The 244,218-nt window shown below is 39.9% G+C and overlaps 4 protein-coding genes across 14 annotated transcripts; 3 read left to right on the top strand and 1 right to left on the bottom strand.

Annotated features, from left to right (window-relative positions):
- Positions 1-17,776: 17,776 nt before the first annotated feature.
- Positions 17,777-79,942, bottom strand: VEZT (vezatin, adherens junctions transmembrane protein). 4 transcript variants are annotated; one of them, XM_032181258.1, is made up of 12 exons: positions 79,827-79,940; positions 61,285-61,419; positions 53,558-53,647; positions 50,943-51,118; positions 49,102-49,377; positions 45,736-45,873; positions 37,739-37,886; positions 34,251-34,582; positions 33,235-33,428; positions 27,772-27,872; positions 26,408-26,615; positions 17,777-22,570 (listed from the first exon to the last, which is right to left on the bottom strand). In XM_032181258.1, exons 1-12 carry the CDS (start codon positions 79,860-79,862, stop codon positions 21,975-21,977), a joined length of 2,430 nt encoding a protein of 809 aa, XP_032037149.1. In that variant the 5' UTR covers positions 79,863-79,940; the 3' UTR covers positions 17,777-21,974. The 4 variants fall into 4 exon arrangements, with proteins under 4 accessions (XP_032037149.1, XP_032037062.1, XP_032037331.1 ...); XM_032181171.1 differs by having other exon boundaries at positions 45,736-45,885; XM_032181440.1 differs by lacking the exon at positions 17,777-22,570 and adding an exon at positions 22,730-23,366 and having other exon boundaries at positions 79,827-79,942.
- An 8,019-nt stretch (positions 79,943-87,961) lies between these two features.
- FGD6 (FYVE, RhoGEF and PH domain containing 6) lies at positions 87,962-148,957 on the top strand. Its single transcript, XM_032207684.1, has 20 exons — positions 87,962-90,559; positions 106,455-106,596; positions 110,133-110,200; positions 110,291-110,321; positions 118,683-118,834; positions 119,677-119,833; positions 121,026-121,113; positions 127,671-127,721; positions 130,819-130,877; positions 131,014-131,085; positions 131,595-131,663; positions 133,068-133,151; positions 134,295-134,374; positions 139,281-139,383; positions 139,901-140,047; positions 140,853-140,955; positions 142,299-142,426; positions 143,124-143,252; positions 145,720-145,868; positions 148,628-148,957. Exons 1-20 carry the CDS (start codon positions 88,053-88,055, stop codon positions 148,662-148,664), a joined length of 4,356 nt encoding a protein of 1,451 aa, XP_032063575.1. The 5' UTR covers positions 87,962-88,052; the 3' UTR covers positions 148,665-148,957.
- Positions 148,958-154,447: 5,490 nt separating this feature from the next.
- On the top strand, positions 154,448-207,779 carry NR2C1 (nuclear receptor subfamily 2 group C member 1). 8 transcript variants are annotated; one of them, XM_032185641.1, is made up of 19 exons: positions 155,083-155,330; positions 155,864-155,921; positions 160,352-161,370; positions 168,540-168,724; positions 171,884-171,959; positions 176,590-176,697; positions 181,967-182,197; positions 185,519-185,600; positions 187,916-188,095; positions 190,479-190,626; positions 190,709-190,799; positions 192,140-192,324; positions 195,189-195,236; positions 195,792-195,954; positions 196,993-197,114; positions 198,917-199,056; positions 200,723-200,860; positions 201,539-201,644; positions 202,168-202,727. In XM_032185641.1, the coding sequence occupies exons 5-19, from the start codon at positions 171,906-171,908 to the stop codon at positions 202,340-202,342; spliced, it is 1,971 nt and encodes a 656-aa protein (XP_032041532.1). In that variant the 5' UTR covers positions 155,083-155,330; positions 155,864-155,921; positions 160,352-161,370; positions 168,540-168,724; positions 171,884-171,905; the 3' UTR covers positions 202,343-202,727. The 8 variants fall into 8 exon arrangements, 7 of the variants coding, with proteins under 7 accessions (XP_032041552.1, XP_032041532.1, XP_032041541.1 ...); XM_032185650.1 differs by lacking the exon at positions 155,083-155,330 and having other exon boundaries at positions 155,857-155,921; positions 161,304-161,370; XM_032185634.1 differs by lacking the exons at positions 155,083-155,330; positions 155,864-155,921 and adding an exon at positions 156,857-156,906 and having other exon boundaries at positions 157,706-161,370.
- A 3,172-nt stretch (positions 207,780-210,951) lies between these two features.
- NDUFA12 (NADH:ubiquinone oxidoreductase subunit A12) lies at positions 210,952-223,145 on the top strand. Its single transcript, XM_032207779.1, has 4 exons — positions 210,952-211,083; positions 212,699-212,781; positions 213,776-213,863; positions 222,871-223,145. Exons 1-4 carry the CDS (start codon positions 210,995-210,997, stop codon positions 223,049-223,051), a joined length of 441 nt encoding a protein of 146 aa, XP_032063670.1. The 5' UTR covers positions 210,952-210,994; the 3' UTR covers positions 223,052-223,145.
- The last annotated feature ends 21,073 nt before the right edge of the window (positions 223,146-244,218 follow it).

The raw sequence follows: 244,218 nt of genomic DNA on the forward strand, positions 1-244,218 counted from the left end.
GTGGGAAAATAGCCTGTAAAGTCACAATCAACTGAGGATCTGTTACAGAAAAAGATAGAAATTATATAACAGATAGAGATTCCATGTTTTAGTATGAATAACCCACAGCTGAGAATGAGAATGATTGTTAGCAGCTCTGAGGAACTCATTTAACCTGTTACTGAGGTACACTTTGCTTCTGTTCTGTTACCTTTTTGCATTCCCATGTGGAAATGATTTATTATGTTTGAAAGAAAAATGAGAATAATAAGTAACATTTTAGGTTTCACGAACTGATTATCTTTAGGACAGCTCTTACCCTTCTTTAGTTTTAAAACCAGTTTAAAGACATCATATGGTATATATGCAGCTTTGATTTTTTTTTAACCATTAATTCATTGCTACAAAGATAAGACACCAGCATAAGCTCAATTTCTGTCAGTACTCAGATACAGACAGAGAAACAAAAGATATATGAGGAGTAAAACCTAAAACCTAATTAGCCTGTTATCATAGTCTTAATTACTGCTTTTAAAAACTGAATGATAAAGGCAAGGTGGCTAGTTCTTTTGCTTCAACAAGACACTAACCACTGTTGAAGGAAGAATGGAATTTGTTTATTTGTTTTTAGAAGGAATATGTTAATAGTTTTTTCTTCAGTACTACTAATGCCTCTCAGGTGACAAATAATCAGTTCAAGCAGACAAAGAACCCCAAGGGTGTGAGCCTGTTTCACCTTGTTACACCCCCTACAACATTTCAAATGATTACCAAACAGTGAGCATCCTGTAAGGCCTTGGCTGTTTCCAGGGAGGAGTCAACCCACCCTGAAGCAGTTCCCAGTCAGCCCCCCAGCTGCCACCGTGCTCAGCCAGAACAGATTTACCCACCAGCGAGACCAGCAGCAATCCCCAACAGTTCTGTGGGGCTGGCTGTGAAGGGCAAGACTTGGCTAAAGAAAGCCACGCTGTCTGAGTACAAACATTCTCTATGGAGCACAGGATGCTAAGGAGAGCTGCCAGAGACAGCAGCTCCACCTCTCCTCTTGTTATCTGAATACTTCTTGACTTGCAAAGACCACGAGGAAGACAAGAAGCTTTAAGTTGCAACTCTGCCAGAAGCCACAAATCAGAAAGGGCCACAGCATTTTACATAGTTACTTCCAGAGCACTTCGGAAGTAAAATGATAAATACTAAGAAGTTATGAAACCTATAATGGGCCATTGCTCTTTTCTTCTGGACAGCAGCTCTACCTCTGCTGAAGAACCAGGACCAGCCTGCTTGCAGGTTAGAAGTAATAATTGTTACAAATGAAGTCACTGCATTCAGGATAGAATACAACTCTCTCTCTCTTATTTTTATTTATTTATTTATTGTAGTGCTGAAAAATCAGTTGTGTCATAGAGAACAAAATTGCAGGTCATACTTGCCTGTCTGGAACGTTCAAATCTGATTGCAGAAGGCTCCAGAGGGATCGTGCAAGGCCCAGTAATTGATAATCAGTTGTTGTATGAAAGCAGTTCTTAATAAATTTACATGGGGGAAAAGAATTGTAATTACATATTCAAAGATGGACATAGTAGCTGTTAACACTAAAGTAAAAGATCTAAGATTCATCAGTAGACTTATCTCTGAAAACTTCTGATCAGTCCTCTGCAATGGTCACAGTACAAGCCAAATGTTTAGTGAAAGGGTGAAGGAAACATTCTTGAGATTGTGATACACGGCACGTGACTGTCTTCACCACGTCTCAAAAAAAGGATTTAACATGGAATGGCTGTTCATATAAGGAAGGACTAAATAGGGTAACTTACAAAAGTAACTGAGATGAGGTACAAGAAAGCTTTATGAAGAAAAAATGGTGTGACAAAGGAATAAGAAGAAATTGTTTATTGTTTCTTAAAACACAGGAATGGTCAAGCACCAATGAAGAGATAAGCAGCAGATTTAAACCAAAAGGAAATTCTTCTTCTCACAGCACATCATTAAACTGTGGAGCTATTTGCCACAGGATGTTGTGGAGGCCAAAAGTATAAGTGTGTTCAAAATGGAATTAGATACATTCCTGAAGGTTAGCTCCATTGGCAGCTATCAACACGGTGCCCCAGACACAGCTTTTGGTGAAGGAAATCCCTGAATTGTTAACTACTTATGGCTGGCGTGAGTCACAGGGTAAGACTTTCTTATAAATGCTCTTCCACTCCTCGCTCAGCTACCAGCCACTTGTAGGGACAGGATACAGGATGAGCTAGATGAGCCTTTGATGTAATCCTGCGCAGCTGTTTTCATACCAGTATGTGCAGTGTTGTTCCTTTAGTTTCAGTAAAACTTCAGGAAAAGTATTCAGGGGCAAAAATGCACAGAGTTCATGAGAAGAAGGTTCTTTGCCTTTGGAATCATATTCGGCTACATAATCAAACATTTTAATTTTGTATTATTTTAGGTAGCAAAGCTTCAATAAAGCAAAAGTAATGCCCCCAGGAGGGGAAGGTCTCTTTCAAATTGTGTAAAAGTAGGATAAAAATGTACTTAATTTTACATGTTTTCTTCTTGAGGCACATAAATAACTTCCTCTGGTATAACAACACCCATGGGAATTTCCTCAAATGATCAGGAAAAAAAAGATTCAAAATGAAACAAAATTGTCCCTGTGTTTAATGAATCAAAAGGCTACCCCTAGTACACTCAGAAGGACGGAGTCCATCCTTAATTTCCTACTAAAATAACTATTGGTCAACTAAATAAATAGGAGTTAGAGAGAAGGAATTCGTGGCTTCAAAGAAAAAGAATTAAGTTCAAGTTTTAATCAACATATTATGCAAGAAGAAAATGTTGTGTGACATTAACTGTTTGCTTCTAGTCAGCTCTTATAGTCTTAGCTGCCTCGAGGAAGTCATTTTACAGAAGCATTACAATAACGCACTTGCTCCCAGGGGCAGTTACTTCTCTCTGATCATGGCATTGGCTTCCTGCCATATGGACAGCCCCCCTCGCTCCCCCTGCCCCCATTTAAAGATCTTTGAGCAGTTTCTGTGCCTTCAAAATGTTAGGAAGCTGTAGGTTTGAGGGGCAGGAGACAGAAGGGAACCAAAGTTTTGTTGCTTTTTTTTTTTTTTTTTGTGTGTGTGTGTGTGTGTTTTATTTATTTATTTATTATTATTATTTTACAAAATATGTCTTTTCAACAGCATTGTTTGTGTGGAACGGCGGTTAAATATCACGAGAGCTAGCTGAAGAAAACTAGCACTGAATGATTAGTGCTAGCCCTTTTCCAGGTTTATAATTAGCTCTGGATGGGGCTGAGCCCCAGCAGCACAACTCCCGAAAGGTAACACTTCGCACCTCCCAGAGCTGGTGGGACTGACACTGTGATACAATGGAGAGGAGAAGGTAACCTGAGGTCCAGACCCTGGGGCTGGGGAATGTCTTTCTGTACTTGAAGAATGCCACGTGAGCTATGGAAATTGCTTATGCTCAGCTGTAGTTTTCACTTGCAGCATGGCCACGCAGCCACAGATTGAGGACAGACACTTTTGATCGCAGACTCTGCTTATCCCGGGCAACAACACATAACTGGCCCATCCAGCAAGGAGCAGTATACCCAGTTTGTGCCATCGGTAACTGTCTGCTAAGTGTGCAACACAGACAGAAGTCCTCTGAATATGCGAGGAAGCCAGAAGAGGGAAAATAAAAAGGAAACAAAGCAGGGAGGGGCAAAGGTTGCCCTCAGTAACACCTGTTGGATTTGCTATTAGTGGTAAAGCACGTGTACACCTAAAAGCAGACATCCACAGAGAAAGCAGCCACCCAAACATAGGTACAAGTCCCAGGATTAAGTGCAGGAGAATCATGATTTTTTTTCTTTCTTTTTTTCTTTCTTTTTTCTTTCCCAGAAGATGTAAATATGCACAAGACTCCAGAAAAGTCAAGTGAAACCACAGTCTGACCTCATCAACTCCTGAACTTCCCCATCCCCAGCCAGCATTGTGGCATGCATGTTTCAGATGAAACAAAGAATTACTGAAATTCACTGGTGACTTTGCTGTTGCCATTTCCAGACTGCTACAGGTTGAACATACTGAGGTAGCATAGTGATAAGGGGCACTGCACATTTCTAGTGGCTGTAAAAGGCAAATTAAACTAGCAGTATGAGAAATTTCACAGAAGAGGTTTTTATAATTCCTGTCCCTTGAAAAATGGAATAGTGTCCTGAAAAAGGTGAGGGAAAGTCACAGCAACCCATTTCATTCCAGCTGATCTCGAGTTCAAAACCTTTAAAGGAAAACCGGGTTCTATAATTGCATTTGCCTTGCAGCTGACTGAAGCCTTGCCAGCTTCTTAAGTGCACTCGTTACGATACAGGCTGAATGTTTTGAGTTGATTCTGCAGCTCATCAACAGCATGAAAGGAATTTGTACTATATCAGGCCATTCAGTGAATTTGGACTTCTCTGGATTCAGGACTTGAATGGGAATCTTCTGGGAATACCATTCAAAATTCTTGCTGCCATTTTCTGCTGCAGATAATCAAGATGACAATGTTTTTAGTATTTTTTTTTTTTCTAGTAAAAATAGCACTTACAAAATGAGTTCAGGATGTGGAATCCTCTATTTATACACAGGACCAAACTTTATGCTCAGCAACTATTTGTCCTGTATTCTGTTTCACAAAAGCTATTTTGGAAAGGCCATAATCAGAAAGTTAAAGGATAATCAGCCTCCATGCTCCTACTACTCTTGGCCTCTTTGACTAAGAATGCTGATTTGCTCATTGACTGGTGATGATTTACTTGCTTATTAACAATTAAACTATTCAAGATCTAATTCCAAATTATTCATCCAAGCAGCCATCAAACAATAATCCATCAAACAATATATACATATACATATACATATACATATACATATATGTATTTTTTACTTGTATTTTTTCAACAAGCAACTTGTGTGTTTAGATTTAGTTTGGCAGACCTGCAATGACAGTTGTTCATTTTCTTCATAGCCTAGAAACAACCTCAAGAGGTCACCACCTAGCCTGGCCATTTTCACCTGTACACAATCAACTGTGTCCGTGCTATTACTGACACGAGAGATGGTGCTGTTGGAATAGAAATTCAGAGATCTACAAAACAGACCTCCAGACCTGAATCAGTTTTCTAGAGTCTCTCATAGCCCCTGAAGAGAAACAGGCACTTCCACACTGTGCACCGTCTTCTTCCAGGGCATAATGGAAGTGGGTCGAACGAATCACACGCTGGAAATGCCAGTTTCTCTCCATGGGATTCAGACATAGGTGAGGTGAATCCAACTCTTGCTGTTCAACCTGTTTGTAAAGTCTTAGTGATAGAGAAGCCACGATATCCTGACAAAATTATATCCAAATGCTTTGTACTCATATTGCTTGTCAGGTTTTTCCATTTCATTTTTCTTCCTGCAGTTAAAGCCCATTAGCTCTCTCTCTGTTTATCACAGACATGGAAAGCAGACTGCTGGCTGTCTTTCTGTAGCAAATCATATGTACCTTCTGTCTCCCATAACTATGCTCCCACAGTCTTCACTTCTGAATACTAAACAGGCTCAGTTTATGCAACTTTTCTTTATAGGTCATGTTTTCTGGAGCTCTGGTCATTCTCTGGGCTTTCCTGCAGATTCTTGCTGGGTGATACACCTTTGGCCACTCCAGCCCTGCTGAGCTTAGAAGTTATACTTTGTATTTTACAGGTTAGATACCTATTTAAAATGCCACAATGATGTAAAAACCATATGTCATCAGCAGCACAGATAATCTGTAACATGAAAAGGACACCTCAACCATCTTGTTTGTCATTACCAGACCAAGAAGGGCGGTACTACAAAGCCCAAACAGATAACAAAGCCTTCATTAAATTTATTTCAGCTCTGGCAATTACATTTAAATGAACTTTACTGTGATCAATCTTTTTTATTTATTTTTTTCTTGAACATCTAAATGCACGTATACACATTAGTTTGTCCAATGGCTTCTCTAAGGAGCAGTGTGAATCAATAGAATTCTTTCCATAGTATGCATATGGGAAGATTGCTAATCTGCATGAAATATTCCTAGACAAAAGGAAGAAGGAAATTAACCTTGAGAGTGACTGTCTCAGTCAAGAAAAGAAGGGCAAAGAGACCTTGTGGTAACTTGAAAGACAGCCCCATTTCACTCCTTCAGTCAGCTGGAAAGATGGAGAAAGGCACATAAAGGGAAAAGTATGGGCTGAGCTCTCCAAACCCTCTACTGTGGATTGCTTAATGTCTGTGTTTAACATTTAAAAGTTCCCCTTCTCCAAAAGGTTAAAAGGCATCAGAACTGATATATATATATATACATATATTTATGCTTACAAAACCAACCTACTGTTGCCAGTAACAGAACATTTTTTATTTTGACTTTTTTTTTTTTAATGTTCTGACATATTGCTGCTCTGAAGTTCAGAATTTCATTAGTATTTAAGTTCATCTTTGACCTTTCACCTTCTTATGTGGAAGAATTAATCAGGGAGAAAAAAAAACATTCCTCTTTGCCCTGGCTTGCTTATTATGACTCCCTCAAGAATTTCAGTCTGAGGCCATTTGCGAGAACTATGTTTAGCCCTGAGAGGAGAAAGAACCTCCCCCCACTCCAAAATGCAGCTCTCCAAATTTATCTCTTGGCCTTCACCAAAGGTTTGAGTTTTATAATACTCCGGATTAAATTTACCCCTGTACGGTTAAATGCCCCTTGCTACAGCAGTTTATACCTATGGAGAGACGCTGACCTTTGGAGATGCCTGCTCACGAACATTATGATTCCACAAACTCTGTCTGTTTTAGGCATGAACCAAGCCAGAAAGATACCCCATTGAAGATTAAATTCTTACTAATGCCATAAAATGCCAACCTTGGAAAGTGACGTGCTACAGAGGCCATAAGAAGAGCACCAAGAACTGGAAAAGCACTGGAAAACTTTGAGTGGTAACATTTACACATTATTCAAGCAAAGCAAAGTTGCAAGCACACTTGAATTTTATGCTTGGAGGCACAAACTGATTGCTTGTGGTGGCAGGAATAACGAAATTCCTCCGTGTCCTAGCCCCACAGAATCAGCCAGGTGAATTGCAGTGGAGGGGCTACATTCCTCTGAGAGGGATGGTGACTGCCAGGGGCAGCCTTCTCATCTGTATTCTCTTAGAAAGGTTTCAGTACATTCTGAATTAATGCATCAGATCATCTTTGCAGTAGATTTGTCCACCACTCCTGTCAGCCTCTTTGTTTGGTACAATTGCAGAACAAATGTAGAAAACAGCAACATTATTTTCAGGCTTTCAAAGCCTCTATGGACAACCCTGCAGTGGAAAAAGGTTCCTTCCCTACCTACTTGTTACAGCTTTCATTATTGGCCACACTGTAAGAGTCAGAGCTCTGAACCAAATAATAAAACCGGTACCTACCCACCACGTTTGGGCAGCAGGACAGTGCCAGTGGTTAAACAAAGCCAGGAGGAGAGGAGTGTTGTTTGTTGCTTCCTTATCAGTCTGGCAGCTGGGAGCACTGAGATAGGACAACACAATGCGTAAGGGCTTGCAGCAGCAAGAGGAAACCAATTCAGGTTATTGGGATGGGGGCACAACGGGTAGAACAGAGCAGGGAGCAGTATTAAGCAGAGTTGCTTAAGAATTGTAAGTTCCAGCACAAAATTTGACTTTTAATGTTATTTTGTTGAGGATACCTTGGTAAGGTAGTCTTCTGCAAATGCCAGCTGCATAAAACATGCAAATGAATGAGACGTTATGAAATACACCTCATAATCAAAACCAAGTTAAAAACTGGAAATACAGTTGAAAAATGGTTTTGGATTTTTCTGAAAAGCTCTGAATTAGCTTTAGTCTCCTCTTTTACTTTTCCAGGGAGAGAAAAATGCTGAATTTTCAGATTTTGCCCATGTTTTCAACCCTTATGGCTTTGAAGATCAGGCCTAGTTAGTTCCTGTAGGTTTAAGATCACTCATCCAGTGATATTGCTCATCTTCCTTCTCTAAAAACCTGTTTCTACATGAAATTTAGTATTTATAGTAAGAAAATTCATTGCTATTTGTAAAAGTTTAGAAGTATAACACTCTGTTTCTACTCCTTACAGTGTTGGGGAAGGAGTTAATATGTGGGGGAAAAAAAAGTGCATTTTTCCTGTGCCTAGATTATTTGTCTGTTTTCATCTTCAAATACGTCATGCTGGACATCGTGTTGGACAGAGTGGATGGTGCTAGGTTTGGGTAGTCCATGGACCAGTAAGAAAAATGTTAAGTTATACACTCCAGTTATTAGGATCGGTGTTTTGAAAACTTTGAAGGACATAAAAGTTTTTGTTTGTTTGTTTGTTTGTTTTTAATTTCTTAAATGAAACTGAAGATTTTATTTAACAAAGCAATTGATGAAAGATGAAAGCTGTATGCCATAAAGCTGTTAGTCAGGACTGCTAATAACTTTATTGTTTGTTCCTCAATCTATCATCTTCATTTAGAATAAGAGATTGCTCTCGCCAATTTTTTCCTGCATTTCTTCTTCTCCTCTTGGCAGATGTACAGTCAAGGGAAGCTACTCTTTGCCAACTGTATTTTCAATGGGTACAGCAAGTCAACTAAAGACCTTCAAAAACAAATAGCTAAGACAAGAAGTGATTATCGTGTGGGTTGGTCTGCCAGCTGATTTCAGGTTCAGGTATTTTACTTTCCATCGTCATGGCTTTTAATCACTTTATTCTGAGACCTTTGGCATCTTTGTTCAGTATCTTGAATATAGAGTGCTGTAACCCGAAGTAGCAAGCACAGCAGTTTCAATGTCAAAGCAGTTGTACCTTTTTGGTGCATTTACAAGTTCTCCATCTCTCCCTCCCTACTGTCCCATACCACAGTTAGGATGGTTTAATCCCAGATGTTGAGCTACAGAATAATTTTAAGCCAAACCCTAGTTACTGGCAAGAACAAAATAATAGAGTAGAGGTGAGGGTCCTGCGCATGTTCCCCATTCCTTTTGTTGTATGTTTATTGTTTTAGGGGCTGTTACATTCACTTTTTGATGTGATCCATAAAAAATAAATTGCAATTAAAAATAATTACTTTAGTCAGGTGTCTTCTGGCAATGAGCTTCTTCATTTAATTAACAGCTGCTGTCGAAACATAACCTGGAGAAATAGCAGCAGAGAGTTAAATACTTCACACCTGCATCCTGAGCATAGCTCAGGGAGGGAGCATTCCTGGGAACTAAAGCATGTGCTGTAGCAGCTAGTTTTCTTGTAGAAGTTCCCAAAGAAGAAACAAAGACAGGGACAGAAAGGAGAAATCAGTGCAACTTCTGCAATATATGTATTACAGAGCTTGCAGGAGCCACACCATTATTTATATGTTAGTGGTGCTGCAAACCAGTAATCAAACCTGAACTTCAGAGTGCCTGGTGTGACTTAACCAATATCTCCTATAGGGTGTGATGCTGATGAACTATTAAACTCCTGTTAATAACTGAGAAGCAGTTGACAGCAGTGATAGCAAAGAGGAACACATGACATACTCCAAAGGGAAATGTGCATTCCTTTTACTGAGCTGCTCCTAGCTGGCTTTGACAGGTCACGGGAAGTCTGCGCCTTTCTTTTAACTTCACAAAACAAAGCATCTCATTTTTGCTGAGCAGTAGAAAACAGCACATGCTATACAGTCCATTCTTCTCCAAAGAAAGCTTGTCACATAACATGTACACAAAATAATAACTGGTGTCGTAAAGAAAACAGGGCTTAAAAACGGAAGGTAATTAACAGCAGCATTTTCAAGCACGGTAATTATTGGCATGCTGTGGTTTCCTTCCAAGTCAGTGATAAGCCTTCTTGATTGCAGTCAGGACAGATTAGCTTTAGGCTGGGTGTTTTTGCAAATGCTCCTCTGACTGGAAATGCTGCACTGGCATGTGCAATTTCAAGTGCATGATCTTGTCTACACTAGAAATTTCTAAACGTTTCCCACTGTGGCATCATCCTTAAATTTAGCTTTACAAGGGAAGGTATGTGGTCACACTGATAGGCATTTGCCTACCCTACAACTAAATATAACTGGTGTCACAGGTAGTCAGCGAGCTGGGATGGTTATCCTGCACGCACGTTCCTGCTCCTTGCTACCACAGCACTGTGACAAGAAATCCTTCAATGCTACCACCGAGAACCACAAGGTTCTTTTATGCACAGGCTGTGAACACATGGGCAGGTGCAACTGGGGGCACAAAGACACCTCTCCTTGTGAAGGAGAGGGTGATGAAGAGCCGGAGAGAAAACCAAGGCCAGGTGACACCACTATTTCCATATACACTACCATAATTATATGGGTGGTGTTTAAGATGTGGTTAATTTCTTCCTTAAAGCAGTGCCTAATTACAGACCAAACAGTAGGTTCTCCAAGAATGGATACTCACTGTATTTTCTCTTTTGCCAGCCAATCTCCCAACCTCAGAAATTGCCAGATCCCCAACAGATAGGTGTATGTGCATGTTCCGTTCACTTACTTTATTTTGGTACCTTGGGACCACTGTAATGGACGTTTGAACTCCTTCCTCCTACATACCATGCCATGAATGCATTAATATTGTGAGTAGGGTTGCAGGCCAAGGAAGATCCTGCACTGCTAAATGGGGATTATTAGCAAAAAAGCTCTTTCCACCGGGGGGATAAACAAAGCACTGTCATTTCTCTGTTCTGTTCATGGAGTGATTTCTAGGGGAACAGCATTTTCCTGCTTGCAAAATTGCTCTTTCCCTAGTGGAAGCAAGCATACAGGTCCTGGCCTGGCCTTCATTTCTTCCTCCTCACCCACCTGGATAATGAGTTAAGCATGGAGACAGACAGAGAACTGACTGACTTCAGTTGAAGGCCACAACCCCAGAGAAAAAGTACCTTTAGATTCCCCTTCCAATCTTTCCTCAAAGCTTGCTTCACTCCAGAAGACCACGGGTTTCTGAGCATGTACCAGCAGAAACCACCATCAATGGGACTCACAGACTTCATCTTTTCTTTTCTTTTCCTTTTTTTTTTTTTTTAAATGTGTCTACATCTACACATTTTCTGTGTATTGTTCATTTGTTTATCCTAGGCATATCCCGTTACAGACCTCTTCTTCACTATCTTATAAAAGTGTGGACTATGCTACAAAACTCCCCTAGGAAAGCCCAACATAGTAGGCTATCAATAGCAGTATAACCGCTTATGTGTTGGGATCAGTGGGACAATATAAAGAGATCTGAAAGACTGGCTTTTTAAGACCGGTCTGGCTCCATCTCAGCCCGACCCACTACAGGAGACCAGCTCACCTGATACAGTCCGAGTATTGCCAATATGAAGCAGCACAGTAGAAGGATGAGAAGAACAGGTTTTAATGAGCGAAAGGAGAAATACAGAGATACAGCTGATACAAAAAAGTACACAATATAACACAAGTGTCTAATAAATCAGCAGAGAACTTGAGAACAGGAAGAAAGGTTCAGATGGCTGAAGAAAGAGGCTTGCTCAAAAAGATACAATCTTAAGTCTTCATAGATATATATACATTCTTGGCAGTATAGGAAACGTACAGTTCTTACATAGAAAATATTGACTGTCTGAAGTGGTTGTATCAATTCCTGAAGAATATTTGCATATGGTACATTATGAAGAATACACACAGGCAATTTAGCATTCAGAAGGTCTCCAGGTAAAGAGAAACATTATGGACCCCTCTTGGTCAACAGGCTTCTTCTAACAGCAGCAACTGGATCTGTTCAGTATCCCATAAGAAAACAAACAAACCAACCAGGAAACAGCAAAGAATAAGCAAGATCTTGTGTACTACACAAAAAAAATGACGCACCAATTAGGCAGCAAGATTCAATACTTAAGAATAAATACCCCGGCCTCACCAAGCTTCCCCTTGCCTTTCCAGATCAAATAATTTCCTTTCTTTCCCAGTCATCTCTGTGCATTCCTTCCTGGGGACATGGATTAGGTGGGAGTCATACCTAAGTGAGAAGAGCCAATGCAGGAAAAGTGTGCAGGAAGGGATGTGCATCAGCCACAGCTCCTACCACCAGCAGAAGGTAGCATTTGTTCTGATAATAAAGCCTAAGCAGTATGAGGGAGCCACAAAGCTTCAGCTAAAAGGAGCCCATCTGTTGCCACTATTTTGGCACTTCTGAAGCACACAGGGAAAGTCTGTTTCTTAAGAATCATCCAGATAGATGAGAAAATGTACCTTGTGCAGAGCATCTAAGCCCAGTTCCTAGGTTAAAGATCTACCTGTTACTCTCCTGCTAAAGCCCCACCTACCTAGCCACTTGCATGATGCTGAAAGGGATTTTGGTAATAGCTGCCACATGGCTGCACAGCACACAGGTCTCTGAGAGACTATGGGAAGGTGCAGCTGGAAGCATATGACACAAATTCTTTCTTCCATCAGCACTTATATAGATGAGGGTAACCAGTGTTCATTACTAAAGTGCTTGTACTAATGAGCCAGCAAAATATACTGCAGAAACTAACTATTGCCAAGATGGCTTAAAATTAATTTCATCTTCAGGATGAAAGTGGAGTTATAAAGGAAGTTCTGCATAAAAGATCAAACAGCAACGCTGATACAACATTTATGCGTCCCTGTAAAAGCATTCCCTCTTCCATTCAATCATTACTAATCGAAGGATGGATAAACTACAATCATGCCACCTAGACAGCTGTCAGGGATAAGAGGTAAGGAGAAAAAGTCGTACATGCAATAGGAAGGCAGACTTTTGTTAAAGATGCTGAAGAAATAATAGCAACCAAAAATACTTTCAAAATTATTGGCATTACAATTGAGAGAATGACTCCTGAAATGGGGGAAATTCAGCCAAAAAAAAAAAAAAAAAAAGCTTAGAAATAATCACAGTGACACATATCAAATGTTTAAGAAAAGACTTTAGGTCCTGCTTTGTATCTGTGGGAAGAAGGAAGGAGGTAAAATGGGAAAGTAAGAAAGAGAAACCAAAGAATTTGGGAAGATATCACAGGCAAGAAACCCTGTGGCAACGAAAGGGCAGGAGCCCAGGAACACAGGTGGATCACGTCTTCCAGCTCTACACGCACGCCTCCAACCCAGAACTTTAATTCTTGGAGCCTTGACACGGATGGACAGGCCCTGGGCTTCATACCTGCTTTAAAGTCCTGCTGATCTAAACCCGCTTGAGGCCAATTTAATCAACGCTGTGCTTAAGCAGTGTCAGCATCTGGCAGGTTCGGTGCGAGGAGGCTCCAGTGGAGCCAAACCACATGGGTTTTCAGTGCAGTCTAAGGAAAGAGACTGACATCATACACAGCTTAAAATAAGAAATATGGAGATTGATTTACATGCAGCTTGAAACACCAGCCCAGCAGGACTGAGGCTTTCTGTGGAAATGACATGGAGATAAAATATAGCTCTTTTTTACAGCTGCTGAAGACTACTCGTCTGCTGAATGATTTTGGCCTCCACACCGCAGAGGAATTGTAGATCCTTCCCAGTGTCTGAACTTCAGAGCCTATCATGTGTGCTTTCCCTCTGTAGCCCTGCCAGAAGGCTCTCGCTGCAGTTTGTTCTTTTAAATGTTTCTTCTTATATTTTAGCTTTCATTTACTACCCAATTAAACAGCAGATTATCAAGATTCTTTTCTCTGTAGTTTCCTTGGCAATCTAAGGTGCCCTTAGGTCCTACTTTGGGACACGTTACGATTCAGTAGGCAGGCAATGTTGAGGAACTTGTATTTGCTTACACGTTTAAGATGGGGCAGAGGGGCACACGGGCATGCAGGCACTCACAGCAGCTCAGGCACAAAGCCTTGGTAAGAGAAAACACAGTTAAGCAGCTTTTCTAACCAAGGGTATAAAATCAGTGTGCATTTCAAGTAACTCCATGCAGTCTGCTTGGTAGAACAGAATTAATTTCTTTTGCCATTAGATAGCAAGAATTAAATCTTTGTCTATCTTCTGATTAATCGGAAAGTTTGCTAAACAAGGCTTTCAATGTGATAGCTGGCAATATGCATGTACAGTATGGAGTATGTGCATATATTTATAAACAAAACATACAAACCCCTGAAGTTGAGAAACAATCCATTAACGCTGCTAAATGAACATTCAAAATGGTAAAAGGTTTGATTCAGAGATTTAGTAGCAATTGTGTTTTGAAAACGTATGTTTTCTGACAGTGGGAAAGGCTCAAGCACAACTGCCAGATCCCCAAGCTTCCAGAGCTCCTGGCCAGGCAGCTGCGGATCCAAGTTGGGCACATTGGCGCAGTGGCTAAAAAGCAGGTTTTCAGCCCCTCCTGCAGTAAGAAGCACACTTATTTTGGGGAACTCAGACTCAGCCTTAACTGTGCCACCTTCCTGTTGGAAGGAACAAGCGAACCTCAAGTAATGATGAACACATATTTAAGGATCAGGCTTGCTGGTAGCTGTTACCACCTTATGATCACTGAGGAGTGCTCTGAAGTCCAGAAAGGAATAGGAGAGCCAGGCTGAAATGCAGGTGAAGCTCCCTGGAAGGGAAGTCAGGACAGACAAGTTACCAGCCTCAAGAATGCTGTTCATGAGCTTATGGCTAGGGACGCACAGCACTGCCACTGTGGGGTTCCTTCCAGCTTGCCATTTCAGCAGGCTTAGGCAGTGGATTCAGAAACAAAGGCAGAAAGCAGCCAAGTTCCTGCAGAGCTGGTAGCAGGATGCTGGAGGGGAGCTGAAACTGCTAAGAGGGAAGAGAGACTGCTGGAGGAAAGCAAAGACCTAGCTAAAACCAGAGCTGTGAGAGATGTCCGCAGGGTCATCGGTCCCAGCTCGGCCCCCGGAGCAGCTGTCTCAGAACAACTCTTGCCAGAGGCGGTCAAACCAGAGGAGTTCCTCCGGCCCTTGGCAGCCCAGGCCCCATTTTGTGGTGCGGTGACTAATTCTCGTGCTTCTGTCAGAAATGTGTGACCTGGTGCATTACAGGATCACAACCTGGGTGAGAAACTGGAAGAAACAAACCAAACCAAAACACCACTGGTTTGTGTGGCCTATGAAGAAAGCTGAGAAGGAAAAAAATGACTGGAATTGCATGACACGGGTGCTGCAATAGAGCAAGACAGAGACAAGAAGGCCAAAATGTTTTTGAGCCTTCCTGCTCCTGTACAGGTTTCACTGACTCAGTGCTGTTCTGTGGTGTCTGCAGATGCCTACAGCCCTTGCAGACCTGAGCACACAGGTATAGGCAGGCTGTGAACACTCACATCGGGTACTAAAAGCCTCGAGCACAGTTTCATACTGAGCTGCACAGCACGAACTTGTTTGCATTTGGCCACCTGTGGCTTTGGATGAAAGATCCTGAGGACAATTCACAGACTTCTGGCTTTTATCCCATATGACATGTAAAGCCTTTTATTATTATTTTTTTTTAGAAACACACATCAAACATCATAAACAGCCCTCATTTATAGTGCTTCTATTCGGGTCAAAATGCATAACTGCTAGTAATGACTACTGAAGAATGATACTAAGCACTGACTTTTTGATTTATCTAGGAATGGACCTCTTTTCAATAGCACAAACTAATGGAAAGTGTTGGTCACTCTCTACTTGGAAATTCAAGATTATTTTCATTTTTCATCCACGCAGCTGAAGGAGGTCAGGAAGCAGTCTTTAAATATTAAGATTTGTGCACAGGTTGAGCCAACTAATGACAGTTATTTTGGGACTTTGTACTAAAATTGCAATTATTTCTACAACACAGCCTGGTGTTTTTCAGCAAGACAGAATTACTTACAAGAGCCAATACACACTGAAAACGTGTGTTGCCATACATTATTACTTCAGTTTTGATTGTAGTACTGCCCATTATGGTGTCCATCTTCTGTCCTAGTTCTCAGCTGGGAAAGCCAGTATGCATTTCTAGCTCTAGTCATTCTGATGCTGAAGATGCAGAAGAATCAAGCGGTGTTACAAACACACCACAGAAATTTGGTGTATTTTAAAATCTGAAACTTTTATGAATGGTGGTACAGGGAAAGGACTGTGGGTGACTTTTTCACCAGAAAGGTGAAAATAGTAAGCAAAAATCAATGACAAGATATGGGTGATAGTTTTAATTTTACTGGCAGTATAACAAACAGTCCTTAGAGGCTGTATGGGGTATGACATAACAGGTCTTGGGTAGATTACATCCAAGAACAAAGTAAAAAAGGAGTTGTCAAAATGAGTGAGGGAATTAATGAGTGACATCATCCTCAATCAACAGAAAACACGACGATGAAGCGACATATGGAGTTGACTTTATCCCACTTCGGTATAGACGCTAATGATGTAATTCTGAGAGTGTAAACATTGAACATTCGAACTGATTTAAGTTCAAGCTATGGCATTCCTCCTCATCGCCAAGGCATGCATTCCCTCCTACTGCCCTGAGATGCTACCAGTGATCTTTCAACAACACAATCAATCAGCTGAGGGAGCCAGCCCAGCTGAAAGTTAAAGCAGCGGCACATTTTCAGCCAGATCGGGGTCCTAAATCACTGAGTGGTTGTAAAAGCCAGCCTGAAGGAGGCACAGAGGTCACAGGCATGGCAGGACCATGGCAGCCTGCACCTAGATTGGTTTAAACTGCTACAGAACTGTACATCCCCTAAAGCAGACTGTCTGTGAGGCCTGTAAGATAGAAGTCTAAGCACATATAAAAGTCAAAATATGCTGATCGTGTGAAAGTATTCAAGTTTTGGTCCTATTCAACCCATTTAAAATAAGCCACTTTGTAACTGAGAAACAAACTTTTTTTTTTTTTTTTCCTACTAAATAATCACTTCTTTGTAATCCTGTGGTAATTTCAGAAAGCGTAAAATGGGCTAAGAGAGCATTCAGGCTGTTGGATCTAATTTTATTCTGACAAACCTGTCAAAAACTTTAAGAGATGGCAGTGTGACAGGTAGGCAGGCTACCTAAAACAGTTACATACTGAGTATCTGTAGCTCAAACCGTACTGCTTTAACTGTTTACTAAGACTTTTTTTTTTTACCCCTACCTATGGCCATCTGATTACCGTACAAATTTCCAAGACGAATTGAAATGTATTTTTTGGCACTTAAAAATCAAGGTGATGAAATAAAAGCATACAGATGAATGAATTAAATATCAGGAGAATACGAATAAAGCACACCTCAAAGCACTTTCAAAATGTGTCACAGAAGCCTTCAGTTTGACCTCTGATATCCATATACCCGCTGCCATGTTTCCTTTGTGATAATCTATTTTGTGACACATGCTTATGCATCAGAGGTCAGAACAGCTACAAAAAGTCAAGCTGAGATTTAAAGAAGTGATGTTTGGCATCTTTAGTTTGTGTTAGACCAGGTGGAAGCTGTTGGAAGATCATTTTGATTTAACAACTTCTTTTGTAAGCAAAGGAAAACATTGTGGAACTGAGTTCTGGTGACAGTGAATAAATACTTCTCCTCCATCAGACCAAACATTTTCATTTGTCATCGTAGTAGCTAGGGGTAAACGATTTGAAGAGGTTTTGTTCCTAGATGGACTCAGAAATAGTTTAACTGTTGATTTATGGGGGTTGATTATTGCTGACGTTATACCTGGAGTACTGCAGCACACTTTGGGCGTTATACTTCAGAACACCGGACGTATTTCTAAGGAAAGCAACTAAAACATGGAAAACATGACCTCTGTGGATGAGCTGACAGAAGTGAGCTTGTTCAGTTAAAAAAAAAAAAAAAGAAAGAAAAAAAAAAAAAAGAAAGAAAGGAAGGAAGGAAGAAAGAAACAATATTGACAAATCTGGTTTGTAAAAGACTGTAACAAAGGTGAGCACATACTGGCTTTGGAACTACTAACGGTCAACCAAACATGAGACCGAACAAATCTGTGGAAGACGATTCCATCACGTTAAGCTGACAGCTGGCTCAAGGAGTCCCTGAGACACGAATTGTTGCAAATTAGCTCATCATTACATGAGCTCCTTTCTCCTGCTCTTCCCTCAGCAACTATTAGCCCCTGTCACAGACAAGATCCCAGAATAGCCCAGCCCTTTACTGACCAAGTGCCTTTCTCACACTGTCCTCTTTTTCAGATGACAGGCTACACAGAGAAGTGTTAATTCTAAATAGTAGTTAACCATGGGAACAAGCCACTTGCAGAGCAACAGCAGCCCTTCACCAAACAATTTAAAAGAAGACAGTTTAGTATGCTTGAGCCTTTGTTTCTCTTTAAAAAAATAATAAAAAAAAAGGCAGACAACCAGATTATAAAATTCAATATAGCCCAACAATTCTACATACTCCAACATTTATTTATTTATTTTTTTAAACTTGTAAAGAGATTAGTAAGACAATTGCAAATTCTGCTGTCCAGATACACATAAAATTTCCAATGCTGTAAACAATCAGCCTGGTCACACAAATGTGCACAGGGCAAAGTCTGAAACCTCAGTAAAACTGTCTCCTCTACCAAATTTCATCCTGTATTTTTATAATAAACTGCAAGAGTTGGTGATTTCTAGTAATCTTCTGTCAGGAGTCAGCATCCTCACGACTGAAACCAATAGCCGAAGCCCTCATGTTTGCTGATCCTGCTTACGACTGACATGGGCACATTTGACTCCATTTGAAAGATTCTGTGTTGCCTGTAATATTCAACATATGCTTCCATTGCACCAGTGCTACATTTCCGTCATGAAGACATACACTAAGAAAAGGAACAATTAATGGCTTTGCATCATAGATCTTTGTCCTCGTTTAAGCCTATCTATAGCTGTAAAACCACACAACATAGAAAATGTAGTGCTGGATTGCAATCCAACTGAAGAAGCAAATACTGTCTTTGGAGTGCCTTCCAGGTACATAGGAGAAAAATAAATTATTTAACCCTAAATAATTACTTTTTTCTTTACAACTTCACAGAGCTGCTCACCAGAAACGGAATATGCAGTTCTTGTTAGAACCTGGTGATTAAAGGAAGACATGCTTCATGTGTTGTAGACTGTTAGCCAAATTTTTACACAGGGAGAATATTAAATAAATTAAAATAAATGACCCAATAGCAGTTATATATAGATGTGATGGAGGGACAGAAAGCAAGTGAACCCAGATGTTCATATATACAACTTTTAAGACTGCATTAAGTAAGACCATGCAAATCAGTTAAATTGCTTGTACAAAATCTCTTTGTTCAAGTAGAATCAGAATTTGCTCCAAAAAGTCATACTTTGATCATAGCCATCTCTAATGTCAAGGCTGTAATTTCACAGTACGTTGTCATTGCCAATAATGTAAATGTGAGCAATCCTGAGCCTCGTGTCAGCAACACAGTATGTGCTGATACAGCTGTTTGGAGGTAAATGCTGTAAATTGCATCATTAAAATAAACACGGTGAAAAATAAGCCCTAAAAAGATTTTTTTTTTTTTGACCAAGCAGACTCAGTGGGCTGATTAATAACATGGCCACAAAAACTTGTGCTGACCCAGCTGATGGATGAAGGCAAACAACAAATGGTGGATGGGGCTTCTTAGACCAGTTTCATCACTGAGACCAGCATATTATAAAAATAGGTCCCATGTGAGCTGCCAAGGTCTTTTTTTCCAGGTCTTTTGCTAAGGGCTGAAGCAAATGAATAAAGAACTAGTGACTCTTACAGAAGTTAAATCTATAACCTATTTTAGTAGCAATGCAAAACATTCATGCAACTGCTGATATTATCCAAAACTGTGAAGAAAGATAACTCATATCCTAAACCTGATGATGTTGCCAAGTTGGTATCATAGCCAACTACAGTGTAAACTAATATTTGGTTCCTGTTGGGAAAGTTTACGTGAAAGAAGTATCAGTTTGGGGATACACAATATCAGATCATGGGATGTCTGTGCCTGAGCTTGTGGAAAAATGCTAATGGACCAAACAGGCAGCCAGAACAATTACCTAGGAACAAAAAATATCTGGGCACTTAGTGAAGAATCAAGGATCTCAAGTCAAGGATGAGGAAGACTTATTTTTCAGAAGCACGGGCAGTGCTTCAAACACTGCTTAACCAAAGCAGTTGTTCGAGTTTTAATTGCTTACCACAGAGAAAATAAAAAATGGGTTTCATCATCTTATCCTAACCTTTATGGATCTAGAGAAGAGTATATCCTACAACTAAAAGGAGTCTTAGCTTCTGAAAATACTATGAGAAGCATATTCCCTGCCCCCCTCTCCCCAGACACCATCCAGTTAGCTTCCAGTCACTTACATGTAATTAAGGGCACAAATACGGTGTTACTGGTTAATGAAGGGTGCCAGAATATTCTCTTACCCAAACCTGTCTGTCAGGGGAAAGACAGGCATTATATTGTGAAAGAACAGCATAAATCACATACAACCTTCTCTATAAATTGATATTTGCCTATTTAGGGTTTGTGAAAAAAATATACTGAGCATTCACACAAAATCATTGAGAGAAGAGAGGTTGAAAGAAAGCACACGTTTCCTGACGTATGGTCAAGAGTCCCACCCTACCCTGCTGACCTTCATTAACTTCCCCACATCCCAAGACAGCATCCGAGTAAAGATATTGCTCTGAACCACTTGCTTCTCCACACCCTGTATTCTATAAAATCAGCAAGCTCAAAGAGGCAATAAATACCCTAAGTAAATGATGAGGCATTTTGTGACTGGAAGTTTATCCAGGTCCACGTACATAGAGGTCCATACAAACAGGCTGTTCTCTCACCAACAGAGGCATGAGACCTTTGTGTCACTTTGTGTCTGAGGGCAAAAGGAAGAGAAGGCAGTAAAACCATTCCCTCTGTGAGGTGACCATCTGCCATATCCATTTGCTGCTCCTCGTAAAACCACCTCAAAGAAAAAACTACTCGCATAACCTCATATCAAACATCCAAACTTAGGTGTCCACCAAGTTACAAGATATACCTTAGAAAAGTCTTGTTCTCTCATGGATCTTAATCACACAGGTTGTGTGACCCTTGTGATCTAAGGAAAAATGGAAGAACATTAGGGAAGAGCAAATATACTATTAAAATACCATAGATGTTGTCAGCTTTGCTTTAAGAAAATTACTTCAGGACATAAACAAAAATGTGCAAGCAATCATTATATCAAAATCAAACGTTATATTAAGGTTCAATTTATAAAAGGTTAACAAATAATTAATAGCTGTTTTAATAAATAGCTATTTAATTCTCATCTATTATAAATCCAACAGATAACTTCTACCTCTTTATAGTACTTTCTACTGATACGCTTAAAACCCTCCCTAACATGTACTACACCTTTCTAACATGAATTACAACATTTAGGAGTCATTTATTAACCCTTCATAAAATTCTCTATAAACCTTAATATGAAGCGTGACCAACTTTATACTATTTCAGCCCCATGTCCCAGGACACATAAAATACTAGTTCTTCCAAGTTTTTTCTTTAAACTCTAGATTTCAGTTGGGAGCTTTACTACCCACAGAATCACAAATGCCTGTGGTGGCTTAACCAACTCGCTGCAGACATGAAAATTGGTAGAAGATGATCACAGGGAACAGTTCTTCCTTTTTTGATGGAACTACCATATGCTACCATGACAACTATACCAGAAAGCAAAAGACGGAGTCTGTTGTAATTCAATACATTGTTTTTCATTCTTTTTAGAAAAACAACAACTGCACAGTATGATACAAATAAATAAAACAGAAAACACTAAGGTAAATTCCAAAACTCACCACTAAGACCTTAAAAAGGCAGCAGCCAACTGTTTGGTGGATGCAGCCTAAATTTGTCTTACCTGCAAATTTTCAATATTCTTAGAAGTCCCATTTAGTGTATCAGACTTAGGGAACAAAACATACCACATTTAGGTCTCCAATTGTTTTTTCCACCCAGTAATTTCATCTTTAAACCCCCACCTTATATTTTTTTTCTACCAAATTGCCTGCTGTTGGTTTAACAAAGTTCAGCTCAGACTTATACATTTCCTTCACTTTCAGAGCCTCTACCTTCATTCTCACAATCTTCCACAAGGCCTTCATGCTCTTGCCTCTTCTCTTCCTCCTTTTCCTCCTCTTCCTCCTCCTCCTCCTCATCATCATCTCCAAAAGTCTGTTCTTGCATTGTAGTAAAAGTGAAAGACCTGGCAGCAACTTGTGCAGCCAGACCAGATGTGAAGTTAAAATCTGTTGATATGTGGAGCTGAGCCAGCCTATGCTTTATTTTTGAATGCAATGCATCCTTGGAAGGAGGCTGTGAAACCTCTATTACATCCGTATCGCTTGGCTTGAGATCTTCAACTTCCCCTTCATACTGATAACACATTCTTTCTTCAGCCCCTGTAGAAATACCGTCTTCAGTAGTACTGTCTTTGTTTTTCTCCATCTCAGGATCTTCATACAAATATCCTGTCCTGCTTTTATCAGCAGCATTCACTTTTGGATTAGAGTCTATTTCTTCAGATTTATCACAACTTTGGCTGCAGTTCTGCTTTTCTGTATCTGAATTCATGTGTGATTCCAAATTACTTAGTAGCTTCAGCGATTCTACAGGAGACAAGGGTTTCACTGCAGCTTAAAAAGGGGAAAAAATGAATTGATAACTAAAACCAAGCTGCTATATATAAATAATATTTGTGTTTGAAAAGGTGCAAGATTGGAAGAGTCAAAATGGATTGAAAAACCAACAAAACAAAACACAACAGTAACAAAAAAAACACAAATCAAAGAAAACCTAAAATAAATCAGTGTTTTCTAACCACAGAGCTGAAATGAAATGTGATAGCTGCTTGTTGGAACTAAGCCTTAAAATTTGTGATATAAAAAGATGGCACAAAATTGATGATGTTCAAAAATGGCATCAAACACAGACGATGCATTCAACGTCAAAGTAAAAAACTACTGCACTGCATACAGATTTGAACTGTCTTTGTTTTAGACAACAGTTTACCTAATCCAATAAAGACAGCTGGTACATGAGACAGTCCTTATGTGCAATATCTGATCTCACATCACAACATACAAATACAACACGTATTCATACAGCCAGGTAAGGTGTCCTCACAAATAAAGTGTGGTTTAATTTAGCCTCTCTTGAAGTTAGTAGCAGCAGCGAGTCCCATTGCCAGCAACGGGATGCTTGCCAGGAAGTCTCTCCTCCCAGTGTTAAGGGTTAGTATAACTTGGTACAATCACTTCTTGAAGAACAGACGTCTTTCTTTTAAAGAAAACGATATAATGTCCATTTCCAAGTAACAGATTCCCTAAACTGCAGTAGCTCCATTAGAGTAGCAGCACGAACATAAATGAGAGCAGCAACAGCAGATTCCCAAGAGGCATTTCCCTTTCTAATTCCATTCTGACTTTACCCCTGTAAGCAGAGATGAAAATAACTCTGGGAAATACGCAAACTTTTCACGGGAAACAAAATTTACGGTATTAGGATTTTTCCATTGCATCCTATTGCAGCAATATTTATTTTAGCTAGCTGAAGGCAGGTGCATCATTATGACTGTCACATTGATAATTATTTTCAAGAGCACATTAAAAGACTATGTCTTAGAATTTGTATTGTATTGTTTGTTTTAAAAACTCATATACCGAAGGAGCACTCCACCATATTCATCTCAATTATTAACAGAACAGCTTTCTCCCTCTTTTGCATTAAAAAAAAACCCAACTAACAAACCAACAAAAAGCAAATAAAAACAAAATCCTGCCACTCATTTCTGCCTGTTTGCTTGAAGAGGCAGGAATACACACAATAGTATTATCATTTGGGAGCAATCCTGTTGCCTACTGCCTTCAAATAACGGTTCCAAAGCCAAAACTCTAGAAAGAGACACTTCAGGTTGGCTGCTGGGCAATTGGTTGAATTGATTAGTTAATAACAAGGTGGAATTCACCTATTTTCAGAGTATAGCTTTCCAAATACAGAGATGAGAAAAACTGGGAAAGAGTTTTATAAGAACTGTTGCATGGAAAAGACAGGAGATGGGTAAACAGCTGGGTGCAACACAGCCACAGAATGAAATTTTGGTGGGGGGCGAGGGGAGAAGAAAAACTAGATGTGATTTTGCACCAGAATAATGCTGTTTGATATTGTCTGATAAATTAAAACAAATCCCCTAGTAACTTTATGGACCTCTTCAAAGGTACCTCTGTTTTTCTGGTTCAATGGGATGCCCAAGGACCAAAACCAGAAGTGCGTCGGTACTCCAACAGGTAACTGACTGCCCAGACTGTAAGCATTATTACCATGGTGCTAGGCTTGGGCACATTTGCTTTGTTGTGGTATTTTACTAAGATTTTTTCTTCTGGAATACAGCTTATCATCTGTAGTTGATTTCATGCTGCGTTCTTTGGGCATATCAACTTCTTGGGAGCTGACCTCTTCTATGCAGAAACCCTCACCAGCCCAGCCCCTTCATGGATGAACCAAAAACCTTAACAAATCAAAATGTCTTGCTAGGTGCCAAAGGCTTTAGCCTTAGCATCTTTGGGGATCTTTTTTCACAACAATTGCAAGTTAGGAGAATGCATGATTTCTGGAATGTGACTGTCCTGTAAAAGAAAGATTGAAGAGGATGATGGAAAAGGGTCCTATCAAAACCATCCACTGGCTTGGGCCAATGCAGACAAGAATACAAACCTTTCTGGTTTAATTCTTCAAGATAAAGCTAACCATCAATATGGGAAGCACAGCCCACAAAAATGTTTCTAAAAGGAAGGACCCATGTGTACAGATAAATTAATGTCTGCAGGAGAGACATGTTGGGGTCCATCATGTCATATTAACTGACTTGTGTTTCTTTTGAAGAAATAACAAGGAAATTCCTTAAAAACAGCAGAAGATGTATGTCTGCTGTCCATATCAATATTTCAGATTAAGATATACAGAGCCTGAGACAAAAGGCAACAATATTAATTATTTTCACAAACTGTCCTTCCTCATATTTTCAACTTTTGTACAGTGTGGAAGAAATCTGTGATTAGTCCTAAGCAGCTGAAGGAACTATCCTCCCTCCCCACCACAGAGTCTCTAATCCTATAACAATGTCATATTTATATGTGAAAAGGAAAGGAACCAACATCAGCCACAATGGCTTTCAAGGGAACGGTTACTCGAGATTATAGAAGTCAGCTGACTCCTCTTTCAGCTGTTGCAGCTGTTCAGGTAAGCCAGTCTATTAATTTCTAGAAAGCTATGGCCACAAATGGCCTGGAGATAAACTGATGTGGACAGGTATCAGCTGCAAACCTAGATAAGGAAATATCCTGTGCAAGCTCTCCTAACAAAGAACTCTTCTGCAACAGTCACTAGATCTGTCAAGACATAGCTGGAGGTAGGATTCCTCCCTTCTCCTTTCAAATGACATAAAGAGAAAAGTTGTGAAGCACATCTATTTTTGTGGGCTTGATGTCAAAAGAAACAGTCTTTGTTACTTTGGGCTTTGTTTCTTCTGTTACCATGTGTTCCCACTAAATTACCAAAGGATGCAATCGATGGTCTTTTTATCTGGTAAGCACTGGCAGAGGCAGTGGATATACTGCCAAACTTGAGGGTTGTTTTTCTTAACATAGAACAAGAAAAATTTTTAGAGGGTTCTTCCTAACCTGTCTGTAAGAGGAAGGAATGAAAATGGGGAAAATAACAGAAAAATGAAAAAAACACTACCAATTTTAAAGATAATAAATCAAGCAGCGCAAGCAGCAAAAGCAATCAAGTTGTATCCAGTCTTGTTGCTGGAACTGAAACAGGCTGTCCTGCTCAGGCAAGAGAAATTTTCATTTTCTTATCTTTAAGTTCAAGTGGATGGAGTTACCCAGCAGTCCTCAGAATTGGAAAGAGTAGTTTGGAAGAACTCTTCCTGTTAGTATTTAACTTTTTTTTTATTTTTTTGAAAACATATTCTGCATGCTCCCTCTTCCGTGAAACAGAAGCCCATCTTAGTCTATTATGAACCTTTAATACTTCAAAGTCTAGCTCTTAGCTTTAATCTATCCATTTTGCTAAATCTACGATAATCTGATAGTTTCTTTAAATCCTGAAAAATAACTTATTTATTAATCCAATTTAAAATTCATATTTACTGGAAAGTGATGAGAGAAAGTCAGTTCGTTTTGTATGGGTTATAAACTGACAGTTCTTTTAATGCTGTGCATAATAGCTCTAGCTCAATATTTTTGTTTGGAGCCAAATTCACATTCTTTTGAGTTCCTTTCAATATATAGTAAAATGATTGCTACAAATAATATAAGGAGATGGAATAAAAAACTAAGGCCACATAGCTCTACCAGATACACTGCTATCGCTGAGCACTATTTGAATTCTAACACAGTCAGAAGTTGATGGTAAACAGACACCTACCCTGTCTTAGAAAGGCATAAATTTTCAAAAGCAATGCTTACCATGGTCGCTGAATAGCAGCTGTTTCCATTTCTGTCTTTCTGCTTCTGAAGCTTTAAAACCCAGTACAGATTTCAATTCTTGTAACACCCTTTTAGATTCTTCTCTCTCTCGTTTTTGTCTCTCTCTCTCTTCCTGGGAAAAGCAGTCAAAAGCTTCCCTATTATATTCATTGTCCATATCTGAATAATCAACATATGCTTCCAATTCCTGAAAAAAGAAAAAACATATTTTTAATCTTCACTTGTACTTCACACTGTACTTCAAGCTGATGCATGACCAAGTGATCTCAACACAAGACAACTGCAGTAGAAGGATAAGAGCCTTGTTTGAGCAAAGCCAGTGTATCTGACACCACTCTCAGTTATATAATTTTGGAGTACGTCCACTCATTTAAAGTGGACTAAAAACCTTACTCCAGTCACCCAAGATTTAGTTTCTTATACAAGAACAACCAAGTGATATACCTTGAAAAAGGGAGTCCGCAATGACTGGTGGAAATAAGCAATTCTGATTTGTTTTGTTTTTATTTAATTCACACCATAAGCAATTCTTTCTCAGACAGGCATTATGCTAGTTTAAGTTATATCAACCATGCCTCCAAATTTAACTACAATGGTTCACAAACATGAAGAAAAATGAACTCCATTTATGTTATGATAGACAGCTGGTGAAGTTATTAGTTCCAGGTCTTTGATAGGGATAAAAAAACCTAGAGAGAAAACAAGTGAGGTAGGCTTGATAGACGAGAAGGGAGGGAGGGGGTGAGGGAGGGACAGAGCAGAACACGGGTGTTGATCTGCTTGCAGAATGGGTCACTCAGCTTTAGGATAAAGACAAACCTCTCTTCAGGACAGCCCAACCATTACACAGCAGTTTCCCTGGACTGGGGAAATGACACAAAGCTGTTCAGCATCATGGTCTGGTTTAGGTACCCAAAAATGCACACAATACACAAACTGAAGACAGGCTGGTTTGTTCATGAGCTTCTTCCTTGCTCTGCTGTGTCAGCTCAATAATAAGCAAGTAGGACTTAATTTTATGTACTGCCTTTCAGCAATTCACATTTTCTCTGTGTTACTCTGTGTTGCTGCTCTCCTTTTCTCAGTTATTTTTAATGATATATATATAAGAACAAGTAAATACTGGTGCTCTTTTATTTTTTTTTTCCCCCAGTATGGGGAATACATCCTCCCTGAACATCAGGGGGAAACGACATCAATTTTTTCATTTAGTGCAGTTATGAAATTGCACTGACTACCTACTTGACCTGCCTTGACAAGGTCACTGCACAAGCAACTGAAAAAGGGATGGATATAGAAAAGAAGCTCATCACTGAAAATAACCTTTTATTTATTTTTTTTACCTGTTCTTCAGGGATTGGATCTCTGTCTTCTATGTATATGGTAGGCTGCATTAAAGGTACTGTAGTATGCTGTAGGTTGTCACAGAAAGCTTCAAGCTTGCCTTTAGGAAAAAGGAAGGAATGAAGAAAAAAAAAGGAAAAATTTTGAGTGTTGAGTGATAATTTTGACTCGCTCAGGAAGGGTCCAAGTCTTTTCACTAGACAGGATTGGCACATATGGAAAAATAGTCAGAAGGTTGGTTAGAATACATTGAAATACTGTGTTAAAATAGCTAAGACTTAACTGTTCTCTGATATAAGCTGGGTTTCATGAAACTCACCTTGAAATACTTCAACTAAAAGATGTCTTTTTTTTTTTTTTTTAATGGACTCTGAAAGCCTGCAGAAGGCAGGCAAAAATCTGTAAAACCAGAAAATAGACTTGGTGCCCAAGTTTAAAGGCAGCAGTAAAACATGAGATCACAAGTTATAGACAAATCAGCTTCAAATAATTGGAAAATACTGGAAGAAAGGAGCAAAACTTATAGAAAGCTACTTGGAAGGCAGCAAGGCGGTAAATGACAGCCAGTGTGGGTTTATTGAGAACAGAAGATGTCAAACCTTCCAATATCCTTTTCCAATATAGTAACAAGCCTTATAAATACAAAGAAGCCAAAGACATCCTGCATTTTGTTTTCAGTATGGCTTTTGACATGCTGTCATTACATACTTTTAAATAAAATACATAGGCTAGGAGAAGTTGCTATTAGGTGTTATTTATCTCTCGGATAAACAACACAGTTACCATTTTCAGACAGGAACAATACATTTAGTGAGGATTTGCCCCAAGTCCAATACTCTTCAACATTTCCAATGGATTAAAAACAAAAACACAAAAACCACCACACACCAAAAGTGTTTAATCTAATTAAATTGCTGCCACAGGGATGACCTGCAAGGATATTGATGGGCGGAATAAAAAAATAATACTGGAAAATTAGAGACACCCCAGGAAGAATTGGATTTCAGATACAGACTCCAGTGACGGTGGCTGTGACATTTTGTGCCTTTGAATAGTCAGCTGCAGAAATATATGACTGACCGGGCAGCAGCACTGAGAAAAAGATCTGAGGAAGCTAGTCAGTTATACCCTGCTGCAAGCAACAAGCCAGACTACATAATAGTACATATGAAGAGCAGCACGGATTGTTAGACACAGGAAATCACTTTTCTGCTCTGCTTGGCACTGATCAGGATGTGGATGGAACACTGTGCCCAGGCTGAGGCTCCTCCATTCAATAATCTTGTAGACAAGCTAAAGGGTGGCTGGAGAAAAACAGCTGAAATGATCAGAGGGCTACATAAAGTATGACCATCATAGATTTGAACGATACAGGGTTATGCAGAGAAGACAGAAATGTTACCAGTTGTCTTCAAATACGTGAGAGAGGGCTATAAAGAGGAAATGGATTTCAATTGTGGGTGGATCAAAGGCACTGTTGTTTTTTTTTAATTGCAACAAGAGATATTTATATTCAGTACAAGAAAAAACTTCTACTTGTAAGGAGACTTAAGTGCTGCAACAGATGCCTGGAAATACTGTAAAATGTCCCTAAAGAGAGGTTTTTAAGAGCAGGCAAACAACATTTACTCACACATGGCACAAGTACTAATTTACCCCTGAAAAGAGAAATGGGGTAGGTAACCTTGCCAAATCCCAGCCGTCCTTATTCTCAGTTCCTTATCTCTGTCTTGAACACTTAGGGATGGTATTCTGCAAGTAGGCAGTCACATTAACAGTGACTCTACTGGTGCTCAGTTACCTGCTTTTGCACACAAAGAAAATATTTGATTCCCTAGTTGCTCTGGTTGAGCTGAAGATTTGATATCCCAGATGTATCTAAATGCAGCGATCATTTAAAAGAAAGAGGAAGCACATAGGGAAATGTAGAGTGGAAAACTGACACAAGATAATTATTTTACAAATATCAAGATGATTTGTCCATTACATAACCATGCCTTGGAATAAAAACATTTTAATAATAACAATAATAGCAACAATAAAAATATGTTTCTGAAGGCATGAAGACAAATTTTAAAGAGTAATATGGAAGTTACCAACAAAAACTTGCCTTCTTAAATCAGAAGAGTAAAACAGCTGCTCTAGTATGTGCAGGCTACTGTATTTGCCGTCTGTATGGGAAGATAACATTTCTAAGGATATGTTTCAAGATCATGAATTCACAGTGTTTAACTAAAGATGCTGTTTTAGTTTCTCTCCAACGGATCAAAGGACTGCAAGAACCAGGAGCTTGCAACAGAGTATTATGGCAAATATAAAAAAGTTGTATAAATTTGCAAACATAGAGACAGTTTAAAAGGAAAAAAAGATGGAATCTAAACACTTTGAGGGCCATTATTTCAAAAACTGTTAAAACAACACTAACTAGCCATAAAAGGTGTTCTGAAAAAGTAACGGCAGATGATTGTATGCTTGAATCACTGAGGCCTCCAGTGATAAATCAGTTTTGTGCATGAAGAAAAGAGCTGAATGGATACAGAGAAGCTGTCTGAAAGTCTAGAATCATATAATGTTTACAGTGAGTAGAGACTGACGTGTTTCTGTAAGTCTATCATTGCCCAATGCTTTCAAGTAGAGATGAATTCCCCTAAGGCTGCTAAAACACTGCTTCCTCTCGGGCTCTGTTCTGAATGTGACAGATCAGTGACTAACAGGACTGGTGGTAGAAGTACTCAGAGCCCTGTACACAAAGTAGTCAAAGGACATTCATTACTGCAGTGGCTACTACACCACACACTACAATACATGCCAGTTTCACCATTCATGAAAGGCTGCTGGGAGCATCTGAATGTTCAATCAGTTAGACCTAAATGTCTTTGACAGAGTTTAACAAAAAGAATTATTTAATATATCTGTAAGAAACCTGCTTTAACATACAATGATCTAGAACAAGACGTATGAGATTCTTGACTGAGATCCATATGTTTACAAAGAAAACAAAAATATGCAAAACTGCTCTGAAAATAAGCAACAGGCAGCTACCTAGGATGCCACAACTAGGACAGATAACAGTTCAAAGCAGTGAATGGAAACTTTCAATGCATAATTCAGCAGAAGTGTTTTGATGCTGGAAAGAGCAGCGAGTTCCCCATTTACTCCTCCCCACGGCGCAACACGGGCCCTTGGCTGCTGCAGCTGGTGGGCTGTGTGCTGTCTACTCCTTACCCATGCTGAGAGCAGCACGAACCAAGAAGGAAAAGCAAAGCTACATTTTTGCTCAGTACATAATTGTGGTAAGATCCAAACCCAAGGAAATAGTAAATTTAAACACTGCATACCCTTTGCAGTTTCAGATGAAGAAGCAAAAAGGAATGACTTTGTTTTAATACTAAGCACAATTATAAGTTATTGCTAAAAATATTCGCTATTTATAGCTTTTAAGTTATGCAATATTTCCTCTCAAAACTGAATCTAAACCATCAAGAACAGCTCTACCTTCATCACAGTTCACAACTGATGTTGAAAATGGCATTGCTACTCCTCTGCTATGGTCAGCTGAACTAAACACCATTAAATTCATTACACCAAAAGCATTGGGCATCCACTTGACACAGTGCTGTACTATGATAGGGTTCTTGCTACTGCTGTTGTAAAAATAATTCATTTGATTTTACATAACACTATGTAAAAACAAAAGATGTCCTTAGCTGTTAATGTTATTTCATCTTCTTTCAAAGTGCTTTCAGGAAGCATTGAAGAAAGCCTCAGCCATAATTTAATGAAGTAATTCACATAATCATGACTGACAGACCAGCTCTTAAGATGTGCAGAAAGAGATCAGAAGCATTACACTTGATTTCATGCACACCTTGAAAAGTTCAACTCACAGAAACTGAACTGCACAGAAATACACTAGAAAAGTCAAATGTAGCCACATAAAAACTATTTTCTCCGACCAGCTTAATTTAACAGTAGTTCACATGGAGTAACTCAGTAAACTCGTTGCAAAATAGAGATTCAAACCCCACACATTTCCAGGAAAGTCACTGGAAAAAAAAACAGAAAGTGAAAGATTTCTTTTGTTTTTAAACTTCTCACAAAATCCCTTTTCTCTAAGTCATATACTAAGTCATTTTTTCCTAGACTTTAAAAGGAATCAAGTCACAAGAACAGTCCCTGCTGTGCAAATTCATACACAAGGTAAAAACATAACTAAAATAACTAAAAATACCATGGCATGTAGTCTAGAAAGAACATCTAAGAAAAGGGGAGAAAAACAGATCAGTGGAATTGCTGGTTGTAAAGGGCATCAACAAAACACAACAGGCTAATAAATGCAAAATATATCAAACTACATCCAATATCTTCACAGACTGTTTTACAGAACAGCGAGAGGAAATCACAAGACTGGACAATTAGGCAAAGTACACACAAATTCTGTTACACCATGTCTGGACCTGCATGGAGCCCTGGTCTGTGTACAGTAGCCTCGCCAGTGCTCCCAGTTCTGATGAGCAAGGTCAGCTTGGACATCTTTTGGCCCACAGAAATATTCATCCACCTACTGGATACACTACCTATATATAATTAAGAGCTTAGCTCACTATAATTTTGGATTTCTGTAGGTAACTTGCTGATATTTCCCAAGTCATAATTTTCCTAATGTGTTCTCAATTACCAGCATTATTCAGATGCTGAGCTGTACCTTTCTAGGCCAATAAAGATGCTCCTGGAAAAAAAAAAAAGATTAGAAGTTATACCTTCAACTCTATGTCAGGAGAGCCTAAGCTCACTTCAATTACTTAAGCTAGATGTGATTCACAAGGATAACTGCATGAGCAGTACAGGCCACTAAGATAAGGGGCATAAAGCAAAACTTTGGGATATGCTGTTCACATGACTTCTAAGCACACAGATTAGCTCCCTCTCTCTGAGAGAGAAGGCAAAGAGGCATTATATGCTCAATACGTACTCTGCAGTTCAAAATGTTTCAGGAAATGTCAATGTCAAGAAAGTTTTATGACGAGGCAATTGTTAATTTCACCTACCTAATTTTAATGCAACAAATACAAGAAAATCTCAAGAATGATTAATCAAAGTCCCACCCATTCAACATGTCATTCACCATTCATAGGCAAAAAGCCACTCTTGGTCTACACTTAGAAATGTACAATGTGAATCCACACATCTCACAGACAGTTAACACGTTTATAGTTTTTGCTGAAACAAAAGCTTCAAGGTCATCACAATGAAAAAGTCTGACACGTATATAGCTTTTCAAATTTTCAACATGTTCTAACTGAAACCAGGACAATGTAGGTTTGTATAATTTTCAAACTGTATGTTTTTAAAACCTCTAGCTAAAATTCAGATATGCAGTCTGAATGCAGTTTTTGATCCATTTGACCATTCCATCTCTAATGTGTATTCCATTAGTTGCCAAATTAAACTCTCATATTTACCTTTTTTATTTGGATTTTTTCCACTCATTTTTTCCACCTGAGAAATGGCTTCTTCCCAGCAGCTGTTGCTTGCCTGCATATGAGGCTGAATAAACTTTAGTTTTTGTTCCAGAACCTGATGGGCTTCCGTTGTCAATTCAGGCGTCTCCTTAGTGCTAACAAGTTTTTCAAGTTCATCCTCAAGAATTATTACCCTAAGTAATAAAATGAGCAAAAATAAATAATAATAAATATTTGACTTTACCATTCTTCAAGTATTTAATCTAATCAATATCATGTTATTTTCTTCAGCTTCTCAAGATCTAGTTTAGCCAACTCCTCAAAGATGCCCCACAGTTTTAAAAATAAGATCCCTTTCTCCACATCAAGATACACTGTTCACCTACACTCATTACAGTAATTCTTAGAAGTAAGATTAAAAATGTAGAACAGTTTCAACTATTTCACCAAGACAGTGATGACACTTTAAAAATATTTGCTATGTAGTTACTATGTGCCAAACTTCTATAGCATTTGGTATGTTACAAAATCAATGAAAGGTGTTTATTGATTTTTTTTCAGGGAAGTGACAAAAGCAAAGACATATTAATGCACTGATTCACTTCGATTTTGTCACCAGATATCTAATGAATAACCAGGATACAATATCAGATTCCACATTGAACCAAGGCTCCTTAACTCAGCTGTATGTGAAGATACACCTAGTAGGTGACATAGCTGAAAGCTCAGACACAGCAACAGGCAGAGCATGAGAATGTAAGTGGTGAAATACTCTTTTAAGCACTGTTGAGAGAATTCTACTGTCAAATAACGTCTTTTAAAGTGGAGCTAGTGCCTTGGAAACCGACATCTTCAGTAGAATCAATTATGAACAGAAGAGGCATGAATTACTTGCAATGACTACAGGTATCTGCGTTTTTTCTTTCTAATCTGGGATATAAACTGACAACTCAGAGAACTTGAGTTAGAGGCCTTCTTCCCACAGGCACGTTCTCCTAATTCATGTGTAAACTTACTCATTCAGCAGTGCCTTGAGATGAAGCTGCAAGCTGCGTACTGCTGTCTGAAGGCTGTTCAACTCCCTCGACTTCTGCTTTGTTCTGGTTGGCCGCTCGAAACCTGACTGATGCTGAGTTTCAAAGTACCGATAAAACTCATAGCTTCGCTTTAGCTCCTCCAAGCAGGCAGCATGTGTATGAGGTAGGCCTTGAGTCACATCAGACAAGATATGATGAGGCAACCGTTCAGGGGAGATCAAGGGCTTGGGGGACGCATTGGCTGGCGAGAGGAGCAGTACCAGCCTCCTGAAGAATTCTGAACTCTGCCCTACCCAGAGCTGAAACAGAACCTGTAAAACAGAGTGAGGTTAGCTCTGTGTGCCTGGAATACAGCCAGCTGCCAAAATAAATGTACAGATACAGAATGCAAACACATTCCTCGGCCCACCGCAGCAGCTCTGAAAAACTGAGAAAATCCGCTTCACGTTTTTGAAGGGTATCCCGGACCATGTGAGTTCAGATCTTGTGAACCTTAGGTGACTGTTAATTCTTTCATGAAGTCCATTATACGGAATTATGTTCAAAAGGTTGTCAGAGACCTACAATTTCATATTCTCCCCAGGTAGTCTCATTATTTGCTATAATCTCCAAATACCCTACAGCTTACAAATAGCAGCCAAAATTCCAGTGGCAGCAAAGACATTTTTTCCTTTATAACATCAAACTATCAGTTTTATGATCTACTTACTAACTACTGCCTTGGCCCACACCCAACCTTTAAACACGAGTCTAATTGCACTGTACTCCAACAAAAGCCATTCTACTTCTGGAGAAAGCTGAGCTGCTAACTTACTTTTTTTTTTCAGCCAAAGTGAGAAACATCACCAATGCCATTAAGGGAGGGAAAGACCCAACACTATGTGAAGAGATTATTCAATTCACAATATTATATATGGTACAAAAGAGGTCAGGCAACTTGGAACAAGCAAACCCCAAACTTTGGTTTCTCAGAAACTTCCACTTCAAATGCAATGAACACAACTGTTCTTTATTTATGGAAGACCATTGGCTTTGCAGACCATGACAAAACAGTAGCATCTTATACCTCTAAAATAAAAGGATAGATTATGACACTTTACTCTGCAATATCAGTCCTTATTAACAAGGATCAACTTCATCTAAATACAAGGTGTAGTCTGAAACCTATTCCAAAGCACTCCAGACTGAGGAAGACAAAGCAATTACTCACCATGTCCTTTTCTCTGCTACAGAATAGGGCTAACAAATGCTTGTTCAGATTTTATTTTTTCAATCTACAGGACTTGCAATGAGATACGTAAAACTTTGCACTCTTACTACTATTGACAAGTAACATTTTTTTTCAGTGCAGAACAAGAGCAAAACACTCAAAACAATAACTCAAAAAAAGTTAAATGCCCTCAGATCAATGCGGTCAGATATACCCAAGGATGTATCAAAACACCTGGATGTGAAGTGACAAAATATTCCAGAAGGAAAAAAATATCAATTAAAAAAAGATGTTTATGAGAAGAAATAACAGTTTGAGATGAACAGAATGAAGAGCACACATGCAAGAATGATTTGGCTGGGTGTTGAAAAACAACAGCAACAAAAAAACCCACCACAAGCCAAGTGAGGTTAGGAAAGCAGGGGGTGGAGGAAGCAAACAAATTGGCAGGAATTACCTAAGTGTCTCTGAAGGTGCAGTACCTTGGATAAAGAGTCAAGAGCTCAGGTTATAACGCACACAAAAGACAACTAAACCCTTCCTCCAGACAGAACGCAAAAGCAGTAAAAAGGTAGCACACAAAAGAAGTGAACTTCAGGAAATGAAAACAACAACTCAAATTCCACCTGAAAAAAGGTACAAAGGATGAGAGAAAAGGAAATTCCAGATGTATGTAGGGTTGAAAATCGTTTGTTCTAGCCATAAATTTTGATTATTTTTATCTGTATTCAGACTTCACACAAAACATCCAACTGGTCTTCACAGCTTGGATCAGTATTTATTTTCAAGCCGAAAAATTTTACTCTTTAAACTGGTGTAGTGCAAGGACAAGGTAGCCAAAACACATAGGCTACATTGGTCATATGGCCTAGGCATGGGCTTGAATGAAAATAAAAATATTCACCAAATCTGATACATGTCTGTATTTTACCTGCATTTTAAAATAACGGAAAGTGCTCTCAAAGGCAAAAAAATACAAAAAAAAATAAAGAGGACTACACGTAGATCCTGGGCTCACAATACAAATATGCCCCAAGGTCATCTAACTATTTTGTTACTACAGTACAAATCTGCTTAGATTTACGTTAATTTAGCTCGACTCAACTACACCACACCCAGCCTTCACCAATGTCATCAGTTCAGGCAAATTCCGATTTCTAGTTGTGACTTTAACTCTACCCAGAAAGTACTCCATCCAGTTTAATTAAAACAGATTTCAGTGAAATTACTGCAAATGGCAAGTAAACAAAGTCTTAGTTTACAAGCTTGGGCAACTCTAATTGACTTATTGAGCTTAAAAAGAACTGGGTAAGTCGGCTTGCGTGACTGTAATTAGAAGTTCAGCTCATTAAAAGGCAAGAAAAAATCCCCCAAACTTACATCTGATGTAGCACATAGCTTACAACCAATTAGACAAAACCTCAAAGCTTTGCAACTACTAATGCTGGTACCATTTACGGTCAGTAGAAAAGAAATCGAGGCCTAGAAATTACGTGAATAAAATGCAACAAGAGCCAACCTCATAAAAACAAAGAAGTCACATAATAATGGAATTTTCCATTAAAAAAGAGTAAAATGGAACTGCCTAGGCACAGAACCACTAGAGCATAGAAGGTTTGCATTCAAATTAGATCTAATTGCGAACATTTACTCAAGCACATTAAACATACTTAACATCTCAAAACAAAATAGATTAAAAAGGCCATTAAATGATTGTCATTCTGCTCAGTTAAACATCTTTTCAAAGATCAAAGAACTTCACTGGATCATGGCAGCAGGGGCCCAGATTTATACTTCTCTGTGTAGCCAAATGCATCTATTCCCTTTGACAATTACAACTAATTTACATCTTTGGATGTCTCTCTTTTTATCAAAGTCAAGCGATTAATTAAAAAGATTTAAGTACAAACCTGGAAATTATTTTATTTATCTGGAATCATGTGAAATCAAAGAACAAAAGCTCAGGTTTACGGAGAAGGTTGATCAAGCTGATTATAAAACACTGACTTGAATTTGTATGATTGACAGCACAAAATCCTCATGTTGTATTGTGCAACTTCTCTTCAAATACATGCAAAAAGAAATCATGTAATGCCAATACATGTAGAAACACATGATATGAGACAACTTTTACTTCCTTCCTCAGTTGACTGTGTTACCACAGGCTAGTATACACAACCCAAATGGCCTCATGACAATTAAAAAAAAAATCATGCTGAGCCATCGTGGATGTGCCTGTTCTTCTAGGAGAGATTACCTTGAGGGCAGGCAAGCTGAAGCCATCTGTGAGATTGTGTGCCTCCTCTTCAGACACCTGCTCTTCGCTCAGTCCCAGACCCAGCTCCTTGAAAGGGACTACACAGATGTAGCTGGTCACGTTGTCGCTCTCAGAGTTCAGCGGGTAGGTTTAGCCAGAGTTAAGGTGGGTAGCAAAGCAACTTTTGCATTAAAAATAAAAGGCATAAAAACAGCTAACAAGGATTCTTATTTCTGGTAATTTAAATGAAAGAACACGTAATCCCTGTTTAGTTGAACCCAAATTGAACTTCTAATTGAACTTCTTCCAAACTTTCTTCATAGCACAGGTTTTAAAGGCTAAGAGAAGGATGAGATAAGACATTGACTATACATCCAATAATACGATAATATTAATAATATAACATACTAAATACAACTACCTAAAAAGAAACAAATGAAAACATATTGATGAAAATCCCTGCATTCCTTTCAAGTTAGATTGCTTTAGCTTCGATTAGTAAATTCCCAACAATGTCAATCATGTCAATCTCACAACAGAAATCATTATAACAGATGAGAGAGGAAGACAACATTTGTGCAATTTGGAGTTTCAAAGGTAGCCTATGTTATAGGCCAAACTCGGGACAACTGCAGGAATTCCCTGCAAGTCCTGCTTGTGGAGGGACTGCTCGGAGACCTTTGCAATAACTGTTCCTTGGTATTTCAGATATTACCATGAAAAAGAGCAGCTCCCAGTTGTTATACTGTTAATTCAATACCAAAATTCCCAGACACAGTAAGGTTTCCTACAGCCAAAGCTCAATTATCTTTAACATATTTTGTGAGAATACATGTGCTAATATTCCCATCACTTCGCTCTGTGTGTCAGCAGTGACTTTGACATTTTATTGAGTAATTAGCTAAGGAAGTTGATGGCGCATGGCTTTGATCACCATGCCTCATTACCCAGTTTACAAAGTAGCTTAGTTAATTTAGGCCCCAATCTTGATAATTCTTAATGATATATACAGTGCTGTTCACCTGAGAAATCTCAGTAAATATGCATTTTAACAGACCTACCTATTCACACATAAAAATACAAGTACAAGAAAAAAAGTCAAGTCTTTCAATAGCACTTTTCTGCTGATGCTAGAATCATAAGACCCATGTGGTAATTTTTTTACTATTTAAAAAAACGTACCTTTGCAACCCTCAAACTGTGGTGAAATGCTTAAAAAATAGGAAACAAGCATAATATAACTCTAATGCTAGAGGAACAGATACAAACAATCCATAGACTAGGCAGCATTTCTTTTAGAATGGTGCTAATTTTAAGCAAACCTTATGCTGGGGAAAGAGGAGATGGGACAGTTCAAGATTTCTGTAAAGTGAGAATCGATATCCAGTCAAAAAACAGTAAGATTTGCTTTAAAAAATGATTTATGACTTATTGTCACAAGTACACCTTTGTTCCAAAGGAAAATAAAAGAAATTGCAAAGCATTCATGAAAATACTTCTAATTTAAAGTATGTTATTTTCCTCTATGTTTTGGTTTACAAACTGAATACTCTCATCTCTTGGGTCACATAAAGCCCACTAGAAGTACTTGTCTCTTGTCCAACTAATCTGGTTTCTGGGGAAGCTACAAGTTCCACCCACTTTCACTCCCAAATTTTCCACCTGCTAAGCTCTCATAGGATTCAACTTGCTGAAGAAAATATTTATCACTTGAGTAGAAGAACAGTGCATGAAGTGAATTTTTTGTGCCTCAGGAAACAGCAATACTATGTCTCTGGGCTCTGAACAAACAAATACATTTCTCCCTAATTCCTCCCAAAAGTCCAGGAAGAAAGAAGCCTCTTAAGTGTCCTCCAGAAGCACGAATGCAGGTGAAAACCTGCAATGCAATTGCAGGTTGAAGCAATGCAAATGACTCAGGGACACAACATGGTGTGGTCACCAGCTGCTGTTGTCACACGGTGGCAGCTGGCTCAGCTATTCTAAATTAACCTGACTGTGTGCCCAGCAGATGGAGCACAGGGGATGAGGATTTTATCTCCACAAGAGTTTGCAAAATCAGGTCAAAACCCTTCAGGACCAATTATCCTAGAGGCTGATAATATTCTGTGATAATCTTTGTCCTGCAACAAGGCATTTCCAAAACACAAGCATCTCAAAAAGCAGTTTGAACACATGTTGATTTTCATGAAATCATGCTAAAAATCATAAGGAACCTCTCAAACGGGTGGTTTGACCAAATGAGCCATTTATCCATAGTACATCTCAGCAAGGGATTCCCACCAAACTCCCATGTCTCCTGCCTTGTCCTCTTACTTCCAATCATTTTTGTTAAGAATATACATGTATTTCCTTAATGGACTTTGATCTAAACCGTAAGATGTCTCTCTTTTTATTCACATTGAGAGATTAGCTAAAAAGATGCAAGCAAATAAACTTACATAACTTAAATGTTTCTGTCTTTGAGGAAATACTTTATTCATCTGTTCAACTTATATTCCTTATAAGCTTGGAGCAAGGGAAGACAAAGCTACTTAATAAGAAACTGTCACACCCAAAATAAAATATCTGTACAATGAATATGTAACCTCTGCCAGGAGGCTCATCGTAATAAAAAGCAACAGTACTAATGTACCCACGTACACAATTTCATATTAGTACTTTGCTCTTCAAAAGCACATCCTCATCTAAAGATCTAATGATGGCCTCAAAGTATTCCTAAGAAACCCAAGCTGCTCTCTCATAAAATTCTCACCCGCTGGAAGGGATGAGCAAAGCATGCGATGAACTGGCTGGTCAACAGAAAACCATCTAACTGAAAAATTCTCATGCATCTTTGCTTAGACCTTCCAGAAGTGGATTTCTGATTTAGGCTTTTACAATCCAAGGACACTACAATTATATATATTTAGCTTGTGTGAGGTTTTCCTGTGCAAACTCTCTCTCCCAAATGAAAAAGTGTTTTTCTAACATTTCATGAAGCAATAACTAAACATTTTACAGAGGAGAAGAAACAAATTTTACTAGATTCACAAGGAGCACATTTACAAGTTTTCCCAAGCTCGGTGCATCTCAAACAAACAGAATGGATTTTATATTCACTACACCATAATGAGACACCATTCAATTTAGAAATATTAGAATCACAGAATCATAGAACATTCTGAGTTGGATGGGACTCACAAGGATCACCAAGTCCAACTCCTGGCTCCACACAGCTCCACCCAAAAATCAGAGAAGGCCTTATATTTACAACAAAATTAAAGTTGCTTGAGTTTATATGGTCAAACTCCCAGGTCCTATCCATCAAGTGAGTTGAATGGAAATGGAGTACCACACCATCTTCCATCAGCTGAGAATTAGACTGCTAACATCATCCAGTAACACAAGATACACAATTTCCTCCATCCAGCTTGAGTATAATTAAATCAGTGCATAAACCATAGATTCTTATGATGCAGAACCCACAATGCTCTTAAGCATAAAAATATTAAACGACTGGCACGCTGACTGACGTATTGCCTCCAAGTTATTACACAGTTCAATGGAGTATAGTGCAGAGATTTGCTGCGCTACTACTGACTAGTTTGCATAACATCCTGTAAATACTCAACCCAAAATATCTAATTTCTAGTTTAAGCTTTCAACCATTGCATCTTGCTATACCCTTATTTTCCAGATTAAAGGAGAAATGCTCTTATCTTCTGTGACTTTGAGCAATGTACTCTTCCTGATATGAACAACTCAGAGTAAGGATGGCAGCAGAAAACACTGAATTGTTTCTGCAAGTTCACAGCTGTCGCTTCCCACGAAATGTAAAGAATCCGTCTCACGAAATATTACTGGTCCACTGAGTCTGACAGAAACACCTGGTATAAGCTAAAGTACAATCATATATTTTTTTCTATTTTACATGGGACCAAATGTTAATTAGGAAGATATTAATTTATTCCATTCACTGAAATGAGCTAAAAAGTGGCATACTGGCCACAAGCAAATACTACCAAACTTCTAGTCCTACTGAAGTGAGTAACAATAACGTATCAGGTTTGTGCAATTTGTATTGCCTATTTGTATTTACATAGTAAAGCTGTGAATTAAGATTTTTAATTCTCTGTAACAGCTTCCTCAGACAGATCTCCCTCTTACTCATTTGAGATATACTTTACCATAAAAGCCTAATTTGACACAAATATTTAAACAGTAGAAATAATACTGATGGGTATAAAAGCTACAGTGAATGGATCAGCACAGATCAACATATACCTTATCATTTAAGGTGTATTTAATCATTTATTTTTACCTTTCAGTCACTTATGTCTACAGTTAAGATCAATATTTAGGTCAGCAAGTTTTAAACTCAGCCAAACAGTCACCAGCTCAGCCGCTCAGGTATGTACCCGTCCTTGGCTCTCTTTAAGTCAGACGTAAAGCAAGTGCCTAAGGTTTAAAGCAGCTTCTCTTTGGCTTCCAATAGCATTAGTCTTACTGATTCAAAATATGAATTTGAGGCTTATTTCAGAAATAATGAAATACATTAAAGTGTATGTAACAACCTACTTCAGTTACAAGTATTTCTAGTAAGTTCTGAACACATAAGAATGCTTTAAATGAAAACTTATTTTAAATTGTAGTACACCTTTTACTACATTAGTGAATTTAGTATCATTTTCTGTATTACTTTAACCATTTTATGTCATAATAGACATGTCTTTGTTCAAGAGCTATTGTCTTAAGGCAACGATTATCACCAGATGTACGATAATTCTCAGTCTCAGTTTTCCAGGTTCATTATAAGAAAGACAAAGATGAAGGAAAATGGGGCATTCTGCACATTATCATCCTTTTGTAGTCACTGAACCACACAGAGGACCTAGACTGTGACTGTGACTTTATTTTGATAACTAGACATCACATAAAAATGACCTCTGGAGTCAGAGATTCACCACAGTTGTTGAATGACAAGCAGCATCCCCATGTAATGATATCAACTGAATACTGCAACCAAGGAAAATAAACTGTAATATAGAAAATTATTTCCCATTGACACAGGCTTCAAAGCTTGGCTCTTTTCTGACTTTTTTGTTTTTGAAACATTTTATTTCAGTGTCAGACTCTCATGAAAGAAAAGCAGACAGCAATATTAGAAGGTTGGTACAGCAGAAGAAAACATAATGGATCGCATCCTCAAATGATGTCAATGAATACAACACTGTGGAAGAAGATGAATGGTGAGCATTTATATCATGTGAAGATCCAGTTCTACTTTAATATCCATTAATTCTCATATCAAAGTGCTGTGGCCAATCAGCCAACAAATTTTCAGTGTTATCTCTCTTCCCCCACGACGAACTCTCACATTGCATGTACTGTTTATTTGCTTATGCTCTCAAGAAATTACTACTTCCTTATTTTATAAAGAACAAAATGACCCTAAAGAATAATGTCATCTATTAAAATGGAACTAACCTTTGATCCTTAGCATATTAGCTGGGAAGACTCAAGTTTTACCGTCCTTGGGACTAGGAGGCATTTCACTTATTGAATTTCTAGTGAAAAATGTTTCAAGCAAAAAAACAACCACAGTTTTTCACTTGCATAAATACAGAGATACATCTGCTCCACTACAGAGACACAAACTAACATCCAGTAAAACACTTAAAAAATATTAAACAGTATTATGATTAATCAGGAAAAAGTTTTTTCTATTATTAATTTTAAATATATAATATTGTTCCAAATATTGAACATTTGGATTTTTTCTCTATTTTTTTCCTCAAATTTTTGTTTTTTGTTTTGTTGATTAATAGTGCTACTGGATTCATGTCTTTCATAGAGCTCAGAAAAAGCACCTTTCAAATAGAAATTCATTAGTTCATATTCAGATAACCCTAGAGGAGATTAAGTTGGGAAAATCTTCTGATTTTGCACAAAGCAGAACTTACTAAAAAGAACCATAGAAGTCAGAAGTGGGATCTCTTTTCCAGACTTTGGGTGGAAGTTGCTTTCCTTTAATTTATCAACATTCCTTTCCTTCAGTTTATTGCCTTACGCCTTTATTTAATCTCTCCAGTTCCTCATTCTCTTTGCTGTAGGCCACATTTGTGCTAACGACACGATGATGGACGATGATTAAAGTTGTCACAACTGGCAGGTGTGAATGCTTTTGACGTGAAGGCATCTTTGGCCCCTCCAGTGTAAGCGTTCTATTTAATTGCACAAGGCAGTGGAATCTATGTGAAAGATGCTCCTTGCCATCAACGCCCGTATAATACACGGAGCATTTTCAGGCACTCATGATATGCAGGGAAAACTACAAATTAAGACAACTGGAAACTACCTTAAAGCTGCTCTTAATTATTTTGGTGGGGAGGAGGAATCATTTACCCACCTTCCTCACATTTAAATTCCCTGCTTTCAGTTTACAAGCACTGCTGATTTGACCAAGTCTGCATCTTAACTCTTTTTTCCACTCTGCCACTCTGACACTCTTTTTTCCACTATGTTCTGCATGTATAATGCTTCTAAAGAATGTTTATCTTTCCATTTGTCAAAGAACTATACACATACAGTTTAAATATATTTTTCACTATTTATTTTTTTCTGGTTTTCCTACTACAATAGCTACATGATAATTTGGTATAATGTAACTTCCATCTCAAAGATCTTTCAAAAACAGATGCAAATGTCAAATAATCCAAAGGAAACAAGAGACTTTCTTCTCTTATGTTCCTTAATTTAAAAGCCATTCCAAGAAATTTAACAGTTAGAAAACTAGTGGACTGTCTAATTCACACCAATGTTCCTTGCACCTGTAATCTCCACAGTCAAAGCAACACACCTTTTCATAGCAACTACTAGATTTCCTTTCTTCATGCTGGAGGATATTTGTGAAGGCCATGTCCACCGATCCCATTTTCAAATCCCTTCCTGTGCTTTTAGAAACAATTCTTGATTAATGCCAAGCTAGGTACCAGTTGCCTCTACCAACGTGTTTGAACTAGTCAATTTTTTTTTCCTTTATGTCACCAGTACACCTTAATCCTCAGTGCTAAGAGTTAAGCCTTGAGCTGAGAATGAGGATGCCTACATGAGTTACTACTTTGCAAATAAACACTTATTTCCTTCAGAGTGAATGCATGCTCTCACAGCTTCGTGTGTGCCTGTGTCACATGCTATTATTCAATATTAATCGAGGATGTTTCAGGAAGGCAAAACAAGTTATTTGTCATGACAGATTTTCACAAATTGCATTAACAGTAGCTTTTTTTTTTCTCTACATGAAGTTTCTCAGATAAGAGACATGTCTGTTTTATTTTTTGCTAAAATAGAGGGTGAAGGCATTGTTATTTCCTATGTAGTGCAATAAACATAGTAAAACAGTCTTGAAATGCTAACACCATTAAAGAAAGTATACAACTCACTGAGGAAATGTAGATGCTGCTTCACAAAGTCAAATCTGAACCAAGTGTTCTAGTTTGGTTCAGGGTAGAAACTCCTCACTCTTAAACGTGCACTTTGGCTAATTATTGTAATGAGAGTTTTCACCCAGCTTGTCTGAAACAGAAAATCAACTTATCTTTGAACATGGGGACAATGAGCGAATGGGCTCATCAGTCAGAGGAAAGGTTATTTTCGTGCAAGGGAAAATGATAGCTAAAAATAATTAAAAAACGAAATCCCAAAGGACTCTGAAGTACTTCAGTACTTGCACCAGAGGCATGGGCACCAATAATTAGAACAATGTTTTCAGTATATAGGATTTTATCTCACATTGCACAGTGCAAAAAAAAAAAAAAAAAAAGAAAAAATTAAGACTGTTCCAAACCAAGCATAAGCCCAAATTTACTATGCTACCTTTCCTTTATTTCATTTAGATATGTAATTAGATTGTATGTTTCTAGACATGCCAACTCTAAACATTGGCACAACCACAGGTGGGTAGCATTAATGGAATAACTGAACTTTTTTGTTGTTGTTTTTTACAAAAAGGATATTTTTTCAGCATGTACAGAGTAGCCAGTCTTGAAGCTCGAAAGTTGGCTCTGACAGATCGATAAACAGCTTTCCGGAGACCAATAAGATGTTGACTAGGATGTTGTCCAGCTTTATTAAATGGGCAAGCGGCACTGACCCTGTCAAGCAAACTTGAAAAGTAAAATGTGATACAACTGTACAGATGTCCTAAAGTATTTTTAAAGACAGTACATCAGTTTTCTTATTCCATTACTTAGAAACTTTTTCAAATTGCTCAGTAGCTATGACAGCAAAAAAAATAAATAAATAAAAAAATCCATCATATCAATGACTTATTTAATCAAAATCTTAGATAAGCAGATAGGACTCCTCAACAGGCGGCCTGATTCCATTCTCATCTGAGCCATGGTAAAACTCCTGAGGACATTTGTCTTCTCCAAAGTGTTCAAAATGAATATACTAAACGTAAGTAGGCCACAACATTATTTCTGATACAAAACTGTTACATGCCCAGTATAAGTTTTGGAAATTTTAACATGCAGATATTTAACATACACCTCTTTATACAAAAATTTGCTCTTTAAACTATTTTTGCAGAAAAAATGTGCTACTATTTTTTGTTTTCCATGTAAAAAACTATTTTCTTTCAAGCCATCCCTGCAGAATTCTTCTCTAGGTCAACAGAAATATTATGTAAGTGGGGAAATAGCTTTTACCAATTGTGCAATGAATGACAGCAGTGTTTTGTGGAAGCCAAGACAGGTAAACACAAGAAATATATGTAATTAAATCAGCAAATTTGAAAATACGATTTGGTATTCATATATTCAGGTGAATACACAATTTAAAAGAAACTATGACACTTACTTATTTGACTATACTTCAAAATAGCTCTAGAATTGTAAGAAATTGCCTAATCTGGAAATAAACTGAATTGTGAATTGCATAAACATTAAGTATGTTCATGTAACACTAAGCTGTAGATAAAGGAAAAAAATATTAGTTACTTCTGTTCATGCACAGTCTTGATGTCAAACCTATGACTGCAACCCTGAAAATAGTGGACAGTTCACCCTCTCTACCTGCTGGCATTGTTTTTACTAGAACCAGCTTAGAAATGGACATAGCGTGGTCAGTAAGTGACGAATTGTTTGGGGACTGGAGCCTGCTTCTGCTCTCACCTTGCTCAGATTGCTCAGGCAACAAGGTAATTTCACATCTTCAGTCACATAAAAGGGAATAGCATAGTGGGTACCTGGAAAGACGAGTGTGTTCCTGCACTGATAACTATTTTATCTAGCCTATTTCCATCTTAACAAACAGAGAGAGAAATAGAGAGCAAAAAATAGCTGTGGAAAACAACGTAAGGCTGAATCTGCAGACCCGGGTTTGCTATAGCACAGTTTAGCTAAGTACAGCTAGCCAAAATCTGGACTCAATATTATTTAACCGTCAGCTTCAGTATCTTTCCATTCATGACAGAGTTACTGCACAGTCCAGACTCTGCTAAGCTAGCAGTATATTCAAACAGCAGCGTACGCATCATGGAATGGGTGCTGTGCTACCTGGTTGACAAACCCATTCTTTCAAAGATGTAAAACACATCCTCATTAACTTTTCAGGTGCAACCATTTCTACTGCCATAAGATTTTCCCTGAACAAGCATCAAGACTTTGACAAGGTTACCACTGGTGAACATACCAAACTGAGTTCTTCTAAGATTTGTTGTAGCAAAATTCAGGAAAAGAAGAAAGGAGAGCTAGGGTTTTTTGGATCATACATGAAGCATTTTGTCAAGCAAAGAACTTCATGGTGCTCTGTGCAGCAGCATCTCTTACATATATGGATGCAGAAAAGGACACTCTGGAGTTCGAACTTCATCCAAACTAAAACAAACCCAAACCTCTATGACTCTGACTTCTTCATACTGGACAATTATTCCAATGAGATTGCTGACACAGGCTGACTTCTCCCACTCCATCCATACTCAATCTTTTGAAAAGCTTGCCAGAGTTTTAAGTAAAGGGGCTGAGATCAAGCACCAGCTTAAAGACCAGTCTGGTTTTTGTTAATCTGTTATCTAAGATATGTAGTAAAAGAACAAGGCACCAGCAATTTTGACACTGACCACAAGTTCGTTTGCTTAAACTTAGGAAAAAATCCAAATGTTTTCTCATCTGTAATTTGGACAAGCCCTAACAATAATTTCTTTTAAGAACCCATTTGCAAAGATAAGACTGCCTATTGCTTAACTATATGTTTCTTCAGAAAATAAAACAAAAAAAAACATAGCTGGGCAGACTGAAGATGTGCTTATGCATTCCAAAGGGAGAATAAAACAAGTATGCTTCTACAAAGCATACTGAAAGCATCTCAAGCTCGAAAATTAATTCAAAATGCAAAGTCTACAGTTTCAATCTTGCATGTACCAACATGTACCTGAGAACAGAGCAGCTGGTCTAGCAGGAACAAACAACTTTGTGGTGCACGGAACTTTTTATTGGTTTTAGAAAAAGTCAGCTGGATTTTAGTTGCTGGCACTTCCCACCTCCTTTAACCTTATGTCTAACTGACACAGGCACATTTCTAGCAATAGGTTGCTACCACAGAAAAGGATAGCTGGCAATGAGAACAGGCCTGTTGGTTTTGGGGTCATTGCACACACTGAACACGTGCTATGTCCTTTCACACAGAAAAAAATAAAAATAAAAAAATAACCCAAATAGTTAAATTACCTACAGAGCTAAATAACTAGGAAAACCTGCATAACTTAAGTGGACAGGAGGCAAATTCAAGAGGAAATTAAGACTCTAAACACCTTAACAATTGTATGCAAGAATGGAAAGGTATTGCAATTTTTTTTTTTTTTTAGGTGGGAAATGACCTCTGGATAGTCTTTGCTGATTGCTGGTTTTCATTACTTCAGACTGTTCTTTGATAATTTTCATGTAATCTTGTTTTCTAAAAGAAGAATGATTACTTGCATATTTACATGGACTTGATCATTTAAAGTACAAAAAACCCTTAAGCAAACAGCCTCTCAAATAATCCCCCCAAATGGCTAATTAAATTGGTGCAAGGTACTTAATATATTTCATGGCCAGCACTGCAAGAGACTTTCAAAGTCATAGATGCCCAGTCCGGATTTGTGACACTTCATTCTCCTTCAGAATAAATAGTTTTAACAATGGGTAGTTAGAATTCATACTTTTATGTTGGTGAACATAACTGTAATTATACTATTTAATGCAAATGGAAAGTTTTCAGTAATATGCTTTCCAGCAATTTCACTTGTGAAAGTGTTCTAGGAGGCAGTGCAATGAGACTATTTTTAAACAGCATATGGCTTGAATGGATCAATTTATTAAAGTGAAATGTGGACTCACAGGGTAAATCCTCTGGAAATTACTTCAGTCTCTTGAATGAGTCGTAGAGCTTTTCTCACAAGATTAGTAAAAGCTCGACTATTTGCCACTGTTTCTTCCAGCTGGACACAGTATTTTCGCAGGGACATTTGTAGCTTGGCTGTCCTCCATGTGCCCCACACTCGAAAGATTGCATACACAAGCAGAACTAGTCCCCACGGCAGCCACGACGATTCCTTCCACCATGAAGGAAGCATAAGCAGTGCACTTACAAAGGCAAGCAACAGCGAGACATCCCTGCAAACAGAGAAAGTAGTATCAGCCATAGATTCCTGAGGCCAAACAGGTGGGAAGTACATGTAGGTTTCTTAAGCAAGCTGTAAACACCAAAAAAGCCAGCTTTTTAGTGGTACGAGTAGACGAGTAATTTACCACTCTGAAAGGTCAGTTTATCTTACACACATGACTTAAAAACAACCACACAACCAAAAAACTGACTACTCAGCATTATGAGCCCGGGTGGGTAGGAACAGGAATATTTGTATTTCCAGGTTCAAAAGTGCAGTAGGAAAGGGCATGTTTTTTTTTTTTTTTTTTTTTTTTTTTTTTTTTTTTTTTTTTTAGTAACAAAACCCTCAAGTAATACCAGCTTTATTTTTTCCAGTTTCTGACTTATTTAACTTGGACACCAACAGACCACTAGTTTTTAACACGTTTTTATAAAATGACTTGAATAATCATTTTAAAAGATTTGGCAGCTTTTGAAAATCCTTAAAAACCAGAGTCACTAGTATCTCATTTCAGTTATTTCTCAAGGACATTTTCAAATCCTCTGTTATTTTCACCTAGAAAAATTCTACAAAAAAGTGACTCTTAGAATATACAGTGTCTCATATGTAGTATTATAGTTGCAGTTTTGTAAAATTATGATAGTCTTCACAGAGATGGATGGGATATGGGCATGGAGACTTTAATTTTTTCCAGATTTCTTAAAAGAAAAAATATTGTTTTTCTTCCCCTTGAAAGCTTTTCAGAAATTTTCTGAATATCAGAAATTTTTTAAGGGTTCTTTATAATCTGAACAGTTAAAGAAACAATGAATAGTGTTAGGACCAAGACAAACCACTGGAGTAAGGTGATTTAAAAGTTCTTGTTTGACAGGGAACATCAGTAATGGCATAATACATCCTAATAATTCCATCTATTTTCCTAACATATGGATGAAAACATACCACTTGCCTGTGTCATGAGAGATTGTTATCTCCTGATTCCCACCCATTTCTGAGTGACCCTTTCAGACTACCCATCATTCTTGTTATTTTTCAAATACAGGTGCTAGGTGTTTAGACATTGCTGCAGGTAGCTCCTTCAGCATTCTAGGGTGAATTTCACCAGCCTCTTCAAACCTGAATGCACTGTATCTAAATGTTCTTTAGTCTGTTCTTCTAGTATTCTACAGCTAATTCTAATTGCCCCCCATACAATTAAAGTGCTTCATAAAGACTGCAGTGAAAGACACACTTTCCAATTCAGTCTACACAATCACATCTCATTTCTCAAAATCATCACTGTATAGCTTTAGAAATTGATGAATTCATCCATGTTAGTTTTTCCTCATGGCAAGTTTGCAAGTATCCATTTATGTTTATGTAGCTATCTCAGATTAAAACTCACTCTTTCAATAAAATGCCTGAGGGAAAAATATGCTTATCTATGAATGTGGGGACTAGTGGACTCAAAGACCTGAGGAAAAAAAACAAACACAAAACCAATTACTATATTGCTACATTTTCTGTAAAGACCACACAACCTATTTTTTTCAGTTTAACAGTGAATACAGTTGTAGGTACTCTGTACAATACCAAATATTAGGAGTTGCTAGGGAGCGTAGTGTTGGAAGCCGTCCATTTTCCTGTTGCTTACACTGCCCCGCAGACAGGATACTCGGGTCAAGGAACTCAATCAGTTCCACATCCTCCTGCAGCAGAACTTCCTGTTGCAGGATGGTACGGAGTGTGTCAAATCGAAATCCGACATCCTTACCACAAATGGGCAGGAGAAAAAAACAGGTATTAGTAAAGAACATGCAAACTCTTAAAATTAAGTTATTAGAACAAGGAAAATACCCAGACACTCCACACTTCACTGATGGCTCTCTCTTCCTGAAGATTACAAAAATATTTCAGATATATCAGCAGTAGACTCCTCACTTTTTTTTAACTTGTTAAAATTTAAAAATTCATTTACTACCTAACAATTCAGCCTTGCAGGGTGTATCACACTGATCCTAGACAGTAACAATATTTGGTAAAATGCCACAAGTTATGCCAATACATTTGCAAAAGGATTGGAAAGGTATCATATCTATTAGAAGATCTTCAATAAAACAGAAAACCTTTTTTTGTCATGACATAATTTAGGTCATTAACAAAACAAAAATTATAAAGGGAGAGATTACAGCTCAGTCAACAAAAAGTCACCTGTGGACATTTAATAGGGTCAATGTGCTGGACTCAATGTGGCTTTGACCCAACCAAAGCTGTGAGTCCTCTCCTGCAGGATTCTGTGACCCAAGAGAGCTCAATCCAAACATGAAACAGCGTGGGCCTCTGGAGATTTCACACTTACAGAACTTCAGGCAAACTTCAGGGAGTTACTTAGTTATGGATCTGATATTATGATAAAAGTCTGCAATTTTTCCCCTACCATAACAGCTCTTCAAGGCAATATGAAGATCTTGAAGACAAATAAATAAATCAGAGAAGACCCCCTGAAATATTAATCTGCATATTGCACCAAGCTATAATTAAAGAACACTTCACGTTGAGAGTGTTCTAACAAGACCCCAAAATGAGCATGTGTATCTTTGCATCTAACTAGACTGAAGGACGAAGAGTATTTTTGTAAAACCCTCTAATAATAGGTTTTAACAGAAGTTTGAAATTTCACAGTACAGAGATTATTTATGAAACTTTACTCTAGCTAGTCAAATGTTTAATTCCATACATTGATGTTACTCCAGATAACTTGCGTTCTACATTTACTAAAAAACATTGTTTCAGAGCTGTGTTCAAGAGGAAACTCTGCCCTTCTCCAACACATCCTGTGTCACTTCGGTACCCTGCTGTAGAATGCAGCAGGAGAAACATGCTTTTCACATTCTTCAGTTGTGTCTCCCTCTCAAGAAATTAAAGCTAAAGAAAGCTTTGAAGATAATACCTTTGATTCACAGAGAAACAGAGAGAAAGAAAAAAGATAACCCAAGATCAGTAATGATAGGTTTCAGAGGAAATTTTGTCTTCTTGAAATAAGGGAGAAGCAATAGCAATTGGACTCACTGGAATTCTCTTAGAAATTGAAATCCCTAACTTACCAGCCCCCCAACTACACATAAAGGCATCGTCTTTATATCAGAGTAGAAAAAAATTAAACTTCTAACTTTTAGAACTTTCTGAAACAGTCTAAAATGCCTTTTTCAAGCAAGACTAGGAACCTGAAACAGCTGGATGCTAATTAAAGCAGATCTCGACCAACCCCAGGCTAGAGACTGAATTGGCTAGAACGTGGTGCTGCAGAGAACAGGTGTAACACAGCATAAAACTATTTTTACCTACCTGGGGTAGAACTATCACCCTTCAGTTCTACCCCACACATGCTGCCTTGGGCTCTAAAAGTTCCTTGTATGTTCTAGGAGTAGGACAATAAAACTTCAGGTGAGGCAGGTGGAGATGGACACCCAATCTGATTCTGAACTGCTGAAGTGTGGGCATACAGGTAATGCAGAGCCTGCTCTTGCCTCTTCTACAGACAGACTGCTACAAAGATGTCATCTGCTAATGAACGACATTGTTTTGAAGCATTATAATGGTGTTGCCTTAGCTTGCTTTGCTTTTCCCAAATGGAAAAGCACTGTGGAAAGTGCAGAGACATAATACATAACCCAGGATACGTCCAGGGGTGGTAGAGCTGCACAAGCAGGTGCTACGCCTGAGCTAACAAGGTGAAAAAGGTGGTGAAGCCACAATCAGACAAAGCTCTAGAGCCTTCTGTCTAAAGCTGTGTCTGCAAGTCACTGGACTGCCACTTGGGGACTTTCTGTCTCTGCAGTGCCTTCCAGTGAATGGGGTAGATACAATGTAGATTAACAACTTTTAGCTTTCAAGAATTTCTTTAATTTCTCATAATCTCTTCCACATTCTGAATATCTTCAAGCTAACTACTGATATTTTTTCTTTTTGGGCTGTGACCAACTTGCCTGGCACCCTGACTCTGAAAACTAGAAGCAATATTACCAAAAGAGTAAGTAAAATGCTTAGAACATTAAAAAAAAAAAAAAGAAAAAAAAAAAAAGAAAAAAAAGAAAAAAGAAAAAAAAGAGAGAGACCAAAGATGGTGCTTGGAGGAGAAGGTACAAAGGAGGCAAAGTGCTGTGGATTAGGGAAGAAAATTTAAAAAATAAAAAAAAGTAATCACTTACCAGTCTGTGAAGTATGTCATCATCTTTCTTATATTGTGGAAAAGGAAACCAACTTCTGAAGAACTCAACTAGTTTTGACAGGATGCCTTGCTGAAGGGAACAGAAATTATTTCATTAAAAAAAAAAAAGAAAGAAAAAAAACAAATAACAGACAGACAATTCTTTTATTTGTGCATCTGCTTTCCTTGTTAACTCAAACACACGTACCTGTAAGGAAGTTTCGCTTATTCTATTTGGCCTAACTTCAGAGTATGCTAAGGGAACATCTGCTTCCGCTCAGTTTGCCTGTACACAAGGCCGTGAAATAAAGCTTCATTAACCCCACCTATTCAGAGTGTGATGGATTGTTATGCTATAATGTTAAAAATAAATACAGCCAGAATTTGTTTGATCTCAGGTTGGCAGCTACTGCATCAACGTGAAAGATTTTATCTCTTCTTAAGCATAACAAAAAAACAGTGAAGTTAAATGGCTGACAGAGACTGAACAGAAGGAAAGGACTGGGAGAGGAACAACCTCTCCTTGGAGGACCACCACAGCTTGAGGACAAGACTCTGAAGGACGAGTGAACAGAGGCAGGGAAGAGTGATGGCAGGAAAAGGAACCGTGTCAGAAGCGCACTGTCACAGCAGCACTTGCAATCAGATACTTCTCTCTCCACGCTGCTTCCCATGCAACCTAAACCCACACTTTGATCTGAGCTGCAAACCTAACTTTGAACATCGCTAATTAGAGGGACTTGCTGTCATCACACGTTTTACTCACATATCTTCCTAAAAGACGATGCATGAAAGATCATAATTAAGTAGATGTATGATATTGCTTCACTTGGCAGTCATTTCATGGAAAAGGCAGAGTTTTTGACAGACATTGTACAGCTACTTTCCTCAGACTGCATTGACAGGAAGTATTTTTCAAAGGATTTACTTAAATCTATTTAATGAATTCTGGGGCCCTACCTCTTAATCTTCAAACTGCTGAGACACATTACCATTAACTGAAATGTATACCTTGATTTATAAAGGATGTTAACATTGAATCATCTTCTTCCTTTCCTCTCACTCTCTTTTTTAAGAAAAAGAAGTGTAGAATTGAAATTTACTACATGCAGCTGAAAGGTCGCTCTTCCCCTGAGGAACTGGTGCTGAGCTTCTGACCTCTGGGATTCCAGGTACAAACTGTTCCAATACAAGCTACAGAAATGCTCCCTTGCTTCTCAAAGCTGCTTGAGAAGAGCAACACAAATTTCTCCAATAAGCTCCTAACTCTATGGTTGGGAAAGGAAGAGTAAAACCAAACACACCTATTGAGCTGTGTGGTTAGCCCTGTGATTAGTCGGACCAGCGAGTGGAGGCAGGGCAGCCAGACCCATCAGTGTAACAGCCCCTTGAGACGCTGCACAGCAGAAGCTTGATGCACTGTCAGGGCAGAAGGGCTTTGAACAACACCAGAAATTGTCCTTGTAAAGCCTTTATGCTTCACAGAATTAGGGAACCCAACTCAAGTTTTTCTTTGCATGTGCTTCACCTTCCTGTAGACAATCAGAGTTACAGACCTATGCCAAACTGATAACATGGGCCCCATAACGATACTTCTGCCCAGTACACAGGTATCGCTGTGGCTTGTTAAGAGGGGCTGTCCCAGCAATCTGCACATTTCAGCCTACAGGATAATACAGATGAGGTTGTGAAGTATGTTAGAGAATATACTTTCATGTTCAATATTGGACAAGCTATCAAACAATAAGAGGGCCTGTTTCTACACTATTTTCTATCATTACTATCAGTAATGCTGGTAAAAGCAAGATTCACCCCTGCTGTATGGGCAAAGATTCTGAAGTTGCTCAAGGGCACTGACGTCTGAAGAGGAGAAGGGTCACAAACTGCAGCAGTAGATTATCTTCCAAGGAAGCGTTTCTTGTAAAGTGGTGCAAAACAAAATTATCTGACTACAATTTGTGGAAAATTGAGATGAAATCAACAGAAGTCCTTGCCCTACATTTGAGTTTCAGACAAAGTATTTGTCTCAGTACAGTGAAGTGTAAAAGAAGTTGATCATTTACTGTTTACAGTGATGCCTCTTGGAGCCTATCATTTCCAGCTGCTTAGCCTTCTCAAGTTCTTTAGTTTTTATCATAAGAATTTAAATCTGTATCAAAAACAGTTTTAAAATGTTACCAGCTGACTAAACCTGATTATGAAAGCACTGAAAAAAGGCAGACTAATGTGCTATGTAAGTAATTGTTTGGTCTATTTGTTATGTTTTCGTTTAAAAATAAAAGTATGAGCTTGCATAAATGCTCACCAGGCATGTCAGTGCTTGAAAACACAAAACAAGACATCCCACTGTCTTGGGCTGTGACCCAGTAGAGTGCAGTAACACATTCAATTATTCAGATCCTTGGAGTAGTGTCTCACAGCCTGCACTCCCATTGGGAGTGTTACTGACAAGTAAAACAACTTTCATCAACACACAAGTCGAGTCATGTTGCCACTGCTTCTGGAGGATCACTTCTACAGCTTTAGAACACAAGTCAGTCAAATGAATCCTCTTAATAAGCTTAGTAAATAACTATAATTATTATATTTAATTATAATTATAATAATTATTCATTAACAGAATTGAGCTTAATAATAAAGATATATAATGCCTAACATTAATAGAACATAGCACAGGACACAAAAATTTTAGGTACATTCATTTGAACCTAAAATAAAATTCTTAAGAATGTTTCTTTTCTGCACAGGTTGAACTCGAAATGGCAAATTACCAGGCATCTGAAATACCATCAGTCACGTTGGCACCTTTCAGTTCTGTGCACTTCAGAAAGATGACAGTACAAAGTATTACTGAGGATAGCCTCAGCACAATCCTAAGTATCTGCCTCCAGCACCAGTCTTGTTCTAGTGATGAATTATTATCACATCTGAGCTGGGATGAGGTGTGACAGTAAAATCAAGTTAGACACTCAGATATGCACAGCAGCCTAGGAAAATGAGTGAGAAAGGAAAAATATAAATGCAAAGAAATACACTCCTTGAAGATCAAGCAGAATTACCCAAATAATTCTGGATTTAATTCCAGAAAACAGGTCTAGGAGCTCTTTCAAACAGTACCCTTGAGTATCAAGTCCTCGTGAGATGAGAACGTTAGCTGTAACTCTGTCCAGAGATCAGTACAGCTAGGAGCACTGAACCTATAATTACCATGCTAAATCACATCTCTACACTCCCTCAGCCCTCAGCACACACTCTTGGAGCACCTCTTTTCAGCTTTTCTGCTCAATGTTCATTAAGACCATGCTCTCATTAAGAAAACAAAACAAAACAAAAACAAACAAACAAACAAAAAACTAATTAAGATGTGCTTCAGGTTCAGCTGATGACTTTATCGTCCATTAAGCCCGAACAACACGCTCTGCTTGGCAGGAGAGCAAAACACAGCAGCAATGTTTGTAGCAGTTCTGAGGAACCTCTTTATCTTCCAGATTTGTTTTTCCAGTCCATGAAGATCCCAAACGAGATCTTTGCCTTGCCAAAATACGTCACAAGATTGTATCTGCACAGGGTTCCTACTTGACTGAATATACGAGGAGTAAACAACTGAAACTCAAAGACAAAGCTATACTGCAGCTTTCCTAAAGTGAGTCTTCCACCATAAGCCAGTTGACAGCCTAGAAAAAAGTAGTATTTTACTTTTCTCTTCAGAAACATATTTGTCTCCTTTTCTAGCCAGAACATATCCTATATCTACTAGAATGGGATGAAATTGGAAAAATAAAGCAGAATCGGACGTTCCCTTAAAGAGCTAAGCAACCACCTTTTTGAAAAAAAGGAGTATCATTTTAGAAGCCAAGTTGTTTTGGATCCAGTAGAAAACTTAGAGTGATAGATGGACCATGATAACCTAAGAAAGCCAAAATTCTCTTTGTAAAATGTAGTCCAGAGCAGGTGTGTAAACATTAAAATATCTTTTAAATTAATGAAGTGTTTGAGGCATTTGTAAACTTACTTTTCAAAACAGAAGGAAAACGATACATACATACCAGGAATCACTCAACATGGATCATTGTCTACTCCCTGTGATTATGTTATTTGCATTACACTAAGCCTCAGCTAAAATCGTTTTACATTAGGACTTTGGGTAGGTACATATTCAGAACTTGGAAACCATTTGTTTCCCAGACATTTTATAATTTCAGCAAAGGGTGAGAGAAGGGAAGTGATAATAGTCCAATGTGAAAATGAGGAAATGATTGCATGGGAATTTCAAAGATTTGCCTATACCTCTTACAGAAGTTTTAACAAATTCTCAGATCCTCCTTAATCCAGTCTACTTCTTTAAACATGTGGCCAGCTGTCTCTCCCCCATTCTCTTTCCTTTTGAGATACCTTACCAAAATGACACGCGAACAGAAATCAAAGGACAGAACCAGACTTTCTGACATTAGGTTACAAAAGAAAAGTGTTACTGTTCCCAAACTACTACTTGATCAACAGCAGGAAGAACCAATAGCATTTTCTCATTACAAATTACACACAGGTTTCTTCCTTTTTCCCACCCCATATCCTTGTCTAGACTGAGATGAGACAGTGTGAATGTCATGCTGGCGTTTGTAAGACGTGCAGCCCATTTTCACACACCCTCTGGTGACGCAATACCAGAGGGCTTCCTCCCAAAGCAACAGAATTAACAGTAAGATGCTTGAGAGGAATGGAAGGGGAAAAACAGAACACTTATGACTTTTAAAAGCAGTGTATCTTCATGCTTTTAAGGTTCTTATCCCCACAGCACTTTTGTATTAAATTCAGAAGAAATTATACACATGAACACAGCATCATACTGCTTTACTGATTTCTACAAAAGTGAATAGTCAAAATAAAGTAGTGCAGCTAACAAATGGTACTCCAGGCATTACATCATAGTAACAAACAAATAATCCATCAATGAAATATGTCACCCTGATTTTCAAATAACATCTGTTTAATTAAAGCCTTCCTGGACTAAGCCAGAATAGGTATGTTCAATGTAAATGTCCCAAAAAACTGCCAATAGCTCTAAAGGCAAAATATACTTTCAGTTGTTTTCTTGATGTTTGTGGTGACTGCCAGCTGACAATTCTGAAAAGTAAAGGTAGTGGACGTATAATTTCCAGGAATCTTTTTCAAGCTAGTTTAAATCAAATTTTGAGTTTAAGCCTGAATTAGATTAAGCCTTGCTTCATGAACACTGATAGAAGCAACCATTGTTACTAATGTACTAGATATCCACATCAATAGCAATTAGAAGCCAATTTATCCATTACATTAAAAAAAATAAAATCTTACATTAGTGAAACCATTCAGTGAAGTGGGAGACGCTGCATCCCCTTCCCAGCTCCAGTTCACGGGCCAGACACTTAGTGGTACTCACAGGTCTGCTCAACGGATTGTGCACCCCGTACCTCATCTACTTGGCCATCCTTCATCAGACGATGGGGCACGAAAGAAGGGAGACATGGTACACTTCCTCGGGACTACTAGTCTTAGAAATTGGGTTTCAAGGATGTGAAGCAAAGTATGTAGTGCACCTGGCCCACCGGCTAAACACAAACCATGATCAATCTATCCATGAAAAAAGACTCCAACAGGAGTGAAGACCAAAATAAAATGTTTCCTGTTTTACTACCCTGCCCTTTCAGAATAATGAGTATGTGAGGAAGGTTATATAGTCTATGCAGACAGTAGTAAAATGGATATCATTATATGAAAATAGGATACACCAACACTTCTCAGAATACTGCTAGATGAATAAGCTTCATACTGCAGCTTCTAAATTTCCACTTCTAAGACTGTATATGCCAGTCCTTGCAAGTATACCATACTTTATAAACAGTTTGATAACTACACATTCTTTCCCCAGATAAGGAAAAAAAACATTATCCACATCAACTCACACACTTCTGAATCCTACCCCACCTAACACCCCACACAGAGCAGAACAGATTAAAAAACCCATGATATAAAAATGCATCTGACCTAAAACAAAGGTGGAGCAAGGAGGATATGTTCAAAATGGATTTGTTGTTGTTAAAATAAATCCTAACAAATTGTGAATATTACTTGGCTAATTCCTTGAAGCATCTTGAGAACTATTTGAAAAAAGATCCTAAGAAAAGTATCAGCTCACCTCATTTGCCACACAAACCCCCATGCACCACAACCTTCAGGAAAAGGGAGACCTTCTGGAGATCTACGGGCCACTCCTATCACACTGCCTGTGTTTGAGAAATACAGGATGCTCCCCAATTCACTGCCTGCAAAGGGGAAGGGTGGAACATTGTGGAGCAGGGAAGCAACAGAGGTTATAAGTGAGAGGGAAAAGGTTGTGAACCTCTGATCTGAAGGTGGCTAAAGAGGTATAAAGCAGGAAGGAACATCAAGAAAACTGCTCTGAAGAAGGCTAAAAGCCACAGCAGGTGAGAATCAGATAGCCTAAGATGCAGTAATGGCACAGTAAATGCAGTAAATGGTACAGTAGATGCAGTAAAGCTACAGTAAATGGTGGGGTGAGGGGAGAAAGAAATGCTAATTCTTCAAAGACATCACCAAATCAGCCTACAAATGCTTGTTTTGGGCTCTTACCCAAGAGATACTGCTCAACACACCCCCACTGCCCCAGCCTCCAGTGGCCAGGACAGAGAAGTCTGCACAGAGCCTCTTTTTCCTCCCGGCTTAGCATCTAACTAGAGCACATCCACTGAGAAATTAATTCTACACTGCGGAAAAAAAAAGAGGTAGGCAGAAAATAACTGCTCTTAGCATGCTCCATCTAGGTGATAAGGGGAAGACACATTGACTACTGCATTTTCTAAAACTTCCCATTTTAGAATCAGCAAAGAGATTCCTACATCAGGTGCCTCAGAAGAGGAATTCCCTCTCCCACACCTAAGATCCTCAGCTGAGTCACACAGCCTATACCCTATCTGTGTATAGACTACAGTAATATTTTAGTAGCCACGTAGCTCTTAAATCTCAAGCACACTTTTAATATAAAAAAAATATTGTAAGAATCGACAAGCCTTTACTTAAAATAACAGAGAAATAAGAAGTCTGAGCTAATGAATTAGCTGAGCCTTGTCAGCTGTTACTGATACAAAATTGCTATAACTACAATTCTACTATCTTGTTCAGACTGGTTTTTGTATTTATACTTCCCAGAAATCATCTTCCTTAATTTTTTGTCACATAATAAGTGATATTTAGGAAGTGAATGCCTGAGGTGGGCTGACAACTCTATAAATATTTTGTTCCAGAAGATTACAGGTTTTGTTCACAGAATGTAATGCTAAGCTTACAGTAACAGTATCCAGTAAATACAATTATTTACAAATCTTAAAAAAATCATTATCAAAATGTTGTTTCCTCAGCTCTCATAGAAGCAAAGAAACACTTCAAACTATACTGGAAGACCATAAATTTCCAAACGTATTTGTAGACAACACATGACAGCACTGTTATTGTTAAATTATTATTATCATCATCATTATTAGCAATAATAATGGTTATTATTATTACAGTAACAGTTTCACCTTTATCCCATTATTATTATTATTGGTATTATTGTTATTATTATTATTGTTATTATTATTATTGTAAAAGTTTCACCTTGACCCCATCCAATTTTGCCTACTGACAAAGCAATGCAGTTCTCTTTTGAGAGGACAAATACTACAGGAGAACACTCACTTTCTGGACAACATGCACAGTCCGCTCTTTCTGGCCTTCCTCTACTGCACATTGCTTTGCCTTCTGCGACACAGAGGAACATACTTCAAAATCTGTGTGTCCCAAATCCTGCAGATACTGGTAGAGTGGTGAATTCTGAAAGAAAGTCAAAAGAAGAAAAAATTGAAACAAACAAACATAAACTCAAAAACAAAAACCAAGGGTAAACAACATTCCCTATTTACCAAAGAACATGACTACAGGATGCCGAAGCACTGTCAAACCACGCGATCAGCAATGAGGTATGCAACAGGAAAAAAAAACAACATAGTATCACAGTAACAGCAAAGAAGACAAATTTTTGCTTTAAATATCTTTCAAGTTTTATCTTAACCATAATAAAAGAGTTGCAAGAGAGTCAATGTATGATACTGTGATGAGAAATAAGTATGCAACTAACCAGCTTTTCCTACAGTAATTATTTTTCACATTACCTGACTTTTTTTTAGCTTATAACTTACATGTAAGCAATAAATAAACCAAGTATTTGGCAATATTTTTAGTATATATTTTTAGTATATATTTTAAAATATTTTTGTTTGACTCCAAAACACTTGATGACACTAGTTTCCTGAAGTTTATAAAAACTTAATACTTTGTACAGCTTCTCGAGAAACAAACTTTACAACTAGAGCTCTTTTAAAACTTCAATAAATGAAGCCTCAGTATAACCTGATGAAGGACCTATGGCATGCTTTACAGAAATGAGAAAGTAAACCAGAGAATGGCTTCTGCTCTATTTGTAGTCAACATTAGCACTTTTCATAGCCAACTCTCACAGTTATCAAAATAAATAAATACATTAATTAAAAATTAAACTAAATATGAACTAAATTAAAACCAAATTTTTAAAGTTGCTGGCAAAGCTACTAATTCAGAAAGAGTCCTTAATGAAACTTCTTAGAGAAAGTAGGAGATTCTCATTACCATAACATGAATTTTCACATTTTTAGGCTTTTGAATTTTCTTTCCATCATTATCAGATTTCTAGATTTACTTAGCCACTATTTGCTTACATCCATATATACAGCAATATCTGTGACAGAATTGGCAGAAAGGATATTTATGCTAAATCTAGTTCTACCCAGGAGACGTAAAAGGACTTCTTTTCTTTTCTATTACTTTTTAATTCTGAAAAAAACTTTATCAACACTCCCACACTAGTATGCAAACACCAGAGAACTGCATAGGAAGAACATAAATATTTTAATCATTATAATTTACTATTAGTGAGACAACAAAAATATTGAAAGTTAAAAAAGGAAAAGCTTTATAATAATGAGCACACAATTGTGGAGGTTTGCAGAAACACTGACCAGTAGTATATCAACTACAAATCGTTACCTTAGCTAACATTAACTCGCTGATGTGAGTTGTGAAAAAGGCATCTACCATGACCATGTACCAGCATGGCCACGTCTCAAGTGTCTGCTTGCCATACAGTAAGACTTTGAAGCAATCGTTGATTCGAGCTTAACAAATGAATTTGTTACTGTTAAGGTTATTATTATTATTTTTAAATTCTATCAACAATGTGTTCTTTGGATCACTCTTGCCTATCTAAAGCGTGCAAATGCACTTTTGCATGCTCCCCATGGGTAACTAACTCAGAACAGATTCAGAGGCCACTCATTACCTGAAACTCAAACATTCATGCCAACTCACAGCGCTGCAGGTCCAGACAGTCCCCTCACCCACAGTGACAGTGATTGTGCAAAGCACTACGCTACATTAATGACTCATTTCCTTGGGGGAATTTTCCAGTGTGACACCACAATCCTATCTTTTTCCCAAGTGTCCTTCCTCAATGGTCAAATACTTTTTCAAATGCGTAACTAAACAACGCACCCGAATTGAACAATGCACTGCTCTGGACTGGCTGTAGGGACGCTGTGTTTCTCTCTAAGTAGAACATGTCTCTTTACCAGAATTACTAAATAAAAATGAGAAAGGAAACATCATAGGCTAGAACGCTTCTTTTATTTACACCAGAGGCATAATGGTTTGTATCAGGAACTGTGCAGCCAGCAGGAGCAGGGAGGTGATCGTCCCCCTGTACTCTGCTCTGGTGATGCCACACCTCAGTACTGTGTTCAGCTTTGGGCCCCTCACTACAAGAAGGACAGCAGGAAGGGTCCAGAGAAGGGCTACGAAGCTGGTGAAGGGCCTGGAGCACAAGTCCTGTGGGGAGCAGCCACAGGAACTGAGGTTGTTCAGTCTGGGGAAGAGGAGGCTCAGGGGAGGCCTTGCTGCTCTCTACAGCTACCTGAAAGGAAGATGTGGCGAACTGGGGGTCAGCCTGTTCTCACAGGTAACTAGTGATAGGGCTGGAGGGAATGGCCTCAAGTTGCTCCAGAGGAGGTTCAGGTTGGAAATGAGGAGACATTCCTTCTCAGAAAGAGCAGTCAGGCACTGGGATGGGTTGCCCAAGGAGGTGGTGGAGTCACCGTCCCTGGGGGTGTTTAAGGAAAGATTGGACGTGGTGCTTAGGGACATGGTTTAGTGGATTATATGGGTATTAGGGGGACAGTTGGATCAGATGATCTTGGAGGTCTTTTCCAACCTTAATGATTCAATGAATGTTACATTACCTCAGTAACTTCAGGACAGAAATTCTGAATGACCTGAAATTGAATGGATATGCATAACCATGTCTTCTTAAAATGGTCTCCATACAGCAGCAGGCTGCATACTGCCAGCACACCTGAACTACTCACCTGCACACACAAATGGCTCTTGAAGTAGCATGGACATTTCTATCAGAAACAGACCAGATTTTCCCAGTTTAGTCAAAGATGTGTAGACAAAACTCTGGGGAATTACAGGCCTGTCAGCCTGACCTTGGTAACAGCATCACACAGCACATGCAGGACAACTGAGAGATCAGAAGCAGCCAGCACGGTTTTAAGATCTGATCTGATTAATGTCTGGTCATGCCTGATTAATCCAATCTCCTTCTATGACAAGAGGACCCACTGAGTAGATGAAGGAAGGGCCGTGGATGTTGTCTGTCTTGATGTTAGTGTTTGACACCACATCCCAGACTATTCTCCCAAAGAAACTGCTGCTAGTGACTTAGACAGGTGTACAGCTCACTGTCTGGATGGCTGGGCTCAGCCTCACAGTGGATGGAGTTCAACCCCATTAGCAACCAGTCACCAGTGGGACTCCGCCAGGCTTCCCCCAGGCTCAGGCCTGGGGCCAGTTCTGTTTAACATCTTTATCAAACAGTATGAGGGAATCGAGTGCACCCTCAGTAAGCTTGCAGACGATACCAAGCTGGGTGGCACTGTTGATCTGGTTGAGGGCAGGAAAGCTTTGCAGAGGGATCTGGATAGGCCGGATCAATGGGCCAAGGCCAATCCCACAACATTCAACAAGGCCAAGTGTCAGGGGCTGTGCCTGGGTCGTAACACTCCCATGCCGCGATACAGGCTTGGGGAAGAGCGGCTGGGAAGTTGCTGGGCAGAAAAGCACCAGGAGGTGCGGGTCAACAGCCGGCTGAACATGAGCAGTGTGCCCAGGTGGCCCAGAAGGCCAACGGCATCCTGGCCTGCACCAGAAGCAGTGTGGCCAGCAGCACTAGGGAAGTGGTTGTCCTCTCGTATGTGGCACTGGTGAGACTGCACCTCGAATATCATGTTTGGTTTTGGGCCCCTCACTACAAGAAGGATATTGAGTTCCTTCAGTGTGTGCAGAGCAGAAAAGCTGGTAAGGGACTAGAAACCTAGAGTTATGAGGAGCAACTGGGGGAACTGGGAGTATTTAGTCTGGAGAAGAAGAGGCTGAAGGGAAACCTCATCACCTACAACTACCTGAAAGGAGGTACCAGTAAGGAGGGTGTCAGCCTCTTTTCTCATGTGACAACTGACAGAATGAAACAGACTCCAGTTGCACCAGGGGAGGTTTAGATTGGACATGAGGAAGAATTTCTTCACAGAAAGGGTGGTCAAACATTGGAACGGGTTGTCCAGGGAGGTGTTGGGCTTGTCATCCCTGGAGGTATTTAAGAGACGCATGGACATGGCACTGAGGGACAGGGTTTAGTGATAGGACTTGGTAGGTCAGGTTGATGGTTGGATTTGATGATCTTAAAGGTCTTTTCCAACCTATACAATTCTATGAAAACAATGGATGAACACATAATATTTTATTCAAAATCAAAATTTTGATGCTCGCTCCAGTCAAGACTCCAAGGAAATTGCATCCAGGCTCCTGGCAGACTTGTCCAAGGGGTAGGACATCTCCAGGTCCTAACTGCAGGACACAGCTACCTTCCTTTATCTGTCCAGGGGCTGGAGACCTTCACCTCCCCCAGCTCAGTCACACAGACATAAGTATTTCCTTGTTACAGCTATTGGAGATGAGACCAGAACACCAACTTCACCACTGCGTGACCTAAGCAGCTTCCTCCATGATGGTGTAGTGTGGTGCTTCAACCCTGCTGTGCGGGGGAACTCCACCTCAACCATTCTCTCACTCCCTCTCCTCAAAGCAAATGAGGAAGAAAATACGATGGAAAGGGCTCAAGGGTTGAGATAAGGACAGGGAGATCACTCAGCAACTAACGTCATGGGCAGACTCAGCATAGGGAGATTAAAATAATTTACTGCCTATTACTAGCACATGAGAATAGTGAGAAACTAAAAGCAAACTGAAAACACTTTCTCCCCATCTACCCTCTTCTACCTCCTCCCCCTGAGCAGTGCAGAGGAACGGGGGCTGCAGTCAGTCCTTAACCCTTCATGGTCACTCTCTGCCCCTGCTCTACGTGGGGACTCTCCCATGGGATGCCATCCTTCCCTGACTGATCCTTGGGGAGCTTTCCAAAGGCAGCAGCTCTTTACAACTGCTCTCTGATCTAACATGAGGCAGCTTTTGGACTCTTCTCACAGAAGCCCCCCTTGCACCTCCCCTGCTACCAAACCCTTGCCACATAAACACAATACAGACGGGAAGTTCAAAAACAATTTGTTTTAACCTGAAAACAAACAAACACAATGTTTTAATGGCTCTTTCCCCTTAATAACCTGGAAATCCTGCTTTTTTCTGTCTCCAGTTATGACAATTATCTTGTTACTCATACTTGTTACAAGCATAACCAATCATCTTGATTATACTTGTCACAAGCGAGACATCTGAATATTCGTTTCTTTATTGCTACTCACCTAAATACAGACAGCTGTCAAAATAACTGAAATATACAAAGGTGTTTTTCCACTACCTCCTTAGGGTACACCTTCTTGTTTTGGTGGCTGCTGTATTCTACTCTCTCCACTACAGAGAGACAGAAGGCGAGAGAGAAACCGTCCAGGTACCCAAATAATGTTAGAGACACAGGTGATAGTAACAGCTGTCTGTTGTAGAAATAAGGTAAAATTATTTCTCCTTCTGGGTCACTGCTGAACGCTCAGGCAGCTGATGGCTTGTCATTACAAGGGATTCAAGCAAGCACCAATCAACTCAAGGGAAATGTAAACTAGGTCTTTGCTAATGATCTGTCACAGAGCAATCTGTTGGTGTGAGAATTAAAGTTGTGTTTTTGCAGTGGAAAATTCCACTAACTTTGCACATTCAAAAGTGTTTGTGCAGGCATAACATTGGGGAGTATGTTAGGCAGATAAGGGGGCAGGGGAAGGTCCCACTGTCCCAAAATAAGGGGGATGGCTAAGAAAAACAAGACAAGCAGTGCAACAATCAGTAAAAACAAAAAGCAACAACAACAACAAAAATAATCAAGGGCACTCTAATCATGAAAGAAAAAAAAAAAAGGAGAAAATAATGGTTGGTCAAATAAAATTGTACTTACATAGTATAGTAGTAAGTGTTGAGTAGTTTGTGAACCTGTAGTACTCAGCCAATGAGTAAACAGGGGAGGAATCAAGTGTCAGGTAAGAGGGAATATAAGGTTATGACATACTATTGCTGTCCGCTCCTGCCTGCAGGACCACTGCCATTGCAATCATGAATAAAAATGCTGCTTCACCGAGATCCTCGCCTGAGCCTGTGTAATGGGCTACAGAGTGATTCTCCCAAACTGGGGGCTTGTCCAGGAGCCAGTCGCCTGCTGAGGATTGTTTCTCACACTGGCATTCGAGGAGAAGAAGAAGAAAATTTATTCTGACTGTGTGAGGTCACTTCAAATGTGCAGGGCACAGAAAGGAATGATCTGTGATGAGATCATTTTTTTAAAAGCTGATCAAGAAAACCAGTCTAATGCTGTTTAGATTGGTTCCATTTCCCAAAGGAAGGGATGAAGGAAGGCAGACAAAGAGATGGAGAGGTAGCCAGAGAGATTCTGTCCACCAAACCCAGAATTAGCTAAAATCCTGAATGCTGTACTTAGCAAATAAAACATTGCACAGATGTAAGGATGCCTAATTCTTACTGTTTTTTGGCACTATCAAAACCCTGCAGTAAATTTTAAGTAGTATAATTTCTACTATACAGAAATAGTGTTATTATAGCTCTCTCTTCAAATGTTAATGAAACTTTAGCCCCCAGCTGTGATGAATAATTTCATTTGTTCTTGTAATCAAGGTAGAATACAGACACCTTACTAGGTTTTACATAAAATCCTCTTGATTAATTTTTCAAAGGCTTTTAAAATGTCTCCATTATAGTTTGGTACAGTTAGATTTGCAAATTTTTAATACTCCTGGGAACTGGAAAACAGTTTTCTGATTACTGAGTTGGGAAATGATAATTGATTAAAATTTAACTCAAATGTTTGTCATATATTCCTTCACATAGATGAGTGGTGTCCTCTTTGAATTTCTCAGGAAGCACTCAGGCTATGACAATCCTCCTCTAGCACACTTTCTCTGGCCCCACTTTTCCTCTCCCCCATTCTTCCTAAGAGATTACTAGCTGAACTTACAGTCCCCATTGGAAAACATTTTTTTTTTCTTTTAAACTTAAGTGACCGAGAACTATGGCATACCTAAAATACCTTATGCTGTAAATAAAATATCATTGTTCCTCTTTCTGAATCCATAAAGCCGTATTAAACGTGGGTACAGAAAGAACTGAGTAAGAACTGGGTTGAGGCCCTTTTGAAATTAGATGACTAAGAACCTTAATGATACTGATGATAAAATTCTTCCATTAAGAGTGAGTTCTCTTGTGCAGTACATACAGCTTTACAGATTGCTCACCTCTAAGATTTGAGGATAACACCTACTTTTTTATTAAAAATACCACTGCTGGCATGTATTGACCTATGCTAACATAAAAACACAAACTATTTATATACTTATTATACTTAATGTCCTAGATACCCCCTGATTTTAAATGTACTGACAAGCCTGTCATTTGCAAAGCTGTGTGATCTGTATAACTCACTGAAGATTTCTCCAGCCATCTATAGCAAAATTTTCCCATGACATATGGGAGTAACAAGTAAGCAATGGCTAGAAAATCAATAAAGGAATATTAAAATGTTGAAGTGTAGACTTCATGTATGTGAACATTCATACAAAGCTTCCAATATTATCAAAGAATCATAAAATTATAATGTAACCACACAGGTGCAATATGATAACATTAAAATATGCTATATAATACACTACATATGTTTCAATTCAAGAGACGGAAGCATTATACTTAGCACTTACAAAGCATCTTTCATCTTCACAAAAGCTTTAAAAACAATACTTTAATCTCATAATATGCATGATCTCCCATGAATTATAGCTTTGCATTTCTAGATTACAGCCTTAGCCAAAATTCTCACTCTTAGTTGCCCTCATTCCCATTCGAAAATCACCGATATGCACATCTTTTTGTGCACACACTTGTAGCTGAGAGAAAAGTTTCTTGGTTTCAGCTCATGCCGTCATGCATCAGTATTGACAGGCTCAACTGATTTCATAAGCAAATGCTATGAGAATAGTAAGAAATATACATCTTGGTTAGGTAAAATAGGATCTGCTTTTTTGCATCCTAATTTTCCTTCCCTAAAATTAATGCTTTCCTTTTTTCAGCAGTCCAACATTTAAAAAGATTTTGACAGTTTTGCATATATATTATAGATACTACAGTTTTAGTTTGAGAAGGCCGGTGGGTTGTAAGTTAGCCTTGAAAGAAATCTTTAAGGTTATAGGTAAAGGGACAGCAACACCATTTCAGTGGACAGTCTGAATAGGAAATTTAAAGATGAAATTTCACCTTCCCATTACCACAGCCTCATATTATCTAAAGGACTCTATTTCCTTGTATTTTTGAATCTTTATCTTTACATTCAACCACTCAACTTGAATACTAACTAGAATAGTTACCATTACTCACATTTGACAGTCAGGTTCATTTACTTATTTCCAGTTGTCTCTGGTAGAGCAATATGGTAATGAATGATTTAGAAAGTAAAAAAGAAAAAAAGTCATCATTCAGCTTATTGTTAAATTACCATCACAGTACCAGTTACTGATGGCAAACACCATCTAAAGCAAGTGAGGATACCACGACAAGGGTTTTCAGCAATATGCTGTATTTATATCTGAAGTTTCTTCAAAGTTTAGTCTTCTAAGTCACTTTCTGAGATCACCTAGATACAAGAGAAAGGCATTGCATTTACCATAAGGGCATTTTTTATTATGCTACTTGTCAAAAATGCGTGCTGGAAATGGAGAACAGTTCCAGATGACAAGATGACATTATTCTTTGATGCACTTCTTACAAGCTAGACAAGGAGAATATGGTTAATAAGTGAAAAAAAAGTACTGAATAGGAATAAGTTTTCTGAAGATTTTAAGAAACAGGGTTTTCTGGGAACTCAGCAGAAACTGACAACAACAAAAACACTTATCCTTGTATTTTCTAATTCACTACTGTCAGACGCCCCACAAAGCCATCCAAATATAAGTAGATCTTTATAGTATTGCAGTCTTATGTAAGCTCCCATGTCCGGAATCAAGAAAAAAGCCTTTCCTCCTCATGCCCAACTCACTGAGCATACATGCATGTATTTTTGACTCATACTACTAAAGACAGTATCACTCAAATACTTGTATGTAATGACAACTCTATTTTTTCATTGTTGAAAGTGGTTGAATCTCATTCTAAACCCAAGACGTATTACACAGGATTAAAGAACAGTCCACTGAAATTATTTTGGTCTTTAACATTTTTTCAACGGCTATTTTAACGCCACTTACCATACAGTACTTTATTAGAAAAAAAAAAATAATCACCTAAACTGATCCAAAGATCAAACATCTTGTTTGCAACACTAAGCCTACAGTAAAAACAAATACCAAAAAAAACCAACACCAAGCCAAACATTAAAAAATAATCAAACACACAGCATTATGCACTGCTATGTGATGAAAAGGTTGGTAGAGAATTCCCTAGCTACAGGGAAGAGCTTACTTTTGACTGATATCTGCTCAGGTATCTGTATCTATTGCAGCCTTGAAAGCACAAATATTGCACTTTAATATAAGTCCTTTTGTGCATATTCTGAGAAAAGCCTTTGCAATCACAAAGGATATTATAAAGCTGTTAGCTTTCATAGTCTTGTTACAATAGCAGCTGAATATCAAAGCCACACCCATATTATTTTTGCTGATGCATCATGAACTAAATGACTCAGGATTTCTCCATTAGAGACGGGGGCTTCCCACACCCAACACTCTATCACTCCACGGTAAAATTTACTACCTAGTAGTAAATAGTAAAAAGTACCCTGCTCTAGCTTCCAACCACAGCTAATGGAGCAGAAAAACCTTAATGAAAATAATAAAAAATAATATGTAATGTGCTTGCACAAAGCAAAGGGTTTAAAGATCTCCTCTTAAAATACAGAAATGTTTTCTTCAAAGCCAAGGACTCTAATGGGCCAGGAACACTGTGGGAGCACAAACAACCTCCAAAAAGAGTACAAGCTATGAATTCTCAGTTAAAAAAAAGAAAAAAAGAAAAGAAAAAGAAAATATTTAACATTTCTGACAGCAAAGCTTAGCAAATAAGCTTAACAGGTGGCAAAACTCAAACCCAAATAAACAGTATTGAAATCCTCCCCCACCTCAAAACACAGATTTGAAAAAGTTGACCTAAAACTTACAGACAGCGCGAGCTTTGTCTCCTGGAAGAGGGCATTCCATTTTTCTCTTCTGTACTGTTCCCAGGCATCTGACAGAATCTCACCCACCTCCCCGTTTCTTTCCACTCGTCCCTCCAGGATGACCCGAGCCGAGGCTGAGAAGCAGCAGTCAGTGTAATTGCACCTGTGCTCCTGCACAGTAGCATTTTCCTGACAGCATCGGCGGCTGCAGTTTGAAACTTCCCAGGACTGTGCGATTTCTCCTGACTAATGTGGCTTTATAACTGGGGGGAGGGAGACGAGGATGACAGATTGCTAAAGGCTTTTAAAAAGATACTGCTAGAAAGAATTACTGCGCATCGATCTTATATGAAGCCATTAATAAGGCTTCCCAAGCAACAGTATTTAAAAGCCTTGGTCATATTCTCCTGGCCGGTAACCACCTCCTCCTTTCACCCGACCGACACACAGCCAGCCACTGACAGGGCTAATATTAGACAATGACTTCGACAGGGGAAGAGTCATTTAGATTTCTATTCTGTTTTCCCCGCCACAGTAGCGGAGACCTTTCTTTACACCATCACAGGATCTAGAAGCAGTTTCTGAGAACTACTTTGAAGCCATTAACCTTTTATTGTTCCCTAACATTGTCTGGTACACAATATATACCTACTATCGCAAGCATCTCCAGTTCCACGTCACTGAATCTGTGAAAAGGGAAAGCTCTTTCCTTTGCATTTTCAGCAGGAGGTTGCACATTATTGCCAGCATGGAGAAGTCTCATGAAGAAATCTTACATGCTAGAAAAAGCTCTGAAATTCATTAGCAATGGCAGCCCTGGATCATTTACCCATTCAAACTTGGACCTCCGAATACAGGTGAAAAGCTGAGCAGGACCTCTCTGACAAGGGCAGCAATGAATAAGAACTGGAAAACTGAAGGTAAAAGTGGTGAATGTATCTTCCCTGCAGGACAGGGTAACAGGCCAGCCACAGACTGTATCGGGAGCTTTGGGTGGGAAGTTGCTGGTTGCACAAGTCACAGCACTTAGCTGGCAAGGAAACACTTTGTTTTATACTGTTTACTAATATCTGTAGACTTTATCCTTCATTTGCATGCTGGTAAAGTAGTGGAATATTTCTAAAACACTCTGGAAACTTCTCTAAAACAACAGCTCCAAAGAACAGTGTATCCATTACAAGTCATGTTAATTTTGACACCTACTGAAAACACAGTGCAAGCAAGCATCTTTTCTGAGCACAAAACATCCTACAAATAAGAGAAACAGTCACGTTATGAGGACTAAAAGAACGGGAGTGATTTTTGTTTTTATTTTAAACTCAAGTGTCTCAGGGAAGTTGGTTCACGACAAAGCTGTGAGAAGAGTATTAACCCTCCTGTGAAAATGATGCCAGAGCAATTAGCACAGAGGAGGATGCCAAAATTTTTGGGCCATCAGACCTTGAAAATTTACTGTGGATCATCATCTATTTTTGTCTTCGATTTCCTAATAAAGTCAGTACGGGTTCACACACCATATGGCCCATACAATACCTTCCTCTGTCTGCTTAGATAAGACATTAATGTTATCCAAAAATGCCTCGTGACTTTACTTGGCACCCGCAACAACCAGAAGCTTCTTTAAAGAGTCTTCCCCTTCCTCAGAGCAGACTTCTGAGCAGATACCTGGCTTAGTCCATTTACCACTAGTTGGGCATCTTGCAGCAGAGGGATGTCCCCAGGCTGCAGTTACACGGGCAATTTAACCCGACATTAACAGCGGGTGCAGATGAAAGCTGCAGTACCGTTTTACAACACTAACGGTAACATTTACGCAGACAAGTGGAGAGATGGAACAAGAACTGATCTGCCTGAAAAACATAAAGTAGTCTTTTTTGTTTCTTTGTTTTCCTTTCTTAGCCACCTAAGTTATACCCAAGTCAGTCTCATGATCCAGGTTACAGCTCCACCCACCAATCTTAGTACTGGTGTAAAGAGGACGAGAGTAAGAAGGAAAACCCGAGAGAAGCCCAAATACCTCTTCTGGCAACAGCCCGCACTTCAGGCAGACAAAGCAGTCTCAAACATGTAAACAGTGTTTTTGACAGAAGTGTATATTTAAAACTGGCTTTGTTTCATGCACACATAAAACGACAGTACTACATCGTTATGCCACCCAATAATCAGTGAGAAAAATCCCATTGAGGCAGCAATAGAGACTCCACTACCGAGGTTGCATGAATGTTCTTTTTCAGCTCCTTTTTCAGAACTTAAAACATTTAACAAAAAAAAAATAAAAAATAAAAAATACATTTCTAACCCCATTACTTGACAAGAATGACTTCGTTTTGGAAGTCCTAAAGTTTTCAGGTGTTTGAATGACTGCAACTTGAAATTTTCATCACAACAGAAAGTTCTAAGGTTAGGTTTCATGGGTGTTTTTGCTTTGTTTTTAAAGCAAAATAATAGAAGAGCTCAATTTGGATGGAGAAACCATTTGTGAAAATAAACATTCCTGAGTGTTTTGATAAAAGATAATTTGAAAGTGTACAGAGAAGGACCTGAACATCTCAATTTAGTGATGCACCAGTATTCTAAGCAAAGAAATACCACATTTTGGATCCGTTTGCCTACTGTAGGTGTGTTGAGCATATGAGCTAAAGGATGTTCTGAACATGGCTGTTTTATGCTGGGAAACAGTGGTGCCTTTTGCTAGAATCTCTCAAATCTTACAGAATTCTGTATGTCAAAGCATTATCTGTATGCATCCCCCATAACGCTCAGCTCTGAGCAGCATCTTGGATGGTTGCTCAAATATGCTGTGAGAATAGTCTTTCTGAGCTTATGACATCTGAACACTTTATGATGTTGCCCAGCATTTCCCAAGTGCTTTTGTCCCGTCCCTCCTAAAGGGACTGTTCATTCCTACCTCCTCTCAAGAGGCCAGGCCCTGTGCCATGCAGCTGTCACCTCTGCTTAGCCCCAGTGCCTTCCCTTTCTCTCTCAGGATGGCATGCTGCTTGGAAAACACTTCTGTATTGTTTTCAGGACTCATTTCTCACATTAGCTTTGTCCACTTCAGCAAAAAGACAGAACACAGATCACTTTTCTCCTAACTGTACAAAGGGTAATTCCATTTCCGTGCAGCAGTATTTTTCCCAGAGATGGGGATACAAATGCTTAAGTAAGGGTGGGCTGTGAAACGAAAGCACATGATCTACTTTCAAAACCTTTGTTCTTGGTCTGTGGGTTCCAATTCTAGTTACTTAAACTGGTTTCAGTAGAACTGTGTTCAATACATTGCATGGATACAAAATCTTGGATTTAGACATGAGATTTTGACTCTCTGCATTCATCCCCACCTTATCTTAATGTACAGTTTTATATGGATTCTGAGATGTGATGCAGATAGAGGAGCAAAAGAAAGTCTTACTTGGGTTATTTGGTATTATCTTCCCATTTCCACAAAATAAAGCTTGAAGTTGGGAAAGACGACATATACAACATAAATTGTGTTTTTCAGTCTGGGATTGAAGGTAGACACAGTAAATCCCACACTTTAAAAGCGTGGAGTCTTACTATGGATCAGATCCTTTAGATCAGGAATAAAGCTGATCTAAAGCTTAGATTCAACAGTGACACTATCACTACGCCACCCAGCCAGCCAGCCTTTAGCAGGACTATTCTGTAACATAAATTCCCATTAGTGCCGAGATAGCTAGTGAACAGCTTAACATTAAGTAACTAGCGTGGGCAGAAGTGTTTCTAGGAAGCGTACAAGACCCATCAGTCTTGCAAGAGGTTCTGTCTGCACATCAGGAAGCACTTCTTCACTGCGAGGGCGATGGAGCACTGCCTCAGGTTGCCCAGAGAAGCTGTGGGCTCTCCACCCTTGTAGGTACTCAAAAACAACCTGGACATGGTCCTGGGCAACCTGCTCTAGGTGGCCCTGCTTGAACAGGGGGGTGGCACACAATGATCTCTCCAGGTCCCTTCCAACCTATGTGAGCACAGCTTTAAAAACTACCCAGATGGAACAAACGTGGCACAAGTTCACTAAAATATAGGACAAATGACTCAGCTGGAAGCAGGACACAGGAGCTGAAAATGCCCTTTTGGAACAGTGTTTGGATCACCTTCATCCCAGTGTTCTGAAAGAATGGGAGCATGAGATCAAAGCTCCAGCTCAGAAGATTTTTGATAAATCTATAAACTCACAAGTGGAAAACAGCAATCACAATGACTGTGCTTACAAGGAGAAAAAAGCAATGTGTCAGTCCTATGAATCTGATCAAAAGCCAGCGTGCTGCTGAGAATAATTATTCGTTATTGCAAAATTCAACGACGAAGAAGAAAACGGGCCATCAATGAGGATACCACATGAGGTCACCAGAAGTAGATTGCAACACTCACTTGACATCTTTCTTGGACGAGACAGCTCATTTTTCTAGATAATGGAAATTAGAGGAAGTTTAAATGAGCTTCTGACACTGTGCCATACGGGTATGGACTTTTGATACCACGCCATACCGGTTAAGAAGGGAAAGGATCTAAATAGGTGAATAGCAGAGATAACAGTGGGTTGTGCATGGAGCGTTAACCTCATCAGGAACTACCACAGCACACTGCACACTGTACTTTAACCACAGCACTCTGTCTTGTAGCCCATTTTGGGCTGTAAAAACCTCATCTCAAGTAACGTAACATCAAACGTCCTCTATTCTGTCTTACTACCTTTTTAAATAGACAGACGTTAATAAAAAGTATCGTTCATTTTCTTCCATAATCTGCCCTACACTAAAGCCATTTTTAATTTGACACACTGCTGGCAGACAAACACGTGCCAAGCATATCAGGGCACCTCTGTCTCTCGGGTTCTGCCCCCTCTCCCCTAATATTTGGAGTGCTTTCACTAAAAGAGCAACTGCAAAAACAAATGTGAGAACTGAAGTTAAGAGGTATGGACTGAAGTGAAGTAGAACAACCACAAGAACTTGAACTGAACAAGACTATGCAGTCGGTGAATGAAAATCTCTGGGTGCTGTAGGAATTCATTTATAACCTGGATAGAGGATGGCAACAATTCTGGACCAGCAAAATGACCGTCACTCACTATTACTCAATCACGATGATCTGCAACAGCTCTTGAACTTCTGCACGGGTAATATTGTTTCCCCAGGGCAGTGATGCCATCCCTGTGCTTGTCCTCCTTCAGGGAGATATTAATGTAACAGATATTTGATAATGAAAAAGATGAATGGTCTTTAGAAGCTCATAAATATCTATCAGCGGGACATCACTTGTTTGCTACAGCACAATTTGTAATGCAGATGGTTGAAATTGATGCCTTCAGGCCTGCTGGACAGAGCTATGACCTGAAAAATATGCAGAAAATAACACTGGACATAACTGTGATGTGGAACAGGTGAAGCATACACTGTTCTGCTTCTCTTCTCTCTCCTACCCATTCTGTTTGGACACGAAAAACACGAAGGATCGCTTCCTTCCTGATTAGGCATTTGTTATCACAACAATGACAACATTTCTTTAATGTAAGAATAGAGAAGAGTGCATTTATAGTCACTTGCAGGAATGCAGGAGTTTTTTGAAAGCTGCAGCAAAGACTCTTTTCCCCAGACTGGTACAATGGCATTACATGGTGGCAATCCCAAGCATAATTCTCAAGGACCTCCACTACTCCTAGCTACTGACTCAGGAGACTGACACATGAGGCACCTAAACAGGCCCAGGAAGACTTAACAGGTGATCAGGTAGAGAACAGCTTTTGGCATGCTCTTGACCAAACAAAGGACCATCCTGGAAACACCTCATGAACATAAGGGATCCTAGCAAGTTGGGTTCTCCTGTTGTTGCATGATAGTTTTCACGCTGTACTTGTAAAGGAAGATAGTAAACACAAATGGAGGGGAAAAGCATACAGGTGACAGCTTCCAACAGGCAGATACCAAGGGCATTGCAAGAGACCACTGAAATGCTGTACAGCTGACGGAGGCATGGGGAAGCACACCAGCAGCGTGGCACAGTCAGACAGTCTGCTTCTTTGTGTCCACTGCTGCATACAAGCATCAAAGGCTTCTGAAACTCTGCGTCCAGCAAAACGATTCCATTTTTCATAGCTGAATACAGGCACTTCTCCCATGCACAGACTGGGGAGCCTACAAGACACCCCTACCCACGGCACACACCAACAAACCCACTGATCACAAGCTGTCTTCGCTTCTCTCTCTGCCTGATCTACACTGAAGTAACAACGCATTCATAGTTTTCTAGGAAAACTGTCTAACTTTTCCTGGTAATTTTAGTGAGGTAAAAGAACTAACCAACTCTGGGTGCTCATTCTCTGGGGACAGCGACAGGAGCCAAAGGAACGGCATGGAACTGGGATAGGGGAGGGTCAGGCTGGGGTTAGGGAAAGGTTCTGCACCCAGAGGGTGCTCGGGCACTGGGACAGGCTCCCCAGGGAAATGGTTACAGCATTGAGCCTGCTGGAGTTCAAGAAGGGTTTGGGCAATGCTCTCAGACAAATGGTTTAAGATTTAGGTAGTCCTAAGTGGGGCAAGGAGTTAGGCTTGATGATCCTCGTGGGTTCCTTTCAGCTTGGGATACTCTATGATTTATGAATTATTTTTGCAGTGGAAGACTTTACAGAGCAGTATCAACAAAAGCTACTGCAAGGTGCTGACTGTTCCTGCACAAGTCAAACTGAAACAAAAACCTTGGCTTCCAGTGTGAGTGAGCAGAAGAGATGCTGTGTCCTGCTCTCCTCATACCTTGGTGGACAGAAAATAAAAGGAGGAAGCGAAAGAAATTACCAAAGGTATGAGAGAGAAGCAGAGGTGCACTAACTGCTGAACACACACTATTATCTTCATAGCAGCTTTGCAGAGATGGTATGCATGTTCTATCTCTGGAGCTGCCTAATTTCTTGGCATCCTTCATATGCTTTTCTCAGTGCTCTGGCCCTCATGAGCTTCTCTACTCTTCCAAAAGAGACCTCGGACTCCAGGTTCTCAAGACCAAAACAAGATGTCCTCCCTGCTTTGTCCATTTCTTTCTCGGTACTAATTCCCATGTTGTCATCTAATGCACTAGCGCTTTCCAAGGAACCTAGCCAAAGACACTAAATACACGATAAGAACAGAATGATTAGACTTAAAGCAAGGAAGAAATGGTAAGAACTGGTATAACTTGAAATGTTATAAGAAATGGTATAACTTGAGAAGCAGCCTCCTGTGCTGCAGAAGAAAACGTAGCTGCTTCCTATAAACCACAGATAACTGAGGAGAGTTTGTGGCCCAAGAACAAAAATGAAATAGTAGTTAAAAATAAACACATTGCAGCATTAAATACCTGTGATGCTTTCTTCTCCTGGCTAAATTTCCTTCTCTGGCTCACCTGCGTGGGGTTATTCGCTATTCTTTATCTTGTTATAGTTGCAATTTCCTTCATGAGACACCCAGCAAGTGACGTAGTAACACATACTCGATACAGCAAGGTGTCAAAACACCTTTACTAGTGCAGGAAACGCATTTCCAAAACACAAAGAAAACAGTCAAGTGCACACACGCATGCAGGGAGATCTCTTACTCCCCACATAGGGGAACTTTTTCTTTTTTAGTCTAAATGGAAATTGCTGCAGTAACTAAAGAACCGTGGGGCTACAGGTCAAATACCACTGCTACTGAAGAAGTGCACGCAGGGGGCAGGCACTGCACCTGTGAAATATTCTCACCAAGGATTTACATCGCTTGAGGAAGCAATGTGACCAGATGATCGTGAAGGCGTCTTCCAAGCTCAGTGATTTTATGACGACGGCAACACAAGTGACAGGCTTTGCTGATAGCGTGCGAGGCTGATTGGGGATGAAAACTTTGTGGCACAGGCCAGAGCCGTGAACAGGCGGTACTGATGCTACTCTGCGTTCCTTAATTGAGGAGCTTTTCAAACCCTGGCTAAACCACATCCTTTGTCGTTATAACCCATAACGCTGGATTATAAATCAGCGTTTTACAAACCGTTCCCTCTACAAATACCTTTTTCAGGTACCCCAGGATACACATAACCCCCACGCTGGGTCAGTTCCTGCGAACCCATCCGATCGTGAGGCGCAGACACATTCCCCATTGCCCATTCCCAGCCGCTCCAGACGAGGCCCCCGCCACCCGCTGACCCCGTTAGGGACCGAGGGGGGGAGGGGGCAGTGCCCGGCCCCGGCCCCCCCCTGGGCCCGGCGCCGCCTCACAAAGGCCGGGCCGGGCCGGGCCGCTCCCCGCGCGCTGCCCTGAGGCGGCCCCAACGGCCGGGCCGCGCGCCCAACGGCCGCCCCCGCCCCCGCCCGGCCGCCCAACGGCCGCCCCGCGCCCAACGGCCGCCGCCCCGCGCACGCCGCCCCCGCGAGGGGCGGAGAGAAGCGCGGGCCCGGCCCGCCGCCGGCGCCCACCTCAAACACCACTTCTTCGTCGAACTCCGGTGTCATCCTTGCAGCGCCATGCCACCCCCCGCGGGCACGACGGGAAACGGAGTCCGCCCCGCCGCCGGCGGCACCTTCCCCGCCTGGCGGAGTGCGGGGGGGTGGGGACTACAACTCCCAGAAGGCGCCGCGAGCACCCGCTTCCTGCCTGCGGGGCGGGGGGGGCGAGGCCGTACATGGAGGCGGTGCGGGGGGGGGGGCGTGGCTATGAGTGGGTGTGGTCACTTTGTGGGCGTGGCCGCGCGGCGCGCCGGCAGGTGGCGCAGCCGGGGTTGTGTGGGGGCACGGAGGGGCGTGGCCACACAGAGGGGGTGTGGACAGTGGGGGCGTGGTCAGCAAATGGGCGTGGTCTATAGGGGGCGTGGCCTCGCGGGGGGCGTGTCCCGGCGGCGCGGTGCCCGCCGCGGGCGTTATGCGGGAGCGGGCGCGGGGCCCACGGGCTCCTGGTGCCCCCGGCGGGGCGGGACCGCGCCATGAGCGCCGCCGGTGAGTGCGGGACACGGGGACGGGACGGGACGGGGCGGGCGGAGCGGGGCTGCCGGAGCTGAGTGCGGCACGGCACCAAGTTCTCAGGAGCGGGGCAGATCCCCGGTGCCCAGCAGGGCTTCCAGGGGTCCGGCGGGACGGGGCTGAGCCTCCCCGCTGCTGCTGGGGTGGTGGTGGGGAAGGTGGGCAGGAAGGGGCTGGGGTCAGCAAAGCCCCTTGGAAAGGAAAAGGGAAAGGGGTGCAGAGGAAAATCGGTGTGAAGAAAGTGGGAAGGATTCGTGAAAAATGTGAATTTTAGCAGGAGATTTGCCGGGAAGGCGCAGGGAGCCCTGTCCGGGGGGCAGGGAGCCGAGCGGTGCTGTGAGGTGGGTTCTGTGAGCACAGGAAAGTAAAGGGCGAACAGGAGGAACGGGATCGGGGATCTGACGGTCCTGTTGGCAGAACCCGGACAGCTTCGGACAGGTCAGATGAGGAGCTCACGGGCAGGGTACGACCGAGGAGACCGAGACCTGGGCTTCGCGTCTGCCTCCTCGTAGTGCCCCAGAATTTGGGTCCTGAAACACACAGACACGCTCTGTAAGGCTGGTGCTCAAATAAAGGCTGTCCGACTGCTGCGTTTTAGTTTCAGCCCAGTGAGCTGTAGGAGCTCTTTCTTGTACTGGAATTATTTGGGTTGCTAACGCAGTTACTACAGTGGGTTGTGCTGTGTGAAACAGCTTTCTCAGAACTGCTTGAAAACGCAGCTTTTCATGAAAAATGTTGTCACGAGTGAAGACTTCAGGTGGAGCTTGAAACACCTGGCTAGCCTTCTGCTCTGCACTCAGGTTAACACGAAGGGCTCGAGCGTCTCTTGTCCTGTGTTAACACACCTTTAGGACAATGCAGTTTGGCAGAGCATCGTCAGTATTGCTTTAATATTTGTGATTACGATTTGCAGATATGAGTGACCTCAGATTGATAACCAGGGCTCCTTGAAAGAGGGACTGTGCTACTTGAGGGAACTATGGTAGGGAGAGAAATGCTGAATACAGCTTCAGTCCATTGCCAGAAGTTGCAGAAGGTCCACATTAACAGCCCAGCCTTAACTCCACTCTAGCTTGCCTTTTGCCTATCTAAATGATAGGGTGCTTTTTCAGTTTGTTGCTGCAATTCTTTTCTACTTCCTCTAACAAAATTGTTTCAGTTAAATCTCAGTTCAGATTGGGGTGTTAATTCTGTGGCAGACTAAACTGTTCTTTCATAGCTGACGCTTTCCTATACAAAAACATGTATGTAAATCTGTGCTTCTTCATAACTCAGAAATGATAGCACCTACTTAAAATGCTTGTAGATAATTTACAATCTTACTGTAGTGAGCAACCTGTGGGTTGGCTTTACCTTTCAGCTATAGCTAGTATTGCATTGGTTTCTCATGTACCGCGTATTATTTATATAGGATGCTGATGAATGCACATTTACTTGTTTTCTGCCTGGAACTATTGTGCTGTCTTCAAGCAAAGGCTTTGCCTTTAAAAGGGAAAAACAAAAGCTCAGAGTTACAACTTTGACATTTATTATTTCTTGCCAAAGGAACAACCCTTATATGCGAATCCGTACGGATTATTTGGTGAGCGCAGAACATATAGCTCAGATTCAAAATCTGATTTGACAGCAGCAATGAGAACTATGTACTGCATTTTAATGTCAAAAATGTAAATCAAGGGGGGAAAAATTAGAGCAGGAACAGAATAAACAAAATCAATGTGACTTTTCCAATCAAACTTCGTTGCTTTCAAGCACTGAAGAAATGAGGCCTCGAGGGTTTAGTGCCCCTTTAACCCTCTGATATGTCAAGTCCTGTTAGAGTTACTTGGCGTTATCTCCACATGCGATCTTCAAAGGTTGTTTATTTATCCCTTCACTTACTCTAAAGTTATCCCCAACTTTCCTGTTTTATTTCAACAAGTTGCTGAACAACCTGCGATTTCGAAATTAATGTTTTCCTTTTGCAGTTTGTTTAGGATGTTTTCTAAAAATGTAGTGGCTGGAAACCATCATCTTCCCTTGTATTTTAAAAACTACACGTGTGATCTTCCGGGATGTCGTGACTCACTCCTCTTTCTGTTTGCTTTTTAACATTGTGGCACCTGAAAAAATCAGAGCGTCTGCATAATAAAACAAACAATTTTTCACGGGAAGTAAATCAATGCACTCGGAATACTTTTTTGAGGTGTGTATCTGATGAAACCTTTCTGTAACTGACAATAAAGTAGTTGAACTGAAGTGTCTTGCTGTCAGTTGTGGAAATGTAGGCTGTTAGAGAACCTGAGTTTTAGAATAATGTATCTGTTTCTCTGGCAGTGTGCTCACTGCCATCACGGTCATCTTTGAATGCGTCCTGAGCACATAGCAATAATTATCTCTCCCTGGAAGGTCTCTAAAAGCCTGACCCCTTGTATACATACGGTAAGATAGGAGTATGTGTATGGTCAGCCACTACAGCATGACAGTGCCGTTAAATTCACGCCCTGGCTTACCCCCATAGTCACTTGATTGGGTACCTGTACCCCAAATTTAGGCCTAGCTGCTGTAAAAATCTTTCATCACCCTGATTGATCGTTTCACTGCCTTCCTACAGTTTCGTGGTTCAAAAAAGAAAATTGCCTTAGGGCAGGTTGCGGGGCCCCAAGAGGAGTGGCCTCATGGGTGAGCAGAGCCCGTCCCGTGGAGGACTCGGGGGCCCAGGAGCAAGGCCTCTGTGCGTGGGGAGCTCACAAAGCACAATATCCAGCTGTGGCTGCACGACGGCCTGTGCTGCTCCACAGGCTTCTGTGTTCATTCAGTAGCCTGTTAGGTTGGTGTAAAGGAGGGCTGGGATGATCGATCGTAGACCAGACTCGTGTTCTGGCAGCAGGAACCTTTTGTCCCCATTTTCTTGGCCAGGTGCAGGTGAACATCATTTTTTTCTTGTTCTTTTGCTGTTCCCAAATGTGGAAGTTGTTTAAAAATGTGGGCATAAACACAACTTGGGAAAACGTTCCCTTAGCTGTAGGTTTACAGCAGTGATATTTGAGGTTTTTTGGCACAGTTCAACTTCATACAGCTTCTTTCCTCCAGTCCTTTTCCTTCGTATAAATGCTGGGTGGGCATGATAGCACGGTGTCAAAATCCGAGGAGAAGATTTATTGCTGTTTCATAACAGTTCTTCAGGGCTGCATTGTCTTGCTGGCTTTCCTGTTCATTCCTGGTGTTGCGTAGAACAGACACAAGCATTTTTACGTGAGGCCCTCAGTTGCCAAACCCTATCATCTGAGGAACAGAAACAGGCGCAAAGGCCAAGGCTCTGAGAGCTCGAGCTGCTCCAGGGTGTTCCCATCCTCCTGCAAGGCACAGTGAAGGTAGGACGGGAACACGTGTTCAGCCAGGCAAGGCTGAGGGGCACGGAGAGACTCAGCAGGATGGGAATGGGTGTAACTTCTTCCTCAGCACACTGCAGGAGATAATTCGCCCCAGGGAGAAACGTCCAGCCTGTGCTGTGACCTGCAGATGGACAAAGAGGGAGTGTGTGCATCAGCCTACAGCGCTACTGGCTAGTTATTGTTAGAAAAATAATGCCCCTTTTAATCCTTTTTTTTTTTTTAACATTGTGTGTTTTAGTATTTTCAAGCATCATCCTTGTTTGTTTTTTTTCCCTCCAGCACTAGTGTTGGCTGTTTACTGATAAGCAATAGATTTCCTGTTGGTGAGGCAGGTTTGTTACTCACTTTATTTATGGATTTCTTCCTTTTCCTAGTCAAGCAAGCCAGAGGATATCTCTGCTCACTTCCGTGACTCCTAAACATTTAATCCATTTATTCAAATATAACTTTATGTTTTATAAGAAATCATTTGGTTTTCTTACTGGTAGCCCTGCATGCTAGTCTGGGTGCAGAGATCCTCTAAGCAATGGGGTAAGATTGGAGAGAGGTGGAGGGGAAGTGATAGTGATTCTCTGTTCCCTCAGTAACTACCACAAACTGGCGAATCCAATGTTCAGACCAGAATTTCCTCTGAAATTACTACACTTCTCAGAAAGTGAGTTTAGCTTGATTGTAAGCACTGCTGACACCACGACTACCCTAGGCAAGGTGTTGCTGTAGTTAATTATCCTTGGGGTTTAATGATAACTTCCAACTCTTCTTTCTAGTTTGGCTGTGGGGTCTCTGCATGTCTTTGTTTCCTGATTAAGAGCCATCTATAATCATAAAACTCTCACATGTGCATGAATATATATTCTATCACCATCTCACTTCTTAATTTTTTTGGCTAAATTAAGCAGGATGAGCTTTCCTGGGTCTTGAGGTACGGTTTTTATACTTTAGATACTCCTTATAGTTATTTCTTGAATTCGTCCCAAGTTCTCCTGTAAGAATGCCAGAAGTGACACAGCATGCCACTCGCAGTCTGGCAGTTGCTGCATACACAAATATTTTCAATGCCTGTAATTTTTTTTTAACGTTTATCTTCTTGTAATCTGGAGGATTATTTACCACTGTAGCTGCAGACCTAGCTCATACAAAATAGGTATCAACAATGATTTATTTCCAAATTCTCTTCAGTTTCAGCTCTGTTGATTACAACCAACAGCCTCTGTTCTTAGGTGAACAGTTCCATTTGGTACCAGGAAAAACCCTGTCATCCAAATAAGTCACCACACTGTGCTTTTGTTGTATAGTGTTTCCTTGATTATGTTTGATTATTGTTTTTCACCAAAAAGGCTTGCTTTCACTTGTCACTTTAACAAAAAGTCATTCTCTCATGACTTCCAGTCATTCTTTACACCTTTATATATAAGTAGTTGCCTCCTACTTAGTTTTCTGTCTTTCAAGGATGGAAAAAATGTCCCTTTTAAAGCACTGCACTATGTCAAAATGGTTTGGATTCTCATACTGTGAATTAAATTAGTTGATAATCAACAGAACTTCATTTACCAATTTCTAATCTAATACACTTTTACCCTCGCCTAGCTACTGTTATTTTTCTGTTTGTTTGTTTAGAAGTTCATCATTTGTGTTTTTCAGAAACTTGAATATGTTTTGTTGAGGAAAATTATTGGTGTGCATTCTCTTCCTGGATTCTTTACTTTCTCGTCATAAAAGTATTTTGAAAGGGCTTCTCATTCAGCTGTCTCCTGCAGATCTGTTTTGGTATTGAGACTGTCACGTGCCTGTTAATACATTGACCCCTACCCATTTTAGATGCAACTGGCAGTCATGTTAAAGCAGACAGTGGGGTCTTTGTTACACCATGCAATTTGTCTGTCTCTTCTGCCTGCTCCAATGGCTTTTAACATCGAAGTCATTTGAAAAATTCTAGTAGGCTTCAGAAATGTTACTAAATCACACTTCTTATCAGGTGTTAATTTTACTGGCTCTACTCGTTACCAGGTTTCCAATATTGGCATATAAACAACGGGTTTGTTTTCTTCGCATCCGTTTACATGTTAATGTTTTAGTTTTGAATCTCACGGTCAGATAATAGTAGTACACCATACCTTCTCGATGTCTTCTCTAATGTACACTATTTGAAAGCCCTGCAGGCTATTGCTATCTGAAATATTAGGCAGTTCCACAGCAAAGAAAGAATCTTCTGAGGCTGGCAGACTTTGGCTTATGGAGTGGGACAACTAATCCATGGGATATCACTTACCTAGCCAGTGTTTAATCTCCTGGATCTTCTGCAATCTGCTTCTCTCATTTGGGGATCAGGAAGGCTTCCCAGGCAGACTGCCTCTCTCCTGTTTTCAGGGAGCTTTAACAATTTAATAAATATTACTGAGCACGGCCCAGGACTACCACAGTGCTGTGTTCTGTGACAAACGGGTCATCCTGTCGGGTCATCTCTTTTTACTGCAGAAAGCAGGGTCCTCTATTGCCATCATTTTATTCCCACCCGAATGGGCAGTTGCGGTGTCTGAAAGCAACGTACAAGAAGTCTGTCTGTCTTCAGGATCAGTGGTTGTCCATCCAAAGGGTTATTTTTTTCCCCTGGCAAACTACTGACTTGCAGTTCACTGTATGGGAAATCCCTGTTTTTGGAGAGGAAATCGAAGGTGGTACATCCTTTGCAGTAACTGATAGTTGAGTCACTGCTGGCCGTCATCTTTGGCTACCTAGAGCCATACCTTTCAAAAGAAATCCTGCACTCCCTCCTGTAAAACAGCTCAAAAATTGTCTCTGCCATCACGTTTACCTCTTTGCTAATAGACGTGCAGCAAGGGCAGCTGTTCTAAGCCTAAGCAGAATCAGTCTGGATACCATTTAATGATTCATGTCCTAGAAAAACATCGTTTTCCTGTTTCTATAGTGGAGACATTGTTTCTGGCTGCCTGCTTAGAGCAGTGGCTTAGTGTTTGGGAAATGCTTGCATCTGAATGCATCTGCCTTTTTTTTTTTTTTTTTTTTTTTTTTTTTAAGTTATCTAGACAAGACAAACAGAAAACAGAAAAAAATCCCCAAGACTGAAACATTATTCTTATGTTTCTAGGCTAGGAATTTGGATAGAATCACACATCTATAATAATAATTCACCATGCCCAAAGTTGAAAGGAGCATTTTATCAATGGCTTAACCAATCCCTTTGCATGTGTTACATCAATTATCATGTTTTCTTGAGATTTTTATATAACACATTTACGACTTCCTGAAAGTATTTTAAAATATTGTTCAAAACACAGCAAATAAATACAGAGGTAGTACATTTAAAAAAATAGAATGAGAAACTTGTTTACTATATAAGTCAGCCTTCATATGTCAAAATCCCTCTGAGCATGTAGAAATTATTATCCAGGATATGCACCGGTCATAAATTATCTGCTGCAACATGAAAATGCTTCAGGCATATCTTAAAAAAAAAAAAAAAAAAAGAGTGGGATCAGAGCACAATGGTCTCCAAGTTCCTCTTGTGCTCCTTTTCCTGCCCTCTACTCTCTCTGGGCTTCGTCATCCACTGCAGTCAAGTGGGTCATAAGTCATAGCAGTGGTGGCTGTTTCTAGGTCACAGTAGCATGCTGGGAAGAGTAATTTTATAAGATGCACAGAAATAACGTTTTACTCATTGAGCGAGTCAGGAAAACACTGACTTGCTGCAAATTATTGCACTAATTTTACACCACAGGCTCGTTTAGCTGAATGGGTGGTGTTGACATATGCTAGTTTTACAGATGGTACGGCAATCCATCTAAATATCTAAATAGTGTTTGAAAAGAAGAGGAAGATAAAGGGGATTTTTAGGTTACATATTTCCAAAGGTGGTAGGGGAAGGGACTGAACTGTCCTGGATGTTCACCTGTCTCTTCACGGCTTATTGTACACTAAACACTTAACACATTTGAAACAGTTTTAAAAGGTATTACTATAGTGCAAACTTCAAAAACAGGCTAATCTGTTCTGTTTTCATTAGAATCGTACTTCAGTATCTGAGGGTTATACATTTTCATAAAGTTAAACTGTTTGTCAACAAACAGTTGAAAACCCTTGTTGAGAACAGTTGAGAAACCCTTGAAGATTTCTCATCCCCTTGATTGTGCCCGTTAAGAAAAGCAAGAAAAGCAACTAGTTTAAAAAAAAAAAAAAAAAAAAAAAAAAGATAGGGAAAGGAGGCATGCTTTTAAGAGAAAAATATGTACATATACACACCAATGTCCTGTAGGCCACATGATTTAAATGTTATGAGACTTCTAATAATGCTGTGATGCAGGTGAAGTTGTTCTGTGGGCAGATGGTGACTAACGTTCTTTGTTTTCCATCCTTCCTAGAAATTAAGAAGCCGCCTGTGGCCCCCAAACCAAAATTTGTGGTAGGACACAAGGCGACACCTCCACCTGTTGCACCGAAGCCTGATGTTGTACTTTCTGGTGTTATTCAAGCAGCAAAGAAAACTAAGCCAGCGATTGCACCAAAACCGAAGGTTCTCAAGAGCTCATCTATTCCAGAAGTTAAGCCTCCATCCTCTACAAGGAAAAGCACCAAAAGCTTTGAGGAACACAGAGGAGATTCTTCTCAAACACTAGACCACTTGAACTCTAAAAATGAAGCCTCGGAAGGGAATACAGATAACACAGCATACATTCTACCGGTATCGTCTTGCAAATTTGAATGCCTTCATAAGCTTGGAAACGGGGAGAACACTTGTAAAACTCAGATCATTCTTGAGCACTTTGAAAACTTAGAGAACATCAAAGTAGGTGAAAAAACTGTGCTAGCTCTGGGGGATAGTCCCAATGAAAAATTGGCAAATAGAAATCAGGTGGTTCTGAAAGCCAGCATTTTGGAAGAGAAGCTTAAAGACGTTCTAACTCATGGTGTATTCCCCAACAGCAGTCCTGTGAGGCACAGGTGTGCAGACAAAGTTGACAAAAGGGATGGCAACAGCTCCAGGGATGATGTTAAAATAGAGTTCATGGAACTTGTACAGTCTTCACCTTCTTCTGAGGTAGCTAATGGGAGGCAACAAAATATTAACATTAAGCACACTGTTGAAGAGCTTCAGATGTCTGAAACTTGTCCTAGTTTGACTGAAAACCATCACAGTTGCTCCTGCCCATTGGACCAGGAAAACCTGGAAAATGAACATTTAAGTAGCAATAGTACGTTTTCAGGTGAAATGGGTATGAAAATAGACACTGATAAAGCTTCCTCTGAAACATGTTCAATCCTGTGCTCAAAAACTCTCCCTATCCCTAAGCCAAGAAAGCCACGTGCTGCATGTCTAGTTCGGCAGGATGGCATAGACGGGATAGGAGAAGGAACAAAGGAACCATCTAATTCAGAGAATGATCCCATTGGGTCTGCTGAACAAAGCCTTAAAAAGCCAGCAAAAATTAATGTCCTTGGTCAGAGTGTTTGTTATAACAATGATACAGAAGTGCTTCATCCTGAAAAATCTGAGATAAATCAAAGCGTTGCAGAGAAAATGCATCCAGTGAAGGAACCTGCTGATACTGAAGAGTCAACACTGCAAAGTCTTTTGCCTCAGTTATCTCACAAAACTTGTGATTTGGTGGAAAATGTTGAATGTTCTTTAGATACAGACCATGACTTAGGTAACTCCATGGATAAGATGAAAGATGATGCTAGTATGCTAGATGCAGTGGACAAAAGGACTAGTTTTATCAGGTGTGATACTTTGTCCATGAGTTTGCCAAAGCAAATCAAACTAACTGGCAGTCAGCACTCACCTACTTCTAATAGTCTTCATGTTTCCCTACAAAAAGTGGAAGATAAAGAAGCGAAAATAAAGGATGAAAGTTCTCCAAAAGTCATTCCTAAGAAACCACAGCGGCACAGCCTACCAGCTGCAGGACTGCTGAAGAAAGCTGCATCAGCAGAGCTTGTGGAGAAAAGTTCTTATGCCTCCAGTGAAGACAAATCGAAAAGCCTTCTGGAAGGATCTCACTTCACACACGCTCCAGTCAAGGAGCAAGGTGCATTGTCATCCTGTGACATGCCTAAACGATCCTCTGAGAAACCTGTCTGGAAGTTACCTCATCCTATTCTTCCGTTTTCAGGAAATTCTGAGTCATTAAAAACTGCTAGTGTTGCTCCCAGCTTCAACCACTTGACGGTTGTGACAAAGCCTCGGGCCAAATCTCTCTCTTCTGTGGACATGGACAGGACAGACAAACCGTGCAAAGACCCGCAGAAGAAAAATAGTTTGAAAAAGTTTCTCAACATGAAGCTGTCGGTTTGCTTAATGAAAAGTGACTTCCAAAAATTTCTGTCCAAAGGCAGCCAGTCAATGGACAGTTCTGTCACTAACCTTTCCACTGGAGAAGGGTATGGGAGTGGTAACAGCCGGCATATGGCATCTGCAGGCAGTGAAAGGAAAGCTAAATCTGCCAAGGCACATTCTATGGAAATAAGTAGTCCAGCAGTGCAGAAGAAGAGGCAGAGAAACAGAAGCCAGCCTGAGATGCGAAATACCCAGAGGCTGGAGTCTTTAGATGGGCACGCAGTGTCGGGAGAGATTTTGTCCCAAATGCATTTGAATTCTGTAACCAGCAGTTGTGCTCCAGAATATGAGAATGTGCGTCACTACGAGGAAATACCGGAGTATGAGAACTTGCCTTTTGCTATGGGTGCTGGTAAAAATCTCTGTTTGGAATGGCAGAATTCCAGCAGTGTGGAAGACCAGAGCCCTAGCTTGTATGAGGTGGAGGAGACTTTTCAAGCTGCAAGCAGGCGCGTGAGACATGGCAGGTAACATAAAGCGGAAAGGGAGGCTACACATCTCACTTGCAGCTCTGGTGGTTGTAAACACATTTGGGGGATGAGCTGAGAGGCTGTACCCCTTTCATTAAGTGTCAGCAGAACGGTCATTATTGTATATCTCTGCGTTTGCTTTTGAAGTGTTGAAAAGTGCACTTGGTCAAGAGAGTCAAGAGGAAAAATAAGCTACTTATTCCTCATTCATGATCAAAATTTGGGAAATGCACATGTGTGCTTTACCAATTTAAATTAAAGCAATTAGATACAGTCATGTTTTTGTATTCAAGAATACTTAAATAAGGAGGAATGAACCTTACCTCAGTCTCAGGATCAACTTGAAAAAATGTCCATAGAGTGCACAGTTGCTAGGTTTGTAGGAGAAATAAATATATTTTTAGATCAGCTGATACAGCTGGAAAAAGCAGACAAGCTTTTGGGTATGCAAATTCTTCATCGGGTCTTGAAAGTTTTTCTGGTATAAGAAAAGATACTGCTTCTCCGTGAACACACTGGGTATTCTGTATCTTCCTGTGCCAACAGGTGCAGTAAGATTAGTGGAAGTGCATGAGTCCTGCGTGACCCATATAAAACATTTCGGAAAGACAGGGGTTTGTGACACGATAGGAGAAAGGAAGCGCTCGCTGCAGGGCAAGGAGCAAACGGCTGTTACACTGTCCAAGGAGGTGGTGGAGGTCGATAGATAGTGTCCTCAGATTCAGAAAGGAATTGCACCAATTCACGGAGATGTCCCAAACAGATGCTAAATGGAATAGGCAGGTGCAGACCTCGTAACATCTGTAGTGCTGTGATTGTGGATGCTGGCAGGAGGAATGGGCCACAGGGAGGGGCAGGCTAACACGTTCTCCTGAAATAGCATTTCCTACTGTGTCTGTCAGAGTACTGTAATGGGTGAAACATTGTTTTGACCCAACTTGGTATTACTTAACTAATTAAATTCAGCTAATCAGTTGGTCTTGCAGAACCTTAAGCGTTGTCTCAGACCAGTGTTAAGGATTTAAACAAAATACCCAACTTGTGTATTTCATAGTCCCCAGCAAGCTTCTTTACACTCTTGAGAGTATTTGCATATTGATGAGAACAAATGAGATAGAAATCTTCCATTAAAAAGAAGAGTTATGTGTGATTATAAGCTAAGCTTCATTTTGGATGCGTGAGCAGCAAATGCATGCTCCAAGGGGTCTTTCTATTCTCTAGAGGAGCGTGTTCTCTTAAAGAGGTGGAGCTACATTTTAAGTGGCATCCTTTGTTAGTAATTGTTTACAGAGTTGATATGCTTAACTTTGGACTGTTTGATGGAAAGCATTAAACTTTATTGTGGGAAGTAGGATTTCTAGTTACGGGCTTGGTATTGGTATACATGTATTTGCTTATATGCTTGTTGAGTATCTTTCTTGCTTACAATAGGGTGCTTCTTGTTTTCATCATGGAATTCTTTAAGTGCCACGAATTCCAGACCGGGTGTATGCTTTTTATTTAAACCTAATTTTGGGTTATCTTTTGGGGCTGTTGACTCCATTCTTTCGGTATTTCCTTGCTTTGGTTTACCAAAGAAGTGTGAGTCCAAACCTAAAGAAGGATATATTTAATGTATGTTTGATTATTTAGGTTTGTGTTGTGGTCATGAATCAGGTGAGTGTTTCTCTTTGTTTTAGGAAGAGGAACATTTTGCTGAATAAAGCGCAGTAGGCATGAGACTGCAGTGGCTGCTTAGTTTTCTCACCTGGCTGAGTGTATGAGATTTATGGTTATTCCCTCTCCACAGCATCCCTCCTCAGTACCAACAGTGACTTAAGGGTTTAAGTGATCTCTTGTACCCTGGCACATCTGTACCTGTAGTGCTCCCTAAGCTGGGTGGTCTTGGCAGAACTGGGTTTGTGTTGTGTTTTTCTTTAAAAAGCACACATAGAAAAACATAACCAGAACACTTCATCTCAGGGTTTATGTTAAACTACTATAGAGTCCCAGTCAGAAACTACCATAGGAAATTATTTACATATGAAATTACTTCAGTAGGTCTCAGGGAACAAAGAAATCCCAAGGAGAAGAAGGAGACACGGGGGGCAGTGGTCTCCTGAGACAGACCAGCTGGGTCTGGAGGAGCAGGTGCAGGGGCTGGTGTTGGCTCTGCATGGAAGGTGCCAGGGTCCTAGCCCAGCCGGAGCCAAGCAGGCAGTTTCTCTGGTTTTCCCATCCGTTGTTTTCCTAGCTCCTTTTGTAGCCTCTTTATCAATGCCATCTTCCCTTTTCTGCATAGCTCTTTAAGAAACTTCTGGCATTCCCTGCGCCAAGTGGTATTATAAAACTGGTTAGAGAAACATGCCATGTTATTGTAATAATTACTGCTAGCATTTTCCCCAGCCTGTCAGAACATGTGCTTACCTCTTTTTCATAGATCATGGCACATAAAACTTCTGTGAGGCACTGCTAATGGGTGTCAAAGCAGGTTATCTTATGATAAAAGACCCGGTATAAATGAGATTTTTCTTCTGAGAAGTTCATAGACTGATTGCCTACACGTCTAGTCACAATAATAGCGTATATGCAGTATATTGATCCTGAACACAGGGTTTGCATTACTAGAAGAGTTCAGTAGCATCTCCCCAATGTTACATTTCTTTGTGGAAGAAGGTGTAAAATCTCCATAATGTATCCAGTGCTCCAGTGGCTACTGAGAAGCTTTCCCTGATCCTATCTGGTAAAACCAGTAGGCTTTAATGGAGAATGTTAATAGCTTCTGATGTGCTTAGCCTAAATTTGTATGTTTTATTAAATTCAGATAATTTTTATTTGCTTTGGCCTTCCCACAGGAATTTAAATCTAGAATGGCAGGCCTGGATAATTAATGGTTTGGGTACCAGTTGTCACTAACCACTTGAGTTTTGAGTTATTTGATGTCAGCTTCCCTTCTGCTGATGTGGGGCTTGGCTTTAGAAGGAGGGGAGTGAGTGTCCTGGTGTGGGCTGTGAACCACACAGTGGGGATGGAGCCTGACAGTGGGAGCCTGGGGGCTCGTGTTGATTATCAGCACGTCACCTGAATATACTGAATAAAGACAGTAATGACAGAACCTTGATAGCAGATAATCCATGTTTTGTTTTCACTGTAGAAAAAAGTCTCTTAAACAGTTTTTAAGGATTGTTTATTTTTGCCCTAGTCTACCTGTTTGACCACCAAATTAAAATGAATAATGAAAGTGCATGCATTGTTATGAGGAATCTGCAAACAAAGGGAGCAAAGAGTAGATGCTGTGGAATAAAAAAATGTACAGATAAATGTAAAGTAAGTTTTAAATATCACTAGCTACTTACAGGTAACAACAAGGAAAACAGCTTTTTTTTAGGGTGTTACTTTTGAGAAACTAATAGTCCAGGCCTGAAATCTGAGGAGAAAAGTACATGCTGCTGGTACCAACACAGCAATTCTTTTTAATATTATCAGAAACCAGCAGATCAAAATATTGCTGTTTTGAAGTAATGTGATTTTTAGAACCTACCAGTAAAAGAGAATTATTTATACATGTTATCCTTCTATTCTTAATAACTTTTTTTTTGAAGAAGATGACAAGATCTTCATTATAACCAAAAGTAAACTTGAGTGTACATATGTCTGGAGGAAAAGCAAAAATTATTTGGAACATATGTCATGCTACAGAAAACAGTAACTTGAACTTCTCTGGATCTCATGGACTTCCTTTTTGCATTTTTTGGTATTGTTTGAGGCAGGAGAATTGTTCTTCAGGTTCCTCCACCCTTCAGGAATAGCATACTGTATTTACCGGCTACTTTTGTTGCTGTTCCTTCAAGGTTTTGCAAGTGTACATGATTACTAATTGATTTGGATGAAATTTATAGCTGTGTCATCATCATTGTATTTCCTGCTAGGATTTTCCTTTTGAAAGGGTCGGAGGAGGGAGAGTGCCGTGTGACAACAATGCTTTGAGATCTTCATGTTGCTTTCATTATAGGCTACTTCCTATTTCCCCCCATCTGTGCAAATTTAGTTTAGTCCATTGATTTTCCAGAAATGAACACCCCAGTGCAAAATGTAAATTTAGTTACCAGGACTAAATTCTGATTCAGCGACTGAGTCCTCAAGAGGTCAATTGTGTCTCCATGAAAGCCTTCCTGGAATAGTGAATTTAGTACTGAAATATGTATGATTAAGCGCTTGGCTTTGATAGGTATTCCTCTTTGATGTACTGAACTTCATCAGGGTTGAGGCATGCTTCTTACGAGTAGTGTTACACCAGATAAATGTGGTACTGTTTAGTCATTGGCTATGTTAGTGATTTTTTTTTTTTTGGGGGGTGGGGGATTTTTTTTTTTTTAGGGGGGGGGGTGGTGGTGGGTTGTGAAGACAACTTCAAGGTTCCTGTTCAGCAACTTTTTAAGATAAATATTAAATTGACAAAATACTGCAGTGTCTAAATAACGTCTAAAAACATTTTTTGAGCATGCTAAGATTTGAATGCTTGAAATACATTTTAGGTATTGAAGGCATTTTGTTTGTATTTTTGTGTTTAAAGAAAAACTATGGTAACATTGGTAAAAATATCAGTGTTCAGACCCAAAGACTTTAGGAAGGATTTGGGTGTATCTGGATGCCGGGACCTTCTCACTGTGGCTGTACACCACTCTGAGCCCATCTGCTCTTTCAAGAGGGTCAGCTCAAATCACTGTCTATGGGCCTGGAAATACTTTATTTTGTATTGTTGAGTTAATTATTTTATAATGCTAGGGTAGTGCAATGAAAGTGCATGACAGACTTGCAGTGAATTTTTTGCTTAAGAAAACATGTAGGGTGTGTTGTCTTTTTCTTTCTTTTCTTGAAGGAATCTTTAAGCAAGTCTTTGTCTCCGTGGCCTGATTTTCCAATAGCAGGAGCAATTTTCCCTAGTATTGGGGTGCTTTTGAGTCACACAGGTTTATAATTTAGTCTGCTATACAACCTGAAATAATTTCACGTATTACAAGAAGAAGATACATACTCTGGGAAAGTAATTGAATCTTGTAACACTCTGGGAGAAGTATACCAAGCTGTTGTCTTTTTTCTTTTTAACCGGAAAAAAATAGGAACTTATTTTATTTATTTATTTATTTTGACACATGCTCATGCAAACATATTTGAAATGTGCTGGTTTCATTTGGTTTGACATTGGAAAAGATTCTGAGGTCCAGTGCTTTCTTGTCACCTCCAAGGGAGGGAAATGAATTGGAAAACTGCATATTTCCAAAACCAAGTCCAACATAGCATACAATCCTGTTTTGAAAATGTTAGGAAAGCCTTATGAAATGAAAACAATTGTGAAGATCACCAAAGTTTTCATGAAATAGAATTTCTGTCTTCTGAGTGGCTTTGATTTATCCTTCATCTTCTTTTGAAGGGCTCTTGGTCGACAGAAAGAAATGGTGAAGCAAGTTGTCCTAGGTATGGTGCATGGCAATTTTTTTTCTAGAATTAGAAAAGCAGTAGTAAAAGATTTCTAATGTATCAAAGTTTATAGGTGCTACCTAAAAATAGATGTGGCTGAAGTTCTGGATGTGTTTGTGTGCATGAGGGGAGAGCGCTGGCGGTGGCAGCCGAGACAAGGCTGGCCTGGTGGGGGACACTCGCTGGTTGTTGGGTGAATCCCTCTGCTGCTTCCAGAAAGGCTTTGTGTGGCTCCTTGTGTCACTGTTTTGTACGGTCTAGCAAGTTATGGCATGTTATGCTCAGAGCACGTGCCATCCGTATGCGTTAAAAGAGCCATTTGGAGTGTAAATGCATTATCTGTTCTGAAGTAAATGATAAAGTGTGTTATCGTTCATTTCCCACCAAAGAAGTGCAAGCTGCAGAAGGCAAAAATGTCATAGCTGTGCTGTTCCCATCGATCCCCGGTACAATACAAGGATGTCCTCATCCTTCCTCCCAATGACGTTGTGCCAGGCGAGGCAGCGCAGCGAGGTGTCAGGAGGAGGCCGGGGCCCCGCAGGGCACGCAGCCGCCTCCTTTGGCCTGCGCCCTCTCCTGTGGGTACGGGAGCTCAGTGTCACCTCATTTTCACAATCTCTAAAGGTTTCTTCTTTTGTTCCATGTTTGCTTTTTCCTGATTTCAGCATTCTTTCTGCATATTTCCTGTTCCTCCAGGAGAGGGAAGCTAACTCGGTGTGTTTGTCACCTAATGCTGGCCTTGCTCCCAGCCTCCAGCTTGGGCCTCCCTGTCCCCCCCTTGCCGTTGACGCTACATGCTGCAGGTTCCTGATGTGTAACATAAGAGAGTATCTCAGATGGAAATTGATGAAAGACCCATTTATGTGCTCAACAACAGCCTTTTCCTGTGGGTTATTTTCAGCATTGGCTCAGGAAATGTGTTTGTGAAGCTCCTTAGTACTCTGTTTTGTGTGGTGATATTTTAACTGCGGCAAGGACTAATTTAATCGTACATGTAAAACAGTAGGGGGTTTTGGCATAAAATAAGTGTTGGGAGAGAAAAGAGTCAAAATATTAACTTCAGTTTTTATTTAAATGCCAACAGTGGTGTTATTATGCATGATTTACCCCACATTCACATTTGTTCCAACGAAAGTAGTTTTAATGAGTAGACTTGCAGAACCGTATGCAGCTATGTTGTCTCAGTGCCCTAGACATTGAGGTTAAGGAGTTTAGGTTAAGGAATGCAGGTTTGTTTTTAGATACTAGAATCCAAGAAATTTCTTTTAAAAACTTAAAGTTTACACAAGTTTAAATTTTCCTTGAGATGATTGTCTTTGTGCTTAGGTGGAACTGTTTCACCCAATCAAGCAGAAGTGGACAAAAAAAAACAACTCCCATTTATGTGGATAAACAAAAGGAATTTTATCAAAACCACCAATTCAATAAGTACAACCTAAGCTGATGGCTTGGTGATTTCAACTGCACTGAATTCAGTTGATATATATCCACATTTCCACTGGCGTTCCTGGGGGTCAGTTGTTCTGTATTGATTTTGAGATGAGCTGAAAAGTTCAGCAAAAGCATCTAAATCCCATTCTTCATCTAATTGATGCAAAATACCAGAGGAAGAGAGCACAAGTCCGGTCTTGAGAACTGCTCTATTACTGTTTGCAGTGAGCATGTGCTGCTTTCAACCAAGCTACTTCATCCACTGTTTTTCAGCAGGCTGGCCAAGAAGCTCTGCCAGCTAACGTGCATGCAGACAGCCGTGTGTTTAAGAGTTAAGTCACTCTGTGTTTACTTTAGCTCTAAGTCACTAGCTTTTGAGTACTCTGATATTTAGTTTTCTTTCGTCATCTTCTAAGTATCTGCCACGTAAAAATTGCAGTGCGATGGGCTGTGCGTTATTTTTAAATTGAACAAGCAGCGTTTTGAAGAAAACCATTACAGCCCTGATTTCAGGGATTAAGTCACCAAAAAAGTAATAAAGATAATGATCAGTCAATACATAAGGTTTTAGGCCCTTCCATTGACTTTGGTTTTAGTTGATGAAAAGTAGTTACACACTGGAATTTCATGGTAGTCCTGACAAGGTAAAGTCAATTTTGCTTGAAATGGGTATTAATAGGAATTTTTGTTCTCACTTTGTTGAAGTTCCCCCTTTCCTAATTGCTAATGCATGGTTTGAGATTTTGTCATATAGTTTTCTAGAATTCTCTTCTGGTCCTGCTGTCCTTTCCCAGTAAACACTTCTCACTGGGGGGAGTGAAGATTTAGAGTAGCAGGTCCTGATTGTAAATAAGCACCATATGTTCATGGGCCTTCTCTATACTGTTTGTTAGCACTTCCGTGCCAGGAGTTTTTCCAAAAGTTTTGGCCCTGGGCATTCTGGATGTGCAGTTCTCCCTATGAAATAGGGCTGGAAACTAGCATTAATGGCAAGGGAAGGCAAAAAGCTGTAAATTCTGCAAAGACTTTATACTTTTACCTGCTTCTGAAGGTGCGAAATCCCTCATATTTTTGTGTGGCGATGAGAAGAACTGGTAGAGTCCTTCCCCTATGCAAGTCTCAAGGCAAGGGTTTAAATCCATGTGATTTGCTGCTGTGTTTGACTTTCCAGTACTAATGCAGAAGGCCAGCCCATGGTACCGGCATGGATTTTGGCTTGTTAAACCCACATGAAGTCCTCTGGTGTGCAGCAGTAACTCTGGCAGAGGCAGGGTGATGGGGCCATGTGCTCTGCTCTTCATACCCATGCCATGGTGCTGGGCAGCTGAATCGATGTGCTGTGCACCACCTGTGGCGTGGCAAAGGTTGCTTCAGTAAACACATTGACATGATAAATAACGCAGGTCAGAGAACAGTTTTCTCAGAGACTTTTAGAACTGAGAGCTCTTTTTTTCATTATTATTATTTATTTTTTTAAATAAGGCTTTTCTGTGGTGAGCGTGGAAGCATCTGAAGCATGCATGTGTGTTTATGCTGAACTTTCCAGGGAGCGGGGGAATTGTCAACAAACGGTCCAGCAGAAACTGAGAAAGGCTGCATGCAGTGCCTGCGGGAGGCTGCCTGCAGTGGGAGCCGGTCTGGCGGCTGCTGACATCGGTGCTGGATGTGGCAGTGGCCTCCGAGCCACACTTTTCAAGTCGTGCACTAATGTGCGTGCACAGCGAGCGGTACAGAGCATAGCGTGCCTGAAGTAGGGCGGCTGAAGAATGGGTTGAATGGATTGGTTTAGTTTAAATTAAAAAAAAAAAAAAAAAAAAGGACAAAACTGTAACTGTGAAACACATAGCAAATGCCTTGCTTATTTTTACCTAAAATGAGAATCAAACTATTTTTTCTTCTTGTTGAGGAGAGCAATAATGGCTATCTTGACCTGAGGATAACAAACACAAAAATAAACGCTTCAGGCTGCAAATGCTGGGATTGCCTGGTTCCAGCAAGTCAGGTGCTGCAGTTTGCCATGTGCCCAACCAAGTGCAGAGTTGCCGGTGTCACCAGCTGAATGCAGTGCCAGCTGGCAGCAGGGCCTCTGAGAGCCCCTTGCGCAGAAAATCCAGGTGTGAGCAGGGGCAAATCCAGAGGTAAAGACCAGGACAAAGAGGGCGGTGCCTTGCATAAAACATTTTCCATTTGAGTTGCTCAGCTGGAAGCAGGTTGCTTCTGTTTGCTGGCTGTGCTAACTGAGGAGTGTTTATGCTGGTAATTCTATCCTTAAAGTTCCCTAGCCAGCCTGGAGAGAATATACCAGAGGAACTATAAGTGATGCAAATAATCATAAATTCATTGGTCTAGTTTGCTTGATACTTGTTTTGTGATGCCTTTTTTTTTTTTTTTTTTATTTAAATATGATATATGTCTGATTTTTTTTCCCTCAGCAATGTCAACTATGGAAGGACAGCTCACAAAAATAACTAATGGATCTCAGAGGCATGGTCTGTTCAGTGGTTGTAACAATAAAATAAATAAAAGAGAGATCAAGATTAGCTGTCTGTCACATTCCCTAGCATCAGACCCATAAAAACTCCCGGTCTGTTGCCTTTTTTTTTTTTTTTTTTTCTTACTATTAGTCCAAATAACACCAAGAGCATATTGAAATCATTGAGTTGTCCTTATTGCAGAACTTAAAAGCCTTAAAAGCATAACTTTAAAGCTGCCTTGTAAAATGCTGTTTGAGAGGACATCTTGCCAAGTGGCTCTTATTGCAGAGAAGCACCGTTTTTGGCAGAGAAGGTGAAGCCCTGGTAGCTTGTCTGCAACAAGGCATCCAATGCCCAGCATTGGCAGCCAAGCTGGCACCACTAGAGCTGCAGCGATACCCGTGAGTGTTTCTGACACTGCCCTCTGCGCTGGAGAAGAAAGTCATAGTCTCAGCTTGAGCTCTTCCCAGCCATGCAACTGTCATTAAAGCCAAGATGTGACCAATGCTGTAGGAGTAACTAAGATAAGTAAGCCAACTGGTCCATGCTGCGTTTCATCCTCACTTGTTGCTTGCTGGTCCAGTATGTCTGAATGAGACACAGAAAGCAGGGAGATGTGAAGATGACGATGAGGGAGTGAAGTTCAGTAAGAGCTAAAATGGTCAATAGTTGCTGGCATCAGAGAATCTGAAGTTTAAATAATGAGGTTATGATGGATTAGGGTCCCAAAAAGGAAATATAGGCTAATCTTCAAGATGGTTGTGGAGCTGAGATGTTGAAACAAAATGTAATATGTCCAAAAAGCACATTAATTGATGCCTTTATTAATCTTGAGATGATCACTAATGCCTTCATAGATTTCCTTAAGACTTCCACAGGAGCTCATTAGTGATCTTGGCTAGTATTCTTTATTATCTTTGTGTTTTGCCAAGTATACTTGCTTTCGACAGCTGATTTCCTTTTTTTCAAAACAAAAAATAAAACACACCTGCAGCAAATAAATGTGAAAAACATTGAAGTATATTAAATAAAAAGTATCAAATTAAAACAAAAGGAAGCTCACTAAACAAAATCAAACAATTGTGGCAGTAATTTCCCTTCTGCTTTGGCATTCCAAGAGCATCTTCTGCTGTCCTGAGTGCCCAGATCATATAATTGCTTCTCAAATATAATTGCTTCTCAAATTGTCAGAAGCATACGCCTAGGATCCACTGTAGGGTCAGTCAGCGAGGCATGCTGTCATACCTACAGCTATTACAAGTATGAAGTGCTATGAAGAAATGTAACAGCCTTATCAGCTCTCTCCTCCACAGACCCACAGTCAATATGCTTTTAGGTCATTAAAACAAACAAACAAACAAACCACACAGCTGAATGTTCCTTATTTGTTTAAATTGATTGTGTGGGCTGGAGGTATTTAAACTAGAAGTAGATGAACAGCAGTAGGTGAGATGAAAGCAACTGTGAAAGGCTTGTGAAATGGTATATCAATAGAAAAAGGAGTTGAGATCCTATGAGCTATGATACTAAGCTATCATATCATGATAGCTTATTTGCTCTCTTATGTTTTGATGTGTATTTTTTAGTTTAGTATAAACCGAAGTTTGTGTAATTTTTGCCTGTATGTTGAAGGCTTCCTTAAAAATAAGATGAAACAACAACAAAAAAAAACAGGACATAAAGAAGAAATACTGAGGGAAGAGACAGAAGTATAAATATGTGAGCCACTCCTACAAAAAGCATGAGAGATAACTTTATGCTTTTAGCAGAATGTTGTGTGCTGAGTTTGTTCATTCAGCATTCCTACTTATTTTTGATTATTTAGTAGAAATAGAGATACCGCTTACAATTTAAGAAAATGTGTATTAAGGAGCAATGTGGATGAATCTATACGAAGAAATAATTTGAAGCTGTGAAAACTTGCTTTTATAGTTATGGTGATTCTGCATATGAAGTTAATTCCAAGGTGCTGTTAACATACTTAATGCTGGGGACATTGCAAGGCAGAGAATCTCTGAATCATCTCAGTCAAGCTTAAAATAACAATTGCTTTCTGAATGATTTGGGAACCAAGACTGAAATGTTTATTGTGACTTCAGGCTATAGTGTCCTATGCAGTATCTAAATCAACAATGCCTGAAAGCAAAGCCTCAGGCGTGTTTGGACCTTCTATACTAATACACATAAACAGTACAGCCATCAAGCTCTTCCAGCTAGAAAAATAAATCCTATTCTGATTAGCAGAAAAAAATGTGAATCTATGGTTCCAGTCTGGCAGTTTAACCAATTTGCTAAAAAGAAAAAATAATAATAATAAAAACTATGCTGGTGGTTTAGCTTTTGAAAGTTTTTTTGCTTGTACAAGCCTCACTGAATACCTTAGTTTATAAAGCTGCAAACAGTAGAGCTGCCAAATGTAGTTTTTACATGAAAGAAATACATGTGGGAATAAACATTTGCAGTTTTAAGTTACAGTATTTGAGGTAAGGTGTTTTGGTCATGTTTTGAATACAATAAGGATTTTTGTGTGTGGTGCTCAGGATAGGATTTATTTTTCTGTTGGGAGTAGCTTGGTGGCAGTTCTTTATGTTATGAAAATTTCATCCTGTTTGACTGACTAGGACTGGCATGTTTAGTTTCATTAGTGTTCTGCTGTTGCATTAGGAACATCCGGCACAATGCAAACACTTCACCCCATAAACTGCTTCACTCCAAAGCAGATTGACACCCCTTTAGCTCTGCGTGTCGAAAAAGCCCCACATCTATATTTAGGTAGGTTGCTCACATGGTATGACAGGGTATTCTTACTCAGTGGGCAGTAGGGTGAGCTGGCAGTGATGGTGTTTCACATGACTGATAATGCAGAAGTTTCTCTCAGTAGCGCAGTGGGTAGGACAAGGAATCGTGATGAAGAGGGAACAAGATAGAGGGAGGTATTTGCGGGATATTGTGCACTGCCAGAAGAGGTGCTTAAAAAATAACCACTACTGCGTGCCTGTGGTATTTTGAAAAAGGAGAATTGATATCTGGGGAAAAAACCTTCTGTTTATTTTAAGATTTACTATTATTTCCAAACTCATTTAAAGGCTATGAGGAATTTCAGTTAGTCTAGAGATAATTTTAAGTGAACTATATATACACTTGTGATACAGATGGACTAAGAGAGAAAAGTACAGAGAGAATAATCCGTATATACAAAACCACTTTCTGTTTTGTCAGAAAAGCCATGGTGTTTGTGATGAAAGGTTGAGGCAAAAGGTGCAAGGAGAGTCACGTATTCTCCCACATGTGGCTGATAAAAGCCAGTCAACGTAGGGACACTGTCACAGCCTTCCCTGAAGAGGAGGACAAACCCACAGGTTTGCATCCCATCCCTGAGCATGCGGCTTGTTCGATTCTGGAAATTGTGCAGGTGTGATGTGCCTTTTGATCATTATCCATCTACTCATCCGTTGTGGATTTGTTTTCAGAAGAAGGAAAAGAAAACCAAAGACAAACACAGAACAGCCAAAAGACAAAAGCATCAGGTGGAAGAACCTGAGGGATGCGTTAGGCTGTGAGCTGAAGAAACACAGTATGAAGATGAACAGCAGTTGCTCTGAGGTGCTTTGGCTCTTGGGGCAGATGCTGCAGGAAAGATTTGGTGGATCAGTTTCCTTTATGGGAACAGCACTTATAGCATGGGAATGTGCATACGTGCCATGAGGTCAAGAAAAGGAGCTCATTCCTTAAACATCAATGTAATTCACAGGAATAAAAAAAAAAAAAACACAATACTGAACAGCTCTAATCTGCAGACTTACTAAACATCCTAAATCAATAGTAGTTAGTTACTGAAAACTTCAATTTTTTCAACTAAATGTTTCTGGTAAATAAGCAGATTATTCTTGCATTTAGAAAATTCTTATCACAGGCCAACTGATTTGTTCCTCATGCTTCAGTGATGACTGGGTTATGTTTGTGCAAGCAGAATACAGCCTCACCTAGAAATATGCTTGCTTCTGACTTCAAAAAGAGCAGGTTTTCAACAAGTTCATGTGTTGGCACTTGTCTGGAAGCATTTAGATGGAAAATGATAGCAAAATCTGAGAATATTCCTGTGTCATGTGCTTAGGCGAAAGATCTATGATTTCAACGAGTGTGAAAGTAACATTTTTGTGGTGTGAAGAGATCCTACTTAAAGGAAATTAAAGCACCAGTTAAAACAAATACTAAGGATAGGAAAAAGGGAAGAAAATGTCCATTAACAAAGGTAAATACTAATGAATAGGAGACTAAAAAGTGAATTCTGATGTGGTTAGAGATAAAGCTCTTAATGCACTTTGCAATGGAAAAAGTCATTCCAGATCAGTATAGATTCAGTGCTAGATGCAAATGGTAAAACTGTAAATAATTATGTAGAAAAGAAAGAAATAGCAGGAATTATTTTTTTTGATTCTCAACCTGCAAGCAGAGAGGTAGCTATACCTTGTGTAACGTCACAGATGAAATAAAGATGTCTGTCATCTATAAAATAAAAAGATAGGAGATGGCATCTGCTAAAATTAAACATTTTCAGACCAACAAGTCATTGGGCTGTGAATTAAATGGACTAGATGAGGAGTTTTCTGAATTGCTGAAGTTAACAAATAACTGTGGAAATATTAGAGCCCGGCTAGTGCAGCTGCAGGAGGGAAAGCCTCGTTTTCTGCTTTCCTGAAACTCGTGGAGCTTCTGCAGGAGCCATCACTGGCATTCTCCGTGTTTGTCTGTGCTGTGTGAGGTTGATCTTCTCCAAACCGAAATCCCTGGGTGTTTCCATGCTCCCAGGGTACCACAGCCTCATCTCAGTCTCTCGTCTGGACCCAGTGATGAGCCCGCAAGCTCTTCTCCCCACCTCCCCAATTCGGCTGTGGGAGACAATAAGTGCGTGGGTGTTTCCCTTGTCCTTCCTGTGTTGCTTTAACAGAACGAAGCTATTTTGGTCTTTTCTATGTCTTATGGCTGACCAAGGTCTGTCCACAGGCCAGCTTATTTTGTCTTCATCTCTAAATATCTTTCCGTTTGGGATCAGCATTTGTTTGCTGTTTTGTTTTTTTTTCAGTCTCTGCCTTGAGCACTGAATAATCAACACCTTGCCGTAGCTGCCAGAGCATCCTTGCACAGTTGGTGTTCTTTATTTCAGCTATTCAAAGAAAGGTGACCGGCAGCTGCTTCCCATGGGATCCACACTGATGTGCTTTCTTTCTGGTAGTTATCACGTTTGGAGGTGGTGGGTGTAAAGAATTGCCCTCCGTCTCTGCTTGCTTGTGACTCGATAAGTCTTAACCATCCCTTGTGTAGGGAGGCACTGGGCATCTGTGGAAAGAAATCTGTAGCTGTGAGAGATGTTAGCTGCATGAAATTAGGTGTTGGTCAGCACGATAACGTCTGTGCTGGCTACAACAGCCATGGGGTTAAGGGGTTGCTGCATTTGCTTTTGGTTTTGTAGAACAGCTAATCACTTTTTGTCTCATATCACAATAAACTTGTGGCATCCTGGCATCTTTATGTAGACCTTGAACACGGATTTTGTGACTTTTGACACTGCTTAAGTGTAATTTAAAATGATTAGATATTCTTAAGGATTAAAACTAGGACCACAGGGATTTGCTGTGTTTCTGTGTGACTTTATCAAAACTTCAGGCTCTGTTTCCTCTAGTCATTTTGTTTTCTTCTTTAGCTTTCTGTAAACCGCACCCCACCCCCATTTCATTTTCTTCTAGAAATGCATTTCTTAAATCTGTTAAAGTTGTCAAGGCTAGTTAGAGAATGAAGGCCGTGTGCCTGTCTCATGCAATTTCTGTGCTGCAAATACAGCTGAAGCAAATGAAAAGAGACCTCTGTAATCTTCGTACAGCAGCAGAACACTGTTATATTTTATGGCTTTGACAGCTACCTGCAAGGTGTCTGTCTCTGGGGATAGGGTTTTTAAATCAAAAGATTCAGCTTTCTTGTTTTTAAGAAGTATTGGGCAGAACAGTTATAATGTTGCCATCCCTAATGCGGTTGTTTAGGTAGCTTTGATAGCATTGATAAATAGCCTTGTACTTGTACTTGCATCTAAAATTTCAGACAGAAAGCTCCAGTCCGAGCACTGCATCTGGAACAGGCCCTGTTGTTACAAGAGAGAGGGAAGAAAAAAAAAACCACGATGTTTCTTTATCCTTCTGGCACACAGTACAAATGTTATGCTATACGTGCATGTAGCAAAAAGGGAACAGAGTTATCATATTTGCTGTCAGGTAAACTCTGAAGAACAAGAATAACATAAATACTCCAAACGTCCCAAGGCTTTTGGCTGCTGTCAGTGAGTGTTGTGCAAGTACCAGCTTAGATAAAGCATTGCAGAGTTGTGGGTCCGCTGTAGAAAATCCTACTGCTGTCATCGTGTTCAGATTATGCACTACTGTTCTTGATGCTTGTGATACCAAGGACACCAGTTACTGTGGGGTAAAGCAGAAAACTTTAAAGTTTGGTATGCTTAGCAACTGTATATATTTTAATTATAGGTCCTTAGAGGAGCACCATGATCATCCTGGCATGGTGATGGGAGATCTTCAGTCAGATGAAGAAGATATCGTGAACAGTTCCGATGAAGATGATGACACGAATTCTGATTCCAGCAAAGGGGAGCCTGATTCTCAAGATCAGGTATTTTTTTATCCTTATCTTTTGGAGCTATTCCTCCCTCCTGTATGCGCTATTTAATGAGAACCTGTTGGGATATTTTCAAATAAAAGGCATTGAGTCAATGTAACTTTATATATTCCATACCTTCATTCTTATTGTTTAGTGCATTTTTTCCAAAACTTTGATTTGTAAACAGTATCCTAATATTAATAGAGTGAGTTTGAAAACATGCTATTAGAAAGTGCTGCTTGGCACATTTGTTCTTAGTCTTTCCCTGAGTTGCTGAGCTGCAGACTTCCCTGTTGTGCTCATCTAGAAGTTACACGCACAGATGTGTATTCAGAGATGTTCAGTTTTGAAATGGTCAGGCTTGTAAATAGCTTGTTAATGAGGCTGCCTACTCCTCATGGATCCTAGAGCGCGCAATGTCTCTTATGCCCTGAGTTTAAAATCATTTGGTTTGTCAGCCTTGGTGAAACCCAAGGAAAGGGATCAGATGAAGGTTGCAAGGTCTGAGGCGTTCCTTCTGGAAAATCTCTTGGAAGCTGTAGTTTTGCCTGGATAGTCCTGTTTCAGGGGGTTGGCCATGCAGTGAAGGCTGTGTTCCAGTAACCACTTTGTCTGTGCAAACAGCTTTCTTGCGTTCACATGGTCTGCTAACTGACATGTAAGTGATCACTGCATAACACTGCTTGGCACACGGGACATACGTGACCAAAACAATTTTTAATTCTTCCTTTTCAATGGACTGAAAAACGGGAGGCTCCACCTGCTTTCCAGTATTTAGGTTCCTTAATTGACTCCTTCGGTGCTGAGGCCTGTCACTGTAAGGCTGCAGGACCACCTCTAAGGCCCTTGGAGGGAGTGAGAGTCATGGTCACCTGTGTGAAGGTCAAGGTCTGCCTTTCTGCTAGCATCTGTGACCACCAGATCAGAATGATTTCCCCTCTTTAAATCTTATTTCCTTTTTATATGAGGAACAAGGAGACAGTGCTAACTATTTAAAATGAAATTAAAATCGGAGTCCCATCCCTCTTCTCACAGAAGAAAACACTTTCTTGCATCTTGAAGAAGGGTGTTTTTTTTTTTTTTTTTTTTAGTCCTGGCAGCCCTAACACCAGCATGCTTATAGAATATTGCCTCTCCTCAGTACCAGCTCTAGTGGCACTCATCTCCTTCCAAGTGGAGCTTTGTTTTCTTTGATGGTAGACTTGGTTCCTTTCAAAAAACAAAAAACAAACAAACAAACAAAACAAAACAAAAACACCACCATGACACCAACAAAAAAATACTGCAGTGAGACTTCTCAGTGCTGGAAGGGAAGATTAGATAGTGTTGTGTCAGGTCTGAATTTTGACTGTACTAGATCTGAGAGGAATAAATGTGGGGAGGGAAAAGCTTATTTCTGTGTTACTTAGCAGAATTGCATCTGTACAGAAGCTAGCTGTGTGCCCCTAAAAATGCCCTCAACCTTCTGTGACAGCAGTTTTGCAGGAAAAAGAGTCCCTGTTAGGAGGCTTCTCAGACAGGTTTTAGGGGATGTGTGCTCACCACCAAGTAATTCAGAGCTTGTTTTGAAGCATCTGCTCGTCAGCTTGCTCCAGCCAGCTTGCAGCACGTGCGGCCGGCAGCTGGGGATTAGCAGCGACCTGCTCTCGCCTAGAGCTTCCTCACAGCTCCTGCAGCTGTGGAAGGGAATGAAGCAATCAATGCATGGGTCCTCAGCTGTTTTTGTTTTTGTTTTTATTTTTCCCTACCACAAGCATCTGGCTGTTTTGATGCTTTTTGTCCATTAGTGCAGTCACAAGGCTCCTTTTCAGGAGAGCATCTGAGGGGGAGCCTAGTCCATATCCTTCACGTCTCCAGTTTAGACTCTTTTAGGCCCAGAGGATCTGCTGGCTGAACAAATGCAAAATGGCCTTTTCACTGCCATCTGGTACGTGAGAAGTCTTTCAAAAGGGGCTGAAAATGGAATGTGATGTTTCATTTTGTAATTGTTTTCCATTATCATCTTGTTCTCAAAATACTAATTTTCATCTAATTTGCAACTCTCAGATCCACCGTGATACCTTGCTTTGCATAATGGAAGCATTTGTGAGTTCAGTCTTGCAGTCAGTGTTATCAGCTGTGCTGTCTAAAAAGGGATTGAGGCCTGAGGATGGGTGTTACAATCTTGCCTACATCTGATTGACCCTCACTGGGTGGATCTAAGTACTTTTTGGACATGAGCATAATTTTAGAAGTTAAATCCCAGCTCGGTGCATAGTTGTATATAAAATACATAATGTATTTTGAATGTGTGTAATGCAGCACGAAATTACTAAATTTAGAAAGTAATTTAGTAATTTGGGACTGTCAATTGAATTAAAATTAAAAGCAATAATAATAATCTGGATTTATTGAATGTTATAATATAATTAAAACCAACCTATGAATATCATCAATTCCACTGTTTGATTCCCAGCACTAGAGAATTGTTGATAGGTTGGGAGAAGAACTAAAACCGTAGATGAATTTTGCAGCATTAGTGCTCAAGATTCATATGTGCAATGCCACTGATACCTGATTTTCAAAATAAGCTGTTCAATGCCTATGCTTACTATATTCAATGCAGTGTCCTCAGGGCTTCGGTTGCATTTGTCTTCTTTATGATGTTTTAGTCCTCCTCTTCCATGCATTTTCTTTGCAGCCCATTGAAATGGAAGCCTGAATATGTAATAGATGTAGTGACAGCTGGCAGCAGAGAGGCATATGGCAAACCATGAGAGCTGTAATGGAAAAAGGTGCATTTTAACTGAGGAAATTATACATGGGTGTTACTGAGCAGAAAAAAAAATATTTGCATCTTGACACCTACCCCCTTTTACGTTGCTATATCTGTTCACTTCTATCTGGTGTTGAACAGTAACCTCAACTTTTGGAAGCCATATGTGTGTATATAAACTAAAAAAAAACAAACAAACAAAAAACCAAAAAACACATCATCTGAACAGTGTCCCAGGTAGATTATGAAGCTCACACTTGGGTAGTTTCACAGTATGGCTGCTATGTATTCCAGGAAATCTTTTGGTAGATTGTCAGAAGCTGACTTTTCTGTTCTGTGTCATATTTTTTCTCCTTCCATCTTTTTCAATAAAGTCTCTGTTTCTTTTAAGGTATTTATGAAAGTTTACTGCAAATACTACTGATGCTGTAATAAACAGGAGATAATGAATAATACACATGTATTATCCACACTTCACTACTTTTGCTAACCAATAATTATCACTTCCTAGTACTTCATTCATTATGGGCACAAGTGCTTCCTGTAACAATTAAATAGAAAGGCTGATAGTTATATAAAAAGCTACTGTTAGCTATTAGTGTTATTTCTAGCTAGAAACTAAATTGTTTTTTACACAGATCCTGGAAAGCCGGGAGATTTCAAAGCAATATAAAACACTTCTATTAGAAATAATTAGTGAATAATTACATTGGATTTGAGGAACTACTAGCCTGAAATGATCTTTACAAGAGTTTTATCAGGTGCATAATATAACATATAATTTTATTTGTAGGGCAAGACATCTGGAAAGAAGACAAAAGTTTACCATATTGCCAAGGAGATCATGAGCTCAGAGAAAGTGTAAGTGTCAATACTTAACATAAAAGCTACTCAGTGTATATTAATTGGTCAATTGAAATATAACTGTGCTTTTTCTTGCTTTTCTGATAGGTTTGTGGATGTGCTAAAGCTCTTGCACATTGTAAGTACAAAAAAAAAACACCTCTTCTGTTTGTTTAATCTCTGTTAAAGTTCTATGTTTAGGTTTTATTGGAGTGAATGTGTGTTTTTTTTCTTCTGCATTGTCTGCATATTCAATATATAAAAGTTAATCTAATTAAGCAGAAATTAAAAATTCCAGATTTTTCATAAAGGATATTTTGGTGGTTCCGTATGGTGCTCCTTCATTAATGTACGCAATCTTCCAGCTGAGATGGGAGTACTGCTTGGATATTAAAAATGGATATGTATCTATTTATGTTAATCAGCATCCTATTTATAAACCAGCTTGTACCATAGCAACCAAAATAAAACTTTGGTTAGAATAACTTTTAAAGTCAAGAGGAGAGGAAGGGATCAATTTATCATTAGAAATAGTAAGTAAAAATACACATTTCTTAGGTAATCTAGATAATTAGCTCTTACGTTGCATCCATCACATGGCATTATAGGTTTTTAGACTGCAGCTCTTTGACAGATGCTTGCTTTCTGATAACAGCTGTGACTGCAGTACACACAACATGATGTCCACTGCAAGGGTTAAGTATTTAATCCTTGGTTGTGCAGACCAATCATGTGTTACACATGCTGTGTAGAAGATGATAAAACAGGAAATTAGTTAGCTTTGTTTTCTCTAGCTTGATTTAGTGGGATTTCTGTCAGCTTCTAAGTGATACCTGTTTGTACCATTTTGTCACTCTGTGAAGTGCAAACACAGTAATTTTTCTTTGGACTGTAGAAGTAGTTCCATTGCAAACAGATGCATTTGTCCATGTTGCTCTCTTGAGAAGCATGTTCTGTGAAACCAGGAACAAAGACTCTTATGTATGGATGTATACAGAGCTGTAAAATGGAGATCTTCAAGGGAAGAAAAATTCCCACACCACTTGCAGATTCCTCTTTTGCCCTCCATCTTAGTAGTTGATTTTCTTAACTTTGTTCAGGCTTGATTTTTAACTGCTAAATCAGGCAGTTGTGGCCAATGCATAATTTATATTCAACATTGTATCTAGTACAAAACTCAAGTGTAACTACTCATTAAAGAATGAGAATCGTCCTAATGAGAATAACAAGTTTTAAGCTATATGACTTAAATTATCACATATTTCTGGCATCAGCTTATGTCTTAAAGGTATTTTCACTTTTCAGTGTGCCAGTCCTTGAAAATACATCTTGAGATAATATGTATGGTATTTATAGGATCTGGCTTCCTAGCAAGGTGGTTGATGCCTCATGCCTGTCAGTGTACAAAAGGCATCTGGATAATGCCACTAGAAGCTGTCAGTGCAGGGATTGCAGGGAAATTGGGAAAAATGGGGGAAAGGGAAGAGAGTAGAGAGTTCAGGAAGTTTCTGGTATAAGTTTATGGTTGTCCACACATTGTAGATGTGCAGTGTTATAAGATACGTTTTGCTTTGTTTTAATGGATAACTCACATAAAGCCAGTATAAAGCAAGTTTCTAGCTGACAGATGCAAACAGGGTACAAAAGTTTTTGCTGGCTAGCAGTAACAATCAGCACATCTTCAGCGTAGTCTAAGAGGGGATGCTAGGCTGTTCTCAGCTTTGCCACTGTTTTGCAAAGGTGAACCTTGGTAAGCATCTTTGCCAGAGTGGGCACCAGTTTCAGGCACTGTGTGGGTGCCATCTTCATGGAACAAAATTGCTGTACCTGAGAAAGGTTACAGAAACTTTTTTACAGGGTGGTGGGTAGGAGGGTTGTTGTTTGTTCATCAGAGATGTTAATAAATCTGTTTATTTTGATCATATATTCTTTGTGGATAAGATGTAAATGTTGATAGAACAACCTATCAGATTTCATACGCACTGAACCACACTGGTTTACCAGCTTCAGTGATGGGATTACTGCCAGACAAGCAACCTTTGGCAGATTTATGAATTTAAAACCTAGACTCTCCCCATACTGGGCTACTTTACCCATAGCAAAGACTTGGCTGATCAGATGAGTCACCATTACACCTTCTGAACCCTCTGTCGATGGTTTTCCAGAGTAAATACCTGAAATGTAGTGCCTAATTCCATTAGTGAGGATCAGAAATTAATAATACTCTGTCCAGACTGTATTACCAAAGCCAGTTATGCAATGAGAGTGTTGATGTAAGAAACATTTTAAGTTGCTACTAATGAAATGGAGCCTAAAGCAGTTGAGACGGTGGAAATGTGGTTGTAAGCTGGTTACAAGCACCACTGAACTTTTTTAGTGTTTTTTAATTTTATATTAATACAGTCAAGTTAGGTGGTGCAACTCCTCAAAGGTATCAGGGTGCCTGCCTCTTTGGACACTGTCACACTTTGTAAGTACGTCTGACTGCTTCTGCTGAGACAGATTACAAAAGATGTCTAGAAAATTCCAAACACTCAGGGACATTTCTATAGCATGAAATAAGCCAGTCACAGTAGAGATAATGAACTTGAACTGGCTTTGGACAATGATGCTTTCTCAAATGGGTTTGCTTGAGGCAAATCAAACATGAGATGCAATCTTGAATTCTCTGTATTTCTGTAACTATTGTAAATCTGTTTTAGTGGACAAGATTCCAGTAAAATGCTCTTAGAAACTCCTGAAAACAAAGGGGCTTACATCAAACCAGTTCCGTGTATGCATCTTTGTGAGATGGCCCATGGCCCTGTTTCTACAGGGTAAATGAGGGTTGAGATGTGAGAAATTACATTCCTTCCCTAAGGGCACTTGGAGGGGGGAAAAAAAAAAAGAGACCTGTGAACTGGATGTGAAATGTGAGGGAATACTCTAAGTTCCTGGGCAGGAGTAAGGCAGGACTGGTGCCCTTTGTGGAGTCTTTGGACATGGTTTGCTTTGCACAAGTGAGATGGCCTCCTCAGCAGCACCCTCTCACTGTAAGAGTGAGCTGGGTAAGCTGCCTGGCTTAGTTTCTCTCAGTTCTTTTACCCATTTTTGTTCCTTTTTTTTTTTTTTTTTTTCCTCACCATTCTGTTTTTACTCCATTCCTTTCTGATTTTTTTTTCCCCTTCTACTGTGGTATGGATGATGAAGTTTCTGGTCCAGCAAAGGAACGTGCTTTTTAGGATGGTCCTTCTGCTTAGTGTGTGACTTTGTGCTGCATGAAAAAAGGAAATCTTAGGCTTTTGCCTGAGCCTCAAGGTCTCTGCATCTGACTTACACCCCAGTTCTGTCCTTATTAGGACTCTGAGAGCCAGTACAATGTTGTCAGGAGGCACCTGCAACTTTTCTGCAGGCGCAAGATCACTCTCTTATTGCAGAAGGCAGATCAGAGGTCAAACATTTTTCTTTTTTTTTTTCTGTTGTGTGTCCTTCCACAGGCACTTATAAGAGTGGGAAATTCTGGCTGAATGTTTCTATTTTCAGAAGACATTTGCAAAATTGCGTATTAAAAAAAAAAAAGTAGGCCTTCTGTATATTAAATTGTAACCAAATATTATGACAAATGAATTATTCATAACAGTTTTGAGAAAAAAAAAAAAAAAGTAATGTGCATACAGAGAAATAAAATAGCTGTGGGTTTTGGAGTAAAAGAAGTGCTGACCTCTGGTTCTGGCTTACTACTTACCAACTGTGTTTGGCTGCAAATAATTCTCTCAACCTCCCAAGTCCTTTTTCTCCAATTGTAAATGTCAAAATTTGACCAGTCAAAGGTAAAAATGTAAATAAATTTTTAGTCTGTGAAGTGCTTTAGAATTTCTGACCTGAGGCACTTGACTATGAATTGCAGTTGCCATTATCTTAGTGAAAAGGCTAATGAAATAATTTTGGCTTGGAATCAAGCATTGGTCTATGACCCACTCTATTGCTTGAAATAACATTCCCAGAATATATCACAGCCAAATAATTATTGTAAAAATTAACTATATTATGTTATTAAACACTTGTAAATGGTTTTACTGCCTAAGAAAAAGGTGTGGAATTCCCTGTCAGTTTTCCAGAAGCGATTTCATGGGTTTGAAAAATGCCACAATCCACATTTATTCACGGTCTCTGAATAACTATAAAGTTACCCTCGAGACTGCCTGTTTGATTTTTGCTTTAAATAACATATTTGTGAAATCTCTAAGTGTATTCCTGGCAGCCTTGTTTACAGTTTGTCACAGGACGGCAGCCTGGCTGTTTCCTAGAATGTGCAGCTCTCCTCTCTCCTCCCCCCATAGGATGTGTGTGTGTTCCTTGAAAAGAGGCCAAGCACAAACATATTTTTCTCCTTAAATTAAACTGATATTTGAGCTATCTGCAGGTGTATTTAGCTGGGAGTTGTACCTCAGTGGAAGGGATTATGGCTTATTTTTGCTTTGCTGATGGTATGCTCTAGGAGAACGGATCCAAGATGAATATTGGTTGAAACCTTAGGAGTGAAATTATGTGGCTACATTTAGATCGTGTCATTCTTTCTCTTCCAGTTATATGTGTGAGGAGGTTTAACTTCACCCATTCCAACTTGTCCTCATTCAGCTATTAGATACCTGAAGGTGGGGTTAATCCAGTCAGCGGCTGAGTGAGTGTTTGGTCTAGTAAGTGCCTTCAGTGGTGCACACCTAAACTTCCTTTGCTCCCTAAGCTGGGGTGGGGGCAAGTTGCTCGGCTCTGCACCGGCAGTCCTCCAGTGGAAAGAGAGGATTTGTGACTCAGGGCCTTTGCAGAGGGGAAGTGTGTGGGCTGAGCACGGATGATTCACGACGGGGTCAGAATTATTTCAGATATCACGGCCATTTGCTTGTTTAAGGAAACTGCATTAAAGGAGGGTGGGGGCTGGGAAGGGAGAGCAGCAATGGTGGTAGCCGTCCTGAAGTGCTGTTTAAAAACTGAACAGCCCTGGCGGGACCGTGTACTAATAGAATAAATAAAATTCCCTAAGGTATTTAAGTTGGGAATGTTTAATCAGGCATTACTTCAGCAACTGTTTGTGCTCTGAGAAGCCTTTAAAACTGCTTGAACCAGATTTTGATATGGACAAGTATCCAGTGAGATGCTGTCTTAGTCTAGAATAAACTGAGACTCTTTCTGGCACGGAAAGAATGTGCTTTCCAGAGGTGGTGATGAGGCCATCTTCAAGTCGCTGTGTAAAGGCAATTGTCTGTCTAAGCACTAAAATGTGGTATCAGAAGATTACTGTTGGACCAGAATATAATGTTGAAACTGTAACCCAGCACTTCAGAAAGCAGTTTTCAGAAAGCATACAATAGCCTCTCTTCTTCTGAAAGGTAAAATTATACTGGTAAGAAACTGAGATGATTCAGTAGAGCATAATTTCTTGGTTTGTGTCACACAGCATATGAAACACTTTGTCTAGAGTTGCAAATGGTGGTTTTCAGTGAAATAAACATATTAATTCCAAAGCATGGCAAGTTTGTTTATTTCTTTGTGGGTATTTGAAAGACTAATTATAAAACCTCTCTTTAAAATTCACTGTGATGGATTGCTACGTGGCTTCAAATACAGTATTTTGTAGAACAATTCGGGTGACCATTTCTGAACAGACTGAAGAAAGCAGTGCTTTTCAGCAGTGTTACATAGTACTGTATGCTAAACATCTTTGTGATATGACTCACTTTTTGCCGGTATTTATAGATATCAGAGCAATGTATATATCATTTGCAACAATGGTTCTGGTTTTATTCAGCAGTGAACAGATTTAGTTTCAGAAGGAATTAGGTGCTGGTGTATTGAATTGGTATTACTCTAATTTCTAATTTCTAAATCACTGCCCTAATTGTGTATGTATACATACATATAAAAGTTCCTTGCCTGAGTAGCTTCTGCTCTTTGGAGTAAAATTTCAGGTTTTTACTTGTTAACACGCTTTACGTTTAGTGGTTCAAATAGACCCATTCTAGGTTCTAGTCCTTTTAGATAAGGAATTCCTTTCTCAGAAGGCCAGTACCTTCAAGTGTGAGTACTGTTAGCTGTAACCTTGCTCCATTTGTTTGGCTTTCCTGCCCCCAGCCCTCAGGCAAGGGCCCTCTGCCTTCACCTCCTAGTTTTATCTCGAGATGAACTTGGCATGACAGTTACTTCACATGCATTGCCGGGTTATAAATAAAGCTTAATATGATTACGGTGACAAATACATTGCACTGCCTAGTAGTTTTCACTGTAGTGAAGACTTGATAATTCCAAAAAAGAAAGGGGAAAAAAAAAAGTGCTGTAGTTTATCGCCTTTGTTGTTCAGCAGTCTGTTTTGTATCATTTGAAAGCTTCACATTATCTTTAGTCCCTCTGTTTCCTCTCTGCAGGGCTTCCTCCCTTTGCTCAGTTGTGGCAGGGGACGCAGGGGGCGATGAAATAAAGTTTGGGTTGGCTGCGTTTGTGACCACTCTTTCATGGCGTGATCCAAAGCCCAGTGAGGCTGATGGACTTTGGATCAAGCCAGTAGGGAAACCAACCCCCCCCCCCGCATTTGGAAAACATCCTGCAGGCTCTTTGAATGTTATATCTAGAAGTTAAATAAATGCTCTTAACTACAAGTGACATTCCTGTCTTATCTCCTGGTCCTTAAACCTGACTCCCTGCTCTCCTTTTATTGTGTGGTCAGGGAAAAGCCGGGTTTGTTGATTATGTTACAGACAGCATTGCTTTTCTTTTCATTGTACAAGTAGCTTTATAACCCTTGGAGAAAATTCTTGTTTCATCCCATGGCAAAGCATATACTGTATATTGTGTGTGCATGGGACTGGGGGGGGTATTATCATAATATGATGATGCATTTTGCATGAAGCTCTTCAGAAAGCCTCATTTGAGCTTTTGCCATTGTAATGCCATGTATCATTTCAGTGTTAAGCAATGCCCTAGGGTCAGGAAAACCCATAAGATGCAGCTGGTAGTTAACCTATGTGTCACTAGTCTGCACAGAGGATGTAAAACAGAGCATTTCCATATGAATAACGCCATCTGTTTTTTAACTCCCTTGCATTTAGTTCTCAGCCTCCCCCCATCGCAGCCATCGCCCTGTATCTCCTTTCAGTTTCTTGTCATAACTCTGCCCCGGCGCAGCCTTTGCGACCCAGGGTCACAGAGCAAGAAGCTGTCTGCAGCTCACTGATGTAATGAGGAGAGGGCAGGAGAAAGTTGAGACTGGAGTCTGACAAACCCTAAATAGTGCCAGATGCTGGGCCGATGAGATAGCCAGCGAGACCTGTAGCAGAAGACTTGTGAGTGTGTGAGCTTAATTTTTTTTTTCCTCACTTTTAACCTGTGGGCCCTACAAACTCAAAGGCAGGTGTGCACTGCATGCATATTTAAGATGTCTCATCATCCCACATAGGAACATGCAGTTTGGTCACCTTTTTCAGGCCACCTACAGATTGTGCATTCATTATCATGTTTCAGCAGACTGCAGACTAAAAAGAGCTGTTATATAGTGCCTGCTTTATGCCCAAATTCAAGGGAGAGATGACAATACAGCTAATTTGGATTTTATTTTTCTCAGTTTAGGTAGTGCTTTGTACTTGATTATTTTTTCAAAGGAAATGATAAATTGCTAACCTTTTTGAAAATTTTGCGTGCATATGATCAGGGAAGATGCCTTGCCTAACACATACCCAGGTTCATTATGGGTGCAGTCCTGGCCATACTCATTTGTATGGGGCCAAGATTTTAATTCTAAATAGTTTAATGAGGACCAATTAGCCTGAGCCTTGTCCTACTGAGAGCTGCTTATAACATAAAAATGCCACAAGATCCTTCGGTGATAAGATCGGTTTTCCTCCTCCCTGTAAATGTTTCAAAGGTACCAGTGTTGTCTGGATGATAATTCACATTTGAAATCTCGTGGTTCCAATGTGTTGTTATAAAAGCTTTTTGTTAGATGCTCATTTTCCTGTAAGAGCTGCTACATACAGTAACTTTTTGTGATGCTATATTTTTTATCTAGGCAGCATGTCTTCCTAGAAGGCATTTGTAAACCAGTGTGGTTTTAAAATACAATATTATGATTGCGTTAGCTGATATAACACTTCTGCTTTTTGAAACAAATCTTAGCAAGAAGATACTCAAGGCTACCAATACCTTTGCAGATACGAGGTTTTTCCCCCCCTATAGTTTCCTCACCTATAGGATCAGCGCATTTCTTAAGGGTGTGGTAGAAAAATAACGAATGACTTCCACAGCGTGCATATGGAGCAAGAGAGTAAAGCTCCAGCATCAAACCAAGGGGATTAAGGCTGTCCCGCAGGAGTAAGTTGAAGCTGCAGGGAAACATAACCCAGCTGCACCCTCCTCGCCTTCAGTAGGAGGGAGCAGGGCCTGGGATGTCTGCAGAGAACACGCTCTGGTCTGCGCTGCTGCTTTGAAGGCTGCTGGCTCATGGTGGGGGTTTCTGTCCTCTTTGCTCCGGCAGGATTTCCGGGACGCGGTGGCACATGCCTCCAGGCAGCTTGGGAAGCCCGTGATTGAGGACAGAATCCTGAATCAGATCCTGTACTACCTACCTCAGCTGTACGAGCTCAACCGGGACCTCCTGAGGGAGCTGGAGGAGCGACTGTCTCACTGGTGACTATCAGTGAAGGAACACCACTCCTTTGATGTCGTTAAAACTTATCTGTGGGGCTTGGGGGACTCCGCCTGACCGTGGTTTGACTCTTGTTTGTTTTTCATGGGCCTTGTTAAATGGCAGAGCTGACTTTGCATGCACGGGAGATAATTTTCTCTTTAGCTGTTTTATTTGGCATTTAGGTGCATCCAGAAGCTATGCCAGCACATGTTTTTAGCAACCACACTTTTTTTTTTTTTTTTTTTTTGTCTAAAACTTCAGTTTTAATTGAAAGCTCTTGTTCCTACGTGTGCACGGGCACGATAAATGGACTGCCTTCATTAGAGGAACAGGAGGCTGTTCTGAGGATTGGTTTGCATTTTAAAGGTAGCTGAGATCTATTAACCAGCCACAACGCTGACTGACAGCCTCAGTCCCATTGAAGTCCATTCTCAATTACACTGGTGGGTGGGTCTCAATCAGCTAAAGAGAGCCTACAGACAAAGGCACTGAAATGGGTAAATGCTGTAATCCCATGCTTCCTATTAAGGGGTAAAGACCGCGTTTTGAAGTTTGGCGATCCATTTCCTCAGAAGTCCAGCTCGTGTTAATGTGTTCAGATGGTTCAAGACCATTTTAAACAGACTGTGTGTCAAGTGATTGTAATCTAACCCTAAACTAGTGTGTGGAGGTGTGCTGGAAAGATTTTTCAGAGTAGCTAAAGAGCTGAATGCCCATCTGCTGGACTGTAAGCTTTTTGTTCAGAAATAAACTGGCACATCTTACTGCAAAGCCCAACGTGGTGCTGTAAGGTTAGGATGTACACACTTGTGTGCTCTTATTGCTCTGTTCTTGTTTCTAGGCTTGAACATCAAAGAATCGCTGACATATTTGTAAAAAAGGGTCCGTACTTAAAGATGTACTCAACTTACATCAAAGAATTTGATAAAAATGTTGCATTGTTAGATGAACAGTGTAAGAAGAACACAGGTTTTGCTTCAGTAGTGAAAGACTTCGAGGTACTGTAAATTATTATTTTTTTAAGATATGTTCCTATTTTGTGACTTTCCATCAGTTGTAATTTTCCATAAAGCTTTAGACAACATCCTCTGTTTTCTCTGAGCCTTGGCTTGAGACAGGTTCAAAGTAGAAAGAAATTCAGATTTTGTAAAGTAACTACTTACGTTGGTTACCACTGAGAAGTACGATAAAGGACCTTGATTTTCAGAAAAATCAGCACTTGCTACAATTATATCAAAGGCATATTAACAAAATCACTAGCTGCTTTTTATGGTTTTGTCTTCTGATTATACTGTGCAGTGATTAACTGTCTTATTTTAAGCAGGGCAATCTCTTCACCACATTATAGGGCAGTAGCTTACTCACAGCAATCATATTTCATTTGGAAATACAGAAAAATGATTCTTCTGCTCTGCATATTTCTTGAAGCTTTTAAGTCCAGTCCATGCAACAATCAGATAAAATCTGATTCGTGTCATTAAAAGTATTGCCAGATTTTTACATAATTCCCTTAAGTCAGAGGGGAGGTGCAAGCTTCCTCAGAACATGATCCACACAACCTGTGAATTTATCTCCTATGAAGTGAGTTTCCCCTTGGGTAATCCCTACTCTGCTTACAAGTCCTTAAAAAGGCTACTTACAGTAGGCAAAGGAAGAGCTTTAGTTAGAGTCAGCAAGTACAGGAAGAAGATAAGAGGTCTTTTAAGGACTCAGTGTTTCTGATACGCATTATTTTGAATGCAAATTCAAGATAATTAATTTTTTTGAAGCATGGGTCTTTTAATTCTATGTTATCTTTAGAGGTTTGAATTAATTAAAACTTCTTGAGTGAACACTGCTCTATTCTCCGCTTATCTGTCTAATGGACATCAGCAGCAACTACAAATGAGCAAAAATGGTGTTACCCTTATTTCTGGGAAGATTCACCCTTCTTCCTCATAAGCAAAAGAACTTGTTTTGAATCCACCGAGAGTATGAATGCTTAGTGATGTCTTCTAACTCGTGATTAATTTTGCATGCATCTTCCACACAGGGAAATGCTTGTTGTTTGGTGCAGTGTAACACTATGGTAGTCACACCTTTAAGATAAAGCTTATCTGATGTTATCAGTAACTCTTTGTAGTGATGTTTTCTTTTACTGGAACCCTTGACTACCACAGATTTGTTGCTTATTTTGTGTATTTCTTTCAGATGAGCCCCCGCTGTGCTAGTCTGGCCCTCAAGCACTATCTGCTCAAGCCAGTTCAGAGGATTCCCCAGTACAGACTCCTTTTGACAGGTAAAGTCAAACACATTTATAAGCTTAAGCAGCCAGTATTTATGTGTCCCAGGAAACATGTTCTCAGGCAGTTTTATCCATCTGTAAAGCATGTTTTTCTGACTTCAGATATGTGACACTTTTTTTTTTTTTTAATATGACATGAATTTAAAGGCTTTCTTTGTTAATATTGTTTGCAACAAGGTACGCAAGTGACATGCTAATATTCCCAACACTGGTGTGTGTTCTCTGATGGTACGTTTGGTGCTACTTGGAAAACATGAAATTGTTGGTGGTTTTTTGTTTGTTTCTGTAGTAATAGAGCCAGTAATTTCCTTAGAGGGTTGGTTGGAAAGCTTCTCTTTTTATTTATTTTTTTAAAGAAGGAAAAAATAGTATGGAAATATAGAGCTAGGAGAAGGAAGTGAAAGATACAACTACACAACTGTGAATTTCTCCTGAAAATACCTTCTCCATTTTTCCACCACTCAGGTGTTTTGTCTTTGAAAACCATTCTCTTGTAAAAGCAGAAAGTGTTGGTTTAGTATACCTTACGGGTAAGTGCTCAAGACTTGTTACAGAAACATTGTAGGCTGAAGAACTGGTTTGGGACTAGGAAATTTGGGCTGTCTCCATACCCTGCTTTGGCACTGACATGTTTGGGTGACCTTGAGCAAGTCATCTCCATAATGCAGTACTTTCTTTTCTGTAATAGTAAGGCAATGATACAGGCCTCCTTTGTGAAGTATTTTGAGATGTGTTTGTTGTAAGAGGGGGATGGCTCCTGTAAGGATTTGGAAATACTTAAGGCATTGTTTTTGAAAGCCATTGCTTCTTGATGAGCTATTTAAAAATAGCCTCTGTTTATGTAGTAACTGCAAAATAAAATGCCCTGTGACCCTTTGTTTGGCTCTAGCAGCTTGTTGGCATTTCCCCAGCAAGTACTTAGACTAGTGATGTTGTGGGAGATACAGCCTGAAATGTTATACAGAAGTTACTAAGTTATTAGCCTGGACTGTCTTCTTTTTAATCATCTCATGAAAGACAGGTGGGGTGGAAAAAGGGTGAAGAGCTTTTACCAAACAGACTGTTTTGTAGGGGAAAATCTCAATGCCTTTTAATTGATAAAATAAAACCATGAAAAAGCAATTGGGGAGTTGCTTTATTTTCAAAGGATACTGACTCAGGGCATTGTGTAGGCTTGTTATATATTCCTAAATCAGTGCAGATGCTTTGGATAAGTTCAAAGGCTTTAAATAAAAAGGCGGAACAACAGAACAGGATGGAATAAATGCCTTTGTCAATATACAGAGCAAAGCAAGAGACGTCAGAGGTGAATGGTGCTGAAACAAAACTATGAAGTAGAAGGGGAATTCTTCATAACTAACTGTCACTGTGGCTGGAACCAACTGTTTTAGACCAGTGACAATACACCTAAAAATCTCATCCTGTGTTGACGGTGGTTGTGTGGAAGACCACTGTCCTGCAGCCCTGTTTGTGGAAGTCCGCAGTCCTGCAGCCCTGGCTGTGGCTGCACAGCTTTACATAAATCCGTAAATACAAGTGCTATTGACATGAGTTGGATTTCAATGCTGGCTGCTGATTTAGAAAAAATAAATTTGTCTTGTCCTGTGGGAGAAATAAGAGAGATCAGACTAAGAATTCAATTATACTGGGCCAGGGGGCTATTATTTTGGATCTGCTTCATTTTCACTCTGTTCAATCGATCATGCTATTTCACATTGTCTTTTGTATTTCTTGAGATTCTCACTCTCCTATATCTCAGTGGACAGCCTGTATACTTTGTTACCTTCAAGCAGCTCTGTGTAATATTGAGTAATCTCCATATAAACTTGTACTGCAAAGCCTTTGGAGGATATACAAATATTTGCATCTGTTGTTGGAGTGGGCGAGACAGCAAGTAGGCAAGCAAAACAAGAACGGGCAAGAGTTGCAGTATTGCAGCAGCAGTCCCAGCCAAAGACAATGGGCGTCTGTGGGCAGTCGAGGAGGGGGCAGTGGGTAAGAGCAGAGGAGTGAAAATAATCCAGGAAATGAAGCTGCAAGGCCTGAGTCAGCAGGGATTTCTTCCTATTTAGATGCTCTGTGTCAGTGGGACAGCTTTGTACTAGTAACCTGCTGCTACACAGTCACATCACAAGATGGTTGCTGTGCTTTGAAGTGCAGTTGCTTTTATGCTAACAAAAGCAGGAGCAGGTGGACTTATAAATCAGGAAAGGAGAGGCACAGCTCAGCTGTATTTCCATTTAATTATCCAGCTTCTCCAATCCAGCAAGCAGACTTCCACTTTTCCACATACTAAGCCTGAGCTCTTCTACAGCAAATATTAGATGGGTTTTGGGGGAGGTTAATAGAGGCCTCTGGTTTTTAATAGAAAGAAATGAAGAAGAAGTGATTCTCCCCTCCTGAAAATCACTGATTTGAGTTGCAGACTTGAGACTTGTACAATATGAGCAGTCTCTTCATTGTCATATGATAAGCCTCCTCTTTTTTGCAACATAAGATTTGCAGAGAGAGATAGGTCTTTTATTGTCCTCGGCTGAGGTCTAGTGAAGGGAGGCTGAGGGAGACTGAAAAATTAGCTTTTGAGCACACTGCTCTTTAGCTGCTCAGAAATATAATTGTTGGACTTGAGGCCAATTACATGTTGAGAGCAATTGCTTTGAGTTTAACTTAATTAATTCTGATGATTTGAGACAAGAAGTAGTTGCTGAGGCAGAAGAGAATTTTTGTCAAGACCAGAAGTGATAGCCACTGGCCCCCAGCAAGAAGGAAAAGAGACTGATGGGTCTCTGTCAGGAGGAAGTGTGGCATAAGAACATTTTGTCATAAATCAGTACTTGTGTGTTGAGTTTTGTTGTGTCTGGGGTATCTAGTGAAGTAATTAATTTTAAAGTCTGCCTTTCTGAATATTTAAGGTCTGCCTTGAAAAAAAAAGGGAGTAGTGGGTCAGACAAAAATTGGTCTGTTTTCTATTAAAAAGCCTTCCTTTGGTAATGTGGTTCTTCTGTTCCTCTTGAAGTGGTTTGCGTGAATTAGTCCTGGTACACAGCAGCGTGCTTGTTTACGTGGAGCCAGTCATTGTGTTGCATGAAAGGCATTATTTGGGTAACCAGCAGTTTTGGATGGGTTTTCTGTTATTGTGGAGATGAGTTGATAAGTTCTGTGTTTGGGGTTCTCTGGGATGGCCTATTTGTTGTGTTGTGATCAATGAGAAACTTCTTTGATTGTCCTGCAGCTGGGAGGTTGCTATCAGTTGCTAAACAGAGACTGTGCCTTGCTTAGGTGTTAGACCTTTGTCTCATTTACAGTGTTGTAACTCTCTTTCAGTGCTCTCTAAGTCTTAAAAAATATTTCCACTTATTCTCCTGCACAGTCTCAACTTCAATTTTAGCATTATAAGGGTTGTGCTGGTTTTTATTTATGGATCATCTCTTAGTTCTGTATTATACTAAAGCAGATCCATTCTTGGAGCCTGCTGTCAGACTTGTCCCCCAGGCATACCGTTTACCTCCTTTATGTTTAAACCAACAGAAGGAAAACTCAGTGCTAAGGGTATGACAGTATCCTTAGCTCTATTATTATTATTATTACAGTCCTTGCTTTATTCTGCAGTTGTGGAAAGCTGTTGGCAGCAGCTTTGTATTACATTTATGTTTTTTATTCCTTTTGCTAGACTCAAGTGAAATAGTAGGAAACAGGTGAAAAATAAAGGTTCTCTGTTATACATTTACGCTACTTAAGTGGAATTTCTTTTACTGGTCACTTTTTTATTTTTTATTTTGACCAGAGTCTCCTGTAGAATAACTTTATCTTTGAGTAAAAAGTCTGAACAACTAAAGTACATTTCAGAGGAGGAAAAAAATGGCGAAGACTGCAGATACCATTCCAGCTTAATATTTGACTTCTGTATTTATTTTATTAAGGAATATTTTTGCTAAAACTTTACTGTAATGCTATTCATGTCTGTGAAATCCTCTTGTCCATGTAGCTTAAGCCAGTACCTCCAGAAAGTTGTTGCAAACACAGAATTTCCAGTGTGTATGCACAGGGGAGACTAAAATAATATATTCTGTTGCTTCTCTGAAAATGAGTTTTCACTGTGAACTGAGGTCCACTTACCAGATAAATAAAGAAATCAAAATTATGTATTACTTTCAGGATTTTACAGCTGCAAGATTGTTTTTTTCCCTTTTTTTAGTCTTATGTACAAGAGCTGCCTTCCTTTCTGAATATAGGATTTTAAATGAATGCAGTTATGTTAAAATCTTCCTAATCTTCCCTCTATTACGCACTAATGATATGACATGAAGTGCTAGTATATACCCATCAAAAAAAAAAAAAAAGGACAGAAAAACTGAATGATGTCAAGCGTTGTTCTGTTGGAGAATGTCATAAGGCCTGAATACGCCAAGAAACAGTTAGTTCTCATGTTGGGTCTCTGATTTTAAGTTTCCAGTGCTGTTACTTTGGGTATTAAATTGGATGTCTCCATGTACTAGAGACAGTTTCTTGGGATACCAGAGGTACATTTGCAGATTAGTAAATTGTGCCTGCCTGACCTCCTGTTCCCACTTTGCAGAGAAGTGAGCTCATGGTTGTCAGCTTTAAGAAACTGTTTGTGTACAAGCTGTAGGGACTCATCCCTCTATATAGCGAGGTGTCTGCTGGAGTCCTTTTCCTCTGGACGTGATGAAGATTGAGTTGCAATTGTAAAGCTTTAACTTGCCTGCTTTATGGAGGAGCCCTGAAGATGCCCTGCCCCGTAGTAACGCACAGCTCCTGCCTGAGGGCTCTATAGGCTGGCAGGGCAGGAGAGGGCAGCTGCTGTCGTGTGTGTGAGGTGGGTTCCTCCAAGTTAAGCCAAGTTAAAAACAAGGTGAACTCTTCTCAGTGCATTTTACAATACCTCCTGTTGATTCTTCTCTTATGCCACTTTGTTACAAACATAACCTAAAGTAATAAAAGGTGAATTCATTTTTAATGGAATATGTGTCCACCTAAATATTGCACAAAGGTCTGGTAGCTCCCACAGCAAAATATTTGGAGGCATGTGACAGATGCAATACTGAGGGAGTGTAGAAAGGTTTTGTTGCCATGTCAGGCTTTTATGAAAGACCAGGCGTTGGCCAGTGTCAGATAATGATCAGCCAAGGCTCGAAGTGGAGCAGCAAGCTGTGGGTGTTCCCATGGCCCAGCCAGGCAGACCTCCCAGCACTCCCACCCCCTGCTTCCTTGCAGGAGACCCCAGCAAGGCCCTGTTCCTTCACCCCAACCTGTTCTTCGTGCTTCTCTTGGATCCTCCCTTAAGCCTTTGCCAAAAAATAAAACGTAAGAGCCAAATACTTTTCTTCCTGTAGTTCTGTTTTTCTCAAAGCTTTCATTAGCTGACAAGTTTTCTCGCTCTTCATAGTGTTTCTATGGCAGAAACATATTTCATAATTCCCTTTTTTGCATAAGGAAACCATTACAATACACTGAGCAGTCTCTGAGGGGCATGCATTAAGCAAGATGTCTTATGAAGGCAGGAACAATTGGCTCCCGATCCTTCATGAGTGAAAGGATGAATCTGGGTAGGGCAAGCAGATGGGAGTCATATAATTTCCCTCCTACTTGAAACTTGGACAACTGCTAAGTTAGAATTGAACACTTCCTAGATCAAGTATGATCAGTTTTCTCTAGATCTGCCAGAATCTGAATACCTCATTTAAAAGTAAATCAGTATTTGTTGATATTATCAGCCTAGCATCTGAATTACTTTGAAAGTTTGGTTGTGTTTCTTTCCATTTTAAGTAGTTCAGAGCTGTGGATTGCAGCGTATAGATTGACTTTTTACTGCGGCCATGTAGTTGCCTTTGACAGGATATGGTACTTTCTGGTGAAGCGGACACTGGACCATGGAATGGAATCTCAAAGGGAATGTTTTCTCGTGCAGTCAGACATTTGGAGTTAATTTTAGATGAGTGAAGTAGATGAAAAACTACCACGAGTTGGGTGGGTCGAGGGTGCCATCTCGTGGTTGACTAACTAAATTTAGATTTAAAACCAAACAATTCCTATTTGAACATTTGAGGTGGGTTATAACACCTTTTTTATTGAGAAATGTTGATCATAATCAGATTTGCTGTATTGGGTTACTTTTTTCTCAGCTCCTGTAGATGAGTTAAGGCTCAAGAAAATACCTGTAATCTTCAAACTTTCTTGTGTCAGCTTAAAGGTAAATGATTGCGAGTACATACTTGTCTTTCACCTGGTTGTTTTGTTCTAGAACAATATGTGCAACATATGATTTGCCTTTGGAAGAAGCTCAGTGCTCCTGTAGGCTTCTCTTCCCTAAGCAAGACATCATTATATACTTTCAGTGTGGAAATGCTATTTTCCCTCATGCGATTACTCGGACAAATTAAAGTTAGGTATCATAAAACCAGAGAAGTAGAAGACCTGTGTGGCATAGGTGTGTCTGAAAAGCAGATTGCTAGGAAAATGGTGGTTTTTGACTGGTTTCTGGTGCGGTTTATTTCTTTAACAAAAATATCTGTTATTTTTTCTTTTTACAGATTATTTAAAGAATCTTTTAGAAGAGTCTGCAGACTATAGGGATACTCAAGGTAAATGTCTCTTTAGATTAAAGAAATAACAGGTCATGTAAATATCTTAAAGTTTCTAAGTTTTAAATGCATGCGAAATGCTAAACTGATAAGTAGATATGCATTCTGTTTAGTTCTAAGTGTCTTGGCAGAGATACTGAAAGATTTAAAACTTTTGTTTCAAAAACGTTTGGAGCTTACAGTGATAAGTGGTATCAGCTCAAAGAAAGAGATAAGAGTGAAGTTTCCCAAGCAGCTTAAGCAGGTATTTTGGGCAGTGCTGGAGGAGATAGTCCTTGTATCCCTCGGCCTTTTATGACAGGCAGTCCAGTCCCCCAGCTGCTCTCCCCAGCCCTCTGAGCCTTTCTGTCCCCTCTGCTTTTGTGCCAGGACAAGTGCTTGGTGAAAAAGATCAATGAGTTCCACTGGCTTATGTTTAACTTGAGGGCTTCTCCAATTTGACTTGTGACAAGTTGCACAAACACTTTTGCTTGCGTATGCAGGGAAAGATGATAGAAGGAAATGAGAAGGAATAGTTGGAGACGGAGAAGAATAGGTCTACATGTTTCATGCTACTTTGGGGTTAAGCTGCTCTAATTTGATTGTGTCAATACAGTACACATTCATACTGTTTTCTTTCTTCCTTGTGTGTTCCTTGACAGTACTAAAAATGCTCCCACTCGGTGTTTCCATTTCATTTATGTGAGCCCCTATCATTTATTTAGTTCTCTTTGGTGACATTTGTGCAAACCCTTTGTCTTCAGGAGGGTTACACAGATCTAGCTGGTTGGACAGCACTAAATGAGTGCCTTCGATGCACTGAGTCAGATTTACTTTCTTACAGCTATGTCCTGACACAGTGCCATAAAACTAATGAATAATGATCCTTCTTATGACATTTAGACATATGTGTTTATTAGGTTGCAATGAAACTATAAGCTGAAAATGTTTTAAGAGATGACTTTTTCACAGACATAGAAGTTTGTTTTGCACATCGTGGCTGTGAACAAGCTAATGCTTGCACTGCACGATAAACAACTAACCACTTGAAAAGTGAGCAACTTAAAAGAAATATGTTTACATCACATTTTCTTGTGAATTCTCCAGCTTTTGTTTTTTATAGTGGTACTTTCCATAGAATTTTTCTCTCTCTGCATATATTGAAGGTAAAAGCAGAAACTTAGTTGTAACAATGACAAAGCTAATTTTATGCATTTGACGTGTTTGGTAGTCAATCTTCGAAACCGAGTAAGAAAATCTAATCTTTACTCACCAAAATCTTTCTTGTGATAATTAAGTTCCTTCTGACTTTGCTTTGTTGTTTAATTCAAAAAAAAAAAAAAAAAAAAAAAAAAAAAAAAAAAAGACAAAGGTTTGGTTATGATTAGCATTCTTGGAAAAAACAACACAATTCTTCCTGATGACCTTCATTTTAATACATCGCTCCAGCTAAGTGATATAAAAAGTGGAATGTTCTTCCCTTCCAAAAAGCAGTTTTGTTTATGGACTTCTTGACCCTATAGATTATTTTGTTTTGTTGTTTAGATTTGTTTAGAATCTTGGCTCTATTAGTAGCCCTGAGATCTTGTAACTTTCCCTTGAGTAACCAGCAAATTTCCTGTAACATTCTTCAGTCTTTTTGAAGTCGATGAGTACAATTTTAGGTTTTAATAGATATAATAGCTGATAGATGAAGGAAAGTATAACAACAGCAACAACAAAATCAGGTACTCATTCCTATCTTGTGAATTTAGTTAAATTTCCCTTAACTTTATTTTCTTTCAAGCTGATGGGAACTGGAGACTGTTTTGGCTGGAGCAGCTCCAGCATTTCCTAATAGGAGACCACCAGCTATTTTTCAGCAGACTCAGTTAACATCATGACATCTATATCTAAACTTAATTTTTGATCAAATGCTTGATAATGTGTTGTGGCTTTTTAACTATTTGACTCCTGTACTTGCATTGTCTTATTTCATAAAAATCTTGAACAAAATTAACTAGATTGACTTAGGAGGAGATTTTTATTCACACTTTGGTTTATTTTTTATATGGCTTCATGACCTGAACCCTTCAGTTCAGAAATCTGTATCTTTTAAACTACTTTCTTTCTGAATATGAACTCAACAGTAAGGGAAGTATGAATAGTCTAAAGTACTAATAGTGTAGAGATATTAAAAACAAAAAACACACAAGGCTTTGGTTTTAACTGGTTTGGTAGGCTTCTCTGAGTACTTTAAAGTAAATGTGCTTCCTTTATTTGGGGTGTTTGACTGCACTTGAATTACTCAGAAGGTGATAAATGCTGTAGAAATTATATTTTATCAGAGCAGTTGTGCTTGCTTTCAATTAATTGAGTCTTTTTTTCCCCTACATAAACAAATTACAGGTTTTGGATAAGATCCTTAGATGGGTTTTATGCAATATACAGAGTTGCTGTTCAGTAGCTTACTCAATCCTTTTTTATAACCCCTTTTTGCAGTTGCACTTGTATTATTGTAATACATTGTAATATGTATTTCAGTTGAGTTGCTAGTTATTAAATATCAATACTTAATAAAAATCCCTCTTGTCTTTCATAACTCTTTTATTTCTCTTTTGCTTCTGGTATTAAAAGTTTGAAGTTTAGAAATTTGAACTTTATCCTGTTACCTTGAAGTGCAACAAAACTAAAGGCAGATGAAATAAATCACAATTTTTCTGGGTAGCTTCTTATGACTGGCACTGGAGGCAGCTGTGTAAAACGGAAAAAGCTTAATTAACTTCTGTATAGTCTCAGTTAAAATGTTGTTTATGCTTCTGCTGTAAGCAGAGACACTGAAATTAAAATGATCCTTTGTGTGAGGAACTTAAAATTTGATTTTGCTTGTAGACTGTTTGGATGAGCTATAGGAAATGTTTGACACTGTGACTGTTAGCTGGAGAGGTAACTTGCTAGGGCACACCTGTTAAACCATGATTGAAAGCCTCTGGGATGTATGGGAAGCGTTCTTGAATTCAGTGACTGCTCAATCAGATCCTTGAATATTCTCACAGTGTGGAAAGGGAATATTGTACCTTTCCATAATACCACTTCTAACTGATCTGTATAACAAAAACATTATTTCTTCATCCTTCAGATGCTCTAGCTGTTGTCATAGAAGTTGCAAACCATGCCAATGACATCATGAAGCAGGGAGTAAGTATTTTGACTTGGGAAGCTGTCTGATCAAAGCTTTTTCTATTATTTAAAAAGAGAGAAGGAGAGAGAGAAATAACACCACATGGATTCAAGGGCAATTTCTTATCTCTTTGCCTTCCTTTTCTCCCTGCAGGATAACTTTCAGAAACTCATGCAGATTCAGTACAGTTTAAATGGACACCATGAGATTGTACAGCCAGGAAGGGTAAGTCCTCCAGATGACATTAAAATGATTGTATAAAAGTGCAACGTGGATGATATGCAAGCAAAGTACAGAAGTTGACACATATTGAGGAGAAAAATGGTCCATCACTTAATTATTTGGTGTTGACAGTGAAATGAATACTGCCTCCCCATATGTATAATTTTGTTTATTTTGGGGGGAAAAATTATCTGATGAAAACTTGTGATTTTTAGAATATGATTTTCTGCCAAATCTTGCAGGCATTTTTTCCCCTCAAGCTTAATGTTTTATTTGTTATGATTTCAAGCACAGTATGGAGAACAAATGCAGCTAATTGGTCTTTCTAGCTTTTAGAGAGAGGTAAAGATGAAGAGCCTTTTTCAGGAAGGGAACCATGAATCCCAAAAGTCCTGCAGCAGTTCAGGTGTAAAAATTTAAAATAATAATAATAATAAAAAAATGCATCAGCTGATTTGGACAGCTTGTGCCTTGAAAACATAGGTCTTGAATTGCTTGTTTTAATTTGCTAGGTATTTTTGAAAGAGGGAACGCTGATGAAGCTGTCTCGGAAGGTCATGCAGCCACGAATGTTTTTTCTGGTAAGAAGGTGTACATACTGCTCTGTGCCTAGTGACGGTGTAATTTTAAGTGGTTGAAAGGTAGTACCACAAATATAACTAACTAGTAACTTCAGATAGGGGAAAAAATGACCATTTGTTGCTGTTACACTTCGTCAGTCTAGTTTAGGGAGATTATCTGTTGCATATACAATAACGTTTTAATAGAAAACAAGTTTCTTAATAAAAAGCACTGTTTTGACCAATGCTTGTTTAAAATTTGAGCAGGTTGTGAGAAGGCGTTATCTGAGGTATTGGGAAAACTACAGCAACTACTCCATCCCAGTTAGTTACACCAGATTGTAAAACCTACGTTTCAGCTGCTCATACTGCACCCTTCCCTCCTTCCTCTTCTCCTTTGCTTGTATCCCAAGTGGAGCATAGCACTGAGCTGGAAATTAAGTGCTAGCTTCTTTTCCTGTTCCTGCTGCTGCTTTGTTTTGAAACCTTTTTGCCACTTCAACCTTTTGCTTCTTTCCTCTATTTAGACAGTAAAGCAACTGTTGCTGTATGTAACTTGTGGCATTATTGGCCCACGGTCTTGCCTGAAATCTGGCTTTTGGTTACTGTAGTACAAATATTTTCCTAGGCAGTCTCAAAGTACGTATTCTAAGCTTGGAAGTGTCTTTCTTATGCTCTGGAGATTACTTTGTAGCACACAGAGCACTGATATATTAAGTAGTGATTTTCGTAGATCATGTTATGAAGATGTAGTAAGGTTCATGAAACCGTTGATTATTTTGCAAAGAACCTCTTAGCAAAATCTCACGAGACAGTTCAGTCTTCAGGTCTGTGTTTATGTTCAATAAATGAAGTCTGGATCCACGCATTGAACAACACAGGAAATAAAACATCTTAATAGCTGTTCAGTAAGTGTATCAAATAAAGCCAAGTCTGGTAGAACAGCAAATAAACAGTAGATACAGATTTGAACTGGTTTCATTGATATGGATAAGTTTGTCCATATAATCATAATAAATTGCTAATTTTAATTCTGCCATCTCCTAGTTTCTGGAATGTTTTGCTTTGTTGGAAGGGTTAATTCTAATATACTTTTAAAGTAGTTTGTTATACAATATAGTTGTGTACACGAGAAACATTTCTGTCCTTTCTGAGAGGCTGTTCTTTGACATCCGTGCACTGTTTACTCATTGCCAAATGTATATTTACACAAGGAAGGATATAAATAGACACCTATTGTTATCTAAATTAATAACATGAAAATGTTTCTTGGGTTCTAAGTGGAATAATAGGATGTAGAAGATGTCCTTCTGGACAGTTGATCTTAGTGCCGTATGAATTTTATATTTTCTGTAAAATGCCATCTGAAATTATCAGTCTCTAAACAGTCTTTAGTCACTAAAAAGTATTGCTTCTGCATTACAGTTCAATGATGCCCTGTTGTATACTACTCCAGTTCAGTCAGGGATGTATAAACTCAACAACATGCTGTCACTGGCTGGAATGAAGGTAAGTCGCTTGCTAAAATAAGTATTTCTCTAAATGTATTTAAACTGAGGTCTTAAGTTTTCGAAAGGTAGCTGTGTTTATTGTTGGAAAGTGGTGCTAAAAATGCTTTTGTTACAGAGCAGTCCTGCAGGCGTAAAGTTTCTTGCATAATATTGTCTGTGGGATTACTGTCTGTGTTTTACTAAACAACTCTGTCACAGCGTCATCTTACATGCCTTTCATCTGGCCTGCTCAGAAGTAGTCTTGCCTACTTCTGGTTTTGTATTAAACTGCTTAGCTTTTGCCTTGCAAATGCTTTTTCTTGTCCACGCCCAGAGATTAGGTATCTCTGTCTGATAATTTTCATCTGGTCAATCAAATCTCCATGGGTTATAGAGATCTGTTAACTGCAAGGGAAGATACGGCTTTTGTTTCTGAGCCTTTGTGAAAAGCACCAGAATTAAACCCCGAACCCCTCTGGGTAGTGACAAGCAGTATGCATGCCATGTATTGACATGGTCCCTGACATGACAGTTGCTGGGAGAAACAAAGCATCGCCTCGGGAATCAAGTATCTCATGTATTTCATCTCTGGTCCTGTCAGGGAAGAGCACCAAATCCAGCTAGAGCACAGATCTGGCACCCAGGCCTGAGCTTTCACAGGCGGGGCTGCAGCCTCTCTTCTGCCAGCAGATGTCTTGGGGTGGCTCAGAACCACTCAACTTCCAAAATCCTCTGTGTTTGAAATGTGGTAGCTCAAAAGGATCACCAGGGCAGTCTAGCCCATGGAGATATGGAGCAGATGCCCATTGTGGAGCACACCAGTGGCCTACATTTTTGTGCTGCAGTGCGCTTTTTTGCACAGTTGTTGAAGATTACAAGGCATGCTGAAGCACAGTGGGAAGTGTCTGGTAGCTCTTGAGCTTCGTTCCCCTGTATACCTCCAGTGTTCCTATGGTGCTAAAGTGAAGTAAAATGGTGGGCTCTGTGTAATTGTACTGCAGCTGAGCACTACAGACTGGTGTATGTTCTCCTCACTGTGAGATCTTCTCTCTAATTTACCCCTTCTACAGTAAAAATCTAAGAGACCTTGCAATAAATAAAAATAAAGCAGCATAAACATACTGTGTCAGTTTGAATATAAATTTTTCTTTCTCAAATGAAGGTTAAAAAGCCAACCCAGGAAGCTTATCAGAACGAACTGAACATAGAAAGTGTAGAGAGATCCTTCATTCTTTCAGCAAGGTGAGTCTCGCAAATTAATGATCTTAAAAGTATGTGATTTCAAACAGATCTCCTAAGCTTTTTATTTAAGATCTTCATAGCTTGTTTTGCACTTACATAATGAAAAGTGACTTCTGGCTAGAATTACTACAGAAGAGTAGAGACACTGACATGTGGATTTCTGGAAATAAAGTAGGATTTGTTCCAATTTGCTTTTGTTCATATTTAAAATTTGATTTGGAATATTTAGTCTTTTTTTAATGGGCTGGCAGAAAGGAAGCCTGCTTGTATATAATCAGTTTCACAGATACCACGTGAATTTGTAGTCCGTAATACAGTTCACTCTGACCTGTAAGGAAGACTCCATGTTGTAAAGAGAGAGATAGAATCACAAAATCTATAGTAAATGTGGCTGGTATTTGAGCAATTTGGGCTTAAGGCTGCAGCTGATAGGGGTTTTGCTGTCCTCAGGAGAGTTAACTGTTAATCAGATTGAACAAAACTGTTGATTTTTCTTCCTCTTTAGCTTAGCTACACCTTTAAAAACTTCAAGTAAATTGAAATATTATCCTCTTACTGCCTTTCTTTGAGAGGAACAAGAATTAAAATTAAGTTGCACTTCAATTTATTTTAGACTTTTCTCTATTTGTTTTTTCCCCCCGGAGTTACTGATATTCTCTGTCAGTGCATTAGCAGGACAGGATATGAGGCATAACAATACATTTTGACATTATTTTTAACTGATATAAATTGGAAGGAGTCATTGTGGTCAGTCATCTAGCTAAAATAACAGTGCAATTGAGATAAGAAATGGATCTCAGTGAAGTGCAGAATGGAACATGAAACTATAGAAATGTCAGGAGTTACAGAAATGGTGTTTCTCTTTACCAGAACAATAAATTCTCCATGTAACATGCACTAAAATGGAGCTGTTCTGGTCTGCCTTCACTAAGCTGCCTCTAACAAAGACCTAGTTTTGTGGATTGTTGTTTTTACTGCATTTGAATTGGAGTTTGATATGGTCTGTCACTTGTGACAGTGCTGATATCAATGAATAAAGACATGTTTTCTCTTTTATTCAGCAAAGCTGAGCAAGGGCAGACTGCTGCTTTCTGTGTGACCTTGTAAATACTGACATTAGGATGTCTGCTCAGAGATAGCAGTATCATTAGCTAAGGGGTAGACCAAGGTTAACCTTGTCAGAGTAGCCAGAGGAAGCAGCTCAATTGTGTCTGAGCAGTAGTTATTTATAACAGGCTGGAAAGGAGTATTTATGTATTTTCAAAAACAAAAATGCTTCTTATGATTCTTTTGCACATTGGGAATAAGATACATTTCATAGTTTAGGGTATGGTTCTATACTGCTATCTCGTGAGCTGGTCTCTGCTGCTTAGGTGCCTTTGTGACTGGGTGTTGCAAAAATACATAAAGATATTTGTGGAATTGTAGTAGCTTGTGTGTTTTTATCTCCTCATGACTTGAAACAACATTTCTACTTCAGAGTTATTAAAAAAGTAATGTAAAAAGATTAATTGGAACTTGTGAAAAGATTATCATCTTGAAATACAACCTACATATTGTCTACAAAACAGGATAACCTCTTCTTTCTGAGGAGCTGATTAATTGTTAGATTAAAAGTAACTCCTACAAAATACATGCTGGTGAATGGGGCAAAACCCATAACGTTCCTATCACTGTGAGTGTCATTTGTGACATGCTTTTGTCTTGTCCTTGAAATTACTGGAATTACCCTCACGTTACCAACTAAAGCTGCTCTGACTTACTCTTTCTTTTTTAGTGTTTTTAACCTTGCATCTTTGGAGAACATTCATCTCTGTTATTTTTATACTTACTGGAAACGGTGTGTGCAAGAGCCCAAAGTTACACAACCGTGACAGAGAGAGGTTGCATTTGCTTGGGGTGAAAGAGAAGTTGGGGGATCCGGGTGTAGATGAGGATTTTTATCTGAAAGCAAAACCTGGGTTTGCTGTGGTACAGAAGGGAAACAAGTGAAAAAATACTAGCAGTAGGTTTTTGCATATGTTTATGACGCTGTTCCTATGGATAAATAGTGCAGATGTAGAGAATCGGTATCTTGTTAATACAGACTGCATCTTCCCTTTGATACCTCATCCTAACAGCTTCTTGGCTCCTATGCAGTAAAAATCTGTTACAAAACCATAGACGAGATTTTGAAATGTTTCTGGGGGCAGACTTGGGGGAGAGGAGCAATTATGCTGGTGAAAAATTGCTAGTAATAACATGTAAGCCAGTTAAATCAGAAACATAGATTAATGCCTAAACAACAGTCTTTCTTGCTTCAGGTTTGGTTTTGCTGGCTGTGCTGGCTGCATTAGCATTCTGCTTTATCTAGTCTGGGTTGAGGCTTCAATTTTCTTGGGTTGTCCGTAGGGATGTGGATTGTTTTGCATGGTACAATGCGGTATTGTACTGGAAACCTCTTAATTATAAAAACAAGTTAGTGCATCTGCATGATAAAGCACTGTGCAGAAGTAAAGCTGGGGTCCTGAAAACAACAGTCATGCCAGCCTGACGTGGTCTGAGGCCAGCTGGCCTGTCTCCTGCAATAAGGCTAGCTAACAGCCACCCCAGGCAGAGAGCTGTATTCCCCTCTTAACATAAGGATAGCTCATGCAAGACTAGCTCAGCTGTGAGAAGTGCCCTGGGGCTCCGAGCCTGCAAACAACAGGGCCTGTCCTCCTCTGAGCCCTCCTGGGACCACCTAACAGCTTGGCTGCATTGAGCAGCTGCGACTGTGCTCCTCGCACGCACGGCTGCCAGAAACAGACATCGCTGGGGCTCTCTGCAGTCCAATTGAGATTTCTGCTGGTTTATTAGCTAAAATCTTAAACATAACTAGGTAAGCAAAGCTAAGAGAACTCTGTGATTTTAGTGAACAAAGCCACTTTTGGAAGGATGCAACAGCCACAGGATCTGCAGCAAGGGAAGTGGCAGAGCTGTGCAGCTGGGGGAGGGCTGGCAGGGACAGCAGAGGAAACGCTGCCTTTTTTTGCTGGAAACCTTTACATCAGTTTGGTTGCTGATGGAGACACCTTTTGCTCTCAAGCACTGGAGTGTTATAAACAACCCTAAAGGCTCACACCAGCAGACCTACCAAGTGCAAGCTCCCTAATAAAATGTTAAGGCCTAAGCCATGTAGCTCACTGTGTGAGCAGCCCCATCTGTAACAATCCCCACATGACTGGGGGATGCTTAATCTCCAACACCGAACCAACTCTAATTATTTAATAATAGTTTTAAGAACTTAATTAAATGCAACCAGATTTTGAAAAAGCCAAAGGAGTTGATTGGAATTAAGAATGTTATGTAGCTGATGCAGGCCAGTCCTTCCTACCGGATGAGGAAACAAGGGTAAATAAACTGAACAAAATGTTCCACTCAGAGTGTGAGATACTAGGACAGACAATAATACATTGCTTTGCCCTTGCTTGTATCTTATTTCCTTTCCTTTTGTTCTGATTTTATTGCTGTGTGTACTAGATCGTGTTTTCCTTTGTGCCTCACGGGCTTCTCCTGTGTTTGCCACATCAGATTTGTCCACTCTGATTCTATTCAGTACCCAATTTCATCCAGTTCAAAACCTCAGCTCAGAATATTTTCCTTAATGGTTCAGAAATGATCAAAGCTTCCAATTTCACCTACAGTAGCCATTAAATAATAGCTAGTGGGTGTTGCACACCTCAATCATTGCTTTCCTCTTTTTTCTAACTGTCTTTTTTAGATATGCATCATGTTAAACTTCTTGGTTTAAAGAAGAATAGTAATTTATGTGAAACTATTAAAGAAGTGGGGAATAGAAAATATCATTGGTAACAACTTCTGGTTTAGATTTCAGCAGTCCTTTCTAAGCTGGCGCTGCATCTTAAACGAGCAGTCTAGCAATTCCTCAGCCACAAACTGCTCCTTCCTCCCTCCAGGCCCTCTCTCCTTTGTGCTGGCACAAGCAATTGTTTAGCTGTGAGATGAGCCCAGTCGGCAAATTGATCCTGAGAAGGGCTGGTCAATTCCTTGCTTCAGTACGAATTTGTTTCCAGGTCCAGTTCACTGCACAGAGCCCACTCTGTGGCCACATGTGTGTTCGGGCACAGGGCAGAAAATAAAACCTAGGGGCTGAAAGGTAACCCGCGCTTTGCTGCAGCAAAATGGGTTTGTATTATATGCAAGTGGTCTGCCCACAGCCTCAGGAAGTACTTCAGGGTAAAGGGATACAGGAAGCTGATCGGACAGAGAACCGTTTCTCTCTTTGGGCTAGCTAATCCAATGGAAAATTTTGGAAAAGAAAATAATATATATTTTTGGAAACAGCATAATTATTAGACTTCATAGGAACAAACTGTCGGGACTATGAAGCTGGGTAATAAACTGCATTTTTTAGGGAAGAATGTTGGAGTTTTACAGGACTAGGTATAACATACTGCATCAGGGAGGAATGCTTGCTGAAATTTCGGATTCCCTCTTATGAGGAAGGCCCCGTGCCTGTGTTCTTGGGAGTACCATTTACACGAGTGGTAGTCAAGCTGTTCATGGGTCTGTGGTGGAGGAGGAGGTGGAAATAACAACGTCAAACCTTGAAACAATCATATGCTATTTTGGGAGGAGGAAAAGGAAAGAAGGAATCCATGTTATGACAACAGATACAGAAAATATCTGTAAAAATATCTTTTTTAATATTAACACAAGTAACTGACACCATGCAGTGTATATAATTTATAAAGGGTAATACGAGTTTCAACAGGAACCAGAGACAGTCTATAAAACTGAGAAACTGCAAGAGTTAAATCAATGTGTAATAAAGCTGATAGAATCTGAATCAACACTCACTTCTTAGCTTTAAATGCTAATAATGTATTGATTTTTTTTTAATTATATTTTTTTGCCCCAACAGTTCTGCCACAGAAAGAGATGAATGGTTAGAAGCTATCTCCAGGTCAATTGAAGAATATACAAAAAAGAGAATCACATTCAATCCTAGCAAAAGTCTTGAAGAGGTATATCACAGTGTTATTATTGTTTTGTTTCCTTTTTAAATATAAAATTTCCCAGCAGATGTCTAGAGATGCAAGAGGCATTTCATGATGAATAGCAAAACAGAATAGTAATTGATAAGAGAACAGGTGATGATAGAATAGAATGATGTTTCATAACATTATCTACTTCAGAAATTTAAAATGACTTCCAAAAAATCCAAACCATTTTTTTCAATTCTTTCTGTAACCCTGAGAACAGAAAGATGATATGAGAACATTTTAAAGATAGCAGCTATCTATATAAATAGGTTGGTAAAGCTTGGTAGTCACACAGTTTTTTTTGAACTAATTAAGTACAGCTCTGTCATTAGGCTTGCATTATAGTGGTCACTGGTGAAATAGTAGATGACATTTAAGACCATGACATTTTATCAGAGAGGGCTTTCCAGTGTTATTAGAGTTAACATATAATCACTGATAAGTGTTTACCTTATTTTTAATCTCTGAATATAATGGTACTCTGCCTGTGTTCTCTTAGGCAGATCCAGAGAAGCAGGAAGAAGATAGCCCACTAGGATCAAAAGCTCCTATCTGGATTCCTGATACTAGAGCCACTATGTGCATGATCTGTACAAGTGAATTCACGTTGACGTGGAGAAGGCATCACTGCAGGGCATGTGGAAAGGTTGGGCAATTTTGTAATTAGCTTTTCTGTTAGTCATTCCAGTTCTTTGTATGACAAATACAGCCTGGTTGCACCATGGCTACTGTTTGAGGGAACACTGTACTATGAAACAATTGTATGGATCAAAAGCAGCATGCTTTTTAGAGTAGTTACGAGATACCAGTTAACCTGGTACGTGTTACTTACTTTGCATTTGGGGATATTATTTGTGTTTGTCTCCTGCTTCTGCAGTTTTGTAGTACAAACCAAGAATGTTAGTGGAAATGTTAAAAATATCTTCCTCACTATTTTTTTTAAGATAATTAACTTTTTTTTTTTTTAAAGTTTGTACCAAACATTTTAAATTTATCTTTTATGAAATGCAGGCATATCTAATGATCTTTTGTTTTCTTGTGTTAACAAAATGGGAATACAGAATTCAACGTAGTTCAGCTATCTGTTTTGCAGAAAAGTTTTCAAAACAGTAAGGACTACTTTTAGTTATTCCTTTAAAAGCTTCTGAATGTAATAGTTAAGTAACACAGTATGCTTAGTCCACTCTTCATGGATTATTAACAATGATTTATGACTTGTGTAATTGAGTGTTTTTTCCTAAATTTTCATAGTTTAGAGGAGGAAAGAACAGCATGTTGAACATAAGAACAAGCCAAGGCATTAAACCATTTTCAGCGTAAAATAGTGGTTCTAAAATAGAGGTTCTGTTATGGGCTTAACTACTGAAGCAAATATCTTAGAGCATTTACAGGTGATTTACAGGTGCATATCATGTACAGTAATGGGCTGTAATGCATTTATTTGTTTCCAGATTGTCTGTCAAGCTTGCTCATCAAATAAACATGGTTTAGATTATATGAAAAACCAGCCAGCAAGAGTATGTGATCATTGCTTCAGAGAGCTACAAAAACAAGGTAAAGAAAATCTGCACAAACTGTCTCATTTCTATGCCCCATTTTAACACAATATGAGTGTGCCTCATCTTTACTGCTGGATTTGAGTGCCTAGTTCTTCTAGGGCCTGAAAGGCTGTAGCCATCTGAGGTTAGAGGTTACAGCACCTCCCAGTGAGGTGGGTGCCCAGTCCCATCTCTCTTTTGAGATAAATTGTTGTATTCAAAGACCTGAGTATAGGTTACACAAATAAGGCATGAACATGGAGTGAAGCAGTTCGCTGCCCACCCCTCTGGCAGAAGCGCCAGGTCAACGCAAGCTTTCAATGGTGTCTGAGGAAATCAGTGATGCCCTAGTGAAAGGCACAAGCCATGGCTTCTCGCATGCTGGTAGTGTCCGTTGTTATGGGGAAGTGGGAAGCAGCATCTCCAATCCTCGGAGTGGGTGTGGGAGCCTGTGAAGATGGATGGGGCAGGTGGATTGCTTGGGCTGCATGCAGGTCTTTGCATTGGGCACTAGGGGCTGCTGTGCTGCAGGCAATTACAGGTCCTTCTCTCTGGGAAAATTGCTGCTGAGCAGGTGCGGTACAGCTGGCAACCCAATCACGTTTCTGTTCTGCTTGTTAAGAGCCTCGTCATGTTCAGGGACAACTCAAGAAGGGGGTTAATGAAGCTTAGGGCAGCCCTTCTCCTTCCAGGTTGGACTGGAAAATAGTAGTGTGTGTCCATAGAAAGAGGGGTTTTAAAAGAATGAAGTGTTGCAGAAGTCTTCCAAGAGAAGTGAAGGAACTGCCAGCTGCAGTGGAGAAAAGCATAGCACACGTTCTGGAGATGGGAATGAGCTAGAACCATGTGCCTGTGAGGTAGCATAATGCTGGAAGAGAAGCTCTACAGCATCCATGCCATCCATACTGGGGAAAGAAAAAGATTTAAAAAAAGGCAGAAGATACCAGATATAGAGAATTGGAAGACAAAGTGTTGAGGAACAGAGGTAAAATACAGACTTAGCTGCAAAGGACTTCCCTTAAAAACTTGGTGTGTTTTTTAAGACTTGAAGTTTTACTCTGCATGGGGGCAAAGGCATATCAACGTCAACAAAACAGACTTTGGAAACAAGCAAGACCAATCTGTTTAGTTTTATTTATTTATTTTTCCTTCCTGATGTGGGTTTGGGGATTCTAACTCATGGTGTTGATAATACTGAAAAGTTAATTCAACACTGAATTTAATGTGATTAGGTGTTACATTTGACACCCTGTAATCAGAATACAATATCAGCTGATTTTTAGCAAATAGTCCAAGAATCATTGCTTCTGTATATCCATCTGTTATATGGAAGCAATATGTTCATCCTATGCATTTCAGATAACCAATGCACTCCTAAAAGCGGATCTCCAGTCAACCATAAATCTCCATCAAGTGCCTTGTCTACAGTATTACAAAGTATTCCCTCTGGAAGAAAGCAGAAAAAAATTCCTGCAGCTCTCAAAGAAGTAAGTGCTTTATTGATCAAAAGTCATTATCAATGTTAACAACAGAAAATAATTCCATATATTAACTGTCTTTAGAATCCAAAGTCAAAAGTCACTTTTAACAGTGATTTGGGCCACAATTTTACATCGACAGAATCCTCAGCTATGGAGCAATAAACTACATATACACATATGGAGCGTATAAACTGCATAAGACTGTGATTTAGATAGTCTGGAATTGTAATTTCTTTCTTGCTTCCCCGTGTTTCAAAGAAGTGTGATTTATCTCTGCACCAAGAGTAATTTAGAAGACTCCCACACCAACTCATCTGTCAGCTTACAATTAGAAAATATAGAGCTAAACTGCCAGCCTACATTGGAGGTCTTGGGAATGGGAGGAAGTAATTTGCTTTCTTATATAGGAACGTGTGTTTTGCAGATGTGTATGGGTCTCAGTGTTTCAGCCCTCTCATCCTGTTGCATCCAATTTAAGTTCCAATTCTTAGTGACTGCAGAAAGTTCTCTTCCAGGCAGAGAGATGGTGGCCAATGAAATTGTTTTTCTTTCAGCCATCTGAATTAATTACCAGTATTAACTTGAGATGAGGATAGAATTTGTCTTCGACAGGACAGGGTTCTGAAGGTCTGTTTTTAAAAAATCTGTACTGGAAAAACCTGGACAAATGTATACATCCTCTTGGGGTTTCTTTTCATTTCAGGTTTCAGCAAATACAGAAGACTCTACAATGAGTGGCTACTTACACAGATCTAAGGGCAGTAAGAAACCATGGAAACACCTATGGTTTGTTATAAAAAACAAGGTGCTATACACATACGCTGCTAGTGAGGTAAGAGTTGACCTCTTAGAAATCAAATATCCAGTGATAATACTGTATTTGTAACAATCGCTTATTTTTATCACCTAGAAACAGGCTATAAAGTTAGATCACTTATTAGTAATCAATCTGATTGCAGTATAGTAGTTTGAAGAGGCCCAGTGAGCTTGGTGCCATAATACACTGATAAATCTGTGGTTTCTGATTCAAGACTTAGCTTTGAGTACCTCTGCACTGCACACCATTGCACAGTTATAGGTATGTTCTGAGTCAGTTGAATACATGGGGATGTGTTCAGATGCAGCACACTGGAAGAATGGCAAAGCCAACATTATAAAACAACATTATAAAAGCATCTAGAAATACCTTGTTTTGTAGTTCCGTAAGGTATTTTGAATGCATGGAAAATGAGCAAACTAAATCTATTGACTTCTCCTCAGACTGTCTCCTCCAGCCTGGAGTTATTTAATAAACAGTGCTGCAGCAGAAAATAAGAAACGCATCTTACCTAATGGCATTTGCTTATTTATTTAGAATGTTCAGTTCTACTGCAGTACGGAATAATGGAATAATTCAACCAATATATATAAACTCTGTCCATCCCAGCTTGTGCTGAGTATGCTGTAGTTTTATCAAGTAGGGCTGGAAAATCTTTTAAAATATATATATTTTTTATTTTTTATTAGAAGTTATAGCTTGATGTTACTCTTGAAAGCTGTAATATACAAACCCTGTGTTTAAAGGTATTGTCATCCCTCACTTAAATGGTAAGGCCCAACTTATTCTGACCACAGAAGGAATTACTCTTCACCCCCACTCCAGCCCTACTCAGTATTTTTTTCTGATTTGAGGGGGCATTTGTGTTCAGAGTTGCTATTGGGTTGCAGTGCTCCAGTGCCAACCTTTATTTTAGCACTTCTGAACTACGTCCAGAGCCTGTGATGTTACTCCCACCAGGATATCGGCAATAGTAAATAACCAAGTAGTTCTAAGAATATCGTAATTATGTGCAAAGTAATCCCTTTTGCACAGATTTGAAAAAACAAAACAAAACAAATAAACAACAACAACAACAAACATTTTAAAGCATTGTCTCTCTTCTGACAGTCAAAGGAAACCTCAGCAGCAACTGTGAAGACAGGCATATTAGGCCATGGCAGTCACCTTAAATTGTCTTTTGCTTGGCTTCCCCTGAGACACCAGCCTTCCAGAGTAGCTTTAATTTGCAGCTAACCATTACAAAATCAGCTCTTTCCAATTTTCTTTAAACTGAGAAATATCCGTCCTTCTTTTTCATTCATTCCAGCAAGGTGGTTATTTGGAGAGTCTCAGGGGCAGGTGTGGTGGCTGGTCCAACATAGTCTTAGCCAGGAAATCCCACTTAAGCCACTTGCAATGATGCCAAGTGATACAACAATTAGCGTTCAAAAGAGCACTTTATGAGGCATAAGGACATAGATAGGAAGATAGATTGCCTTACTTGACTGTTTTCCAACTTCAAGGAATGCTGTTTTCATAGGATACTACCATTTTAGTGTTAAGGCCATTACCAAAGTCTTCACCTGATGTATCAGTGTCTGTGCACATTCTTTGATTATTTTATGTATACATTACACATAGAGTAAGGTCCTGCAGAAACCTTGCAAGACCTTGCCTAATTGCAAAAGAATATTTTGGAAATTGCACAGGATGAAAATATTTCTTTTCCCCAAAATGCTACACACTGTCTTTATTAATCAAAATATAAGCGCATTGAAGAAGGAAGTAATTGAGATGAATGAGAAAGGCAAAAGGCTGCATTTTAGCCATGTTTTTAAATTAAATGAAGAGAAGCTAAAAGGCATAAGTTCTGTTCTCACTCTTTTCCTAGCCAATCACTTTTGAACACTGAGCAACTTCTTTTTTTCCATCCATTTAACTTTCAGCATCATAAAGCAAAATGAGTTTAGCCATCAAAACCATCTGGAGTGAGACTACAGTACTTGAGACCATAAGCTACATCCATTGCTCCTCCTTCTAGCATACTTAATGCAGCTAAGAGCATCTCATGTCCCTCTTAAGACATGAAAACTTACTAAGGTTGTTGGTGGAGTGAGTATTAGGCTAGATGGACTTCTGGTTTGTGGCCAGATGGTGCCTGATTTTATGATATATGAGGTCCTTTCTGAGCAGAATGATGAGATTATACAGTGACAGACAAGGTAGATGCTATAAGGAGGGGAAAAAAAAAAAAAAAAAAAAAGAGCAACAGCAGTATTGAAGTCTGTGTGGTTTTGTTATTTTCCTGCATGGACTATTTAAAAAAAAAAAAAAAAAAAAAAAAAAAAAACAGTAATTTGTGCATGAGTATTTGTAACAACTTGTTTGCTGTATAATGTGTTGCAATGGTAGGGTGCGTGAATGTTGTCTAAATGTATTGTTTAATATATCTTACCAGCTCTAATTTTGTCTTGTTCAATTTTTTTCCTCCCTAAAATAGGATGTGGCAGCACTAGAGAGCCAGCCTTTACTGGGATTCACAGTCAGTGAAGTCAGAGATGAAAACTCAGAGTCTAGAGTGTTCCATTTATTGCACAAAAACACTTTATTTTACATATTCAAAGCAGATGATCCCCATTCAGCTCAAAAGTAAGAAATTATTTGAATTAATTCCTCTTACTTTTTCCAGGAAAAAATGTTTTAGAAATCATAAATGTTAATATTCATGGATTAAGTATATGTACAGTAGGTGCATATTATATAAGCAGATTTTTTTTTTTTTTTTTAAATAAAGTGTTTAAACACAGGTCCTGCTTTCATTAGCACTTCTGAAAAGGCAATCAAAATGGAGTGGAATTGGGTAAAACATTGTGTTTTGGTTTTGTTTTTCTTTAAATTAAGATGCAGGCTTCTTAGACCCGGGAAAGTCTAAGATAAAATACAAAGTCCTTCTTTTTCATAGCCTATTCCATGATCTCTTTACCTGGTCTGCTCAAGTGAAAAGTGAATGCTTTACCTTTGTAGAAATCTGCAAAATGTGTTCAAAAAGCTGACTGGTCTGTCCCTGTTTTTATTTTATTTCCAGCTCTAAATTTTGATTATTTTTAGTGAATATATGGAACTAAAATAAGTGAAACCTGAAAATTAAGGTACAGAAGTGTGAACCGTGTTTGCAGATGTGCGTGAGCATCTAGGCGTGCTTAATATGCTTGGATGAAAAGTCTGCATTCGGAGAACATTCATACAAGCTGCTTTAAGTTCTGCTGCTGTGTCTGAATTTGGACTCATATTTATCAGTTTATATACTGTGTTTATTTTATATAAAGTAACCTTGAAATGTGCTCATTAATTAGTAAAAATAAAACAAACCAAAAACCCCACGCTATTTGCTATATGAATCATGGAGTAAACTAAAAAATGAGCATGCAAGCAATACATTTGTCTTGCCTACATACCTAGTGTATCTGATGGATTTCAATGCAATTTTCTCAAGTGACTTTTACATTAATAAAATAGATTTCGTTGGCCAACTAGTCCATTATTACTACTTATGCATTCAAATTGCTGTAGGTATAGTTTTGTGCAAATAGGGATGTTCTAAAAAAAACAAACCCCAAAGTACCTATGACAACTGGAAATTTTGAACAGTGGAGAACATACTTAATGATACTTCTCTACACACGGTCTTCATTAGATTGTTGGGGGAGCGTTTTGTCTTGCAGATGCATGCAAATAGTTCATTTTCCATTAAGGCAGTATTTTCTTCTTTCCGCTGCATCCTCGTTTGTACTATACAAAACAAAACTATTCTTTATGTTTTTTTCTTATTCTTTTTTTTTTTAATTAAAAATTTTTTTAATTAAAAAAAAAATCCTTTTTTTAATTAAATTTTTATTTTTTATTTTTTTATTAAAAAAAAAATCCTAAGGCCTCCAATAGCTTTGTTTTCCAAATCAGACAATGGCTTTTGCAATCAGAAGGGAAAATTGCAATTGAACGTGGTCTGTTTTACAAGGTCTTTTTTACTGATTTTACATTAGGTACCTTAGATTGCAAGCATTCTCCAAGTATTTAATGGACTTAGTAGATTTATGCTAAACTTGCAAAATAAATGCTGTTTTGATAGCATTAAAAGAAAAAACAACACTCTGTTGGCCTGTTTTCATTAGGGGATACTGTTTTTTTTTTTTTTCTTTTAGGGCCAAAGAAATATCTGATGCACTTTTTTTAAGTGCAGCAATAAATTTTAATGGATATTTATTTTTGCTGAGCTTTGAAATTTTTTAGTCCTGTACTATGTTCAGTGCTGAAACTGTTTATGAATTTGTTGTACTTTTAGTCCATAGAGCCTTTTAGTTATGTTTAATGAATGTATGACAGTGGAAAACATAGTGAGCCCTAAAAAGTAACGGATGGCGATTTGAGCTATCAGCATTTGCTCTATCATCAGTATGTGGGCCCCTTAACTTCACATGCGCACAATTCAGCCCTCACTCAAAAGACAGAATTAAAATTATTAAGTTTTTTTACTGTATTTGTCAGTGTAGTATCAGAGTGCTTCAGAATCATTGATTTTTGCAACATTTTTGCATCCAAAACACTGATTGTTTGCAGATTTTGCAGAAGGTGAGGATGTTTATCACCCTTGTAATCAAGTAGGAGCAGCCAGCATATCCTTAAAATAGATACAAGTAGAAGTGTCTGAATGTTAACTCTGAAGTTCCAGGTTGAGGCGCCTGGCATCAGCAGTCTGGGACTTCCCTCCCTTACACTGGTATTTTCACAGATACAATGTGCAGGGTACCTGTTAATATGTGGTTTAGTAGTAGTACATATTGTGTGTGTGAATGTGGGGAAAGTTTCTTAGAAACTCTGTCATCGCGCCTCCACTCAGCCCATGTTCCCTGCAACTTCCTCCCTCAGCCCCAGTAGTCCTTCAGGATTGTCCTTGTACCAGGGGCAAAAGCAGCAGGCCTGGGCTATGCAGACAGCTACCTCAGCTCTTGTAGTGCCCTGATGCATCCTAGATCATGTTTGCAGTGATACTACAGAAGGGCATATTGCCATTTTTAAAAAAAGGTATATGTTATGAAAGCCATGTTATTAAAGTTGATGTAACCTTGGCTTTTCCTGCTTTTTGAACACTTTATTCCCCAGCTTCATTTGTTCTTTATGCATGTAACTTCATTATGGGAAAAAAAAAGTCACCTGGCCTTGTACTGACACTTGACGTTTTTAGCAAGCTCTGTAGTAGGTTTGAACTCGTTGGATAGATTTCTGGCATTTGCACTAACAGAACAACTGGTAATGGAAGCAGGATGTTACTTGCTGTGTGAATCTGTAGGGGATGGGCAGTGTGACTTGTGGTTTTACCAGTATCTTCATAACACTGTTTAATTTTCCAACAGGTGGATAGAAGCTTTTCAAGAAGGCACAATATTGTAGCAGCGTCAGCAAGTCTGAACCAAAATGTCCAGGGATGATGGTAAAACAGAGTACAGCAACTGTTGCAAGAAAATGAATCCTGCCATGTCAATCTACAAAAAAAATGTATATTTGTCAGCATTAGGGTTTGATGCATTTTTAGTGTAAGGTAGTATTTTTAAAAAGACTTGTGTGTATTTCTATGTTGATACAAAATGTGTTATTTATTAAATTTCAATGTTTACTTTAATGGTCAAAATTGTTTGTGAGGTCTGCATCGAGGTCCAAACTTCCCTTGTTTTCAGAATGATAGGTCTGTGAGTCAACATACTCCTAAAGTTTGTACTTTTTTTTTTTTTTTTAAACAACAATTCATTTATTGCAATTGTGTAGTTCCTCATGATTTGTATATAGGTCTTGAGTTGCTGATACTCAGCTTGCAGTTTAACAAAAACAGATCAGAATAGGAATTTCAAAGATTTTGGATATTTGTTGGCTATGTAAACTCCTTTATGAGAAGTTGCATGATAAAATGCTGCTCCTTTTCTTGAACGGTAGTTGAAATCTTGCATACCAATTAAAACAGTACAATAAATTCTGTATCACAGAAGCAATTACCTAGTACAGCTCAATTATGAAAGAAGAGAAAATGGACAAATATTTTAAAACAGACTTAGCAATTACAGAGAGAAAGCAGTAGAGCTTTTACAGTACTACAGATGCCAAAGAGACTAAATGAGCTACTTTCAAACAATTTCAGGGTATATTTTATTGTATGTTTCCATTCGTAATTTAAAGCAGAGTAAAAATACATTTTTGGCGTACAGGAGAAAGATTAAATACATTATTTGTTTCAAAATTGTGTTGAATGAGTTCTGTATGCCATATGAAAGACTGTGTAAACTATTGTTCTAAGAACACTAAACAAATATATATGGACCCCATCTCCCCAAAACTTAAACTATTGTATATTTAAATAATATGCTTGAACTGGAATTGCCGTACCCAGAAAACACAGTTGTTTTTTTTTTGTTTTTTTTTTTTTAGTGCAGGTGGCAATGAAATTGTATACCATTCTTTGAAATACCTTTTGTTTACACTATGTTTTGTTCTGTTTGACACTTTACAACACAGTTCAGTTTTAGGTGTTTTGTTTTTTATTCTTTAAGAAAATTGTCAGTATACCTCATTAGGAAATACTTGCTGATGATTCTGGTGCATTTATTCTATTTAAGTTTTGGAAAAATGTTATCACTGTAATAGCATAAATGGAACTAGAACTATGAAAAACACATGAAAGCAAGCCATTTTTATGTCAAAAGCGATGCACATGTAGCCAGTTGATTTTACTGTATGCAACGTTTTTTGGTAGTCCTCTTAATCAAACTAGTTGTGGAAATGGGATTAAAAGCAACTAACTTTGAAATTAATATTTTAAATGCTAATAACTATATTAAGGCCTCACAAAGGAAAGGAAATGATGATAGAATAGTAGCCATCACGTAAAGACCATGAATGAAAATGCAAGCCAAAATTTCTGTATGCCCTCAAATACCTCAAGGTCTAAATACTAACATAGACAGCTCTGAAGAGACTTGATTTTCCTGAGCTGCTGTTAGGTTAGTAGTGGGCTTTGGAGCCTAATGCTTAACATTGAGTATTCAAGTATAATTTCATTGACTTTGAGCATTTTAGTAAAGAACCTTTGTGAATCAGGGACTTCAGGCTGTAGATCCGGCTCTTCTGAGGAATGCTAGAGATTTGACCAGGCAGTGTTTGAAATTCAGTAGGAGTTGGATCAAAGCCTTTATTCGCTCTTTCTTTTTAATGCAAACATGATAAATAAATATTCTTCTGTTATATATAAAGGGCTTTTACTTAGTTTTTCAAAACCAGCTGCTGACTGAAGCCAAGTAAGCTATTAATCTGTCTCTTCAGGGTGATTTCTGACATGGTTTTTACTGTATCCGAAATAAATCTGATACTAGTGTAACATAGATGTGCTGTAGCTGTTCCAGTTGATGTTATCAAGGAGAAGAGCTTAATATTTTTATACAGACTGCATACCAGCTAAGATGGGAAGCCATGAACTGGCAGATAAATAAGAAATTTGAGTAGGAGCAAGTTTCATTTAGTTTTAATTTATGGTCTGATATTGATCTCTGCTGCAACACTGAAACAGAGCAATAAAAGTCAAAGCACAGGCTGTGTAAGGTGCCCAAGTTCTGCCTCCTGTGTGGCGACAAACTACCTCTTGATGATTAGGTGCAGAGCAAGAAAATAGCGTAGAAGTCAGAGGACTTCTTCCAGAAGCAGAGATCAATCCACAGATCGTCTATGACAGGCATGGATTTGAACAGAGCCTTAAAAAACAATAGAGCACATATTGCTGTCTGTGTGTGAAACAAATTAGTCTTTATGAGCATGTTTGAATATTTCTTTTTCCCTTTCTCCAGCACCAGTGCTTTGTATCATATGGAGAGCCCCAAACACAGTTTCTTTCATAACATTTTCAGATGGTTGCTTTTTGAAGTGTTACTTTATTTCTCCACCTTGCCTTCCATTTTGATTCTTTACCATCAGAAGTAAAGTCGCTTCTTGATTTGACCCCTACATCAGAAAAATCACTAAACAAGACCAGTAGTTATTAAACACCTGGCTACCTCTTATATGCATCTATCGTTTTTAATTTAAGATTGCTTAATAGAGTATGAGACAAACATTAGCATTGAAGATTAGTTCTAGCATCTTTATTCTAGGGTAACTGAAAGGTCTAGGATCCTGAATTGCCTTTAAGAAATCTTTGACTTAAAAACCTTCTTTTATCCCCAATGGACTTGAAACAAAGGGATAGCTGAGCAGCTTTGGAATACATCTTAATAAATATTTTTTTCTTTTTTAAAGTTGATTGCCAAATTATGTGTATTCCATCATAATGTTGTTGTGGTTTAACTGAAACCAGGACAAATGTAAGGAGATGTTTGGAAAGACACATTCAATGCATGTTTGCCATAACTGCTGTCCCCTGTATTTTACCATCTAAATATGCTTTTATTTGGAGCAGTCACAAACTGTACTGTCTAAATGAAAGAATGGAATCTTTATTTTGTAAATGAAAACAACTTAAAGTTGTTGTAAATATTCCTGTGGATATGTATCATTTTTGTACAAATAAATTCACATTAGTTGAGTCTGTGTTTGTTTTTGAAATATTTTCAGGCTTTGTGTGTTGTGTAATTCATTCACTGCTTTCCAGGCAGAAGAATTTGCTGCCATTATCCTGCACATCTGTCTTACTTGGAAGTCCGTGCTATGCTTTGCCCTTACAAACAAAAAAAGTACAAAAAGGTGTAAGCTGTGCACACAGACTGACAGAGCTTGCTGCTGGATCTGACCAGCTGACACAGCAGTTTTAAACACTCCTGCTCACATCAGCCAAGACACTACTCACACTTACTACAAAGACAATGTTTGCCATGAAAATTATTTCCACCTTCCTGCCCTGCTATCTTTCCTTAGCTACCTCTTGCTGTGTAGTTCTTGGCTTACTGTTCCTTCTTCCCTAGCCCCTCAAACTAAAAGCCTCTGAATTCGTGATGTTTGTTTTCTCTCGAGCCCAGCTTGCAGGCAAACTGCAACAAAAATTTGTTCCTGCACAGTCCCACCTTGCAGGACACCAAGTAGTGGGGCCTTATCTCCTGAAGCCACCCCCAGCCCTGGGGAATGACAGTCCTGAGCTTCATCAGCCCACGGCTGAGCGAGGCTCCCTCTGCCCCATGTGCTACAATGCAGTGTGATTTACAGGGATGTGAGCAGAACCCGCAGCTGCAGCAACAGCTGATGAGGATACTTCAATCCAAAGAGAAAGTACTTCATTAATGCAATTGTCTTGAATGTTTATTGGTGGAGCTAAGTCGGTTCTGGACCACAAGATGCTGAATACGAGGGCTGTTCTCCTGTCTTATGTTGAAAATTGCTCAGAAATCATGTAGTCTCTTACTTTTGTGAGGACATAGGATTTGTACTTGTCTCCCCCTCTATAGTCACAACTATGTGAATTTTTCTTGGTGCTGTGGTCATGTTTATTTTTTGCAAAAGAAAGTAATCCCATCATCCTGCTCTTCTTACTGTTTACTGCATCTGATACTCAAGCTTTGTTCTGAATTTGTTGAAATTAATTCTTCAGCACATAATAATGTGCTGAAGAATTAATTTAATTCTGTTAATGTTAATAGACGTACTGCTGGCAAAGAAAGGATCCTAAGAAACAAGCATCCTAAAGAACTAGATTTGCATCTATAGATGAAGGGTGTTGCATTAATAAATCCTTTCACAAAATCCAATTCTGCTGTATCTATTAAAGTATGCCTGAATCACGCAGTTTCTGTTGGCACAAGGATTTCAGCAGGGCCTGTAAGGGAGAGATTTTTCTGTCAGGTTAGTTATGCTGCCTCCTTGTACATCTCTGACGGATGTTTGAAAGCAGTTCTTTTGGTAACTTGCAGTAACAGCATAAAGGATTTTGTTTCTATATATTTTTGATAGAGATGTCTCGTAATCCTGGCTGACGCAGCTGCATGGGCATGCCTTTCTAATACAGACCAAGTATGAATTGGGTCACTTGCTAAAAAAAAATCAAAACATTTTTCACTGGTTAGTGACATTTCTGCTCTATTGCGGGTATTAAAATGCCTGTATGAAATGAGCTTTAGTGCAAGCTCCTTGGTATTAAATTAAACTGCAGTAAGCTTCATTTAGAAGGTGGATGTGCGAGTCAGGCTAGCATGGGCATTGACCAGTACCATAAATTGAGAGTGGTGTAATATTATTCTATGCTTGCAGGAAATGCTTAGCAAATTAATTACTCCGATTTAACATTTTTCCATAAAAAATTGGCTTTTTTGATATGTTTGATCAAAAAGCAAAATATGATGCTTGCAAATACTGAACTAGTGATCTTGAACTGGAGTTGCTGGACGCAACTATAGCTGTGGGATGCTGGAAGGAAAATCAGTGAAGGAACTGGCAAGATAAGAGCATTGCCCTCTACAAGTACTTGAAAGGAGGGTGTGGGGAGCTAGGGGTTGGCCTCTTCTCACAGGTAACTAGTGACAGGACTAGAGGGAATGGCTTCAAGTTGTGCCAGGGGAGGTTCAGGTTGGAAATGAGGAGACATTTCTTCTCAGAAAGCAGTCAGGCATCGGGACGGGTTGCCGAGGGAGGTGGTGGAGTTACTGTCCCTGGGGGTGTTCAAGGAAAGGTTGGACATGGTGCTTGGGGACACGGTTTGGTGGGTGACATTGGTGGTGGGGGGATGGTTGGACCAGATGGTCTTGGAGGGCTTTTCCAACCTTTATGAGTCTGTGACTCTATTAAATGTAAAGTTACATGGTGTCTGATCATAGATCCGCTTTGGTTGATGCTTGTATCATCTGATTCAGTACAAATTGTGCAAAACGGTTTGAACGTATAAACGGGCTTCAGACACCAAAGCCGTGCGTACAGCCTCTGTGACCCTCAGGTTCCTGCCGGTCTGTTAGCACAGCGCTACAGCCTTCACTGAACAGATGGAAAAGGACGGGGGAAAAAACGCAGACAGCGGCAGAGGAGCAGGACGCTGCTGTGGCATCAGCGCCTCGCTCCAACGGCCGCCCGCGGCCCTGAGGCGCCGTTAACGGCCGCGGGGGGCGGGGCGAGGCCCTCCCCGTGGCGGGGGGGCTCCCTCCGTGCGCAGCCGCGGCGGGGCGGGGGCGGGGCGGGGCCGCGAACTCTGACCCCCGGCTCGGCAGCCGCCGCCGCCAAATAAAGCCGCCGGAGCGCCGCCGGGCCCCGCAGGTGAGGCGCCTCCCCCGGCCGCGCGGTAACGGCCGCCAACGGCTGTTAACGGCCAGTAACGGCCGCCGCCCTCCTTCCCCGCTCCGCCGCCGCTCCCGTCCCGTCCCGTCCCGTCCCGTCCCGCGCCCCCCGACCTTTCACCTACAGGAACCGCTTGTGCCGCCCGCATCCGGGCAGCGCGGCCCCGCGGCGGGGAGAGGCGGCCCCGGGCGGCGGGTGCCGGGCGGCGGGTGCCGGGCGCTGCCCCCCGCGGCCCCGCGCAGCCATCTTGTGCGCGGCCGGGCCGGGCCGGGCCGGGCCTGGCCTGGCGGGGCGGCCCCCGCCGCTGCTCCGTGCCGCGGGCCCGGCGGGGCCCTGAGGCGCCGCCCGGGGCCTCGGGGTGGAGCTGGGGAGGGGGCAGGGGGCGAGCGCTGCGGCCCTGCAGGGAGGGTTTTGTTGGCGGTGTGAACGGCGCGGCGCTTGGGAAAAGGAGCGGGGGCTTCTCCGTGTGTGCTGTGCTGGGGAGGCGGTGTGCACCTGCAGGCTCTTGCTTCTCTATAACTTCAGATTTATTTTTTTTTCTATAACAGCAGTTTCTGCATGAAAATAACTATAAACATATATATATTTTTTCCTGTTAGTCCATGGTGGATACTTACACCATGAGATGTCCTGCTCCCGCAGAGCAGTTAGCCTGCAGCTTGCTCCTTGCTGTGCAGATATCCCTAGGGATACTTGGTTGAGGGAAGTCTTAAAATCTGAAATGCTTGCCTGCTTCTGTCTGTAATTCTTCCTCCAGAAACATTGCAGGCCTTCTTTTGTCACAGGACCAGGTGTTTTCATGTGGTGGTGGTCAACTGCGTGTCTGGCAATGTAAGGAGCACAACCAACATCTCCTGATGTAGCCCAGGAATGGGGAGCTCAGCTATGTGTAAAGGGATAGAGCAGGGTCAGGTTGTTAGCTTGTATGCATTTGTACTGCTAGCAGAAGTAATGGATTTCCTCTGTCAGCACTACAGATGCAGAGGGTGTGCATCCCTTCCTCCTTCGGCAGCTATCCTGGCTTAAGCAACCCTCGTAGTAAGCTTTGTCAACTGGAGTTACTTTGGTTCAAACGGGTAGGGGAGCTCTCGTGTGAGTATCTGCTTTCACAGAGCAGAGGGAAGGTTAACAGCCACCACGAGGAAGTAGTGAGCAGCAGGGCATGCGTTTGGGGGTGGCCATCTGTGATGGGCACAGCTTTTTGGGTGCACACACAGGCTGTAGCATGCAGCTCGCCAATGACCATGGGGAAAGTTGAACGATACCTAATAGTATGTGGGTGTTCTGGTGATACAAAACATCCACATTAAAGGTTTTTTTTTTTTTGTTTTTAAACAGTTAAATGAACTATCTCTTTTCTTCAGTGCTGTTTCAACCAGCTTTCAGCATTTTAAACTTGTGCCAATTCATTATTGGTGTAAGGTAAGCTGCCACAAAAGAGCGCTTTATAAGCATGAAAAATGGTGGATAAAATTGCGGAGGCGCAGTTAATCAAATTCTTGTGCTGTCCATATTCATGCCTTTCAGTCATCAGCCTTGTATTCCAGCGATGCTGCTTTAAATTCTACCAACCACAGTCTCAAAGCAACAAAGGATTTATCTTCTGAAGAATTACTCTTCATTTTCAATTCTTGGAGATTAGAAGGACTTGAGCGAGTCCCGTGTATCTTGTGATAAAGTACTGCAGACTTTGTAAGGAAGGATGAGCCTTTCTGAAAATCATGGTCTAAAAATTGCCTTTCTGTATCAATACTTAAATTAATCTTCTTGGTTTGGCTGGGCCTTCTGTGGAAGGCTGTTCAGGTGTTAACTTGAAATAAACTTCTTCAGCTTGACATCAAGACAGGCTGGGCCAAATGAAGTATTTGACTGCCGTTGTAGGAAGTTAATCCAGTAACTTGAAAAATGCAAAGCACCAAAAGCTAAAGCCAAACCATCTTGTTTTGTCATATTAGCTATAATTAGCAGTTATTTCATTCCGAATAAGTTGAGGTTGCTAATCATAGCTTGGGAGTAAATTTGTGGTGTGAAAACTGCCCCATTTATTTTGGTAATGATTATTCTGGAGTATGAGTAGGACCGTGTAAGTGTCAGCGTGACTAATGCTTTCACTCCTCACTACTTAGTCTGAATGTATTTCCCAGGGCGCTTGACATACGTGTTCATAGGAATTAAAAACAAAAAAACTGTTAACAAAATCTAACCCTGTGATTCTGTAGAGTTGATAAAGAAAAAGAAACAGCAGAGGAAGAAAGTGATGATATTTATATTTACGATATTTATAAAGTTTTTTTTTCTGAGGCTGTTAACACTGATTTACTGGAAAGATAAATTCAGTATTTTTTTTTTTTTTTTCCCGAAGGAAACTTCTGCAGACAGGAACGTGTGTTGAGTTGTGAGGGGGGCAGTAAGTGGTAGTACTGCTGAATAGGTTTGCGAGTCCTTTCTGCAGCATGCCTTCATTTATCAGCTACCCGTCTGCAGTTGTGTGGTTGCTCCGAGCAGGCATGTCACATCACGTTTCAGACATGCTGCCATCGCACAGTGATGGCCGGTTTTTAAAAGGACTTGTGCTTGCTGTGTGGTGTTGGTGCAGTCTTTGTGTGCCAGGTAGGAGAAGTGACCGGGCTGAAACTAGCCTGGTGAAGGGGGAAGCACTCAGCCAGATGCACTTCCTGATGGGGTTTGTTGTGTGGCTCCAGCCGTGGAGCCAGCACGCTTGTTTTTCTTCCTGTGACAGCGCAGGGTTTTGCCAGCCTCGGGGAGGTGCAGTCTGTGGCGGGAGGTGTGCCAGGCAGCTTGGCCTGCTGAGATGGCTTTCCTACACCTAGCTCTGCTGCTTGCAGACAGCCCCTCGCCTCCCTGCCTCTGTCCCGTGAGCTGCCTGAGCTCTTGGGTGCTTGGGCTGCTTCTGGAGGTGCTGCACAGGCCTGCAAGTGAGGCTGTCCCCTTTGGGTGGCCTAACCTGGAGGAGGGACTCTGCAATCTCCTTAAAATTCAGCCTAGCAATGCTCTTTCCTCCCCCCCTCCTGCTCTAACTCTTGCTTACATGAAAAATTAAACACAGCAATTTTAAAGCTGCAAGAGCAATAATTCTAAATGAATTGCACAGGCATGGCTGCCAGTGCATCTTTTTCTCTATTGCTGTGTGCCTTCTAATTATTCCCTTGGGCGTGTACAAGCACCTCATCTTCCCTTGCCTGCAGGTTTGGCTGCTGCAGTTCCTGTGGTTCTGTCTCTTACATACGTGCTCACTAAGACTTGGTGTCTCACAAATTCAATAAATGCTATCTGACTGGGTGTCAAGAGCCACATAAATATTCCCAGGCTCATTGATGAAGAGAATATTACTCCTTTGAGCCTGCCAACTGTTGTACCATCTTGAGCAATATGGCTTAGAGAGTGATAATCCAAAAACAGATCATTTAGGTTCATGTGTTCATTGAGCTTTTTCATGTATGAAGCATTGAGCAGAGTAGCGTCTTGTGTCTTACAAATGTGTTTGGATTCCTTGGCATAGCTGATGATCCACAGAGCATTGCAGGATACTACTCCAGAGTTCCACAAACTCCTGTTAGAACAAGTAACAGAACCTCCTGGCTCTGCACATTTAATCACAGAGGGATTAAGTGCTTTCCGTTTTATGTGCAGGTATTTATTAAACAAGTTTGGCATCGGTTGTGCTGAATTCTTAATTAGCATGCGATGGGAAGGGAAGTGAGGCCTAGTTTCCATTTTGAGGTACAGTGCAGCTGTGAGCCCCATGTGATGACCTGAGCTAGACCAGTATATCCTTAGTTTGTCTTCTGAGGTTTGTTGAAATCATTTCATACTGAAGCAGTATGACTACAGAAAGAGATTAAGTCAGTTTCTTCTAAGAGGGAATTATTGATTATTAACTAGCTTTCCATTCTATTAACATTTTGAGCTTTTCTAAAAAATCACATTGGTCTTCCTATAATTCTTTTTAAGGAAGTAAATTTCACAGTACCTTCTGCAGTCATAGCTAGTTAGCATGCCTGTACCTCTAAAGCATCTACAAAGCTCTCCTGTGACTATTAGTTCAAACACACATCTTATCTTCTACAGGTGTATCTTTCTCAGGTGCATTTCATCCAGAAAAGACCCCTGTCTTAACACCTTCCACGTGTCTGCGGAGTCATTACTGCTATCATTCTGCATTCAATATATATATTTTAATATATGGAGTCAAACTGGTTTGACAGTGCCAGGAAAATCAGTTAAACTGCTCATATTTTATGAGCACCATGTTTGCAGCATTAAAACAACTCTGGGTCAGGCTTCTGACCTTTTTTGGGAAGTAATCTGGAGATCTCTGGGCTGAAAGCACTTTTCACGTGCTGTATCTTCATACTGAATGCGGTCTGTTCTCATTCAGCTGAAGGGTGTTAAAGCAGAATCGAGATAATTCATAGTGGGGCAACTATACCAGTAATAAAATGTAATGTAACTGAACAAGAGATGTTACCATTTGTATTAACTGGAGAGTCCAAACATCAAAAAATACTCTTACTGCAATTGCTTTTGAAGTCCTTAATCTGCCCTGGTATAATATTTTGGCATGCTATTAGACAGAAACTTCCTGCTAAGATAATTAAGGTCGTGTAACTTCTGTCCCAGGAGAAGGATAAGAGTTACCCTTTGATGTCTTCTGGGTGTAGCTGTACCAGCAGAGGGATTAGAGGCTGTCAGATCTGCTGCCTGTTCTCATGGGAGTGTTTCCTACCCGTTTTTGTAGGAGTAAGCCAAAAGCAAGCAGTTTAAATGATTCTTTCCTGAGTTATTTTGACTAGACCATTGAGAAAACTACGGCATGCACGAGCTGAGGAAATGGAGGAGAGTTGTTGAGTTTTAGTGCAAGATAATGAAAATCTTCCACTGGCGCCATGGCTCATGGAGTGCTTGCCTAAAGTAACGATGGAAAAGCATGGGCTGTGATGCCAGCTTCAGTGCTGACAAGTTTGGGCTAACACTGAAGACAGCGATGTGTTCAAAAATAATTTTGATTCTTCCTGCCAGGAAGGCTTGCCAGATTATTTACTAGGGCGTAAACTAATAATATTTTTGTAGGATTTACACACAGAAAGAGATTAAAGTTGCATTTCATTTGTGAGTCTGAAGATTAGAGAGATGCAATAAATGCCATGTAACTAATAGAAAAGTGGTCTGATGCCTGTCTTCTGTCAAAACGCCTGCTTTTAGAGGCTTTAATAAATGGGGCTGGTGGACTGAGATTTTTAAAAGTAAATAGTTGGCTATATTATCTCTCTCTGGGTTACTTTCCTACACTTTTGGAAGTGCTTCCCTCTTTGGTTTTAATTATATGGAAAATACAAGCACTAGAGAAATAATTTCAAAAACAAATACAAGGGTTTTACTTGTAAGGTAGATTTAATCATTATAAAGTACAGCTGCTAATACCTGTGTTACTCTGTACTGAGGTGAAGAGAAGAGTCTTCCTGTGTTGGGTATCTACCCTTAAGCAAATGATTTGTCCCTGGCCTCAGAAATTTACCACTAATGCCAAATATGCAGACAGATCATCATAGGCTGAGGGTACAAAAAGAAAGAAGAGGGCATTGAAGAGAGGCAGTGATCTAGTCATGTTGACAGTCCAAATGTCAGTTTTCCTTAAGCAACACATCTCCTTTAAGGAAAGCTGAAGGAAGGTTATGTATTCGTTTCATGGAGCTTTAAACTGTTTCCAATCCTAATGCTAGATCTGTAAGAAGTTACAAGAGGTCATTTGGGAGCTTCAGTGGAGAAGTTATCGTTTAAATAAATGGTCGTGGGGCAAAGCATTTCCTACCATTTCTCTTTATACCTTGAAGGTTCTGAAAAATGAAGGCAAGAATCTTAAGTCTGATGTGAAAAAGGGAAAGCAGTAGAGCAATGAGGCAGTAACTGCAATATTCAGCTGTTGACTCACTAGTTGAATCGGTGAGTAAAAATAATTTTTTGCAAGGATGTTCAGAAGGAGATATCAATGAGGTAAAAAGTAATTGGTTGGTGCTTGCAAGCAGCTTTAGTGTTTGATGTATTGGCAGGAGTCTTGGCTCTACTCCTTCCCCCTCTTCGAGTAATGCTATTAGTTTGCAGTTCACTTTTGGTTATATTTAATTGAGGGACATTTTAAAGAGGATTCCAGAAGTATTTGCAGCTCTTTTTTGTTGTGTTCTCTAATCTCTTAGAATTCCAGATCTCACCTTTCCTAGTTAGGTTGCTCATCACATTTATATTTCCTTCCTAAAGCTGGCTTTAACTGGTGTCTGGATAAAGTTTGGTTTATCTTAATCTGTCTTGTTCCCTTTGCAAAACACACTCAGTCAAGAACCCATCAATTACTTGAATCAATTTACTTTTCTATATGAATAATAAAAAACATTTCTCATATGCTGCCTGATGTGTGCTTTGAAAGCGTGTGGCATAACTTGGACGAGAATAGAAGAAAGTATCTTTGAAATCAGGAGGATTTATATTAGATGAAAACACCTTGGATTTTATTTCCAGTTACTGAAGATCGAATCTCAGACTGAGAGATCTCTTTTGAATCTTCTGTACTGGAAAATTAAAATTTTGTATTAAGTCCTTAAGTCCTTAAAGAACATGTCCCAGTTTTGGATAGCTCTGAGTTTAGAGTATTTGTTATTTTACATGAATCAGTTCAGCCTGGATTGTTGGCTGGAGCAATTCCAGAAAAGCTTTTAAAAGGATGAAAACTGTCCTAATCTTGTAAGTTTATATAATATAAGGAAAAACAGCTAAAGTGTTATTTCTGTTCAGTTGCTTGCAGGGATCTCTAAAGAGTGACTGTGCACACCTGATGTGAAGTATACCATAGGTACCTTAGGTAAGCGAAAGATGAAGTACAAAGCACTTTACATCTGACCCAACTTCAGTTTAGAACTTGTCGGTAGCTGATTCTCCGTGACCTGTCCCGACTCCCCTGTCTCGAGTGTCAGGAGGCACAGCCTGCCAGGTGGTTACTGATCAAAGAGGTGGTCTTGCAGCTCTGCAGGGCTGGGAATGGAGTGTGTCTGACTCCACACTGAGCTGCATGGGGCAGCTGAGCAGGCCAGAGGCAAAGGGTACAGTTTCACAGTGCAGATGAACTGAATTAACAGCTCTCTGCCACGGAAAGTGGGAAGGGAGTTCTTCCTCCTTCCTCATCTTCCCCTTTTCTCCCTCTCCTGACTACTAACCATGTGTTCTCTTGTCTGCTGTGGGACGAATCTGAATGCAAACTAAATTAGCTCAGTGTGCTTGCATAACAGATGTTCGGTGCTTTTTCTGCTGTTTTTCTGTCTTTTTAATGAGTTGAATTGCCTTACCACAGTCAGCAATGCCAGACCTTGGTCAAGACCTTTCCCTTGGGAGAGCTGAAATTTTGTTCAAACTGCCTTTGAAACTATACCTGGACTACACAAATAAAGAGGCTTCTGCCAGTCCAGTTCTTTAAATGGACTGCTCAGAACATTAGGTGTATACCTGTGTGTAAGCACAAGCAAGAGATTAAATAAAGCAAAAATGGGGCAATGGGATAGGAATGGGTTTCAGCTAGCAATTTTCACAGTCGTGCTGTGACATCAAATGGGGCCTGACAGCTCATAATTTAAGCACTGAAGCTTGTGGACTTTTCGCTAGTGTAGATGCTCTTCAGAATAAAGTCATGTAGTTCATTGGAGGTGATTTAAGATGTTTCAGCACAGAAAACAATTGTTAGAAGTACTGGTTGGTCAGTTAGGTCCCTTGTGGTTAGGATCACTAAGCTGGGGGGGAGGAGGGCTGACAGGATGAAACAGAAACCAACCCCAAAGCACCCATTGCTAAATAATTCTGCAACTTAAAATGGTGAGTATCAAAATACAAGCATTGATTATTCTGTCAGTTCTCAAAAATACTCCTTAATTTCACATTTTAAAAAAAGGAATAATTCTGTAAAATGTATCACTTTTTCATTGTATGTAATTAAAGATACATCGATTATAAAGGGTGTTTGCAGTGCAGGAGTTTGTACACCAGTGTGAGCCATAGCTTGACTTATGTCACATCAGGTAAGTGAGGGAAGAACCTGATTTTCATTAGCTTATGTTGTAGCACGTAGTTGAGGGTGACACTTGGCAATCATGCTTTTTTCTTAAAGTCCAGCTCCTTGGGCCAAAATTAGGAGTCTGTTCTGAAGAGCTGTGATATGTAATCAAGGACATCAGTGCAACTCCTGACAAAGTACTGTAGCTCTCATCCCACCTGTAAGACACAGACGGACAAAGTACAGCTGAACAGTTGCTGAGCATTGCTGTTTGCTGCATGGTGTTTTAACACAAACTTCAGGAAAATGCATTACTCTTCCGTCATTCAGTGAATTCAGAAGCAGCTCATCCACGTGTACGCTTGAAGTGAGGAGGTGAGATGGAGGATTAATTCGCTAGGGAATTTATCCATTTTAGGCAGTCCTCGATTGTTTACAGGCTTGTTTCTAGCACAGAAGTTTAAAAATACAGTGTTACAACAACATAAATGCACCAGTACATTTACTCCTGTAATAGGACTGTATTCAGTTCCAAAGCTCAAAGTTAAAGAACTTGTAACTCAAAGCAATTAGTTCAACAGCTTTTCCATAACTGATGTAGCATTTATAAATCAAGCACTTGACAATTTTGCAGTATACCCTCAGAAACACACGATCACAAGCTCAATACTTTCAGAGACTGAATTTGCAATGAAATAAGTGAATAAGGCTTTACCAGAAGGATGGTGCTTCGTTCTGGAAAACTCATTTATGTATTTTTTTCTTATTTAGCAATGGCTTTGAATGACAAAATGTCAACATAAAAATGTTAACAGCTAATAAACCATTCTTCTTGCTCAAGTGACAGGTTTTCTAAAAGAACAAGTTCAAGAGGATGATTGTTGCATCAAAAGAGGCTTCAAATTGTTGAGTTCTTAAAAGTGCATGAAAATGCAGAAAAAGTATACTCTACCAATGCATAAATTATAGTTGTAAATACTAATTAAATTATTTCATAGCTCTTTCATGATGTAAGTTATCACTTGGTACTAATTTGAAATGTATCTAGAAATGAACCCACTTAGTGTGTTGAGGATTTTTTATAATTGTGAAGATATGCCAAGAATATATGCTGTCACCTCAGCAATCCCACCTAACCGCCCAGAATACAAAAAATATACATGCACATGTATGCACTCACCTCCTGCTGTTGCAACTGTAGCTGTCATATTTTCATGTAACGTTTTCTAGGCAGCTGATCTCTGTGTATGGATTATAACCACTAAGTGTCAAAGGTGGTTTACTTGATATTTTTACTGATTACCTACATACGTTTCAGGGCTGTTATCTGCTCTAAGTTGTCAAGAGTCACCCCCCATTCCTTCAGGCCAGAATAGTTGCAGTGAAGTCCTTCTCTTGTCCCTGGCTCGGCTAGCAGCAAGGGGTTCCTGCTATAAACCTTTGGAGGTTTAGCTACTTTGTTGTGGACTTACCCATGGCCACAGATTCTTTGAGGTCTGTCTATTCTGCTGTGCACTTATTAGCAGGCCACAGCCTCTTCAGAGGTGTATCTGCTGCTGTATGGACTTACCCACAGCCACAATCACCTCCAGGTGTACCTGCCCTGGTGTGGCCTTTTCCATTGCCCACAGCCCCATCAGGCACCTGCTGTGTTGTGCTCTTATTCGCGGCCACAGCCGCTTCGAGGTGTTGTGGCATGGCCTTGTTCACGGACATGGAGACCACAAGGTGTGCCTGCTGCAGCACGGACTTCTCCATGGCCACAGATTCCTCAAGGTGTACTTTGCTCTGGAGTGGACTCAGCTGTGGCCACAGATGCCTCAGGGTGTACGTACTCCCATGTGGATTCATTCACAGGTCACAGCCCCTCTGACTTGCCTTCAGTTCAGAGTTCCAGCCTGCCCACTGCAGCAGCGCAGGAACAGCAGCGATGTCCTGGCTGTTGGCCAGCTCAGGCTCGTGGCTGTACCTGTTATCAAACTGTTCCTAGCACAGCAAACCAAAACGATAAGGAGCAGAGCAAATGGCAGAAGGAAAAGCGGACACTAATAAGCACTGGATTCTGGCATACAGGAAGGCAAGCAGGCCCCATAGCAAGCACAGGAGTCTGCCAATTAGCAGCCTAACTGCTATAACATGTATAAATTTGATCTAGCACACTCCACACTGAAATCATATCTGTCAATCATCTCAAACCCTTTGGGCCCCACATTGGGTGCCAAGAAGGACTGTTGTGTTGTGGTTTAGCCCCGGCAGGCAGCTCAGCCCCACACAGCTGCTCGCTCGCTGTCCCTTGGTGGGGTGGGGGAGAGAATCGGGAAGGTAAAAGTGCGAGAACTCATGGGTTGAGATCAGGACAGTTCAGTGGGTAAAGCAGAAGCCGTGCACAAGCAAAGCAAACCAAGGAACCCATTCACTGCTTCCCATCGGCAGGCAGGTGCTCAGCCACTTCCAGGCAAGCAGGGCTCGTCACGCAGAGCGGTTCCTTGGGAAGACAAACGCCATCACTGCCAGCATCCCCCCTTCCTCCTTCTCTACCCCAGCTCTATTGCTGAGCATGACGCCACACGGTGTGGGACACCCCTGTGGTCAGCCTGGGCCAGCTGTCCTGGCTGTGTCCCCTCCCAGCCCCTCACTGGCAGGGCAGCGTGAGGAACAGGAACGGCCTTGGCTCTGCGCGAGCACTGCTCTGCAACGACTGAAACCATCCCTGTGTTATCACCACTATTCTCATCAAAAATCCCAAACACAGCACTGTGTGAGCCTCTATGAAGAAAATTAACTCTATTCCAGCCGAAACCGTGACAGGTGCATGTAGGATTTATACTTCAAACTCATAGCTGGTGAATTTGTGAGTATGATCAAGAATTTATGTAGTTTCAAGAAGAGTTTCCTCCTTATTTTTGCAATATTTATAAAATCACTTGTTGGTAAAAGAATATATGGATGTGGTGTTTTTTTTTAGATGCACTATAAGATGTACGAGGAAGCATTAATGTTAAAACCAGCATTCTTAAAAGCTGTCCTTGTGTGGTGGTTGAGACCCTTAATTATGGACACTTAAGTGTTTGTTAGGCTTTTTTGATTTTTCTTTTTTTTTCTTTTTTTTTTTTTTTTCTGAGAGCTGTACTGTTTGCAAGTTATTCTCTAAAGATTATAGTTGTTGAGAAAAACCTTCTTTAAAGTTTTGAATGGACACATGACATTCTTGAAGTCTAGAAAAAGCTGGGTTTGAAAACTCTTGTAAGCACAGATTTCTCTTTCTTCGTTCTGAAGAATCACATCACAAGTAAAATCTTTTGGACCATTAAAATTCTTCTGAGTGGGAAAAGATAGCAGCATCAGTTGTGTAAGGAACGGTAACCTAGTCAGGCTCTTAGTGTTTATTGTAATTTCATTAGTTTTATGTTTAAAAACCATCACCTTTAAAGCAGTTTGGTTTTTAAACAATTTGTCAAAGGATTTTCTTACCGCTGTCCCTTGGCTGTTCTTCAATTTTGCTCATTTTTAGGGCGTTTAGACTGTACTGCTACAGTCGAGTGCATCGTGGTGGTTGTGATTGCATAACACACGATTCTATTCCAAATTACTTCCTACTTTTTTATCATCTGCAAATTAGAATTCCTGCCAAAATAACCCGTCAAGACAGAATCTCTTTTAGAGAACCTCTTCTGCTCTTAAAACAGAGTACATGTATACTTCTGTTGCTTATAGTGCCAGGAATAAAGGAAGCCTATGGCTAATTCTGGATTTGAGAGAGCTGAGTATTTTCAATATTTTATTAGCTCTGTTTGACAACACTGAATTAATAATGTAAAAACACCTCTCTCTTACAGCCTTTCATCCTCCTCACAAGAGAGGGATCCTGTTACAGACAGGTGTTAGCACCTGTACAGAATTGTGTTGTAACTGGTGCAAACTCTCGCCATGCTCTTGGTATTTGACAGTATGGCCAAAAACATAAAGTCCACGCTTCACATTACCTGAGGTGACATACCTTTAAATAGAGACATCCACACCAAATCATCACCTTTGCTTATCAAGTACTTCAAATGCTCTCTTCTTGGAACTCAGTCAACAAAGAGAAATTGATAGGAACTCCTGCCACACTCCCAAAGAGTTTGCTACCCCGAAGACGTGTCTTTTTCAGGATTCAGTCAACACCTCTTATGTTAAATGCAGCCTCTAACGCTAGTGGGAGTTCTCCTCCTCACAAGTATATAGCATTTTGCATATACATAGCTCAGTAATTAAGCTGCTTGTTCAGAGCCTGCACCTGTGGTGGTTTAACACCAGTAGGTAGCTAAGACTACAGCACCACCCTGTAGCTCCCCCTCCTCAAAAACACAGGGGAAGAAAATATGAAGAAAGCTCATGGGTGAAGATAAGGACAGGGAGATCGCTCACCGGTTATTGTGACAAGCAAAACGTAGTGGAGCACTGAGAACTAAAGCAAACTGAACACACCTTCCTCCCCAACCCCTGCTCCTGCGGGGGCTCTCCATGGGCCGCAGCCTCCTCCAGGCCACATCCACCTGCTCCACCGGGGGCTCCTCCACCCATGGGGGGGCTGCAGTGTGGAGATCTGCTCCATGTGGGACCCATGGGCTGCAGGGGGACAGCCTGCTCCACCAGGGGCCTCTCCACAACCCACAGGGGAACTGCTGCTGCCTGCCTGGAGCACCTCCTGCCCTCCTGCTGCACTCACCTTGGTGTCTGCAGGGCTGCTTCTCACTCCTCTGTCCCCACTGCTGTAGCACAGCAATTTTTCCCTTTTCTTAAATCTACTGTCAGAGGTGCATCCAGCATGGCTCACTGGCTCAGCTTTGGAGCCATCTGGAGCTGGCTGTTACGTGACATGGGGCAGCTGCTGGGCTCTGCTCAGCTGAGGTAAGCTCAGCAGTCTGGCTCATGCCAGAGCAGTTCCCAGCAGCTGGTCTGGGGCTCCTCGGGGGGCTCCATCTTAGGGCTGGCTGTGGGCACTGGCAGCCAGACCCCTCAGGTGAGGGGAGGAGATTGCAGAGCTTCTTGAGGCAGTCATGGTCCTGACACACGAGGGATCAGCTTATGGTTCTGGTCTGTATTCAGCTGAACTGTAAAGTCCAACATTAAAGTTGATTTTAAGGATATCAGTGACTGAAGAGAATAAAAATTTGTTCTCTTTGCATTGTATAGAGTGAAAAATAGCTCCTACAATATTGAATAATTGATGATCGTTTGATAAAGATATTACAGTGCTTTAATAGTTACATTCTCCTTTGAACCAAGACGACAGACTTCTCACCACTTTTAGCAGTGTTGTATCATGCTTGTTTCAGGTTCCCAGAATCTTAAGAGTATTTCTTCTATGCATATGAAGGTGGTGAGCATGGTCAACTGAAGTTTGCAACACAGAGAATGATCAAATAAGAGTCTTCATTATTTGTTAATCTGTTAATTTCAGATTTCATAAAATAGAATTTTTCTGCATATACAAGCTCCAGGACAGGTACCTCTGTAACACTGTAAAGTAAACCCAGCAAATATTTGCATTAAGAAGTAATACTGAAGCTGCAAAAATGTGGAACAAAACTCAGGTTCTGAGCAAAGATGAGCCACCATTTAGTTCTGTGTAGGGACTTGAAAAGATCAGTATCTATTAAATGAAATAATAACACCTAAAAAAGACTGTGCAAAAGAGTATTTCAATAGGAGGGTTAGCTGAAAATAACCTTACCTCTGAAACTTTATAAATGCAGTGCTTTACTTGCTTTGTTTTTAAAAATAACTTTGACTATTACAGTTCTCATGATTATGAAGCATTACCCTTGCTAGGAAAAAAGAGTGGGGCAAGAAGATAGATCTCTGTCTGTCTCCTGATCCTACAGTACTTTATGTAACTTGTGCACTAGGAGTCTCTACTAGACCACTTCACCATCCTGTGTTGCTTTTTTTGTCCTTGGGGATGTATGTTGCTTCTTTTCATCCTCTGTTTCTTGTTTCTTCACCAGGCTCATCCATAGGATCGAAAAATAAAAACTCCAAGGCACATCTCACAACAATTTTCAAAATTCATAGAGCTGCGAGAAGATATGGGAGACTTCGGATGGCTTAAGTGGATGTAAATTCTCTTGCTGTGGAAAACGGTGACCCTACAATTTCGCTTCACCACTGATGCTGGAGTAGCATTTGTATGGTAATGTAACAAGTCAAGTCATTCATCGGGCTGCAAACTAACACAGAATAAAATAAAACTTTGTTGCTGGCTGTGAGGTCACAGATGCACCAGTGCTGGCAGCAGGGGGAGGCAGGAAGCTCAGGCCAAGAGGTAGTTAGGGCTAGTCCTTTTGGTGATAGAAAGGATTTGCAGAGGCCAGTAATGAGTCTGTGACATTAAAAAGAAAAGACCTTGCCACCTTGTCAAGACAGTGGACAAAGTAATCACAGAGGTTTGGAAATAACAGATCTCTCCGTTTTATATTTACTGAGTTAGTGAGAAAAATATTAATGTGTTGCTAAGTTAACTTAAAGTAATTGTATGACAGAAAACATTAAGGAGAATCTTTAATTATAATTTTGAAGTGCCACAGATACAATAGGTAGGATTTTTTTCTTACTTAGTCAATTTCTGTAAAATTTATTTTTCCAGATATTGCTTTCTGTGCAAGTTCATTATGATTACATTTTTTTTTACAAACAATAAATTAAGCTTTCACTCTGCAGTGTAGTTGATTTCCATGTGCTGCTGATCTGGTGCACCAGCTGTAGCAGTAATTAGTATTCAGTATTCTTGTTGGAACATGCAAATCCTGCAGGCCAGAACATGAAGAGCTACAGAAAAGCATTAAGAAAACTTAAAGTAACCGTAGGCTCTGTTGGTAGATATGACAAAAATTGAGTGTCATAAATCATGCTTTGTTACGGGAAGGATTATAGACCTAGCTTTTCTGATGGGAAAATGATATTGATGTAATCGAATTTCCTTCAGGAAAACAATGCAGAGAATGCTACAGACAATGATTGTAGAATGGAAAATCTTACTGCAATCTCAAAAGGCTAACGTAGGAGCAAATGTATTTTCCACTTGTACTTAACCTTTGTAATTGCTATTGGTGGATAAAATTGGTTTAAACTGTTCAAGATAAGCTTTCTTGTGCATAGCTATTTAAACTAGACACTCGGTGAAATAAAACTTTAAAAGAAGGTAATCTTGAATTGTGTCCTTGAAAACACCTGCACAGTGGACCTCCACCGAGGTAGTCAAAAGATTCTTCGCTTAGTTAAGAGGGAAAAATTAATGTTCAAACCAAACTGCTTTCAAAATATTTTGATTTTTTTTTCTTAATTGCAATCAACTCTTATTGTTCCCATAACTAAGAAATTAGTACATTTTTGAATTGTAGAATATTCCAGGCAGGAACAGGCCTCAGGAGGTGTCTATTCCAAACCCCCACTCAAACCAGGGTCAGCTATGAAATCAGAATTTCAGATTTTTATTTGCTCTTAATTTTCTGCTCCAAATTTTTGGCAAAATATTGTTATATGTGTAACAGTTCTGGTATGTCAAATCGTCACAAAACAGCACATTCTTCTTCTGAAATAACTCTGCAAACGGTCCATCTGTCCTACCCAAAAGCGTGTCTTTATTACTAATTGGTTTTCTAATTTGCTTTTAAGACTTTTTTTTTTTTTAAATTAAATTGTACTAATTTCTGGTGCAGTGTGCATAAGCAGTGCAATATTTTGTTGCTAGTATTTTATGTAAAGGAAGAAAACATCTGATAGTGTTACCTGACTTGAAAATCTTTAAATAGTGATTGTGCTGCAGCTCACAGTATGCAGAAGTAGGTTAACAGAGTACTACTGCAAAGGTGTTGCTAGGTATTAGATCTTCTGAGGAGATAAAGCTTTTCAATATAAGCTTCATTCTCATGTTTTTTGTGTACGTCTGTCATCTTTTGCTTTAATTTAACTAACAATGCTAGCGGGAGAGTAAGAATTGTCTACAGGGACCAAATGTTTCTGTACTCTTCCCATCCACACCATATACTTCCAAGTACTACAGTTCTTACCTTAATCAAAAGATACCTCTCTTTCCAATTAGAAGAGCAGAATGGAAAGCCCGTCTGGACGCCTACCTGGACAGCCTGCTCTAAGGAACCTGCTTTGGCAGGGGGTTGGACCCTTTCGAGGTCCCTTCCAACCCCTTCAATTCTGTGATTCTGTGACTCCAAAATGATTTACATTTTTATTTGTAAAATTGATTGAGAAAGGTTAGAAATCACTGGGGTAGGAGACAGTTCCCAGAAGTTCTAGGAGGGTAAAAGAGTGAAAGTCAGTTGATTTTATTTGCTATATATACAGTTTTTCTACATATATAACCACTTTCATCAACGCTTTTCATATGGTTAAACAACACTATTCCTGCACATAAAATAAATAAATCTGTGTTGTGTAAAAAAATCCTTTATACTGGCACCATTTATTCATATGTTAATACAGCAGTATATATGTTGGTTTTAAACATCTTCATCCTTCTGTCTGCAATGAGAAAGCTGTATAACCCAAGCATATTGCATATTTGAAGCAAAGTAAATTGTGTACATAGAGAAATCCTTTAAGAGTACTTGTATACAGGTTTGTATAAGATAGTGTTCTTATTACAGCTTTTTTTCAGAAAAGTAAGTATATTGCTTCATAATTTGTGTCTGTTCCTTTTACAGACTGCCTGGCAAATATTTCTGTCTAGGTACCCAAACAAACAAACAAGGCATACATCTGAATATTTAATCCTGCTTTAAGGCAGTGTCTGTAAAATCATACAGAATTCTTCTCATGAGGATTTGGATTTCTTCCTACAGTATTGATGGCTAACCAACATCTGTTTTTAGGAATAAATATTTTTTGCCTCCCAAGTAGGGCCTCATACTAATTACAAAATTGACCTTCAAGTGCTCCTGTTACACTAAAGGATTAGTATGCATTCAGAAGAAGTTATGGGTTTTGCCCTTGCTTTACATCAACAAAATTCCAGTTTTTAAGATGTTAATTATGTCCCTGCTGATGGCAGGGCCAATTAGACACTTTTATTCTCACAGGGAGTTTATTATTTTGTTGCTCTTTGTGAAAGCAGCAGGGGAAAAACACATCTCTGTGAGTTGAGTATAAAGATAAAGAAGTTTGCAAATAGAAAATAAATTACTAATTGTATAGTATAATTGAGCTTTAAATTCTTCAGGGATGTCGCCTTCAGACAATTAGGAATGTGCTTCACTTACCTGGAATATATTTTCCCCAAGATACTTTTACTATTAGAGATGTTAAGCATCTTCTTTCTTTTTTTTTTTTTTGACAGGAAATTCTGGTGATTAAAGATCATGGCAACCATAGAGGAACTGGCCCATCAAATTATTGAGCAGCAAATGGGAGAGGTACATACATTTTGAGAAATATTTAAGAAAGTTTGAATATTAAAATGTACAGACTAATAAGTAAAAACCAAAGTTACAAGAGAAAATAAGTTTTAGTATACCCAAAGCTTCAGGAAACCCTCCCATGGAAGACTAGAAGATCTTACTGTGTCCACCTTAAAGTTATACAGCAAAATCTTTCTTGGCCAAAGTTTACCCCACAGAAATGAAGCTAAAGAAAATCTAGCAGTATTTCCAGTAAGTAACTAGCTGTTCAGCTGTGCCTTTTGGGCCTATAGTGGTCTGCAGAGAGCTGTCTGGTTGAGCAAATTGCTTTGCTCACTTTCACTTACAAAACGTACAGTCAAGGGAGTTGTCATTACATAGCTTCTACTTTCCAACTAAGCAATTGCTTCACTTGTCATTTGTTTTTTTAAGTAAAGGTTTGCCATGCTCATCACTGTAAAATATTTGTTGGTGTTTGGTGTATGTCAGGGGGAAGATCGAATTCTTGTTTCTGCAGACTTTGTTTTTCTTGTTTTTTTTTGTACACCACTGTACAGAATCTGTGTGCTGCAGCTATACAGCTTCCAGAGATGCACAGATAGTTTGCAAGTGTGGCTAACTGTATACATACATGCTTATCTAGAATTTCCATCAGTAGCACTTCTCTAATAAGATAGGAGCAGAACAATTATATTTTTAGCTTGAAATATTCACACTCAGCTTCTTGTCAATATCGAATTACTTTTGTCAATATCTTTTTTTGTCATTATATTTTGTCAATATAGAATGACTTTTCAAGTAGTTTTTGTTCCTCTCCATCATGAATTGAAGTAGAAAGGTTGGGGGGCAGGATGGTTAATCTATCCTGTATAAATTCTTGTGGGTTTTGTTATTGTAGCATCTGAGAATTGCTAAGGCTATCTCCAAGGCCGTGAGTGGTGTATGTGATGTATCAGTTTTTCTTTCTCTCTGTGTTCACAGGTGGGAATGGTGTATCTAGCATAGTTTCATGTTGTTAATATAATAAAAAGGCCTAAGTAGGGCTGTATTTCCCGTTTCTTTGTTTGGAAACTGTGGGTTAGTCAAAGCTAGATGATGCGTGTGCCACTCGGAAAAAAGGATGATGAGTTCAAATGACAGTGTTAGCCTCTGTGAGAGTTGTTCTCAATTTCATAATGTGATTTCCATGAGACAGTGAGCTTATCTGGTGTCTCACTGCAATGGGAAAGGGAAGGTCCTTTTTCTGTTTCTTTGTAATCAGATAAGTCAGTTTCTTCACCAGCCAATACAAATGGAAGTTTTTCTGCTGAGTTAATGAGTTGAGTAGGATCAGAGAAGCTTGAAGCCTAAAGGAGATGACTGGTAGCCAAAAGAAGAGAGGCAGAGGAAGAAGCTGAGGAAGTGGAGGTGTGATACTGCTGCATCTGTATGCATGGAGCTGTTGGCTTGTTTCTTTCTTGGTGAAACTGCAGCCTTGCAGTTTTCATGGAGATCCTTCTGTCAGCATGTAGGTTAGGATTTGTCCTTCAGTGGTTTTAGTGTTTTACTCTGCCTGTGATTGTCATTTCTTATTTGGCAACGGTGTGGCTTAAGCATTCCCCAGTCCTCACTTAGCCACTTAGTCTCGTGCTTTGATAGTCTTGTTCACGTGAGTTCTCTTTGTCATTGTGTGGTAGACAAAACTGGAAAAAAAAATATAAAAAAATATGGCATAGTGGAGGACTCTTTTTCCTCTGGGCTGTGGTCAGTCTGCTTATCTGGTACAAGGTGCAGCCCAGTCTGGCACAAAGCAGATGTGGTTAAAAGAACTAAAAAGAATAGCCTAGAGCTGCGCAAGGTGGGATTGCATAAGTGAAAATTACTGTCAAAGAAGCACACTGCCTGAAAGATGGGGTCAGCAAGGGAAGTCAGTCTTACAGGGGCCTTCATGTAGTATTTCACATCCCTTCTCACTATTGATATACAAGCTGTAATCGGCTTGGTGATGTGCATGCTGGATACGAGCTTTGAAAACCATATTGTAAGCTCTATGGAACTTCAGTCTTTTAGCTAGCATTTGTAATTCTCTGAAATGAATGAATAGTTTAAATTGAATTTACAAGAAAAATTTACATGAGTAGAACATGAAAGGAAAAACAACAGGTGTGCCCATTCTGAAGAAAATGTAAAGTGCTCCTATGTTTTATTGCAATATAATAGTCAGGAGAGTTCTAATGGTGTGTTTTGATTTCTTTGTAATGTTAATCCTTGATATGGAACATTTCAAAATACAAAATTATCACAAATGATTTTATGATTGTTTTCACAAAAATGTGTTTTTGCCAGTTTGGGACTTTCTTTGCGTAAAACCAAAACATTAAAAAAAGAATGTTTAGCCTTGCCTAAGTGGAGCATTGTGCAATGTTTATCTTTTCATGCTTCTCATCAGATTTTGCTAAATGTGAGATAATTCATATTTCTACATGAGAGTCATACTACTTAATTCACATAGGGAATTTGTCAAGAACCCACAACAATCTTCTTTCTTTTATCTGTGGTTCCGTATACTAGATATGTGGCAGTTTCTTTCCACAAATCTTCCAAGTACCAGCAACAGAGGAAAGTTACACATTTTTCTAAACAGAATCTATCATATACAAACAAAATATATTTTTAAACAAATTTTAAACAAAAAAATATTTTTAAACAAATTTTAAACAAAACTGCAATAAAAACCTTTATTCTATATAGAAGCAAAACTGTCAAGTTGACAATATTTTGTGGGGATGATGATCAGTTTTGCTTTATATCACATGTAGATTGCAACACTTTAAGTGTAAAGCAGTCCTGGAACACATAGCTTATTTTGTGTAGTTAATACAAGTTCACATAAAAATCTGATTGCCTGTAAGTCACCCATCATGCAAGTCATTTGACAGAGTAATGCAGCATTTCTGTGCTTGAAAGTACCTCCTTCAAACTTTTAATCTTGATGTACAGTTGACTCTTCTTTCTCCTTTACTTAAGCAAAGTGAATGAATTGTTTAACTACTAAAACTGTTCACATTCTTGAAAAATCCAGTATTTTTAGAAAGCAGTGTTCCAAATGTCTTCGTTTGACAACCATTTCTTTTGATGGTGCAGGCAGCTTTAGTAGCACCCCCTCCCTCCAGCGGCTTAATCCCGCTGTCTCATTTATTCTGATGCATTTGCTTCTGAGCATTGTGGTAATCTGGACTGAAGGTTTGACCTATGCTAAGAACAGCCTATGTTTCTCTTTTGCTGGACTATGTTTTGACCTGCATCAGTATCCTATTCCAGATCACTGGATGACTAAACAACCAGGTTTACCTACCAAGCTGAAGGGACAGAATCAAGTAGGTTATAAGAGCTGAGGCTGGTGCCAAAAGTAATGCAGTTTGGGGTGAAGTTGCAAAAGCAGTTTAGGTTGACTGGAATTTGTATTTCTGCTGTAAGGGAAACTCTTGCCTAGCACTCCTTCCTCCTTCTCTTGCTCACCTCCAGCTGTGTCTTCTTGCCTTTCTTGTGCTGGCATTACCACTTACATGGTAGTGTGGTTGCAAAGTCAGGAGGAAGAAAAAAGCTCTCAACCAGTCATGAAACATTATCATTATGGCACATATAAGTATATATTACTTAAATTAATTATTGGGAAAAAGACACAGTTGAATAGGAGCATTTTTAAACGGTATAGAGACTATGAATTATTAGTAGTACAGGAATTGCAGGATGAAACTTTTTTTGATCTGTATAAATAGTTATGCTGCAAAACATTTGGGAAGTTCCCGGGGAATGTAAGCCAACAAATTTAGTCTGGGGGTATCTAAACACTGTGAAGACAAATGTCCTTTGTACTACAAAAAGTCCTGCATTTTGAACCAAGCCTCTGTATGTAGCAGCTGTACTTCTCATTTTCTGTGAACAAATAATCTAATGAATAATACCTATATACGTTTGGCGACAGTATGTGAAATTTTTTAAAAACAGTGATAATTATTAAAGCACTTCCACAAACTATCTGAGAGCAGAGGCTTAAATTTGTTTTCAGATACAGTACTTGCTGAATTTGTCCATTTCATTGATCTGCTCTAAGATTCTTGGTAGTTCCCCAGTAGAGTTCTTTGGTTTTGGTTTTACTTCTTTGAGGCTCAGCAGAACAAAAAAGGCCAATTGCTGTGTTTCCACACCAAAATTTCTTTAGTCACTTTATGTAAGCCATTAAGGTAAAAATAACGTTAGTTTATGTGTAACACAACACAACCATAATGAAAGCTATTGTGTTTAGTTTAGAACATGAACATCAGCAGTAATAATTTGGAAAATACTCAGTCTAATTGACTGAAGTGGATTTGCCAACAGTTGATTGTTTTACTTAGTGTTTCTAAATTTCTAAGTGAAGGTATTTTAAAATAGCTTTAAAACGCTCGTCATGAACAGAATTTTCTAACTAGCAAAATTAAGCAGTTAAATTAGATTGCAAGCATTTGAATTCCTTATATAGGAAGTGTGTCAGACTTTCTATAGCCTTGTGCAGGGAAGTCAGAAGTTGGTAAAACTTTACAGTAGTTCATCCATTGAGTTAGTATATCAGTCCTTAACGTAATATATCCATTGTCAATCCATTACATTTGTATATTCTTTCTAGATCACCCATTCCCAAGGAGCTGTTACACAAACACTAATGGATGGGACAGCACAACGAATACAGATAGTACCTTCAGATTCAGGCCTCTCTTTACCACAACGTATACAGGTATGCTTCATCCAATATATTTTAAAAGTAATGATGAGCTATTTATTTCCACCAATTTTCATGTATTGTTCTTTTTCATTTGCCTCATGTTATTTGCTAGAATGTAAATATTCAGTCCTGGGTGCCAAGGGTTGTTTTTATATAAATAGAAATAAAACATTATTCCAATGCTTTCTTTCTTCCTTTTTACTCAAAAAAAAATTAAGATGTACAAAAATTATAACTGCTGAATAGAATAAAGATTTTCCCCTAACACTGTAGTGATACTGCTCTTTGAAAACTTTTAGATTTAAACTTTTGAGATTCATTAATTCAACTAAGTAGTTGGAGACAATTTGGAGCGGGGATGAGGGGAAATACTGCATTATATTGTTGATACAAGTCTGAGAAGTGTGTTAAGGGATGCTGGTTTGGGCCATTTCAACCAGTGTTATACATCTCAGTAAGCTAATTTATAGCCTAGCGAGGTAATAATCTCCAACTCATGCGAATGCTCTGTTTTAAAATTTCCTCTTGGAGAAAAATACTAACCATAGCAGAAATTTAACAAATATTCTCAGACACATGTTGTTGCATACAAAAACACTCCATTTTGTGAGCCAACTGTTAGTATAATCTTGGTTGCTTTTTCTTTTGCTGCTTCAGACTTCAGTATTTTTCCCTGTTTTTTTTTTTTTTCCCCCCGTTTCAGTGTATTGCATTCAAGCTTTGTCCTACCTTCCAAGATTCTTCACTAGTGCCCCCATACATGATCTTTTGTTTTGTTTTACCACAGCCTGTATTCTAGTCCTGGTGTCAGCCTTATCTATCCAGTAGATTTTTATTCTTTCAGCTACCTCCACTCCTTTTCTATGCTTTGTGTACAGCTGTAACTTTAATTAATTTATATTAACCAGTTAACTCATGTCTCTTTATCCTGTTTTCTTCATCAGTATCTGTATGCTGTAGTGGGAAGCCATTTAATATAATTTCAGTATCAGGGTCTGAATGTAGGACAACATATAAAACCGTGACCCTTTGAAAGGCAAGACAGTTGTGTTGATTCAGAGCCAGTGGCAGACATCTAAACCCTTTTGGAGAGGGTATAGGGGGGAAGAGAGAACTGCTTTCAGATAAGGACTGTAGCTACTGAAAATCTGAAGAACATAGAAGAACTGTATTTCTAGGGATAGTTTTGTTTCAATGTCCTTTTAGTTTTTCATCATCTTGGGTAGCTGGGGTACCACTTGTTTCTGTCCCAGGTACTTTGTCCCATGTCTTTTGTCACCACACTCATTGATTCTTGCTTCAAAATGGATGGTGAGTGCTTTGAGATAGTGGTTGTCTCTTGTTTGAGACAGCACTCGGTAGAACAGCATCCTTCCTGCAACAGGCATCTACAAACATGGCTGCAGTGTAAATAATAGTAAGAAATTAGGTATGGGATAAAAATTAGTAATTAAAACTTCCCACAAAGAAGAATTTTGGTGGAAAAATAAAATACATTTCAGTGAAGTGTTCAAAAAATATAGTAGATTGGTTCATTTTGAGCTTATCATTTCAGTTAATATTTTTTGCTTTTTTTCACATAGAGAATTATCTGAAATCTTGAAATACAAAATCCTCATTAAAAATTGTAAATGTTAAATTTAAACTGTTCTTTAAAACATGTTTCATTAATCACCCTTTTTAGGGAAATTTAACATTTTGTCTCAGTGGTGGTTTCATGCTGGTAGGCAGCTCAGGACTACCACACTGTGCTTTCACTCCCCTGTCCTCAAAAGGTCAGGGGGAGAAAATAAGATGAAAAAAAGCTCATGGGTTGTGATAAGGACTGGGAGATCTCTCCACAGTTATCATCACAGGTAAAACAGACTCATCATAAGGGAGTTTAATGTAATTTATTGCCTATCACGAGCAGACTAGAGCAGAAGGAAGCTAAAAGCAAACTAAAAACACCTTCCTACCCATCCACCATCTTCTGCCTCCTTCGCCCAAACAGCGCAGGGGAGTAGGGGCTGCGGTCAGTCCCTAGCACTTCATCTCTGCCGCTCCTTCACAGTCACTCTCTGCCCTGCTCCCCGTGGGGTCCCTCCCACAGGATGCCGTCCTTCACAAACTGATCCTGCAGGGGCTGCCCAAAGACAATATGGATCCTTCAATATGGCTCCGTACCACGGGGTCCACCCCCCAGGAGCAAACTGCTCCAGCACGGGTCCCCCATGGGCGGCATCTCCCCCCAGACCTCTGCTCCTGCGTGGGCTCCTCTCCACGGGCTGCAGCTCTGGCCCGGGGCCTGCTCCTGTGGGGGCTCTCCGTGGGCCGCAGCCTCCTCCAGGCCACATCCACCTGCTCCACCGGGGGCTCCTCCACCCATGGGGGGGCTGCAGCGTGGAGATCTGCTCCATGTGGGACCCATGGGCTGCAGGGGGACAGCCTGCTCCACCAGGGGCCTCTCCCTGCACAGGCCGCAGGGGAACTGCTGCTGCCTGCCTGCAGCATCTCCTGCCCTCCTTCTGTGCTGACCTTGGTGTCTGCAGGGCTGGTTCTCACTCCTCTCTGTCCCCACTGCTGTAGCACAGCAATTTTTCCCTTTTCTTAAATCTACTGTCAGAGATGCAACCAGCATGGCTCACTGGCTCAGCTTTGGCCATTAGTGGTTCCATTTTGGAGCCATCTGGAGCTGGCTCTTAAGTGACATGGGGCAGCTGCTGGGCTCTGCTCACAGAGGCAACCCCTGCAGCCCCACACCTCCAAAACCCTCCACGCTACCAAAACCCTGCCACCTAAAGCCAGTACAGTTTCTATAGAATAAAAGTTGAATGCCACATTGTTAAATGACATTTCTGTTCAAAACCAGCAGGTAGACACATCCTTTTATGTTTAAACATGCCTTTTTTTCCTAAAAGAGGAACCGAGAATTATTATTTATTGAAATGATATTGAAATTAAAGTCAAAACTTGTTAACAGACTAGTCAATAAACAAAATGAAAGAAAATGCTATCCTCTGTTATCGTCAGGACACTTAAGTACATGGGAGAAATATATTTTTAGGCAGACAATCCTGAAGTAATATATTCCTGCTTTATGGCATGATCTCTTTGGCAACACTGAATTTCAGATTATTGAGAAACACAATTTGTTGTCTTTGAGCCCTGATGTATTTTCTTGAGAAGATAAGTAGTTTTCTCTTTCCCTCTGATTATTTTCTCTTATCTCAATATTTTGGTACTGGAAGTTGTTACAAAGTTGTTGTACTTGGGTGGAACGCTCCACTTCCAAAGTCCCTTTGAGATTTAGGTGGAGTTTTTGCAGCTATCTGCCCATAAGGATTTATTGCAGACAGACTGCTCTTAATTGTTTGAACTGCTTTCTGTTACGCCTGTGTGTTGTCAAACGCCTGAGAGCTGCAGAGAACATTTGCGCAAATTGAATAGCTTTGTATGGACATGAACATTACACTGTACGCACTATATCACTCAGTGAAAATACCTACCTTTTAAACATAAGGGTCTGGACTATAATACTAAGTAGATAGTTTAGCATACATATCCAAAAAAATAATTTCAGCCTTAGCTCAAATTTGTATCTTCACTGTCTGGAAAATCTCAGGTTTTGAGCTAGCTTTATATTATACTTCATATAAACCCAACTAGATAAAGTATATGCCTTCTTTTGATGTATACAGTTGCACTTTTAGGTTTTGATAATGACACAGATTTTAGATGCGTATCTTTTAAAGAATACATCTGGGTATTCAAGAAACAGCACAATATTCTGTGTTTGGCTTTTGTGTCTTTATGCACGCAGTTGAGGATCACATGCATTGGATTTCTTCTAATCCCAGTGAAGTAGAGGTGCTTGGAGAGGGGAAGGGAACATCAGCTACTTTGGAAATAGCCAGAAAGGACACAAGAAAAATAAAGATTGTAAAATGAAGACAAATGGAATCTAAAGAGAAAGTTAAGGGAAGAAGGGATGTAAAATGGCAAGGAAGTTTTGCCTTTTAAGGAATTATAAAGGAACTGAAAGAAGAAATAAAGGACTGCTGTAGTCATTTGTGGTCCTGGGTATGTGTATATCTTAGAAAATTGAACGGAAAACACTGTATTTATCATCTTGGTAACTTCTGTGGGGTTTTTGTCCTATCTTCCTATCCTGCCCCCCAGATCTCATGGTAGTTGATGTTTGCTTTGTATTTTTAGTCTCTGATATTCTATAATTACCTGGCCTTCTGGCCTGAATAGGTCTTAATTGTGCTTTGCAGAGAAAAAAAAAAAGAAAAAAGAAAAAAAAAAGTTAGATGCCTGAAATGTTAACAGCAAATTTGATTGATCTGTAATTCAAAAACAGTTTGCAGGAAATAGTCATTGTATAATGGTGCTCTTTAATCACTAGAATAAACCAGGCAGTTCTTGGTATAAGCTTTTGGAAAGAAAGGCAAGAAGTGACTAAAAGTGTTATAGTGGAAGATAGATGGAATCTTGATTATTTTCTGAAAGAATTATAATCTTCTTACAAAGTTGGCAAAAAATGAATTTACTGGGGCTTTTTAATAAAAGTCTGCTGTATTTGTGCTTGAAAATAAGAAAAAAAAAATGGAAAAAACAACCTGTAGGTCTCATTTTGAGTAAGTAATGAAACATGAAAATCTTTTTTTCCTTAAAAAAAAAAAAAAAAAGAAAGAAAAAATGGCAGAGAAAACAGAATTTTAACTTATTTTATTTAGGAACATACATGTAAAAAACAGACCCCAAAAAAATGAAGCATAAAATGTTTGTACAGTGGTGTGAAAATATTGCTTTTCTTGCTGTTTGATGCTTTCTTTTTTCACTTTGAAGTCTATGGTTGTTGTTTTAGGATGTTTCTTTTTAAGCATACAAATACAGGAGGTGCTAAGCACTTTGCATGGTGTGCAGCTAATTCAAAGGTTAAAGATTTAACAGAAGCTTATGGGCCCTAGGGCTGAGTTACAGACACCTCAAATTCTGGATGCTAGAATTGTCAGGGGTTTTTGGTAGTTTTGTAAAAGCATGGGCCCTTTGTAAAAAAAAAAAAAAAAAGAGAGAATTCAGGTTTTGACTTCAAACACAAAGGTGACTCAAGTGCATTTAAAAGAAAGTGAAAATCCAAGTTTTTGCCTGAGTTTACTTAACTCTTGTGTGACAGAGGGGAGGACAATCCTACTTCACAGTTGTCAAAGGCAAAATTCCCGTTTTCTTCGAGAGCCCAGATGGGCCCCAAGGGTGATTACATTACCATAACAATTTGAGATAAATGTATTATTAGATTGTCACAGATCAGCAGACGGGCCAGAAGATTCAGATTGTTACAGCACTTGATCAGAGCTCAGCAGGCAAGCAGTTCATCTTAACAAATCATGATGGCTCTACCCCAAGCAAGGTGATCCTTGCCAGACAAGATTCCACTCCAGGAAAAGTAATCCTAGCAACTCCAGATGCTGCAGGTGTCAACCAACTGTTTTTTGCATCCCCTGATATATCTGCACAACACATCCAGGTAGATAATCCACTTTATTTCATACTTTTGGTTCAAATGGGATAAGAAGAGATGTTTTTATTTCCAAGTATGTCTGTCTGGGTTCTCCTTTTTCAATTTTTTTTTTTTAATGCTATACTTTTTTCTTGCATTAGGATGCATTATGGATACTTAGAAATTATGAAGAACACATTTTTTTTGTGAACTTACTGCTTTCAAGATTTATATCCATTTATATCCTGGCTCATGAGATTAGAAAGAAGTGTTACTTTTTTGTCATTTCTAGATGTACCAACAGTCCTTCTTTATTGCTACTTCATTGATTCTCCGTTTTCATATATTGTTGAAAAAATAATCTTTTCTCTCGTCCTCATCACTTAACATTTCCTTCTCCTTGTTTTCCTTTTCATACACTGTCGTAACTACTGTTCACTGCTGTGTGAATTGTACTCCAAGGCAATTTCTCAGGGAGACTATTAGTAGGGAGTGACAGTGGGAAAGTAGCACTACAGATTCTGCATTTACAAAACCCAAAATGATGTGAGATTGTTACTAGTCAGGGTTGTAACTCCCTAAACTGGTCCCCAGTGCTCTTTACTCCACCATACATTGTATGTGCTGCTTCCTTAGTCCTTATGCTCCAACTTTCAAGCCTTCTGCCCCATATCCTCAACAGACGAGCATGTGATAGCACTGATTCCAAGAGGGAGAAGAGCATGCCCAGAAGACCTGGGAGATACAAGATCCTTCTACATGAAGTAGAAGATTACTGCACTTCAGCTAAAGCACAGTTATCAAGTGTTGATTTACCCGTGTACATTTATTCTGCCATTATATTACACCAGTGTGGCAGGCCAGGCAACATTAGGAGAGCTACAGTCCATTTAGTCCAGTATCTCACACCTAAAAAATGGCCAGAAACAGGTGCTTGAGTAAATGTATTAAAAACTGAACACATAAATAATGATTCTTCTGAGTGTACCCTTTCACTTCCATTACTTCATGATTTAGAGGGACCTCCTGATCTGGAGAATGCAGTGAGACCTTACTTGATAGCTACCACTAAAGTTAATAACCTTTCTTGTTATTTATGATAGACCATTTCTGTTCTGGTCAGTATAATATCCTATGGCAGTAAAAACTATACAGTAAAAGTAGTAACAATTGATTTTTTTTTTTTAACAAATCACTATCATATCCTTCTTCAAGTAATCTGTTTTCCCAAGTGAACACTCCTGATCTTTTTAGTTTCTGCTTTTCTAGGAGCCAGGCCACTGCTCCGATTCACTACCCACATGTGCAAGCAGTATCAAAAGTCAATCCAACTGAGAGGAATTCCAGCATGTGTGGTGGTATCATACATTCCCTATTTTAGGTAGTCCTCAACAGACATATAAAGCAGTGGGATATGATTTGAAGTAATCCTAATAGAAAGATTTTTTCAGAAGAAAGTTTAAAAGGTAAGAAGAGTGCCACACTGGTTTAAAGAACAAGATTCGGGTATAGGGGAAGTGTGGACAGACAATTAAAAGCTCTAGTTGTGCTTAGGCAATTTTGGCAATGTAGCTGAGTTTGAGAGGCAACAAAATATTCTCTTAGTTGAGTTAGGCTGTTCTGTTGTCAGCTAGTATGTAGTGGCAGAGATTGTTTTTGTTCTCCACTGAGAGTCAGTGAAATATAGAGTACCATTCATTTGTTGTTTGACTTCATATTCTTTGGCCCCTTTCATGTTTTCTCTCCTAAATGATCTTTCATCTCCAGTTTTGTCTTTTTTGTCGTTCTTCTGTAGCCTTCACTTGAAATGCCTGTTCATTTGCTACACAGAAAATCTCTCCTTTATTACATCTCATTTTTACGTTGACACATTTTGCAAAATCCTTTCTCCGATCATGTGCTTCACCTTCAGTGGCTCTTCTTTGTTCTAATAACCGATTTTTATTCTACATATTCAAGGTCAGTTGATGAGTTCTCTGAGTCTGGGATTTTAATCTCCTCCTGGGCCAAATTCTGTCGTCCTTCCTTATCTGGAACTTCCAGTTTCAGTGAAGGTTTCATCTATGGAAGGACTTAAAATTTGTTTGTATATATTTTATATCATGTCATGAATATGCATAATGGTGATGATGGAAATCAGGAAGGAACGAAAAGTTAACATTCTTTTAACCTGTCATGATTATTTTTCTTAAAAAGATGCTATATTAAAAGAAAACTTAATAGGCAAGTCTCTGAGACAGTGCTGTTAACAGAGACTGACTAGAAGGAAATAGACTTCTTACACATTCCCATATGTAAATCTAATAGTTTCCAAACTTTGAAAATGTGATTTTTAAATTTTCTCTGTAGAAGATAGGGTACTTTCTTCTTTCATTAAGTAATCTTTCATCTTATCAGAGGTCCTTTTTTGAATATGCAAAGCAAGAATGAGAGTGTCTGAATTCCTATTAAGACACTGTGGAAGTCAGAAACTTGTAAAACTTCTAAATTATATCACTTTTTAGTGGAAAGAATAATTTTCTCTTTTCTTCTTTACGTTATTGTCAAGATGGTGTTTGGTTGTTACTTACATGATCATTTGGATTATTTCTTTGTTTATTTTAATGTATGTTATTTATCTCAGTGGATTACAGTTCTTAAAGATCAAATAGATCTTTATAGAAGATCAAATAGAAGGCTGTAGTGCCTGCACTGTAGTGCTGTGGTTCTAACATGTGCTTAATGAAACTTTACAGGTTCCAGAAATAAATTAATAAGACAAGACACAAATACAGAGATAATGCCAAGCTGTTACTGAAAGCTAAACTATCCACTTGATAATTAATGATACTGGTCAGAGTATGTTTTCTATTGGTCCACCAATTTATTGTTAAAAATGTGTATTGTAAAAATGAATCAACAATTACGAAAGTAGAAATAATAGCCCTTTCAAGGCTTTTTTTTTCTGTTTAATGCTTTTACCTCTTTTGTACTATGATCAAGTCATTACACTGTAAATCCAAAATTCAACAAAAGGTATGTATTCAACAAAATGAGTATACAGATGATAAATGTTTTTCAAAACATCAGTCTATTCTGCAGAGGTAATACTTAGATAAAACAAAATCTTGAAATCTTACTGGAAGTATTACAAGTAATACTTCATTGTGTCCTGATTAGGAGCTCAGTGACATGGCAGGTAGCTCAGCTCCTTTTTGTCTATGAGGACTGTAAAATATACTCAAGAAAAGTTCATAATTTGTAGATTTAGTCCTTTATCTTAGAAGAAATCCACAAGCATGAGATTTATTTTAATCTTTCTTGATGGTAAGAAAAAGAAAAATGAAATTCTTTCCTATTTTCTTCCAGATTTTAACAGACAACTCTCCCAATGAACAGGCCCTAAATAAAGTGTTTGATCTGTGTGTTGTATGTGGAGACAAGGCATCAGGTATTTAACTTTTTTTAAGGTAGTACAATTTTATAAAAGCAGTATAAAATTCTTCTCAAGCTACGTAATGCTTTGCGTATATTATACACAAACAGGAAAGATACACTCTTTTTTTTGCAGCAGATAGTTACACTAAATTTTACTCTGGGGTCTGTGGGCGGGACTTGTTTATTGCTGTTTTACATCAAAAATTAAATATGTTTCCTACTAGATAATTTTTGCCCTTCTTTCTTAGGCTAATGCATTTTAATTTGGATTATAAAAATTGACTGACAGAATAACTTAAGTGACTTGCTCGTAAGATTTTTTTTTCTTAAAAGAAGGTCATGCAGTGAACTGACTATGTTATTGTTGTCAGATTCTCTTAAAATAGATGAGAAAACTGTTTGTTATTTAAAATATGAAACCAGTAGGCAAGGAGGACACTGTAGGTATCTGAAAAAACAAACCTGCTGACCTTAGGTTTATGTGGGACAGTTAGTTACTTGAAGAACCATGATTAAAACTGCACAAATGCACTATAGTTCCAGTTAAAAATCAGCTTAAGAACAGTGTAGTTAGTTAGCTAAAATTAGACTAAGTAGGGAAATGATGGCTCCTTCAGAAGATTCTTGTGGTTAGTCTGATTGAAATCTGTGTAATGGACCTCCAATAACATCAACATATGGGAACTGCAATTAAATACTCCTTTTTGAAAGTGACAGAAATAGAGTGTATGAAAATGCAGGGCAGACGAGGGAAGTAGTTAACAGTAGGATTTCATCATGAAAGGTAGTAGGATGTAGAGCAAACTGCCTAGAAAATGAAATCGCCTAACATTTCTACTGCAGCCAAACTTAGCATAAGAATTATAGTTCCTAGAACTCTAAATGTATGTCAGATTTCACCCACATCAAGGGAAATTTATGCCAAACAAATGTAAGGTGATCTGGTTGGCCTGCTCCAGCTGGGAGGACAGCTCTGGGTCCCCAGTGGAGGACTGGAGCATACCTTGAGAGGCTGGTGATCCCAGGTGCTGCTCATCCTGGCCTTCCCGTGGACACTGAGCCCTGGCAGTGAATGTGGGGACAGTGCCATATTTCCCTGTGCAGCTGTAGGTGCTGGGGAGCCTCCCATGTGGCAAGAAGTGGAGTGCCAACTGCTTTCAGACACCTCCAAACTGAAGTGCAAGAAGCTGCATCAAAGAGCAGGTGAAGAAGCAGCCCGAGTGCTTTGCCAGATGAAGTACTCATAAGCCCAGCTGCTATTAAAATGTTATACTTAGTGATACTTAATATGTACGATGCTGTGTAAATTTCACATTCAGTAGTGTGGCAACATGGTTGTGATAATGGAGTCTAGAAAACTTAGAAATCAGAATTTCCAGAAATTTCAGGCAGACAAGATTGATGTATCTAAAAAAAAGTTTGAGAAGAATGAGGAAAGAATCTAAAAATATATTTTCTCTTCAATTAGTTCATATTTGAGATTTATTTTTGTAATAAGCCCTACTAAGTTCAAAGAGGAGCCTTGGTGTCTCTGCAGTATGTATGCTGAGTGTTTGTCGGTGATCTTGGTTTTAATTTTTTTTTCATCACAGAATTGTAACTGTTGGAATTGCCAAGTATAACTTAATCAGAGGAGTACTTTTTAGTAATATTTTTAATTTGTGCTATAGAAGAATCAAAACAATTTACTTCTTAAACTTCTTTCTGTAGTACATCCAAGCAATTTTTATGTGTTAGTATTAGAAATTTCACAGAACAGATTTTTAAAAATCTTTTCTATTTTAGTTCTCTCATTTAAGATTTTTACTGAAAGAACTAATGATGTAGCATTACTCTTTTAGGAAAATGAAAGGTGAAAGTAGGGCTTTGAAGCGATACGTACTGCTGACAAATGTGATATTTGCAGTTTCCGTGTTTCCATTAGACACAACGCATAGAATTTCTACAGCTGAATTTGTAATCAGTAATAACAGGACTTGCCTCATTACAAGTCAAGTAATTTTTTTTTTAAGTTGCTAAAGCATGTATAACTTAAGAGTTTCTTCTGCATTCTTGATAACCTCTTTTGTTAGCTTTTTTAACACTGCTGTCAACAGATTCAGCAAGAAATTAATAAGCTCTTGGTTATTTGCCTGTTTGAAAAATGTATCCTGTTGAAGTGCTCTATACCAGAAATGTGTTTCACTTACATTTTTGTGTTGTTCTATAGCCACAAGTTGTATTTTAAGATCTGTAACCTACGGGGAAAAATAAGAGTAAAGAAAAACTGTAAAGAAGAGGTATTACAATGTAAAACTAATGTTATGATTTCTGTTGTTTTGTAAATAGGGCGTCACTACGGAGCAGTAACTTGTGAGGGGTGCAAAGGATTTTTTAAAAGGAGTATACGCAAGAATTTGGTTTATTCATGCCGAGGAACAAAAGACTGTGTTATCAACAAACACCACCGGAATCGATGTCAGTACTGTAGGCTGCAGAGATGCATAGCGTTTGGAATGAAACAAGATTGTAAGTCTGAATAAGTGTAAATCATTTTAGCTGGCAGCTGTGTTAAGGTTTGTGCTACAAAATATATACTTTATAATATTACAACAGATTGTTATCTCAATTTTATATTTTTATATCATATATTTTTCCTTCAAAGAATTACGCAAGTTTGGTGTGATCAGAAGCCTGAAATGCTTCAAGCACGTCTATTGCTTGACAAACTTAAACCCGTTGCATGTGGTAAAAGAGAATGACTCATTGCTCTTAGGCTGCAAATGTCAAGCATGTCTCCACCTTTTTTTTGCACATGCAATTCAACTTTTCTATGTGTATTTTAAGCTACTGAACTTCTTAAATCCCTCTACCTTCTTGTCACTTTTGCCACAACTTAGGTTACTGGCAAAGCTCTGCAGAGACCCTTACTCACAAGGCAGAGATCCATAGTGATACAGAGTGCAGTTCTTACCAATTCCTACAGATTTCAAGTTACTTTTTAGGTTTCCTTACACTGGACATAGTGATACCTTAACACCACTGTAGTATCAGAATACTAAAAACACCAGAAGTAAAGCAATACAAGAATACTTCAGTGCAAATACTGCCACACTGCTGCTGTACTCACGGTATTAGTGCTGTTCTCTGCTCTGTGCTATCTGGCTGTATTTTGCTGACCCTTCTGAACCTCTGTGGATGTTGTCCTTCTAGCCCCCCATCTGCCAGCAGAAGCCAGTAATGTCTTTCCAGCACAGGGGAAATGAATTCAGAAAGGGAGGGAAAGCTTAGGGCATGAAGTGGATCTTCCCGTTACACTTGAGTTCAGCTGGCAGGACTTTGTCCCTCCACAGCACAAAATAGCTGGGGCTAGGGGTCAGAAGGCACAAAAGGGAACTCTGGGTCCTGGGGGAAGACTGCGTGGAGGAAAGGATTGTTCTGGGACAAGAAGTTTCATTTCTCAGTGGAATAGGGAGAGGAAAGAAAACTCTAGGAAAGAAAACTCTCTACTGTCTGGAGCTGGAGCTTCTTCAGAGTGGTTATTTGTCCCTTGAAGAAGTCTTGGCCCCTTTTCAGCAAACTTGGATCCAGGTAGGGAGTACAGGGGTAGCAAAGGAAGAGCAAGATTTTTGCCCACCCTTTCAAAGCACCATTCGTGTATTACAGGGTAGGTTTAATGGCATTGACAATACTTCAATACTTGATGATACTGTGATCGTTGTTTTTGTAATAATTATCACTACAAAAATTGAAATAGTATCATAGTCTACTACTAACTTAAAAGGTTTTTTTTTCTTCATTATACATTTTCCATAACAGCATAACAGAAGAAAGTTTTTTTTTTTTTCCTTTGTTTTAAAAAATAATCAACATTCAGGGTTCTCTCCATAGGCTTAAACTGTTTCTGTGTGAAATACAATGTTAAAGAGGCTCTGCTAGTCAGTAGCCAGTGCTTATGAAGTTGGTGAATTGATGCACATTTTAAATTATGTGCAGATTGGGTTTATAACTGTTCCAGGATCATAATCCATTCTATAAAACGACTTGTACAAATTTAAAATTGTAGAAGAAAAAATCCTTTTTTTTTTTTTTAAATAGTTACTTTGGAAATACCTTTTATTAATTACATTTTATAGTAACAACATTGCATTACTGTTTGTTATTTTTCCAGAAAGTTGGTTTTCCTTTTATTGAGTTTACAGATTGATTTTACAAGTTTTTCTTTGGCTTTATTCCTGAGAGCTGGATAAATCACCATGGAGTATTATACTTTAAATTTCACTTTAATATTCTCTAATTCATCCAAGACAAGGTGATGTTTCTATGGGATAAAACACAGATTCATTACACCTAATTTCACTGAGCTATTCAAATTAAAAATCTGCTTGTTTTATTACATAATTGATTTTGGGTAAAGATCTCACCCAGATCTTGAATGGTCTGAACTGAGCTTGGCAAATGTCCCTTTCCCCCTCTATTTTCTAAGCTCCTAACTTGGGAAGCTTCCTTAAGTGTATGAAGTCATGTGGTTCAATGACCTGCTGTCCTTTAAAAATGAACTGAGAGTGTGGCTAGTGAAATTGAGAGTGAAGCAGTAAGCCTCCCCTTAAAGACCCAAACTAAACAAGGTATAAGGGGATTTCTGTCTTAACTGTAACTTGGAAAATTATTCAGATTGTGTACATTTGATCTCAGACTTTGACTACTACATCATTTCATTAAGAACAAAACAAGTGTGTGTGTTGTTTTTTACTCAAGCTATTAGTTTACTGGTTATACATATATTCTAAGTTATGATCTCTGTACATACTCAGAATCGTTATTAAAATTGAAGAGTAAGTCAAGAAAAAAAGGATTGTTTCTTAGACTGTGATTTGTGATGTGACATAATAGTTTCATACTGTTTTATTAGCTGTGCAGTGTGAGAGGAAACCTATTGAAGTGTCAAGAGAAAAGTCTTCAAACTGTGCAGCTTCTACAGAAAAGATCTACATTCGGAAAGATCTTCGCAGTCCATTAGCTGCAACTCCAACTTTTGTAACAGACAATGAAACAGCAAGGTACGTATATTCTACTCCAAAAGCAGTTGTCTCTGTTTCTGGAAATCACCCCAAAACTAAAATGTGTGCTGTTTTGTGTCAGGTCGACAGGTCTGCTGGAATCAGGAATGTTTGTTAACATTCATCAGTCTGGGATAAAAAGTGAGCCTACTGTGTTGATGACTCCAGATAAGGTATATGATGATATGACTGCTATATAAAGTGCTAATTCATATACTTTTTGTTTGCTATAATGGTGTATGTAGGGATAGAAGGTTGTTCTGTTTTGTTGTACCTTTGTTTTAATAAATTCATGTTTAAAACATTCATTTACAATATTGCCCAGTGTTGTAGATGCCTTCTCTTCAGGAGAATTCTTTTAGCCCTGCATAGTAAAAATGCTAAAAACTGCAAAGTAAATGCCTTCCTCCCCCATTCTTGGAGAGCCTTGAAGGCCACCTTATTTTACTTTGTCTGTGGTAATCCTGACACTTAGAGATTGCTTTTGTTCCAGTACAGTGAGGTGTTTGTAAAACCTTATATGGCTATGGTGTTATCACAGTGCATTTCAAAAACACTTAGTTGTTTTTTTTTTCCCCTTTATTGCTAATATTTTTTCAAATCTAATAAGCGCTGTCTGAGAAACAGTTTTTGTTTCTGATATGTTTATGAGCTGGTTTTCATTTGTTTCCATTTTGTTACGCATACTAATCCACTAAATTGATGTGATAATGTCCCTATACATGCACAGTGGGAAGCTTCTGTATTTTTCTAGCTGATATTAAATTACCTCACACTGTTTATGTGCATTTTTCCTCACTCTGTCTGCAAAAGGCCTCATCAAATGTTTCTTCCATTTCATTTTTCTGACACTACCTGTATGACTGAGTTAAGTGACATGTAGCATGTTGGTTTTAGTAGCAGCTTACTTGCCTGTGAACGTGCGTTTTCCTTTTTATTTATTTATTTATTGTGGAGTAGGGTGGGAAATATGACTTAACTGCCTGCTTGAAGTACTGGTAACTACTGAAACAGCTTGTTCCCCTGCAATTAAATAAAGTTCTAACAAAAAGGCTGCAGCAGAGTTATTTTCTTGCTTGCTTAAAGGTGACTTTTTGTATGTTCCTCCTCTTCAAACTTTCTCCTATTACTATGCTATCATTTACATGAGGAAGGAAGGAAGGAAGAAAGAAAGAAAGATGATAAAAATGCTATCTAGTTTAGTCTTACAGTCCCAGTTAGTGACTAGTGAGTGGATATGCTGAAACTTCTGCCTGCACTTGCTTGCCATCTGTAGCATTCCTTCTGAAAGAAATAGATAGCTATTACTTGTAAAAGTAAATGTCCAAATATTTCATATTTTAGAAGCAGTGCAGGGTCTAATTACTACATTATGATTATGCATTTAATGAATACAATAATTTTCTTACAGGTCTATTCACAAGCTCAGTTCATTACTGTAGAAGTTAGATTCTTATATTACAAGTTATCTGCTGCCAATATGAAAGAATTAAAAGCTATAATTTTCCCTTAGGTTGAAGCCTGTCAGGGAGATTTAAGTACACTGGCAAACGTGGTGACATCATTAGCAAACCTCGGTAAATCCAAAGACATGTCTCAAAGCAGTACAGAGCTATCTATGATTGAGAGTTTAAGTAATGGAGATGCGTCATTATCTGAACTCCAGCAAGAAGAACAAGCTAGTAGTGATGTTACGAGGTAAGGCACATTATGCTTGAAAATATTGTACTTCTCAAGAATGTCTCTGTTCATTCAGAGCATTAATTAAGTCATCACAATGTGAGTAATTTATCTGCATCTAAAATAGTAGTAGTAAGAGCATGAGCTCATGTTGAAGAGCAATCTTGTAAGATTATTCCAAATTAAATCATAAGTTTGGTTTGAGAAATAAATATTCACAGTTGTCTGTTCTTGGAATTAATTTCAATGTAAATCAGCTGTTTTTCATACTTTTTGTTTGTCCTTAACAATGTGTGTTAGATCTTCTACTATATTCATAGTACTTTGTATCATCCTGGAAAACTGTTTCTTAAAGATTTCATCTGTGTAAGTAGTTTAATGCCCATAGCTGCTGATTGCCTTAAAAGCTTGAAAAGGATTTTCTTTCTAGATGGGAGAACTCAAAGAATGCTCACTGTCAGTACAAATGCATTCGTTATATATCTTATGAACTTGTGTCCTGCACTGGTTTTAACTGGGCCATTTTGGTGAGCATACATGTGAGGTATTCTCTGTAGTACTTAGTTACTCCTTCAGTCAGAATCACATTCTTCCTTGATTGTCATTCCATGCAGGCTTCTGACAATTGTCCCAACAATATTTCTTTACACTCCATCTATATTATACATGCTGTTTTGAAAATACATACGTAAATTGATCAAGAAAAAAAGATTGGTATATAGTAAAGTAGTTTGTACTGACTCAAATACATGATTTCCCCAATACTCCACTCTACTACTCAGTATAAGTGCAAGCAGAATGCATTTGTTCTGCGTTTCTTCATATGTGCTACTTAGAAAGTCAGTGTGACCTTTAATATAGGTGCTGATTTGGACCTCTGCTGTGTTCTCCTAGGTAAAGAACAAGAAGTGTAAGGAGTGTTGTTGTACGTGCTGATAAACATCAGTCAGTAATACGGCTGTTCAATAAGATGCAGTAATAAGGTTGCATGATTACCTGTTTGTTTATTTCCTGGCACTTTCAAATGCTTGCTTTTGCCAACTTCAGTGCTTCTGCTCAGTTTTAAAATCTGTCTACAGAAATCCATCAAGTTCTCAGCCAGTGAGCTTGAAAGAGCTCTGGCTCAGGTTAACGTGTACCCGTGTCTAGTAGGTCACCCAACAGATCCCCAGCAAGGAGTTTCACAGAAAATATTCCTGTGAAAGGGAAGTTGTTACTCAAACAGAAAACTAACATTTCTGTTGAAATCTTTGATTTCCGTGCCAAACCTTGTGCCAGCTTGATCGTATGGACACAGTTGTTCACTGAAGAAAATGATCTTAAGAGGTGTCAAGGAGCAGGTTTTATCTATCAGTGTTTTTCATGTATTTTGTTATATTCCCTTGCTTGCAGCTACAGTAGTTAAGCTTTCAATTTTGCTGACACAGGCTTAGCGTATAACTTTGTTGCTAGTATTCCGCTGCTTTTATATTGTAATGTTACATGCTTTGTCCTCTAATGGCTTCATTATCTATGTTCATATTTTACAGCTAATCAGGAGTCCTGTTATATATCTGTTAGTGGCTGAGCTCGACGAAAAGAGAACCAAAGTTGTTTCTAACAAAGGGTATCAATACGATGTATTTAATGTCGATAATACATTTTTTCTTACTTTGTGAGCTGGTTTTTGTAACTTCAAGTCAAGCTCTGGTCTGGATTCTCTTTTCCATAGTGTTTTAACTTGCAACCATTGCTCATGTTGAGACACAATACATGAAAAGGACCTACAGTGTAGAGCCATTAAAAAGCAAACCTTCTGCTTACTTTTGCAAGTTTTCTTCTGCAAATTTATGATATAGGAGGCAGAAGATTTATTTGAAAGCAGACATCCAAGAATAAGTTGGAAACAAAGTACCAATGGCAGACATGGTTAGCAGGGTACCTGCCCAACATTATGTGAAAAGGACGCTGCAACCTAAGCTAGAATAAAAACAGAGTTATAGCAGAGGCATATAGCCTTACCTGCTGGAGAGAGATCTTGTTCCTGGCTTACATTTCTGTCCCTGCTACATGCAAGAGCTCTGAAAAGATCCTATTTTCCTAAGCAGCTGCTATTGAGCTACCGATTTTGCCTTATTATACCTAAGATGACTAAGAGGAAGCCACATAGAGCCTGAAACTCAGATTTCCTAGCAGAAGGATAATATAACTTCAGAACTTGCCCATGAGCGCACTGTGTTTCTGCTCACTTTCCATACATGCGAGACAGAAAACTTGCCAGGTACATCTGTGTAGTCCACTTGTGCACTCCCCAGTCACCCTCCTGTGTGCACAAAAAGGTGTGCAGGCTAGATCCTAGGCTAGGATCAAAAACTGTTCTAGCTAACTCACCATCTGAAGCCTAAGGCAGTGTAAGCAGCTAGTTTATTGTGTTGTTTCTTTTGGTTGTAAATGTTTATGTTGTACACAGTATGCACTTAGGGTAGTGTTTTTTTTTTTTTAGTATATTAATATATGTAGGTAGCAAAGGAGTATGGAAGAAAAGGTAGGCAGAGTTCTACTTCAGACTTGGATATTAAATCAGTAATTTTAGATATCATGGCAGTAAACATCTGAACAAATAGAGAATCATGTCCACATAATCAGCTTCTGTAAAATTTTCAGATCTCTGCGTGAGTTTTTCATGTGACTGAACAAATGATACTGCTCTTAGGATATGTCATCTGTCTGTAGGCAGTAATCGAGTCTGTATATTTGTGACTGTAGATGTATCAGTTTTGGTTCTCAGGTGTGTTCGTGCACACAATGGATGTGTTATCAAGCAGGAAAATAAAGAGTAATACATCTGTGCTCCTCCTGGCATCTCCCCAGTAATGTTAGTGCGCATGCCTTGGTCTTCACAGGAGTCGCTGCCCCACCTCAAGGGACACTAAGGATGGTATTGAAAGCATGTGAGTGCTTTCTCTTACATATTTAGAAGCTCTCTTCTCAAATTAAGTTGAATAAACTAACCACAATTCATGGCTTACAGAAGCTTATTCCTTCTGTTTGTGCTTTTTAGCAGCAAAAATCTGTAAAATTTACACGTGCAGTAAGTTGTTTTAACAGCAGCCTGATGATCATGTGCTCAAAATGCTTATGCCAGCACTCTCAGTAAACATCACTAAAGAGATCTTGAAAGGCAAACTGTGATTCAGCAGCACAGTCAGTATGTCAAAACTGTGAATCTGTTGGCAACTAGTGCGAACAGGATCTGCTGCTAATTTTTTGCTTCAGAGACACTGTAAGTTTCAGTTGTCAGGGATTTTATTTTGTAGAGTGGCAGAAAAAGCATGTTAATGACTTTTATTTTTCAAGTCTTTGTTTTTTTTTTTCTGTTTTTTTTTTTTTTCTTTTGTTATTTGAAACAGACATCAGAATACAGGTTTCAGACATGTGCAGATTCCTCCTAAAATGAAATAGTCTCTTAAGATGATTTTTTTTATTATTTTTTCTTGATCACACAGGGCCTTTGATACCCTTGCAAAAGCATTAAACCCAGGAGAGAGCGCAGCGTGCCAGAACTCTGACAGTGTTGAAGGCAGCGTCCAGCTGATCGGGGGAGAAACAAGCATGAATCTCGTTGAAATAGAGGGGCCACTGCTCAGTGATGCCCATGTAGCATTCAGGGTACTTAATACTCTTTATTGTTGGCTATATAAACATTTTAATTTGGTGGTACAACATAATTAATGATCTGATTACGTTGTCTTTTGAATCTCTTTGAAGAGTAATTATTCAGGTATCAGCATTCATTTCTGATGAATGCACTGCTTTCGTCCACCGTCCACCGGTAGCTGTTTGCTTGGGAAAATTAACAGCTCTCAGTTGTTTATTTACACTGTTTATTTTACTGTTTTTTACCTTAGAAGTAGTAGGTAATCAGAGCAAAGGGATATACATGGAAAACTTTAACAGCTAAGGGAAATATATGGTTGCTTTTTTAGAGAGGCAAATATTTTCTCACTTCATTTCTCCTTTTATGAGCATGTAAGAATTACCTTTTTTTTTTTTTTTTCTTCATCATATTATTATATATCATATATAATATCATATATTATTCATGGACAAATTGAATGTCTTGCTTATCTTTTAGTTTTCATTAAATGTTGCCGCACTCAATGGCACATATTTCTAATGTAAATGTCAGTTTTGTTTTAAATTATCTTAGCCAAACCATTTTATTACAAAATTTTGATTTCTGAGGATAAAAGTAATATGCTGTAATTAGGAATTTCGTGTCAGTTCCCAATTTCTTTACATACACAGGTGAAAGTTACGTATTTATCTATATGTAAGCGCAAGCAACATCATTCTAATTACAGTGGTTCTTCCAAAACTTCTATTCCTTACATAATGCCTCCAAAGATGAGTTTTATTTGGGACTTTTCATCCCCAGGGTTCCCAGACATAAATCTTTATCTAAACTAAGAATCAAAATTTTTATTATTTTTGTTGCTTTGTAGTCACTGTGGGATATACACAGTGTGGCTAGTAAGCCAAAAAACAGTCATTCAATTTTATTTCAGGCTTATCTCAAGTTTAGTTTAAAAATAATGTTACTTGCTTCTCTTAAGCCTTGAAAGTTATTCTTCATATTATGTTTTATACGGAAAAAGTAAAATAATTGACTTGCATTTATTTTTTATTTATTTTATTTTCTGGTAGCTCACCATGCCTTCTCCTATGCCTGAATATCTTAATGTTCACTATATCTGCGAGTCTGCCTCCAGGCTGCTGTTCTTGTCCATGCACTGGGCGCGTTCCATTCCGTGTTTCCAAGCTTTAGGGTAAGTGCTCAATTACTCTTATTTGCTCATGTTGTGAATAAACACTGTTAAATAGCAAGGAGGGGAAAGTGGGTAAATGTGATATTTTAGTAGAAATTGTTGCCCTGCAGGATTTCAAAATACTTAGCGAATTAACATAGTAAACTGTGTCATTGTACATTTAAAAAGTTTTTGCAACAGAGAGACAATGCAAAGTAGTGTTATAACAACAAATGGGAATTGTTTTCTTAAAATAAAATCTACAAAAGACCTGCCTATCTAAAAAGCTTTAACAAGACGTGTATAGAAAATCTGCATTTTTTTTGGAAATATGTTACTTCCCGATATATTTGTCAGTTTGAGTAAGAAAATGGAGTAGGCTTTCTGAATGTTGTTAATACTCACCTGTGCTAACATTTGCAGTCCCAGTCAAGATCACGGGCTTATTTGATATATTAATCAGGCTTATTTGATATATTAATGAAGCTTTTTAAAGTTGAGAACATTGTGTGCTGTGTAATTTTAACTTTTAGAAGGGTGACTCATATTTCAATTTTAAAATAAAGAGAAATTCATGGTATTAGCAGTTGAGAGGAGTTGATGAGCCAAAGCAAAGCGCTAATTGTTTTGTAAGATAATTGTATCCAAGTGGTTTCCTCCCCAAGCACTGTTCTCCTTAGTCTCGGCAAGATAGTTGGCTCAGACATGCTAATTTAATCAAGATGTTGCTTAGTACATTTTTGTGCACAAGGATTCCTACTGAAATGCTAATCAGGCTGGTTACAGCCACTTAGTTTTTTGAGGCTACTTAAGTGTGATCAGCTAATTCTGGTATAAGTTTGATCATCCATAAAGTAATGGATTAGCTTTAATATGGTTTTCTTTGAAAATCCTATGGTTAACTTTCATGTGGTCATGTGGTTCTTTTAACTTTCCATTATTTATATTTACTGGCTAAAACTGGTACCTGAATTTGACTCCTCAGTGGTAGGATTTCCTTTTTATAAGGTACTGAGCTCCTGTTGAGTTCTACAAGCTAGAGATGCTTGGCATCGCTGAAAGTTAGGTTACTAATATGGAAGGGCTGAATATTAATAGGCCTAATTTTAAGCTTCAGCATTAAAAAATATATTAAAATGACTAAAAATTAAACTTAATATGAGGACTAATTCTTACAATAAAACAAATCCTCGTGACTTCTGTTTATACTTTGAAGTCTGTATTTTAAACTCGATTCCAAACATGAAAAGGATACAAAAAATGTAAGTCAGGAAGCTCAGGAACTTGGTCTCACATGTTGCATTTCATATGTACTTTTAACTTAGAAATTGCACCAAGCTGTCAGATTTCAAGTTAAAAATATAAATAAAAATAAATTAAAAAACATGATTTTTGAGTCTATTCTACAACCAGAATACAGCAACAATGCAAACTTTGATTTTGCCCATGCATATAAATCTTACCTAAAAATGAGTGTGAATGCTAGGAAAACTAGCATGATGGAAATGATAGAATATACCTAGACAGTTGTCATTTACTGTAACTTCAGCTTGTTTTTCTGTTAGAGATCTGTTGCCTTTTTGATCAATAAATCAAAAATGATTTCTTCACAAATGTCACTTTAAAATGTGTTTTAATCCTAGCGTTTTAATTAATTTAGTGTTTTAATTTATTCTGGTACTGGCTGCAGTGATTGAGTTAGATGGATGTTTTATGAAGTGTTCTTCAAATTAAAAAACTGTAAAGCCAAGTGGCTGGTTTTATTGAGTGAAATTAATGTGTTTTTTTTGTTGTTGTTGTTGTTGTTTTTTTTTCTTTAATAGACAGGATAACAGCATATCATTAGTAAAAGCCTGCTGGAACGAACTTTTTACGCTTGGTCTTGCACAGTGTTCACAAGTTATGAATGTGGCGACTATGTTAACTGCGTTCGTTAATCACCTTCACAGCAGTTTACAGCAAGGTAAGGTGAATATTGTGCACATTTGCAGACTTGGGGAATTACATCATGGTTTTAAAGTTTTGACAATTATTAATGAAAAATTACTGTTCATAGAATTTAACAATTGGTATTGACACAAAATAATACTAGAAACTACAGTTAACAGGATGGAAATTTAGGGCAATTTTTCTGAAGTCAGCTGTCAGCTATGCTAATGCTTCCTTTCCCCAAAATGAAAAGAAAGAAAAATAAATAAATAAATATATATATATAAAAATTTGCCCATCTTTCTGATGCAGGTTAGCTTTTACTGTTTGTTTTGTTTTTAAATCGTGTTTGATATCTGTGTGAACTCTAATAGTGTTCTGCTGTTCTGTTGGTGTACCTCAGCTCAAAATAGGAATATTTCAGGCAGCCTCAACTTTAAGAACACAAGTATACTGTGAATATGATTCCTCTCTATCAAGGGTGTAAAGAAGAACCCAACTGGTCTTGCTGTTCATAGCTGTGAAACAAAGCAGCCGAATGCCACCTTCGTGATGTACTTCCTGTACATAACTTGGCTTGTATATTAGTTTTAGACTCCATACAAGTCTTCCAAGCAGATTTGCAATAAGTATGCTTCCTTCCTTTTTATCCTATGTCCTGCATCTTTTGCATATTTTACATTAAATGAAGTTGGCCTTCTCTTTCATTTACTCTACAGTGAAGGAAATGTTCTTCTGAGTGATACTCAAACTGAAGTAAGGGAGTCTTTCAGTTAAAATAAAAAATAAAAAATCTTTATCTGTTCATAGTCTAGCACATTTTTAAGTTAGATGTACATACAAAAATGTTAGCATTTTCAGGTTTAACTAGAGTTAGGATTATTTGCTGTTATTCTCTTTAATGCGATGCAAAAAGAGATTGGTAAACCATGGAAAAATAGCTCTCTAAATTATAAGTTTTTCTTCTCCTTTTATGATGAAGAGATTAAAGAGTTCATTCTTAGGGGTTTTCAGGTTTAAAAAAATATCCACAAGATCCTGATTTAAATAAACAATAGTTTGTAATAAAAACAAATTGATTAAACCCCTAAACATAACGGATCGGATAAATATGAACAAATTGTGAATATCTTTAGGAGGGAAACGGACTGGGGATTTACATCAATCTACATAATTTATAAGCGTGTTCACCAAAAACTTTAATAATTAATGATGGTTTTATCATTACTACAAATGTATATTCTTATTAATTTGGGAATTCAGTTTGAGTGTACAGATCAGAAATTTATATCCAATGTCTTCCAGTTACCGAAGGGGAATAGCTCTGCACCAACCACATTCCCCTAGATGCAGTGGCATGGTCTTTGACTGACTAAAGTAACCCATCAGTAAATACAAATACTGCACCTGACTCTTAGATATACAGTGTAGATCTGCAATAGCAATGTTGTCTTTAGTTATAAATAGTCTTTCCTTGAATATTCCAACCTTGAGTCCACCTCTGATTATTGGAAACTTTAGTGACAGGAACTGTTGGTGTAAAGATTATTCAGATCTAGTACATGAGTTTATAGATGGCACAGATTCCCCACTATTTGATCTAATACAAATGATTAATGTTTTTAAAAATCCAGTGTGACTACATTTTTGCACGTGTGTTGACGTTAGGGTTTTTATATTTTATGTATGTGTCAACTCAGATAAGCTGCCAACAGACAGAGGAAAACTAGTAATGGAGCATATCTTCAAATTGCAAGAGTTCTGTAACAGCATGGTTAAGCTTTGCCTGGATGGATATGAATATGCATATTTGAAAGCAATCGTACTCTTCAGTCCTGGTATGTAATTATTCTTAATGTAAACATTTATTCTTTTTCTACAACTATAGAGACTTAAGGTGTTAAAAGTTAGTTTAAAAATTCATAGAATCATTTCAGTTGGAAAAGACCTCTAAGATCATCTGATCCAACCTTTAAAAGAATTTTCTGTGTTTTCCGCAAGGGTATATTTTAGGTAAGCTATGTCAGGGGGGTTGAAACTGGATGATCTTTGAGGTCCCTTCCAACCCAGGCCATTCTATGATTCTACAGGTTTAGGAAACAAATAGTTCATAGTTTTTAATTTGCTTTTTTGACTGATGCTATTATTTGCTTTTTCCACGAATGCTATTTATGCATACAATATTCCAATAAATATCAGTGTATTGGAACAATACTGTTCCATGCAACACAGAGAACAGAGGTATATGGAGGATACAGGAATGATGTAAAGTACTGCATTTATTTGAACTCTTTGGAATGTCTGGTTGTATTATAAACAATGAAGGAAAACACCAATGTAGAGGAAAAAAAAAAAAAAAAAAGAGGTAAAGCAGCATCCTTCATTAAAACTGTTGGAAAGCTTGAAGTTGCTACAGCTATCAAATAATCATTTCAGCATGCTTACAAGTAGATAATCTGCAGGGATTTTAATGCACCTTATATAGAACAGATATAACAATATAGGGTGTCTTTCAGATCATCCAGGTCTAGAAAATGTGGTACAGATTGAGAAATTTCAAGAAAAGGCTTACATGGAGTTCCAAGACTATGTAACAAAAGCATATCCAGATGATACGTACAGGTGTGTAAACTCACATGCTTACTTGATTGATTCTCTTTTCAGAGCACCAATGATACTGATACGTACAGTATTTCTTGTTACAAATATGTGCATTTTATTCTTACCTTCTTAAAGATAAGAAATTACCTTTAGAGCACTTAAAATACTATGTATATATTCATACATATTATGAATATAATTTATCTACTTAATCATTACTAATTTCCAAAATGAAATATTGGAAATAAAATTAATGAAGTATTTTTTTTCATTTTGAATTGCACCTGTGTAGAGTATTTCCTCATTTAGTCTAAGTCCAAACATTGTAGAGTCCATGCACATAGACTTACATATTTGCATTTTTTGTACTACTGAAGGCATGACTAACTATATACTCCACTGACTTACATATCTAAGCCTTTCATGAACTAGATATAGCAAATTTTGACCAGTATTGTTCCTTGTTATTTTTTTCTGTTACTGATACTTGAACAACACCGAACTGTGTGACCAAGTAACACTTTCTACTAAACTTACTTTCCAGACTGTCTAGACTCCTTCTCCGATTGCCTGCTCTTAGGCTGATGAGTGCTGCCATCACTGAGGAGCTGTTCTTTGCAGGACTAATCGGAAACGTTCAGATTGATAGCATCATCCCATATATCCTGCGCATGGAGACAGCGGACTATAACTCTCAAATAATTGGTCACGCCGTATAAAAGTAGCAATCAAGGATTCTGCACCATGGCAGTCATGGTGATGTAAATGCATACCCTGTCTCCAAGAGATGGCAATAAGCCTTCACATGCACCTATCCAAAGAAGGCGAATATTCCTCCTTTCCAGTACACTTGGGAAATGTGGTGGAGTGTCTTAAGGAATATAGGATCGCTTCCTATTTTTCATCTGATCTTCAAGGACTTGTAAATTAACTTGATATCTGAAGAAAGTCAAGAATTGTCCCTCCTATTTTTGTAGATAGATGAACTTGGAATATTTGTTTATGAAGTCCAGGCTTGTGAAGAAATTGAAGAAGCTTTGACTGAACTAAGGTATCTCAACTTAGTTTGATGTTTTAGACAAATAAATTAACTTTCCTCTCTGAGCTGTGTTTTCAGTGTTTTGCTGCTAGTTCTTTCTCACTGAATAAATGGAAAATACATGATCAAACATCTCAAAAAGGCCAGTATCTCCATGGAAATGAGACCCTTATAACCAAACTTAGAGTTTTGCTGTTGTTTTGAAGAAAAATCAATTTCTTGTTGAATGAAATGTATACTATTACAAGTGAAGGGAAGGTAGAGGAATTTCAAATTTTAAAAATATTCTGTTGACATTTTGATGCAGTTGATTGAAAGTGAAGCTGCAAAGGGTCAGTACTGCCTGCTGTGTAGATGCGAGGAATACTGTGCTGTAGTATTATGTATTGGTAGATATCAGCTGTTTTATAGTATGAAAAACTATGAAGTGTTTACTGCAGGTATTCAAAAAGCAGCCTCCTGCTTTTACTGGTCTCACAAGTTGAAGCTTTTTCACACTAGCCCACCCCCTTTCATACTCAGCACACGAGGATGGAGGCATTCAAGATGCCTCTTAACTTTATTTCAGCCATCACTCTGAGAAACGAATTGTGTTTAGAGTTCTGTGCATGTGTTCATGTCATTATTCTTGCATAGGATTTGGAAATTATTTTTTGTTGTTAGCCTTTAGCTGTCTAGCTATCTTTTTCCAACCAGTCTCATATGATTATTTTTTAAATTTCAATTAGACAAATTCAAATATAACAGGCTCCCTCCTCGTAGGAGCCTGGCCTCTGCTGCTTTTCCTTTCCTTGGTAGAAATGGGTCTAGATGCTTTATATACATGTATGTTGAGTGAATCTGCCTCCATCTAAGGGTGGATTCAAATGCTTTTCTCTCTCGAGGCATGTGCCTCATTGCCACGTAATGCTCTAACGTATGGTTGCTCCTTGCTTCTTTTTGCTGCAGGAAGCTGTACATCCCTAGCACATTTAGTAGCCGTTGCTTAAAATTAGAGAAGGATCCTAGTGAAAGTGATGGTCTACTGCTGACACTCGGGATTATCTAAAGCTTGGATCAAGGCCCAGTTCTCTTTACCCAGGACTTTTCTTTCTCTGGCAGCACTGGGTGAAGAAGAGCCTCACCCAGTTGCTTAGCCAAAAGATCCCCTTAAAGGGAAGCCTTTGCCCAGCCTGTACCAGCCGCTCCAAGGCCACTCCATTGAAGGACTACTAGATGAGGCTTGGGTGAGTTCTGTGTTTTTTCTCAGCACCTGAGGATCTCAACCATCCAAAAAGCATCAGAGAACAGTCACTGACACTGAATTATTGTGGTTTTTTTAATTCCACTAACCAGTTTGTTTGGCTCTTCCTCTGCCCAAGCTCTATAACCAGAGGCTGTTCTACAGGATCAGCCATATACAGTACCACAGACCCTAACGCTTGGTGCTGAGGACCCCCGATGGGGTGGAACCATCTCCCCTGCTCTAACTTGGCACGGAAGGACTTCCTGGGGGACAGCCTTGAGTGCTGGAGCTGGCTGTGGTGCCTCTCCCTTCCCACGTTTCACCCTTCGCAGGCGCAGGATTAGGCTCTCCGTTCGTGTTCCCTGGAGTTCATGAAGAAGGAAGACGTCTTTTCTGTATCCCAGGAAACCTGCCTCACTGTCTGTGTGAACAATTGCTGCCAATGTGCTGCGCTTGTTCTCGTCCCAGTGGTAACGGGCTCACCTTGCCATCTGTAGGACCAAGGTGCAAATGGGACATGCATCATTCGTCAGTTCAGCTCGTAGAAATTTGGACCCTGTTTTCCAGCCCCGTGTTATCCCTAACCCACTCCTGGAGATTTACCTCTGTTAAACCTTTTAAGGAAGCTGACAGGAGTTTACTCCTGAACATTTTGGAGGTGTTTTCCTGGGCATCCCAAATCTTGGAAGCATTCTATGCCGGTTTTCTCCAGCTTTGTGTAACCCAGATAACAGCAAGATGGAAATAAAAGCTTGTTTTCCTTCTAAATGCAGCAGACTGTGCAAATATCTCTCACATCTTTGCAGATTTTTTTTACTCCAGAGCTTGAGCCTCAGGCACGGTAAGCAGTTTCTTGTTTACCGCTGCCCAAAAGATTTGGCTGATGTGGCTTCTTGCACTGTCTAGCTGCAGAAACAGCTGAGAAAACACCAGTGTTCATACAGGTGTAAATCTTAAGGGATTGAATTCCTCATCATGTATATCTTTAACAGAGCAGTGTTTTGGAGAACATGGCCACAGAACCCTATTTTCTCTGGATTTCCTTTATTGCTTCCTCTTCGTGGCCCAGTGTGGCCTCGTAGACAAGTTAGCCAACTTCACCAAAACGTGGACTGCCAGCACCACTGATTACTGGTTCCTTAGGGTGTCTTACCTCAAAAGCACCAGAACCCCAGTCATGTTTTACATCAGACTTTCAGGTGTTTTACACGTGCCCTTGCTGCTCTTTTTTGATGCCTGTCACCTCTGGCTGGCAGCAGCAGATCCAGATCCCAGTGGCTGACTTTTTCCCCTCCCACATCTCTTATTGCTGTATTCCTGGCAAATTCCAGGGCTTCATCTGGGATTTTTTATAAGTAACTTAAATCAGGAATTCAACCCCTTTATGTTTTTCTTCTTAAATCCTGTCTCCAGATCGGAGTCTACCCTTCCTTCACATGTTGGGTAGCAAGGGATTATCGTCAGTCATCTTGCTTGCACATGACGAGAGACTGTCAGGTATCTTGAATCTAGTTATCTTGACCAGGTGAGAGACCAAACAGGACAGCCATCTCCAAGCCTGGTAACAGACATTATTACTTCTGTGTGAGAACAATAGGGTCATGTCACCATCAGCAATTGGGATATCTCAAACTACATTAGGGGCTTTGCTCAATAACACCTGTACGCATCATTGCCAAAAGGACAGTGAGTTCAAGAAATCTTCAAATTGCCAAGACGTGTCTGCCAGCCACCTTGTTCTGAGCATGTGGGGACAGCTAATTACGGGTTGTGTGGCCCCATGTATATGCACATAAAGAAAAACTTCTTATATTGAAGAGATTCCAGTTGCTTTTGTTGTCCACGTGTGCGATAACCATACACCCTCTCCCTTTCTATGTGTAGCCAACAAAATACGTAAGCACTGCACTCACTGCCAAGTGAAACAAAAGGGGAGATTTGAGCGCACACCTGCAGTATTGTGAGGGCCCAAAAAAACATTTTATGATCTTGGGTACCTGATCTGATATTTGGACCTCTGTAGAGATAATGTGCACATATGCAATGCATTGCAAAGAGCTCTGGCTACTGGTAAGTAACTTTTTTTCCCCAAAGTTTATTACATTTTTTCATTGTAAGTTCAGTACTGGTTTAAACATAAGGTGCAGGCTGGTCTGTGCTGCTTAGCAAGTAATCTCTCCTTTCTTTGCAATGATCAAGAAGCCAGATGGTGCTGGTTATTCCTTCAGTTTATTCACTTTTCTTATCAAGATTTTTTCTTTAATCCTTTTGGATTCTTAAACGATGAGTTCATGCTCTTGATAAGGAATGCTACATAACTGGGATTTCTCAGAAATAGGAGCTATAAAACAGGTAAATTAATACAAGGATGAAGATGCATTTTTCTTATTTCTGGCTCTTGACCATTGCAGTTTTCTTTGAGAATAATGTGGCATCTTACGGAAGGTCTAAACAATGAAGTTGTTGTTTGGTTTGGTTTGTCTGAAGATAACTGTTGCTCGGTTAAATGGAGCATATTAAGTTACCTTCAGCTCAGGCTGTGAACGTTTTGAACAGCTATTTTTTATGGTGACAGGATCTCACATTACCACCTGTGTGATTTATTATTTTTAGTCCTGTGAATAAATGTTCTTTGCTGAACGAAAAGCTGGCAAATATTACAAATATTACTGCTTTTTCATGCTGTTAGTAAGACTGTTGTTCTGCTAACAAAAATGTACACAGTGAATCTCACTTAACCATGGATGTTAAAATATCTCATTATTTTTGTGACATTCTCCTTTCTCCTTTAAATTTTTATTAAACTTTTGAGCTTCAGCATTCTGACAATTTTCATACCTATTCAGGATTCAACCAAACTGTGGCGTTTTCTAGCCATAAAAATAATAAATTTCTTTGCCAATGAAAGAACAAGTTTAGTTTCAATAGCTTTAAAATGTTCAATGTTAAGAGCAAGAAGATTCATTTTAATATAAATCACATGAATTGAAAAACTATTTTATACATTTTAGAATCCTGTCACTTCAGACGGGAGCAACGTTACACATAATGAATTGACTAGTTTGAAACATTTTCCTTGAAAATGTGTGTTGTACATGTATACATGGGCTTGGGTTATTTATTCCATACTGGTGGCGTTTCTGGTACAAATCATTGTTATATTTTAACTTTTTTTTTTATTTTTTATTTTTATTTTTTTTCTCCAAAAGTACTTTAATTGCAATACCTTCCGCAGTTACAAACTTAACCTGTCCATACATTTTGCCTCTTCTGTGGTCATCAGGGTCATCAAAAGTCAGCCACTGGTCTGTTATTTTGTTCAGCTTCTATGGTTCCTAGCACATCAGTTTCATTGTAAGCATTAGAACGTAATTGTCTGCTGTGGTGTAACAAAATCACTGTAAATGTATTGAAAACTGACTAAATTTTGAAAATTCTATTTTGGGTGTATTTTTTAAAATAAATTGTAACTTTCTATTATAGAAAACAATTGTAATAACCTATCACTTTGTTAGTGTTTTATACCGACTGTCCTATAGACCTGAAGCAGTGTATATGATTACAAAAACTTTGTGGATATTTCACTTCTGTTTTACTATGTAGTAGTGTCAATTACCTTCAGTCTCTGGGATTTGTGATAGCTGCAATATCTTGCCGTTTTCTAGCCCTTGTTGCTATTAACTCTGTTTCTGTGCTTACTATTTTCTGCTCAATGCAATTGAGTATTTGGAAATGTAATAATTTATTATAAAATTTAATTCACCATCATTTTTTGCCTTTAAAACACTACATACAAATTTGCTATAATGAATTCTCATCACAGGTCTTTGTGCCATACAACGCAATAATCTATATTTGCAAATGTTTACTTAGTTCATTGTGGATCGGTTTTAGGTTGAAAGTTAAAATATGGCTGAATACATTTTTCTTTTTACATAAATACAGACTTCAGGTTGAATTACCTCAGTTTTAAATATTACTGGATAAATAGTGAATTTATTCTTGTTCAAATTTGTGAAAATATCACAAGTTTTGGTTCATTCCAGAATTGATTTCTCAGTGATAATTGAAAAAGTGTGATTTGTTTCAGTCTTCTTTTATAAATGATTGTGCTACTGACATAAATATGCAGACAACCTATAAGTGCATTCCAAATGAGAGAGGAGCTACCACTCTTTCCATGTTTCAATTCTGAAATGTCTTTATCATGCAGTAAATGGAGTATCATGGAGAAAATGAATTACCCACTGATACAGATAAAAGATAAAGCTTGGATAATGCAGGGAACAGATGACTTACAAGAAGTAAACATTTAGACTGTCTTCCGCATTAGCATTTACTCCAGGATCTCTCTTGCTTCTGTTCAAAAACTTACCTTTCTCAGCACTCCTACAGCACCCTGTTCTCCAGTCAGACTGCTAATAAGTATTCCCTTCTCCTCACACCAGTAACTTCCTACAGCCTTTTGGTCACCTGTGATGGAAAAAGGAAGAGCTCTCTAGTGACAAGTGCTCTTTGGGTAAATAACACACAGACTGGGAACTCTCCAGCTTGGTTACTCTGGGGTATCTTCTTTTCTTCTCCCTGCTTAACAAACATCCCTAAAAAATCCCAGTCCTGCCTTTCCTCCTCTTCTGTACGAAATAACCCCAAAGAACATTTGTACTTCATCATATGAATGCTTCTCTCCTGAGCTCCTCTGTTTTTCTCGTAAATATACAAAGTCATGTTAACACATGGAACAGCCCCGTTCAGCCACCTCAGTCTCCCTTTTACCCTCTGAGCTCTCAAGTGCTACCCTCACTCTGATATGTGACTGCTAACATGTAATACCATCTTCTATTACATTCATCTTTCATGGGAAATCAGAGCTGTGTGTTTTGGCTTGAGTGTAGGACCCGAGTGTGTTCCCAAGTCACTGCAGTGGAGTTGAAGGTAGGTCATGTGGACCACTGGGGCACCACCGTGTTTAATATCATTAGGAACAATATTAATAAAAAATTAATATCAAAGGAACCTCTGGACACGTAAGGTTTTTGTGGCTGTTGATGCATTTCCTGATCTATTTATGTATTTATTTATAGCAATCGGATCTTGTAGCAATGCTTGCTCAAAAACATTTTCAAATGAATTAGGCTGAGGTCTGGGGAAGGTGGATGAGGTGCTAATAAGGAGAGAAGAGTATTTTGTGGCTTGGTTGGAGTGATGATGGAAAAGCGTACAGCACAGGAGCAATGCTCTGGGCACCCTTATCTAAACTTGTGTGGTGGAGTGCCCATGGTAACAGAGAAACCAGCTGGGCCTGCTCCCCCACGGGCTCTCCTGCATTAACACGGCGCCCTTCACCCAGCAGAACCGTTCACTGCACACCCAGAGCACCAAACTGCCACGCGCTGAGCCTCCAGGTAACACCAGGTTGCTAAACACAAAAGTTAGTTGGCAGGAGGCTGACCTGCAGCTACAGATGACCTGCTTCATCTTGTTCTATATGGAGTGGTAATTTATGTCCAGAAGATGGTTGATATTAACAAAAAAGGGGGAGATGTGGGAGTGTGGCCATGGGGGTTGGCAAGCCCCATGGTTAAGAAGGGTGATTCAGGAGACTCCATGCAGTCTCGGGTTGCTTGCTCTCCAGCCGTTAAGGCATGGAAGTTTCTGGGTGTTTGCCATTGCTGTTATATGTAAAGTTGTTTGACCAATGAAAAGTTGTTTTTGAAAAGGACTGCGGTAGGGAGAAGGGTATAAGAGGGGAGCCTGCCCTCAAGATAAAAAAAGGCAACACGATGAAGTTATGTCATCAATAAAGAAGCAGAAAGAAGGAATTAAAAGGAACAGGCTAGCAGGACGGAGACCAGGACGGGAACAGGCACACTGATCGCCTCATGAAGATGGGTTTGGCCAGACTCAGCAAACTGCTCAGAGAAGCTCGTACAGAAAGTTGCTGGAAATGGGCGCACCAGAGCTGGGAAGAAGCTCAAGCTGAGAGAAGTGGAGCCGCGCACGCAGCTGCCCCTCGTTGGTAAGCAGCTGCACATTATGGGGAATCGTACGTCCTTAGGAACAAAGACTGTCCTGGTAACCTTACAGCTTATTCTCCTTATTAACAATCTGACAGTTTATAAGCCTGAAACATGGAATCAAATTGAGGTCAAGGTGTGGGACTCTGTAACTAAAACCGACAAGGTTGCAGTGGGATTGCTCAGCACCTGGCGAGCAGTCTCTGAGGCCTTAAAGAGCCTTGTGGGGCCACAGTCAGACACGTGTGGTTTGCCAGAGAGTGAGGGAGCTGCGGGCTCCTTTACTGATCCGACTGCTACGCCATGGGCCCCCCCACCGCTACTGCCATCGAAGGGTTTTGCTGTTACGCCCCTCTGGTGACCTGGATGTGCCTTTTGACCCAGGCCTATTGGCCTTGAAAAGGAGATGGGTATGCTTTTCTTCGATCCGGGAAGGATGGGATACATAAGGCCCAAAGACCGAGTTGCTTGACAACTTAAAGCAAGACATATTGTTCAAAAGGAACGGAAAACGGAGACTTGTTAGTAGTCAAGAAAAGGAATAGAAAATGGAGACTGTTAAGTCATGGAACTTAAAGGATTGTTTGTTACCTTTTCTGATTGTACACATGTACATGTATAGGCGTACTCGGGTTTAGTATGTAAAGCAATGTTCTGTGTATTTAGAATGTTTGATGTTTGTGTGTGTGTGTTGGTGGAGCGTAGACTCCCCGCACACCCAGCGCTGTTTACTTGCCTTTTATACCTTTTACAAATATTCCTTTCATAAATATTGCTAAATTCAGATTGAGTTGAGACTTCATTTAAAACAATCCTAAAGAGTTACAGGCAGATTGTGGGGGCAGATTTGCAAAATCTACATGGTCTGGCCTTACTTATTTGTCTTACTTGTTACACAGCCAGCCCGCTCTGCTGTGAGGCGTCCCTGCCCACGGCAGGGGGCTGGGACCAGGCGATATTTGAGCCCCTTCTACCCACATCACGCCCTGAAGCCCTCACCCCCGGCGCCTCCCCGAGCCGCCCTGCCCTTCCCTTCCCCGCCCTGCCGGGATGAGGCGTGGGGCGGGCTCGGGGCCGGCGCCGCCCCAAGATGGCGGAGTACGTGCAGGTGGCGAAGCGAGCCCTGAAGCACCTCAGCGGCCACGGCGGGGTCCGCGGCGCCATTTGGCAGCTGCTGAGGTAACGGCGGGGCCGCGGCGCCCGGCGGGGGCGGCTCCGGGCTCCCCGCTCCTGCCCCGCCGCCCCCTGCGGGGTCACCTTGACGGGAGGGACGGGCCCCGGGGCGCCGTGCCCGCGGGGAGGGGGGGGACGGGACGGGGCCGGCTCTGTAGCGGGGCACGGAGCGGAGCGGGTGGGAGAGGTGAAACTGCACGGCCAGAGGGCTGCTGCTGCTGCTGCTGCTGCTGCTGCTGCTTCCTTGCCAGCAGCGGGCACGGCAGTGCAGGGCCGAGGGGCTGCAGAGTTCCCTGCTGCACCTCAAGGACTCGCGCTAGGATAAGCCAAGCTTTGTGCCCCCCCCCCCCCCCCCCCCAGTCATGGTAACAGCGCCTTCTCTGGTGTTTCTTGTGGCTTAATCTGTTTGTTCTGAGCTGTTTCTGCAATTTTTGGTTAGGCCTCAGCAGTGTTTTGGTGCAGCGGCTTACGTACATGCTTGCTTTGCTCGCTGGAGGGGCCTCACCTGATAAATCCTAGCAGCAGCGTGTGGGTTTTATTTTCCTCCACATGTCACTTAGTTAGCAGCTCGTTCCTGCTCTGTGACACCCAGGTGCTCTTCTTGGCCTTACAGTCACGGTGCTGCCGGTCTTATTAGTCTCCAGGTGCCATGACCTCGTGTGACCGTCATGCCATTGAATTTCCTTCTGGTGGCAAAAGAAAGATATTTGCAAGTTGGAGTATTAGGTTTCAACTGAGTGCCTCTCCTAAACACATCTTAATGCCTTGTCAGGGAGCGTTTGTGAATGAAAGGTGCCAGCACAGCCTGCGATCTATCCGCTAAGCAGAAAGGGGGTAGGCAGTGCTGGAGGCAGCGCTCTTCATTTTTCTTTTGGAAGAATGAAGACAGAAGAAAGGTGTGCTGGGTGCACAGTCATACCTGTTCCTCACGGCTGCACCAGCTACAAATGTTCTTGCTGCTGCTCCATCTCCTTTCAAGTTATTTAATCCTCAATCCTAGCTCAAGGAATAGAGTTGATGCTTACTGGAGGAGTGATCAAGAGACATCTTTCTTGCAACAATTACTGTGTTTAAGAAGTAGTAACTGGTAACTGGGAAAATGATTTACCCAAGTCAGAAGAAGTTTTCTTTGCAAGGGTTTTATGCCAAATTTCCTTGCTTTTCTTTATAGGCGTCCCACTGAGGAAGGTAGATCGAATTGTATGCAGTAGAAGTCAAGTTATTAAGGGTTTGCATGCCTGGAAATACTCTCCTTGCTCAGGGCTCAGTGTAATTGGCTGGGAAAGCCATCTCCTGCTCTGGAAGCCATAAATACTGCTTAGTGCTTGGTAACGGTATTGAGGGCATGAAGTTGGGACAAGGGCATAACAACTCTTCCAGGTTAGAGAAGGGAAGAAGGAAGGGAGAGAGCAGCAAAATGTCCATTCTTTTTATGAAGGTAAGATCTGGAGCTTGAATAATGTAGAGGTAACTGAGTTTTTCCTTGGCAGAGGAGAGCAGTGTCAGACGATAATCCTGTCTGGGACCTCTTGGTGAAAAATAAAAAAAAAAAATAAAATAAAAAAATCCAATTTAATTCTAGGACAAAGTCAATTAAAACTGTTGTTTTGGGAATTCACAGGGTCAATGACTTGAAGACTGGTACGCTGGTAGGAGTTGACAAATACGGAAACAAATACTATGAAGACAAAAGAAACTTCTTTGGTATGTGTGGTAACGTGAACACCTCCTGACTGGCCGCCCAACTTTGTATGGGTGGCTAGTGAATTAGGATTTATTGCCTGCCCAGCTTCCTTGCACTCGTGTAGGTCCTTAGAGAAGGAGCTTGTAGAAATGCCTTGACATCCTCTGCTTCTCTGCTGCTTCCCTCAGTTCCTTTGCAAACGTATTCAATCTGACTTGATAACTGTGGGATACATCTAAGCCAGTCAGGGGCTTTACATGCAGGTATGTCTTTATGGTAACGTGACTGAGAGCTGGATTTGATCCCAGACCCAAAAGCTGGAAGCTTACCAGGTGGGGGAAGAAAGAGAACTGCCTTTAAAAACACCTCACAGCTGGGCCTACTTGGATGATCACTTCAGGGCAAAGAAGCACAGGTTACCTTGATCTTCCTATTACCTTAAGCAAGGGGTTCTTAAATAATATCTGAAGGGTTCTTCAAAAGTTGGCAACTGCAACAAGTAAGGTGGCATGTAAGCAATTGATACTGGTTAGGCACAGCCCTACCTGCTGCAGGGGTCACTGGGGAAAGCAGAGCTGCTGGTAAACTTGTTGATTAAAAATAACAATAAAAGTAAGCTTGTGTGGCTGAAACTTAGTTTAATCTTAGGGTACTAATGGCAATGTCCTTTTGGAAAAGGCTTCTAATGGGACAAAAAAAAAATCTGTCTGAAAATCTTAGAAGTTCCTATTTCCATTTACTTACACAATAGCTATATTTGCTTTGTTGTGTGAGCATTAAGTTCTGTAAAATGTAAAAATGTAGAAATGCTGTGACAGTAGAAATACGGAGAACTCAGAAAAACAAAAACCTGATCTGCTTCATGGTCATAACTGTGCTACTCTTGAAATGAGTGCCCATAATAGTAGATTCTTTTAGGCAAAATACTTTGTTTTGCATTTTCATGAATTCTCTGCTTTATATGAAAATAATTTATTTTCTTAAGCTAATACAGCATTTTTTTGTTTAATTAAGGTCGACACAGATGGGTCATATATACTACTGAAATGAATGGCAAAAATACGTTTTGGGAAGTTGATGGAAGCATGGTGCCCCCTGAGTGGTAAGCCTTTTAACTTAATGTGGGCAAATTGTGTAATTGCCTGTACGTTTCCTTGTATTACATAGCAGAAGAAAAGAAAATACCATTATTTGGTAATAAGTTTTTGTGGATGCCGTTATCATTGTGTATGACAAGAAGGCTGCAGACTGGTTAATTTTAATGTAGAAGGGATTTTGTTGGAGGTTTACGTTGTGGAAGGAAGGTACTGTTCAATAGGGTGCTTCCATAGATGAAGAGGTTCTTCCTCAATTAAAACAAATATTGGTGAAGACATTCTGTGATTAAACCGTTTATTGGTTAATGAGCAATAGGAGAAAGCTGATCTAAAACCTAGGGTGCTATTAGCTACTGTGTCCAGGAGTGCTCTGTGCAGGTGTGAGGTGCCTGTTCTTGCAGGTTAATGCAGTTAACACTTTCTCTTTCATCTCCAATGAGAGTTTGATGGCCTTGTTTTTTTTTTTTTTTTAAAGATGATATTAAAATTTAAAATCTTCACCACTAGCACATTCATTCCAGTCCATGCTGGTCCATACTGACTGCATAATAACTGCTTTTAGGATCTACTTTTTATCCTTCGAGCTGTAAGACTATGCCTGTTCTCAAGTTTCTCCTAATCTTGACGTGCTGTTAGTTTTTGTTCTTTCTTGTGTTTATGTGTTGTGTCCTTACAAACCACAACAAATAATTTCTTCCTGAGTATCAGTCAGGTTTCTAGGGTAAGCAGTCCTGCATTCCAAGATATTTTTGTCAGGTTCTGCAGTACTTCATAAAAAATTGCTGATAAATTCATATATCCCATGGCAACCTTGGATATTTATTAATTCTTATGTAGGAATCCTGGCTTTGTGATGCATGTAAATCATTGAGCTGTAATTCTACACTTTTTAGATAAGTTTTTCAAAATTGAAGTATTTTGACTCATAATAAACATCTTTTAAATTGTAATTTTTTTCCATCTGATAGTATACTATCATAGACTTTTAACATGGCACAGATGTCTAATTTGAGACTTAATTCATTGTAGGAGTTGCTGTGCACGGAGCTCTGGTGTTGTACAACCACACAAGAAACTGACTTTTTTGAACCCCCAGTTTTGTTGGAGATTGGACTGTGTAAAATTGCTTCTTTTAATAGTTTCAGTTGTTACATAGTGTACTAATATCTGGCCTGCCACTTTTAAAAATGTTTCTTCGTGTGTTAGCACTTTCCTTCAACAGATGGAAAACTGAACATTTGTCACCCTTGGGTCAGTGAAGACGTATATCAAGTACGATCATAACAGTTGGGCTGTGATCTGAATGCTGCTTCTAAACACTGGTTTTTGACTCTGGGTTTTAGTTAATTCATCTTGGTGGAGCGTTGCATGGGTTTGCTGTCATACCCTCTGCAGGTGGAAGCAGGTTTTATCGTGTTGTTTATGCCAGTGTTACTTTCAGAAAATATTTTGCAATTGTCATGACTAAAGATGGCACTTCTAACAAAATCCTGGTTTAAGACCAAGACTAACTTAGAGATTTCAGATTTTCCTTTTTTTAGTGATAATGCTAGCTAGTTTATAATGATTTTGCAGAATTCTTATAAAAATCCTACTGTATGCCTATGTATAGCCATACTATTTTAATTGGGAAGAATAGAGAGCACAGCAGATATGCAGGAAAAACGTTTTCTTCTTTTATTCAATGTAAGTCATACTACAGGTAGGTTTTCTCCATGTTTCTGGTTGTTGAAGACACCGTGCCATCCTGAAGGGTGATTTTGTGGTCAGCGATGTGCATTCGGGATTGTGGAATATGAACAACTGCTGAGATACAGCCAGATGAACCTTGCATTTCATGCATCATGAGTTGGGAAGGAAAGAAAAAAAGAAAACATTGGTATATTGGAAAACTGTGAGAACAGCTGTCTTGGAAAAAAATTAAAATAGGAGTTAATTAAGCCAGCATTTACATTCCATCAGGTATTGGAGAAAAGGAAAAAAGCAGCAAGAAGAAACATCTCATATGTAATGTAGTGTAGCACCATTTTTGTGAACTACTGAATGTGTTCAGTATTCTAAAATAATTGGTGTAAGATTTTTGACAATGGATGCATTGAAATCACAGTGTGAAGGAAATCAGGAGTTGTTTTGACATGATTTCTATACAGGGAATTGGGAATGCAGCTGTTCTGAAGTTGCCTTGCGGTTTATTTTGATTTATCTTATTTAGCCTCTTTCACTCTGGGTTTTCTTATCAAAATCAAGATGACTATATCTACTTTGTTCAAGACAAGTTAATTAGATTTTTTTTTTTTTAAATCCTTTCAATACTTGTGGAATGATTAGTATGAAACTTCTTGTAGTGCTGTGCAGCATATGGGGCTTTTTTTCCCTGGATAAAGATGTCTTTTATGCTGTTAGCTTTGAAAGCCAAAACCTTTGTTTCATCTCCTAATGTATAGGGCGTGTATTTTGGTGGAACTCCATTTTTTTAACACGCTGATTGTGTGAACATACAGTGATAAAGTTGTATCTGCTCATACCAGTGCACAGGAGCTCTGTATTTAGTGCTTTCATAGACCTTGCCATTAAGAATTGCTCTAATTGTTGCCCTGTGTATTGAGCTCATTGCCATTTTATTGCTACTTTAGAAAGGTCTGTATCCCTTTTGGTTCTTCCTTCATTCGTCTCCCAACCTAAAAGTATTAAGGTTAGCAAATCGTCTCCAGGAGCCTTCAGGTGATGTTCTTTTTGCACAACTGGCATGTGCTGGCATTCACTTGCTGTCTTAACTTGGCATACAGATTTACTCATTACAAGCAAAGCTTTCTTCTATTGGCTCAAAAATAATCAAAAAAAAAACAACCAAGAAGCCGGTAAAGATAAATGACTTTCAGGTTTTAGTATTTTGTACTTTTGCCTCTGTAGAAAAGCTTTTGAAAGTATTCAGGGAAGAAAATCCTAAAGTTACGATCAAGAGGAACCTTTCCTAATGTGACCCTTTATGAATCTCTGAACAGGCAGTAAACACCAGTCAGGGTACCAAAACTATTTTCACAAGCAAAACAGTTTTTGTAGTAAAAAGAGAGGGGAAAAAAGGCTATCTTGAATGTGTTCTTTGTGATAATAATCCAGCTTGCTCTTTTCTAAGGCAAGGGTTATCATCTCTGCTAATTCTGTCCACCCCCCTGCAGAAGCTGGTTTGGATCAGAGGCGAGCTGAGGCCTGGCTGAAATGTGCTGAGAAAAGCTGTTAGTAAGGAGGTGTGCTTAAAGCAGCGTTAGCTTTTCTCTTTCTCCCTTAATCAGGGGCTGCACAGAGAGTTGAAATAGCAGGGCTGTAAAATACAGGTGAATGAGTCAAAGAGCTCAGTGCTGCTATTTCATGGATGTGATTACCGGCTGCAGACTATCTGCCCTTGTTAGTTCGGCAGAGTAGCAAGTTGTGTTGTCTCACTCTGTGATCAGAAGTGACTTTTTTCAAAGGTGTGAAATCGTGTGGTTGGGTGCGGGGACAGAGGGCAAGACCCTGCCCTCCTGGCACCACTAGCCACTCACTTTATGGCACGCAGGAGAGCAGCAGGCAGTGCTGCAGGATGATCGAGTGTTGGGGGGTGGCAGGTTGAGTAAATCCCCATTGCCATACTGCTGAGAAAGAAGTGTGCCTTCCTGAGGAGCAGAAAGTACTGCCTGCCCTCATGCAAAGCAGCTCTTCCTTTCTGCTTAGTACCTGGAAGACTTCATGTAGGATGTGGTGCTCAGCTCTGGGTACTGTGCTCTTCTGGGGAGGACGCAGGGTAGGGGTTTATTTGTTTGAAAATATACTTTTTTATATTTATTTAAGATTTTATTAATCTAAGCCACAAACAAGCAAACTGGACCAGTGGAAGAAGCTTAGGGAAGAGCAGCGAGGACCATCAGACCTCCAAGGATGGTTGAAAAGAATTGTTTGCTTAAGAAGTAGAGAAATGACCATAGATATAACCCTTAAGCAATTAATCTTTTGCAGAGGGGAAAGGCACAGGCTGTCTTCCAAAGATAGATGGGTAGAGTAGGAAGTAGTAGGTTTAGGTTGCAGAAAAGGAGGTCCAGATTGGACATAACTATCCTTACCACTAAAAACTTCTGCTCATCTTCACCAGTGTAACTTGGTTTGGGAAGATTAGTAAGCCAGCGTCACATCAGTTTTGTAACAACTTCAGTAGGTGTCTGCTGGGAGCAACGTGGATGCAGCTGATACTTCCTTGGATCTAGAGCTTGTGCACAGTGTTCAAATCCCTTCCAGGCTTGTACTTCTTGGTTCTTTGCTTCTCGCAAATAAGACATTTTCCATTATTTCCAAAGAAACGAGGTGAGGGGAGAGGACTAAGCATCTCACTGTCCTTAATCTGTTTGGGATCAAAGAGAGTACCATTATTCTTCCGCTCCCCAAATTCTCTATATCAGTCCTGATTTTCAGGCTATGTTCATTTCTCATGCAGAAGTTCCCTGCACGTCTGCCTGTTCCTGTCGTGGATAGCTATTAATTAACTGTTCGGCAGTCAGCTCATCCTGAAGCTCTGGCTGGAATTTGGAGGAGCACAAGTTTGCATTTGGGGAATTCTGAGAGGCTCAGACTGAGCCCGCGGAGGGGCAGCTTAGAACCCAGTTTTCCAGTTTCAGCAGGGCTGTGCTGTCAAATAAGGCTGCTTCGTAGGAGTAAGGTCCATAAGGTCCATGCAAGCTGAGACCTGATATCCTTCTGGATGCTGGAGGCTTGATTCCTTTGTATCATATTCAAAGCCTTTCGTGACTGGCTGCATACCTTTTCTTAACCATTTTCCTGGTTAATGCAATTTGAATTGTGTTGGATTTGCTCAATATACGTTATGTGCCGTGGAGAAAGCAGCACAGTAATTGCAGAGTAGTTTTCTCCTTTCTTGGGAGCGCTTTGTTTTGCCAGCATCGTTCGCTGTGTGTGCAGTGTTTGTCCAGCACTTCAGTGTTTGTTTCCTCGTAGTGCAAACCTGACATCTTTGGAAGGAGCTATAGGAGTGCTAACTTCGTACAATAAAATTTCAAATTTAACTTCATTTCAGTAATCTACATCCTCTTTGTTAGCTGATCTGACAGCTGAAGGAGGGAGGAATGTGGCATCTCAGTGCTAGCACACCAAGAAATGTAAAAGAATGTGCTACTCTCCTGTAAAACCGCTGCTGTTCAAGAGTACCTGCAAGGAAAACAAAAAGATTGATCAGGAAAGGAAGGAGAGGGAGAGAGGAAATAAGATTTTCATCCCTTCAGTAGATTTACAATAAACTTGTGGGCTTTCTAACTAGATTTAATGCTGGTGTAATGCTTTTAGGTAAATGGGTTAGTCACATTGTACAATGGTATCTTAGGGTAGCTTGCCTGAGAAATTGGGTATCTCCCATATATATACAAATAAAGATGTTTCTTGTCCTTTTTAACTTCCCTTCCAACACACTAACCTGGAAAAATAAGTGAGGACCATCTTTAAAATAGTTTGACTAGCATCTTAAGAGGATCTCTTGATGTTAAACCCCTGGTTTCTTGCTCACTTGAAGTACTTGGGAAAGCACCAAAATAGTTCTGCCGTTTGACCATAACACACATCTTTGCTTATCTTTTGTCTTAACGCAACAGAGTTAACTTGCTGGAGAAGGAGGAGATGCTATCAAGCTGGCAGCCTTCCTGAACTTACGTAGACAGTGCCCGAACTTTGCAGATGCACATATGGTAGTAGCTACACAGTTTGTATGGCATCGGTGCTTGTTTGACAGCTTGTACATCATATAATTGGCTCCGGTCCCTTGTAGCTTAAGTTTGAAATCTCCTTGCTTTTAAATATTTGTCTAAGACTTGGGAGAAGGTTCTGCAGAGAGCATTTGAAGGTATGTTGATGGGTGTCTCATCTGTTCACCCAAGCAAAAGACCAGAGAGAGGCTTTACTCTCCTCAGACTGCTTGGTAGTTACTTTGCTCTGAGGCTCAGGAAGCTGCTCCAGCCTCTCCAGAGTTTTATCTTTCTTATTTTCTTTGCTGTAAGTCATCTGCTGCTTTTGTAGGTTTTAAGTCATTAGTTGCTTTTGAATCCTATTCTTCCATGCGTGGATTTATGGGTAAAGTTTGTATAGAAATCTGGCCATCTGCAAGATGTCAGATCTCTTTATTCATGCTGTTCTGTCGAGTGCATGAAAAGCTTTTCTTGAGCATCTGGGAGGAGAGCCTATGAGACATCAGGGCTTCAAAGGACTCTTTCAGGGAAGTTGTCAAGGGGAAAGTCTTCCCAAAATAAAGTTTTCAGTTCTTGTTTTGCTTAAATGGGGAGTGGATTACAACAAAATCTCTTCTGGAGATGAGTGTTTCAGTACCTGTGACTGTACTGCCATTTCTCACAGGTAGGCAATTTTGTTTCTACTTCTCAGTGAGAAAGTGGAATTTTAAGGGGGCTTCTTCTGCAGATCCTTTTAAACTTGAGCTCAATTTAATGTTGATGTTTTAGTGTCAGAAAATCCTGAAAACTAATGACGTAATACTTGGACTACTCCAAAATACTGCGTGTTAAGAGACCTCATCGATTTAGTCTTAGAAAAACTGCAAAGTTTAAATTACAGAATAATACTATCCTGTGTTGTCATCCGGTTTAAATGGGCAAATAAACTCAGTGTTAACATAATTACTTTCCCATTTCAAGGAGTGCATGTATGCTGTATATACCCTTGAAATGAAAGAAGTGCTGGGCATCAAGTAAGCTTGAAATGTAGTCAATTTAAACTAAGCTTTCATACATGTTTGTGCTCCACCTGCCCCAGCCTGTCTTTCAGGGCCTTTGTAACTGCATTTCTAGCCAAGAAAACAATTTTCTTTTTTGTCCTGGTGATTTGTATGGCTCTCAAGGGAGTGGGAGGCTTGGGAGGATGGTGAGGCTTGGTGACAGGTGCAAAAATAGGATTTTGCTTGCAGGATTCCTATCTGCTATTACCAGAAATGTCAGTAGGTGAAGGTGTACGTGGTTAAGTTGTCTCCGCATGTTACGGTGAGCGAGTTTGAAGAGCTGAGTGCAGTGATGCAAAGCATTTTGATATGCAGTCAATAGTCAGTGCTGGCAGGATGCGTATGGATACTTGGATCTTGTCCCTACATCCTGTGCCACAGGTCTGTTTCTTTGTATTACCATTGGAGAGCTGGCTTATAGGGTCTATGATCTCACCTCTGTCAAATCAGCTGTTTTACAGTGCTTTTGCTGACCTTGGTGCAAGCCCTCATGGGACAAGTGATGTCCTGCATAATGGGAAGCCTGCTAGCATGCAGAATCCTTTTAATGGCTTTGATCTGGTACGGTGCCTTTACAGAAGGTCAGAGCTTTGTGTAAGGTGGCCAGGGCACCGTCAGAGGCATGTAATACCAGATCTGAAATCAAGCAAGGCCTGATCCTATATCCTCGGGCCATAGCATGACTGATGGAGGTGCTGTGGGGCCTCCTCCTTCCAGACAGAAATCATTGCCCCCAATCTTTATTTTAATAAAAGTAGTAGAAGTGTAGTTCAAGTGATAGCAGACTTACAAAGGGGAGTTGGGGAAGAGAGGGATCCTCCTCCTATCCGTGTTGCATTGTGTCAGTCTGAAATTGTGTATAATCTTCAAACTCATCAGTGGATTATTTTTTTCTCATGAGAGGAGGTTCTTTACCTCTGAACAAGCTTTTTCTTATTTTCAAAAGTTCTTATGCTTCCATCCAGTTTTGTATTCAAGTCAGTTTCCTGGCAGTTGTTAGTCCTACAATGTGTGGCTTTCATTTGAGGCTTTTGTTTATTTTTCTTTTTTCTTGTAAAAAATATGTCAGCCATATGTTCATTCTACATGAAATTTTGTTCTAAAGTTATATCCAAAGTTGGGATTTTTTTCTAAATAAATGTTTAGAAGCTACTTGACTGAAAATTATTCAGCCTTCTGTAGAGCCCTTCGGATTAAAAATATACTTGTCAGTCAAGCACATGCATCTATTTCATACTACTTTTATTGTGGTTTTGTATTGATGTATCAATGAAGTTTGCAGGAATGGTTGCTAAAGGCTGAAGATATAATTTTTATGCTTTCTGATACCTGGAGTTAGAGGGGTTTTTTTATTTTTAGGTGAAGTCTTTGGCAAAAGCTGATTAGCAGAAGCTTCTTTTTAAGTCTGTTTCAGTAAAAATATAGATAGGCTTGCAAAAAACTCACTTCTGTCATTATATGTACTTCATGCTGCGTGCATAGTTAATTGGCATATAATAAAAGTGATTCAGGTTTGAAAGTTGCTTTGGTCACTGAAATAGAAATGAGGTGAAATCAATTCTTGCTGTTTTGTTTCAGTAAATTATTATGGAAAGTACTTTGCTTGATCATTAATGTTATTTGCACAGGGGCGGGTTGACCTTTAGTTCATAGGTAAAGGATAATGGCTGTAATGACTTGGTAATTACCCCGTTACTGACTGGTATTACACAAATTCATTGTGGAGTCAGTAAACATTTACATGATTGTTCTAGGTGAATTTGCATCATTAGTCTGTATTTCCCAAGTGGCAGCGTCGTGAAGGCTTTGGAGATGGGTATAGAAACTGTTGTACAGAATAGTCTTCTGCTTAAAACAAACAAAAAAAAACCCAAACACTTGGTTTTGCCCTCTGTAGTGCTTGCCTTGAACTAGCTGGATTGTTAAGGCTATACAAAGGTAACAACAAAATGCTCCCTGCCCAGAGACCTTTTGATCTAAGCCTACAAGGGAACAGGAAATTGAAATTCAGGTGTACTTTCACTTCCTTTGAAGCAGAACTTTTATTTGTCAGTTACATTGCTGAAATTATTTTACATCATTATCCTGTAGTCTCATTCAAAGTTATACTAGAATAAAATCAGCTCTGTCTGGCTCCCTTCAAAATAAATTCTTTCTTTCAGCGGAGAGGACCCTTGGGAGTCAGGTGGAAGGCTTGTTATAGATCATGTAGTGCTCCTTAATGTGTCTTAACAATGTTTCTTTTTCCTCCTAAGGCATCGTTGGCTTCACTCGATGACGGATGACCCTCCAACTACTCATCCACCAGTTGCTCGTAAATTTATCTGGGAGAACCATAAATTCAATCTGAGTGGTACTCCTGGGCAGTATGTACCTTACTCTACTACACGCAAGAAGATACACGAGTGGATCCCACCTACTACAGCCAGCAAATAACAGCAAAAAAAGGAAATCATTTGCCTCAACTTTGGCTTTCAGTGTAAATTGTATCTCATTGGTTTTGTTTAAAATAAAAACCTCCTATAACTGCTATGGTTTAGTTTATTGAGCTGGGGGGGGAATCAAATGAGAAAACACTGGGAAGATGTAGAGGACAGAATACATGGCAAGTCTTCATTTCAATAAGATAGTGGGCTTTTTGTCATATTATCAGTGACTCTTGTCTTTACAAGTGGTTCTCAAACTTTTTTTAGCATGCTAATCATTCCTGTGGCAGTTTGTTCTCACCACTCAAAAGACTACAAATATAAATTTGAAATACATGATCTTAGCCTTATCCTATTACATCCTTTGCATGGCATATGATGTATACTTCCTGTACTATTTCAGGAAGCAGTCTGTTTAAATATTTGCAAGTCAAGTTAGATTAAGGCCAATCAAGGATTATGGTTTTTATTCATAAATTTCTTGCGCATGGGTATGTGTTGCTGTATTTTAATATGGTGTGATAGGTAGTATAAAACATGTAAGGCTACAGTAATCAAATTATATCCTGTTCCCCAAGAAAAGAACCATAAGCAGGCACAAAAGCTGTTCCCTGCTTCTGTGTATCATCACTGACCACGCAGTGTACTGGTTTTAGACTCAGACCCATGAGCGTTGTCAGTAGAAAACTTGGTTAAAATTGCCGGTCAGGTAGACTTGTAGGGGTGTTTAACTTCTTGCTGTATGGTGCCCAGCCAGCAATCTTGCTGACTCGAGCAAGTACAAAGATTGGACCCTGTCACAAAGATTTTATTGGTTGCTGCTGTGCCATTGGGTTTCATTAGAAGGGTGTGGGATGGGATGTTTGTCCTGCTGTGACAGGACCTTAAAGTTCTGTGGAAGTTTCGGAGTACATACTGCAGGAGATTGAGAAGCAAAGTATACCAGAACCCATTCTCAAAAAAGTAAGTAATTTGCAATTTAAAGAGATATGGGACTGTGGCAAAAAATACATGTATATATCAAAACAACATCTTCCCTCTTGCCCCTGCTTCATAGGCTCAGCCTCACTTCTTCATTCCTCCACCATTTCCTGCCCCGTAGAACATCTGGGAATGCCTGGTTACGGTCATTTTGCAAGTTTGCCTCTGATGATACCTTCTCCTCATGCTTTGCCCCGTGCTGTGTGGGCTCTCCATGGGCTGCGCAGGAATCTCCTCCAGTGTCTGGAGCACCTCCTTGCCTGCTTTCTGACCTTGCTCACATTGCTGCTTCTTGCTGTTTCTCCTCTCTCTCTGTAGTGTGTTTTCCCTTTCTTTCCTGTGCTATCACTGAGGCGCCATCACTGAGGTGCCGCCATCTTAGCTCCTGGCCCAGCCCTGCCCTGTGGTGGCACCGGCAGAGCGCGACCCTGGCCTTGCCTCACAGGGGAGCCCCGCAGCCCCCTGACAACTTCTTTTATTGCCCTACCTGGTCTTTGTAGAAACTGCTATTTCTGACAGCGGGAAACAGCACTTTGAGAGCTCCTAACGTAACTGAAAAGGGTAATGCTTAATTTACGTTAAAAGCACAGAGCACAACCAAAAAGCAGATCGCGCCATACTGAGCAGCATGTATAGGAAGGACTCGTTCAATACTTCCAACTTGGGAAATTAGTTGACCTCGAGAACCAAATTTCTCCCAGAGTTGTTTAAGACCTTCATTACCAACATTCATCTCTATTTGTCCTACAGGCACATGCCTGGGTAGAGCAATTAACTCTTAATAGTTTTAGCCTCTACAATTTTAATGCGTTTTTACCTATTTCATGCCTCTTCCTCTTCTTGTGTGTTTTTTCTTTTTTGAGATTGCAACCTCAACGCATACCAGCATGTGCAGTTGGGAATATTTTCCTGCATTTAGGGAACAGACAGTAATGTAGTAGCTTTCTACAACTTCTCTTCTGAAGAGACAGGCTCAGAGGTGGTACAGGTCTTTGCTGTCATCCGGGACTGAGATGTTGAGGGAGCGCCATTTTTATAGTTTGATTCGGCTTTGCGTGCAGCAATGCTCCAACAGAAAGGAACAGCAGGAAGACAGCTTTTCCTCCTGCCCCGTGGAGCTGAACCAAACCTAGGATTTGGCCGTTCAGTCTGGAAAATGCCATCAGTCACGTTTCTGGAGAGCACAGAAACCTGCTGGTCCTGCATTAACCCACAGGGACCATACGTGCAGGACTTCAGAAGCAGAATGTCACTGGTAGTGCCTGTAACATTGCTTCCTCAAGGGAGATTGCAGAAAATATGTACAGGAAACAGAGTGAACGTATGAAGGAACAATAGCGGTCTTTCACAGGGCTCTCTGTAAACTCTCCTGTGATTCAGCCCTTTTATCAGCAACCTCCTTCACTTGCGGAAGTTCACCTTTGCTGATGATATCTGTCTCAGTAGATGGAGGATGCTCAATCGCTTTCTGGTTTAAATGACATTTTAAATGCCAAGCTGGCTGAGTGCTGCGGCAGATGGTGTCTGCAGTCAAGTGCAACTGAGGCAATGACAGGAACATTCCCCTTACACTAAATGTGGCTTTAAAAGAGGCAACTTTGACACACAAACTGTGTCCCATTAAGAAGACAAGTATTTCCTCCAGGAGCAGCAGTGCTGAAACTTGCTTTTATTTTAAAGCTGTGTCCTTACGAGTACCTTTGTGCGTCCCCACAGTCTCGGCCAGCCTCCCATGTCCCCTGGCCCCTCCACTGCGGTGACTCTGCCTGTGGAGTTCGCCACGGCCCTGGTAGCACAACAGGCCAGGCCAGCACTGCCTTGCCATTAAAGAGTTGCTCCATCAACAGCATCCATCAGCAGCACACTGCTCACTGGGCCTTTAGATTTTCATCTTAAGGACCAAAAATCACCCTGGTTGTGCAGGTTTGGAGCAGGTGGAGGTTGCCTTGCACACAGAGGTCCTGTGCTGTAGGTGAGTACCAACAACACTGCCCAGTGCTCTCCTGGGACTTGATATGGGCTTTGATGCTGGAAGCAGCTAATGAATCTGCAGTACCCCTGTTTGGCAAAATGTCTTCACTAGCAGGGAGGCTAATGGCAGCCCAGGTGTCCAGACGTGCCTCAGCGAGCACTTGGGGAAGGGAAGGGCTCTGCTGCTCAGCCCTGCTCAACCTGTACAGGGGCTGGGGTCCCCGGGGGCCTTCCTGATGCCGCACAGCTGGCACCAGAGCCAGGTTTGGCCATGTCCTTCCCCTATGGTTTTGAGTTGCTTGAACCCACCTAATGTCATGGCCCAAAATAATGGGTTTTGTAAATGCTCAGGAACACTTCTTGGCTTTGTTCACATGACAAATACCAAAGCATGTCTTGAGAAAAAGGCAGTGTTTTTTTTTAAATTTATATATATTATATATATATATATATATTTAAAGAGGCCTGTAAGACTTACATTTATACTTTCCTACATGTGTTTTACTAAGAGGTTTAGAGGTTTTGGTTCAGGATTTTCCTCCTATTAAATTTCAACAGACAAAAAAAAATAAATCAGAGCACAGCTACAGGTGTGCTAAGCAATACGTGTATACATAAATGTGCGTAGATATATTTCTGCTATGAAAAAATAATACCAGATTTAGTATAAAGATATTTAGTTGTAAATATGTATTACAAAGTTTCTAACAAAGCTAAACTTCATGAAATTGTGAGCCTATGTAAAACAAGCTAAAAACTGATATTTAAATCAAAGCTTCTTATGTGTTAATTGGAAACATGAATCACTTAAATTTATAGTCTCATCTAAGTTGGAAAAGGCCTTTAAGATCATTGAGTCCAACCATCCACCTAACACTACAAGTCCACTGCTAACCCACGTCCCTTAGTGCCATGTCCACACATCTCTTCAATACCTTCAGGGATGTTGACTCCCCCAGTCCCCTGGGCAGCCTGTTTCAATGCTTGACCACCATCTCCATTAAGAAATTCCTCCTGATCTCTAAGCCTCCCTTGGTGCAACCTGAGGCCATTGCCTTGCAACCTATCACTTGCCACCTGTGAAAAAAGCCCAACACCCTCACTGCTGCCTCCTTTCAGGTACATGTAGGCAGTGATGAGGTCTCCCCTCATCCTCCTTTTCTCCAGACTAAACCACCCCAGTTCCCTCAATTGCTCCTCATATATCTTGTTTTAGATCAGTTTATCCTGCACTACAAACCTGGTAAGGCAGAAGACATTGATGCTGCAATGAAAATTTTCTTTTGTGTTCATACGAGTGAAAATAAGAGTTATGTGAAGCGCTTGCTAATTTTTTAAGTGGGTATTTAGATCAGGAGCAATGATTAAGGGGCAACTTCACACACTGTTTCTAAAATCCAAAATGTTTTAGAATTTGTTCTGATTAAGAAATATATGCAGCAAATTAGAATTTTAGGAGCTTATCTTTTACTTTATGTAAATTACCCACAAACAACTGCATTAAGTACTTAGTGTAATCTAATCTCTGTAATAACAACAGTGGATACAGAATCTATTGAAATGATCTGTAGTACCGTCAGCACCACTTAAGCAAATAGTAAATCAAGAGACTTCTGTTTTACATTGATTTATGTTGGTAGAATATTGTACCTATTTGTTTCTCTTTGCCTGCAGGGTAATATATATTTTCTGTTCCTCTAATGGACTGCTTCATTTTTACCTATGATACATATTTTAAATATTAGTTTTAGATAAAGTGGTTGCGGGGCTGTTCTGTTTCCTTCATAGCCCGAAGGATTTGTAGTTGATGGAACAGCAATCCATCAAAACACAGCCTGTATTTAACAGATGAAGTCTCATGCGGTTGAGCATTCAGACACAGGCCTATTAATAGTTTGTTTTTTGAGGGTAACCATCCATAAAAATTCAATGAGGCAAAACCAAGTTCAGCAATATCTGTCTGTGTGGCGCTTCCCCCATGCCTTGCAGCAAAACAGTGTCCAGAGAAAGCAAGAAAACACTAATGTGTTTTAATTTGAGGCAGCTGTGTTAAAAAAGAAAAGAGCATTTGTTTACCCTGGGTATTTGGGAGTTCATGGGGCTGCTTAGCTTTTTTCTGTGGAAAGTAAAGTGCAAGGGTGGTAGAGGATGAGCATCAGGTACGTGTCACTTGGCCACAAAGCAACCGTGGTTGACACAAGCAGCAAGTTTCTTTTCTGTGGCACCTCTTGACTTGACCTTGAGCATCTCCAGCCTGAGCTCCAGGTCTCTCTGGGCCCCAGCCGAGGGGTGCTTTGGCCACTTGGCACAAAGCCACCCTGAGACAGAGCCACCTCTGCCTCTGCTGGGGGAGGTCACCTCCAAACCTCAAAGTGAGCCTCATCAGTGCGGGTCTGAATAAGGTGCTGGAAGCCAACAGCCCTCCTGGCCTTCTGCATATATCAGAACTTAATTTCTGGATGTCTGTGCCCAGAAAGTCCATTAACAACGTGAATCTATTCAGAAGAGCAATTCTGAAAATAGAAAATTCAACAAGGGAGTGGTGCTATCTCCAATGTCACGAGCGTGAGGTGACACCAAGAGCTCTGCCCGGCATCTGGGAGCCGTGGTGGCTTCAGAAGTCTCTCCAGCTGGAGCCTGGCCAGGCAGTCAGAGAACAATTTGCTCCATTCAAAAATTCTCTATTTGCTGTGAATAGCTATTAAAAGGGAGAAAAACCCACATCCTCTAAAATAAGCCTGCTACAGAGCTACAGATTGCCCAGAGGGAGCATATACATCAAGGGACGAAGTGATGTTTGTGTATTTAGATAGCAAGAAATTAAATCACGAAAAGTGAAGCAAGATTTAGATTTCTTACATTGGGGTGTGAAAAACTCAGAGCATTTACACATTTAAAAGAGGAAGAGTAAGGGAAATATCTGGCTTTATTTCTGCTGCCTTAGAGAAAGCTTTCTGAGCTGACAGTCTCAGCCATGAGAGTTAAAGCCCTGACCTGGGAGATTCATAGGGAGGTGATACCAGCTCAGACACAGAGATGAGATAAAAGCCATTGGCTGCAGGACAGGACCCAATCTTAGGCTATCTGAAAGAGCTCAGCCTGAAGGTGCTCATACTATTTTTTTTTTTAAAAAAAAAACAACATTAACAAGAAACTCAGATTGAGAACTATTTGGCTTTCCTATAATTCTTGTTGTTTAGCTTGCATCCTCCTCCAGCAGGATCTGGTTTCATCGTTGTAAATGAGCAGTTTCAGTCTGGGGCTCTCCGGCCTGCTGTGCTGTTGCTGTAAATGCTATCAGGGAATGGTAATTTGGCTTTTATGATCTTCAGATGATTTCTGAGGGACTTCAAATGGTGAACTTCAAATGATTTCTGATGGATATTTTCTGATTATTTTTTCTTCAAAATAATGTCTTACCATCTGTTGGTCTTTGGGTTTTAAAGCGCGGTTTGGCCATTACAGTTTACATTTGAAAACCAGCAGCAGAGGCAAATGCATGCTGTCAGAACCACTTCAAACACTGAAAAAAGAATCCATGATTAATTTAGTTCTTCAGTCATTTCTGCTAATTGGTAGCAGCAAGACATAATTTGGCACTGGATGAATTCCTGCCCTTTTCAGCTCCGTGCTGTCCCACACATCACAAGCTCGCTTTGGCCGGTGCTGGGCGTGGGGCCGTGACTGCTGGCGGTGCCCCTATCACCCAACACAAGCTGGTTCCAGAAAATGCACATGGAAACAGCCACGTCTCCCTCGTGGCCAAGCACAGACCGGATTCTCCAAATCCAAGCTGTGAGCGCAACTGTGTACCTACAAAAGCAGAGCGGTGCGCAGTAATTAATGTGCACTATAGCAGTTGTCAGATTACATTGAGTAAGCTTTTGTTTCTTCTAAAAGCCAAGCAGGATTTTACCTGTTTTTGTAGCTCCTATTAAGGGGATTGTAATTGCTGTTGGTACTGAGCAATAGGAAGACACAAGTCGTAGGTGCCAGCGTGCCAGCCCAGGCCTGATTGCTGTGACGGGTCTTCTGCCCACTCGTCTAACTCCACACTGAGCAAAAGGATGCACAGCTACTCGTGCCCTCATGTCACAACACGTAATCATACAGTATAATTACCTTCATGCGCTGCAATTATCAAAATAGCATCTTGATACAGGAATACATCCAGGAAACAAACAACTCTTATCACCCACCATATGCTGCCTAGAGCCAGCCATGTAAGAGCTGCTGCACATTAGCAGTTGCACATTATAATTCCTATAGGTCTTTCAGGGAGGATGATGCTTCACACGCATCTAGGCAATATTGTTCCTCAGGCAGCTTGCCAGTACTAACAGGGAGCTGCGAGTGAATTTCTGCCACCATCCTGCCCTCCTTTCTGCTGTGCCCTTTCTGCCCTTCCCCTGTGCCTCAATTACAAAAACATGCGCAAACTCTCCTGGAAGAGACTGACCTCCTAAACAGAGATCAATAAACACGCATGCCTTTATGTACACAGGGAATGTGTGTGCTTATCCCCTGAGCTGCTTGAGCCTGTAATTGTCTTTTGGTAGCTATACGTTTCATCTACAGGGGACCCAGTCTCACCTCCAACATTGCCTGCATCTCCACTTCCCCCCAAAAAACATGCCACAGTGGGTCAAGAGAGCTGAAGCCTGGGGGGAGCATAAATGTTTTGCGCCTATGTTTCAGCGAAACTGTGAAGAGCACTGAAAAGCTTCTCAGTCGCTGTGCTGGATTGCTGGAGGAGTGGCTGAGAGCACTGCAGCCGTGGCTGGTGGCCGCCAGGAGCAGCCTCTCGGTGCACCTTGTCCCCCAGCAGGACACACCGCTCCTGCAGGATGGCTGTAGCAGGCCGCGGGGGGCTGGCAGCACACACATTTGTGCTTGTAGTCACTTCTGAGAGGAAAGCAGGGGAAAGCTACAGCTGTTTTGCTTCCCTCAGAGCAGTAGACGAGCTGGTGTGCCATTGCTCTGAGGTGGCTCCGTGCACCTTTCCAGCTTCCCTCCAGTTTCCTGCATGCTGACGTCCACCTGCCCTCCTGCTCAAGGCAGCTCCTCTGCTGTGCTGCCTCGCTGCACAGGCTGGGGGTCTGTGTGCTGCCTCAGAGCCAACTCCCCCTATCCACAGCCAAGGGCTTTCGTGCCACCCTTTGCTTCCCACATCAGACTCTGCCAGTGGCTGTGTGCCTTTTTTGTTTTGTTTTGTTTAAACAAAGTGATCATTCAGTCTCTGCCCCTGGAAATGACTCACTTGCTTTATTTTCTCAGGGCTGTATGAAACGTCCCAGGTCTGGCTGAAGCATACCTTCCTGCAGAGCATCCTGTCTTGCTCTACAGAACCATCTCTCCTTGGTGATGTGTTGTAATGACCAGTTGCCTGCACGGTTATAAAACTGGACTGAATTTCTAATTTAATTTGCCTGTGTCCAGCTTCCAGCCACTGGATCCTGTTGTTGTCTTTCTCCACAAGCTGAGAGAAGTGATGACTGCCTAGCATTTTCTGCCTGGGAAAGCACTTGAATGCTGTAATCAAGTCACCTCTCACTTTTCTTGTTGACAAGATGAACAGCTGGAACTCTACATCTGTGACTGAAAAGCAATTTTCCCTTGTCATTTTTGTGGTTCTCTACCCTCCCCAGTTTTTCATCAGCTTTTTCAGAATGAGGGTTATTTATCATACCAATCGTGCACACAAAGTGTAAAAAATCATCTTTCTTCTGATGCTTGATTTATTCCCTCATGTGCAGCAAGAAGTCAAGGACACATTAGCCCTTTTTTGCTGCAGGATTGTGCAGGGATTACTCTTCCACCAAAACCCACTGTGCCCCTCCCGGAGTCACCACTTGCTGGTCTCTGTTTTGCAGCACAGCCTGCACCCTCTCTAGAGGGACACGTTTACTTCTGACTGCTCAGAGATGGATATTCTGTGCACAGAATCCAGCTTACAGGGTATTTCAGACAGAGCCACCAGGTGGCTCATAAGAAACCTGTCCCTTTGGCTGCGGCTCTCTCCCTGTGCAATTACACTTCAAAGTCTGTCAGTTTGTCCACTTGTTTTGGAGCAGGGAAGCAGCTGTATGTTAGCTGTACGTTAGCAAACCCTGAGAGTGAGGACACGATGGGACATACCCTTGAGACACAGTGGGAAGAGCCAAATAGAAATTACATTCACGGGAGCTGCTGAACTAACCCATTCTTAAACCAAGTAAGTGCTTTCAGACGTGGTAGAGTGCTTTCCATCAGGTTTCACACAGGACACAATTAAGCCCCCAGGTGCCTTACATCTCCATGTTTACCTGTACAAACCTGTAATCCAAAATGAGGAAATAAGACCTCTCTGGCAATTCTCAGTATGTCACAGCAAGACACTCTGTGCCTACCATCTGAGTAGTGCTCTGAGTGCTGTCACCCCCTGTTGTCTCCACCGGGAAGTTTTTCCACACTCCTGGTCAGCCTTAGGGTGTATTTATGGTTGTCTATTTTATATATTAGCACAACAAAAATCATTTTCCAGTCTCCTTCAGTTTTCCCAGTGCCTTCAAAATCAAGGCCACTGAAGAAGAAGGATCCTTTGCTAATTCTTTCACCACGCTCGGGGTTCACTTTGTAGTGTTCATCCCATACATCCTCCTCAGTTACCGACAAAGAACAATTTCTCTGTAGTTGATGTAAATACATAATCCTACTTCTTTCCTGATACAAAGTAAATAATTAGCACTTGTTAAATTAGCACTTAGTAAATTATTAGCACTTCTAACATCCAAATCTGGACCATGTACTCCCCAAGATGTTTTGCTCTTCACATCCCTCTGTATTGGCCTTAGCCTCACAGCTGGCACGCAGTCCTCAGCAGGGACTGTGAGACCTCTGAATGTGACAGTGAGGAGAGGCACCCGCAGGGAGTGCCTGAGCCTGCTGCTACCACCTGCGGGGGGCAGAGACTGGGTGTGTGAGGTGCAGGCAGGTGGATGACCTGATTCGCCTCGTGGCAGAACTCAAGGAGGAGGTCGAGAGATTGAGGGATATCAGGGAGTGTGAGCGGGAGACAGACTGGTGGAGCTACTCCCTGCAGGGCCTGAAGGACAGGTACCTGGGTGAGACACCCCAAATGGGGGTGGACCCCCTGCCCTGCTGCTGTCAGGCAGAGGGAGGGGACCTAGGAGTTGAGGAGGAATGGAAACAGGTCCCTGCTTGACATTGCAGGCGATGCCCCCCCCACTGGTCCCACCTTCCCGGGTGTCCTTACACAACAGGTTTGAAGCCCTGAAGCTTGAAAGACTGGTAGCTGAGGAAGAGGTAGTAAGTCTACCCAGGAGGATGCCTGGGGCGAGAAAGTCGACTCCACGCCTCAGGACTGCCAGGACAGAAAGAAGGGTGATTGTTGTGGGAGACTCTCTTCTCAGGGGAACAGAGGGCCCTATTTGTCGGCCTGACCCTACCCATAGGGAAGTCTGCTGCCTCCCTGGGGCCAGGGTCAGGGACGTTGCCAGAAAGCTTCCCAACCTGGTTCGCCCCTCTGACTATTATCCTCTTTTAATAGTCCAGGCTGGCAGTGATGACATCGAAGAGAGAAGCCTGAAGACCATCAAACAGGACTTCAGGGGACTGGGACGGTTAGTGGATGGAGCGGGAGTACAGGTGGTGTTTTCGTCCATCCCTACAGTGGCAGGGAGGGGTACAGAGAGGACACGGAAAGCCCACCTGTTAAACACGTGGCTGGTGCCAACACAGAAATTTTGTTTTTTTTTGACCATGGGGAGCTTTACTCGGCACCCGGCCTGATGGCCGCAGACGGGTCCCTATCTCTAAGGAGAAAATGGATCCTGGGCCAGGAGCTGGCGGGGCTCATTGAGAGGGCTTTAAACTAGGTGAGAAGGGGGATGGGGCTGAAACAAGGCGTGTTGGAGCTGTGCCAGGGGGAAAAATGGCACGGCTGGGAGAGAAGGCAATGGCCCAGCTGAAGTGCATCTACACTAATGCACACAGCATGGGTAACAAACAGGAGGAGCTGGAAGCCATCGTGTGGCAGGCAGGCTATGACTTGGTTGCCATCACGGAAATGTGGTGGGACCACTCTCCTGGCTGGAGTGCTGCAATATCTGGCTATAGGCTCTTCAGAAAGGACAGGCAGCATGGAAGGGGTGGCTCAAGAAAGGCCCAAGAGCAACATTATTGCTCTTCATAAGTACATTAAAGGAGACTGTAGCGAGGTGGGGGTTGGCCTGTTCTCCCATGTGCCTGGTGACAGGATGAGGGGGAACGGGCTAAAGTTGCGCCAGGGGAGTTTTAGGTTGGATACTAGGAAGAACTTCTTTACTGAGAGGGTTGTGAGGCATTGGAACGGGCTGCCCAGGGAAGTGGAGTCACCATCCCTGGAAGTCTTTAAAAGACGTTTAGATGTTGAACTTGGCGATATGGTTTAGTGGAGGACTGGTTAGTGTTAGGTCAGAGGTTGGACTCGATGATCTTGAGGTCTCTTCCAACCTGGACAATTCTGTGGTTCAGTGATTCTGAGTAGAGCCTGCCCCACGCTCAGATCAGCAGGGCTTGCCTTTCCAGGTGATGGCTGGGTGCCTGATATGCTTCAGCTGTCTGTGCTGTGCTCGGCCTTGGTCTAAGCTTAGCCCCATCAGCAACACTTAGTCCCTGCTGACTTAAGAGCTCCATCAGGTATGGAGAGAGCAGCGCGACCTACAAGAGTGCTCCTACCTTCTGAAACAGGCAGCACCCACAGGTAAAGGCATTGCCAGCCCCAGGCTTGCACCCCGTCCCTCTGAGCAGGGGGCTGACCTGCAGGGCTGGGAGTTGCCTGACTGAGCTGGCTTTGCTTCAGGCCCCAGATCTGCGTACTGAGGTGGGGTTTTGTACGCACCCCGCAGGCAGCAGGCTCCTAAGGAACAGTGGGAACTCCTGCTCTGCTGTTAGTCACTGAGTGTTCCCTCTTCTCTCTATTTCTACCAACACAAGAGCTATGCAGGCACCGTGTTCCCTGATCACCAGGGAGGACTGCGATCGCTCTGAGCACCATCCATTTAAAATCAAACAGGAAATTAGAATTAAAATGGAATAACAAAAGATCAAAGCCAGGATTCTCATTAGGTTCTGTTTCCTGTGATATTTTCTGTATTTCACGTTTCATTTGAAAAGAGTTTTTTTCTCCTTTTGCATTTTCTTTTTTTTTTTTGTGGTAATCTTTTTAGTAGGTTTACTTCTAACTGGCATCAGCGAAAACTTCAGGGGATTGCGGGTCTATTTTTTTTCTGTGTTGCACGGCTGTAGCAAAGCCAGAGCGTAGGAAGCAGCGAATGCTAAAATTACGCCTTGTTTGTATATTTAGCGAAAAATTACCCTGCAGGCTCCAGACACCCGGAGCGCTCTGCTGGGGAGCGTGAGCACTGCTTCTGTAGGCCTCCCTGTGCCCAGCCATCCCCAAAATGATGGGGGGGTTGCACTGACCGTTTAGCATTTGGGGGGCTCTGCGAACACAGTGCTTTAAAGCTGTTTGTCAAAATTCCTGTTTGTTTGTTTGTTTTTGCTTTGAAGATACCATGGCTGCTGCTCATGGTTCCACAGAGAAAAGTATGCTGCCAAGCAGAAAGCGAGGTGTGAAGGTGCCAGGGATGCCTAGCCCCTGCAAGGTTTGTACACAGTAGCAGCTGGGTGAAGGAGAACTAATTAAATTAATTACTCCCTGTGCTTCTCTACAGCACTTCGGCAACAGTGTTTGTGTTCACCTACATTTAACAGCTGACCTATGGAAAATAATAAACCAAATCATGAACTGAAAGGTTGCCTTACCATTACCATGCTGTCCAAGATCCCATCTGTTTTTCCTATTTAGAAAGTATGGACCTTCTACAGCTTGACTGAATGCCACTGCAGTAAGCATGTGTCCTTTCCCTTCCCTTCTCCTTCCAGCCTACAAGAGCCAAATCAGTTTAATATGTGCTGCCACACAAGATTTATTTCAATTTGTTCAAAAAAAATAAATCTTTGGGTATAGTAATTGCTAAAAACCAAGCAAACAAAAAATCCTATGTCAGGATACATTATATATTGAACTTGCAGTTCAAGCATTTGATTTGCCATTCAGCAGCCAAAATATATACAAACATCTGCTGTGATGTGAAGTGATTTTTGTATGATGGGTTTTATGAAGGAGGAAACGTTATAGTACTTGCCTTCCTTGGCTAATTCAACGCAGCCATTCGTGGCTTTCTGTATTGCTCTGCACAGCCCAAATGCCACTCATGACATTTGGGGTTGAGCTACAAGATAGGAAAATGCCAATTAATAAAAGTCATCTTTCCAGTGTCTTAGCTTTGAGTGCACTAGTTCTTGCGGTCTTCAAGCTGGTCACAGTTTACATTGCTCAGCTTTAAATGGAAATTATCTTGGTGAAAGCCTTTTTAAGTCTGAGAGATTCCATTTTTGTATTGAAATACCAGATGTCATCCTGAGATTTAATATATTTTCCCTCTAATCTACAGCAGACAAACTGTTTGATCTGACACTGCATGCTGAAGTTATATTTTTTTTCCATGCTGTGTGCTAAAGATCACTTAAAAAACCTGTCAGTAAATGCCTGACAGCTTTATTTGTACTTGGTAATTAAGGGGCCCAATTTGATATCCAAATAGCTCTGGAAAATATTATGTTTTCTTTGTCAGATTTGTATTTTATACTCTCATTACTGCTATTGTTTAAAGTATTTTCTCCTCTGTTCTGCAGGAAGGGAAATGGCTCCAAATATTGGCTTGGAGTGGGCAGTTGAGTGGAGGGGATATTCACACTACCTATTTTAAGTAAATTTACCTAATTTGCCATTTAAAGAGCTTCCCTCTAGGCAAGGTAGAGGTAAACAACTTCCCAGCAGCTGAGCTAGACTCTGAGCATCTGTTGTGTGAATACCCTCCATAAGACACACAAACTGGGAAAAGCAGAGAAATACTTCTCGATTCAGCCTGACTTGCTATGTTCACAAGTCCCTGCTGCTAACAAAAGTAGGCTGTTGTTACAACTTCGAGGTGGAGCACGATGCTTTGCATACACCAAGTTATCCCATACTTAGAGTTTTGTGCAGACGTACACACCTGTTCAGCTCTGTATCCTTTATCACTATTACCAAGAGAGGATCTGTTCCTCAGAATATCCTCCACGTAGTGAAGGTAATGGTAGTGGATTGTGAAGGAAGGCAGTGCAAGAATATTTCTAAAACAGCGTGTCTTCTACAGAGGCGGTAGAAAGCAACGTTGAGGAAGACATAAAGTAATTTCAGGAGAGTCTAGTGCTATATAACATAAGCTCAGGAAATTGTTTCAATGCATACTAAACTGTAAGTACTTTAAGCAAGTGCTTAAGGGACTCGAGTATATTATTAAATGCTTTCCTGAGTCAGAACCAGTGTCTTATCATTTAAATAAAATTTAGAAATCTGTAAGCAGAGGCAGAATGCAAAATCAAAGTCAAAACTGAGCTTGATAAATGATGAGCAGCCCAGACAGCTTTTCAGAGGGCAGGCACTCTCAAATGTCAGTGTCAGTTAAGAGATGCAAAATATTCCTTGTTAGAGTGTGCAGAGCAGCATACCTGACATGGGCTTGGACTTATTTTTACAGCAGCTGGGGGAGATCTACTTTATCTATAGAGTAAGCAAGGCCCAGTGCAAACATCTTTTTTATCTTTTAGAAAGTCTACAGGCTAGAATCAGAATGGCAATTACTGAAATTATTGCCAGTGCAGCTGATATGCGGAGTTCAACTAAATTACATTTCAATAAACTTGCAAACAGCAGGGTTAACTACCTGCCATATTGCTGGAGAAGAAGGTGCTGGAGAAAAGCATAAATTCTGGCTGAGCTTGTTTTCTTAGCCACTGGATAAAGTATTTCCATTAATTCTGATCTGTTCCACCTGCCTAGAACATTTTGTTTCTTTCAGTAGGTTTTTAGTCCTTGAGACTACCCAAGTGCCTTAAAACACTGGCTTATGTGGCTTCGTTGGTCTGTATTTGCTTTAATAACAAATGCTGGGTACTGGTACTAATGCTATGACTGTAATAATTCTCATCTCAGGACTGGGTGATGATATTGAAATAGTGATATTGAATGTGAATCTTTGTTATTATTCCTTTGTCTTCTGTTTGGGGGAAGTTATCCTTTTATATAATTTATCTTACATATCTAGATCTGTCTACCTATCTGTTTTTAAAAGTATATCAAAATGACAACACCATAACCAGTTATTTAGCTACAACCTTTTAATATCTGTTTCTCCTAGTTGTATTTTAAATGTGATGCTTATTTCACAAAGCTAATCTCTTTCATCTTACACTGTCTGTGGAGGAAGAAAAGCAAGGGCAGATTCAAAATCTCTGCTGGACTGAAGCACTCAATTCCTGACTGTTAGGCAGTTGGCTAACTCATCTAATTCAAGTATGCAAAAGGGTGAGTAAGCAATAAACCATTTCAAATCAATCCATCTGGCAGTAGGTAAAATAGCTATAATGAACAACATGTTTACAGAGCACATTTCCTACTCAGTCTAGTCATTTGCAGGATTCAGGGCGCAGATGTCACAGGTTGTCTGAGAAGCATTAGATGCAAGGAGATGACTGCATGTGAAAGGGGAGTTTGAGGATAATTTATGGTGATGGATGTTTGCTGTTTATGCTCACTTCATTAGCTAAGTCAGTCTGGATAGCAGTCATGGGACTGCTCTGCTTCCCCTACTGCTTGCTGATGGCCATTTGCTCTGGAGTTCATAGGTGAGTGCACACAAGCATATGTTTTTTGGATAGATGATTTGCTTTATGATGACTAAGGAATGCACATGGCATCTGTTCTGGAGTTGTTAGAAGTTGCCATGTCCTTTGGTACGGAAGTCAGGAAGAATATGCTATCATATATCCCTCTTCTTCAGGCAGAGGAAAGGCACAATCTCTGAAGTTTCTGTCTAAAATAAAGCAATTACATTTCGACTTCAGATGCTCTAGGAACTAACAAGATCCTAAATCCACTCTTAACATGAGAAGCTTTGTATCTGCCTCAGCCAATGCTATCAGCATAGTGTCTTGGCATTATGAATCTTTGGATTGCCTTAGGTGGGAACATGTGTTCATAAATAATAGCAGGATTTGGCTTTTTGTACATAAAATCATTAGGCAAATCAGTAGGAGCAGCAAAACCAACTAAATAGCTATCTGAAAAGTGAGAACATGAAGTGCTGTATAATGAGCCTGAACACGAGACAGCTAAATTCACAGCGAGTTAAAAGTTGTACTGCAATTGTGGCAGCCTACTGCTTACCAAGAATGAACCGGTTCTTTCCTCTTGTGAATGAGGAATACCACTAATTTTTACAGTCATAATCAGATTCCTGGTGTAAGTACATATGGAAGCATTTATTGGGGCAGAAACAGTTATTTGATTAGCATCACATACCTTCCAGATTTCTAGGGAGAAAGAAAGGGCACTGCAAACAAATATATATTTGGAATTGTATCTCTTTATTATGAGTGACAGCTCCCAGGAAATCCTGCAAAGGACAGAACTGAACAGACAGCTCACTCAGGTTGCTTTGCACAGCTTGAAAAGTGCAAATAGCAAGAGCTGAGAATATTGCAGTAAGATGAAATATTGTAAGTGACAAAGCAAGCCCCCTTAATAAATTCAATTTTCTGTTCCACCGTTTAACACAGTCATCAAGGCACCTCTGCAGGTGTTGCCAGATAACCAGTATGCATCAGAAGGAGCTGAGGCTGCATGCCCATGGCACAAGCAGCTCAGTAGTAAAACCACTTTAAAAAACGTGCTCCCACTTCCTTTCCAGCCCTCCTTCCCCCACACGGTTTTTCCTTCAGTTGTGCTGCACATAATTACATCAGCTTAACAAATTCAGCAAAAGAACTGAACTGACAAAATGCTCCAAGCTTAGGCACAATCCAAGTACTTACACTGGAAATACTTGTCCTTGAAAAGAAAATTAACTATCCTGCTATAATTGTCCTTTACCAAATAGCTTCTTTATTGTACCTGCACTTTTTAAGCTTGGATAGCTGCAATAGCAAGCGCTCTCATACTCCTAACCGAGAAACAGAGCTAATAAAACTGTGATGCATAGAAAAGGCCTCAAGACCTTCTTCTGTGTTTATTTTGAAACATCTCCGTTCTCCTTGCTAGAGTGGTATGACTCACGCTCTGCAGTACTGGGCATCTCTTCATACCAAGGTGGGAAACTGGTGGGGCAGCAGCCGTGGTTGGTCCTCAGCATGCTGAGCACTTGAGTGCTCCAAGCCCTCCTTAAGTTCTTCATGACCACCCAAACAGACTTCATGATATCCACACATTTTGGGCTGAAGTCTGCTCAAGAAACTCCTTGTGCTTCTTTTGCTGTTTACGTCATATGCATGAGCAAAGCTATTGCATCTCTCCTCTTCTTAGGGTTTGCACTTCCCACAGGACAGAATTTCTTAATGTCTCTGCAGGATGGACTGAGCCCAGGATCTGCCCCCTGACTCTGAGTGATGACCACATGGGACAGCACCCTGACTAGCATGAGACACTGAAGTGTTGCCATAACACAGACCATCACCGTTTCCTGCTTTAAATCCTACTAGTGAATGAGGTTTGTCTAATTTAAAAAGGTTTAGTTAAATAATGCTTATATGAGATCTGAATGTAGGCTGATCTGTAACTGAATAATTTATGTCACTATAATTTCCTATCCACCTGTAAGAACCACAAAGCACAGATCATTCTTCTGTACTAGATAAGAAGAAAGTAACTAGGGTGATACTCAAATTCTAGTTTGTATTTATAAATATGGTGTTATTTTATTTTTATCATGGATCTTATGAACGCACTGTTACTTCCTTTCTCCTATGGACTGTCTCAGTTTTAAACTGACAGCTCCTGGAGGAGAGAGACAGCGTGTGACATGTGAACAGAACCGGAGATTGATAAGGGTATGCATTCATTCATTATAATGACTAAGAAGGAATGAAGATTGACAGTTCCATCACTCATTAATACAGACTTACTGTATTCTCATTCATGTATGTGTTAGTCAAATTCTAAAACATTTTAAAAAGATATTATTATTATTATTAAAGTTCGATTTAGTGCTTTCTCCTTACTTGACTGTAGAAAATTCTCTATCAATAAACAGAATTTTAATTAGTCTGAAAAATACCACAAAATTACTGATTTTTTTTTTTTTTCCATTTTTGGAAATGTCTTTTCTGTTACAGACTGACGCGTGGCAGGACTTAAATATTTGATTACTGTAGTTTAACAGACTGCTAAACCTCAGCTGAGCCAGAGGACTAATGCACCATTCCAGACAAGGCAGGCACAGGCTAAGTTATGTTAGTTTTAATTTGCCCTGGTCAGAGGTCTCAGACTCCCAATGACTGAATTAAAACCTCAATGACAGAGACTAATGACAGAGTGCACTGTGAAGGACTTGGCAGAACGGGGTGCAAGCCTTGCCTCACAGAGCATCTCTGTCCACAGCCTCCTTTTGAGGGGCTGCTGCTGGATCTCGGGCTGGTCAATGCTCCTGCGGGGCAGCCGTACACAGCCCCGCTCCCTGGGGGAAGCCAGCGGTGACCTCGTCTCCCATGGCACAGGTTGGAGCCTGTGTAAGAGCAGCCACCTTGCAGTGTGATGGGAAGCAGAGCTGCTGGCTCAGGGTACGTGGTGCCAGCTCAGGGAAAAGCTCATGGACACATAAAAACAGTCTCGGTACAGACACGGGGTAAAGGAGGCAACCAGAGAACCACGGTAAATCTCATCCTGTTACAACTCTTCCTCTTCCAAATTCTTTGAGCACCTCTTCAAGCAAATGCTTTCTCTCCCAAGTTAAGACTTAGATTTGTACAATTCACGTTTTGAGCAGCTTCACACCCATTTGTTTCCTTGATTTCATTGCCAAGTGGGATTGATGTGTCAGTTTGTGTTATTGTCTGTTCGTGTTCTACAATAAGATGGCAATCTCCTTTCCCTAAAAAGACCTTCCTCCCCTCCCCTCCCCTCTCTCTCTCTCTCTCTCTCTCTCTCTCTTTTTTTTTTTTCCTTCTGGCAGTGAACAAGTCATGTTTTTTCACTGTTTGGCTGTGAAAATGATTATTCTCTGTTTCATGTTGACTGATTAGGTGAAGTGCAGATATAGACAATTTTTAATTTAAAAGAAAATATCCTTTTGGTTCAGCTGATCGGGTGGAGAGAAGGTTTTGTTCCCATGGCAACATTTTGCATTTGAGCCTGCAGAAATGAAGCTGCCTAGAGGCATTTCAAACATGCTGCATCCAAAGAGCTGCTTGCACTCTACAACGTGTTTTCATTTTTGTGTATGACAATTGCTTAGCAAGCACCAGCGAAACAAAAGGAAAAATCTTTGCCTCCAAATACATTAAACTCGAGCTTGCTGATACGAGGTCCGCAGCATCGTACTGATACGAGCATCGCTCCAACTGCTCCTGTAATACGCACACAGCGAAGCTTTACTATCAGCTGTCTGCACAGACACCACAACTACAGGTAAAAATCCGTCCAAAGCTCAGGTGTCACTTCCGTAAGAGTTCTTCTGCCACCTCCATCTGAGACAATGCTCAGCATGGCGTTGTGAAAACTGGTTTGGAGGGAACTGGCTATCAGGCTGGGAAACACAAACCCCATGCAGGAGGTTGTGTCTCAGAGACACGGGGCTGGAGCAGGGGAAGGGCTGTAAAATGCTTGCAGAACGGTGAGATGGGGTGGGAGCAAAAAGCCTTTCCCAGCACAGGGATCTGCTGAAGGAATACACCCGTGGAAAGAGTGGAGGACAAATCCAGTTTAGGTTCAGGTCTTTGCACTTCATACCGTAAAATTTGACCATACAATAGCAGTGGATAAAGAAGAAGGAATTAGACTTCAGTGGTGACAGAGGAACAAGACAAGGAACAGATTTCACTTCAGAACTTTTGGTTTATTTGTAAAATACTGGGAAAGAAGGACAGGACACAAGAAATTCAAAGAAATCTTTAAGGGCAGTGGTGTACACTAGCCCTTCCTCTTTGGCTACTGTCTGCCTGTGTTTCACCAACCAAACCCTCCCACTCTGTACAAATCTTGTTGAGGCAGAACTGGAAAATTCCATGTTCTTGTCCAAGACTGAACAAGATTGTCTGGGAGGGACACAGACCAGTGACACAGAAGCACGTCAGCACAGAAGCACAGTAATTTTTTCCAGGAAAAAAATGATGGAAAGTCACCCAGGAGCACAGAACTGCAAATGAAATGCACACACAGAATCAATGTTATGGTATCTTATGAATTATATCGTTAATAGAAAGTGATACTTTCATGGGAAATTCACTCACCTTTTGTGTCTGTCTTTGGGCACCAATAAGCAAAGTAGTGACATTAACAATAGTGGTGTTATTGAGAAATACTTTAGAGGGAACAGGTTGACAGAGCACTGAGGTGTCATAGCTGTGTAAAGAGAAACTTCTTGTTCTCTGTGTAAAGAGAAACTGATCAGGGGTCTGTTTGTGGAGATCATGGATCAAACCCACCAAACCATGCACTGCTTCGTGCCCAGACTTCCTCTGAAGAGGCCTCATACTGTATGAGCATGATAAATGGGCTAAAGCTGTAGGAGAAAACTGGCACACGGGGTGACATAACGGGGAGTGTGCTGGGGAGGAACGCAGAGATAGCTTACGGTAACACGGGCAGGAGAAAGGGTGGGTGCCGAGAGCCATGAGGAGTCAGAACAACTGATGAAGATCACAAAAAAGAAGATAGTGATGGGATGAAAGAGTGGAAACATAAGCAATGCTGAAGCCTTGAAATGATATTATCTCAGACAAGACAAGACAAGTCAGCAAAGGTAATTATTTACTGCTGGTTGGCCAGATGGTCCTGGAGTTGTATCAAGAATCCCTGCCCACCACATTTCTCTACAAGTCTGGAATCCAAACTTTTCATCTACCCTAAAATGCGTGCGTTTTCAAAATAAAAGGATGGACTCAAACTTCTATAGCTCCAGGCAAAAAAAAAAAAAAAAAAAAGAAGAAAAAAGCAGAGGTCTACAGTGCAAGAAGGAGGCAGCAGTATTCCTGCTGTTATGAGAAGACAAATAAAAAACACCCCCTGAGGTGAGAGATCTAATACAGCTTTTGAAAGATATGGGTGCCGGGTCTATCTCCAGGGCAAATGGCTCAGCTTTGCAC

The sequence above is a fragment of the Aythya fuligula genome, chromosome 1 (genome assembly GCF_009819795.1).
Source record: "Aythya fuligula isolate bAytFul2 chromosome 1, bAytFul2.pri, whole genome shotgun sequence".
In the NCBI taxonomy this organism is placed as follows: domain Eukaryota; kingdom Metazoa; phylum Chordata; class Aves; order Anseriformes; family Anatidae; genus Aythya; species Aythya fuligula.

What these genes read in the sequence shown, in the direction of transcription:
- VEZT (XM_032181171.1), bottom strand. Translation starts at nt 79,862, where the DNA reads ATGACACCGGAGTTCGACGAAGAAGTGGTGTTTGAG. An exon ending in ACTCTGTACATGCTGAAAAA is followed by an intron (nt 37,887 to 45,735) that starts ATATCCTTTTTG and finishes CTCTGGCTAAAC; the next exon opens with CTACCCGCTGAACTCTGAGA. An exon ending in CTCAAGGCACTGCTGAATGA is followed by an intron (nt 33,429 to 34,250) that starts GTAAGTTTACAC and finishes TTTATTACTTAG; the next exon opens with GGTAATAATTCTTGAGGATG.
- FGD6 (XM_032207684.1), top strand. Translation starts at nt 88,053, where the DNA reads ATGCAGGTGAAGTTGTTCTGTGGGCAGATGGTGACTAACGTTCTTTGT. An exon ending in AGGCGCGTGAGACATGGCAG is followed by an intron (nt 90,560 to 106,454) that starts GTAACATAAAGC and finishes TTTTAATTATAG; the next exon opens with GTCCTTAGAGGAGCACCATG. An exon ending in ACTGCAGGGCATGTGGAAAG is followed by an intron (nt 140,048 to 140,852) that starts GTTGGGCAATTT and finishes ATTTGTTTCCAG; the next exon opens with ATTGTCTGTCAAGCTTGCTC.
- NR2C1 (XM_032185661.1), top strand. Translation starts at nt 171,906, where the DNA reads ATGGCAACCATAGAGGAACTGGCCCATCAAATTATTGAGCAGCAAATG. An exon ending in TTGAGCAGCAAATGGGAGAG is followed by an intron (nt 171,960 to 176,589) that starts GTACATACATTT and finishes TATTCTTTCTAG; the next exon opens with ATCACCCATTCCCAAGGAGC. An exon ending in CTTTACCACAACGTATACAG is followed by an intron (nt 176,698 to 181,966) that starts GTATGCTTCATC and finishes ATGTATTATTAG; the next exon opens with ATTGTCACAGATCAGCAGAC.
- NDUFA12 (XM_032207779.1), top strand. Translation starts at nt 210,995, where the DNA reads ATGGCGGAGTACGTGCAGGTGGCGAAGCGAGCCCTGAAGCACCTCAGC. An exon ending in AGACAAAAGAAACTTCTTTG is followed by an intron (nt 212,782 to 213,775) that starts GTATGTGTGGTA and finishes TGTTTAATTAAG; the next exon opens with GTCGACACAGATGGGTCATA. An exon ending in AGCATGGTGCCCCCTGAGTG is followed by an intron (nt 213,864 to 222,870) that starts GTAAGCCTTTTA and finishes TTTCCTCCTAAG; the next exon opens with GCATCGTTGGCTTCACTCGA.